The following is a 225,031-nucleotide window of genomic DNA, read 5'->3' on the forward strand; positions in this document are numbered from 1 at the left end:
TAAATTGTTAACATAAGGTTTATGTAGTAAGACAGCATCATAAATTCTGTTTAATTGTTCTGATACTAGAAGAATGCAAAGTGCCTGGCCTAGGCACTTCTGTTTTAGTGTCTGATTTTAGTCCTGTTCACTTTAAGTTAGGCACTGAGCACCTAACTTTCCCTGCCTACTTTTTTAGTTTCCTAAATGTAAGCACGCAGCCCTAATTAGTATTCAAATGAGTTAAAATCTGACATCTAACTGCTTAGCTCTCATTTTCCAAAGGTTTTAGGCACATAACGTATTTACAGCCAGACACAGTTTGCCTTTACTTTTTGGAAGAGGAAATCTGCCACTGAACATTGGAGCCTTTTTTGGCAAATCAAATCATGACCAATAATCAGTCAGCCACAAACATTCTGAACCAACCCCACAATGCAGTTTTCTGCTCTTGTATGAATGTGGTACTGTTGCTTTAATGTCAAAGAAATGAGCATGTTTTATGTTTGCTTTTGTTTTCAGTTGAGAAAACATTAAAGTACACCCCATCTGAAGATTTTTCAGGTGAGCCATTCTGAACACTTGAATTTGACACCCGTTTTTATTCTTAACTTTTCAACTATTTTACCTTTTTATCTACATGATACCCTTAAGTTATAAGAAGCTATACTTTAGTCATGCCAGGGGCTAGACTGATGGCACAGTGGAAGTGCTGTGTAGAGAATTTGGGTTTAATTCCTGAGCCAGCAAACTGCTCCTGGGCCAGTTGGAGCTGGGGATTTTGCATCTTGAGAGTCTGGTTTTCAGGATCACCTCACATATGCATGAGACATCCACATACAATGGAAGCAATGCTTGTAAAGCTCTCATGCATTTTCATTATGGATGTGGCTAAATATGGTATCTGGTTCCAAGAAGGCACTGGAATGACCGTGGTTAAAACTCAAACTGCAGTAAGAATGGGAAGACTGGATATTTTGGACAGTGGTTTAGCTAGTTTTTGTAGCTATGGGATGATTAGAAAACTTGTTTATAAGGCACTTGGATGTTGGACATTGTAGAAGTCATAGAAGAAAATAACTAGGCCTAAAATAGCCTGCCAGTGAAGGGGGATAGAGGCCAATAGTTTTAACAGCTTCTGGGTAGTAGTAGGAAGAAAGTTGATGTTCAGGTAAGCAACATTTGGGGGGGGCGTGGGGGGAGAGAGAGCTGTTCAGATGAGATTGCTCATTGTAAGTGGGCAGACTGGATGGGCCAGCTTGCTCTTTTGCTGTATTGTGCTGAAAACCAGACTGGGTAGGGAATATTCAAGGACTGAGTTCAAAAAAACACCTCCCATAATCTAATAAAGGCCAATTCTGATGTTGAGCTGGAAGCCTACAGGAGCAGGAGAAAAGGGCTAGACCAAAAAAAGAAATGTAGTCATGCTTTTTTGATAAGGGGTGTGAAACTTTGTGGCTTTTATTGCATTGTATTTGAAATGGTTTTAATTATTTTTAGGTTTATCAATGGAAGAACAGTTAAGAAGATTGCAGGAAGAGAGAACCTGTAAAGTTTGTATGGACAAAGAAGTTTCAATTGTATTTATTCCTTGTGGACATTTAGTAGTGTGCAAAGAATGTGCACCTTCGCTTCGAAAGTGCCCAATTTGCAGGGGTACAATCAAGGGCACGGTCTTGACTTATCTTTCATGATTAAGAGTGCAGCATTCGTCTGCACAGTTCCCTAACCTGACATAATATAATTGCTTCAAAAGAAACATTCAAAGAGCCATTCATAAATGGAGGTATGCCAGAGAACTGGAAAGCCACCAACTCACATCAGCTAATATTTTTATTCCTACCAACATTGAAATGACAAGGATGTTTCCTCACCTGCATCAATGCAACTCCAAAAGCAGTGATATCACAAGTACTTATGTTTTGTCAGTTATCCTTTTGCCTTACCCTGATGACTGTTCTATTGCAAGGAACCCAGTTGTTCATATTGTGTTGTGTGCCTAATAAATATATTTTACATTATTGTGCCTGATATATTTATCACTATTAATTGCCATTTACTGTAATTGTATACATTTTTCCATTTTTTTTTCGTAAGGAGTGAATGGTGGTAGAATGAAAGGATATGAAAGTTGTTTTTGCCCCAGTAAGGACCCCAAACGATACCATAAGTTGTGGGCCCCATATCTCTGCAAAGATATTGAAGAAAAGATCTAGAGGACTGCCCTGACAGTAATATGGTGTGCTGTGGTCTTTAATCTGTATGATAAACCTGGCTTCTGTACAGCAGGCTGGCCAGGGCTGGAGCTGCTGTGGAGATAGTGTTGACACCCCCTGGGATGAGGAAGCATCAGCCATTGCACACTGAAGACTTTCTGTGCAGATTTATGGTGTGCAAATAACTGGCCTATGGTGGGAGCCATGAAAATAAAGACAGAAAAAAAAAATTCACCCCACTATCCTCTATTTACCTAGAAAAATCACAGAAACATGTAGAAAAGACACATGGTTTAATGGAACACAGTCAACATGGATTTACCCAAGGAATGTCTTGCCTCACAAATCCTTTTTTTTTTTTTTTTTTAAGGGGTTAATAAAGATTTGGATAAAGGTGAACCGGTAGATGTAGTGTCTTTCTTTTTTTTTTTTGGATTTTCAGAAAGTGTTTGACAAAGTCCCTCATGAGAGGCTTCTAAGAAAACTAAAAGTCTTGGGATAGGAGGCAATGTCCTTTCATGTATTACAAACTGGATAAAAGACAGGAAACAGAGTAGGATTAAATGGTCAATTTTCTTAGTGGAAAAAGGTAAACAGTGGAGTGCCTCGGGTATCTGTACTTGGACCGGTCCTTTTCAATATATTTATAAATGATCTGGAAAGGAATATGACAAGTGAGGTTATCAAATTTGCAGATAATACAAAATTATTCAGAGTAGTTAAATCACAAGCAAATTGTGATAAATTACAGGAAGACTTTGCGAGACTGGAAGATTAGGCAATCAAATGGCAGATGAAATTTAATAAGAACAAGTACAAGGAGTTGCATATAGTGAAAAATAACCCATGCAGTACTTACACAATGTTAGGTTCCATATTAGAAGTTACCTCCCAGGAAAAAGATCTAGGCAGCATAGTGGATAATAGATCGAAATCATCTGCTCAGTGTGCTGCAGCAGACAAAAAGCAAAGAATGTTAGGAATTATTAGGCATGGCACAATGAATAAAACGGAAAATGTCATAATGCCTCTACTGTTTACAGTTCTGGTCACCGTGTCTCAAAGATATAGTTGCACTGGATGACCAAATTGATAAGGGGATGGAACAGCTCCCCTATGAGGAAAGGCTGAAGATGTTAGGGCGGTTCAGCTTGGAGAAGAGATAGAGATCTTTAAAATCTTTACAGGTACATGTGAATCGGTTATTTACACTTTCGGATAATAGGACTAGGGGGCACTCCATGAAGTTAGCAAGTAGCACATTTAAAACTAAATGGAGAAAATTCTTTTTCACTTAATGCACAATTAAGCTCTGGAATTTGTTGCCAGAGGATGTGGTTAGTACAGTTAATGTAGCTGTGTTTAAAAAAAAAAAAAAAAGGTTTGGATAAGTTCTTGGAGAAGTCCATTAACTGCTATTAATCAAGTTGACTTAGGGAATAGTCTCTGCTATTACTGGCATCAGTAGCATGGGATCTTCTTAGTGTTTGGGTACTTGCCAGGTACTTGTAGCCTGGATTGGCCACTGTTGGAAACAGGATGCTGGGCTTGATGGACCTTTGCCCAGTATGGCAATTTCTTATGTCCTATATGGTCTGTGATTTTGTTCTTTAGAATAGTTTACACAATTTTCCAGGCACTGAAGTCAGACCCACTAGTCTATAGTTTCCTGGATTACCCCTGGAGCCCTTTTTAAAGACAGGGTTACATTGGTCACCTTCCAGTCTTCAGGCACAGTGGATGATCCCAACAATAGGTTACAAATTACCAGTAATATCTGCAATTTATTTTTTGAGTTTTTTCAGAACTCTGGGTGTATACCACCTGCGCTGAGCAATTTGCTTCCAGACCCCCCCCCTTTTTTTTTTTTTTTTTAAATAATATTCACTCCCCTTTCTGGCTATTTCCCCCATCTTTCCTCCTCATTCACTGCTGCTTACATTGTTCCTGCTCCTTCCTGTAGTTTGTTGTGGAATGGCTGATTGCATTCACGACTATCTGTATTGTGTTATGGGACCAGAAGGTTAAAATTAAAAAAAAAAAAAAAAATGGAGCAGCCTTTATTTGAGCTCAGACTTTTGGTGAAGGAAGCAGTTCTTCGCTATTACCTGTTTGCAGTTTCTTCAGAGGCATGAAGAAGATTGGGTGAGACGCTGTAGAAAAATAAAACTGAAAATGAAGGTCCCTACCTATGAGGCAAAGCCAATCATATTTAGACTCTTGTAGAAAAAGGAAGATTTTCAAGTTGTAATACCTTTTTATTAGAACAACGAGAATTGTCCATGAGGTTGTGCATGGACTTTCAACACTATAGAGCAGGAGTGCCGAACACCAGTCCTTGAGGCCATAAAGAGGCCAGGTTTTCATGATAACTACAATGAATATGCATGAGTTTTCCATACATTGGAGGCAGAGCATGCAGTTCCTACTCATGTATATTCATTGTGGATATCCTGAAAATCTGGCCTGTTTTGTGGCCCTTGAGGGCCGGCATTTTCCACCTGTGCCATAGAGGAATCTTCTTTAAATGTGACTTAAATGGTGGTGGTCTGCCTTTGCAGAATATTTAAATGTATTTGTATATATATTTTATTATGCTGCCTTCTGCAGTCATTTTGTGTTATTGTTCAGCTTAAATTCTCTGCATGTTGTAGAGTTTCTTTTTCTTATTGGATATTGTTTAAATGTTGCTGAACTTTGATTGGATCTGTTCCTGTTACGTTCTCTCTCTTCTTTGTATTGGTTCCTTGCCCCAAGGAACATCCGGGACTGGTTAATTTCCTGCTAAGTTTTAATTAGAAGCAGGCTCTTAAATGCTAACAACTCCCCTTCATCTTCTTCAAGCTCCTAGACAGCCATTATCCTTTCACCTCTTACTTGCCTTGTCTGTTTCCCATATGCTGCTAGTCTGCCTTAATTGCTAGTAGCTACAACTTCTACCACAAGCTTCAGAGGTCTCCATCTGATGGCTGAGTTCCAGAACTCAGCAGCTAACCAGGCTACTCTTCTCGCCTTGCAAGTCGCTGTGAGTGTTGGAACTGTTTTTCTTCATTCTAATAAGCATTGGTGTTAAGAACTGAGTGCTCTGATATTTGAAAGTTGGGAAGACAAGGTTTAGCTGACTGTTTAAGAATTCAAACTAGAAAGCACACTCAGAGGGCAGGGCAGATGGTAGAAGCTCAGGCACATCATCATCTTTGGATAACTGCTGGGCTAATAAAGTATCAGAACCTGTAAAGAATCTGATTTTTGCTACTTGAACTTTGTATGATAAAATGATTCAGATGAATGGATTTATGAATATGTTGTAGTGATATATTAAAATTGATGAACGTTGGTCCTTGCCCTGGTTTCAGGGCAACAAAAATACACAAATGAGCCTAGATTTTAGAAAAGAGATTGCACTTTTATATGCTGCCATAGCAAGTGGAAACCTTCCTATAGCGGTGTACAACGGTATCAACCAAATGTATACAAAACCATATATAAAAACCTAAAACTTAAATTATTTTACATTAAAAATTATAGTTAACTGGGGATAGGTTGAGAAATTTTAACTTCCTGACTGCCACCACAGGGTACCAGCTATCATGGAGAGAGCTATCCTGCGATAGGTTAATTTTGTATCTCCTTTATAGAACATGAGAGATGCCATACTGGGTCAGACCAAGGGTCCATCAAGCCCAGCATCCTGTTTCCAACAGTGACCAATCCAAGACACAAGTACCTGGCAAGTACTCAAAACATTAAATAGATCTCAAGCAACTATTTCTTATTAATTAATAGCAGTTTATGGACTTCTCCTCTAGGAACTTATCCAAACCTTTTTTTAAACCCAATTACACTAACTGCTGTAACCACATCCTCTGGCAATGAATTCTCAGGCTTAACTATGCACCAAGAAATCCTGCAGTAATTCACCCTACTTGTGTACAACTCTTCAGGAAAATTTTATGGTTGACCTGCGTGAAAGCACTTGAGAAATTAAGCAAAAACAAAAAACAGACTCCCCGTGCTTTCTACAGCATAGCACCTCATCTACCACTGTCACAGGCACTATCTCTGTGTAATGACTCTGAACCTGGTTCAACAACATCCAGGCCATCCACTTTCTTCAAATAGTAGAAAAGCTGTAAAGAACAGTTTTATCAATAACCTTAGCCAGGAAAGGAATGTTACCCACTACACAGTAACTAGTGCATCATGTCACATCCAAAAAAAGGTTTAGATGGTGCACTCTCTGTGCCAAAGATAATATACCAGAGCAAAAGTATAGAGCTAGTCATTATTTGCCTAGAAAATTCCATCTCAAGTCAAATTAATGATGTGACTGTTTATTGATTTACAGTTTCTTAGCATCCAGTCAGATGAGTCCAGCACAAGTGGGTTATGCATCCCTATCAGCAGATGAAGACTGAGTAAACTGTTGTTGCAGTATATATACACCTGCAGTTACATCAGCCTGCCAGTATTCTCTGTCTCCAGCAGATGGTGGATGTACATCTCTCCACGGGGGATTGCTTCATTTTAAAATAAAGGATAATTAAGGATAAAATTTGCCCTGCTCTTCTGCAGTGATACCAAATCGTCCCTCCCCCCAGTTGAGAATTCCTGAGATGATTTCCGTGGACCGTCAGATGTGTACCTTGGTCCGGTAGCTGGGTTTGCTGGTGTGGACTTGAGCAGCTGAAAGGCAGTGGGTGCAGGAAGCCAAGCACGGCGGTAACAGCACATGCCCTCTCCCACTGCAGCCGGAGACCGTCTCTGTGCTCAGCCAGGTATGGCAGAGCTCTGGCAAGTTAAAAAAAAAAAAAAAAAAAAAAGAGATATAGAGACTTAGCAGGAGGTTTTTTGTTGTACAGGGTTTCCTCCTCCCCCCAGTCTCCACGCTTGGTGTACTGGTCCAACGTCTCTTCCGCTCCATGGGAGGTCGAGGGACGTGGGCAGACTGGTGGGTTGAGCAGCCTCCTTAGCTAGGCCCCGCTCTGAGGCTTTTCACTGCGCTTTCTAAGGCTAACTTACACAGGATTGTTCGTCCAGCGTGTGCGTCTTGCTGTGCGACCAGGTTGTGTGCCCAGTTTTGGGGCGCACAGTGGGGCTTTGTAGTCTGTGCGCCCATGTTAAGTGATGCCTAGTGGCAGCGCACTTACCTATGCACTGTGGTTCTTTCATAGAGATGAACTGTCAGCTCTCATTTTCCAGACCTTGAAAACTGCATGGAGTTCCTGGGGCAGATTCAATGTTTGAGTCAAAGAGAAATTCCCTTTGGGTTTCCTTGCGTAAAGCCTCTTGTTTTTTCCCTATGATGAAGCCATTTTAGAATTAATTGATCTTGAATGGGGCGACCCAGAGGCTATTTTCAAAGGGGGTTGGATTTGGAAGGACTGTAACCTTTGCATCCAGTGGTAAGAGAGCGCTTATGTTTTTCCCAAGGTGGAAATGCACTTGTCTGCATTTCCACCTTGGGAAATAGTGATCTGTATGCAGATCACTATTCCAGTGGAAGGAGACGCGGCTTTGAAGGATGTTCATGTTAAAAATATTGAGACTATCCTTAAGCAAGCATTTGAAGCAATGGCGATTATATTGCAGATCGCTTCTTGTTCCTTGGTGGCTCACTCTTGTTTGCTTCTCTCTCAAGAGGTTGATGAGTCTGGGGTAAACTCTAGGGCAGTTGTGGAACCAGCTGCTACCTTTTTGGCAGATATACACAAAGGGTAAATAACTACAACTCTCTATCCACTTGTCATAGAATTACACACAATATAGAGAGCCCAACAATAATATATGAAATATACAAAATTTATTTGAAAATATCACACGGATATACCTATATAGACAATAAAACTAAGCTAGCACACACACACACATTCATACCCACAAGTTAAAAAATATGTTGTATTGGTTATATTGTTGCAGAATATGTTTGGCTTGAGATCGCAGGTCGGCGTATTTCATCAATAAACATGTAAAAAAGGATGGATGTATAGAAATTCATAAGGGCTAAAGGAAACGCCGCGAAACACAGATGGTCGAAAGACGTGACTAATGAATGAAAGGGAACGCTGTGTTGAAGGAACTTTGTAAGAAGTTAGAAGCGTTATAGGTTGAATAAATTGTTGTACTTCAGGTAGGTACGGCCATTATCAAATACATTCGGGGTTTGGTATAGGAAAAGAAGATAGATTGTCGTCGTGATTATAAGTGTATTAGACTTCAGGATCTAAATAAAAGAAAAACAAAGTGAGATAAAATATTTAGAAAAGCGTTGGGTTTTTATGTGTGGTGGGTAATAGCTATGTGGTGATTAATGAAGGGGGTAGTGGAGTTGTGCATAGGTGTTCATTAGTGTTATAGGTTTTAGCAAAATAGGGTTGATACACATCTTTGAAGTGTAATAGCTATAAGATACTGTATGTTTTTTCCAGTTGTGTGATTGTTTACATGTGCTTTTCAGTGTGGCAATACACTTGTAAGTGTCCATTTACATCAGTCCCTGAGGAAGCCCCAAATGACAGGGGTGAAACGAAGAGATCTTGCATCTGCTTTTGTCGGACATAAATAGCACATAATTTCAATTTAAAGTTTGTAGTAATTTATCAATTCTCAATTGAAATTTTATACGTATTTGTGAACTCAATTGGTAACATAAATAGAGTTATACACTGTATCTCAATACAACATATTTTTTAACTTGTGGGTATGAATGTGTGTGTGTGCTAGCTTAGTTTTATTGTCTATATAGGTATATCCGTGTGATATTTTCAAATAAATTTTGTATATTTCACCTTTTTGGCAGAGGCGGGCTGTGATTTGGTCAGCCCTTCAGCCAGAGGGATGGCTTTGATAATAGCAGCCAGGCATTAGTTATGGTTGAGAAATTGGTCAGCTGATGCAGCCTCCAAGGCTAACCTTACCACATTGCCCCTTAACAGCTCGCTCTTGTTTGGTTGAGAGTTGACGAAGCTGGCTAATAAGTGGGGTGAATCTCCATTTTCTCGTTTGCTGGATGATAAGAAGCAGGCACAGCGCTCCCTTCACATGAGAGGTCGTGCTAGAGGAACTAAGCCTTTTTGACCCTGTAGAGGAATGACCTTCAGAGAACTTGACCCTTCGGTGGGTCTTATTCCTTTCATCCCCGACAACTCAGAATAGGTGCAGACTCAGGTAGTGGAACCTGAGCCTCCCAATGAAGGTTTGCCGACCCACCCCCAGGAACAGGAGCTAGGAGGACGCCTCTCTCTCTTTTATCAGAGGTAGGTCAAAATCACATCGGATCAGTGGGTCCTGGACGTGATACTAGAGGAATTTGTACCGTGGTTTCGCAATGTTCATGGTATCTCCCTGCCACTCACCACAAAAAAAAACAAAAAACAACAGGCAGTGGAAACTGCTTTGGCAAGGCTTCTCAGTATGAGGGCTGTGGTCCCAGTCCCCACGTCTCAAGAAAATATGGGGTAATTTTCCATTATTTCATTGTGCCAAAGAAGGAAGGCTCTTTTCGCCCCATCCTGGACCTCAAAGGCATCAATCATCATCTGCGAGTGAAGCATTTTTACATTACACTCGGTGATAATGGCCGTACAGTTGGGGGAATTTCTTACCTCTCTGGATTTGTCAGAGGCATATCTCCACATTCCCATCTGACTAGAACATCAACGCTTCCTGCGGTTCACAGTTCTGGGACACCATTTTCAGTTTCGGGCACTGCCCCTGGTCTGGCCACCGCTCTCAGAACCTGCTTGACCGTGCAATGGGGTATACTGTGAGTACTTTGCGAGCGTATTAGAAATTTTATGATCGAAACAGCATAGCGATTTGTATCAGCAGGTTGTGAATCTGTAGTTGATATTTTCGAGCAAAGAAATGATCAATTCGGTGGTAAACCCAGATAAGAATCATGTCTTTCAGACTGTAAGATAGTTGTTGAAAGAATTGGCCGCTAGTATAGTGTCAGATTCGGCTCTTCCCCTGATGGAAGCCGCTGTGGCGAAACGAGGGTCCCTTGTAGGGAATATGATCATCCGTTGTCGCATGTGGACAGTAAGTTGAAAATTCAGGATATCAATAGGCACTCCAGAGGACTCATACATGAATGTGAAAGGGAGTATGATAACAGAGTTCATACATATATAGAAGACTGACATCTGTGTTGGACATTTATTTGAGAAGCACATGTAATTCGTATGAACAAAAGAGTGAATAGAAGTATGAGAAGCGGTATAAGATGATACACAATATGTGATAGGTTACGTGAAGCTCCATATAAATGAAGAGTGATGTATTTAGGAGGCATAATGACATAACACCAACAAAAGTGGTATAATTATTTGCATTCTGTTCATGTGTGATGTTCCAAAGAAAATTGGCATAAAGAATAATTGGGGACAGTGGTTGTGTTTTTGCCATATTATATGTCTGTAGGTATCAGTATTAATATGTGCCATCATTTAAGTATATTTTTCATATGACTTTAGTGATATTGATATATAAGAGGGTTGTTTTAGTGTGGTTTGTAAGGACTGTTGTAAGGTGTGAATGTGGTGTGAATGATATGTGTTTTATATATAATTATGTTGTATGAATAAAGAAATATTTTTCATTGTTATTTGTGAATTATGATAGACTCATTATTTGATTGGAAATTCACTTATCATTTGAAAGTCACGTGTAATTTCACCCATATAAATTTACCTTTAGGATGTGTGCTATCCACCAAGAAAGAGTTATATTATTACAGAAAAAAAAATCTGCTGAAAAAAACAGAAATCTGTATGCTTAAAAAAACATTCAACCAACAGTTCCACTGAACTAACTACTGTATTGGTCATTGTGGACTCAATTGTATTTTAAAATGTTTGCATTAGTAAACAAAGAATAAAACCATTTTGGTGTGCGCAGGCCCTGTGTGGCCCCTTTTGTAGTTTAGATGATCCTATAATGAGGGTCACCTTGCAATGGCATCCCCTAATGTCAGAATTATAACCAGGGGACAGACACTGCATTTGTTCAACTAGGAAATTAGTGATTTCATCACTTATTTATTCTATTAAATGTAGTACTTGGCTAATAAAAAAAAACTCACTAGGATACACTAAAATAATTACATATAATCAAATCAATACATATAACCTGCAAGCACCATCTTGAAGGGAAGATTTTATGACAATGGTATAATTTCTAGAAGGTGAATTTTAGATGAGACAGGAGCACAAAGAAAGCAATGTGTAGAATTGTCAACTAAATTTTAGCTTGTGATGCAGGAGAAAGTCATTTGGGGCCAATAAGGTAGCTTTTCTACTGCAAGAGAAAATTGTGACAATGACTTTATTTTTGCCTTCCCCCTGGTTCCCATTAAGGAGTTACCACAGATAAGTTGAAGAAGTGTGAACTTAGAGAACTTCAGAAAATGTTCTCTGTTATACTTACTGATGTGCCTAAGAGATTTAAAAAAAAAAAAGCACTAGGAGAAGAATGAAGACTATGAAAAAAGCCATTTTATGAAGATGGTGCCATTAAAATTAGAAGAAAGGGGATGGCCCTACTCGTAACGGCAGTCCTGGCTTTGATTCTGCAGCCCAGCTTCTTCTCCTATGGCCAGCTGGGCCTGCGGTTACTACAAAGGCAGCATTCACCACCACTGCAGAGGAGGAGATGGCAGATTGTTGATGTGACAAAGCACCTTGAAAGAATGAAGAAACAGGTACATGTACTTATGATGCTCACCTAGACTTGTTATCCCACAAATACCTGCAGCATTTTTTCTAAATTGAATACAGTCATGCATTCTTGCACCAGACTTACTGCATTCAAAACTAACTAAACCTTGAGTCATTTAAGAAAGGCCATTTGTATTAATAAGCTAATGCAGTGGTTCTCAATCTTGTTTCTGTCAGGACATACCTGACTGATGATGCTCACATGTATGACACACTGAATACATGACAGTAAACAATAAACATATACTCTGAATCCCAACGTATACCCTGACCCCCAACAATGTGTGCAGAGCAGAACTAGGACATTTTACCGTACAACATAGCATACAAAAAAGAGATTCTGATTCTGGTGTCATCTTAGTTATCAGCCAACACAAACTCCTTCTACTGCCGGGCGCACTGTAAAATACAAGACCTGGGGGGAAAAACACACAGTAAATGTGTACCAGACCTGCCATACAATAGCAGCACTAACTCCGAGAACTCAAACAGCAAGTGCGCCATGAATGCTTATCCTATTGAAAAAACACAACAAATAAGACTGTTCTGTGAGAACAAGCAGGATGGCAGTCCTCACACATGGGTGATGTCATCTGGTCCCGGTAAACACCAGAAGAGGAGATATCAATACCCTCCTAAATTATAGAGAGCAAAAATGGATTTTCAAACTTTCCACTGAATTTCCCCGGGGCATGAATGACACCATCGAATGGTCTTCATTAATTTAAAGGGCTCACCACCAGCCCTTTAATATTGTGTTTCAAAATTCCTTTTTCTCTGTTTTGATTGTTCGACTTTGAGACTACACGTAGGCTTTAAATACGTCGGTTTTAAGATGGCGGGTCCTCTACTATGCCGCACAACAGATAATCTGTTCTCCAACTCTGGACATGTAAGCTTATGCCATTAAAACCGTTTAATTTGAATATCAGCGTTTTTGTGCTAAATATGTTCTTTGTTCCATCTTCTAGTGTTTAAAGCCCATGAAGAAGAAGCCTTCGAAACACCAGCGGTGTCGGGCGTTTGGCTAAGCAGAGCTGACGAGCTCTCCGCTTTAGTCCGGTTTTTCTTGGAAAAGATACGTTTTCTATTCCATTGATGTCTTCTTACTAAGTTGGAACTGATGTTGCAAATCTTTAATGAGGTTAAAATTCTAAACAAAATTGTCCTTTAAAAAAAATTCAAAAAAAAAATTTTCGCTGCTTAAAAGAGCGGCATACTTCAACATGAAATGAAAAGGGTTACCCCATGATTAATTCAAGTGAGCAGGCACATTTGTAACAAGTGCATAAGAGTTAAAACGCTGTTGCAGCATAAATGTACAACAGTTCATGTATGAGGGTATACCTCATTCAATAGTTCATGTTGAATATTTGTGATTTTTTTTCATGATTTGTTGATACCTTTATCACATATTTTACCAGTTCTTTTGATATCATCTGACAGAGCCCAGCATGGAACTTTGATTTCAAACATTTTAGAGCTTTCAGCATGCTCTGCTGAGCAGGTTACAGTTGTAGTCGCCTCCCAGGCAGCAACCTTCAGTCTTTTTTTTGCCTGCAAAGCCTGTAAAACTTGGTTCTTTGATCTCACCCTCACAGCTACTACAGTGAAATTTCTGGAACTGCAGAGGCTGTTTTTCTAGCAGGGCCCTGTGCCCCTGTACCTTTCGGTAGTTTGTGTTTATTTTTAATATTTTTCCCTTTTTCAAGATTGTCTCTGCCGACTGCATGGCACGCCTAGTGCTCAGTGTAGCCTGGCATAGGTTTCTTCTTTTCCTAAAAAATGCTGTGCCTGTAGCTTGTTTGGTTGTCCTCTCCTTCATTTCATCGGTTTTATGTGCCTTTGTCGGTGCCTCGTGGGATATGCAGTCTGCAGTTCATTTGTGGTCTGGGTAGGCTTCTGATATGGGGATTTTCCTGAGTTCTCAGGAACACAGGTGCAGGATAAAGTTCTCACTTCCACTCAACTCAGTTGCATTTATTAAGAAGAATTCAAATGACAATTGTTCAATACGGCAACTCCATCAGTAATAACAGAGATTTCTTAAAGTCCCCCGACACGGTCCCGTGTTTCGCGATGGCTGCATCGGGAGGGACCAAGTGACAATATCAATCTGCAATATAACACAGTGTGTGTAAGAAGTGGAACAAATAAGGCTATGGTAAAACACTGTGGTGCAAACACATATTTTTAAAGTGATCTCTGGAGCGCAAGCGCCCTCAAAGTTGACAACCATTTAAAGCACAAAAAGGCGAGAAAGAGGAGCTCTCGCGAGATGCTGTTACTGACAGGTTTCCTTGCTCAGTAAAACAGGTGCCATTCTATGTCTTTATTAAGACCTTTAGGAAAGACAGTGTCAAGGGTGAAGATCCATCGCTGCTCCCTCCGACCCAGTATCCCGGAGAAATCGCCTCCCCGGTAGGGGCGTGGGACCACCTCTAACACTAGGAAGGAGAGAGCAGAGATGGGATGGCCAGATTGTGACCAATGAGTAACCAGAGGCTCGTCCACTCTGAGGGACCTGATGTTCGAGCAATGTTCTATTATCCTAGTTTTGATCATGCGGGAAGTTTGACCAATGTATAGAAGGGCACAGGGGCATTTAATGACATAAATCACCCCTTTTGTTGTACAGTCAGATTGAGAATATAATTTAAACACACGTCCAGTCATAGGGTGTACAAACTCTGTCAAAGTATCAGTATGGCTGCACATCGTGCAGTGGCCGCAGGGTCTATGCAGACCTCTAACGCTTGACAGATTATCTGAAAGGGGAGCAGCCATATGTACAAGCCGGTCCCGTAGGTTTCTCCCTCTCCTGAATGTAAAACGTAAAGGGCCCTGAAACAGGTCTGTAAGTGATAAGGCTGACCAATGGCAGCCTTATCACTCTGCTCTCTCCTTCCTAGTGTTAGAGGTGGTCCCACGCCCGTACCGGGGAGGCGATTTCTCTGGGATACTGGGTCGGAGGGAGCAGCGATGGATCTTCACCCTTGACACTGTCTTTCCTAAAGGTCTTAATAAAGACATAGAATGGCACCTGTTTTACTGAGCAAGGAAACCTGTCAGTAACAGCATCTCGCGAGAGCTCCTCTTTCGCGCCTTTTTGTGCTTTAAATGGTTGTCAACTTTGAGGGCGCTTGCGCTCCAGAGATCACTTTAAAGGTATGTGTTTGCACCACAATGTTTTACCGTAGCCTTATTTGTTCCACTTCTTACACACGCTGTGTTATATTGCAGATTGATATTGTCACTTGGTCCCTCCCGATGCAGCCATCGCGAAACACGGGACCGTGTCGGGGGACTTTAAGAAATCTCTGTTATTACTGATGGAGTTGCCGTATTGAACAATTGTCATTTGAATTCTTCTTAATAAATGCAACTGAGTTGAGTGGAAGTGAGAACTTTATCCTGCACCTGTGTTCCTGAGTACTTGCATATGTGCAAGGTTTATGCTTCTGTGGATTGTCGATTTTCCTGAGTTCCCATCCAGGCAGGGGTTCTATGAATTTTCATCTTACTGCTGGGCATCGGCAGAGGCTCAGATAGCAAAGGAATCCAGGACCAGAATGTTCCCATGGGGAGAAGAACTCATCCTCCCTGTGCTCCTGGGAACTAGCCTCTATGGACCCAAGTTAATCTTCATCTCTGGTGCCCTGGATGACAGTCTCTCCTCCTGCTTGTCAGCTTGCTCTGGCAGAGGAGACTCCTTGGCTAAGGTGAGTATGAGCCCAGGCAATAAGCTCTGTTGCTACACTGTAGGTGTCCAAGTGCCCGAACACTGATGGTCAGATGCTGAGTATGTAATCCGGGAGCACTAGGGCCACTCAGCATCCATGCTGTCAAGTGCTGTGGGTGTCATTGATACCATGGACACCATTAACGCCATTGAGTGCCAAGGGCGCTGTCAAGCACCAGGGGCGCCATCAACTTCGAACGCTAAGGATGCCATCAAGTGCAGAGGGTGTCATTGAGTGCTAAGGATGCCATCGACACATTGAGTGCCATGAACACCATCAGGTTCCGTGGGCACCATCAACAGCACCACTGACACTTTCGGGTGCAGTCAAACACTATTGATGCTATCAAGAACCTTCACGCTCCAATGTCGCCATCAAGCGCAATAGACACCATTGACGTCATTGAGCACCATCGGATGCCAAAAGATGGGGGCACTGTTGGCACCATTGACTGCCGTCAAACGCAGTGGCTGCCAAATGCCATGGCTGTCTTCACTGAGTGTAGGTGCTATCAACATTGATGAATGCCGTAGGCCCCATCAACTGCCATGGATACCATCGACCCTGTTGAAGGGTGCTGTTGAGTGCCGTGGGTGACAGAGCACAATCAATTCCATCGAGCATCATGGGCACCTTGATGTTGGTATCATCGAGGCAGTGGAGTGTTGCAGGCGCTATTGAGATGGTATCGCCTACATCACTGAGCACCATAGGCGCCATAGATGTCAGTGTTGCCATTGATACCATGGGCGCTGTCAGCACCATTAATGTTGTGTGAGCACTAGAGGTGTTTTTTCCACCATCAGACATGTTAGGCACCATAAGGGGTGTCAACCGCATCAAGCACCTTTGAAACGTATTCCGTGGGCTGCATTACACAAGGTCAAGCATGCCAGTGCAGAGGCTGTTGATCATCACACTCAAATGCTGCTGAGACCTAGAGAAACTCAGTACAGTTTAAATGATTCTTCTGGAATGGGGGAAAGCAAATGCATCTAGGTTCTTGAGAATCAGGCTAACATTCCAGCAAGTAACTTTCTTCAAGCACCAACCTATAGTTCCAATCACACATAAGTTAATGATTCAAAATGAAAAATGATCGGGATGACAAAAAATTACTTCTTCCAAAATTGCAGTCCAGTACACTACTACTACTACTACTACTACTACTTAGCACTTCTATAGCGCTATTCGACATACGGAGTGCTGTACAAACAACACATAAGAGACAGCCCTTATTCAATATGAGGCTACAAACAGGACAATCAGGGGTTAAGATTTAAAAGCAGCCTCGAAAAGGTGGGCTATTACATGAGATTTAAATATGACAAGAGGAGGAGCATGACGCACAAGTTAAGGAAGTCTATTCCAAGCATCTGTTGCAGCTAGCATAAAAGACAAGCAGCCACAAATGCAAGTTCCTGGCTCCCTTTGGCCTCCCTTGCCTCCAAGACTTCCCTAGGAACCATTATGAGGCTTTCATTACTTCTACAGACCTCTCCCCTTTTCCGCTGCAATATTTGCTGCACCTCAGGACGGCAGTGCTCCATGGAATATAGTCATAGTACTGTCAGTGAATGTAGGTACCAGAAACTTCTCTTGGGTCACTAAACTAGAAGATCTTTTGCCTTCTCTTCCTGGAAATGGAAGACTAACTTCCTTCCCCTCCAACTCCCAAGTTCCTTCCAGAGAGCAGCCCAGATTGAAATTGTCCCTTTCTTCCACATAACTCCTTCACAATTCTCTTCATGGCTCCTCCTAAGGAGACTACCTTGACAAACATTAGAATCCCTCCCACTGGGAATGGGATTGTGATTATGCTAATGCTCTGAAACTCTTTTTAACCCACTAAATTTATAATGCAATGTATTCTCGTAACACGCATATCTATTCGAGGTAAGGAACCTTAGGAGCCATTATACTCTCTAGTGAAGAAATGTACTTTTACATATATAAACATATAGATTGTATTATATGTGGACTTATTGCCTTGTTCGCTGACCTTATTGATATATGTTTGTTCTTGACCTTATTGATATATGTTTGTTCTTTCTGAATTGATTGTAAAGCCTGTTGCTAAATTATTGTTCATTGTAAACCGAGGTGATATTTTGAAACGTGCCGCGGTATATAAAAACCCTTTAAATAAATAAATAAATAGATACTACGCACAACACAGTACAAGCAACTACATATAACAGATAAAATATACATTTCTGGTAAAAGTCATCACGCTAGTAGTTTAGGTCTGTCTACAAGGGTGTGCCTTCCCTGTGGATCTGTGTCTTGCACCACGTGAAGGCCTAGAAATAGCATATTTCCACTATAGAACTAACAATACATTGAGGCAAAGAGCTGACCTCTTCACTTAAATAGTCTTTTGAGGTCATATTCTTCTATTTGGATGAAATGGGCCAAAAGAACTTTAACTCTAGACAACAGAAAGAGCTCTGATCATCATCACACACTCAATAGCACTGCAATGCGCTTGTGTAAATACACCTTAGCAGATAAAATTATACATTAATTAGGACTATTTCTCTCACATCTGTGTGAAAGAAGCTGGGCATAACATATACTATTTAGCATACGAAGACCATGAGGTCATTAACAAACCCACACCCTATCCAAATTTAACAATACTCCACAGTTAGAATAATTGCTGCTGTTAAAATGTTCTCATTCATTTATTTAACTCCACGCCCTTGGAGTAATAATTTCATGGTAGTTTTTCAACTCCTTTTATGGGTCATCTGCATGTAATTTTCTGGATGAGAACATTACATCCTCCCACTACTAATCCATGTGCCTGTCTGAGATAAGATTACTATTTTCTTTTTACTGATCTCCAATAGCTCCCTGGAGCAGGAAAACCCTAATTATTGTTTCTCTTATGGGATGTGCAATCACTCTCAATTTTATTAATTAAATAGGATTCAAGAACAGTAAAATACAGATTCTTCTGGAAATTTTCCTGTAAAGAAGAGGTGCGGTAGCTGCAAGGAAGTTAATAATCTGGATAATTAATAAGATATAGTAAAAAGAAAGCACCAGGTTTCTATATTTTAATACTTTTAAATTATTTTTTGAACACAAAACTTACTTTTTCTTCAGTTTCAAACTTACCAGTTAAGAACATAAGAACATGCCATACTGGGTCAGACCAAGGGTCCATCAAGCCCAGCATCCTGTTTCCAACAGTGGCCAATCCAGGCAATAAGAACCTGGCAAGTACCCAAAAACTAAGTCTATTCCATTTTACTGTTGCTAGTAATAGCAGTGGCTATTTTCTAAGTCAACTTAATTAATAGCAGTTAATGGACTTCTCCTCCAAGAACTTATCCAATCCTTTTTTAAACACAGCTATACTAACTGCACTAACCACATCCTCTGGCAACAAATTCCAGAGTTTAATTGTGCGTTGAGTAAAAAAGAACTTTCTCCGATTAGTTTTAAATGTGCCCCATGCTAACTTCATGGAATGCCCCCTTGTCTTTCTATTATCCGAAAGAGTAAATAACCGATTCACATCTACCCATTCTAGACCTCTCATGATTTTAAACACCTCTATCATATCCCCCCTCAGCCGTCTCTTCTCTAAGCTGAAAAGTCCTAACCTCTTTAGTCTTTCCTCATAGGGGAGCTGTTCCATTCCCCTTATCATTTTGGTAGCCTTCTCTGTACCTTCTCCATCGCAATTATATCTTTTTTGAGATGCGGCAACCAGAATTGTACACAGTATTCAAGGTGCGGTCTCACCATGGAGCGATACAGAGGCATTATGACATTTTCTGTTTTATTCACCATTCCCTTTCTAATAATTCCCAACATTCTGTTTGCTTTTTTGACAGCCGCAGCACACTGAACCGACGATTTCAATGTGTTATCCACTATGATGCCTAGATCTCTTTCTTGGGTTGTAGCACCTAATATGGAACCTAACATTGTGTAACTATAGCATGGGTTATTTTTCCCTATATGCAACACCTTGCACTTATCCACATTAAATTTCATCTGCCAATTTGATGCCCAATTTTCCAGTCTCACAAGGTCTTCCTGCAATTTATCACAATCTGCTTGTGATTTAACTACACTGAACAATTTTCTATCGTCTGCAAATTTGATTATCTCACTCATCGTATTTCTTTCCAGATCATTTATAAATATATTGAAAAGTAAGGGTCCCAATACAGATCCCTGAGGCACTCCACTGCCCACTCTCTTCCACTGAGAAAATTGTCCATTTAATCCTACTCTCTGTTTCCTGTCTTTTAGCCAGTTTGCAATCCACAAAAGGACATCACCATCTATCCCATGACTTTTTACTTTTTCTAGAAGCCTCTCATGAGGAACTTTGTCAAACGCCTTCTGAAAATCCAAGTATACTACATCTACCGGTTCACCTTTATCCACATGTTTATTAACTCCTTCAAAAAAGTGAAGCAGATTTGTGAGGCAAGACTTGCCTTGGGTAAAGCCATGCTGACTGTTCCATTAAACCATGTCTTTCTATATGTTCTGTGATTTTATGTTTAGAACACTTTCCACTATTTTTCCTGGCACTGAAGTCAGGCTAACTGGTATGTAGTTTCCCGGATCGCTCCTGGAGCCCTTTTTAAATATTGGGGTTATATTAGCTATCCTCCAGTCTTCAGGTACAATGGATGATTTTAATGATAGGTTACAAATTTTTACTAATAGGTCTGAAATTTCATTTTTTAGTTCCTTCAGAACTCTGGGGTGTATACTATCCAGTCCAGGTGATTTACTACTCTTCAGTTTGTCAATCAGGTCTACCACATCTTCTAAGTTCACCGTGATTTGATTCAGTCCATCTGAATCATTACCCATGAAGACCTTCTCCAGTACGGGTATCTCCCCAACATCCTCTTCAGTAAACACCGAAGCAAAAAAATAATTTAATCTTTCCGCAATGGCCTTATCTTCTTTAAGTGCTCCTTTAACCCCTCGATCATCTAACGGTCCAACTGATTCCCTCACAGGCTTTCTGCTTCGGATATATTTTAAAAAGTTTTTACTGTGAGTTTTTGCCTCTACGGCCAACTTCTTTTCAAATTCTCTCTTAGCCTGTCTTATCAATATCTTACGTTTAACTTGCCAATGTTTATGCATTATCCTATTTTCTTCTGTTGGATCCTTCTTCCAATTTTTGAATGAAGATCTTTTGGCTAAAAGATCACCTCCCCTTTTAACCATGCCGGTAATCGTTTTGCCTTCTTTCCACCTTTCTTCTGTGATTCTAGAATGGTATTTTTTAACAATGACCACGCCTCTTGCACACTTTTTACATTTGTAGCTGCTCCTTTCAGTTTTTTTCTAACAATTTTTCTCATTTTATCAGTTTCCCTTTTGAAAGTTTAGCATGAGAGCCTTGGATTTGCATACTGTTACTCTTCCAGTCATTAATTCAAATTTGATCATATTATGATCACTATTGCCAAGTGGCCCCACCACCGTTTCCTCTCTCACCAAATCCTGTGCTCCACTGAGAATTAGATCTAAAATTGCTCCCTCTCTCGTCAGTTCCTGAACCAATTGCTCCATAAAGCTATCATTTATTCCATCCAGGAACGTTATCTCTCTAGCGTGTCCTGATGATACATTTACCCAGTCAATATTGGGGTAATTGAAGCCTTCCATTATTACCACACTACCAATTTGGTTAGCTTCTCTAATTTCTCTTAGCATTTCACTGTCCGTCTCACCATGACCAGTGATGGTGAGACAGACAGTGGACGGTAGTCCACCTGGTCAAGATGGTGACCAGGTGGACTACCGTCCACCTGGTCACCATCTTGACCAGGTGGACGGTAGTATACTCCTATCACTATAGTCTTCCCCGACACACAAGGGATTTCTACCCATAAAGATTCAATTGTGCATTTAGTCTCGTGCAGGATGTTTATCCTGTTGGACTCTATGCCATCCCGGACATAAAGCGCCACACCGCCTCCCATCAAAGGTACCCGGGGCAGTGCTGGCTGCATTAGTAGTGCCAGTAGTGAGAAGGTCCAGGGGCTCCAGCACCGATGCCAGCATCAACGGTGCAGGCAACGGCATCTGTGATGGTCCTGATGGGGCCAGCAGCTCGATGCCTTGTAGGGCTCGGCTGACCGCCAGCTGTACTCTGCGCTCTAACTCCTCCTTAAAAGCTGCTGAAAACAAGACAGTCTGAGGAAGAGGCAGCGAGACCAGATCTCCCTCGCAGCCCCAAGGAAGACTGCTGTCTGGCGCCGGAATCAGTGGGGACTGCCTCAGGCCCCTGGCCTCAATGAAGGGTGATGCCTCCTTGGCACAGGGACATCTCGGCCGGAGCAGGCACCCATCTGAGCTTGGTCTCGTGTGAAAACAAAGACCTGTGACGGTGCTTCTTAGATTTCACACGGTGCTCGGCCTGGTCTTTCCCCGGCACCGAAGAAGATGGTGATGATCTGGAACTGGAACAAGAAGAGACAGAGGAAGGCTGGTCTCTAGTACTTGAAGACCCGGCGGCGGAGTCAGTATGAGGCTGGTAGCCACTGGTTCCCCCTTGTGCAGAGGCGTCAACGCCCCTGATGCCGAGGGATTGGACTTCCTGGGGCCAAAACAACTTCTCCAATTTATCTAGGCATGCGCAGCGACCCTTGGGGGTCATCTGGTCACAAAAATGACTCCCCCTGATATCGTGTGATGCCCCCAGGCACAACACACAGACCTTGTGGGGATCTGTGATTGACATGGTCCGTGTACCTAACGCCATACTGAAAAACAACTGACAAGCGGTTGATGGCCAGCGGACACCTGAGGATGGCACCATCTGGTATTGACTGCAGGGAACGTAGAATCTTACCATGATGCCCTCTAAGTCTGGGTGGAGACGAGGTGCAGGAAAAAAACCCGAGAAAACTTGAACGTGGCAGTTTTCCAGAGAAAAAAGCGTGAGCTCCACATCTGCGAGATGATAGCTCCGTGGAAGAGACTGAAGAGGGACCCTGCATGGACGTGTGATTACTGGCATGCTCAGTGTGCCAGTCAAAGTTTCTAGAAAATTTGACAAAAGTTATCCGTGCAGGATTCCATCTGATATCACCCACATTTAAGGACTTACCTTCCTGCTTGTCCTACGAGAAACATTTCTGTTCCGTGTAGAAAGTGTTTTTTTTCTGCCTTTAGGGGAATTTTTAACATCACTAGGCATCCTACCAAGAGTGAGAGAACGCTCTACTGAAAAGAACAAAAGCAAAAACAATTATTGCTTTATCATTGTCATGTGCACATTCTCGGCTCCTGTGAAATTCAGAAATTCACAATGAATAGATATAATTTGTAGTGAAAATGGCATTGATAAATTGTGAATTAACATAATCCAGTGTCAGATTATTGTAATTTTTACCTCTACTGCTAATTATTTAGTGCTAATAGATGTATGTGCAGCGCTATACAGATGCGATGCACATTAGAAAGAGTCTGTTCACCATGTAGCTTACAATATAGACACACAGGCAAGACATATATAAAGGCTTCCAAAAATGGCTTACACTTTTGTGCCGCTACCTTTTTCTATAATATTATGGTTCTTTTTGTTTTCCCTATTTTTGCCCTTCTTGAAAATGCATAGCTGAGATATTTTATTTCAACATAACCAACTTCTGGCCAGCTAAGAAAAGTAAAAATTTAAACCATTCATCCAAATAAAGCTTGCAACCTGCAAGGCAAAGTTCATGCAAATGGAGCTAATACTAATTTACCTTTTCCATATTTTCATTGCTAATGCTTGATTACTTTATTACTGAGTCTGATATGCAGTCTCTCTTCCTCTGCTAGAGCTTGTCTATTAAAAAAAAAAAAAAAAGATTAAAATGAATGTGTTCTCTGGTATGCAGAAATTATCCTTACTGAAAGTGTTTTTTCAGTAGAGCATCCTCTCACTTTCGGTAGGATGCCTGGTGATGTTAAAAATCCCCCTTAAAGGCAGAATAAAGCATTTTCTGTACAGAAAAGAAATATTTCCAACTTGATGTAATAGAGAAGAATGAACAAGTATAGGGTTGTTTTTCAAAATAACCAATCATTTTTTGTGAACATGCACTGGATGAAAACAATGTGGTACTTCACAGAACATTCTTTGTTTATCATAGCTGGGGACAATCCTCTTGCTCGGTAAACATTGGACTGCTGCTGACTGGCAACCTTAATTGCACTGAATTTGTTCCCTTTGTGCTACCAAGAAAAAATAAAAAATAAAAAACCAAGTTTTTAACATCTGAGCTGCTGAAATCCTGCTGGTAATAAAACATAAAATGCTTAGGATTAAAAAAAAAATAATCTTGGAAAATGTCTGAGGTATTTACAAACAATGGTTTACTTTGCAAAAGAAGCCTCCCAGCACTCTTGGTTTGAATGCAACAAAGACATTTATTTCGAACTTAAAAAATCAAAGACATGTGACCCTCCATGGAAACGTTTAGACTTACTACTTCGGCTCCAGCCAGCCTTAATGCAAAGGGACTTTCTTTTCACACTGAAGAAGGCCCAGATGGTCTTAAAGGTAATTTATCAAATAAAACTATAGGGGTAGATATTTAAACTTGCGAGAGTACGTCCATGTGCGCGCATGTTATAAAATTGGGGGTCGGTGCGCGCAAGGGGGTGCACAATTGTGCACCTTGTGCGGCCCGAGCCGCGCTGCCTTCCCGTTCCCTCCCAGGCCGCTCTGAAATCGGAGCAGACTCGGAGGGAACTTCACTACCCCCCACCCCACCTTCCCTTCCCCTACCTCCTCCGCCCTTTCCCCCTACTTTTTTCTTTTGTTTTAAAACTTACTTCAGCCCTGGGGCTGAAGTAAGTTGCACGTGCCAACCAACTGCCAGCCTGCGATCCCCGGCACACCAGCAAATCGCTGCTGTGCCGGGAGCCTCTGACCCGGCCCTGCCCCTTTTTGAAAGCCCTGGGACTTACACGTGTCCCGGGGTTATAGGCCCGGTGCGTGTAACCTTTTGAAAATCCGGCCCATAATGCACAATTCCACTGTTGATTTCAGATGAAACGCACAGCAGTTCTGGTTCATGTTTATCTTGCAACCTCAAGAGCAGCAGAATACTTTCTGGTTGAGGGTTGGTGGTGAGGTGCCAAGCCAACCAAAACTCCATAAGTACATATCATTTGCTATACTGGGTCAGACCGAAGATCCACCAAGTCCCGTATCCCGTTTCCAACAGTGGTCAATCCAGGTCACAAGTACCTGGCAGGATCCCAAGGGGTAGATAGAGTCCATGCTTACCCCAGGGATAAGAAGTGGATATCTGCAACTCCACCTTAATAATGGTTTATAGACTTTTCTCCAGGAACTTGCCCAAACACATCTCCTTCCTTCTCTGTATCTCCCCTCCTTCGCCCCCGCCCCTTTCTTTCTCAGCCCCATCCCCTTTCCCCTCTCCCAAACTAATCAGCAGCAGGAGGAGAACAGTGGTGGTTCAGGCTCTATGCTCATCCTCCTTCTGCTTAGCACCAAATGGCTATGCTATGTCCAGTATGCTCAAAGCAGCAGGATGGGACCAAAGCTGCAGAGTTGGAGGATATGGTCGACACATCATTGCTCTCCTCCTCCTGCTGCCAAACAGCTGCTGCCTGCCTGACGCAACCGTAGACCTCCTGCAGCAGTTCTGCACCAAGGGCCACATTTGGTCAGGCCATGGCCCCTGTGGACTACCCCATTCAGACCCTTATGAACCTCATAATTATATTTCATAGTTTTGGCCACCAATAGTGTTCTTTTTTTAAATAAGTTGAAAACAGATTGCTCAACTGTCCCACCCTGATTAGGTCCTGGGGGGAATTCTGCGCTACTGCAGAATGCAGAATTTGCGCAGAATTCTTCCTTCCCGCAGATTTCCTCCCTCGCCGAATCCACCGCAGCATCTATCTTCATGCAGATTTCCTCCCTTCCCGAATCCACCACAGCAGAATGCTTCTCCCTTCTGAATACTTTGCTGGAAGAGGAAGGAAAACAAGAAACATCGCGGCACAAGCGAGGTTTGCTGAGCATGGAGAGCGGAACCATCGTGGCACAGGCGTGTGCACGGAGAGTGGAGCCATCGCAGGCGAGGTTCCCAAAGGGAGAGCAGAGGCAGCACGGCACAGGTGAGGTTATCAAGCTGCACTGTGCAAAGGCTAGGACCCTACAATTGGAGAGGGGGGGGGAGAGATAGAGGGGAGAGAGGGAAAGAATGAAAGGGGAGGGAGAGAATGAGAGAGGGAGGGAGGGGAGAAAGTGTTTCTAGTGGGGGGCTGGAGGTATGAAGGGAAAGAAGGTGAATGGGGACAGGGGCAGAGGCCAAGGGGGATTCATATTTCCATTTGTTCTGAGCCAGGGGTCTGTGCCCTGGCACTGGACAGCTGAGCGGACTGACTTTCGCCTCAGAGGTTGTCTTTAAGCAAACATCAGCTCCTGCTGCAAAAGACTGGCCCCACTGCAGCGGGAGATGTTTGGTTAAATGCAACTCCTGCTGCTGATCGTGAGGCTTGGAGCTAGCTTTCTGATTCAGGTAGCGGCGGAGGTCATTGTCTGCTCCGCTGTCCAGTGCTGTGGGTTGCTGCTCCTGGCCTAGAGCAGGTGGAGATGTGAATCCTCCTTTGACCTCTGCTTCTGTTCCTGTTTACCTCATCTCATGAAAATACTGGATTGCACTGAAATGCAGAATAATTTGCAAAAAATAGTGTTATTTTGACAAATAAATGTGCAGAATTTTGCAGAATTTAGAAAATGTGTGTGCAGCATTTTCAATTTTTTGTTGCAGAATTTTCAGTTCTTTCGCACAGAATTCCTCCAGCAGTAAACAATGACTTTATTTCTTCTGCAAACACATTCATCTGGCCCAAGCACTTCAATGACGTTTTAGTACCACACATCTAAAATAGTGTCATACATTTTTATTTTACTTCAAATAAACTCTTTATTTAAGGAACACCAAGACATGGTACATTACATCAGCAGAAAGAAAACATACATTATGTGTCATGGCCCCAGTCAGAACAACATACAAATGGAAAACATTCACTTATCAAAGGGAGGATTTGCTATAGTTTTAAACAGCTCCAAATAAGGATCTCAGATAAAGTCATACTTATCTAGCTTGAGTTTTAATAGGTTAGCGTCTCCAGTGTTACAATCTCCTTGTACTAAGACTTGGATTTGCAACAGTAGGCTACCTCTGATATCCTGCGTCATTTATTTAGGTGGTTTCCTGTCATTAGATTATTCTTTGCAAGGAATCATTAAGAAACCTGCAACAAAACAAACATGAATAACCTGGAAGGCAAAATAACAGCAAGATTTTCCTGTCTCTTGGTGCAACTTGTTCATTTTATTTATCCTTCAAACTGTTCACTTGCTCATATCTGTTGACTGAAGGTCAACAGATATGAGCAAGTGAACAGTTTGAAGAAGGATACACTTTTATTATTTTTTACAAGTATTCAACAAATTCTATCAGCAAAGTATATCAGCAAATTCTATCAGCAAAGTATATCAGCATTTTAAGAACTGATTTCACCTTAACACCAAACAACCATAAGTGCCATATGTGGCCAGAAACCCTGAATCGTACATTCTAAAGCATGTGACTGGCTACTAAATTTTAAATAGGGTGCAAAGAAATAATTTTTAGGGACATTTCAGAATCCAAGCAGCAAAAAATTAAAAAAAAATAAATTCTGAGAAATATTTGGTACATTATTTTCCTAGTCATAAATCATATTGATATAAACAAGAAAAAAAGCTATAAAATTTCACAACACAAAAGATATGCATAAACTCTTGAAAGGTAATGCAAGCATGCTGCATTTATAACAGAACCAAAATAAATCTTTGGGGTTAAAAAGTAAAAAATTTCACATTTCACTGGGAATCTGTGTTATCAGTAGGTGCCAAAGCATTTTCTTTCATGCTTTGTCCCAACTAATATCAGTGGAGAAGTTCTGGTGGTTTCCACAGTAAGCTTTCTAAAAACCATTTCCTGCCAAACTTAAAAAACAGATACTATGAAGGACTGAGTTTCCCTTAGGTATAGTACAAGCGCCAGAATGGGAATTTAGAGGGGAAAAAACTGTGAATGTTAGACATTGGCAGCCTACAGGCATTCAAATGAAGTTGCTTATAGTTCTAGCCAGACTAGTCATCATACACAATGGATAAGGTGGCAGAACACGTCACTAGTTGCTAGCAGATCCAGCGTGCTTTGTTAGCTATCTGCACCAAAGGCCAAGCCTCATACACTATACGCTCAGGGTAATACCAGAACAAAAGGTTCACATGAACCCTCACTCCCAGAGTGAGCAGCCAGTAATCACATGAACCAAATGGTCATTTCCATACTAATGCATAATCCAAAATGTTTCCTTTTAAATCATTTTATTTCTGCAGATTCCTGTCAGTAGAATATACTTCCCAATCCTGTTCAGACATAGATCCTGCTTAACCAATCTATCCGTGGTGGAGGCAAAAAGAGTAACAGAAGAAAAAACAAAACAAAACAAAAAAACCCTGGGTTAAGCAGTGAAGAGAAAGCCAGATATGACACTGCAAAGAGATGCAAATTGGGCAGTCTAAATGGACCCTTGTTTGCTTCCATCCAGTATTTACTCTTGTCTGTTGATTTTAATGACAAGGAATGCTTTTAGCCTATCTTTTCAGATAAGGGCTGAGAACATCCTACTAGTGGAGCCATACTAAGTCTCTGCTCATTCCATTCAGTTTAAATTATTTTTCCTTGATTACTAGCTGAAATCTCCCTCATAAAGGACAACCTGCCAGCAGTGGAGCATTGATCACTTGGGATCTGATACACATTTTCCTATGAGCCCCTTAACATGCCCACACACATTTAGACTCACTACTCTCCTACCTCTCCCCTTTATTATCCTCAGGCCAGACCCCATATCACACTCTCTCTTTTCACATGCCTCCCTAAGCTAAACATCACCACTCTCCCTCCCTGCACAGCCTGGAATCAATCAAGCAAGTTTGCTTACTGTAAACAGTGTTTTTGTAGATAGCAGAATGAATTAACCATATGTGGGAGACATCATCCAGTGGCACCAAACAGACCTCGCTCTCCAAGCTTTTGCTTTATTGAGTATGTGCAGAAATTTCCACTCTAACATTGTCTTGTGAGTCCCCTCTAGCAATCTGAGAGCTAATATAGCTAGGTAGTTGATTCTACAGGGTGGGTATTTAGCATGGTTAATTCATCCTATCTACGGAAAATGCTATTTATGGTAAGAAAACTTGCTGTTTCTGGTCAATAAGCAGGGCAGAATTAGCTATGATACGTGGAGAGTCCCAAACTAAGGGTTGCAGCACAACATTTACTGAAAAAGCAACTTGAACTTCACCGTGGAAAAAGGACTATTGGTTCAACCGGCCTCCACAAAATTGCTTGTCCAAAGTTACTGTCATCCTTTGATAAATTTTCCAGACAGTAATGGGATGTAAAGGTGTGTACTGATGACTAAGTTGCAGCTTCACAGATGTTTTTGAGAGCTCGTAGATGAACCATTGATACAGCTATGATTCTCACTTGATGAGCCTTGATAGACTCCATAATCTGGATACCTATTTGGGTATAGTAATATGCAATATAATTTGCTAGCCAACTGGACAAGGTTCATTTGGCCATTGCTATGCCTAGTCAATTAGGATGAAGAGAGACCAAGAGCAGTGTAGCCTGCTAATATGGCTAAGTCCTTCTTTTGTAACAAGCTAGCGCCCTCTTACAGTCCAAGGTGTGGAGGGCTTTTTCACCTCAATGTGCATCAGGCCTCGAGAAGAGCATAGTACAATGGCTTGATTAATATGGAAAGCTAATACTACTTTGGGTAGGAATTTTGGTTGGATGCAGCTCACTACCCTATTGTGGAAGGATTGCATGTAGAGTGAGTAATGAACTACAGCCTTCTAGCTGATGTTACTGTTACCAGGAACAGTACTTTTAATGTTAGGAACTTGAGAGAAGCCTACTCCAGTGGTTTGAATGATGGTTTATTGAGTTGCATTAGGTCCATATTTAGATTGCATGGAACAGGTAGGTTTGCAACTGGAGGTTTTATGTGCCATAAACCTTTCATGAACTTGTACAATAATCGATGAGTGGAGACAGGGCCCTTAGATTGAGAACAAACCTATTTACTAAGCATTTTTCCCACAAACACAATTGATTGCTACAGAGGCCAGTCATGTGATGGAAAGACTTTGCTGAGACCATCTGCTAACATGTTTGAGATTTCTAGAAGGTAAGTTGCTTGCAGCATGGCATGATGTTTGGTTCCTCATTCCCATATATTTAATGCTTCTAGGCAAAGAGTCCACAACCCTGTGGTTCCTTATTTGTTTACAGAAAACATGGCAACTTGGTTGGCAGTCTTGAGTGAGCATGGTCTTTTTCTCTTGAGGTTATTAGTGTGCATCTGATTGCTCTCCATTCTAAGAGATTTATTTGAAACTGTCTTTCTTGAAATGACAAAGTCCCTTGAATCTGGAAAGGGACGATGTAGGGTCCTCACCCTCTTGTGAAGGTATCCATCACCAACATTACTTTGTTGAGGGAAGAGCTGTAATGGAGACCTCTCTTGAAGGGTGAGAGATTCTAGCCATTAGTACAGATCCTGTTTAATTTTTATCGAAATCTGCATTTTTTTCATCGGAGGCTGAATGAGCTGGTCACATTGAAATCTAAGATCACATGGGAAATGTCATAGATGCAGGTGAGTTAGAGGAACCGCATGGATCATTGCTGCTGTGTGGCCAAGAACAATTACATCTCTGGTTGTCAACTGATGTGTGTGCAGCAGTCTGTGTATTAGTGAATTGAGAGTAGTCACTCGATTTATGGGAAGAATGTTCTGTCCTGTAGAGAATCTATCCATGATTCTCCGAATGGGAAATACAGTTAATTTCTTGAAATTGATTAGGGGTCTCAGGTACTGCAGAAGTAGTACTGATGTTTATAATGAGATTAGTACTGTTTCCTGGGAATTTGCTGTCATCAGTCAGTCATCCAGGTTAGGGAAGATGAATACCCTGTTGTCATACATCTGCTGCTACTACAGCTAGGCATTTCATGAAGCCCCTCTGTGCTGGAGATAGGCCAAAGGGGAGCACTTTGTAATGACAGTGGGAAGAGTCCACCAAAACGTGCAGGCAGGGCCAGTGTAAGGGGATTAGGCACCTTCTGCCTTGCACATCCCCCCCCCCCCCTCCCAATCACGTCGACATCCCTCATGCTCCACGATGCACGCCCAACTCCTACCTACAGGGGTGGGGATCACATGCCGCTGCTCCCCCCTTGCGCCACCCCACCAAATTTAAATAACCCCTCCCAAGACTCATGAAAACCTCTGGTGGTGGATTGGGGGGGGGGGGGGCACTAACCAAAATGGTGCTGGTAGCCTTTAGCCCTTACCATGTTACAGGGCTAAAATGACACCAGTCATCCATTGCCCCTACCATGTGACACGGCAGGCCAATGGCATCGGTAGCCCCATCACATGGTAAGGGCTAAAGGCCACTGACACCATTTTGGTTGGTGGCAACCGATGACCCGGCAGTGGCAGATTGCTCCCGGGCCCCCCGCTGGGACCACCAGGGGTTTTCGTGAGTCTTGGGGGGGGGGGATGGGTAGAATTTTGAAGGGGCATTTCTTGCCCCTTCAAAATTCTACCACCTGAAGCAGCCACCTCACCCTGCCTCATTGGCTCACGAGCGGTGGTGCCCCTTAATGGTTGGCATCCTAGGCCCAGGTCTAGCTCACCTAGTGCTTCTGCTGGCCCTGCATGCAGGTAACGCCAGTATGAGGGATGGATATGACTATCAGCATATGCATCCTTTAAATCCAGAATGCACATCCATTCCCCCTTCTAGCTGAAGAAAAGGATTGTGTGAATGGAATTCATTTTGAATTTCTCCCAGAGTATGTGCTTGTTCAGGTTTCTCAAATCCAGGATGGGTTTCAGTCCCCTAGATTTTTTCAGGATGAGAAGGTACAAGAAGTAGAATCCTTGGCCATAGAGACTGGAAAGAACTGGTTCTATTGCCTGCTGATCAAGAAGTGCATCTCCAGATGGATAGATGTCAAGTGAAATGGATCAAGCCTGAAGTTTGAACAATGAGGAGGAGTATGGAAAGCTGGGAGAAACACAAATGATATCCAGACTTCACAATTCTGAGAACCCAGTGGCCTTTTGTGATCTTGCGCAACTCCTCCAGGTAGTGCAAGATTCTCCCTCCTACAGGGGCAGTTGGTTGCTGGGTTTGAAAGGTGATAAAAATTTTTGTACAGATTTGGGCTGAACTTGTGGTGTAGCTTTTTGCTGACAACATTCATACTGTTTGGGACGAGATAGAAGTTGCTGGTGCTGCAGATATAGAAGTGGCATCCAGTAACGACAGAATTATTGGAAGCAGTATCTCTGGAAGTAAGACCTTTTATAAGAGTAGTAAGTATGCTTTGCGGAAGGATGTTATTCTGGTCCTGCGGAGAGGGACTGGACTGCCACATTCTGTTCCTTAATTTGTATCATTATTTCTCATAGCTTTTCTCCAAAGAGACAGTCACTGAGGCAGGGCACATCTGCAAACTTTTCATGGCCATGATCTCAAAGGCTACTGTCTCTGAACCAGGCTATGCAGCATGCTCTGATGGAGGAACATGCAGTAATGCCAAATGCCTCATAGACAGAATGAATCAGATGGTGTATACATTCTTCAGCATCTAAACGTGGTTGAGGATATACAATACCAGTATCTCTGTCCAGAAGAAAGGGCTTCAATGTTTGTAGACAGTTGTGTAAGTATTGGACCATGTAGAATTGATGGTTAGAAATCCTTGCAATTAGTATGGAGCTTTGAAACATCTTTTTTTCCCACAATTTTCTAGGAGCCAGGGATGCTTTCCTGGTAAAGTATTTGAGTATATTCTAGTTTTCTTTAGGATCAATTCTACCACTACAGATGGATTGGGTAGTTGCACAATTCCAAACCCTGGATATTTTTGTACCCTGTACTTAAGGTCTAGTTTCCTTGACACTGAGATGCAGGTAACAAGGATTTTACCATATTCTCTTTTGTAATTCTTGCAAGATTTGATGGATTGGAAGAGCTGCTGGCAGTCCAGAATTTGGTCCTTATGTATATTTATTTTAAGAGCTTTTCCAACTTGTCCAAAAAAATTTGAATAGGAAAAGTCTTCCAGGGGTAGACTAGTGTTCCAGAAGTTCTGGGGGAGAGACGGGACAGGGTTGGAGGTCAGACAGTATCTCCAAACCTTCTTCAGAGCCCAGACGTGAGGGAACACTAATCCAGGATTTCAGTGATGAAGATAGTGACTGAGGCAAGTCTTTGGTTACCTTGGAGAGACCTAGTGCATCTCCTCTGAGTGACTAGAGTCCACTGCAGATAAGGTGGGGATTCTGATGGCATGTAAGTGTGAACTAGAAACAGCAGGAGTCCCTCTCATGGGAGCAAAGTTGAAATCCTGGAAAGGAGAGGTTGAATGCTATCCTCTTTCCTTAGCTACTAAAGAGGTAAAGAAATCCTTCACTAACTCCTCTACTTGGTCAAGTAGCTGATGTGCTCTCTGACCTGGTGTGGGTGGTGGAACATCCTCGTTTGAGACTAAGACCAAAATATCTTCTGGGCTCTGTAAAATTTGAGTTAGTGGTTGGTTGGAAATTAAAGTCTCTAGACGCAGTTGGTTGGAAATTAAAGTCTCTAGATGCAGTATTTTTCTTGGTGAAACTGTTCTGGTGACTTGTGGAGAAAGAAGTATCACATCTCCCTCTAATCCCATAAAACAACTCATCTAACCCATGTATAGTTGTGTAGGAAGGTTTGCAGCCCAATGTGTCTATGCTTTTGATTGTAAGGGCATTGAGGAATGCTGCATAAATGACTTATGACTCAATGATGCCAAAGGAATCTTATGCGATGACAGCATTTCATGAATTAATGGTGCCAATGCAAGTGCGTCTATACATTTTTGTTTTTGGACACAACAGCTGCATCTATTCATGCCAGAGAATTGTGCCTGTTCTGCTGATGGGGGAGATATTTTGGAGGAGTGCCTGCTCAATTCCCTTCCTGGCGAGGTAGATGAAACTGAGTTTTGGGAGGATGACAGACTATGGCTTCTCCGAATCTTTCACAGTTCCTCCGTTTTGTAGGCTCTTGCCTTCTATGTATTGTTATGGATATTATATTTCCCTAGGCAATACAAGATGGCAGGCTGTAAGGAAAACCTGGTAAGGAGATTCAGTGATTTAAAGAGTTAAGAATTGGAGTCAGACTCCAACTCCCATATGACACAGGGGTGCTGAAGGAACCATCCAGGCTTTACGTCACAGAGGGGAGGAGAGAGCCCAGGTATGTTGGGAGAAAGTTGAGAGCTTGTCAGATGGAGCGGTGGGGCAGGAACAGGAAAGAGTTTTATTAGAACCAGAGACAGAGGAGATGGAGGTATTGAGTAGCCCTGAGGACAAGCCTGAGCCAATGGTCATGGGAGACCTGTGGTGGAGACCCTCTCCAGAAAAGGATACACTCAGGAACTTTAAGTGAACACTGCCATGGGTGGATGTAGTTGTAGCCATAGGGAAAGGGAGGTACAAACCACAGCTGCAAACTATGGTAGGCAGTGGCAATAGGGCTTGGTTCCCCTAGAACCAGACCTGTAAAGCACAAGCCAGTCCTAGGCTGTGGAGGAAGCAACTGCGAGCAGCATGTATGAGGATTAAAGAAAGTTGTTTTATTACTGCATGATTTTGGAATTGATGTTGTTTGATAAAGTTAAGTAATAGAGACTTTAAACTACCAAGACAACCTGGGACTATGTTTACTTAAACCTAGCTCGCCAACTGTGGTGAAAAATATGAATCCATAACTGGGACAACCTGGAAGGAAACTGCAAGTACTGGAGTACCTGACCAGGGAAGCTGCAAGGAAGTGTCAGGCAGCAGGACCATGGAGAAACATCCCCAGAGACTTAACCAGAGTTTTAGTTTCTTATTCAACTAGAGAATCCCAGCCAGATTGGGACTGGGAGCGTGGATAATAGCACAGACCCGTGACAGTATGCAGAGACATCCGCCCACAGTTATAACAATTAGCCTGATCATGATCAGGACCCAGAGCAAGTGTAACAAAGCTCATGTCCAACTGTAATGCACATTTTTCTGCTGCAAATACAATCCTAAAAACTACTTACTGTGAACTTCTTTCCTGACATTGTGAAGATGAAATCTTTCTTCTCTTTATTTATTTATTTATTTCTTTAGACAGCAGTGAAAAATGCTGTTTGGGGAATTGTTGAAGCAGTGAGGCAAATTTTAGATAGAAAAAAGTATAGATTATTTGAAAAAAATGTGAGAGAGAAACACATCCATTCTGTTGCTTGGAAGCAAAAAGATGGAGGGGGCTCAGAAGGCAATGCTCGAGCGAGAATTCCTACACATGCTCAGAACAAAAAAAGCATTAGCCTGGATAGAGGGGTCCATTGGGTGCCACTGGATGACATCACCCACATTTCATGGCTAATTCAGCCCTGCTTAATTGACGGAAAACCTGCTCTCTTTTTCCTGTCTCCCTTCTAGCATACACTCTCTCCCTGCCAAGCTGGACCCCCTACAGTCTCCTTCCCTGCCTCCTTCTCCCAAGCAAAATCCAACCGCACGCTTACATTCTCTCCGCATCACTCTCTCTTCCCCCTCCCTTCACTTGTCCTCCTGTTCAAGATAGTGGCAATGAATTTATTTCAAAGCCCATGTGCCCAAAATGCTTGGGAGAGTTCCTGACTTCAGCTGCATCAACAACCGTTGCTTTGGGTGGGGCATTGGCAGCAAGCAGTGTCTGCCAGGTACGGTACTCACTGCTTTTTCTCCCCATCAGCTGTTCATGAGGATGAAGCGTTTATAGGGGCAAATGTCAGGCTGGTGTGAGAAGAAGCCATGAATCCAGCTTTGTCAATGATAATCAGCTGTATGATTGGGGGCGGATATTCAGCTGTCTCACTAACTGGGTTACTCTGGTTGGGTTCAGGCAGCAGGGCAGCTAAAAAGGTGTTGGGGGGTGTCAACCTGCACCAGTGGATTGAGCACGGCTGAAGCGGAGGAGTCCTGACTTTAGCCGCATTCATGGCATGTGTGGAACTCCAGCGTCAGCTGTGCCAGATCACCCCATCCAACCGGTGACTCAAGGCTCCTTTTATGATAAAGTATGTGACAGATGGAAGCCATTTTTAATAGTATAAGATACCTGTAAATTGCAATTCAAACAATCCAATAAAAGGATTTTCCATGTCCTGTCTAGGGTTATAATAATAATTTTAATAAAAATTTTTATTGATAAAATTGTACTTTTACCTGCTTCATAAAGGAGCACTTTGCAAAGAGTTACCTTTATCATTTATCTATCTAGAGACAAATTGGCTTTCAGATGCTTTTTGAGAGTGGGAGGTGGTAATAGTGCATTTATTTAAATCAGAATGTATTAACATCATCATTGTAAAAGGGAGGACACACACTGCATATATATATATTTGGAACCATTCTCACAAAGTGCACATTTTAAAAAATAGAACTCTTAAAAAATGAAAAAAAAAAAAAAAAAAAAAAAAAAAAAAATCGGTGGCTGGAACTTGCTGAGCTTGTTCAACCTTCATCCTCTTGCGAGTGGTTTGTTTAGATAATGGCCTCGTGTTCATCGCTGTAACAGAAAGAGATTGTTTTTACTGGACCCGTACACAGGAGTTATTTCTGATCCACATAAGTTAGGATTTGCAACTACAATACACCAAAAGAGCCACTGCCACAATAGGCCTTGTAGGAAAGCCTATGTGAAAAAAGGTCCCTTAGGCAAGTTTGAGGATCAGACAGTATGCAAAACCTAAATGCATTAACTCATCTTAAAACTGGAGAGCAAAAAGCTCTTCTTTGGATATAATTACTTGACTTTCCAAGCCCTTTTGAAATAATTCAAAGGGGCACGGGATAAACACTGTGGATCCCTAAAGGGTAAAGAATGGAAATGTGGGTGACTCGCTGGTGCGGCTGTTACAACGATATCAATAAGCCTTGATACCGTTGATGCAACTCCATCATTGTTCTCTGCTTCAACGGCCGGGGGGGAAGGGGAATTGGATTCAGAGAGCAACCAACAAGGGCCTTGACTTTTACGGTCTAGAACTAATGTGCAGACGTAAGGGAAAACAATACATGACTGCTTCTACGGCCAAGTCCATAAGCAAAGCATGGGAAGCAGCACTGTCTGAATTTTCAACGAGGCTCATCTCCCAATAAAAATGTTGCTAGCAGTGCATTTTTATGGGTTATTATACGACTTGGGGATAACTGCATAGAGCAGCAGTTGCTACTCTTAAGAGAAACCTGGGGGTAACCTGCACAGTGCGACAGATACTACCATAGGAAGCTTACTGGGCAGACTGGATGGACCCATTTTGGTCCTTTTCTGCTGTCATTTCTATGTTTCTATGCTCAAGATGCGGTACATTTCAGGAACAGTAGGTACATCCCTTTCCCAGATAGCTTACAATCTAAGCTTGTATCCGAGACAATGGAGGGAGATCAAAAGGGAAATCACTGGGAGATGCGGGATTTGAACCCTAGTTTCTCTGATTCTCAGTCCTACTGTTCTTAGGTACTGAGGCTGCTCCTTGGATAAGATGCCCACCCAACCGTTGGACAAACAAGGGCACCCTGAACTGCCTGGCATGATGTCTGGGTGAGGCAGGGAGAGCAGCAGAAACTAATGGGGGAGAAAATCAAAGGCAAACAGACATCCCCTCGTTTTCTTTAATTACGTGTTTCCTCTGTAATCCATGCAGTAATCACCAACTGAATGACTACTAAACTCCCTATTTAATGGCGCCATGTAATACAGTACAAAATGTCTCCAGCTCTTTCAGAATACTGCAGCTAGAAATCTGGTAGGAGCCAGAGCTACCTATACTCCACCAACTGCACTGGCTCCCTGTTGAAAGCACGCTAACATTCAAAACCCTCTGCTTTGTCTACGCATGCATGAATAAGCAAGCATGCAAGTTCCCCTCCCAACTTCCCTTCTCCTGCACACCCAACAAGAGATCTCTGGTCCTCCCAAATGGCTCTTCTTTCCTCTGTTCCTCTGGCTCCTGCCAATCTGTCCTGCACTAGGCTGCTGCTGGGGACGCTAGTAAGCACTGAATACCAACAGCTGGTAAGAGAAAAATCTCTCATCTCTATTATAAGATATCTTAGGGGTGGTGCAGTAAACACACAGCTCAGAGCTCCCAAGTTATATACATCACTTCCCCTAAACTTACATACCAAAGGGCTAGTCACTTTGTTAGCATAACAGTTTCTAAATAGCATATAAGAGATAAGATAAGATTATTAACTAATACTGCATTTTTGTAAGTTATACATTTCTTGTAAGCTGAGTCCAAAAGTCAGAAGAAAAACTTAATGCTACTTTTGACACACATCTGCATTTTAGTTAACCTTTGGTATGCTTTTAGCACTCCAGCAGCCTTGGCTATATCCACAAGTCTGATCAGTTCAGTCTTACTCTGTTGTTACTTTCAGCTTCTTCACAAACTGGTTGGTCTCCACAGAGAACCCCTTCAAAGTACTCTTATACGTCACGTTTTCAGCTACAATACCCTGAAAATCTGGAACAAGTTACCCCTAACGCTTCCACTTGAGCCTTGCTACCTTATTTTCTTACCTCCTGGCAGAGACCTCTCTTTCTACAACTCCCCATATATCCAATTAAGGACCTGAAGTTACATATCCTGGATTCTCAATGCTATTCCATGGTAAATCTGAACACCACTGTATCTTATCTCAATTGCTATTTATTTGTCTTTAAATTCACTGTAAGACACCTTGAGGCCGTTCATGGAGTAACAACTGCCTATAAATAAATAAATAAATAAACGGTATAAAATTTCTCTCAAAACAAGGGGATTGGCTTTAGGCGTATTGTTTATAATTCATTTTTCATGTAAATGTTTATTTACCTTGAATGATGTCAAATATGTCTTTGAGTATTGAAACTTCATTTCTTTTAAAATTGTAAGCTACAGGTGTCCTAATTATTGGTTGGCATTTAGAGGTTATTAGCTGGTTATATTATACTGCTGCATCCTCTGTCATAGCTCTTTTATATACTGGGTCCTCAAATGTTTTGTGCTCGGGAGCTGCTTGGATCTCTCCCTTAATTGTGGCCTTCTAAGACAACACTGAAGTATTTTATTTTATTTTTACAAGTTTCTAATTTTGATTAGTGTATATTGCAGGACTGATGCAAGAGCATTTGCTGCCCCAGGCGAACCTTCGGCCTTGCTCCCCCTTCCCCAACAACTATTGGCGGCAGGGCCAGTAGATGCTCCTTCCTACCAGCGGTCGTATCTTTAGCACAGCACTCTCTTCTTTGGCAGTATAAGCTCTGGCACAGCATCCATCTGGGCCTTGTGCTAGCAGGATTTTGCCACTATCAAAATTTTGGCTCTCTAGGTTAATGGAAGCGCCAGCCCTGGGATATTGTCTTGATTTGTAAAGCAAGTTTGTCTTTGTGTTAATCTTTGACATTTTTTTTTTTTTCAAAAGGGGGAACTTGATTTAACTTATCTCCTGTCCACATCTGAGCTCAAGGTAAGTTACAAATTCAGGTACAGTTGGTAAGCTGGCAGCTTGATTCACATCCCTTGTTTGCAGAATGCTTTTATACTAGTTTTGAACAGATAGATTATTAAAGAAAAATATTTTGATATAGACTTTGAAGATGAGCAAACACACAAGATTTTTATTTATGAGTAGGAAGACATTTCTAGCTTTTTCTAACTGGAATGATTAATGCATGGATAAATGTGGCATACTGGACACCAAGTCAGTGGGGCCAGTTTAAAAATAATAAAATGCTTGCCAGAACAATAAAACAGGAGAAGCCCTGTAAAAAACAATTTATATATACACACACACAAGTCTGTGTGTTTCAATTATTTACAAACAATAAAAAGATACATTATTAAAAGAAGAAATTACTACTTACCTGACAATTTCATTTTCCTTAGTGTAGACAGATGGATTCAGAACCAATAGGTTATGTACCTCTGCCAGCAGATGGAGACAGAGCAAACTGATGTCATAGTATATATACTCCTGCAGTGACATCAGCCTGCCAGTATTCTCTTCAAAAGACTAGCAAAAAACTTGATTAAAAACAGTCAACCATTACTGTACTCAACCAACAGGAAACACTAAACTCAGGCAATGAATGCATGTACTCCAATCTAGGGACTGGATAAACACTTGCCAGTAATCCCCTGGGACACATAGCCCCACAGAAGGACCATTATCACAATCATTTGGCAGCCAAGGGCAGGGAGCTGAGTCCATCTGTCTACACTAAGGAAAACAAAATGATCAGATACATAATAATTTCTCCTTTCCTAGCATGTAGACAGATGGACTCAGGACCAGTGGGATGTACCCAGCTACTCCCGAATAGGGTGGGAGATTGCCTGCGGTCCAGTCAACACATCGCGTGCAAAGGCTGGGTCCTCCCGGGCCTGCACATCCAGACGATAATAATTGGAAAAATTGTGTAAGGAGGACCATGTCACGACTTGGTAAATGTTGACAGGAGTCAACAATCTAACCTCCACCCATGACACTGCCTGAGCCCTAACGCAGAAAAAATTTAACAGCACAAACTTTAAACGCACAAAAGTTAGGTGCCCCAAAACTATTCACCGTAAAACTAAATGCACTGACACCGCGCCAAACTTGGGCACACAACCGATACGTTTTAGAATGTGCGCACAGGTAACATGCCCAAAAGAAACTAGGCGCACAATTCGGACACACTGAGCACACAGATGGTCCAGTAGAGGGCAGCTGAACACGCAGAAAACTGTGCGATAACGCCATCGTGGCCTACCACAGCAGGTCCTAGCCCACCCAGGCTGCTTAACCTGCCAGGTTGCCCAGTTCCCTTAAGACAAATGGGTGCGGGAACAAACGTTGGAATGGTGCGCCGGGTACGGAGACCGTAAGAAGTCCTACAACAATCCCTCTATTCTGTGTCTAACTTTCTTTCTTTTTTTTTAAACTTACACGAGCTCAGCCCCTTTCGGCCGAGTACAGAGAGGGTCTCCAGCTGCCGGGAGACAGGGTATCTGCTGTCACCACCGTGCTCGGCTTCCTACACCCGTTACCTTTAAGCTGTACAATCGGCTAAGTCCACGCCGCCTGAAAAACCAGCTGCTTACTGGACCAAGGCACACATCTGAGGACTACGGAAATCACCTCAGGAATTCTCAACTGGGGGCGGGTCCATTTGGTATCACCGCAGAAGAGCGGGGCTTTTTTTTTTTTTCTTTATAAAATTCTCCTTCTAAAATCTGAAGCAATCCCCAGTAGGGAGATGATTGTCCACCATCAGCTGGAGACAGAGAATACTGGCAGGCTGATGTCATTGCAGGAGTATATATATATATATATATATATATACTGTGACATCAGTTTGCTCCATCTCCATCTGCTGGCAGAGGTGCATAACACACTGGCCCTGAGTCCATCTGTCTACATGGTAGGAAAATTTTTATTTCCACGATTCTGTGGGTTTTATTATCTGCCTATTATCAGAATGAAAAAAAAGTGCCTAGCGCAGGTGAACGTCAAGGGCACAAAACGGGGAGTGAGAATTGGCAGATGGAATCAGCATGCTGTTTTACAAAGCCAAGGGGCACTTAAAAAACCCCACCAAATCCTCCAAAAGCAACGGAATCCCAAATATAGGAGTTTGCCTTATACATTACCTAAGAATTAAAAAAATAAAGGGGGGAGGGGGGATGTCCTATTAGAGCATGTGCTTGACTAAAGTATTGTGCCAGCAAAGACATGTGTCACTTCAGTGTTAAAACCATGTAAAAAGCTGTGCTGACCAGCTTCACTTCAACTTGCTCCTTCAGAAAGCTATGCTCACATTCCCTAATTACTTGCAGGAGTACCTTCTCTGGCATTGGTCATATGCTGGTATCACTTTGAGCATTTAATAATGAAAATTTTATTTTATATTGTAAAAATTACGGTAAGTAGTTGTTTGTGTGACTTTCTAAGAATTATTTAGTTATTTTTTTGAGTTTTAAAGGGTCGGTGAAAAGGGATCTCAGGTATTTGGGAGGGGGGGGGGAGAGGACGGGAATTTCTGTGATGGGGAGGGAGAAACAAGGATGATCAGGGATTGGGGAAAGAGGAGAGGGTGGGAGGCAGCTAGGTTTAAAGATTGGAGTAGAAGGCGAGGACATTCCTGGGGCTGCATGAGATAGGCAGAGGAAGGAGTCATTCCCTGGGCACTGGTCCTGTTCACAACTCTGTTGCTCCCTCCCCCTCTCCCTAGTCCTGTTTAGGGCCTGATTTAAGACTATGGTGCCCACAGTCAGAGGACAAGGGGTGGGAGATTTTGCCCCTAGAACTGTGAAAACAGCAGAGGGAGTCCCAGTTTTTGGCACGCAAGGATGTGCCTTTGTTGCCTATACCTAAATCTGTCCCTGGCCCTCTCTCTCTCCCCTCCCCCTCCCACTCATATGTACATATACTCCCCACACCCCCTGACATCAATTACCTCCCTCTCTCAGACATAGCTCCTTTGATGCCAATCCCTTTCATCTCTCACATATCCTCCCCCCCCTGCCAGCACCAATCCTCTCCCTCTCTAAGAGACACTCAACACTATTTCCTTCTCTCTTTCATACACCCTCCTGGCTCCAATCCCCTCCCTCTTCTCCACACACACACGATTAATGCCAATCATCTTCCTCCTCATATCTCACATCCACCTTCCCGATCCCCTCCCTCTCTAACACAGTCACCCACACCCTTCCTCGGGTGCCCGTCTCCATCTCTCTCACATACCCAACTTGCTGCCAATCACCTCATCCACATACATCCCTGATGCCTATCTCCCTCCTCCTCTCTCATATACTGCTGACACCAATTCCCTCCTCTCCACCCCAGCATACATTTCATTTACTAAAATTGTATATTCCGCCTGTTAAACATGTTATCCATCCTCCCCCCCCTATACAAAACAAAATAAAAAATAAACCCACAAATTAAATTTATCTTTGTAAATACTCGAGAGAGAATTTCTCAAAGAGGAAAAAGAAAGCCTTCTCAAACTTACATGGTTCTGTACCGAACTCCTCTCCTCGAACTATAAAACCTGCATCCCAGGTACAGAACGACTAGAATTCCTAACGTCAATATGATGCCACCCACAAAACTGCCCACATCAAATCTGGAGGTTCTCTGGTGCACAAAAACAGTGTCCACTGTACCTGAAACGAGAGAAAGAGGTGGCTCACCCAGGGCAATTTCAACATGTCCTGACCTTTCACACGCAGCCCCAGCACAAATGCTGCTTACAATGTTGGGACACTGGTATGCCAAAGACGCACAGAATGCAACTGCCCAACATTCTGACAGGATGAGTCTGCACACTGTGCTTTTTTTCAAGCAACCTCAGTTTTTCCCAGTGACCAGCACTAGATATAAGCTGTGCATGAAAATGATTTTACATTCATGGCAGTTGCTTGCCTGTAGCGTGGACTTCGGCAGACAGATGTGCCTGCGCATCACCTGTCTTGTAAACCAAACTGTCTCGCTTTCATGAGCATTCCTGTTTACCAGGGTCAAGCGAACAATGTCATTTTCTTGTGACTAAAAGTGGCATGAGCAGATAGGGCTCACACCGACGCCACTTTTCTCTTCTGGGACCTTGGCTTATAAATTATAGGGCAGCTGGCCTCTCTTCCTAACTAGACAAATGTTAAATCCATTTCTACAGCAGGACTCTCGGGATTTCAAGGCTTTACAATACATCTAATGCCATGGCTGCCAACCTTTGGCATGTGTGCCCACCAATGGCAGGTGGAGGTATATATATATATATATTATATCTATATATACACACACACACACTGGTCCCTAACTGGTGTAGATTCCATTTGCCAATCCACTGTGATGTGTGTGATCAGCCAGAGCAGGCTGGTGCACTTTAAAAATGCTGGAGGTGCCGGCCTCTACAGCAGTCAGGGACCAATGTGCCAGGGAGGCAAGAATCCGTGCAGCAGTGTCATTATTCTTAGGGAATTCTTCCCTCTTCAGCTCCCCCATTCTCTTGCTGTGGAGCAGAGTGTGTAGCTTTTCTTTTGCTCTTTCCACTCCAGCCACACCCCCCCTCCGCTTTTTGCTCCCCTGCACGACAGGAGGGAAGAGGATGGATTACGGAGCAGAGTGGCTCTTCCCTGATCACAGATTAGAAGCAGAAATAATGCAGATAAAAACTGAACTGGAAACCCCAAGAAGCCAGATACTGCATCTAATGAGTACACAGGAGAAACAAACAGAAATGCATTTCCCCTCCTGTGCTGTGCAAAATATGACATGAGAGATGCACATTTCCCAAAGCTGACAAAACCTGAATCTTGTCCCTATTATTGGACTTTCGGTAACCTGTAATTTTAAATTTCGTTTTCTTCCTCTCTTTATTTGAATCATTCTATTGTCCACTCTGGCAGCATGCAACACCAACAAAGTTACCTGAATCTGAAAAACATTTGAAAAGCTCTGAAACACGTCTGTGGTATGGGGAAAAGAGTCGGATACACACCTGTGGAAGTCGCCAACGAGTTGGTTGTATTCGTCGTTCTTGTGGGAGCTGTTGTTATTGAAACTGTGCTGTTTGTGGTAGCGCCACCTGAGTATTATAAATATTTCATGACATTACTAAACGTTGATTTTTATCCTTCAAGTATTATCTAACTGAGCACCCCTCCCCCCCCCCGTCCTCAGGACAGACAGAGTAGTAACCTCCGGTGTTGGTGTCACAATGTTAAAGTGCAACACTCACACAACGGAGCGGGGTTCTAGCAGCTCTGTTTGTCCTCAGAAAGCTGGACCTTTTGCAGTTCTGATACCCCGCCCCCAGCAACATGAAACTTTTACAAAAAAACATTGTGCATGATCATCTGACAGCAAGTAGATCCCTTCATTTGAAAGGAAGGGGATGTGCGTGATCTCGAAAACCCATGCACAACATCTTCGTTTAAAATTCAGAAGACATGATTAATTATTGGCAACAGTCGCTCACCGCATTTGCCTCCCCCTAAGAAAAGCAACACCTAATGGCTCAACCTTTCCCTTGGCTGCGCTCTCATAAAACAGGTCTTAACATTTAAGTCACATTTAGTCAGAGGAGACTCGATGGTGCCGTGGAGCCTCTGTGTTTCCACTAAGTGTGGGGAACAATGTATTCTGGAAAAGGTCAAACTGTACAATGTGACTTGCCAGATCATCTTTTGAAGGCATGTTATATGTCCTCTGTGTCAGAAGCAAACATGCCGGAAAAGTCTGAACTGGTCCATGAGAACTTATCCGGATGGCCGAGTATGGGAGAAAAGCCCCACGGAGTCTGACAGTTTGTGGAAAGGCATTCCATGTACAAAGAGTGGAGGCCAGTGCACCAGGGCCTACTTTGCAATTTGGACAGCTCGCGAATGATTTAAACAAGAATTACTCGGGTCTGGTCAGATGAGATTTAGCTGCTGCAAGCTGAATCAGTGGGTGGTATAATCATTTTTTTTTTTTTAATGGTTTCAGTTCCTCAGACTCCAGTAAACATCTCGAAGCCTGTTGCACGTAGGATGGAAGGTCATCAAAATTCATGAAACAGGATGCACCGCTTTTGCCAAAAGCCAGCATGACGACAGAATTTATATCTCAATAAAAGCACCATGCAGTTTGATGGGCTGCTGTTGCTGGGGATATGGCACAGAGGCAGCAGTTGGCAATGGGACGACAGGAATAAGGATTTTTGACAGAATGACTGTGTAAAATTCTATTTATGCGTGTATAGAGAAAGTCCTTTGAAAACTGTCTCCCCCCATCTCCGCTTCGTGGACGCATGCTGTTAACAGAGAGTGTATACTTTGTCCTGCGGAGGGGGGGAAAAAAAAAAGGCAGCCTGGGCCGGAGGGGGCAGGGCCATCTTGTCAGTGTTCGAGTAGATAAAATATCGCAGCTTGATAAATTACCCCCCTGAGTTACAACAAATTATACATGCAAATATAAAATTCATAATAGAAAACAGACAGCATGAGGCAAGTAGTTTATGTATGCAAAACAAAAACTTAAAATATAACATTAAATCATAACAGAAACACTATCACCATTAATACACACACTCAAATTAGCAAACACAGAGTAATGTATAAAGCCTAAAATTACGTACACAATACAAATATCAAAATAAAGAAACAAATACCCCTTACTGCAGTCCCTTCAGAAGCAAACATCAGTTGATACCAAAAAAATGTCCAAGAAGCAGAAAGGAGCCCCAAAATAATCAGCAATCACTCTGAAGCATTTAATAATCCCCAGCTCACCGTATAAAAAAGACAAGCAAATCTTTCTAGACAAAAACTATTTCCCTAGTAATGGAGGAGATATGGCACCAAATATCACTCAGGCAAATTAAAGAGCGCTTGAAACAGAGGAGTTTTCTCTCAGCTAGATAATCAGTGACCCAGCGAAGCTCACACAGGAGACCACTGCACAACTGAGACGCTACACATCTATAATATTCTTTGCTTTCCACCACTTAAATATACTGTGCATCCTCTTCAGAAGATCTTAGACTTAGAGGATGGGAAGTACTCGTGGGCCTGGAAGCATCATGGTCTCTATATGGTTCTCTTTGCCCTTCACGATCTAGCAAGTTCCACAAGGTGCGGTATACTTACACCACATCCTTTTCTATTAAAGAGCAACCAGCGCCAATAAAAAATGCTCAACTAAAGTCTTCAAATGCCCTTGGTGAAGCATTTTACTTTGTGGAAGCTTACCTTTAATTTGCAATGCTCTGTTTTTATAAAAAAACTGCCTGTATGAAAGACAGGCGTGTATTAATGTTTCCCTTTAATGGGGAACCAGGAGTGCTTCTGCCCTGGTTTCTCCCCCTTGCAGACTTCAATTCTCTCAATTCCTCAGACGGTACATCTGAGCGGCTCAGCGCACCCCTCACTGGCTGGAGAGCTGCTGCATTCCCGCCCTAGTCCTGCGTGCACCACTCTCTTCTGCAAGCTTGACTTGATCCCGACAGACGCGGGAACCCGAAAATGAGTTCTCTGAGCCACAGCACTGTGGAGCTATGAGGCCTGCCCCCAAATGTTTCCCTTATCTCACTTTGCAATTAACAAACATGACCATTCAATGTCTCTTGCATGGATATTGAAGGTAAACTGCCCATCGCAACAATAATTAAGCCCATTCGACCGAGTGTTAGGATTTCACTTAGAATGGCTTGGATTTCAAGTTTGGATGTCAAGTCTTGTTCAGATTTGGCTGTTTTCTCTGTTCCTACTGAAATCCATATTTGGGGTGTGGCCCTAAAATCCACATTTCTGGGGATGGCTTCAATTTGCCCCATTCAGAATATTAAGTAATCCGCACGTTCATACAAGATGCCTGGTGAGAAATGAAAAGGAAGATCTTTCTTGATCTAAACAGCTGGCTCCCACTTTAATCCACAAGTCTTGGCAGAAATCATTCAGATCTCAACCAGGAAGCAATTTTAAAAAAACTGTACCCACAGGACTACAAGCTAATTTTGAAAGGGAAACTTCCCCCTGAAGTTTCCTTTTGAAAGTACAAGCTAGCAGGGGAATGCAGGAACTTTGTACTTTGAAGCAGTGTTTAGAAGTATGCACAGGGATTTCAAAATGAAATCTCTGCTTGCATTTCCCCCCCTTTTTTTTCCCTGCAGGTAAGCATGATGTAAACAGCACCAAGGGGGCAATTCTCAAACATCCTTTTTATCCAGGGAAACAATGCTTTACCCATGCAAAAAAATGCTGAAAATGTCTTTCATAGTTAATATCTAAGCTCATGGATTACCCTTTTCCAGCCTTGCAAACCAGGCTAAAAATGGGTCTTAGGAGTTGCAGTCAATTTGGTGAGGAGGATGAAACTGGCTGTGAGCTCAGTTAATAAGTGCAACCCCTGAACCAGAAAGCGGGGTTCAATTTGGAGCAAGGTGCAGCCAAAGTGGCTCCTTAGTGTTAAACTTCAGTTTGCACCATATGCATAAAGACAAAGCTACATATTCTTCCTGTGTCAATTGTAAAAGATCAACTGTTCAGACAGAAGAAACTTGCCTGGCAAGCTCTGGCTCCAGTCTTCTTAACTGAAACCTGCCATTAGATGACAAGTCTAGTCATGTATAAATTATTCCCCACACTGTGCAGAAGACAATAACCCTTTTGTTTAGTTTTACAATTCCCATCACACCCTCAGAAATTCCCCATTCATTCCATGTTTCTTGAATTCAGATTAGAGATGTGAATCGGAACTGAAATCCGAACCGATTCTGGTTCCGATTCACATCTATAGAGATGTGAATCGGAACTGAAATCCGAACCGATTCTGGTTCCGATTCACATCTCTAATTCAGATACTATTTTTATCTCCAACACCTCCACTGGGAGGCTGTCCCATGTATCTAGTACCCTTTCTGTAAAGAAATATTTCCTAAAGTTTCTCCTGAGTCCTCTTTCAATCTCATCCCATGACCACTCATTCTAGAACCTCCTTTTCTTTGAAAGAGGCCGGGCTCCTGTGCATGAAAACCTTGGATGGATTTAAATGTCTCTATCATATCTCCCCTATCTTGCATTTCCTCTAAGGTATACATGTTTAGATCTTTAAGTCTGTCCCCATATACTTTAGAATGATGACCACTGACCATTTTAGTAGCCACCCTCTAGACCAACTCCAACCGGTTTATATCTTTCTGAAAGTATGGTCTCCAAAACTATACACAGTATTTCAAATGAGGTCTTACCGGGGACAATATCACTTCCCTCTTTCTGCTGACCATTCCTCTTCTTATGCAGCCAAGCATCTTTATACTTTATCCACTTGTTTGGTCACCTTAAGATCATCAGATACAATCATCCCCAGATCCTGCTTTTGTTCTGTGCTTAAAAGTATTTCACCCCTAATACTATACCCTCTCCCCCTTGGGTTCTTGCAGCCTAAATGAACTGCATTTTTTTTTAGCATTAAATCTTAACTGCCAGACTCTTAGACCATTCTTCGAGCTTCACTAGACCCCTATTTTCACACCTTCCTGGCTACCCTGTTGCAGATTTTTGTATCATTGGCAAAAAAGACAAACCTTTCCCGACAATCCTTCCCCAATGTATCAGACGAAAATGTTGAAAAGAACAGATTAAAAAACTGGTCCTTAAGGCACATCACTAGTAATGCGCCCCCCACTCAGGGTCAATTCCATTTACTACTACCCTTTGTCGCCTCCCACCCAACCAGTCACTCTAGGGCCCATACCAAGGGCGCTCAATTTATTTATAAGTGGCCTATATGGAACCATATCAAAGGCCTTACTGAAATCCAGTATACTATATCTAAGCTTTCTCTCTCGATCCAGTGGTTCTTAACTCTGTCCTCGGGGTTGCCCTAGCTAGTGTGGTATTCTAAAATGAAAATGCAGGAGATATATTTATTTCTTAGACCCACTGTATGCAACTCTCTCATGTATATTTATTATGGACTGCTTGAATGCTAGATCAGACAGGGTGTTCCCAAGGACTGAGCTGAGAATTGCTGTCAGCTTCTATTTCCTAATACATTTTGGTTTTGTAACATGGGGGGGGGAGGGTTGCGCAAAAAAAAAAAAAAAAGCCCTCAAACCACTGTTAATTAAGAAAGAAGCTAGAATAGAGGGCACACACTCCTTTTTCTTTCTGTTTATCCACTCACTAACTGGAACCTATTGCCCTGCCTCCTTGGGTCATCTTTAAAATAAAGTAAATAAATAAAAATAAAAGGACCTTCAAAATACTGAACTTTTTTTTAATCCAGGATAAAATCAAGCTTGTGCTTCTCACTTTAGCAATTTGTGGCTGCCTGCCTCGTGATATAGAGCAGTACACTCATGGGCTTCTGAAATAACTATTTTGCTCTGTCCACTTCTCAGTCCTGCTGATATGGTTTCTATGCTATCAGAGAGTAACAAACAGAAGAGTGAAAGGATGGAGCAGAATAGGCACATAACCCAAATGCATGATTCACAGATTTGAATTCTATGGTACGATTCATGTGCTTACCTTTTGGAACTTACCGTGTGCTGCTCCTCTATGAAGCATGCACAAAACACACCCATTAGTGTAAGTGCAAATAAAGAACACAATACAGATTGAGCATACAATAATCTTAACATTGCTGTGGCGAAATAGGGGTTTTTATGTGCACTGAAATTCCTTGTTTTGCCCTGAGAAAGTTAGTTTCCCTTAAGCTATCCTGCAGGTGGTGCACTGACCTTTACAACACTGGAGTTCAAACTGAGGCTTGGAATGCCTACTCAACTTACAGGCCGATACCGTAAGAATTGTGGGAGAGCGAGCGCTCCGTGTTGAGTGCTCGCTCTCCCAACGCGTGCCCAGCCACCTCTCCTGGGTATGATCTGTATTCGAATCAGGGGTCGTGCTAATAAGGAGGCACTAGGGACAAACGCGCATCCCTAGCGCCTCTTATTAACGTAGAGGTGGCTGTCAGCGGGTTCCGACAACTGATGCTCAATTTTACCATTGTCGGTTTTCGAACCTTCTGACAGCCACGGGTTAGGAAAATGGCTGCACATTTTACTTTCAGTATCCCAGGTGACTAATAGCCTCATCAGCATGCATTTGCATGTGATGAGCGCTATTAGCTTTCAGGGGAGTTGGCTGAATATTTTCGATGCACTAAACCCCTTACAGTATAAGGGGTAATAGACGCACGTCGAAAACGCGCAGCCAATCGCATGCTAAACGGTGTGCTCAGCCAAGCTCACCATACTGTTTTGGCCTGCAAGAGTGAAGCTTGGCCAACGTATTTCCCTGTATCCTAGGGAGTTGTAAGAATGTAACATACCACAGTGCTAATGGTCAGAAAACTATTACTTTGTGCTCTGATTGGTCCTTCAGGTATAACCCACAGACAACTAGCCTCAAGGTTGCTAGAACTCTCCAATCTTGGCTGGGAGTGAAGAGGAACCAGATCTGTGCCAAGGCTCTGTCCCGGCTCTACATATCATTGTGTGGATAGCTTATTCTGAAATCCCCAGGCATTGGATAAGTACAGTGAAACTTGTCTAGTTAACTTTAACTGTATAAATCCATGTAATTTTACCTGTTGGTTGTTTGCAAATTACATTTTTTTTGCTCACTGTTATTATTTGTTAATAAGCTTTTTAGTTTGTTAGCTGTATCCTGTGACTGATTGATAGTTTCAGTATTTTTTCTATTTGATCTGTAGGTACATTTCTAGGAACTGTGTGATGCTTGGGTTGTGTGAGGTTTACAATGTCCCTAGAAACCAGAGGATAGCTTGAGAGAAGATACTTGCTCAGACTAAAACAGGAACCCAGTTGGCACATGGGAGATTGCTGGTGTAGGGATACGTGAGCAGGTGCAGGCAGGCCTGGGCAGTGCTTGACAGGATCCTCAGAGTGTCCGCAGGTTTTACCCTGACTGGGTGTTAGGGGTAGTGTTAAAGCATTACCTGACACTCACTAACAAAACTGCTTCCATTCTGTTATTGCAATATTCATGTTTGTCACTAAACACTCAATCACAAATAATGTTTATAGAAACAGAAGCTTATTGTTGCATGGTTTACAGTTCTGAAAGAACCAGTGTTCTGCAAGAGTACTGCAACTTGTCTGCCTTAGCAACTAACACACCTCTCATGAAGTCCTTTGTTCAAAGGTAACTTCTTTCATCAGCAATTTTTTTCACGATTTCAATTTCATTTCTGAGCAGAGTTAAATATTCTCCTATACCTGTACCTGAAACACATGAAATATTCCTACATGGGGGGTATAATGCCACTGTATATACTTGTAGTGCTACACACACTTAGGTAAAAAAATAAATTGGGTCATTTTCAACATCCTGCCCAGGGTTAAAGTCTGTGGGTACAAGCTTTCTGGAGAGCCAAGTGTCTTTCACTGCACATATGCAGTAGTTCCTTGTTGCAGCTTCCCTCAGTTCCATATACAGTAGGGCACTCTAAACTTGAAAAGGGTTGGAAATGTGGCTGTTCCACATAATAGATGATAGTCACAGATGATAGTTAATGTTGAACAAGAAATGGAGAAAAATGACTGTACAAAGTACAACTATTTATTGAGTACTATATAATAATAAAAAAAAGATTCCACTTGCACATATTACCATCGTATTGTATAACAGGCTATTATGTATTCATCTGATTTAGGCAACATCTGCTTTGTGTCAGGGGATGTTAAAGAGAGAGATGATCAAAGGTGGTAACCAGTGTCAAGCTGGTCACTGACCTAAGGGGCAGGTGTTATGGTAGACTGCCATACACATTCACTTTTCTGCACTGTTCCCTGGCCTCTGGCACAGAATGGTCATCAAATCAAACCACTGTGTGGGAAGCAGTTTGCACTTTTATGAGCCAGCTGCATTGCAACACACCAAGACCGATTTCTTATTGCTACAAAACAAGAGTGGTGTGAGCTTGCTAATCCAGGAAAGAGGGAGAGGCTTGCAACTGCCAGGGAAGCTGCTCCAGTGGAGTGCCTAAAAAGAATAATTATTTGCTTGAAACTAAGCACCAGCACTCATGTGAGGAATTCATAGTGCCTTCTGTTCGGTTAAAGCAGGGGCATTCTTCCGCTGTCAGTTACCAGAGCCCCGGACTCATGTCATAAGCAGCTGCAGAAGCAACAATAACAGTGACCACCATCTAGTCTTTCTGCACCTTTAAATTCGTAATTTACTTCACCCGACATGTGACGTTCTCCTTGCTACAAGAATGTTGCAAGGCAATTATCTCCAGAACAATTAATTTTTGTCTGTGTTGTGGATTTGTTCGGCAATTAGATTATTTTCAGAGACCAATTTAGCACAACCTTCCACATTTATTTATTTATATTCCACTTTTCAGCACTTCAAAGTGGATTATATTCAGGTACCAGCTTTTCCGTAGCTCCGAGGTGACAAATATCAAGGCGACTCTTAAACTTAAGACAACCAGCAGAATAGTCACATTCATTTTCAGTCTTCATTTCTGTATGAAAAGCTTGGTCTTTTTCATTATCAGATGCTCTATGTACTATTATGTAGAATTATGCTATTCCCCATATGTATTGTCAAGTTTCCCTTATTCTTTGATTATATATGTTCATATTGTTCCTCTCTTTGAAAGTAGGAAGGGTGGGTAATAAATGTCTTTAAATAAAGAAATAAGCAATTTACAGGTTGGTACTGTGCAAATTGCTTTCTTTCTTTTTTTTTTTTTAATGGATTCTTATGTTTTATTAACTGCTTTAATGATTTTGTGTGTGTTTTGCTTATCCTATTGATCTGTTTATAATGTTTTTTTTGTGTGTTCGGCTGTGAACCATCTAGGGTTCTGCATAGGTGGATTATAAATAAAACTAAACATTAAAATATTTTGGACCCATTTGCTGTAAAAATTAACAAAATAAAAACCAGTACATAAAATCTTGAACCTCATCTGTTAGAAGCCTGCGTAGCTCCCTCATAACAGATGTATTATGGTCATTTTATTTACTTCGATTTTTAACTGCTTTTTTCAATAAGAAATTCACCCAAAGCGGTTTGATTCCCTCCCACCCTCATTAGCAATCTTGCTGCCATGTTCAGAAGGAGGTGCAGTCTCTTCCTGATTTTCTGCAGGAGGCCTTTACATAAGGGGTTGCAATAATTGGTAGGACTGATCACCAATGAATAAATTGTGGTCATCTGCTTCCTTTCTAAAATGCAACCAAACCGCCAACCTGGGTGCAATTGCATGAAACAGCATTTAATTACGATTGAAATATGAGGATAAAAAATAACATGAAATCAAGAATTATGCCAAGTGACAGTACACTCGCAGTTCACATTTAGCAGTCTTGGTAAAATTGTGTGTAGAATTGTTGCTTTAAATAGGAAACAATATTTTAGGAAATCCAATTTAACAAAAATTTGCAAAATTATTAAGACCTATCTCCTTTTTATCTTCTGATTCTTTAATATCAGAGGAGATATTAGTGTTCAAATAATTTGAATGCTGTTCTTCCTTATTTATCTCCACAACCATGAACTGAGGTGCTGCTGTGCCAATGCTGATCAGATCCCCATGCAGGCTTAGAGTGGGAAATACTTTAAAAGAGGGGATGTGATCATTATAACAGGTGCATCTTAAAAAAAAAAAAAAGAAGGAAGAAACTGCAAGCGCCAGGTTGATTTTATGAAGAACCTAGCCAAAACAACTGCTCTAAAATACAACACACACAAAAAAATAATCCCTACTGAATAAAGCTGGGTCAATGTAAAAATATCACTGTAACTAGCCGTTAAGACTGTAACAACGGGCTACATTTAAAAAAAATTTTTCGGTCCATTTCCTTCCCACTCCCTCCCCCTCATTCTCCCTCCCTCCCTCTCCCCCTTCCCCTCTATTCTCCCTCCCTCCCCCCTATTCTCCCTCCCCTCTTCCTTCCTCTCCCTCCCCTTCCTTCCCCCTCCTCCCTCTCCCCTTCCTCCCTCCCTCTCCCCCCTCACCTCAGTCACTCCCCCTTCTCTCAATCCCCTCCCCTTTCAGATCATGCACAACCGGCAGACGGAAGATCTCCGGGGGGTCCCTCCCTCGCGCGGCGCCACTACTGCTCCTCCCACTCCTGCTTCTCGCCGCCGCCGCTCCTGCGGCCCCAGTGCCATTTTTTTTTTCGGGCACGCTCGGCTCTGACCGAAGTGCTCGCCCGCGCATGCGCGGTAGAGCTGCTCTCTACTGCGCATTTGCGGGCCGTCGGTCAGAGCCCATTTATAAGGTAGATGCTACAGCTCAGGGCTTCCTCAACCTTTAGCCAGTGTGACCCCATTTTAGCATTTGAAAGCTCATATGACCCCCCCAGAGGACGGCCAAAAAAATTAGCAGGGAGTGAGGTCCCCCTCTTACAATCGTTCCACACTCACCCTCCCTGCAATCCAGCTGATCTCCTCTTTCAACCTCCACCCTCTCCATCAATCCTTTTTCTTAACCTCCACCCTTTACAGGGAAGTTTCTCTTTCATCCTCTGCCCCTCTGGCTGATGCCTTTACATTGTACATTCCCTCTCTCTTACCCTCCACCAGCCCTTTATGCATCCACCCAACTGATCCTCTCTCACCTCAAGCCCTTCTTATAACTCCCAACTGATCCTCTATCATCCTCTCCCATTCCTTCCCTTTTAACACCCAGCCTCACTGCCTTCCCTCCAATCCTTCTCACATCCCCCCAGTTGATACCTTTTCAGTCCCCAGCCCCTACTTTACATCCCCCAGTTGATCTTCTGTCACTCCCCCTCTCACGCTCCACAGCCAATCCCTTTCCATCTGATCCAATCCTCAAACCCCCATCTGTATTTGATCTCTCCCTTCAAATTCCCTTCCTCTCTGAACATCACCCTAGCTAGGGTCAGTGGCAACATTCTCGTTTGGGCTCTGGGCCAAAGATGGATGACCACTGGTGGGAAGGAGGCAGGCTGATGACAGGGGCAACATTTTTCTCTTGGGGAGGTCCAGTGGTGGGTAAGGAGAGAAGACCGATGGCAATCTCCGCTGGCCCATACACACTCTGCCTTCCCCTCCTCGCATGGTTGGTCCCAAACCAGATGGTGATCTGCAAGAAGCAGCAGCCCTCAGCCTGGGAGTTAGGAGGCAGAGTAAGCTCACGGGCCCTGCAGCAACTCCGATCCTTCCTCATGCAGGCCTTCTTCCTCGTGAAAGGGCAGTGCCAGTTCAGGGCCTGCGAGTGTGTGCTGACTTCCACTACTAATACTGCTCCTGCTGCTACCTGAGGAGTGCTGCCATTTGAGGTACTTGTGATCCCAGCCGAAGGTTTTGTGACCCCATTTGGGATCCCAACCCACAGTTTGGGAAGCTTGGCTATAGCTCCTCAGCCACTCTGATCGCATAACCAAAGTACAGTTTTAAGAAATAAGGATCAAACAAGTTGTGGGCGATACCTTTTTATTGAACTCAATACGTCTCTGTGACTAGCTTGCGAGAGAGTTATAGTCCCTTCATCGGACTAGTCACACGTGTACCCAGTTCCAATTAAAAGGTCGCACCTACAGCTTGCTTGTTGACTCATATTTCTACCTATTCAAGTGGACTAACATGGCAACCCACAATACTTTGCTCAACAATTTAAAAGGACATTGCTAATTGCTGTACAGCACACCCTGCTGTAATCTGCACGCCCCTGCTGGATATCTCAGTTTTATCAATCTGCCTAGCCTGGGTTTCTTGCCAGCTCCTTGGCTCCTGCACATAGCAACAGATATCAAACTGCTGTTTCATGTTTGCTGCCCAGCGTCTCCTTGTTAAGCCTCACTGCTCTGCAGAAGATTAATGAGCAAAAGCTGAAAGTAATATAGTGAGTCGGGAAGCGAAGTGTATCAGTTGAAGCTTTGCAATTAAATACACTACTTTCTAACTCCAATTTAAATGCATGCCTGACAATTTTTATGGCAATGCGACTATACAAATCTTTTTCTCCCTTTTAAATTATAAAGGATCTTTAATAGACATCAAAACTTAATAAAATGTCAATGGTTTCTCTGAACTCCCAAAAGAATCAGGAAGGATATACAGTAAAAGAAGGCAGGGAATCCTCTCCCCCAAAACAATACACATACAATCCCGGGTCATGTTTACAGGATCGAAAAACCTTGGAGTCCATATTTAATAGAATGTTCAGTGGACAAGTTATCAGGCTAAAGTTAGCCGGAGAACGTGTCCCGTATATTCAGCGGGATAAACCCTGCTGTCAGAGCAGTGCTGGAGGCGCTGGGAGTGGGGCAGAGGGTCCCATGTTCCCAGCTCAGATAAAAAAAAGGTAATGGGGGGTGGGGGGTGGGGGGTAGGGGTAGGCGCTACTATTCTTCCTTGTGGGTGGGGGGAAAGCAGTCCAATCACGTTTGCAAGTAAAAATCGGGACCGGGACTGCCGTATAACGCCGGCCCCCTTCCTAAGTCTCAGAAGCAGGTCTGAATTTATCCGTTAGGTTAGCTGGATATCAAAGCCCCTGCCTGGAACGCCTCCAGAGCGCCCCTTTTTTTTTTTTTTTTAATCCAGCTATAATTTAGACGGATCAGTGGCCACATTTGCCATTTAGAAGGATAATGCGAGTTATCCATGTAAATAGCTTTTGAATATCTGCCTCCTCATGTCTGGAGGAGTTGCGCCAAGCCTTCTAAACCTGAATCCAATGCTAATGGTTTCCAGATTTATGGTCTCCCAAAACCTCTCCTATATACCAGTGATATAAGCACAGAGAGCCTGCAGCAGGGCATATAAACTGGAGATGAAGTCCTTAATTCGCTTGTTAGAAACCACTGTATATTCCAAAGGAGTCAGAGCTCTCCCTACAGTTCTCTCTATGGAGCTTTCACTATCAACCCTTTTAGTTACAGATTTTGAATACTGAATACCTTTCTTTAATTTCCTTCTAACCCTGGAAAAAAAAAAAAAAAAAAAAAAGACATGCAACCACTGACTTGCTCTACTGACAGCAGCCCTACTCCAGAGTTGTACCCTGCCCCGAACCTTGGGGGGGAGTGGAAAACAAATACTTTAAAATAAGTTAAGAAATAAAAGCTGTAAAGGAAAATACCTTAGGCAAACCAGGATTTCTCCATAGGGATCTTCATTTTTGTTTTGTTTTTTTAATTTTTTTTTAAATTTTCCTGGGAATTTATCAGGTTTTATTATGACAAGAGCAAAAATCAGTGGAAAAATGCAACTTTTTTTTTTTTGGGTAAATATCAGAATTTATTTAGGCTGACAGAAGCCAGGACAATAAAAATATTAAGCAGATCTTCCCACTCCCCTATCTCTACTCCCATCCCCTAACATGTCCCTTTCTCTCCCCACAACCCATCCCTCGTTGCAACAACCTTCCTCCTTAGTAGTGGTCACTCCAGAAATTTAATTACAAACCTTTATAGTCCACCTATTGCCAGTTCCTTTTCTAAGTGGATTTCAGAAAAACCATCAACAACATCCAGATACACACATTGACATAAAATTGACATCAAGCATCAATAAAACATAAAACGATCCTTAAAAAAAATACCTAGCTCAAGACTAAGAAACTGGCTGATACAGTAAAAATCACGGGAGAGTGGGCGAGCTCGCCTGTGCGCGCGATACAGTAAAGTAATTTATTTAAATTAGGGTCCGCGGCAAAAAGAGGCGCTAGGGACACTAGCGCGTCCCTAGCGCCTCTTTTTGGACAGGAGTGGCGGCTGTCAACAGGTTTGACAGCCGAGGCTCAATTTTGCCGGCGTCGGTTCTCAAGGCTGCTGACAGCCACAGGTTCGGAAACCGGACGCCGGCAAAATTGAGCATCCGGTTTTCAACCCGCGAGCCCATTTAAAATTTTTTTTTAATAATTATTTTTTACTATATATTTTTTTTAACTTTTGGGGCCTCCGATTTAATATTGCCATGATATTAAGTCGGAGGGTGCACAGAAAAGCAGTTTTTACTGCTTTTCTGTGCACTTCCCCGGCGCCGGCAGAAATTAACGCCTACCTTTGGGTAGGCGCTAATTTCTTAAAGTAAAATGTGTGGCTTGACTGCACATTTTACTTACTGTATCGCGTGGGAATACCTAACAGGGCCATCAACATTCATTTGCATGTTGTGGGCGCTATTAGGTTCGGGGGGGAGGGGGGGTTGGACGCGCGTTTTTTCGACACGCTATTACCTCTTACTGAATAAGGGGTAAAGCTAGCACGTCGAAAACACGCGTCCAATTGCGGGTTAAAAGTGCGCCGGAGTACAGTACGGCCTGAAAGTAAGCATTCTATATAGCTCTTGCAAATGCATTTAACAACCCTTTGAATGCCTTAAAGTTATTTTCCTGGTGTAAAGGGAGGGGCAGACTATTCCAAAGACTAGGAGCAACATTAGAAAAAAAAACAGTATCATTCGTTTTCTTTAAGCGAACCTCTCTTATCAGTGACTTCCAATAAAGAAAGATTCCGGGAGCACGAAGAGCTCAAAGGTTGATACCATAACAGAGAATCTTTCTGATAAGAAGGGCAAATTTTACATAAGACCTTGAAAGATATGATCAAAAAAATGTTATTCTTTGAACAATGGGAAGCCAGTGTAAGGATTTTAACTCTGGGGTAATACGGTCCCTTAAAGCACAACCAGAAACCAGTCGTGCGGTGGCATTCACAAGGAGCTGTAAAGCAGTAGGATGGCAATAGGGAAGGCTCACATATACAACAGTCAATATTTGATAAAACATAGGCTCGATCCACTATTCTATCCAAAATGTACTTCAAACACCTAATTGTTCTTAATTAAAAAAAAACAAAAAAAACTCAAACTCTTTTCACAACAGATCTAAGCCGAATGTGAAATTTAAATGAAGGTTCAAACAGAACTCCCAAATTGCAAACAACTTTGGAAAGTGAAACTGAAGTGTCACCAATAACCAAAGGGGGCATAAAAGCAAGTTTTTTTTTGAATGTAAAGTTTTATTGACAAAAATAGCAAAACATTGTTATAAAAAAAAAAAACCCGACATGCAAGTCAATAGGATTATCATAGAATAAACCCCCATAATCCCCCCTCCCCCTCCCATCTTCTTAAAATAGATATATCACAGAAACGAATACATAATGGTAACAACAAGGTGGAAAGTAGGCAAATTGTTCAAAACAGTATGACAACAGCATACAACGCAAGATGTAATGTCAAGAGTATATAACTCATAATAAATCTCATGAAGGAACAAGAATATCTCTGGGCAGTTATTTCTACTTTGCCAAGTTTAGGCCAGTGCAATAAGGTGCACAAGAAAGGGATAAGGTAAAAATAAAGAGGAAACAGGCTTCTCAGGTGCCCCCTGGCTTAGAATGAGTGGCAAGCCACTTGATAAAGGGATCCCAAGAACGGCGATGAGCAGGCATCTGATCTCGACGAAGAACAGTGAGATGAGCCATCCTATAGCACGAATGAAGTCTATGGATCACAGCAGGTAAAGATGGTAGGTGGGGTGATTTCCATGCTTTGGCAAGTTCACAACGGGCTGCAATATAGACTTGTGACATAAAAGATTGCATAGGCTTAGTCAGGTCCTCATTGGGAAGGAGAAGCAACACTTGGGTTGAGTGCAGGGGAACATCCATATCAGTAACGATCCGCAGCCATTGTTGCAAATTGTCCCAGAAAGGAAGCACGAAAGGGCATGTCCACCAGATATGAAGATATGTGCCCACTTGCCTGCAGTTCCTCCAGCATTGATCAGAAACATGAGGGTACATAGCATGCAGTCGAACTGGAGTCAAGTGCCACCTATACAGTAACTTATAGCAATGCTCGTGGATTGCGGAGGAAATCGAGCTTTTAGCGGTTTGCTAAAACACAATATCCCAGTTATCCTCAGTTAATACATCCCCAAGGTCAACCGTCCATGCCCGTATATGAGAAAATAAGTAAGGAGATTGTGTGTTCAAAAGGGTATAGAGTTTAGAAATAACCCTCGTAATCTTATCAGCATGAGCACAGTATGTCTCAAACAAAGAGCTAGTGGGGCGGACCGCCCAGGTAACTGATAAATTGTGCAGAAAATGCCTAACCTGAGCCAGCCCCAGAAAGTCCTGTAAATCCCCTCCAAATCTATCCTGGAGATCCTGAGCTGACATTAAGTTACCCTCTTTCCAAAAATGACAAACATTAACTATACCCCCTGGGTCATCCATTTGTGGAATAGGCGGGACGTGAGACCTGCTGGAAAACTAGTATTATGGAAAAGATAAGAGGATTGGTGATAGAGAAAAGAACCCACCAGGGTAGCCTTCCATTGACACCAATTTGCGAGCGTGGCCTGTAGAGCCACTGGCATAAAATCGAGAGGTCTCCAGGTAGGTTTGGGTTGCCAAAATAAAGCTTGTAAAGGCATTACCCCAATCATTTCCTGCTCTAATTGTATCCATTGCTTTAGGTCACATGTATGATAGGTATCAACAATCACCCTCATGTGTGCTGCCCCATGATACCAGGAAAGATTCGGGACCCCCGTACCACCATGCTTACGAGGAAGGGAAAGAACAGCCCGCGAAACCCTGGGAGGCCGCCGTTTCCAGATGTAATAAAAAAACTTCTTTTGCCAGATTTTCAGTATCGCTTTCGGGACTAATATTGGCAAGGTAGAAAACAAAAATAATAATTGTGGGAGGACATTCATTTTCAAAATCGCTATGCGACCCATCCATGAAAAGAGTTCCCCTCCCCAGCTCTGAAGGTCCCGATCAATTTTCCGCCATAAGGGGGTATAATTATAATCAAAAAGCTCCTTCAGTTTAGCCCCTATGTGTACCACTAGATATTTAATAGATTGTTTTGCCCAGCGAAAAAGAAAAGCTGTAGATATGCGATCCACTTCTAGCGGGGGCAGAGTAAGATTTAACAGTTCAGACTTGTCATGATTGACTCGAAACCCGGCTACTTTATGAAAGGCCTCAAAGCTCTCCCACTACCGCTGTTAAAGAATCATAAGGGTTAGTCAAAGTAAAAAGGACATCACCCGCAAAAAGCGACATTTTGCAATGTATACCTACAAGTTCCACACCAGTTACCCCAGAGGATTGATGCACTTTGGAGGCCAAGGGCTCTAGGAAAAGGGCAAATAACATAGGCGAGAGGGGACAGCCTTGCCTAGTACCTCTCTGAATATCAAAACAGGAACTGTAACCTCCGTTTACCTTCACCCGAGCCTTCGGGGAGTCATAGAGCGCCGGCATCCAGTGCTGGAAGTATGTGCCAAACCCCATTTTTTGTAAGACATGGAAACATGGAAGAGAAAAGGCCAGTGAACAAGGTCAAAGGCCTTTTCAGCATCAATAGCCAACAGTACTGCGGGGATTTGTTTGCCCTGTACCCAATCAATGATGTCAATGACCTTCCTAATATTATCACTAGCCATCCGAGATGGAACAAAGCCAACCTGATCATTATGAATCAAGCCCGGGAGAATAGACTTTAGGCGTTCAGCTAAAACTCGTGCTAAAATCTTAAGGTCAAGATTTATCAAAGATAATGGACAGTAGGATCTGCAAAGCTCGGGATCCTCCCCAGGATTGGCTAAAACGGTGATGCCGGCCACATTAGCATGGGCTGCCAAACCTACAGGACCCCTAAGGGAATTGAACATATCTGTCAAAGGGCCAACTAGAATTTTTTATAGTAGGCCCCTAGTGAGACCGCTAGTTTTTTTTTTTTATAGTAGGCTCCTGTGAGACCGTCAAGTCCCGGTGCCTTCCCGGCCTTCAGCATTTTGATAGCATATTGAACTTCCATGTCTGTTATGGGCTCATCCAGCCTAGTTTTTTGGTCTGCCATCAAATTTGGTAATACCACCTGCGCCAAATAACTATCAATTTCCCCATCCCCTTATAGTTTGGTCCATCCCATAGAGATCTGAGTAAAACTCGGCAAAGCATTGGCGTATGTCATCAGAGGTCGTGAAGACCTTCCCGCTAGCACTTTTAATTTGAGCTACTTTATTATGGGCTAAGACTTTCTTAAGGCGTCTAGCCAGAAGGCGACCCGCCTTATTGTCTTCTTCATAAATCTGTTGCTTAGTAATCTCCAGGGCTAAAGCGGTAGCGTCCACATCCAGGGTATGTAACTCTGCCCTAGCCTTTTCTAGCTGCTGGCAGACCTTAGGACACTGGGTAGCCTGGTGCAGCATAAAAGCAAGTTTGCTTACCATAAACGGTGTTTCCGTAGATAGCAGGATGAATTAGCCATGCTGTCATGAGAACTGCCAATCAGGTCCGGGAGGCGGGGCTTAAGTGATGTCAGAGCTTTGCTCTGAGGCTGCGTGTGAGTTCCCGCGCTGGAATAGACTCTCCTCAGTCTGTGATTAAGCAAGCGTGGTCGTAATGCAGAGTCGACTGTTCAGGGAGGTGGATGGGTCAGCATGGCTAATTCATCCTGTTATCTACGGAAACACCGTTTATGGTAAGCAAACTTGCTTTTTCCCGTCGATAGCAGGGCTGAATTAGCCATGCTGTCATGGGAGTCCTAAGCTCCGCATCACACTGAAGTAATTAAATATTGTCTCATTCTTCCGGCAGTGTGATGAAATTAGTGACAGTCGACTCTGTTACTCTGTGGACAATGTTTGTAGAATAACTCTTCCCAGTTTGGCGTCTTCTGCAGTCTGTTGGTCTAAACAGTAATGGGAAGTGAAAGTGTGGAGAGGCGCCCATGTGGCAGCTTTACAAATGTCCAGTGGAGCCACGTGTCGAAGATGGGCCAATGAAGTTGCCACTGCACGGGTTTGATGAGCTGTGGGTAGGGAAGATAGTTTGCACCGTCGTTTTTCGTAACAGAATTGTATACATTGGGTGATCCAGCTAGAAGACCTGGAGCATTGGGATTGAATGAGACGAACAGCTGAGAAGATCTGGTTTGCGAGTTGGTTCGTTGTTTATAGTAAGCCAATGCTCTTTTACAGTCTAAGGTGTGTAGTAGTTTCTCTCGTTCATTATGATGTGGCTTTGGACAGAACGTTGGAAGTTCAATAGATTGATTGAGATGGAATTGGGAAATAACTTTCGGTAAGAAAGTGGGATGAGTATGCAAAAGTACCTTACTGTGGTAAAATTGAAGATATGGGCTATAATGCACTAAACACCTGTAATTCACTGACTCATCGAGCTGACGTGATTGCTGTTAAAGACTAATTTTCCATGTAAGGTATTTAATATGCGCAGAGTCCATTGGTTCAAATGGTGGTAACATTAGTTGTTCTAGCACGAAATTGAGATTCCAGGGTACTGGCGGTTTAGAGACTGGTAGTCGGAGATGGCGGAGACCCCTAATGAATCTAGACACTGAAGGGTGTAGGGAAATGGATTGACCTTCAACAGTCTGTGAAACGCCACGATGGCACTAAGGTGAACTCTGAGGCAGTAGCGAACCCTGTGGCATATAAGGAGTGCAGATAATCTAGTAGCTTTTCCGGTGCACAAGTGAGAGGGTCTATGCCCTTGGGACCGCACCAAGTCGCATACATTTTCCATTTGAATTGATAACTGCGTCTGGTAGAAGGTTTTCTGGATTCCAACATTATGTCTTGGACTGTGATGGAGAATCCCTGCTCAGATAACAGGACCCGTTCAACCTCCGAGCTGTTAGATGCAGAGACGAGTGGAGCAGATGAAGAAGTGTCTCTTGCTCTTGGGACAATAGGTCTTCCTGCTGTGGTAGTTGTAGCGGTGTATCTATTGATAACTGCAGAAGGTGTGTGTACCATGGTTGACGCGGCCACGCAGGTGCCACTAAGATTAGATGGGCCCTGTCCTGCATGCACTTTTGTAGAGTACGAGTAATAAGTGGAATCGGTGGAAACGCATACATTAGTGGCTCTGTCCAGGGTAGAAGAAAAGCATCTTGAGCGTCTCTGTATGAGCTGGGCCACACTGAGCAAAAGCGATCCACTTTCCGGTTGACCTCGGTGGTGAAGAGGTCTATCGAGGGTGTGCCCCACCTGTGGAAGAGAGTTCTGGCCACTTCGTGATGGAGAGACCATTCGTGGGGGTGGAACACTCGACTCAGCCTGTCCGCTTGAGTGTTGACGATGCCGGGAAGATAAGTGGCTTGTAACAGAATTGAGTGACTGTTGGCCCACTGGAAGATGGTGAGGGCTTCCTTGCACAGGATCCAGGAGCCTGACCCTCCTTGCTTGTTGATGTAGAACATGGCCACTTGATTGTCTGTGTATACCATGACTTGGTGGCCCTGGAGGTGAGAAACAAAGGTTTGAAGGGCGTAACTTATTGCCCTTAGTTCTAGGAAGTTGATTTGGTAGGACTGCTCTTGTATGTCCATTGACCCTGAGTTTGTAGTTGGTTGAGGTGTGCCCCCCCATCCCTTGTGGGAGGCATCTGTGGTGAGTACCGCAATGTGTACCCTTGGTGAGAGTTGAACGCTGTAACCACCAATTTAGTTCCTGGGTCATTGCCGCCGTCAGGTGGATCTTGAACGTCAATGGTTGTGAATATTGCTTCCATTGTCTCTTTAGATCCCACTGAATATGTCTCATGTGAAGTCGAGTATTGGACACTGCATGGATCGAAGCCACCATGTGTCCCAGGACTGTTAACACCTGACGGGCGGATGGAGATGGGGTAATCTGGAGACGGCGAAACAACTGACGCAAGGTGGCTCGTCTGTCCTGTGGCAGAAAAACTCTGTGCTTGACCATGTCTAGGCAGGCTCCTATGAATTGCAGCTGTTGAGACTGCTCTAGGTGTGATTTTTGGTAATTGACCACTAGACCTAGTTGGTTGAGGCAAGTGATCGTATCGTGAAGGTGGTGGCATAGTGTTGTTGGGTTTCATGCCACAATCAGCCAATCGTCACGATATGGGAATATCATGATACCTTTCTGTCTGAGATGCGCCACCACTACTCCATGCACTTGGTAAACACCCGAGGTGCAGTCGAGAGACCAAAGGGGAGTACTCTGTATTGGAAGTGTTGGCTGTTGACTTGGAAAGACAGGTATTGCCAGGAGGAAGGGTGCATTGGAATATGAGTGTAAGCATCCTTGAGGTCTATGGAACACATCCAGGTATTGGGTTGGATCAGAGGTAATATGGCCTTGAGTGATATCATCTTGAACTTTTCCGTGACAATGTATTTGTTGAGATCTCGGAGGACCAGGATGGGATGTAGATCCCCCAACTTCTTGGGTATGAGGAAGTAAGGGGAGTAGAATCCCGTATGCTGTTGGGAAGGTGGAAGTCGTTGAATCGCCTTTTGTTGTAACAGTAGGGAGATCTCTCTTTCCAACCGAGAAAGGTTGGATGTGGTCCCTCTCGATGTTAAGTGTGGAAGCGGAGGTAGGGATGGAAAGGGAATCCGGTAGCCGAGGCGGACTATGTCCAGTACCCACTGATCCGTGGTGATGGCTTGCCAGTGTTGAATGTGCGACTGGATGCCTCCGGCGAATACTTGTGTGGATGGTGGCGTGGTTGTTGTTAAAAAGACTGCGCTAGTTTGTTAGAGGTGGCCAGCTGTTGGGGTTGGGTTCGTTGCGGCCTAGGACGACCTCTTCTATTTTGGGAGGATTGATTCTGTTGCCTCGGTTGGGTTTGATATGGAAGCGGTCGGTATGAGGCATATGGGTGATACGCGCGTCTCTGGATAGGTTGTCTCTTGAGAGGGGCGTAGTATCTGCATGCCGAAGGGTATGATTGCAGTGCGGTAAGTGACTGAACCGCCACCGACTGTTCCTTTAGTAGGGCTACGGTTTCTTGGAACCTGTTGCTGAACAAGTTGTCCCCTTTACATGGTAAGTTGGCTAACTTGTCGTGGACATCGTCCCTGATGGAACTCGCTCTAAGCCAGGCGAGGCGACGTGCTGCAATTGCTGCAGCCGAAGTGCTCGACGAGGCTTCAAATCCTTCATAAACAGTTCGCAACAGATGACGGGTGGCTTCCTCTAGGTCTCTGATGAGGTCTGAGGCATTGGGATCGGGTTCTGTAGGCTGGGAGGTGTCCTTCACTCGTTGGATCAACTCATAGATGTATTGTACGTTATGGAATTGATGATGGTTGATCCTGGTCGCCAGCATGGAAGATTGGAAGGCCCTTTTTGCAAACTCATCCAAGGAGCGCAGATCTCTTCCCGGGGGGGGCTGCGGAGTGAAGTTTGGATTTCTTGGCTTTAGTCATTGCAGATTCCACCACAATTGATGCATGGGGAAATTGCGGTGCAGCATAGTAAGGGGATTGTTGCATTTTGTATTTTAGATCCGTTTTCCTGGACACCGCAGGTAATGTGAAGGGTGTCTCCCAAGATTTTTCCAGAACTGTGTTTAGGACGTCATGTGCTGGAAGGGCTGTGGGCTCAGCTGGGAGGTCAAAAATTTTTAAGAGGCCTAACGTGCCTGCTCGCGGATCTGGCACCTTCTGTAGTTGTATGTTAAGCGCTTTTCCCACCTTATCCAAGAACTTGGGATATGTTAAGTCCTCCGGTGGCGAGTAGGGTTCCCCCGGCCCTTCTCCCGGGTCGGACGGGTATCCCGTGGAGGAATCAGGCGATGTAGTTGGATCCCCCGGAGACACTGGCCGTGTGATGTGGTCTGGCGAGGGTGGCAACCTGGTCGGAGGTGGTGATTTGGCCCTTGGAGAAGGTGATCTGGACCGTGTGGGAGACTTGTGAATCGAGGGCAGTGGCGATCGTCCACCGCTGTCTGGGGACGAAGCTGGCATGTTAAAGGAAGCTTGCATCACCTTGTAAAACCCCGCTAGGGCCAAGGACAGACTCATAAACGCCTCCTTTGTTTGAGGAGGCATCAGAGGGGGAGGCGAAGTCGAGGACCGCCGTGGTGGTAACACCGCTGCGAGGATATCCGAGTCTGGTGCCGGGGTACCCGAGACTCCATCGGCAATCTGGGTTTTTTCGATAGAGGTTCCTGCAGTGATCCTCTGGTGGACCTGCGTGACACCGAGGAAAGGTCCGAGAATACTCGTAGGGACGGTGAAGAGGATCCCGAGGATATGGGTGTTATCGGCGGGGGGCCCATCTCCCTCGGATGGTGAAGAGGAACCTGAGTCCTGTTCACTGGTGGACGCCCTGTGTGCTTTGGTTGCCGTATCCAATCGACCTATATGCAATTTTCAGTCCAGATGTCGAAGGTTGCGTTGACGGCGCCGCGATGAGACGTACCAGGGATGGTCTGTGTGGTCTCTCTCGCGATTACGTCTATGTGCGGCGCTGGTGTCCAGAGACGCGCTTATCATGCGTCGGTGGACGGTCTTGACCGGTCTTGGGGTCTCTGGTAGGTATAGCCTTTGAGCTGCTCTTGTGCGTTGGCGTCGTGCCGAGTGGCGCCGAAGGCTGTGTGCCACGTGCCTGCGTCGACATAGCGGTTGCTCCGTGCGCCGACTTCACCGAAGAGGGTGCGTCATGCATCCGCGTTGAGAATGCGCCATGCGTCGGTTGCGCCATCGAGACGCCGTGTCGATGGTGATGAAGTTGCGCCCTTCGATGCTTTCTCGCCGTGCACCCTGACCGAAGCCTCGGTCTCTAGCGCCCGCTTCCGGCTTTTTCGGCCCTACGACGCCAACGGAGCAGCTCGACTCTGTCAGTCGACTCGTTTCGGGTCTCTGCCTCGAGGCACTTTGTGCGCCGGTTTGAGCCATCTGTCGGCGCTCCATGCAGATGTCACTGGTTCTAACGACGACGCTCGACGCATCTGCGGGGGCATTGGGGCAGCCGGCCCCGGGGATGATCGGGCCTCTGAGGGTGGGGTGTAGGAGCCCTTTCTCTACCCTATGAGCGCCATCATCTTTTCATGCCGTTGCCGGCACGCTCTGGGGGATATTTTCCCACAGTGTTGGCAGGCCTGCATCGGGTGGTCTGGGCCCTGACACCAATAGCAGTGGTCATTGTCCATCTGTAATGCATGCAGAAAAACAGTCTGAGGAGAGTTGATTCCAGCGCAGGAACTCACGCGCAGCCTCAGAGCAAAGCTCTGACATCACTTAAGAAGCTCTGCCTCCCGGGCCTGATTGTCAGTTCCCATGACAGCATGGCTAATTCAGCCCTGCTATCGACGGGAAAAAGATCAATACAACCTCTGTTTTGCTCAGGTTCAGCAGGAGACTAACGACACCCATCCAACGTTTCATCTTATCTAAAATCTGGGACATTTGGGAAAGTGTCTTAATGATATCTGCTAAAACTTGGAACAGAAGCTGGATTTCAAGCGCAAACATTTTAAAATCAATCCCAAGATCATCCAACATAAAACAAAAGGATTGCATATAACTATATTAATGAGGTCGAAAGACAGGACCCCCTCAGGGACACCAGAATGAATCAAGAGCCAATCTGAGCTACTGGCTCCAACGTTAATTGGCTGGTAACTATTCTCTAAAAACAAATAGCAGAACCAATTAGAAACTTCCACATGAAGACCAATATCAGCTAAATGCTGTAACGAAACCGAATGTAACACTCGAGCGGAAGGCTGCTGAAATGTAAAAAAAATAACAATAGCAATAACAGGTTGTTTCTGGTCCAATCTGTGAAGCATAAAATCGGATACTGCTAAAAGGGTCACCGTGCTGTTACCTGCACGGGAAGCCACACTGATCAAAATGTAAAATATTATGATCCTTTAAAAACACATCAAGTTGAGTTACCACCGCTTTTTCAATGAGCTTCCCCTAACGGGGGGAGAATATAAATTAGTCTGTAACTAGTTGCGCTCTCTAACCCAAACCCAATTCCCACATTCTTTCAGACTGGACGCACAACAGCCTTCTTAGAATGGTCTAGGAACATTCCCCTTCAGAATGTGACACGTTGACCAATCCGTTGAAAATCTCCATAAAGGAATCTTTCGACCTTCTCTCTCTTTCGGCAGCAGCTTTACAGAGGTTCCTGCGTTCTGCAGCACTGCCCTTCCTGCTTTTGTGCGGGGCCAGGGGAAACTGCCGGCAAGTGCTTCTGGGTAGGCATGGGCCACGTGAAATGCTGCACTGATGGCATAAAGCAGCAGGCACTTTGGCTGCTCGGGGGGGGGGGGGGGGCAGAGGGAGGTGGGTGGCACTGAAGAGCGGGTGCTTTTGCTGGTGGGGGAGGGGAGCAGGACTTGAAATGCTGCAAGTGCTTTGGCCCACAATGGCTTCCAGCAGTTCCTGGAGGCCTTGAGACGCTCTGCACCTGCAGCTCTGGAGCTATTTTCGCCCTAGTCTAAAACTAGGGCAAAGATCGGTTTAAACAGATTATCATTTTTAGAAAAATCTGGGAATTTATGGAAATAATTCAGTTAAAAAAAAAACAACAAAAAACTTAATTGATATCGATTTCCACACTCTTAACGCTGCCACTAAGGGGTGATCATGTGCTAATAGTTCTGAGAAGGACTGAAGGCATCATAGTAGCTGAAGAAATAAAATATTTCAAAGCAGTTAAAAACACAATAAGTACTACATCTTCCCTTCTGCTTTTAACGATGTGTTATTGTTATTCATAGTTTTGTATGTGCTTTTTTCCCCCCAAACTTAGAAAGGCCCACCAGCGGAGAAGTAATAAAATCCCTGGCCAACTTCAAATATGCCTGGGACAGACAGAAGACAATAGTAAGTTCAGGGAAGGGGAGAGGCAGGGTAATGAAATGTGTTAGCGTGGGTCTTGGTAAACACACATGGAGGAGTGGAGGAGCAGCCCAGTGGTTAGAGCAGGAGGCTGCAAACCAGGGCTCAAATCCCACTGCCGCTCCTTGTGACCTTGGGCAAGTCACTTTGCCCTTTATTGTCTCAGGTACAAATTTAGAGTGTGAACCCCCTGGGGATTGGGAAATACCTACATTAAACCACTTTTGGAGTGCCCGAAAAAGTGGAATATAAATTAAATAAATAAATACTCGGAAAAGTAGAAGGCCATAAGGAAGATACAACCTAGCTGACTAGCATGGGAGCAGCAGTGTGGCTCGCATGGAGTTGCAGCAGGCCTTTGGTATGCTTTTGGATATAATTTATCTATTTATCTAAGGTTTTTTTTTATCTAACGACATTCGTAGGAACATCATGCCGGCTTACATCGAACAATATTAACAGAAACAAGAAGTTACATAGAACAAGGGAGGTGGAACAGGGTCTTAAGGCAGTAAAGGGTAATTAATAATTAATGATAAAATATTGGCTAGAACAATTTAAAGCAGAGGAAATGAGAAACAACAAAATAAAAGGGGGAAGGATGGGTAGTGATCAAAGGATAAGGCGAGTTACATAAATCAAAGAGATTGGAGAACAAGGCATTAAGGTGATTCAATATCTTGATTAGGTTAAAGTGGTGATTAAATAACTGGTGGAAGGGGAAGCTGTCGATTCACATAGCATAGGCAGGACAGCTGGGCCCCACCTAACTGGAAAATAAAAGGATAAGGCGTGACCTCCTGCAGATGTTCCAGCATAGGCAGTAGCGATACCTCTTTTAGCTGGAAGGTGCTGCTAAGAGCAAGGAAGGGTGGTAATGTAGGCAGGAACAACTGGGCAAATGGTCAAATGGTCCTTATATGCAAATACTCACTATGAAGGAGATACACGACAGGACTAAAACTTTGCAGACCAAGAGTTCTGTTTCCTAATTTTAACAGCGACACAGAACACAAGGACACCCAAGGTCATCAGGTAGTGAAATATTTACAGAAAGACTAAGTTAGCTTGAAAAGAAAGATTAACAGGAGATATGGTGTCAGTGCTGTAAACAGTGGATGAACCATTATTCTATCCACGGCTCTCAGTACTAAAAGAGGTTTTTCCAATTTGCTAAAGCTCAGATATTCTTGTACAGAGCCATCTCCAAGGAGAACAGCTCATATTGCCTCAGCCCATCCCCGATCTCTCCTTATTTGGTGATCTCTTCTTGTGCTTCTTTCAAGCCAACAGTTTCTCCAAAGCAGGGGACACAAAACTATTCACCATATTTTAAACATTTTTCTCTCTGCATACATTTCCTGTTTTAATATAAGCTAGCACCCACCCTGCCTTGTGGATAACAGCAAAGTGCTGAGCTCTCATGTTTAACTTCCAGAACACAACTACCACATCCCTTTCCTGACCAAGTTAATTAAGGACATAAAAAATTGCCATGCTGGGTCAGACCAAGGGTCCATCAAGCCCAGCATCCTGTTTCCAACAGAGGCCAAACCAGGCTACAAGTACCTGGCAAGTACCCAAACGCCAAGAAGATTCCATGCTACTGATGCCAGTAATAGCAGAGGCCATTCTCTAAGTCAATTTGATTAATAGCAGTTAATGGACTCCTCCTCCAAGAACAGATCTATCCATGAAACAACAAATCTCCTCCCTAACAAAGAAATCATTTTACAAATTACAACTTTTGAAACGACTTCGCCCTCTTCTTTTCTATCGTGATTTCAGAACTGTCCTTCAATCTCTTATCTTCTCTGGTTTAGACTATTGTAATGCACTCTACCTAGGTTTACCCGATTCATCAATTCACCCATTACAACTAGTCCAAAATAGTGCAGCTCGCTTATTATCTGGTACCCCTATTCGCAATCATATAACCCCTATTTTACAATCTTTTCACTGGCTCCCCATAAAATACAGGATAAAGTACAAAATACTCTCAATCATTCACAGCTTAATCTACAATTCTTCCTCCACCTGGCTATGCACCTTACTTCGTATCTACAAACCCACCCGACATCTAAGATCACTTACTCAAAATCTCCTAGACATTCCATCCCCACGACAGGCCAGATTAGACATAACCAGAAAAGAGCATTTTCAGTTGCAGGACCTTCTCTTTGGAACTCTTTACCCAACCCTCTCCGTCTAATATCAAACCCTCATCAATTCAAAAAAGCTCTTAAAACTTACTTTTTTCAACATGCATTTAATAACTCCTCTAAGTATACTGTCAACAAATCTGAAGTGCCCACCTCTTCAACCTCATCCATCTGACTCATATTACTCCAATTCTGCTCACTTGACACATATTACCTCAATTTTTCACTCAATCTTTTTTTTCACTCCCTTCATTTTCTGGGATATATTTATCTGATAACTCACCACTTCTTCCCTCCCCCCCTTTCGCCTTTTTGCTTCTCCTATTCTGTTTACCATGGCACGCTTCTATTATTATTATTATTGTTTCATTTTTAATTAACAATTTTATTTTAAGCTAGTAATTACCTAGCTATTTAACTAAATTTATGTATTTTTATTTTATTTAACTTGCATTTTATTTTTCATTTTATTTTAAACTATTGTAAACCGTTTTGATAAAATTTTATTTTAAAAAGCGGTATATAAATACCTTTAAATAAATAAAATAAAATTATCCAAACCTTTTTTGAACCCAGCTACACTAACCACATCCTCTGGCAACAAATTCCAGAGCTTAATTGAGCGTTGAGTGAAAAAGAACTTTCTCAGATTAAATGTGCTACTTGATAACTTCATGGAGTGCCCCCTAGTCTCTCTATTATCTGAAAGTGTAAATAACCGATTCACATCTACTCGTTCAAGACCTCTTATGATTTTAAAGACCTCTATCATATCCCCCTCAGCCATCTCTTCTCCAAGCTGAACAGCCCTAACCTCTTTAGTCTTTCCTTATAGGGGAGCTGTTCCATCCCCTTTATTATTTTGGTTGCTCTTCTCTGTACCTTCTCCATCGCAACTGTATCTTTTTTTTATATGCGGTAACCAGAATTGTACACAGTATTCAAGGTGCAGTCTCACCATGGAGCGATAGAAAGGCATTATGACATTTTCTTGGCTTTATTTTGAAAGCTTTCCCCTCACATATTTAATTTTTTTAACATCACCATTCTACAATTTCCTTTTTCTTTAAGTACATAGAATGTTATCGAACAATAGGTTCTCTGATTTATTATTGATTTTAATTTTATTTTGTTCAATTTTATATTTAGTGTGTTTGATTATTTTACTGTATTCTGTCTTCGTAAGTTTACTTGGAGATAATTCTGTTATGTGTAAACTGATGTGAAATTTTGAATAGAATGTCGGTATAGAAAAACAAACAAATAAATAAATTAACCATTCCCTTCCTAATAATTCCTAACATTCTTTTTGCACTGCCACATTCAGGTTATTTGCCTGCCACATTCAGGTTATTTGACTAATATTGTAAACTAGATGCACCATCGCATAATTATCCACATTTACTTTGTTTTGCGCCATTTACAAATACTGAAACATCACTCTTTGGATCTTCTTCACTAATTTTTCTCCCCCAGAGACACTGAATGGGAGAAAAGCCATAGTCAATCAAGTCCTTTATGGCACTAATAAATAATAATAAAAGAATATGTGGAGACCCACTGGCTCTCTACAAGGGAACATGTGCCTCACAAGGAAGACATATTGCAAGAGAAGTTAGTGGGCTGATACCATTTCCTGAGCATCCCCCATAGGGTGCGTTCTAATAATATACTCCAGGGTTTTTACATACTAGCCCAGACATAGTTCTAGAAAGAGTTGGAAGTGGAACTGAGAGGAGAACACGCAGGCAGCAAGTGTTGGCTGCATGTGGGGCAGTAGCTGCAGACCCGAGGATTATGGGCCTTGTAGTCTCCTGATCCCATTGCCTGGAAGATAAGAAGTTGGAAAGTAGGTCTAGACTTCCAGTTCTCATTCTTCTCCAGATGGGTAGTTTTTGGGAGCTGGCATATGTTTGCCAGCGTAGGGTCTGGAAACCTCACTGACCCTAAGTTGGAAATCGCCGCCGAGAGAGGAGTTCACACGAACTAATCCAGTTCTTGTACCAGGTACCATCCAGGAGCCTAAAATCCATTTTGGTGAGTTTGGAGAAGATAGTACTAACCTGATACTTACATCAAAAGGAATCCAGGAGGAGTCCGAAGTTGTCAACAGGGAGATAGACTAAGGATAAAGAAGGTCATCAACTTTGGCATATCAGTACTAGGGATTGTCCCAAAAGAATAGGGTTAAATCTAGAATTATTTAGTCAGAGAAGTCATTGCCATTAGAACCTGCAAGCATCTTTGTCAAGTATTTAAGGCGATTGCTACAATGTACTTAGAAATAGGATTCATCTACCCAAACTGTATATTTTGTATCTGACTATCATCATTGCATCCAGTTTACTTAAAACTGAATTTTATTTTATTTCTTTTTTGTGAAGCCACCAGATCACTGTCCGAGAGTAATTTATTTGAGATTGGTACAAATTCACAAGCCTAAGGGCACAAAAGAGAAATTCTCCTGCTCAGCATAAACCCAGGAGCTCCACAGTGACCCCCTCACTGGTGCAGGGACACAAGGGGAAGTCACAAGTATCTAAACAAGGGAGAAGAAACCATGCATGTGTGTGGAGTTGACGCGCTTTTCTATGGGACTCTTTGAAAATTACCTCAACCATATCAAGTCATTTTCAATAAGGTTACTTATGGGACTACGGGCGACACTCACTCCAAGTTTGAAGTTTACAGAGAGAGTTATCCTGCCCTCAAATGGGCAGACTTAATCACCCCTCCACATGCTTTCCCTACTGCATGCTGAAAAGCACTTAGAAGAAAAGGATCAACATTTTTGCACCCTTTTTTCTTATACTGCACCAGTTAAAAATAAATAAATAAATAAATAAAGTCAGCCCCATGGATTATTACCCTCTGGAAATATTTTAACCACTGATACTGCATAAATGTTTTCCCATCACTATGGATTACAGAAAAAAAATATACAAATTAAGCTATATGTGTGTTAAAATATTCATGTGGCCTGAACTTGGTGGGAGATGAGGAAATTGAAAATAATCTCAGAACATAAAAATATCATTCGTTGATGGAAGAAACCAGTATCATTGTAACCCACTTTTTAAGAAAAAGTACCCCCATATCATCCAACAAACTGCAGGCACCGAACATGTCTCAGTGTTTCCCAGAAGCGCAGAGAAAATAAACTGTTCCACATGGAGGTCCCCTGGCTATATGAAGCGGACACTGTGTTCCCAAGATGTTTAAAACAACAAACCGGATCCTAAACACGCTTTTTAACTGACTTGTACCCATAAGAGTACCTGGTACATGAGAGCGTACGGGGGCTCCCATGTTTGCCCCTGAGTAGTGAAGCATAGACTCTGCATGAGGAGTAACGTCAGAGGAGGAGTGCTAGGTAGCTGGTGCTCCCCGGAGTGAGGTGTCAGCTGCACTGTGCCCTCATGGTACAGGGCTCTGCAGGGAGGTCTGCCAGGGAGGGTGGCTGGGGCCCATGGTCAGGGTGCCCAGGCCTCTAGAACTAGAGAGGTTCTACTGAAAGGATTCCTAGGTGTCCCGAAGATCCATGTCAGAAGAAATTCTCCAGATGGAAGAGAGTAAATTGTGGAAATGCAGAGCTAGTGAGAGGTGCAAGTCTCTACTCTCATCTGCCCAGGGAGAGTGCTTCTACGCTGAGGAAAGAGCGGAGTTTGAAGTCGGAGGTCTGTTTCAGAGCTGCTGCCTAAAGGAAGCATCAGCTGCATAGTTTGGTTTATTCAGGGGATGCTCCTCTCTCTTTACCCCCTTACCAAGTGTCTTACTTCTTCTTCCCCTCTCCTTTATTCCAGTGTCCCCTTCTCTCGTCCTACCAGGACACCGTTCCTTGTGCCTCTCAGCGGTGGCTCCAGTGGCAACCTGCATGTGCATGCTAGTCCTGTGCTTTTTGGCCGCATGCACAGTCCGGGCACCGATCCTGCGCACGTTGCACTTTTGGGGAACGGAATGCTGGAAAGCATCATAGGCTTGCGCCTGTGTTTATGAAACCTTGGACTTTATCAGTGGAAATCAGTTTCAACCGATAAAGGAAGATCCCACCCTTTAATATTTTATATCACACTTGTAAAACTATTATCTAAACTCTGTTACAGTGAAAAAGCACGCATAATAAAACAAAATCTGAGAGTCATACATGAAGACAGAAGATTAGATTAAAACACAGGCAGCAATACAACAAACAAAACCCGGCTAACAAGGATAGTTAAGTTATCCCAGCATGTGGAAGCCTGACTGAACAAACAGCTTTTAATCGTCTTTCTACACTTTAAAAGGTTAGTTCAGCACAGATGTCCAGGGACAGAGCACTGCAGAGGAAAACGGCCCGATAGGTAAAAGGAGGATTCCCAAGAAGCTTCAAGCCTAACCACAGAGGGAGGCGAGAGATGGAAGTGGCCCTTTGGAGAGGACCGCGAGGTACGAGTTGGGCAACAGGGGAATCAGAGGCTTGGAGAGGTAGAGAAAAAACCACCAGCATGAACAGTGCAAAAAAAAAAAGTTAAGCATAAGATTCTGAACTTAATATGGCAAGCAACCAGCAACCAATGTAATTCTTTCAGGGCAGGAGTCACACGATCAAATGTCTTCAACCGTAAATGTCCTTAGCAGACCTCTGAAATATCTGTAAATGTTTTGGGTTGAGAAATTGGTAAATCACGGAAAAGGGAATCACAATAATTGATTTGTGAAATAACAAAAGGCATGAATTAAGAGTGGGCGCAGATGGTGAATATACTTAAGAAGGAAACAGGACTTTTGAACAGAACTGGAAATATGACGGACCATAGAGAGTTTAGAATCAAGGCGGACATGGAGAGCTATGATGTCATCCTTTGGTGGAATCAGGGATGACATCATCACATCACTGGGGTAAGCTTTGGGACTGTGGACTTGTGGGCTAACCTAAAAGGCTAACTTTCAGTTTATGCTGCGATAACCAATGGGCCACTTGATCCAGGAAGCTGTTCAAGTCAGCAAGTGAAAGAATCTAATTTGAGCATTTAGGCAGGCAGTGATCTGGAAGTCATCAGCATAAAGTGAAGGTCTGAAACCATGAATCTGCACATCCATGGCAGAAATCATTCATTTCTGGTTCCAGGTGTTACTGCCACAGCGCCTTTTAAGATGCTCTTGAATTCTGGAGTCAGAACGGTTCCATTGGGCATACGGCTTGGGCTCCTGTCATTTGCGGGTCCCTTTAGCATCATCTCTTTTAATGTCCAAGGGGGGGCGGCAATGTTCAAAACGGCCTGCCTGGCTGCAAACTCTGCACAAGTTTTCAAAATGGGAAAGTTCGTGGGTGTTTTCCCTGTGAAAACAGCCCATGGGCACAATTGGCCTGCAGACTTTACACACTGCTTTTTGCGGGCGCTACATGCAACTGGAAAACAGCTTGCTCGCATTTGAAAATGCAATGTACGCACGCCAATTCCTAATCATGCTCAAACACCCCCCCCCCCCCCCACCCCCCAGGAATGCCCCCTCTTAAACTGGATAAAAGCACATGCACTGTGGTATCCCGGGGTGGGCAATGATCAGACAATCCTCGTACCCAGGTTACTCTGCATTTACCCTGGCAAACGACTTTTCAAAAAAACTCTCCTCTCCATTTCTTGCTGAAGAATCTTATGTGCTAGGTATCAGCTGCATAATTTTGACTCTTCCCTACTAGATAAACAGAAGTTATAGCTTGCTCTAATCCATGTGCAGTCACAAGTTATACCACTATCTAATGACTATTAAGTACAAGTACAAGTTACATCACCATCTAATGAGAAGTTATATTCACCACGATTTATGTTTATACTGTAAATTACCATGATTTTGTTATACTGTAAAATACCTTGCATGACACACTGCTCCCCCTACTCTCATTTAAAAATAATGTAAGAAACCTTGAAGTTATCACATACTATGTTCTTAGAATGTTAGACACCTTTCAGGACATACTATTGCCCCCTTGTTCAGTTGAAATGCAAGGTAAAATATTAGAAAGCTCAATGTATTATAAAGTTTCAATGTATAATAAGTAGCACCCATCCTCTTAAAAACCCTAGTACACTATAAACTGATGTGATATTCCAGATCGAATACCGGTAGAGAAAAACAAATAAATAAAAAATAAAAATAAATAATATTCAATGCTCAAAGCAAGCTTGGCTGTTTTTGAGCTGTGCCATCTTGATTCCTTTCCTTCTCTGGCATCCCTCCCAGTAATAAAAGGCATCGAGCATTTACAGGAACACTCTGTAAGAGGGTGCCCAATTGTTGTTTTATGAGGTACTGTAAGGAAAGGAGAACAGTATTTATGTACAACCGTGATTTATTTACAATCTTGAATGTGTATCAATGAAGCACAGAGCAACAGTCCAAAAAAAGTTTGTTTTGCGCCAAGATTCCACTGGTTTCTCATTTGTGACATGCAAATAAAACCATAGGTACAGTGCTGATCAACGATATATAAAGCTCCAATTTACAAAAGGGGTAAAATTCCATTTCTTTTCTTATTCTCTACTCACGACATGCTCCACTACTGATATTCTCACAGGGGTAGATTTTCAAACACGGCGCGTTCGTGTACTTTTGCTGGCGCATCAGGCGCAAGCAAAAGTACGCGGGATTTTAGTAGATACGCGCGTAGTCGCGCGTATCCGCTAAAATCCTGGATCGGCGCGCGCAAGGCTATCGATTACGTATAGCCGATGCGCGCCGAGCCGCGCAGCCTACCCCCGTTCCCTCCAAGGCCGCTCCGAAATCGGAGCGGCCTTGGAGGGAATCCTCTAACGCCCTCCCCTCACCTTCCCCTCCCTTCCTCTACCTAACCCACCCCCCTGGCCCTGTCTAAACCCCCCCCTTACCTTTGTCGGGGGATTTACGCCTCTCGGAGGGAGACGTAAATCCCCGCGCGCCAGCGGGCCCCTAGCGCGCTGGGACGCGACCTGGGGGCGGGTACGGAGGGTGCGGCCACGCCCCGGGCCATAACCACGCCCCCGGGCCCGCCCCCAAAACACTGCCGACGCCCCGAAAACGGCGCGGCGCTCGGCCACGCCCCCGACACGCCCCCTCCAAAAACTCCGGGACTTACGTAAGTCCCGGGGCTCTGCGCGCGCCGGTAGGCCTATGTAAAATAGGCTCACCGGCGCGCAGGGCCCTGCTCGCCTAAATCCGCCCGGTTTTGGGCGGATTTAGGCGAGCAGGGCTCTTAAAATCCGCCCCACATTGTTTAGAATTCACCAGAACAGAATGCGTGTTCATGGGAAGATATTGAATTACCTTTCGTTGCAGGGGTAGGTTCAGTCGTGTTCTTTCTTTCAGTTGTGGTACTGATTGAAGCTATATTTCCCCAAAATAAGAGGAAAAGAGAAAAAAAAAGCAACACAGTTTTACTATTATTTTCTTTAGCTCTCTCTCAGGGGGCTTCTACAATAAACTGCCTCGTCCACAGATTTCAGTTCATTTGTATTCCTGTTTTGCAGCCACCCATTCAAATTGTTGAGGAAATCACCCCAGATTAGGTGAACAAAATCCACCACGACTCCACGTGTGTCAGGGATGCCGCGTGTGGGGAATTTCCCTATGGGTGGCTAAGGATTTTCTCATCACTAAGCAGACAATGAGATTTCCACTTCAAAGGCGTATCAAATCAAAATTGCATACATTTAAATCAAACAAACAGAGCTACTACTGTATTCCACTCATAGAATCTACCATCCAAAAAGGAAATATCTCCACAAATTTTCATCAAAAGTGCCACTCACCACTCGTACGTCTCATTTTGAATGTCAAAGTGGTCCCTATCCCCTACACTAATACCTAAACCTCACCTCGAGTTACTAGGTGGGACTCCTATAGAGATATAAATACCTACCTACAATAAGGGCATTACGGATAGCCTCTCCCTCTCTATGGTTGTAGAAAGGCCCTGACAGCTAGGCTGGCTCTCCAGGAGCTTAGACCTACTAAACATGGTCCCCTCAGTGGTAGTATGTAGGAAATACAACAATTCTGGCACTTATCACATAGTGCAAAAAAGTAATCACAATTTGTGGTAACTTAGCACTTCACATCAGTATTAGTGCAAATTGTGATAAACTGCCTATTACCTTAAAACATACCCCTTTTCCTATCGCATGCAATATTTAGTGCATTTTGATAAATCCAGGCCTTTGTCAGATGCATCTGACGAAGTGGACTGTGTTCTCAACAGCTCATGCCTCAATAAATTGGTTAGTCTAAAAAGGTACTGTTTCATGTCATTTTTGCTACACCAGAACACAACTATCCCTCTGAATATCTGAAAATCTTGTTTTCTTCAGGACCAGTACTGCAGAGAAAACAGTATATTCTTTTAAATGCACACACTGCTTCCACTCATGAGGCAAATACGTAATTGGATGTTTCCAGAGAACCTGTATAACCAGTTGCTAAAATAAGCAAAATTGTCACAGCAGCACTGAATTCTGCATGTTTAGTAAACACAAATCTTTGTGATTATTGGGAGGGAAACAAACTGGACTCATCTTTAGAAAAGGTTATTTTCTTTCTTTTTGGTCAATAGTTCAATAGATTTAGGGCACAGTGAATGTTTAAAAATTTGTTTTATTAGCCAGCAGAACTATAATTAACTTGGTTTGAAACTGCACAAAAATTTATTTTTATGAAAACAATTTTTATGGCAAATTCAATTCAAAGAAGAGCTTGAAACTGACATTGTAAACCCTTTTCTGTTCATAGTAGTATTAAAACTCCCAAAATACAGCAGAACATACAATTTCTCAGGTACACTGGAACTACTTCTAATCTGGAAAGAACACCTACAAAACTCAACAGGATCTCAGAGTGGAAAATCTGCAAGAGTAGACATGCCATGGGGGATAGAGTAGATGAAAGATGATTTTTTTTTAAAACTTGTAGAAAAAGAAAAAAAAAGGTATGACAACTATGTTTTAATTAAAAAAAAAAAAAAAAAAAAAAAAGAAAATTCATGCATTTGGTATGTAGAATTTTTTTTATTATATAAAGTAAAATACAACTTATAAGCCTTGCAATTAACACAATGCTGTATGAGAATGAATAATGAGACACTGAAAACATAAAATAAACCCCCATCCTCCCCTCTCTATATCTCAAATAGGTCAGTTCTGTACAGTCCAAAAAAAAAAAAATACCACTTGTGTTTATTCATGAATCTGTCCGACAATAGAGATTTCTTAACTAACTTTACTTTACAATTCGCTGGCAGCGATTTCAAGAAATCAGATCAAGATTGCTGAAAGAAGAGCTGCTTTCTGGATGAACTATTATCCATTGATTTTCGCTCCAGCAGGAAAAGATCCAGCATAGAAATTCTCCAAGTAATAATATCAGGACTTGTTTTATCCAACCATTTTACTAGGATACATTTCAAAGCAGTTAAACAGACTTTCACAAACAAATTTTGTTTATTTTTCAGTGCTTGCCTGGAGTTCACATGACTTAAAATGCAAAATGCAGCAGACCAAGGAAAGGTTTCTGTAAATATTGAGGTGAAGTACTGCAAAAGCTGTTGCCAGAACTTTGGACAACCCATTCCCATAAACAAAGAAACATAGAAATGACGGCAGAAAAGGACAAAATGGTCCAGCCAGTCTGTCCAGCAAGCTTCTTAAGGTAGTAACTGTCACTCTGTGCAGTTATCCCCAAGCCTTATCATTCCCATAAAAATTGCAGCTAGCGACATTTTTTTACTGGGTTCTTGAAAATTCAGACAGTGTTGTTAGACGTGCTTTGCTTATGGACTTGGCCGTAGAAGCAGACCTGTGCTTTTTCCCTTATATCTGCGTATCAGTACTGAGATTGTACAAGTCGGGCTCTCCTGGTTGTTGTCTATATCCTTTTTCCTCTTTCCCCTCCTGTTGAAGTGGGGAGCAATGTTGCAGTTGCATTAGAATCATCACAGCTTATTGGTTAAGGGTAGTGATTTCCATGCCTTCTGTTAAGGGTAGTAACCATCGTACAAGCAAGTTACCCCTCTGCTTTTCTCATTTATGTCCGCTAGCCTTTAGAGATCCACAGTGTATTTCACATGCCCCTTTGAATTCTTTGACTGTTTTCGTCTTCACCACCTCCTCCGGAAGGGCATTCCAGGCATCTACCACCCTCTCCATGAAGAAATATTTCCTGATGTTGGTTCTGAGTCGTCCCCCCTGGAGTTTCAAATCATGACCCCTGGCTCTATTATTTTCTTTCCAATGGAAAAGGTTCGAAGTCTGTGCATCATTAAAATCTTTCAGGTATTTTAAGATTTGTAACATATCACCCCGTACCTCCTCTCTTCCACGGTATACATATTTAGATCCTTCAGCCTCTCCTCATAGGTTTTCCGATGCAGACCCCACACGATTTTGGTTGCCTTTCTCTGGACTGCCTCCATTCTGTCTCTATCTCTTTTGAGATACAGACTCCAGAACTGAACACCAAGTGAGGCCTCACTAAGGTCCTCTACAAAGGTATTATCACCTCCTCTTTCTAACTGGTTATTCCTCTCTCTATGCAGCCTAGGATTCTTCTGGCTTTAGCTATCAGCTTGTCATACTGCTTAGCCACCTTCAGATTTCCAAAGATTTCCCAAGATCCCTCTCTTGGTCCATGCACATCCATCTTTCACCCCTTATCACATACAGTTCTTTTGGATTACCGCACCCCAAATGCATGACTACTTCTTGGCATTGAATCCCAGCTACCAAATCTTCAACCACTCTTCAAAGGATCTCCTACTGTTGTAGGGTAGGTGCCAATGAAATCAGCTCACCCCAGCACCCCTAACTTTCCATGCAAAGGCAGAATAGCCAATATCCCATTCTGATATGGCTGCCGCAAAAGCAGAATCACCCAGCAGTAACTGAAGCTCTTTGCTCAAGGTAGGACTTTGGGGAAGATTGTTTAGGTCTAAAACTTATTGTCCAGCCAGGCAGCCACTTTCACTTAGATTTTCCTTTAAGATTATTGCTGTGTGACCCCAGAAATATCACTCAGGAAAAAGAACCACCTGCATGAACTCATCCATCTAGTCATAGAGGGAGAGGAAAAAATACACATTTGTTTCATAAAAACCTACTAGCAAGAGAAAGAAATCCTGAGGTTGACTTACCAGTGCTAATATTGAGTGATGTGGTCACATTGGAGGGCGATATGGTCACATTGGGGGATGTGGAAAGGGATTTGGCTGAAAATGTAAGAAAAAGATAATTAACTCTTGATTTTTGATGGCCATAATTTTATACACAAAGTAGCTCCTTGGAGAGGTCCAGCACAATTAAAGCACTGCCTCGCTCCGTCATTATCTTCTGCACCTTATAGCAAAGTATTGCTTTGTGTAGCTATGCAGGGTAAGTGGAAGTCACTTTACAAATACTACAATGACCTCTCTTATAGCTAAAGATCAAGCAGTAAGGTCCACTTAACACTCATGCATACATAAATTTGGGGTTATATTATTTAGCTCACACCTTTTCATTGTCACACGTTTAACCCAGGTACAGTATTTTACTTGTCCTCAGAAGGCTCACTATCTACGTTTGTACCTGTGGCAATAGAGGGTAAAGTGACTTGCCAAGGTCACAAGGAGTGGGATTTGAACCCTGGCTTTGCTGGTTCTCAGCCCCCTGCACTAACCATTAGGCTGCTAATCCACTCTAAATATAAAGGGACAACCAACTGCAGGATGCAACAATATTTTATCTCTTTTTTGTCCCCTTTCACATTCCTCGCCAAGTACCCACAAACATGTACAATCCTTGATGATTAATGGCTGAAATCAACTGGCAAACAATTTTACTTAGGTCTGGTGATGAAACAGGAAGTCACTTCTATGGGATGCTAAAAAATAAATAAATAAATAAAAAAATAGTACCAACTTATCCCCCTCTCACCATCACCCCGCCCCCTTTCCAAATTCTGGTTATAAACAAACTACCCTCTCCAAATAAATTCAGAAACGGCTGTGCATTACAAATAAAACACCCTGCTATAACAGTCTCAAACTTGTGGTATTTCCCTGATGTGCATTTGTAGGTATCAGATTTTGGAAACATTTACAATACCCCAAACCTTATTACCAATATAAAGAAAACTGAATTTGAGGAGAGATTTGGAGGGATAAGGGACAGGATAGACAAGACAAAAGAAGCAAGACATTAATTTGGAATGGAAGCCAGAGAAATGCAGCATCTTTGATTTCCAGGGGGGAGTTCATGCCATTAAAAAAAGGAGTAAGCAGTAAGAATACTCAGGAATTGCAAGGCTCCTGCCTGGTAGATGGGATAGAGAATATGAGCCTGGGAATGGAGGTAAAAAGTGGGTCTGTAGCACTGAAGCAGAAAAGAAAAATGCCATGTGTGAGTGGGAAGTTGTGGACAGGCAAAGTTGTGGCAGCATTAAGATGAGATTAAGAGTTTGTGCATGATTCTGTATTTTGTAGAAGCATGGAAATAGCTGGTGGAACAAGTTTTGAGCAATTATACTGGATTAAGAGCAGAGTATGGTGGCCAGACTTGCAACAGTCTCGATATGAGAAGAAACAAGAGCATGAAGAAAAATATGGCAGGAATAAAAAGGGAGAACAGTTTGGATTTTGTGATCCTCATTGATTCAAAAATTCCTCTAGTGCCTACTCATAATATACTCCTCCCCTACCAATTATGTGAAATTTGGTCTTACCCACTAATTTCCTTTCCTTGAGTCCTGCTAGATCCATCTTTAGCAATGGGATATCACCACCCCACAGCTGCTGAAGACAGAGGACAAACCTTTTTCCTTATGATGTCACCTTTAGGTATATGATGAGTGTGGCCCGAGGCAGATGCCAGTAGTCTTCTGTCAGAGCAGTGAGCCAACTACAAGATCTGAACTAAAGATTCACTTTCTCTCTACTTATACATACATTTAATTTTAAATAAAACAAAGCAAGAGAAAATCTTCCCAATTACACTTCACTGCTGCCTCTAAATGCTATGCCCATTTTTTAGTTGTTTTTTGAGGCGACAGGGATACTCAAATGATAACCTCTTCCAGATAAGTACGAGAGAAGGGAAAGCAATAAGAGAAAAAAATAGCATCGCCTACCTTGGTCAAAGGAAAATGGACATTGGGTGTTGCTGTATTCCTAGGTGACTTTTGGACTTGATCTAGTAGGGCTCAAGGAAAGGAAAATTATCAGGTAAAACCAGATTTCACATTCCTTTTTTTCTAACTAGACCAGTCTCTACCAATGGGAAGTACCCAAGCTGTATCTGTCATGGGCAGGAAGACGACTTCTATGCCTCAAGGACATTTGTGCCAAAGGCCGAATCTGTTTTGGCTCTTATGTCCATAAAATGTAAAGGAATGTAGGGATGATCAGGTGGCTGCCCAGCAGACTTTGTCTGGGTCCCCCACTAATGCCTTCACCTATGTTGCTGCCTGTGATCTTGTGCAATGTGCGTGGAGCATGGCTGGTGCCTAGAACCATTGAGTAAGTAAGCAGATGAAACTATCTCCTTAATCCACTTGGCCAGTGTGGCTTTAAAGGCTGCTTCTCTTGGGCCTCTGTGAATCACAAATAGCTTTTCAGTCTTCCTGAAAGGCTTGGCAACTTTCCCTTGGGTCCTCCATTGCCTCGAAAAGCTGGAAGGGAAATGGTTACAATTTTCTTTCTTTGAGTCCTGCCAGACCAGTCATCACCTATGCGATTTCTCTTGTCCACAGCTGATGGATACAAAGAACACACCTCTTTTATGACCTCACTCTAGGCTGTGGTCCTGGTCCAATCCAGCAGCCTGCTGCAGAGCACTGTGAACAATTCCCCCCATATTGCCATTAAAAACATCATAGGGCCCACAAGGTTGTTCGAAGTGAGCAAGAGGTACCTTCAAATGAGAGAACATGTACCTTTAGGGATACAGGATATGTCCCTCGTGATTCATCCCCTCTAACCTTGTGTTCCTGGGTGGGTTCTTGACTGGTCTAGCAGGACTCAAGGAAAGAAAATGATCAGGTAAGAATAATTTAACCTTCCTTTTCTTCCTGCTAGACCAGTCATCATATATGAGAGTTACAAAAGCTACTCCTTGCTGGAGTGGTAGGAAGACAGGGCTGCCTTGATAATTCCTGCCCCAAAGGTTGTATCTGCCTTGGCTTGTGTGTCCAACATGTAATTCTTAACAAAAGAATGCAAGGATGACCCGGCAGCTGCCTTACAAATTTCCTACAGGGAGCCTGAGGCTGCCTCTGCCAAGGATGATGCTTTTGCCCATGAAAAATAAGCCTAGAGCATGCTGCTTCCCTAATCCACCTGGCTATGATGGCCTTGGATGTTGCCCTTTCTAGGCACTGACAAACAAGACAAATAGCCTGTTTTCATAAAGGCATTCATCACATTCAGATATCTCAACAAAATTCAATGTACATCTAATGAGCGTAGACTCCTGTCCTTCCCCTGACAGTCCTCACCACTGAAGCCTGGAAGGGATACCACCTGATTTATATGAAATGCTGAGATCACCTTGGATAGAAATGACGGAGCTAGCTGAAATGACCGAATCCTGTGAAAATACTAAGTCAGGATCCCTGCATGATAGGGCCTGCAACTCTGAGATGTGCCTGGCCGAGTAGATTGCTACAAGTAAGGATGCCTTCAGTAACAAGTCTTTAACTGCTTTAGCAGCTTGAAAGGTGGTTTGATTAAGGCTCTTAGGCCCAGATTGAAGTCCCACTGGAGTAGCACTGGGCAGAACAATGGCCTAATGTGTTTTATCCCTTTAAGAAAATACTCTATGGCCAGGTGCACCGCTACTGAGATGCCTTTAATCTGGTCACTATAACATGCATCGGTTGCAACCTGGACCTTCATGGACCCGAGTGCCAGCCTTGTTTGCAGGAAGTCTAAAATATGGGAGATATCAGGTCTCCAAGAAGAACAGTCCTGTTGGTTCTCAAACACTCATCAAATCCCGATGAAGGCCATGGAAGTAGAAAGCTTCCACGTCTTTAACATAGTAGGCTGCGCTTTGGCCAAGGGCATATGAGTGTGTCTGTTCCCCTGGATTCTAGTTCCACTCTGTGACTGAAAAATACATTGATCTTGGCATTTGTATGTGTCACCATTAGGTCTGAGCATGAGGCTCCCCAGCAACTTACTATCCTTTGAAAGGCCTCTGGCCCCAGTGTCAATTTTCCCAGGTTCAACCCGTTCTTGCTCAAGTCATCAGCTTGAAGGTTCTTCTTTCCTGCTATGTAGGCTGCTAAAACCTGAGATGATGCTTCTTTACTCACTTGAGCAGCCAGGCTGCCTCCTGCGTTAATGAGAAGCAGCGGGTGCCCCCTTATCTGTTGATATAAGCTACTGCCAAGGCATTGCCTGACTGAACCCTTACTGTCTTCCCTCTTACTAGGGGAAGAAAATGCCACAGGGCTAGCCTAATGGCTCTTATTTCCAAGCTGTTTACTGAATGCGCTACTTCCTGCCCTGTCTAGAGCCCTTGGCCCAACTATCCCTGGTAATAAAGCACTCACCCTCTCAGGCTGGCATTTGTTGTGACCACCATTTAGTCGTTGGGGGGGGGGGGTTTTCCAGAAATATTCCCTTCTGGAGATTTAAAGATTGTGTCCACCAGTCCAGGCTGCTCCTGACCCTGAAGGGACTGGAACCTGGCACTGATAGACCTGGGAGGTGGGTGTCCACACACGAAGGTCTTTGGATAGGCCACATATGGGCTCTGGCACATGGAAGTGCAGACAATATTTTGTTGATCCGAAAGGGTTTTTTTTAATTTGTATTGATATGGCAACTCCACTGTTAATTATAATATTCCAATGCAAAGTCAGGGTCCCCTGACACAGACCCCGTGTTTCGCCAACTGGCTGCATCAGGAGGGACAGCACAGTTAAACCAAATATTCTTATCAGTATACAAGTAGAGAGTTACAGGGTCCGTGTCGGGGGACCCTGACTTTGCATTGGAATATTATAATTAATATCAATTGCCATATCAATACAAATAAAAAAACCTTTCGGATCAACAAAATATTGTCTGCACTTATCGTGGTTTTTACTAAGTGTTCAAAGTGCAGCACTAGCTCGTATACTTGTGCTCTGGCACATGGAACCACGTCCAGTGTTGATGCCATAAGACCTAAGAGAGGGAGGTAATCTTATACTCTTGGAACCTCTTAAATCTGAAGCTTTAACACCTGGTCTATTAGTTTGGACATTCTGGTAGAAGTCATGGACATGCGTTCCTGTTCTGTGCTGAAGCAGGCCCCTAGCCACTCCAGGGTTTGTGACTGATCTAGACTGCTCTTTGAGAAATTTACCATTCAGCCTAACTAGTGAAAGAGGTGCAGCACTACTCTGGAGGCTTGACTGCCCTCCTGAGCTGAGTTGACTCTTACAAGCCAAATCGCCCAAATACAGGTACACCATAATGCCCTGCAATCATAGGGCTGTCGCCACTACCATCATGACCTTAGCAAAGATCCTGGGGCTGTTGCCAGACTGAAGGGCAAAGCTTGAAATTTAAAATGCTCACCCAACACCCAGAACCTTAATAGGTTCTGATGAAACTGCCAAATGGGAATGTGGAATTAAGCTTCCGCTAGGTCCAACAATGCTAGGTATTCTCCTTGCCTTATTGATTCTATCACCGATCACAGAATCTTCATTCGAAAATGGGGTACATGCACATATCTGTTGACGCCTTTAAGGTCCAACACTGCGTGGAAGGAGCAGTCTTTTCTTGGAACCATGACAAATTAAATGCTGTGACCCCTCTCTTGTGGGGCATTAATGTTCTCTTGACCACCTCTCTTTTAAGAGGGAAGGCACAGGGGGAGATTATAAAGTCCTCTGGAGCAGTTTTTTTGCATTCAGGGGCATATCCTCTTCGCACAATGTCCAGGACCAGGAAGTAATTCGGGTCCACTCTGTGTAGTACTTCAGCAGGCACCCTCCTATTGGGACTACCTCCAGGGGGACCTGCTGGGAAATCTTGCACTGACTGGTTGCCATCTGCAGCTGCAGGCAGCTCTGCCTTCACCTTTCTTGTCCCCCGAAAGGTCTGGCCAGTACTTTGAGTGTCAAAAGTGGGCTGCTTTGTGGGTTTATACCTTTGCCAATTTTGGAAATGTTGAGTTCTGAAACTCCCTGCACTTGTACAATTCTTATCCTTGGGGAGTCTCTGAGGTTTTGATTCACCTAGGTCCTTCACCAGTTTATCTAGGTCCTCTCCAAAAAGAAGATTACCTTTGAAAGGAAATTTACAAAAGTGCGACTTTGATGCAGTTTCTGCAACCCAACCGCACAGTCATAGAAGCCTTCTGGCCCCTACTGCTGAGTTCAGAGCCCTAGAGGACATTCTCACTAGGTCATACTTAGCAGCCAAAAATGCCTTGACTGATTGCAGGTGGGCTAATTTTGAGCTATCAGGGAGTTTCTGGATCCAATGAAGGGCAGCTTCGGCCATGTAGCCTACACAGATGAAGACCTGCAGGGCCACTGCATTTCTTGTAAAGGCTTGCTTAACAGTTGCCTCTATTTTTCTATCTTGAAGATCCTTTAATACTGACTCCTCTTCTACGTGAATGGTAAAGCCTTCAAAGTGATTTCTGCAACCAGTGCATTGAAGCTAGGGATTCTCAGGATGCTGTTCTTTTCTTTCAGTGGTAGGGAGTAAACCTTACTCCAAGTTCTTCCCCCTTTTAACCCCCCATATTGGGTGTTCCATTCCGTAAGAACCATACGCCTGAGAGAGCTGGACGAGAATGCCCTTGCTTTCTAATGCCCTGGAAAATAGGGTCCCCCTCAACTGGTTCTTTAGTGGAAGATTCTGACATCCTTAATGCCTCAATCATGCAAGAAATAAGAGCCTCAAGCAACTGTTTCCAGAATAAGGTGGCTTCTTCCTTCTCAGAGTACCACCTTCCCTTCTTTTCTTGTGAATCCTCTGGCGAGACCTGGGGAGAATCCATCCCAGACCATCAAGCTTCCCTAGAGGCACGGGTGCTCAAATGCCCCATGGGAGAGGTTCTGAGCCTTACCTGGGCCTCTTGGCTGCTGCCACTAGGGAGCAAAAGGTGTCTCTGGGGATTCAGATGTCCCTTGTTCTGTAGGTCTGTTCTTCATGGCCTTAATAAAGTCTGTGGAAAACGTTTCCTGCCAGGCATCCTTAGTGCTCCCTTGAGCTTTTTGATGGGTTAAGTCCCTTCCTACCAGAGATCTCCTACCAGGGCTACCACCCAGCATGGCTTGAAAGGGAGAAGAGTTCACAGAGCCCTAGGGGTAAGGTATAACCACCAACTAGGGAAGGCCCTGGGAGAAACGCTCCCACTGGGAAAATCAACTCTTTGAGGTTTGTATCCCAGAAGCAATAAGGGCTCAACTAGGCTGGGGCATACCCAGGTTCTGGGAGCTATTGTCCTCTTCACATATCCAGGTTACTGGAGACAGACTAATGAATTGGACAGGACCATAACTCCCTTACAGCCCAGAATGAGGTCATAAAGGAGATGTGTCCTCTTGTCTGTCAGCTATGGAGGAAGGAAATTCCATATGTGATGACTGGTCTAGCAGGGAGAAAAGGAAGGACTGATTTAGTGGAAAGGGAGACATCAAATTGGGCAAGAAGCAAGAAACTATCTAAAGGTAATTGAGTTTGGAGGAAAAAAAAAATAAAAGTAAGTGTCCCTGTAAGACAGGCCCTATAGTTCTGAAATGCACCTGGCCAAGCAAATCACCACAAGGAAGGAGGTCTTTATGAAGAGATTCTTTATCAATGCTCATTTCACTGGTATGAAGGGAGACCCTGCTAGGGCATTAACAACCAGGTTAAGATTCCACTGCGGGATTAGCAGTCTGAATGGTGGTTGGACTCACTGAACTTCTTTCAGATATCAGAGTATGTCCAAGTGTATAGACACTTGCTGACATTTAATTGTACCCTTGTAATAGGAGACTGCCCCCACTTAAACCTTCAGGGAGCTAAGGGCCTGCTCTGCAGGAAGTCCAAAATGCGTATATCCCACCTTTCTGGGCTAGGTCTTGTGCTCTTGGCAGAATTCCTTGAATAAACGCCAGATCCAGATATAAGCTAATAAAATGGATGTGTCCTGTGCTTTTAGCAAGGTTGATATGACCACTGGAGAATAGTATTTCTTTTTAAACGTGTGCACTATTCTCTGAAAAGCTTCTTTGCTGTGTTCCTATTCTCCTGGATCCAGCCTGTGTCTACTGAGAAAGTCTGCCTGGATGTTTTTGCTTCCTGTAATGTGCACTGCCAAGAGGCTCAGAATAGAAAACTGGTCTCCTCTGCTAGCATGGGGCTGCAAGTGCCCCCCTGCTTGTTCACATAAGTCACTGCCGTGGAATTGTTAGAAAGGATGCTGACTGATTTTCCCTTCAGCAATGGAAGGAAGTGCATTGGAGCTAATCTGGTGGCCTGTGTTTCCAAACAGTTTATGGACCAGGTAGCTTCCTCTGCTGTCTACTGACCTTGGACATTTTGTGTCTCTCACTCTAGCTCCCCATCCTGCCATGCAGGTATCCTGTTGGGCAGTTCGTCATCTTTCCCATTCAAGAGATTGGTGGGATCTCTCTCACTCTAAGTCTTTCCTCACTTGAGGAAGTAAAATGAAATGGGATTTGAAGTTTTGATAAGACGGGGGACCACTGGGTTAGGAGAAATTACTGCAATGGACAGATATGTGCTCTGGCCCAAGGATCTAGATCTAAGGTGGACATCATGAGACCCAAGAGCTGAATACAATCTTATATTTTAGGTGCTATCTGCTCTTGAAAGACCAGTAAGTGGATTATCATTTTGGTGACTTTCTTGGGAGTTAGTTATTCTTCCTTCCTTGGTATCAAATAGAGCTCCCAAGAACTCAAAAGTCTGTGAAGGGATTAAATTGCTCTTTGCATAATTTATTATCCATTCTAGGTGCTTGTGAAACTGTACCACTGCAGTTCTCTTAGGACTTGGCTCTGATGAGCCAATCATTGAGATAGAGGTGCACTGTTATCCCCCTTTTGTGCAAGGCTGCCCCAACTACTATCATGACTTTAGTAAATATTCTTGGGGCAGTCGCCAGTCCAAAGAGTAGACCCTGGAACTGGAAATACTCACCACAGACATAAAAGCAGAGGAATTTTTGACAAATAACCTGAATGGGAATGTGGAAATAGGCCTCCACCAGATCCAAGGAAATGATATTCCCCTTTTCTTACAGTCAATATGACTAATCTGAGGGTTTCCATCTAGAAATGAGGTACTCTGACACCTATTGACCACTCATAGCTCCAGGATGGGTCAAAAGGAGTCGTTCATCTTTGGTACCATAAAATAAATTGAATATGTCCTTTGGATTTGTTGTGAGAGAGACACTGGGATTATCGCCTGCAAGTCTTGAAGAATTACCTGGATAGCCTTTGTTGTTACCCTCTTGGCTTGTTACAAGGAAGGGGAAATTATAAAGGCTTCTGGGACTGGGATGAATAGCTATAAGGAATATCCTTTCTACACAATCTCTAGTACCTATTGCTCTGAAGTAATTTGGGCATAATAACTGTAAAAGCATAAAAGGCAACCACTCACAGGAATTAACACTGGTGGGGCAAAGGGAGGGGATAGGGTGGGGTAGGGTAGGTTATCAGTAATAGTCATTGTGGAGAGCAGTTGCCAGTTGATGCTGAGAATTTTCTCTTTGGCTTCTTAGCTCCTCGAAAGGAGGAAAATATTAACCTGGAAGATTGTGAAGGAGACTTCTTAGCTGGTCTGAACCTCCAAAATTACTTATTCCACTGATATCTCTAGACCCAAGGTCTAGGGCGGCACTTATCCTCTTGCAACCTCTGTGGCTTAGCTTCTCCCAGGTCTTTGGCCAGTTTTTTGAAGTCTTTCCTGAAAAGCAATCCTCCTTTAAATGGGAACTTGGAAAGGTGAGCCTTAGAGGCAGAGTCTGTTGACCAAATACAAAACCAAAGAAGTCTCCTGGCCGCAAGCTCTGATGCTATGGCCTAGAAGACATCCTAACTAGATCGTACAGGGTATTAGCTAAGAATGCCATGCCTGATTCTAAATGTGCTGTTTTTGGAGTTCTCTGGGAGCTGCTATATCCAGCAAACAGCAGCTCTAGCTACATACCCTCCACAAATAGAGGCCTGAATTGCCATAGCATTTGTGGTGAATGCCTGTTTTAAAACAGCCTCAACCTATCTGTCCTGGGGGTTCTTAAGGGCTGTCCCCCTTTCTATTGGGGTAGTTGTCTCACATGTAACCGCTGAAACTAGGGCATCAATTCTGAGGATCCTTAAATTTTTCCTATGGTCCAATGGAATCTGACTCAGGCCACACCTTCCTTATACCTAAATGTGATGTCATAAATAAAAAGGTTGTGTTCTCTATCTCTGGCAGCTCGTGAAGTGGAGGTATCCCATTGGTAGAAACTGGTCTAGCAAGAAAAAGAGGAATTAAGGGGAGGGATGGCAGAAAGTACATGATGAATGCACTTCTTCCCTGGTGAGTGCACATCATTTATTTATTTTTAAGTTTTTATATACCGATGTTCTCCTCCTCCACTCCCCACTTCTTCCCTTCACATTGCCTATTCCTCCAGTCCCTTCACTCTTCTCTCCCTCCCCATATTCTCCTGTTTTCCTCCTACCATCTCCATTCTCCTTCTATACTCCCCCTCCCCTGCTACAGCTCTCTCTCTGTGTCCTCCCAAGCTCCATCTGGGGTCAAAGACACCACTGGTTCCTTCCAGGTCCCCAGTCGAGGCTGAAGACACTGCTGCCTCATCCAATGAGAAAATCCACTTGCCACAGGTGAACGTGGGAACAGACTGCCAAAGCCTGGTGACTATTATAAAAGTGGAAAGTTGGTAATGAAGGAGAAGTAGACGCATATGATATGCTGCCAAAGAGAAAGTTTTTGATTAAGTGTTACATTAGATTTTTTCCAGTGTTGGAGAAATACAAAAACTTAGAATCAATAATAAGAAATCCTGGGAAGGTAACATAGTACTACCATTTTTAGGGATTTAACAGAAGGAAATATTTCATCCATAAAGAAAAACAGTGGACAGGCACGAGGATAGATGAACAGAAAACAAAGGAGGGTGAAACAGGGCAAGGAAAATCTGGATGCCATCAGTGATCTAATGCTTGCTGAAGTGAATATTTCCAACCTTCCACTTCCTCATCAACATTGACTACTCTCTCATTCAATTTTCATAACAGGCATCACGTAAGGAATCAATATCATATTCATTTAGTTTCATAACTAGGGTTCCCCTGGTGACACATTTATGTACAGAACCCCGAAACATAACCTGTAGGTTAATCAAAAAATGGTCAGACCATGGAACTTGTGTGCACGTGATCTTATAATCTTTAACAAGGCAGGAAGAAGTTTTAACAAAAAGCAGATCTAATGTATGACCTTTTTGGGGAGTTGGCTGATGAATCAACTTTGACCAACCTAAAGTGCCCTTAGTGCTTAGGAAATAATTACAAACTTCAGATGGAGAAACAGCATCAATGTGTGTGTTAAAGTCACAAAGGACCAAAAAATCTTTCATATCACCACTATTTGATAGCATATCAATTGTCACAGTGGGATCACTATCTAATCTCGTAGAAGGGAGTAGATTAAACATATACCCCATTCAGAATTTGCAATTGCAAGTATCTCCAGTTGTGGTAAAGATTCAGAAATAACAATAGACATTGAGTAAGAGCTTCTTATTAATATTAATAACCCCCCACCTCTTCTATTTGATCTATTTTGAACAAAAAGCTCATAGTTATTTACACAGAGCTGATTTATGAGAATAATATCCGAGCCCAATAACCAGGATTCAGTAATGCACACCAAATCCAGTTTATGAACAGAAACCAGATCTAGAGCTATTGGAATTTTTTTCCTAATCACTTGTATATTCACTAAATAAAAATTAACATATGACATATTCCCCTTTCCAGGAAAACTAGTCAAATCCATTCCAACCAATACTCTCCCCCTAATGTCTTCCTTTCAAGGTCACAGTCCGGCATAGCCTATCCCTCAATTACTGGTATCATTTCACCCATGACAAAAAATATAACATACAAATACCAGCTCTTTCAACAAGTCAAAGGCGGAAGACCAGTGGAGCCATTCAGGGGAGCATGAGGGGCACACATAGGGGCCTGCCCCTTTGGCACGAGACACCCATAGAATAGCTACCCTCCCTTAAACCCAGCACCCTTGATGTCGTCACAGGAGGGGAGGTGCAGAGATGATCAGACCGTGTAGGTCCTACCTGGTTCAGGATCGGCGTCCATACAGCAGGCAAGCCAGCAGGCAAGTCTAAGTCTACTGTGTCGGCTATTCTTACTTAAACCCAGCACCCTTGACGTTGTCACAAGAGGGGCAAGGTTATAAGTCCAAATGAAGCAAATAGGAGAACCAAGAGTGAGTAGAATCCATTAAGCTTAGGAATGCCAGCATAGATAGCAAATGTTGAGCAACCATGTTGAAGGCAATAGAATGATCAAGAAGCACAAGGATACATGAATGATGTGAAAAACTATATACAGACAGTCAAAAGGTGAATGAGGAACATTTCATTGGAATGAACGGACAAAATCAAGACAATAGTCCAGACAATGAGGGGACAAGGGAGACAGGCCTACAACTGTTGAGAGAACATGAATCAGAGGAAGGCTACTGGAGGAAAGAAGTGATGATGGATATGAAAACCAGTAGGTTCAATTAAATTCAGGAAGTAATTTTTCCATACGAAAGGAAATTCAAAGACAAGGCATCATTCTATGAAGCTGGCAGACAGTGACTCAGAAAACAAAGAAATCCTTGTTTACAGAAAGTATGGTGGAGGCCAATGCTGTAACAGAATTTAAGAATATTTGGGATAGAAATAAAGATAGTGATAAGAACAGAGTTTAGGGGTTGGGTAAAAGACATAGGTGGGGGTGGTAGAAGGCCTGGATATTGGTTTAAGTATGGGAACTTGTATGCTCATCTACTCAGAATGATAAGAGAATCAATGAAGGAAAGTAAAAACAAAAAAAACAAAACCTAACTTTGATGAGGAGAGACATCCCACAGATATATATCTTAGTTGTACAAGATAGACTTCAGCAACGTGAAAAGGGTCAAATGAATCCCCTTGATCCAGAGACCACTCATGAGGATGTAAGTCTCCAATGAACTGGTCTGCCAACATATCCTGGATGCCCAAGAGATAAGATGCCTGGAGACAGGAACTATGTATGGAGGCCCTGAGAATCTGGACATGGGCCGGTCATCATAGATCATATGAGCCTATGTCACCTGACTTTCCATCTGGATTAAAGTTCGCTTACCCAAGAGAAGGTGAGAGAAAGCTCTTAATGCTTACTGAATGGCTCAAATCTCTGTAAGCGACTTTCCACTTTTGACCAAACCCCTTGGGTCCACAAAGTGCAAGTGTACACTCCCCACCATCTGGTAGAAGCAACTGTAGACAGTCCCACTTGGTGTGTTGGGAACATCAATGTTAGTTGAGAGCAACAACTACCAGGTTCATCCACCACTGTATACATGCCATCATATTTGGAGATAAGTATAACTGATGTGACAGAAGCTGAAGCAACTAGTCCCAATGATCCTTGAGGGAATGGAGGCCACGCATGGAAAGGCAGGCCAGAAGGTGCCTCACCGCCATGTGCCTCAGAAGGACAAGGAATGATTTTGCTGATGAGCAGTTTAGATTCTGAAGGCACCTCATGGGCCCATTAGAATTCAGCCTTCTTAACTAGCAGGAAGGCATTCTTCTGAAGTGAGTCAATCCAAGCTTCTATAAACTGGATCCTCTGGCATGAGACCAAGCTGGACTGTGGAAAATTGATAATGAACCCCAGGGATTGAAAAAGCTGAATTGTCATGCTGAGGGACTCCAGGACTCTTGCTGTAGAGGGGCCTGCCACCAGGTCTCCTGTTTCCATAGCTGGGCCACTGTAACCACTAAATACTTTGACGGTAAATTTAAAATGAGCATATGGGTGCCCACAAACACATGTATGAGCATATAAGCAAATATACACAAATTTTAAATCATGCGCACAAATTATGCACTTATGTGTGCTCATAATTTTAAGCTTTACTCAAGCAAACATACTTTCCATATCTTCCTTAAGAAATTGTCGGCTTTAATACGCGCAGGTAAGCAGATTTTAAAACATGCTCATGTGAAGGGCATACCCAGTTTATCTCAAAGTCATCCAGACCCCTCTGGGTCTTTATTCTGTACTCCCTCCAACAGATCCAGACCCCTGATGTGTTAGGCCTAAACAGCAATTTCTGCAAACGTACACTTCATCAGGAGCAGCAGTAAATACATGCAGCTAAAAGCCCGCAGCACGCTGTGGCAGCTGGTTTTAAAATACAGAATTGCATGCGTACTTTTGGCCCTGCCTATGCCCCACACCCCCAAACTCTATCCCTTTTCCGTCTCTATTTTTACTTGCACATGCGAATATCTGCGCTTACTTTCCGGCTTTTAAAATATGTGTTGCTCGCGCACGACCCAGATACAGATATATAGGTCTTTTAGCGTGAGCATTGCTTTTAAAATTCGCCCCTTTGTGAACACCCTTGGGGCAGCTGACATGCCAGATGGGAGAATATTGCATTGACGGTATCTTCTCCCACCACAAACCTGAAGAATCTCCATGGCAAGGTGGATAGGGATAGGAGCAGTAGACTCCTTCAGTTCCAGAGTGCAATTCAGTCCTTTGGTTGAATAAATGAGATCGTCTGTAGTGATTTCATTTTGAACAGCTCCTGAACCACAACTTATTTAAGTTTCACAGATCAGGATGGGCCTCAGCTCAACTGACTTCTTGGAGATCAAGTAGTACTGGGAGTAAAATCCTATGCCACAAGCCTGAGGAAGGATGGACTCTATAGCAGAACTATAGCCTTCTGCTTTAGAAAGGATGTTATCTTCAGCTGCAGCTGAACTGACTGAGCTGGCTGAAAACCAGTCCAATGGCTCGAAGAAGGGCACAAGAAGCACAAGAGAGATAGCCATGCTCAGGACCCACTTGTCCTTTGTGATGTGGCTCCATTCTGGCAAGAAGGATTGGAGTTGCCCCCTCCCCAAAGAGGTAGTGATGCAGATGGGGGTGCAAGAGGCATAAAAAACTTGGCCAAGTTTGGGCTGCAGTTGTGGTTGTGGCTTAGGTTGCCACCTTTCCCCCTGCTGGCCACCTGTTGAGCATGAGCAGAAGGGACACCGTACCTCTGGAAAGGATGAAACAGTCTCCTCTGAAAGAAAGGGTTTTTAGAGGAGAAATATGTATCCCCGGAAGGGATGGGCTGTTCTCTCATCACCATGGACAGAGATTGTAGAATGGACTGGTGCTTTTATTAACATCATTGCCTTCTGTATCATGTCTCCAAAGAGGTTCTCCCTCATGCATGGGACATCTGTTAGGTGATTGTTAATGTCTTCACAGAGACAGCTAGCCCAAAGCCAGGCAAGCCTCTGGGCTCCAATAGACACTGTCAAACTGTCTAAAGCCTCATAAGCAGAATGAATCGGCTGTTTGACATGCTCATTCACATCCCCCAGAGCCCAATGGAAGTCTGCCAAATGACAGTCCTCAGTCTGCAAAAGGTTTTTAGCTGAAAAACTCTTCCCAAACACATCCAGATCCTTCGGATCCTTCCCAGGCAGTGCATTAAAATGCTATCTAAAGCATTAAGCTCACTTCAGGACCCACTCCACTACTATTAAGTGGTGCGAGAGTTGGAAACCACCAAATCCCGAGCAGGCCTGTATCCTGTATTTAAGATCAATCTTGCACACTATTGGCAAACATGGGGTTCTGCCACGTTCTCAGCTAAAGGTCCCTTAAAAGTCCATGGACCAGGACAGAAGCAGTCTTTGTTGGGGGCTGTGGTGCAAGAGACCGAAGACACCTGCACTTGCATTGGATTCCTTCCCAAGACTAATGGACAGCATACTTGCAGTCTTCTTCAGGAACTGAGCGTAACTGAGGACCTCAGGAAGCAAAGTGTGTCTTGCCAAGGATGGAGTAGGATCAAAAGGTTTCTTTATGGACACCTCATCTTCAGACCATGGAGAGAGAACTGGTAAGAATTCTGAACAGAATGAATCTGCTTTCTCTTGCTCCAAACCCCTGGAAGGGGAAGCAGCTGAGATATCAAGAGAACATGCACTTTTCAGGGAAACTCCTCTCATTGAAGCTGGAATGCTTCAAGGACTCCCTTGAACACCACTGTGCAGAAAGAACTCTTCTATTCTGGATGGGAGAGGTTCTTTGGTCCTCTCAAAGCAAGGAAACAAAAAGATCTCTTACTATCTCCAACAGATGAGGCGCTATCTGCAGAGGGGCCCACTGCACTGGAGAAGGCAGGGGTATATCCTCCTCTGACACCTAGATGGGTTCCGTCTTCACTTGGTGCTACAGTGACTGGCTGCACCGAGAGGGAAATTTGCAGAGTGCATACTTGGGACCAGTAGTCATTTTAAGCAGATGCTCTCCGTGCCAGCTATGCTCTACTGGCTGGAAGCCAGTAAGGACTCTCTTTGTGCCAAGGCACTACTCTCCAGAGACAAAGCTCCATGGAGGAAGGTACCATCTAGACAGAGTAGTTTCTCATCAATGAGACCAAAGGCACCCTTCTCTGAGTTAAGAGGGTTGACTCAGTGGGCACCTGCACCAATGGTACCATTTTCTTTGGCACCAAGGCTGCCGAACCCAGAGGGGATGCTTTACACCAATTAGGCATTCTTCAATATCTCATCCAGTGCCTTGGATTTAAATGCCATGCTCGAACGCTCAACCATGGTGGATCCATAGCGGCACCAATGTGGGTGAGGGTGAAGGCAGGAGCGGGAGCTCCTGGCATGATTCGCACTGTTTCTTGTGGCACCAAGAACTGGACAAGACCTCACTCCAAGAGGCAAAGAGTCTCTACTGCCTACCCTTATGCCAAGCCTTGGAGCTTTACCCAACACCACCTTCTGCAGGTCCTCCATCTTCCAAGCGCAGATCTGGAGCACCTGTGGGGACATCCAAATACAGCTGGGACAATTTGGAGCATCATGGTCCAGGCATAAGCAGAGGCAGCTGACAGTATGAGTGTCCCTAAAGGACATTCGGCACCTACCCCTTCAGTCCTTAAAGTCAGTGACCATGGGTTTCTTCAACTTGGTTTTTAAGGTGTTTATTTATTATGGATGTTATATTGTACTCCGCAGCGAGCAAGGATTTCAGACCTGCAGGATATAAATATTTTAAAATAAAATTAAATAAAGTCAGCCATATCTTTTTTTTAAAGCTCTGCTGAGGGGCTCTCAGGCAGCTGCATGAAAAACTTTACAGAAAGAAGAAAATGAAAGCAGTGAAATTCGCCAAAGAGAGATAATGGGGCATACCTGTGAGGTAGCTCAGATTAAGACAAAGCAGTGACTGAACACAGGAATCCTGCGCATGTTCAGAAGCAATTTCTGAGATCTGAGAGAGGGGGGGGGGGGGGGTCTGTGTGGGCGCTGTCCTGCTTATTGACTGAGAACTATGGCTGCAAATGTGAGCTAAATAAAGAATGGTATCCTGTTTTGATTTTTGTGCTCTGGACCTGAGCATTTGATTTTTGTGCCTGCTGACTTTTGATTCTTTCGAGCTTTTGTTTTTTTAAATCTGGTACATACCACAAAGTGTGGACTGATAATTTGTTTTCAAGTACGATCTTCTTAGGATCCTATAGGTTATCCTGTCCCACTTATAGAATCCATGTTCCCCATCCCTGCAATGAGTGGGTCAGTGCTGAGAGAGACAGAGAGAAACCAACATGCATACATAAAGCACGCAGGTGACTTACTGGAAGCGCAAAACCAGAATCAATTATCTGTGAATTTTCCCCCACCATCTCTATGGCTTCTCTGGCACTGGAGGATGAAGCACAAGTTGCATTTGCAGACAGCTTCAACACATTTTTCAGAAACACTTCCTTGGGCTTCAGCCACAATTTGGCCCCAGTGTTGTGCAAAGAGAGGGGGTCTCACCTCAGGCATCCTCCTCTCTCCTTCTGCTGCTCTTTGCTTCATTCTCCTCATTATTAAGCTGTCTTTTAACCCGGGCCCTTCACCCTTTTGCCCTAGCTCCTCAACCTTCAAATGCCCCTTCTTCCTCTGCTTATTGCCACCTTAGGACCCCTGCTCCTTCCCTGAACTCATGGATTCCTTGTCCCTCTATCCCATCGCTTCAGCTCCTTGCTTGTGGGCAGCCCTCCCCACTCCCATATTCCACCTCCCTTTATATATAAGCGCAGGAGACGGCAAACATCTGTACAGTATGGGCGGTCGGAGTTCCATCACTGCTGCTGCTCCCAACACTCAAAGTAAGTAATTAGTGTATGCTATCAACATCTCACTCAATCTAGGTATTACTGGAAAATAGTGCAAGTAAGATTCAGAGAATAAGCAAATGAAACCACCACCAAAAAATCCACACTCCACATAGACAGTCCTGGGGGAATTCTGCGTTACTGCAGAATGTCCCTCCTGCACAGTTGCACAGATTCTGTGCAGAATTTGGAAGGCCCCGGTGTGCCACCAGCAGAGGCCATCCCGCCACGGCGAAGAAGGAGCAGGTCTGGTGTGCCACAAGCGGAGCCCGTCCTGCTTGCAGACAAGAAAAAGCAGCCCCTGGTGCGAGTGTCTGTGTGTGTGTTAAGACTGCAAGCCTGGGGGGGTGGGGTAAGAGAGAGAACATGTGTGAGGATGTGTGAGTGTGAGTGCCAGAGAGAGGGAGCCTATGTGAGGAGATTGTGAAGGTGTGTGGTGTGTGTATGTGTGTGAGAGATTGGGAGCTGGTGTGTGTGAAAAATGGATTGTGTGTATTTGAGGGTGCTTGTTTGTAAGCGAGAGGGAGCCTGTGTGAGGGTGTATGTATGTGTGAAAAAGAGCCTGTGTGAAGGGATGTGTGTGTATGAGAAAGAGAGAGGGGGAGCCCTTGTGTGTGTGCGTGAGTAAAAAAAGGAGCCAGTGTGCATGGGTGTGTGAGAGACAGACATAGGTAGCCTGTGTGGGGATGTGTGCAAGAGAAAGCCTGTATGACAGGGCTTCCTAAACCTATCCTGGGGACTCCACACAGCCAGTCGGGTTTTCAGGATATCCACAATGAATATACATGAGATAAATTTACATAAACCAAGCCTCTGATATGTAAATGTATCTCATGCATATTCATTGTGGATATCCTGAAAGCCCAACTGGCTGTGGGGGTCCCCAGGACAGGTTTGGGAAGCCCTGCTGTATGAGGAGGTGTATGTCTGTGAGAGGGAGCCTGTATGAGGGGATGTGTTTGTGCACTAGAGGGAGCCTCTGCGTATGTGTGTGTGAGAGAGTGTGAGGGACAAAGTGAGCCTGTGTGAGGGGCAGTACTGAGAGAAGGGTCAAATTCTGGGAGTGAAGATAGAGTGGAAGGGGGTTGAGCCTAGAGGGGGAGGGGAGAGATAGTGGCAGGTGGTGGAGTTGGGGCCTGAGAGGGGGAAGAAACACTCTTACAGTGAACTTCTAAGGAAATTCTGCTCAAAATATTTAAAAAACTCTGCATCTTTAAGTAATCACTTTTTTCTGTATTACATTTTAAATTAAATTACTTAAAGACTGTCATGTATATTATGTTAATTTGACCAATATAAAAGTATGCAGACTTTTAAGTTTTTGGGTGCAGAATTTTAAGTTTTTTTGCACAGAATTCCTCCAGGAGTAATACAGAGTACAATAAGCTGTTTATAAGGTAGAGCCGATGATGAGAACTGGCAGGATAAAAGACTGAAGAAGCCGCAGCCTGACGTAAGAGCTGTATTTCCAAATACCACAAGAATTATTGCAGGGATTTTAGAACTGGAGATGTAAAGAAACTGAACTGTCAGACAGTGCAGAGTAAGGTGAACAAGCACTGACAAAACTATAACAGGAGTTATAAACCTCCAGGGCCTTCTTTCCTTTTTGATGCCATACTTAAGGCCTCACTTAATCTCCACCTTTTGTCCTTACTTTCCCACCAGTATGAATCCTCTGTTTCTGTCCCATGTCTTCTTGAATTTCAGTATCACTTTTGTTTGCGCCTTCCCCAACAAAAGGCGGTTTCATATATCTACTGCCCTTTCAGTGAAGAAATACTTTTTACATTACTCCCGAAGTCTACTCCACTCCATCTTCATTTTATGATCCCTTGTCCTAGGGCTTCCTTGCCACTGGAAAAAAAAACAACCCTTTTCTCTTATACATTAATTTCAACCTCCAAGGCATTCGAACGTGCGTTATGTATGCTGTTCTCCCCACAAGCATATACATACTTCGATCTTATAGGACTCGTCCGCATTCCTCAGGAAAGACTCCCATCTTCACTAAATGATTAAATGCTTCTCTCAGTGATATCCTAGGATGTATCCCATCTGGCTCCACTGCCCTGTTTGCGTTCAGTTTTCCCAGTACCATATGGACCTCCCTCCCCTTTGTGCCTCTGTTGCTCGTATTCAGTCCCTCACACCATTCCGGTCTTCTGTGATTACTGCACAACATTAAGGTGGGCAAACCGTTGATAACTATAATTGTGCTGTCGCTGGCTCAAAATGGGAGGCGTCGAGTAGCAGCAGGGTCTTTGATTCAACTTTTAGTACTTCTGGAGAATTCATTTTCACCTGGATGAACAAAAACCTCCCCCATTTAACATGTAGATTGACCTTTAAAATTACTGATTAGAGATGACAGAAACCGAGGGAGACAGATGATAGAGATAAAGGTTTATTTATTTAAAACTTTATAACCTGCCTGTGACATACTAGGTGGGGATGAGAAGGATAGACACACACGCACATGTGCACGTGTGACTGCTGGCAAGGCAAAAAAGCAGCCTTTATACTGACTTACCAGTCGTTGCACTGATGGACGTGATCACAGGTTTGGTTGTTGCTGCAGGAAAGAAAGAAAAGAAATGTATTTAGATTTAGCTTACTGGTTTTTAAAAGGCCATAATTCTCACAATCAATCTCTATTACCACCTTCTCATAAAACAGCGGGATAATTAAAGCACTGCCTCTCTGCCATTCCCTTCCTCAATTCCCTGTTGTGTTATGCATCTTTCTTCTGCAGCCAGGAAAAAGTGGGGGTGGGGCTCGACCTATGTCCTCTGGGCAATTGTGGATGTAAGAGAGCTTTAAATTCTGCAGATCCAAGACACATTGCCTTCTTCATAACTCCTCCACTGCATACGCAACACATATCCCAACACCAAACCCCTAAACCCTCACTTTGCAAACGACACGGAATACAGTTCCATCTCTGATCACCTCTACGAATGTGACCTCGGCGTTCAGACTGACCAGCGACCGAACCTAAAAAAATATATCAACACCATCCTCAAGGAAGGTTTCTTTAAGCTCAAAGTAATGAAAAAACTAAAACCATTACTCCATGCTAACGACTTCCATACCGTCATCCAGGCCACTCTCTCTTCAAAAATGGACTATTGTAATTCCCTTCTCCTAGGACTCCCCGTTTCCACCATAAAACCACTTCAAATGCTACAGAATGCGGTAACAAGGACCATCTCTAATGCCCGTAAATCTGATCACATTACTCCCATCCTCAAAACACCTTCACTGGCTCCTGATATCTTCATGCATCCACTATAAAACCCTTTCGATCATCCACAAATCTATTTTCAGACACAATTCCAATTGGCTAGACGAGCCGTTCTGCCTCATACTCTCCAACCGTCCCACCAGAGCAACTAATAAAGGTGCTCTCCACGTGCCATCCCTCAAGAAGGCACACCTTACATCCACGAGGGATCGAGCCATCTCCATTGCTGGTCCCACCCTCTGGAACTCACTACCTTCGAACCTCCATCTTGATCCTTGCCTCATCAAATTCAGATCCAAATTAAAAAGACTTGGCTCTTTAAACAGGCCTACCCCGAATAGTCCCTCGCACTTACATCCCTTGCTGCATTAATGCTTGACCAGAGCCTGTGTATATACATGTATATAGTTAGGTTACTCAGTTCTTAATTTGTTTACCAGGTTTTGCCACTTATTACATCTTATATTATTTCCCTATTTATTGCACTTTTTTGTACTTGTTGCTCTTGTAGGCTCTTGTATGCTAATTCCATTCTTTCGCTCATGTTCCTTTTAGTCCCATACCCTGCACCTGTTTATTGTAATTCCAACCTGCAGTTCTTATGTAAACCGGTATAAAAATGTTATAAATAAATAAATAAATAAATAAATAAATAAATAAAATGTGCACAGCAGGTAATGACAATAATTTGCTGACCTGCTTGCCTCCCTAGCATGAGAATCACCAGGGAAACTTAAGGTTTTGAGACTCAAATCAGTGCTAGTCTTATCAGAACCACCTCAAACAGGACTTCAAAAACCAACTACAGGGAAGACCCGGTGGAAGTGAACTACAGAAACACACTAAAGTTTGCTTTTTTTCACATTTTTGTGTCTATGGGAAAAACGCTTAGGTCCCATAAAGTTTGATATACGATAAGTGATGATAAAAAGCACAGAGTTCATCCAAACAAAGGAAAAAAAGATATCAAATTCAAATCAATTTTATTCTTTGGCAGTTTATAATGTTTAGTGATATGTTCTGTGTTTTATTTTGTTTCATTTATTTTCGAAACTCACTTAGAACGTAAGATAAAGCAGAGGTGCTTGCCTGTAACTTGTGCTCTCCGAGGACAGCAATCAATCCTCGCACATGGAGTGACATCATCCGATGGAGCCTGGTCCAGAAAATGTATGTCTAGAACTTTGATTGTGTCTCGCTGAGCTTGTCCACGCAGAGGTCCCTCACGTCTTGTATTTTAGCAAAAAGATTTTTTAAAAAACCTAAACATTGAATCAACTCCATGAGAGGTGGGTGTGTTTTGTGAGGATGGACATCCTGCTAGTCTTCGGAGAACACCTGTTACAAGTAAGCAACTCTGCTCTCGCCAAGGACATGCGAAATGGCAATCCTTACACGTGGGGAATCCCTAGCTACAGGCTGTCCCCAATGAAAAAAGGAGGAAGCAAGAACAAGTGCAAACAGGCAAAAACAATATTTTTGTTGCCAACAAGTCTTTTTATACCTAACTCAAGTGACAGTCTGGAATGAAAACAACAGGCTCTAAAAGAGACAGGAGTTGGGTTCTTCTACACAAACAAATTCCACAGGACAAGCTGGCCAAATCTACTGTCGTGCTGGCCATTCCTGTCCAAACAGGAGTGAGATGTGAATGAGTGGAGAGAAGTCCATGACACAGCCTTGCGGATCTCCTACATGGGGACTGATTGCAGGTGAGCCACCAATTCTGCCATGGCTCAGGCAGTGAGCTTTGACATGGCCCACCAGATTCAAGCTCACCTGGGTGCAAGAAAAGGAGATACAATCTGCTAGCCAATTAGATAGAGTTTGGTCTTTTGCCTGGAGCAGACTTTCTATGGGTTTCAGTCCACTCCAGGTAGAAGGTTCTTTTGCAGTCCAAAATGTGGCTTTTTCAACTTGGTGAACATGTGGCTTAGGAAAAAATGCTGGAAGGACGATTGATTAGTTAGGATGGACTTCCAAAACCACCTTAGGCAAGAACTTTAGATGGGTGCGCAAGACCACCCTACCATGAAAAATTTAGGTATAAGGTGGCTAAGTTACTAGAGCCTGAAGCTCACTGACTCTGTGCCCCGAAGTGATTGCCACAAAAAAATACGACCTTCCAGGTCAGATACTTCAGATCACAGGAGCACAGTGGCTCAAAGGGAGCTTTCATCAGCTTTGACAAAACCACACTGAGGTTCCAACACACAGTGGGAGGCCTGTTGGAGGCTTCAGATGAAACAGACACCACATAAACCAAACAACTAAAGGCTATACTGAGATGAATTATCTTCTACAGTATGGTGGTAGGCACCAATTACATAAAGATGAACTCGTTCTAATTGGGTCTTAAGGCCATATGTAAAAGATAAGCAGTTTTTGTGTGGAGTAGTAGAAAGGATCTAGGGTATAGGGTGTTATGTTCATACCACAAAGCAAACCTCCTTCACTTAAATCCTTAGGACTTTCTAACAGAATCTTTTCTTGAAGCCAAAAAACTCGAGAAACATCCCCAAATAGTTAACGGGATTGCAGGATCAGCCTCTCAACATCCAGTTGGTAAGCACGTGGGACCTGATGTTAAGATGGCGCAACCTGCCCTGATCCAAAAGTGATGAGGTTCGGGAAAGTCCCCTGTCTGATTGGTTCCCTGATGGAAATCTCCCTAAGGAGTGGGAACCAGATCAATCTTAGCTAAAAGGGGGCTATGAGTATCATAGTTTCCCCATCGTCTTTGAGTTTCAAAGTCTTCGCAACTAGCGGAATCTGAGGGTAACACGTACAGCACATCCCTGCCCCAATCCAGGGTAAAGTTGTCTGAGGCTAGTTTGCTCAGCCCCCTCTTTCTGGAACAGAAGAATGGGACCTTCAACTTCTGGGAGGACTCAAAGAGATCCACCGCAGGTGTGCCCCACTGGCGGAATATCTACCCCTCGGACCAGGGGCCATTCATGGGTTTTTAAGGACTGACTCAGTCCGTCTGTCAGGATATTTTCCATGCCAGCCTGGTATGTGGCCTTGAGAGATGGCCTAGGCCCATGTCTAGACAGCCTGCTGACACAAAAGGTACAATCCCATGGCTCTCTGCTTACTGATGAAGTACATAGCAACCTGATTGTCTGTTTGTACCAGGATGACCTTGTTGGATAACAGATCTCTGAAAGCCTTTAGAGTGTATCAGACCACTCCTTAGCACTAGGAAGTTATCTAATAGAACTTTTCAAGCAGACCAGAGACCTTGGTGCACAGCGCCTCTGCATGAGCTTCCCAGTTAAGGTTGCACACTTGTATTGTGAGGAAATTTGTATGTGCACTTTGGAAAAGGATATCCCTGATCAGCCTAGAATTCTCTCACCACCAAGACATGGAGTCCCTGAGCAATTGCAGGACATGGATGCCTTCTTGTAGGTCCAGAGTGCTTGTAGCCACTGTATTCTGAAGGTCCACTGGGCTCTCCCCATATGGAGGCATGTCATAGGAGTTACATGTACAGTGACACCCTGAGGCCTAACAGCCTGTTCCATGCTGTTTGCTGACTCATCTGGATACCTTCCACTGCGGACATCAGAGTGATAGCTCTTTGTTGCGGAAGGTATTCAGACCTCCGATAAACTCCAATGGAGATGACAGGCTCAGGTGAGACTTGGAGCAGTTTATAATGAACCCTAGTAACTCCAGCATCCAGATGGTCACATGCATAGACGATGCTACTCCCACCTGGGATGTTCTCTTGAGCAGCCAGTCATCCAGATAGGGATACACGTGCACCTCCGGCTTGCACAGATATGCCACTACCATAGCAAGGCATTTGATGAAAACACATGGTGTTGACACTAGGCCAACAGCAGTATGCAATACTGGAGGTAATGGTCTCTCACAACAAATCAGATATTTCCTGTCACCAGCAAATTTCTCTATGTGGGTGTAAGCATCCTTTAGATTGAGAGAACATTACCACTCCCCTTTTTGTAGAAAAGGGGATTAAGGTAGCCAGGGAAACCATCTTGAACTTTTCTCTTTTGATACATTTGTTCAAGGCCCTTAGGTCTAGTATGGAAGGAGTCCCCCTGTTTTCTTCAGAATCAGGAAATACTTTGGAGTAAAATTCCCACTGTCTTTCCTTTGATGGAACATTTCTCATCCGCACTGGCATGCAAGAGGGAGGGACAGCGCTTTTTGTAGCAGTTCCTAATGAGTCAAGTTGGCCCAACTGGAGCCTGGTGGTCAATTTGGCAGGATATCCAATCGATTTAGTCTGTGCACTTTTCTAACAATGCCTAGGACCCATGCATGTGAACTTACACTGGACCACTGGTTTACATATAACCACAGCCAGCCTCCAACAGGAAGGGTGATGGGATGCTATGTACTCTGCAATACAGTCAAAATTCCATCCTGGTGTTGACTGGGTTGCTGTCTGGGGTTTAGAGACCCACTGTTGCCGGTCAGGCATGTGGAGCCTGATGTTGACGGGACCTCCTCAGTTGGAAGAAGTATCTTCTCTGCCTAACTCTTGGGTACTTCTTAAATGAGGAGGCTGGGTCTGAAGTGCCAGCGGTCAACTGTTGGGAGTGTTGCAGTGATCCCAAATCTCTGTGACCACCTACTTCATCCTATCTTCTGGACGGAGATCTGAGGCCACAGAGAGGCAAGCACCAAAGCCCATGGCAGAGACTTTCGATGCCATGTCAAAAACACTGAAGGTCAAGCTAATCATGTTTTTTCCATAATCTAGGCCCTTGTCTTCCAGTGACTGGAGGGCATCTTGCTGCTTTTGAGGAAGCTGATCAGTCACCCCATGCAGCTGCTTCAGCAGGTCCATGTGTAATTGGCCCACCAAGAACCAACAGGAAGTATGCCGGCATTGAGCATAGCCCCCTGGAAAACCTTCCTCACAAAAGATGTCCACGGTCTTGAACTCCTTTCCTGGGGATAAGAGGAATGAATTCTAGTCCTCTTGACAGTGGATTTGACACCACAAATTGGTCTTGTCAAATCTGGGAGCCTTCTGGATCAGATAAATCACATCTACCTTCTTGTTGATGGAAGCCACAAAGAGGGGGTTCTCCCACATCCTTGTCTGTATCTTCTGAAGGATTTTGTATTCCAGGACTGTCACGCTTTCCCTAGGGTGAGCCACAAACTGAATGATGTCCAGCATTTTTTTAAATATCTTTTTTCATTTTATACAAAACCTATCACAAACATTAATAGAGCCATGAACAGACAATGGAAACTCCCAGAACAGTAAACAGAAAAAAACCCTCCCCTCCATTCCCCCTCTCTCTCCAACTCAACCCCCGAGGCAGGAGTAACCATAGACCAGAAGTACCATAAATCAAGACTGATTATCTGCAACATCTTCATTATAGACTATAGACCTTTTACCAACTAGTGAAGTAATATCCAATGCAGAGGTAAATCTCTCACTTATAGAAGATGACAAGGATGCTATATTGTTTAGAACATCAACATACATTTGAACAATTACATTGGCTGTATTGGAAATTGTTACTCCTTCTGATAGAGGGGGTGATATTAGATCTTTACTTAATTTTAAAGAGCAATATTGGATTTTCAACATTTCTTCTGTTTCCCCACATGGGATGAAGGATAATATAGAATGGGCCACTTTATTATAATCTTTGAAGCTTATGCTGTTTGAACGATACTTTTTTCTTGTAATATTTTGCCTTGGTTATTATTATTATTTTTTTTTTTTTATTAGGTCTACATATTCATGAGGAGACATTTTTTCTCTAACATGTCCATTTCAGTATTGTAAATTTCCCAATTTAATGGTTACAAATCTTCAATCATGTCCTCCTTTTTGAATATTGTAGATTTTAAGATCACCAGCCTGTTCTCAATCTGGTCTATAGCTTAATGGCATGACATCCCTATAAGTTCTCTAACACTTCCTTCGCTCAGCATTGTTAACTTCAGTCTAATGGTCAAAAAGTCTCCAACCAGGTCCTCTTTCTGAATGTTGCAGATCTCAAAACAACTAGCATTATAGCATCATTTTTTGATTGGCTTATATTTAAACCTTACATGATTGGTTCTTGGAATCACATCACTTTAATCTCATTGGTTGGACTTCCTCCTTCTGTATGGTATAAATGTTGCTTTCTTAAATGTCAGATTCAGTTCCAAGACCCATAGATACCTTCTCTACTGATCGGCAAATTTTCAAAGATTTTTCAACATCATGATACAGACACTTTTGTTCCTATTTTACTAACAAAAGATTATTTTAACAATTTAGTTACTTATTTAATATGTTTGTATTGTTTCAGATGTGTTGCTACAATTTTTGCCAGATTATTAGCCCCTGATGAAGGAAGAATTTTTTGAAAGACGAATTGTGTTTTCGTCTTCACCTTTACACATCAGAAAGGCTTCTAATATGGGCATATTTTAAAGAATTCTAAGATAAGTATCTGCATCACAAAATTTTCCATTGAAGACTTTAATTGTATTAACAAAAAAAATGAGAGACCAATGATTACAAGCAAATCCAGTTTTAGTCACTTCAAAGGTCTAAGTGAATAAGATAATGGTTTATTAACCAAATTTAATTGATTTCTATACCATCCTGACTTTATATGAGGGTCTCAAAAAAGAAAAAAAGAATTTTGGCTTTTGTATAATTAGTCCTGTTATATGTGGTTTTTGTTCTATACCTAAGAATGTTATATAAGCACCCCATATTTTAGAAAAAGACACTTTCTTCCAGCGCATTACACCATGTTTTAAAGTCCATTGTCAGAAGTTCCAACATCTGGAGGGGTTGGAGGGGAGAGATATTGACTCCTCTTCTTCAGAGGGTCCACTAGAATCATAGCTATACCCCATGAGTATTCAGAGATAGATTACCTTTGGTCTTCCAGGGGTGAGGGCTCCTGAGGCATTCAATGTTTTTATGTGAGGTGCTCTTGGTTGTTTGGGTCTGGATCCCGAACAATCTTGATGGTCTGGGGAAGGTTTCTACCCTGAAGAAGCTGAGATTTAACAGGGTAGAAGGCATTGATCCAGATACCCCTTCAGGAATTGGCATCTGTATTGGCACCGGCAGTGATGCCGGTGCCTTGCTGCCAGGCAGCTGAAGGGAATTGGGTAGTGCCTGGAGAACTGGAAGTAACCTGCTCCAGTGCTCTAGCACTGATGCCCTGCAGAGCCTTCTCCACGGCCTGCTGGATCTCCTTCAAATCTTCCTTAAAGATAGCTAATGCCAATACCAACTGGAAGGCAGGAGGGGTGGCCATATCCTCCTCGGAACCAAGAGGGGTATCGGTGGCTGACACCATGATTGTTAGAGGCTATTGCAAGTCCTGGGATTTCTAAGAGGATGAACTCTCCTCACCATGGGAGAGTTCAGTGGACTTCTTGGCAGACGCCGGACCGTCCCTGCATCGAAATAACTCCTTGATGCCAGTGCTGAAGAGGCAGAACACCGTGCCTTCTTTGAGTTGGAAAAGCCAATTGATGACCTATTTCTGGATGGCTACAGGCACTGGGAAAATCGATGGTCGCCCCCAATGCAGATGATGCTACCTCCACCGATGCCGCTCAGAGGCCTTTGATGTTGATGCATCGGTGTTTCGGTGCCTAAAATGGTTTTTTCCATTAGTTCCAAATGGGACTGGTGATTTTTCTGGGTCATGGTTGCACATCTGCAACAACTATGGATGTCATTCAATACGCCCAGGCACAGGATACATCAAAGGGATTCACGATAGACAATCCTGCTTAACTGGGAGCAACATCAGAACTCACAGACACGTTCAACTAAAGCAAAATCTAATTCATAGGCAGCAGTAAATGATGTCTGCTGGGCACAGACAGTGCACTACCGCAGAACAAAGATGAAAATAATCTATCTATGGAACTACAGGGAAAGATCATGACAAATGATCCTGCAATCAAAAATATCCAAAACCCTAGATGCAGGAGCATAAGGCAAAGAGCCATGACCTGTGGGTTCCACAGGAAAAGAAAGGCTGAGGGCCCTTGTGTGGATGCTTGGCACAATAGAATGCATGGGTATGGCTCAGTGAGGCACAGTCAAACTTCTAGAAACTTTGACATAAGTTTTCCAGGCTGGGCTCCATCAGATGACTGCTCTCCTGCTTGGCCTCAGAGAATGCAATCTGTAATAAATCTTTATAAATTAAAAATTACATTTCTTGACACTAAAATGACAATGTTTAATTAAAAACTCTAAAATAGCTAATGTATCCAACTAAAGTTAGCTGGGTAAATTTTCTTAGATATTCAGTGAGATAAATGACCCACTGAATATCTCAAAATAAAATTATCTGGCTACCATTAGCCAGACAATTTTAAATTTAACCAGCTATCTTTGAATATCACAGGTTTAAAGTTATATAACTTATCCAGCTATGCTTTTTTTATTTTATATGTCATATTTTTAAGTATTTTGTAACCATTGTGATGGAATGTTTCTTAATGATGGTATATAAAACCTGATAAATAAATAAATCTGTCTAACAATAGCTACATAACTTAAGGCTTAACCAGCTATCCCAGACCCCTACCCAATGTCTAAAAAAAATGGGCCATGTCAGGCCAAACACCCCTCATCTCCCTCCAACATAAACATATTTAAAGTGTCATGGCTCCTAAGAACATAAGAACATGCCAAACTGGGTCAGACCAAGGGTCCATCAAGACCAGCATCCCGTTTCCAACAGTGGCCAATCCAGGCCATAAGAACCTGGCAAGTACCCAAAAACTAAGTCTATTCCATGTTACTGTTGCTAGTAATAGCAGTGGCTATTTTCTAAGTCAACTTAATTAATAGCAGGTAATGGACTTCTCCTCCAAGAACTTACCAATCCTTTTTTAAACACAGTTATAATAACTGCACTAACCACATCCTCTGGCAACAATTTCCAAAGTTTAATTGTGCGTTGAGTGAAAAAGAACTTTCTCCGATTAGTTTTAAATATGCTAACTTCATGGAGTGCCCCCCGGTCTTTCTATTATCTGAAAGAGTAAATAACAGATTCACATCTACCCGTTCTAGACCTTTCATGATTTTAAACACCTCTATCATATCCCCACCCCCCCCCCTCAGCCATCTCTTCTCCAAGCTGAAAAGTCCTAACCTCTTTAGTCTTTCCTCATAGGGGAGCTGTTCCATTCCCCTTATCATTTTGGTCGCCCTTCTCTGTACTTTCTCCATCGTAACTATATCTTTTATGAGATGCGGCGACCAGAATTGTACACAGTATTCAAGGTGCGGTCTCACCATGGAGCGATACAGAGGCATTATGACATTTTCCGTTTTATTCACCATTCCCTTTCTAATAATTCCCAACATTCTGTTTGCTTTTTTGACTGCCACAGCATACTGAACTGACAATTTCAATGTGTTATCCACCATGACGCCTAGATCTCTTTCTTGGGTGGTAGCACCTAATATGGAACCTAACATTGTTTAACTATAGCATGGGTTATTTTTCCCTATATGTACCACCTTGCATTTATCCACATTAAACTTCATCTGCCATTTGGATGCCCAATTTTCCAGTCTCACAAGGTCTTCCTGCAATTTATCACGATCTGCTTGTGATTAACTACTCTAAACAATTTCGTATCATCTGCAAATTTGATTACCTCACTTGTTGTATTTCTTTCCAGATCATTTATAAATATATTGAAAATTACGGGTCCCAATACAGATCCCTGAGGCACTCCACTGCCCACTCCCTTCCACTGAGAAAATTGTCCATTTAATCCTACTCTCTGTTTCCTGTCTTTTAGCCAGTTTGTAATCCATGAAAGGACATCGCCACCTATCCCATGACTTTTTACTTTTCCTAGAAGCCTCTCTTTTGTCAAATTCCTTCTGAAAATCAAAATATACTACATCTTCCAGTTCACCTTTATCTACATGTTTATTAACTCCTTCAAAAACGTGAAGCAGATTTGTGAGGCAAGACTTGCCTTGGGTAAAGCCATGCTGACTTTGTTCCATTAAACCATGTCTTTCTATATGTTCTTTCTATATTTGATATTTAGAACACTTTCCACTATTTTTCCTGGCACTGAAGTCAGGCTAACTGGTCTGTAGTTTCCCGGATCACCTCTGGAGCCCTTTTTAAATATTGGGGTTACATTAGCCACCCTCCAGTCTTCAGGTACAATGGATGATTTTAATGATAGGTTACACATTTTTACTAATAGGTTCCCGCAGCTGGCTAGAGATAAATGAAAAAAAAACAAAAAAAAAAAAACTTATTCAGCTAATTGCTAATATATACTGCAAGGTTATAAGAACTGTTGGTTATTACACAAGAACTTACAGCCATATCAACAAAAACAAGGATATTACATGTACATCATATCAGAGTAAAACAAGAAGAAATAGATGCCAGATGTCCTTTAAAAGTGTTTATTGTAGTGGAGCTGTGTTAAAAAAAGCTACCATATCGTGGCTTGCTAAGATAAAATTAGGACTTCAGTGATTTTGTGAGACTTGAATGCACAAATCAGTTAAGAGGACAAGCTTAGCTTTTACAAATGGTGCCAGAAAAGCTAAACATGGATGTCTAGGGCCACAAGCTGTCCTGAAGCGGTAAATACCTTGCTGAACAGAACAGATGATGGTAGATCCAAACATCTCCCCCATGCAACCAGCACTCGCCCTGCATAAACCTTTCTGAAAGGCAGAGCAACACAAGCATCACTGCCATTCAAGCTGCTGTAAACAGTTACCTTAATACAACAAGAGACTTAGAGAATCAAACATTTTCCCGGCTGCAGAACCATTCAACAGTTTGTGACTAGAATCATATTAACCTGCCACAGATTGTGCCATCACGCAGCTGAGTTCAAAAGATTCTGACAAGTTCCTGGGGTGGGGGGGGCAAAAACCATTAATGACCTGATGGACGGGCATATTATCGACCCACTGCTTGTCCTGAGTGCAAACAATGGGCCGATGTAATAAAACCTGCGGCAAAACAGGTGCTAGTTATAAGCTCGAGTTTTGATCAACGCCCGTGGTTGAAGATGCCACTTCCGCAGGATGTAAAAAAAATACATTATGCAAATGATGAGTGTTTAGAAATCCACGTACATAATGGTGAAATGCACATACTTAAGTGCGGTAAGGGCCTATGTAATAAGCGGCCGCATCTGTGCTCAAAACCCACGCCGATAATCTGCGCATAAAAGCGAGCGAGCGAACAGGTCTCCTTATTAAGTGAAAGTATTTTTAATATTTCAAATAACTGTGCTGCAGAAAACAGGGCAAATATTTTCATGGGTGATAATTCACACTGGCATAGTGCTCAGTTGGGGCACCAATCTGGATGCTCGGGTGTCAACATAGGCACTCAGGCAGGAGCGAATATGGACACTCTGGCGCCCAGAAAGGCGCCTAGTAAATGTTGCCGCTCAGGCACTGAGCTAGGCACTCTTCTGGCTGTGTATCTGGCCGCTTGGACATCAAGAAAAGTGCCTAGGAAAGCACCTATCTAAGTTGGCTGTTCCAACGCCCAGAAAAGCGCCTAGCTAAGCTTGTCACTCGGGCACCGAGAGACTCAGCTAGGAGGCTTTCAGGACGCTCGGACGCTGACATAGGCCCCCCCCATATGGCACTGACAATTAATTCGTGCCCTAACCATGGTGGTAAAAAAACCCCAAAATAAAACAAAAAAAAAAACCACACATTGAAAAACCCGCACTAGCATTAGCGCAACTCCCTGCATTGCCTATGATTAGCTAATCGCCTCCTTTGCATGCCATTAGCATGCATTCATACAGGAAAATCCGCAGGTCTAAGCATGTTCATACGTGCTTTTTTCCCCGCGCACAAAACCCTTATATCTCCGCATAGGGCTTTACATAGGAAAATGCACGTATAAACTCACATACAGGCGTGCACAAACCCGCGGCAGTTTCAGCATCGGCCCCAATGTATGATCACTTGTATCCTGCCATGTACTCATGCCGTACTGGTTCCAAGCCTGAAAATTGGCTGGACCAACTGCAACCTTACATCGACACCTATATAGTAGCTCTCAAGTTATGAAATTTAACCATATTGTGTCCTTATCTGCAAAATTGTGTCCAGGATGCTTGAAATGGCCCCAAACTGCCTATATCATCTGATAATAAATAGGTGGCGTGCATGCATAATAGCAATGCCAATAAACCTACTTTTAAATGCCATATGCAGAATGCCAGACATCTGGAAAATAAGACTGAGAAATGTAATTGGGCTGACTAATTGAGAAACTGAAAAGCATACAATGTATACAATGCAGCAACGCCATTGACAAAAATGGGACCAGCACTGAGCAATGTCCCATTTAATCAAGAGCTCCTTCCCTTTTTTTTTTTTTTTTTTTTTTTTAATAGCAGGCATGATACACAATTGGCCTCTTAGTAACCAACAAACCCCACTATGGTCAAAAGCTAACAGAATGTTAGGCATTATTAGGAAAGGAATGGAGACTAAAACTCTGAACGTCATAATGCCTCTGTCATTCCACGGTGAGGCCACACCTTGAACACTGTGTGCCATTCCGGCCGCTGCATCTCAAGAAAGGCACAGCTGCATCGGAAAAGGTAAAGAGAAGGGAGGCCAAAATGAAAGAGAAGATGGAACGGCTTCCCTATGAGGAAAGGCGAAGTTAGGGCTGTTCGGCCTGAAGAAGAGATATCTGAGGGAGTGTATTAGAGGTCCTTAAATTGGGAGTAGAATGGGGGTGGTGGAGAAAAAAAAACAAAAAAAAAAAACCAAAACACAATCGCACACCTAAGGTCTCACTGCTATACAGACTCCTCCTGAGAAGCCATGATTCGCTTCCTTTTTATTTTTTTTTTAATTTCCCCAAAAGTATCAGGGGCTGCAGACCACCACTCAGCAAACCTTTTGGACAGGGCTTCCTACCCCTGCTGCTACCCCATGATCAGTGCCCCATAGCCCAGCCAGGCAGCTCTACGCCCACTAATGATGCTAACTAGAGGCCAACAGCAAGAACACTGCAACATGATTTCCGGTAGGGGCTCGGGGAATGCCAAACTGGGAACATCACCAGTACTTCACCCCAAACACCCTCCATGGCTCTCCCAATAAGCCCGAACCTGCTCAATCCCGGCACTGTGCAAGGCAAATGATGGGGTGCGTGCTTACTGCAGGGCTTACAGGGCAAAATGTCTTCCATCAGCAGCGCTACCCTTCTTTTATAACCCTAGGAAACTAGTGAGATGAGGCACACAAGCAGTTCCCCTGGAGACTGTTTAACACCCTAATCCAGCTCCCTTCCCCCATCCGACTAAAGCATCACTCCTTCGGTTGCACCAGCACGACTTATCATAGCCGTCCCATGGTCCCGAAGGCTTTCAAAACCTGCATTCAGAAACCACCACTCGCAACTCACAAAGCTGTGATGGAGGCACTTCACCAACCTCTTGTTTGCAGGGCGAGTGGAGCTGTGGCAGGCCCTCACACTCTAGTGCACCCTTCTTCACTGGATGCAGACCTCCCCGATTGCTCATTACCCCCGCAGAGTTCCCGCAGCAAGGAAGCCGCACCCCTGAGACTGCTGCCCCCAACACGACACGACTGCACCGCTGCGAGAACAGGGCCAAGAGGAGGGAAAGGGCGCGCCATTTCTGCATGCTGGCTGCACAGAGCTCTATTACAAGCATGTTCAGGTGACCAGGGGCTCCCATGAGGAACAGCACTGTTGTTCCTTTCCAGTTACTCCGAACCATGGCCTCTACTCTGGCCATGGGAAACCTCAGCTGCCGGGACAAAAACAGTAAAGGGTGCTAGACTTCTTTACCAGGGCGTGGAGGGCAGCAGACCATAAGCCAGCTCCCAGACCTGCTTCCTGCAAACCAGAAAGACCCCAATCCCAGCACCACACGCCACTGCCAACCATAGGAGGCTGCCCACACTTGCAGGCCTCCCCAGCCGTGAGCACCTCATAGCCCAAGTCAGGCATCAGCGTAGGCACCTCCCCGAAGCCCCAAAGTCTGCACCACGTACCTGGCGGAGACGAGCACCAACAAGGACATCCGGGGAACACCAAGAACCCGGAGAGAGGGGGGTGAGCCTGAACACTGGAAGTTGGGGCTGCAAGAAAAAGCCTAGCATGTTGAAGAACATGCTTGCCCCCCCCCACCCCCCGATCCAGGAGCCCTCACAGACATAGCAAAATATTTTGCACCGGCCTGGAAGACCTGATGAGCCCCAGACTCTCCCAACTCAAATCAGCTCCAGTCCCGGGAAGTGTTCTGCTAGGAAGAAGAACCACAAGCATCAAGAGGGAAGGAGGCCGATGGACCAGAGAGCAGTAGAGAGGTAAGCTCGCTAACAATGTGGGACAATGCAAACACCCAGGGGAAGTGGGGAAGGAGCCAAGCACTCAAGACCTTACCCATGGAAAAACAGCCAAAATAAGAGGCCGAAGGTCGGGCCGGCCCCTCTTTAAATCATGTCGGCCAGCCCAAACTCCAGCCTTTGTCCCCTCCCTCCCTTGCTCTGGTTGTGGCCTCTCCCCCTTTAAAGTAAGGATGGTTGGCTCCTTAATCTAAAGGCCAAGACCTTCATGTACATTTTTGCAGATAATATGTCATCTCAATCTGTTTTTTTCTAGAATCACAAATACCCCCTACCTTCCCACTGGATACAAATCCCTGATATTATTGTTTAAGCTTCGAAGTATAGTGATACAAATTTTGAAAAGCAAGCTCAGAACAAAAACACAACCATTCTCAGCGTTTATGAGAACTCAGATTTAATAGTCATCGACACCGAACTGCCTATGTTGGACTCCTCTAACCTAGTCCTCTCTTCTTCACTTAGGACTTACTAATGAGGCCAAGCACATCTTTGTGAATTACCACCCATCTCTGAAATGTGCAGTTGTGAATAACAGGGGCTGAAATTGCTCAATATTTTAGTCATAAATCACTGTCTTGCTATCTTCAGAATAAATCATTCATTCTTTTTCTTTTTATCTTTACTTTCAAAATGTTTTGTGATGAAAAGCAAGTACTTAAATTTAAAATTAGTAGTAAAAAAAAAAAAAAAATCTGCAAGTGCAAGGAGACAATTTTGAGTAGCCTGTATAGTTGAAAAGTACAGCGGTAATTTTATCGTACATGCTGTGTAGCTAAATTTCTCTTTGAAAATTAGCTGGTGTAAAGTATGCACGTTAAAGTGCCCATGTACTTTGTTCCAGCTATTTGTCCAGGTGGTAGCAGGAAATAAAATAATGCTTGTACCTTTGAATGGGATGGGACGGGAGAAAAATAAATTTATTCTGTCAGTGGGGTGTAGAAACTGCCACGGATCACATAGACCAGCAGTATTCATCATTTGATAGCTTTAAGGGTGCTAGAAGCTTTTAATTTACAGAAAGACTGTAATATATGCCATGCTGGGTAGGACCATCGAGCCCAGCAACCTGTCTCACATGGCCAGCGTGAGTCACAAGTACTCATCAGATACCAAAAAGTAGATCTACTGGTTGTTATTCCCGCCCCTGGATAGCGATGGCTTTTTCTAGTTTACCTGGCTAATAGCGTTCTTTGGCCTTTATCGCTAGGAACCTGATCAAAGCTCTTTAACCCCCAACCTCTTCCATGCTAATCACCTTGACCACGCTCTACAGCAACAGATTCCACCGCTTGATTGTTTGTTGCGCGAATAAGTACTTCTTCCAATTTGTTTTTACGGATTGTTAGTTTTATAGACGTCGCCTTGTTTTATTATCTTTACTAAAATTTATGCATCGCCTACAAGGTACTAGGCTATGTACCTGTCTACATACATAATCTAAAAAACAACGGGTTTCAAAATCAAGTCACACGAGAAAAACAAAAAAAAAGCTGTTTTAATAACTGAATAATTTCATTTTCATCTGCAAATATTACTCTTGGGGGAATTCTGCGCAAAAAAATTGAAAATTCTGCACACACATTTTCTAAATTCTGCAAAATTCCACATATTTATTTGTCAAAATAATATTTTTTGCAAATCATTCTGCATTTCAGTGCAATCCAGTATTTTCATTTAAATAATAGTACAGAAAATAAAGAACCTTCACATTTTTCTCACTTTAACAAGGGTCTGTAGTGCCCCTAGGCAGATCAATGTAACACCGCCCCTTGCCCAACCCACCCTGAATTGGAAATGCCTCTCTTATGGTGGTAGATATATATGGAGTCATGTTGTCCTGCCTGCAATAGCGCTCTGCAAGTGAAGGGGGAAAAATCTGAGGGAAAGGGGAATTCTGCATTCCGCAGTAGCGTAGAATTCCCCCAGGACTAAAAATATGATCACCTCTCTCATTACTCCCCTTTTCCAGATCAGTAATAAATATGTTAAACAGCGCAGGTCCGTGGGGGCATTCCACTAATGGGACATCTGGCCAGTTAGTCCTATTCTGTTCCCTGTCTTTTAACCAGTTACCAGTCCACAACAGGACACTGCCTCCTCTCTCTTGATTTTTCTAATTTCCTGAGGACTCTCATGGAGGATGTCAAATGACTTCTGAAAATGCAAACAAATATATAGGTGAGCCAGTTGATATAGTCCGTTTACACCTTCAAAAAAATCGAATAGATTTCTAAGGTAAGATTTCCTTTTTGCTAAAACCATGTTGACTCTTCCTCCATTAAACTATGTCTATCTATATGGCCAGTAATTTTGTTTTTAAAATAGCTGGCAATCTAGTTCCCTGGATAACCCCCGGTCCGCTTTTTAAAAATTGCTGTTTCAGTAACCACCCTCCAGTCTACAGGAACTGTGGCTATTTAAAATAATCTGTTATTAGTAATCTGCAACTTGCCAGCTATTTCATGTTTGAGCTCACCCAAATGTGATGACTTTGTTACCATTATCCATTCTTACAAAGATTTACTTTAGTTGCTCAGAATCATCATTATTAATGGATGTTTTTGGTGAATGTCCTCCAATATTTTCTTCAGTAAACACCAAGGCAAAGAACTCAGTCAAGTTTTCAGCTAAGGTCCTCCCTGAGCACTCCTTTTACCCCTTGGTCATCTAGTGGCCCAACTGTCTCCCCTCACATGCCCTTTGCTTAAAAATGTACTTGAAAAAGCTTTTATGATTAGTTTTTTGCCTCTATGGAAAGCTTTTTCTTATATTCTTTCTGGGCCTGGCTAATTACAATTTTACATTGCACTTGCTAGTATTTCGACTCTTGTCTATTTTCCTCATTAGGGTCTCCTTTTCATTTATTGAAATATATCATTTTGGCTTTAATTGCCTCTTTTCACTTCACCATTAAACCATACTAGCTGTCATCTGGTTTTCCTTCAACCTATCTGAATGCACGGAATACGAGTTTTTAAACAAGGGCCATGCCTTCTGCAAACTTTTAACCTTGCTAACTGCTCCTTTTACGTTTTCTCTCTTTCTAATTTCCTCATTCTGTCATAGTCTTCCTTTTTCATGAAAATCTATTAAAGAAAATATCACAAACACATATGACATACCTGAGTGTGAAGCATGTCAAAATTATCAACAGTGTAGGTCTCCCTTTTTAAAAAGTTATATGCTACTGCAATAGTTTTACTCAGTGGGCTTCTTCCAGTGATCATTATAGTTTGAGGACAAAAATCTGGAAAACTGCATGCAGTTAGTGTGTACATATTAAAAAAAAAAAAAAAAAGAAGATTACTTGTTTAAATCTCTTACCTCTAATATTATATTAACCTACTGCCCCTCAGCGTCTGAACTTTACATAAGGACATGAACCATTGAAGATTTTCTTAGCAGACAAGAATTAAATAAGAAAAATGGAATTACTAATGTAATATGTTTTCTAATTATATCACATTTAGGGCCAAGGTTTGCTAAGCTATTTTCACTCCATACACACAGAAAAGACTTAGGAACTTATATTATTTCAAATAAGATTATTTTCTCTCAAAAGGGCAAGATTTAATCTGTTAACATTCAAGAAAAATACTCTAAAAAGTTGGCAGCCATTGTACCAACATTTAGTAAGTCAATCAACAAGACAAAAAGAATTACTTCCCACAATTAACCATTCCCAAATGTTTTGATGTCTCTCTTAAGAGCCTATTTACTAAGCCACGATTATGCAGCAATGTACATTAAATGTTGAATTTGACATTTAACACATTAAAACCCAATATGTGTAAAATTCAATCCAATACAAACAAAATAAGTTGCATGCAAAGTAGCTCATTAGTATTAAAATGGAACAATGCAAATCATGATAAATATCATGACCCATGTTATTCCGTGGAAAATAAACCACAATTCAACAGGTGTGGTAAATTAACTCCCCTTTACCCCACATGGATTAATTCAACTTTAAATGATTTCTAAAGACTGTTGCACTGGAGGTGGACCCTTGGGCTGAGGTGGGGTTGACGCAACACATAGGTAGGGACCTACGGGTCCCCACCGTCGGCAGGCGAAGTGGGCTGATGAACAGAGGCCAGCTGGAGCTTCACCAATACCAGCCCTCGTTCCCCGTGGGTTGAGCCTTTGGGTGCCGGGACGGGCTGGACTTAGGTGTGCCTCTGTATGTGGTCGATGAGGAGATCGAGATCATCCCAGAGACAGCAGGAGGGAGATGGTACAGTCTTCCACTGGACAAGGTAGTGTCCCGGAGACTCGGGCGCCAAAGGAACGAAGGCAGACAGGGGGCACCCGAGCAAGAGCAGGGCAAAGCCTGAATAGACCAAGTCCAGGAAGTAGGCTGAAGAGGCGTTGAGGAACAGGCTTGAGTCAGGACTGGCGGCAATCTGGAAGCAGTGGCAAGCAAGGCTGAGGTCTGGGTCTGGAGAGAGGCAACGACGAAGTAAGGCGATGCAGAGGTCTGGGTCTGGAGAGAGGCAATGGCGTAGTCAGGCGATGCAGAGGTCTGGGTCTGGAGAGAGGCAACGGCGTAGTCAGGCGATGCAGAGGTCTGGGCCTGAAGAGAGACAACGGCGTAGTCAGGCGATGCAGAGGTCTGGGTCTGGAGAGAGGCAACAGCGTGGTCAGGCAAAGCAGAGTAAAAGGCCGTGTAGGCAATCCGAGAAAAGGTGAAGAGCAGGAACGCAGGAGCAAAGAGTCAGGAACCAGGATCAGCGAGGAACAGGAACACGGGAGTGAGACGAATCTCTCAGGAGGCAACGAGTTACGCGACCAGCGAGGAGACCTGTTGCAAAGGCAAAGCTAGGGAGCGGAGCCCGAGCTTAAGTACCGGTGCTCCGCTGATGTCATCATCCAGGGCCGTGGCTCGGTTCCCGTCGTGGGCCCTATTTAAGTATTAGTGATGTGCACGCTCGCCTAGGGAAGGGCGCAGCGCCGAGTAGCAGCGTCTCTCCGCGGGCCACGCGGACAAGCTCGACGGAGCAATGGAAGTGGTGTCTGGACCGGGAACGCCAGGGACTGTAGCTGAGCCGGAGCACCAGGGGAGGCCAAGGACAGAGCTGGCGGCCTACTGCGGTGCTGGAGTTACTGCAAAGAGGTGAGGGGACCACGCTGCGGGTCTGCTGCGGACAGCACGCGTAACAAAGACATAGCAATTTGACTAAGCCTATAAATATTAGCAGGATCCTTTTATGATTTAGAAGTTTAAGTCAGTGCTAATTACGTCCCTTGATGATAGGCGATTTACTTTATTCGTTTATGAAGATTGTAATGTTGACCATGACTGCTTGTCTTTTGGATTATATTTATAATATATTATGTCACTGTTGAGTTATGGTTATTTCATATTGCAAAGTTTTAGATATTTTACTTTTTTGTTTTTGGAATTTCTACTGTACCATTTTATCTTTTGTTCCATGCTTTGGATGCCTGTTGGCTATAAAGCATATTATAAATAATTTATTATTGCCAAAATAGTATTTCCCAAAACATGTGTTCTACCATGCACACAGACAGACACCCCACACCATATCTACCACACAGATACATCATAAAATTCCAGACAAACCAGTTAAGGCTAGAAGCTTATCTGCCACTTGCTGCCCCATTTCTCAGAAAGATGCTAGCTGGCTTATGGCCAAATACCTGCACCCTTGATCCATGTCAAAGCTATCAAGTGAAAGGCCTTACAGCTTGGGCAACCAAAATTATAAATTCATCCCTCACTGAGAGTGAGCTTCCCACAGATCTAAAGAAAAAAAAAAAAGCTGCAGGGTTTTTTTTTAAATAAGAGTCCAACTTGGATCCAGGCAAACCAGAAAACTACCGACCAATGTCAAATATCCCTTTCCTAGGGAAATTAATAGAACAGTCAGAAAGAGCCTAGCAACTGGCTAGCGGAAAAAAAAACTGGCTGGACCCGTATCAATCCAGATTCGGGAAAAAGGCCATGGAACAGTCTTAGTCGCCCTGCAGGATGATCTTTTAAGATACCTTGATAAAAGCCAGGCAGCAGTGTTGGTGCTACTAGATTTCTCTGCAGCATTTGACACCATTGATCATAACATCCTATTATCTCGACTAACAGGAGCCAGATTAAGCGGCAAGGTAATCACCTAGCTCATTTCTGTGTGTCAGATAGTACGGAGCAGTTTATTTCCTATCACCAGTACTATTCAACATATAACTCGAGCCACTAGCAGAACTGATCTGTACCTTTGACATAAAAGCCTACATCTACATGGATGATGATCAGCTCGTTTTAACAACAGAGCCAGATCCACAAACAGCTATAAAGAAGCTTAGTACGTCTTATAGCCATTCAAGAACTGACAAAAAACAAAGACCACCTAAATCCCAACAAAACTGAGATCCGCTGGGTACAAAAAAAGACAAGTTTTGTACCTAAAAGCTATGACCTCCAACTAAAAAACAGGTCAAAAGCCTTGGAGTCATACTGCACTCAGAACTCTCCATACTCATGCAAATCCAAGGGACAATAAAGGGCTGCCATTTTCAACTAAAATCTATGAAAGCTGAATCTGCTCATCAAGATGGCAAACCTCACGGTGGTCCGCACCACAGTAACCATACAACTGGATTACACTCTTAATGTACAGTGCATTGCAGTAACAGATAAGGCACACCACAAACTCCAGTTGATGCAAAGCTCCACTGCACAATTTATATGGTTGTGCTTTTTGCGTCATCCTATTTCACCTGCCCTACAAAAACTACACTGGTTACCAATACCGTTAAAAAAAAAAACAAAAACTCAAAACAGTCATTGATGTTCAAAGCATTAAGAGGATATAGGGTTTTATACCTGTGGACTTTCCATCTAGACCACTAAGATTTTCTCTCGGATCCTCCATGTCAATTCCATCCTCAAAAGCTATAACAACAACAAACAGCCGAAACAGATACTGCTCAGGAGCAGCACCAGACCTTTGAAATTCCCTCCCAGTGGGGCTCTGAGAAACATATGATTGCTGTCATTTGAGCAAAAAGCTAAAAACTAAAAGCCTAGACTTTCTGCCAGGCCTTAAATGCCAAACCCGAAAAACAAAGACACCCAAGGACTAAGTGTTCACCACCTGGCATCATCTCAAATGCCTTGACATGCTACTTAGACACGATACTACATGTACTTATTTCCCGAACTAAATTCCCAGTATTTCCATTACACGTATAACCTTAATATCTGTCCAGCACCTTGTAATGCCAAACTGAAAGTGCTGCTACTTTAAAATTGTTTACAGTATCTATTACAAAGCTGAAAATGGCCTTTCTGTAAAACACCTTGAGTGGATCCTGCATCCCTAGTGCCTCCTCGGCATCGGGCGCCCAGAAGTGGCGGTGTGCAGATTAGGAAAATGGACACTAAATTTTATGAGCTTCTGTTTTCCAAACCTGACTGCTGGTGAGACTTATTTTTTTTCATGTTGCTGCTTTCTGTGGTTCCTCTGACTTAATATTGTCCTGATATTAAGGCAGAGAAACCAGTGGCCCACCTATTTTGTATTCAAGCTCACCCAATCAGCATTGTCTGATGCAGGGCTGTCACAGAGCTCATCCCACCAAGAGAGAGAAAGAGTGTGGCTTGTGATGAGTGCCAGACTTGTATTTCCTACATATAACCACTGGGGGGGACCATGTTTAGGGGAGAGGGAGAGACTAGCCATAAAGCCCTCACACTAGCTAGGTATTTATATCTCTATGGGAGGCCCACCTAGTAACTCGAGGTGAGGTTTAGGGATTAGTATAGGGGTAAGGGGCCACTGACAGTCAAAGTGAGGCATATGAACAGAACAGTGCTCTCTTGTGAAGATTTGATGACTTTCAGAGGGAGGAAACTCACCCAAAGATGAAATTTGTGCAGTGTTCTCTCAACCTAGCTTGATGGACTCTCTACCTGGGTAACATCAAGCTAGGTTGAGAGAACACTGCACAAATCTCATCTTTGGGTGAGTTTCCTCCCTCCGTAGGTCATCAAATCTTCACAAGAGAGCACTGTTCTGTTCATACGTCTCACTTTAAATGTCAAAGTGGCCCCTAACCCCTACACTAATACCTAAACCTCACCTCGAGTTACTAGGTGGGCCTCCCATAGAGATATAAATACTTATCTAGTGTGAGGGCTTTATGGCTAGTCAGTCTCTCTCTCTCTCTCTCTCCCCCCCCCCCCCCCATCCCCATATAGCACTTTGATAAATGACCCCCTTAGCTTCTTATTCTGTCTCTGTTGCACATGTGTGTCAGAGGTGCAGTATTTTGGATAGTGTGTAGTTTCTCTGTAGGTATTTATAGCAGTCCAGCTTGTTGTCCAGTAGGTGGTATATTGATGTTCTAGGGCCTGGTGTAATGTTTGCCTTACTGCCTTTTCATAGATAAGGTTGCTGCTGTTTGAGTCCTGAGAGTTAATGTGGTTATGATATGGCATGGCAAGGTTCTAGATGGTTTTTATTATATTTTTGTAGGAATTTGTATTACTTCTTGGGTTATAATATGACCAATCCTAGTTCTTTTCTGCACCCACTGCTGTTTTATTGTAGTTATGATATATTCTGCATGTTTGTAAAGAGGATTCATAAAAATACAATGGTATTTGTTTTATTACATGATTGGATCTGATGTTTCTGTGAACTGTTCTTTGTTTACTTTTTATATGATACTGTTTTGTATTTATAAACTGCAATATATATAAAATAAATTAATACAGATCAATAAGCTATTTTTAATGTTGGTGAGTGTTTGAACCAAAATATTTTAAAGCGTCACTCATGATGCATGACAGCTGCTGCAGACTACAAAGAAATCCTGTGCCAGGTGCATTCTACGGTATTATTTATTGATAAGAGTACAACTAGTAGGGCTCAAACCTATATGCCTACTGCCCTCCCATGTTTATCTTGGGCCACTCCAAAAATTCAGTTCTGGCTATGCCACTGAGAGGACCCACAGAAAAGCAGTTTTTTCTTCTTTCCTGTTAAAATTTTGGGGCTCCTCAAGACATCAGCTCTGGGTCTGGCATTAATTTTTGAGAGTTAAAATGTGCACATTTATTTTTTTAAAATATGGGGTACTAGCTAATAGCCTCATCAACATGGCATTTACATGTGATGAGCGCCATTAGCCTTGTGCTAGTTTGGATGCGCATTCTGGACAAGCTATTCCCTCATGCAGCATCCAACCACGGGTTAACCTGTGCGTTAGCCTAAATGCACGGTATTTCATCAGCCTGTATGCAAACAATCAAAACAGAGGAACAGCAGCAAACAGAACTGAAGTTCAGAATTAATCTAACAAATGACACTAATTCAGATCCAAAGTAGTACGGTATAAAGACTACAACAGTTATGTTCCAGTTACTATAATTGTTAATATGGTTAACCACTTCCCTAATCTTCTTCCGGTTACAGATAGAGCACTGCAGAAAAAAAACAAAATACCCTCAGTTCAAAATCATAAGAATCATAAATACCTATCTAGGGCTAGGGCATTATGGCTAGGCTTGCTCTCTCTCTCTCTCTTTGGGTAGCTAGGCTGGTGCTCCGGGAGCTTCAAAACCACTAAAACAGGCATTGGAGAACACATTGCAAAATGCGATAAAGCCTTAACGCAAGCTATCGCATGGCTTGATGCTACTGAAAAAGGTGTAGCTAAAATCGACATTAAAGCCGTACGATAGGGCTTCGCAAAACAGTAAACCCAGCCCACTCCCGCCCCTAACTCCTCCTCTTTTTCGGATTTGCATCGCACCATATGATATGGTGCTATCACATGCGTTAAGGGCTTATCGCATACGTTATTGGCACTTTTCGCATGCGAAAATGCCTTATAGCCTTTTGATAAATGACCCTAATAGTCTCTTTCACCTCACCTTTTAACCATACTGGCAATCGTTTGGCCTTCTTTCCACCTTTCTTAATGTGTGGAATACATCTGGAATGCGCTTCTAAGATAGTATTTTTTAACAATGCCCATGCCTCAACCTTTGTACTACACCTTTCAGTTTTTTTCTAACTATTTTTTTTATTTTATCAGTTTCCCTTTTGAAAGTTTAATGCTAGAGCCATGGATTTACTTACTGCTCCCCTTCCAATCATTAATTCAAATTTGATGATGTTAGGATCACTGTTGCCAAGCGGCCTCACCACTGTTACCTTTTTCACCAAATCCTGCACTCCACTAAGAATTAGAACTAAAATAGCTCCCTCTCTCGTCGGTTTGTGAACCAATTGCTCTATAAAGCTGTCATTTATTCTATCCAGGAACTTTCTCACTTTAGCATATCCTGATGTTACATTTACTCAATTGGGGTAACTGAAATCTCCCATTATTAGTGCACTAAAAATTTGGTTAGCTTCCCTAATTTCTTCAGCATTTTATCATCCGTCTCATTGTTTTGACTAGGTAGATGTTTATATACGCCTATCACTATACTCTTCCCCGACACGGGATTTCTATCCATAAAGATTCTATTGTGCATTTAGTCTCTTGCAGGATCCTTATCCTGTTGGACTCCATACCATCCCAGACATAAAGTGCCACTCCCGCCCCCCCCAATTTGCACCTTCCTATCTTTGAGATATACCGTATTTTTCGTTCCATAAGACGCACCTGACCATAAGACGCACCTAGGATTCAGAGGGGGAAAATTAAAAAAAAAAAAAAATTGTGCTAAACCGGCGCTGCGTCTGGGCGTCTTATGGAGCAAATTAGGGGAGTGCATAGCTTTTTTTTCTCCCCATTTTGTTTTCGGGTCTGGATAGGGCCATTTCGGTCCACTCCCCAGATCAGAAAACGTTTCTTTCTCTGGGAACCCCTCCCCCCCAAACCCCCCCCCCATCCCAACCCTTTAAATTAACAACCCCCCACCCTCCTGACCCCCCCCAAGACCTGCCAAACATCCCTGGTGGTCCAGCGGAGGTCCAGGAGCGGTCCGGGAACGATCTCCTGAGCGTGGGCCGTCGGCTGCCAGTAATCAAAATGGCGCCGACGGCCCTTTGCCCTCACTATGTCACTGAGACCGACCAATAGCAGCGGTTGGTCCCAGTGACATAGTGAGGGCAAAGGGCCGTCGGCGCCATTTTGTTTACTGGCAGCCGACGGCCGAAGCCCAGGAGATCGTTCCCGGACCGCTCCTGGACCCCCGCTGGACCACCAGGGACGTTTGGCAGGTCTTGGGGGGGTCAGGAGGATGGGGGGTTGCAGTGAATTAAGTCGGCAGGTCTTGAGGGAGTCAGGAGGGGGGGGGTTGTTAGATTTTTGTTTGTTTTTTTTTTATATTCGCTCCATAAGACGCACATACATTTTCCCCCCACTTTTGGGGGGAAAAAAGTGTGTCTTATGGAGCGAAAAATACGGTAATTTGTACGCTAGTATGGCACTTTCCCATTGGTAATCCTCTTTCCACCTTGTCTCTGAGAAGCCATTTAAGTCTATCTCATCATTCACTGCTATACACTAACTCTCCCATCTTACTTCTTAGACTTCTGGCATTGGCATACAAACATTTCAAAGTGTGTTTTTTGTTTGTATTAACAGCCTGTTTTTCAATTGACAGGGATAATTTGGAATCTTTTACTTCAGTTGATTCTTTACTTATACGACCATGGACTAATTTTGCTTTTATTGGAATCTCTCTGTTGGGATACCCTAACTCTCCTGCTTTACTAGTATTTTTTGACGATATCCCCCTCCGAATCCCACACTGCTGAACGACTATCCGCTTTCCCCTTTGTTCTAGTTTAAAAGATGCTCTATCTCCTTTTTAAAGGTTAGCGCTATCAGCCTAGTTCCACCCTGGTTTAGGTGGAGCCCATCCGTCGGAAAGAGAGTCCCCCCCCCCCTTCTCCAAAAGGTTCCACAGTTCTTGACAAAACCGAATCCCTCTTCTTTGAAACATCGTCTCATCCATGCATTGAGACTCCGGAGCTTTGGCTGCCTCTGGCGGTCTGAGCATGAAACAGGGGGTTCTGGATTTCAGCCTTCTACCTTAGAGCCTAAATTTGGCTTCCAGATCCTCCCCCTCCACATTTTCCTATGTCGTTGGTGCCCACATGTACCACGACAGCCGGCTCCTCCCCAGCACTGTCTAAAATCTTATCTAGGTGACGCGTGAAGACCGCCACCTTCCCACCAGGTAGGCATGTTACCAGGCGATCCTCACGCCCACCAGCCACCCAGCTATTTACATTCCTAATAATTCAATCACCGACTATGATGGTCGACCTCCTGGGCAGTAGCCCTGGGAGACATCATCGGTGTGAGAGGACAATTCATCACCTGGAAAGCAGGTCCTTGCTACAGAATCACTTCCTGCTGCAGCAGGTTGATGCTCTCAGAATACGAGACCTTCCTCCTTCAAGGCAGCACCAGGCCTGCTAGACTGGAATTGGGACTTGGCTACTATGTCCCTGAAGGTCTCATCTATAAACATGTCTGTCTCAGCTCTTCCAGGTCTGCCTTTCTAGCCTCTAGAAATCAGACTCGTTCTCTGAGGGCTAGGAGCTCTTTACACTGAGTGCAGACATACATCTCACTGGCGGGTAAAAAACACAAAACCATACATCTGACATTTGTTGCAGGAGACTGGAAGGCCCCCCTTCTTGCTGTGGATTGGTGCCTTCATCTTAAATTTTGTTGAGTTCTTAGTTACGTTTTGATTGCTAAGGGAAGAAGAATGTGTAATTAACAGTCCTTTTAAATTTATTGGTATATTCCCTATTAATCTGGTAGTGACCTGCAACTGGATAATTAAACTCTTGATAAGGCCAGGGGAAATCCTGTATTTTAAAAACATAAGAAATTGCCATACTGGGTCAGATGAAGGATCCATCAAGCCCAGCATTCTGTTTCCTACAGTGGCCAATCCAGGTTACAAGTACCTGGCAAGTATCCAATAGTAAGGGCTTGTCTAGGAGTTGAACGAGCCAGTGAAAAATGTGCTTACAGCTGAAGGTTAAACCATGCACCCCGATTACATCAGTCTTTAAGTTTGGAGGGTGAAGTGATTTGCCCAGTGTCACAAGGAATGTTAGTCGGATTTGAACCCTGGTTTTTCTGATTCACAGCCTACTACTCTAACTTCTAGGTTAATTGATTTTTAATGTGAAAGCGTCTCCTGTCTATAAATCAAAGGATAGATAGGAGTGCGTGGGAAGGAAAGCAAACACACACAAACTAAGCTTTTTCTTACCTTCTGGCTAGCTTTTTATAACAAATACACACAAGAATATACTCGAATAGTTTCTCTCTCCCTAAAACTTTTTAAATTCTACAATTTCTCAAACCAATACTTATCGGTCCTCTTCAGCCACCAGCAAGATGATCCTCTCCTCTCAGTGCTCCCACTGGATTGTTTTTCTTTTGCAGGTCGCAGAAGGGCTCCCCCCGGAAAGACGTTTCCCCAAGACCTCTCCCCGAACACACACTCTGGGGTCTCACAGTCCTCTTTCAACAAAAGGTAAAGTTCACCAAAAATAACCCAAGATCACCACCCTGCACCTAAAGAGTGAGCTGCAGGAATGTGTGGATAATCCCTTAAGAGAAAACCTTGTGGGATTTTCCCAGGAGGCCCCTTGGCCTGGCTTTGTACATTTCTGTCTGTACCAATTTAAAAGCTTTTTAAAAGAAAAATTTGTCATCACCATAGAGACAGAATGCAATAAGTAACTTCCTTATTTATTATCTGATCGTGTACAGATACAGTGGCTTGCAAAAATATTCGACCCCCTAAAAAAAAAAAAAATCAGCAAATTGTTATCCATACAAAATGACACTTACTGTCTGGAACAATCTTGTATGTTTACTGCAAACCAATATGTTCTTAAAGTAAATTTTCAAAGTCACCATTCATTATTTCTCTGCAATTTTTGTAAAAGAAAATTAAAAACTGAAAAATGGAAGAAAAGTCATTTTCACAGTAGCAATTCTTCCAGTAAGATCAGGAGTACTGCAGCAGGAGTATAGGAACAGGGCAGTTGACCGCCTGCCGACACATCTGCTTCATGCAGGACCAAAACTCCATCATTCACACTGAGAAACATATCTACAGACACACTCATGTACCACACCCCCACATATACAAAACCACATCAGCAGACCCCCTTGCACAGAATCGGTAATTCTGCTAGTCTTATTCATAACTAATCAAATGCTCTACTTGTAAGGAAGAGGGTGACATGCTACCCCAGCTGATTGCCTCTAGACCAGGAGTAGGTGATTTCTATCCTGGAGTGCCATAAACTGCGTGTGGGCTCAGCAGAAATGGCTGAGTTTAGGACAGGGAAAGGCACCTCCATTCCTGAGTGCCGCACACGTGTCTGGTTTTCACGATATCTACAAAGAACATGAATAATTTGCATCTTCATGAGACAGTGCGGCACAAAAACACACCCAACTGTTGAAGCCTTGTTTAAATTTAAGCAGATTAAAGACAGCTTGATGCTGGCATATCACCACACAGAAGTCAGGAAAACATCAATTTCCAGTTCTTGAATGACAGGCCACCTACCTCTTTAGCACACTTAGGTATCCATTTGTTTATAAACATTTTTTGTATTCAACTTGATTTCTACCCAATTTTAAATCTCTGAGCTGTTTGTGATAGAAGACCCCTCTCCCTACATAAACAATCCAAACATCAACCTAATAAGGAATAAAAATACTAACATTTGATATTCCATTTTTTTCTTAAAAATAAGCAGAAGGCAGATTACATAGAAAGAAAAAGAAGATTCCAAAATATTCCCCATCTTGGAAATATAGTGAATTACTGTTCTGGGTCATCAAATCTGTTTTCAGTGGAACTGGGGTAGAGCAAGGAGTACCCTCAGTCTGGTAAGAGAGCAGCTCTCATCTCCATCTTCTAGCGGTTTATGCAGCAGATTTTGAGAGAAAAGGATTATTCTAAGATCCGTCTTCATCTCAAGAATGCTGGTTATTCACAGGCAGCACTTCCTAGCCCGATCCTCAAGGTGCAACTGCTTTTCAGAAAAGTGATTCTCTTTGCTCTTCCAGAATCCCTGGGCTTTTCATAAGCTCCGATTCTCAAAGCCACTTATTTGCTCTTCAGTTTCCAGTAAGTATGGCTAGTATCTATTTTACTGGATAAAACCACAATCTCCTCATATCTTGAGTGTCTATAACTAGCCCCTCTACCTTTGTGCCCTTACCCTTTAGCCCATAAAGCAATCTGTCAACATTTGCCACATTTTCTCATTATCTTGATCACCTTTAGCTTTCTAATTCTCCCTGGGCACCATTATCAGAACCAAACTAAATCAAATACTTATCTACCATTTATGCGAGTGCAGTATTCTGGCCTTGTTTAAAAAAAAAAAAAAAAAAAAAAAAAAGCTGATGTCATACCTCTCTGATCACCAACAGCAGATGAGTTTTGGATCAATTGTTTCTGTTTGGCACCCAGTCTCAACTGGGCTTCCACAAGGGTCATCCACAAGGGTCATCCACTAACTTATTCAACATCTACATGGCCCCATCATGTAAGCTACTAGCTGGGTTAAGTGCTGGATATATAGATTGTAAACTGTTAACAGTTTTTTTTTTTATTCTAGTTAGATCTACATGGAATACTACGTTTAAAATGGAACCCATTTGTATCTCACTGGTATAACAATGGCTCTTTCATAGTAAGTTGTCATTAAACATAAAGAGATTATGATCTCGAAAAGAGTGCCACTGAGAGAAAAACCACGTGTGTTCAGTTTCGAAGGTCATCAGATGCCGATTACATCTCAGATTAAAAGTCTTGGGTGTGATCTCAGATTCAGGATTATCAATGTGTAATCAGGTTAAAGTTGTGGCTAAAGCTACTTTTTTCAAGCTTCAAATTTTGCATCTGTTAAAACCCCCGTTAGAAGTTTGGCTCAAGTATTTTGTTTTTGGTTGGTCTTATTTTGTTGTTCTAGATCTGTATCGCTCCATGGTAAGACCAGACCTTGAATACTGTGTGCAATTCTGGTCACCGCATCTCAAAAAGGATATAGCTGCACTGGAAAAAGTGTAGAGAAGGGCAGCCAAAATGATAAGGGGCATGGAACAGCTCCCCTATGAGGAAAGGCTAAAGAAGTTTGGGCTGTTCAGTATGGAGAAGAGCCGACTGAGGGGGGGTGGGGGGATATGATAGAGGTCTACAAAATAATGAAAGGACTTGAAATCACGGTGAACCTAGAAGATGTGGTAGACCTGATTGACAAACTGAAGAGTAGTAAATCACCTGGACCGGATGGTATACACCCCAGAGTTCTGAAGGAACTAAAAAATGAAATTTTAGACCTATTAGTAAAAATTTGTAGCCTATCATTAAAATCATCCATTGTACCTGAAGACTGGAGGATAGCAAATGTAACCCCAATATTTAAAAAGGGCTCCAGGGGCGATCCGAGAAACTACAGACTGGTTAGCCTGACTTCAGTGCCAGGAAAAATAGTGGAAAGTGTTCTAAACATCAAAATCACATAACATATAGAAAGACATGATTTAATGGAACAAAGTCAGCATGGCTTTACCCAAGGCAAGTCTTGTCTCACAAATCTACTTCACTTTTTTGAAGGAGTTAATAAACATGTGGATAAAGGTGAACTGGTAGATGTAGTATACTTGGATTTTCAGAAGGCATTTGACAAAGTTCCTCATGAGAGGCTTCTAGGAAAAGTAAAAAGTCATGGGATAGGTGGTGATGTCCTTTCGTGGATTGCAAACTGGCTAAAAGACAGGAAACAGAGAGTAGGATTAAATGGACAATTTTCTCAGTGGAAGGGAGTGGACAGTGGAGTGCCTCAGGGATCTGTATTGGGACCCTTACTTTGCAATATATTTATAAATGATCTGGAAAGAAATACGACAAGTGAGATAATCAAATTTGCAGATGACACAAAATTGTTCAGAGTAGTTGTTAAATCACAAGCAGATTGTGATAAATTGCAGGAAGACCTTGTGAGACTGGAAAATTGGAGATCCAAATGGCAGATGAAATTTAATGTGGATAAGTGCAAGGTGATGCATATAGGGAAAAATAACCCATGCTATAATTACACAATGTTGGGTTCCATATTAGGTGCTACAACCCAAGAAAGAGATCTAGGCGTCATAGTGGACAACACATTGAAATCGGTTCAGTGTGCTGCGGCAGTCAAAAAAGCAAACAGAATGTTGGGAATTATTAGAAAGGGAATGGTGAATAAAACAGAAAATATCATAATGCCTCTGTATCGCTCCATGGTGAGACCGCACCTTGAATATTGTGTACAATTCTGGTCGCCACATCTCAAAAAAAGATATAATTGCGATGGAGAAGGTACAGAGAAGGGCTACCAAAATGATAAGGGGAATGGAACAGCTCCCCTATGAGGAAAGACTAAAGAGGTTAGGACTTTTCAGCTTGGAGAAGAGACGGCTGAGCGGGGATATGATAGAGATGTTTAAAATCATGAGTGGTCTAGAACGGGTAGATGTGAATTGGTTATTTACTCTTTCAGATAATAGAAAGACTAGGGGGCACTCCATGAAGTTAGCATGGGGCACATTTAAAACTAATCGGAGAAAGTTCTTTTTTATTCAACGCACAATTAAACTCTGGAATTTGTTGCCAGAGGATGTGGTTAGTGCAGTTAGTATTGCTGTGTTTAAAAAAGGATTGGATAAGTTCTTGGAGAAGTCATTACCTGCTATTAAGTTCACTTAGAAAATAGCCACTGCCATTAGCAATGGTAACATGGAATAGACTTAGTTTTTGGGTACTTGCCAGGTTCCTATGGCCTGGATTGGCCACTGTTGGAAACAGGATGCTGGGCTTGATGGTCCCTCGGTGTGACCCAGTATGGCATGTTCTTATGTTTGTATGTTTAAAGTTCTAGTAAAATCAAGTATCTTGCTACAAACTGTTATTCTCTGGATTGGACTATTGTAATACTTTATATATTGGTATCCCTTCTAGTGTTTTAAGATCTCTTCAAGTTGTACAAAATGCAACTATGCATTTTCGGATAGGATTGTGCCTTTATGATCATATTACACCCATTTTTTTCCCATTCATAATTTTATTGAATATCACATTGCATAACAACATGTATAGATGCCACCCCCTCGGGGAGACCTTTTCTTAATTCACCATTATACACAGTGTTATCCACAGCTTTAACCAAAAACCTTACCCCCACCCCTTCCCACAAATACTTTGCAGGAGTTCCATCTCAGCCAACATAGTCTGGACTAATGAATGCATGTTGAATTCATACGGTAGTGAAAACATAAATTGTACATAAGAACATGCCATACTGGGTCAGGCCAAAGGTCCATCAAGCCTAGCATCCTGTTTCCAACAGTGGCCAATCCAAGTCACGAGTACCTGGCAGGATCCCAAGGGGTAGAAAGAGTCCATGCTTACCCCGGGGACAAGAAGTGGATATTTGCAACCCTACCTTAATAATGGTTTATGGACTTTTCCTCCAAGAACTTGTCCAAACCATTTTTAAATGCAGTTACACTAATGGCTGTCACCACATCTTCTGGCAACGAATTCCAGAGCTTAATTATGCATTGAGTAAAAAAATAATTTTCTTATGTGAGGTTGGGTAGGCTGATGCAAGCCTGGCATGTTCAGATCCGGGGGGGGGGGGGGAGGGGAGGCTTCGGGTGGCTGGCCGGTCACACGGGCTCCATGAGCCCAGCAGAACAGGGATTGGGTGGTTGGTTTAAAAACCACCCCGTGGAGGGAGCCAATTGGCTCCCAGGTTGGTTTAGTTGGGGGTGGGAGGAGTCAGGGAGGGGGCTTACCCATCTTCCCGCGAGGCAGCTTCTGTCTGTGGTTGGGTTCTCTGGTGCTGCATCCCACTCGTCTGCCCCTATTGTTATTGGTTGTTAAAAAGGGGCTTTGGGGAGACAAAATGGCCGCCGACGAGTGAGCAGCGGAAAGCAGAGCTCCGTGGCGACTTTGCTTTTCTTTGCTTTTCACGGATAGAGGAGCTCTTCGCTGGCCTGTTGCAGCAAACGCCGGAAGGAGGGGCCGCTGGAGGAGACGACTGAGAGCAGCCGTTGAGCCTTCTGGCCACAGAAACATCTTTGAGCCCCATCGCGCCAAAAACCCCTGAGGCACCGCTTAAGAAATTAGAGCCGGACGCTAACATCTCTGCACTGCTGGAGAATAAAACAATTCTCCAGGTAGGAGAAGCCCAGAGAGGAAGGGAAGGATTTCCTAACTCCTCGGTGAGTTTAGATGAGTCTAACTCCGGGGCCCTACGGGTTGAAAAACCTCAGGAAACCAGTGAAGGTAACTCTCTTTTTCTGAAGCCTGAAATGAGAAAAGAGAAAGAAATATGGGTGGTTTGTGACTCTTTACACTCCATAACCCCCAATGTGACTTTGGAACATATACTAAATGCTATTTCTACTATGGAAAAATCTATAGCCTCCCTAACTGTTACAGTTAGGGAAAGTATTGACCTGAGTCATGGATTAGAAAAGAGGCTGGAGAAAATTGAATCAATAACATCTGTATTGGAAAATAAGACAACAGAAATGGAAAAGATTCAGATGAATTTGATCAAATCTGAGTCCATACAAATGACTAAAATGGAAAATTTGGAAATCTTGTTAAAAGGAATAACATAAGAATTTTAAATTTTCCTAAGATGAGACTATTGTCACATCGTGAATTGCTTAGATGCTATTTCATAAATGTTTTAAAATTCGCTGAACAGGATATTCCTAAAATAAAAAGAATATATTATATACCCCAGCCAACTGAAGAAAAATCTCAATTAGATCCCTGGGAGAATATGGAGGATTCCTATGACCTGACTAACATCCTGGAAAAATCCTTTGAATTGGAAGTGAAGGAGAGAGCTACTCTTTTTGTCCAACTTGACTCATCTGTTGAAAGAGACTTAATTCTGAAGTTGTTCTTTCGTAATCAAGATCAAAAATTTTATGGTTTTCCCGTGAAAGTTTTCCCTGACCTCACTAAATTAACTCAGTTAAGAAGACGACGATTCCTGGAAATGCGGGGGGAAGTTTTGTCCAGAGGGGGGAAATTTCTCTTGCGATTCCCATGTCAATGTTTAATTATATATAAAGAACAATTACGTATATATCTCGATTCTCATTCCAGTCAGCCTTAGGGAAATTAGGCATATAGAAATGTGCACAGGTTAACTCAGAAGCTTTATGTTAAAAATGTTTAAGATTTCCTTTAATAACTGCTCTTTATCTAAATTGTCTCCCCCCATTTCTTATAATTTTTGGGCTAAATGGAAGGGATTTTTTCTGTTTACAAATATTTGTTTCTTAAATAATTATTGCCTTTCCCTTACTATTGTGAAATGCTAATACTTATCTGTAAAAATTGTGAAAATTCAATAAATAGATAATTAAAAAAAAAAAGGGGGCTTTATTGTTGTCGCAGCTTCAATGGGGGGGGGGGGGGGGGGGTGGGTGGCGGGTAGCCCGAGCTGATTGGGGGGGGGTTATGCCTTGGTTAACTGGTGTCTGACCTGACAAGGGGCAAGTCAGGGGTCCCTAGTCAAACAACTGGGTGGATGGTGGCGGGAGTCATGGGATTCGATAAAGGATGGGCACTTCATACAGGCTGGGATAGCCTGGGTTTACACAGCTTGCAGGCTGGGATAGCCTGAGTTGCCTATCTTGCTGGTTTGTGGCAAGATGGGCAACCCACTCCCCTCTTACCCACACCAGCCCTCTCTCCACTTGCTTTCACCTCACTCCTTCCGTTCCTCTCATCCCAGTCTCTCCCACCCTTCACTTGTCTCACCAACCCTCCCTATCATCCCCCTCCCCTCTTCCTTTAACTCAACTCTAACCACATTGCCATCTCTTAATCACCCAAGGCTGTGGCAGCGCAGACCTTCGAGCTCCTCTTTCATTGGTGGGGCCTGGCCTCCCTGACAACGGCTATCTATGGGGCACAATCCTTGGGCTCCTTTCTCACTCTGTGCCTGCGGTGGCATGGGCTCCTTTCTCTCTGGCAGATGTCTGCCCTCCCCATAAGTGGCTGCTTGTGGTACCACAGTCCTACAGTTCTTGTCTTGCCAGCCTTTGGGGCAGAGCTCAATTTACATACATGGTAGTAGAGAGTGGATTGGACAATACAGAGAACAAGGGGTGGAGCTGGAGTGCACAGGGAGAAAGTGGGTGGAGCTCAATTTGCATATAAGCGATATAGCACAGGGCAGCTTTCCTCTTTATTATAGTTAAATATATCAGGCTAACAAGAGTTTTAAAATACAGACTTTGGAGACTACTAAGATTTCTTTTCTAAGCAAAGCAATTCCTTTTGCATTTAGACAGTAACTAAACCAAATAGTTCAAACAGGCACAATATATGCAAAAAAAAAAAAAAAAAAAAAGTGTTTTTTCCTGTTAACTGATAATTTCTTAAGTTCTGGTGTACGCTGCACAGACAAACCTCTCTTCCTGTCTCCCAGTTGAGCAAGTTAAAAAAAAAAAAAAGTTTCCTTTACAAACTGTAGAATTTCAACAGAACACTGATTTTTTTTTTCCTTGCCCAATATCCAAGCAAAAGAGCCGAAGTCCAGATCCTGGACCACTCTTCAGTGCTGCAGGCTGACAGCTAGGTGAAGCAACACCAACAGCCCTAGGAAAGCCCTGGATATTAAGGAACACTTTCAAAACAATTTAAAGGCAACTTGTAAGTGGGTTGCCCCTGACTTGCCCCTTGTCAGGTCAGACACCAGTTAACCAAGGCATAACCCCCCCCAACCAGCTCGGGCTACCCGCCACCCCCCCCCCCCCCCCCATTGAAGCTGCGACAACAATAAAGCCCCCTTTTTTTTTTTAATTATCTATTTATTGAATTTTCACAATTTTTACAGATAAGTATTAGCATTTCACAATAGTAAGGGAAAGGCAATAATTATTTAAGAAACAAATATTTGTAAACAGATGACTTCAAAGTATTAGGGTTAAGCAAATCCTGTTTTGGTTTTGTCCCATAGTCTTGCATTTCATTAGGAACTACATACGCAGTTAGGAAAAACTGGGATGGGCTCAGGCAGATTGTGAGGACCCAGAGTTACCCGTAAATCCTAGTAATGGTCCATGTACCTCAGCAGGTTTATCTCTACGTCACAAGACTAGTAAAAGAGATAAGAATATATTTATATGGAGGTTGGGGGAGGGGTAGAGGGAAGAAAATTTCCATCTATCATAAATGAAAGTCCACGGCTATTTCAACTTTGAAATCTCCTTGCCCTACCAATTTGTCTAGAAGCAGAAGGTTACGTAAAAGAACATAAGAAGCGGCCATACTGGGTTAGACCGAGGGTCCATCAAGCCCAGCATCCTGTTTCCAAAGTGGCCAATCTAGAACAAAAGCACCTAGCAAGTACCCAAACATTAAACAGATCCCATACTACTAACGCTAATAAGAAGCAGCGGCTATTCCCCAAGTCCAACATGACTAATAGCAGTTTATGGACTTCTCCTCCAGGAACTCATCCAAACCTTTTTTAAACCCAGCTACAGTAACTGCCCTTAGCCCATCCTCTGGCAACAAATTCCAGAGCTTAATTGTGCACTGAGTGAAAAAGAATTTTCTCCAATTTGTTTTAAATGTACTACTTACTAATTCATGGAATGCCCCCTGAAAGAGTAAATAACCAGTTCACATTTATCCATTTTAGTCCTCGTGATTTTTTAGACCGCTGTCATATCCCACCTCAGCCGTCTCTTCTCCAAACTGAACAGCTCTAACCTCTTTAGCCTTTCCTCGTAGGCGCACTGTTCCATCCCCTTTATTATTTTGGTCGCGAGAAGTTGGTGGCCAGCTCAACCCCCCCAGTAAATCAAGGACGGGCACTGTGTCAGAACCATCAACATTCACACATGAGCAGAGGTAGTTCTAGGGTTAGGTTTTCTTCTTCTGCCACCACAAGAAACGCCGTCTCATAATGACAGGCCCACTTATACAGCAGTCAGCGAATTTTGACTCTCATGCTGGAACTTGCATATTCATCCCACCAATACTCATGGGCAAGTCCCCGAAGACTACACCAACATCTCTCCCAGCAGGTGCACCCCTTCGCTTTCAGACAGGCAGGTTACGAAGCGCCATGAGGTCAGAACACAAACACTGACCAGTCAGCAGGGTTGAGAGTTAAAATTGTAAATGCATACTGTGCCACAAGGAGACAGGAAAACTTTACTCCTGGGGGAATTCTGCACTACTGCGGAATGCAGAATTTGCGCAGAATTCCCCCTTCCCGCAGATTTCCTCCCTCGTCTCCCTGCCGATTTTCTCCCTCCAAAACCGGAAGCGCACAGACAGCGGCCATCACGAGAGTGGGGGGCATCTCAGCACGGCAGAAAACAGCAGAGGAGACCCTGGCACGCCGCGAACGGCGCGCTGGCCCTTCATCTTCGCCACAAACGGAGCGCGTCCCGCGGCATTCCGGTGAGAGAGAATGTGTGTCAGAGAGGGGAGGGGAGGGTGAGAGAGAGCAGGAGGGTGTGAGTGAGAGCATGGGGAGGGGGGATGTCGGTGAGTGAGAATGTGTGTGTGTGAGAGAGAGGGGAGGGTGACAGAGAGCATGGTTGGTAAGGTGGGGTGGGGAGGGTGAGAGAGAGCGGGTGGGGGATGCTGTGAGAATGTGTGTGTAAGAGAGGCGAGGGGATGTGGGAGAGGGTGAGAGAGACAGCTTGGTTGGTAAGAGGGGGAGTGGGGGGGGTGCTTGTGAGTTTCAGAGAGGGAGCCTATGTGAGGGGAGGGGTGTGGGGGAGGGTGACAGAGAGCAGGAGGGTGAGAGAGCATGGGAGGTAAAAGAGGGAGGCTGAGGGGATGCTTGAGTGTGGGTTTCAGAGAGAGGGAGCCTATATGAGGAGATTGTAAAGGAATGTGTATGAGATTGGGAGCTCGTGTGTATGTGAGAGTGCTAGCCTGTGTGAAGGGATTGTGTATGTGAGGGAGCCTGTATGAGGGTGTGTGTGTATGTGTATTAGAGAGAGGGAGCATGTGTGTGAGAGAGGGAGGGACAGAGGGAGCTTGTGTGAGGTGCAGTACTGAGAATGGGGTCAAAGTCTGGGACTGGCAATAGAGTGGAAAGGGTTGAGGCTAGAGGTGAAGGGGAGAGATATTGGCAGGTGGAGGAGTTGGGGGCCTGAGGGGGGCAAACTGGCCAGGAAGTAGGGAGAGCAAGTGGAAGGGACACTCTTACAGTGAATTTCTAGGGAAATTCTGCAACTTTAAAGTAACAACTTTTTTCTGTAATAATTTAAAATGTAGTTAAAGACTGTCATGTAAATTGTGTTATTTTGATCAATATGAATTTTGCAGAATTCTCAGTTTTTGTGCGCAGAATTCCCCCAGGAGTAAAACTTGCAGGGCCAGCTTTTTCTTGTGAATACTGTTGATAACCGTAAAAGTTCATATTTCATTAAAACTGCCTCCAGCCTCTTCTATGAAAGAGGGGCAGACGTAATAAGGGTGCTAGGTTGAGCTCACGTTTTACTTATATTTCTGCGCACAGTTTTTGTGCTCTAAAATCCTCATTAACTAATGAATAAAATTATGTGCCCACAAATTAGTGCACCTTCATTCAAATCCCATGTTAATGAAGACACTGGCTACTATTCCCCAATGCAGAGGAAAAAGGATATTAAGTATAGGTATAGGGAGGAAATCTCGGGGATGGGGAGAGAAGAGGGAGGAGGATGAGGAACGGGTCAAGAAAGTGAGAATGGAGAGAAGGGGAGAGAGAGACTGGGGATGGAGTAGGAGAATATCAGGAATCTGGTATGAGGAAAAAAAAAGGAGGAAGCTTCTAGGATCTGGGGAGAGAGAAGAGGTAAAAGGCCGGCGGCGCAGGCTTGTCTGGGGCCGCCGGTATAACATGGAAAAAGAGCGCGTAGGAATCCAGGCCAGGTAGCGGGAGGGATAAAGGATGAGAAGGGAGTTAGCAGGGAGCAGGCAGAGAGGGGGGACAGCTAGGTTGACAGCAGCAGGGGAGACAGGTTTGAATCCCAGGCATGTGATTGGCAGGATTCTGGCGGGCTGGTGACGCGATGCTGTGTACAGGCCAGAATTACCTGGGAGCTGAAGAAGCAGGTTGCTTGGCTGGTCGTCTTGGTAGTGTTGGTGTTTGAATTGCGAGGGGCGGCAAATACTAGGCACATCTGTGTCTGGTTAGTGGTGAGGTCTGAGAGCATGAGGAGCGGTCGGGAGCGGGGTGGGAGGGGGATATAGACAAGGGCCGTGCTAAGGCCATCGAGGGGGGACGGCATATGTCGATGGCAGTGAGATTCCCGCTGGGCCTGAGAGAGGCCGCGGCGCGTGGGAGCACGAGCCCCCCTTGCATACCTGCCCCAGCCCATAGCTCAGGTGAAAGCAGCCCTGAGATTGGGCCCGAGGTCACGAGGGTGATATCCCCCATTGGAGGAGCTGGGGCCAGCCGGGCTCCGCTTGATCTATCCCTCAATGCATCAGGGCAGGATTTCCTGCCATCCCCCAGGCCTGTCCAAGGGTTGCCCCCGGCGCCGTCAGTGCTGGGTGGCCCACCTTCGAGCAGTGCAGGCGGCGGGAGAGGGGAGGCAGGCCCCAAGCGAAGTCAAGCCGCCTTCAAGGCCATGGTCGCGGCACATGGTGGCGCCAACAGGACTGCAGCGATACAACCGAGCAGAGGTCGAGTAGGTCCGAGGGAGGACAGCCAGTTGAGTACAAGGCAGAGAAGAACCAGTACTGGACGCCAGAAGTGGTCAGAGCAGAAGCGTTCGGAGAGATGGTAGGAGAGGAGTCGGCGACAGCGAGAGGCCTATGGGCTCGGAGCAGCATGTTGGCGGTGAGTTGGTCAGCTTGCTGCTGGGTTGTCGCATAGCGAGAGAAGAGAGACGGGTCAGCGGGCCGAGCAGGGGACAAGGGTTGCTCAGCCCAGGGGGCACCATGTGGTTCGGGGGTTGGCCTTCCTGGTACTTGGAGGAAAGGGGGAGGGGGGTTGAGGAGGTTGGGACAACACGGAGTGAGGGGGGAGACTGAGGAGTGGGTATTCCTAAGGACAGAGGGCACGGTTTCCGCAGTGCCGATGTGCAGACTAGTGAGCAGCGGATGGGCTCTGCGGCTTGTGCCTTTGTATCCTCAGGGACGTCCGGAATAGAGTTCCCAGCTACGTCCAGGCGGGAGGCCTGGCGAGATTCACCAGAAATGATGACCCCGAGCGGAGGTGGGATGCGGGCACTTCCCAGGAGCAGAGTGGAGAGCTATGTGTTGGATGTGGGTCTCGAGAGGATGACTACAGGTAAGTTGGATGTGGGTCAGCAGAAAAAAAAGGGGGCAAACGGAGCACGAAGAGGAAGAGGGGTAGCTCTGCGACTTCGGGTTCTGATTCTAGCTCTTCCTCGACTACCTCTTCCGCTACTAGCGGGTCCAGTGGGACGGTGAGGGATAGCAGGGTAGGGCCCAAGCAGGACATGGGGCATCCGGCGCTGGCATTGACGGAATTGTGGGAAGGGGTTCTTAGGAAGTTGCGCCGCAGGATTAAGAAAAGGAAATACATGAATATCTTCAAATTACTGGAAGGCAGAAGAGGTGGTAAGAAAGAGCAGAAGAGAGGGAAGAAGAAGGGAGGGAGTAGGGACGGGCCCAAAGTGTCCAAGAATATTTTGAATTGGGTCAGGGGGTTTTTCCGGTTGGCTAGTGTGGTAGAGCATTACCAGTCCTTGCAATACGGTGCGTTGTTAGCGTATGGAGATAGTATTTTAGGGGACTCTAAGGATTACGAGGGTTGGGCTTGGCTCAATTATGATAAGATAAGATGTTTCGGGATAAAATGGCAGGAAACCGCTACATGTCTTGGGGTACGCAAGATATTAATTGTGGTTGACCCAAATGACTAATAAGGGTGCGGGGCCCTCCAAGAGGGTGGGGAGTGGGGCAATAGGAGGGTTTAGTAGTGGCAGCTCGAGTAGCGTGGGAGGTATTGGCAGTTCCTTTCGAGGATCCGGGCTGAACGGTACAGGCATTGCCGTGGCTAAAGGGGCAGCTGGGGGTGCGGATGTGTGCTGGAGATTCAACAAAGCCACGTGTTTATTCTCGGATTGCAAGTTCCAACATGCTTGTCCAGGGCGCAATGGGACCCATCCCGAGTCCAAGTGCGCCCAGCAGCTCGGGAGTGCCCCCCTTAAGGGGGGCAAGTAGCGAGGTGGTATTAGGAAAAGCAGATTCGCCGGTGGAGTTTGGCCAGCTGGAGAGGTGGCTGCAGCACTATCCGGATAGCAGGAAGGTGCGGTTTCTTTAGTTTGGCTTTAGGGACGGTTTCAAGAATCCTTACACGGGGCCAGGGGGTGGGGGATGGGTGCGGAATGCGAGGTCCACTACTCGCATGGCGGATGTGGCCAGAGAGAAATTGATAACAGAGATGCGCTTGGGCAGGATTACAGAGCCTTGTCATGATCCTCCGTTTGCTAGGATGCACTTGTCCCCTTTGGCAGTTATTCCCAAGAAGGTACTTGGAAAATTTCAGCTCATCTTAAATTTGTCCTACCCAAAAGGGTCGTCCGTTAACGATTTTATCCCCAAGGCTTGCTGTTCAGTGAAGTACGCCTCCTTTGATGATAAGTTGGCTATGTTGCGGAGCGCTGGGTGTGGAGCATTAATAGCAAAGGCGGATATTGAATCGGCTTTTAGGTTGTTGCCAATGCACCCCAGCAGCATACCTCTATTAGGTTTTACTTTTGAAGGTCATTATTTCATGGATCGCTGTTTGCCGATATGTTGTGCAGTTTCCTGCGCATTTTTTGAAGCATTTAGTTCCTTTTTACAGTGGGTGGCGGAGAAGCACACGGGCAGTCGGTGGATGTCGCATTATCTTGATGATTTTCTGTTTGTTGGGCCAAGGGAGTCCACTGAATGTCGTCGGGTCTTGGAGGGGTTTCTAGAGGTGGTGGGTCAGTTGGGTGTGCCGATTGCGGCAGACAAAACAGAGGGACCGACTACCCGGTTGACCTTTTTGGAAATAGAGTTGGATTCAGTAGCAATGGTCTCGAGGTTACCGTTGGAGAAAGTGCAGCAGTTGAGTGCGTTGGTGCGAGGGGTCCGGAAGGCGAACAAGGTGACGTTGCGCGGAATGCAGTCGTTGACTGGATCCTTGAACTTTGCCTGTCGAGTTATACCCATGGGGAGGGCTTTCATTCGGAGGTTGTCGATGGCTACCGTATGGATCAAGGCAGGTCATCATTACATTCACGTCACTAGCAAAATTAAAGAAGAATTAGGAGTTTGGGAAAGTTTCTTGGACTCTTAATGAAGTGTTGGTGATTCCAGACCTGGAAATTTCGAATCAGGACATTGAGCTTTTCACAGATGCGCAGGATCAACAGGTTTTGGAATCTATTTCCAAGGGCAATGGTGTGTGCAGCCTTGGCCGGAGGACTGCGTCCTATCTGGACTGACTAGGAACATTACTTTTCTGGAATTATTCCCCATAGTAGTGGCGTTAGTAATCTGGGGGGAGTGCTTGGCTAACAGCCGGGTCGTGTTTTGCTGCGATAATATGGGGGTAGTACAGGTGATCAATTGGCTGTCAGCACATTGCCTATGGGTGTCAGCGTTGTTACGGGAGTTGATCAGACTCTCTTTAGCCGTGAACGTTAATGTGCAGGCTAGGATGTCCCAGGAGCGCAGAATGTAATAGCTGATGCGCTTTCTCATTTTCAATGGAAGGTCTTCCGGCAGTGTGCCCCACAGGCAAAGAGAGAGGCAGTATCCTTCCCGGATTATTTGTGGAACTTGGTGAGGATGAAGAATGGACGTTGATTCAGAATTCGGTTGCTCCAGCCACGTGGAAGGCATATATAAAGAGAAATAATGCGGTGGCTCGTTTTCTGCAGTTGTCTGGATGGGTTGGGGGGGGGGGGGGGGGGCCGGTTCAGGATAGTAGTAGGATTGAGTTTATATTGTGGGCAAACAAGCTGGTTATTCTTTGGAGACAGTGAGAGAGTTCAAATAGCGGGATTTTCGTTTTTTCAAAAGTTGAAGGGGTGGGGGAGCCCTATGTGTAGCTTCCAGGTGAAGCGAGTGCTTAGTGGGTGGCAAAGAGACCAGAGAGGGTGTAACGATGCGAGAAGGCCGATCCGGTACAGGGTCTTGATTTACTTGACGAAGCAGTTGGACTTGGTGTGTTGGTCTCAGTATGAAGTGTTGCTGTTCAGAATGGCTTTTTCTCTGGCTTTCTTCGGAGCTATGCGGATCAGTGAGTTGGTGGCTCAGTCTAAGAACAGCAAGAGAAATGTTGGGCTATTGGTTCAGCAAGTGCACTGGAATGGGATAACACTGTTTGTTCCCAAATCCAAAATGGATCAAAGAGGAAAAGGGAAATTCATTACACTTCTTCCAGCTCGGAGTCTGTTGGTCTGCCCAGTGAAAGCAACATAGGAGTATGTACAGTCTCGCCCTTTAGGTTCCTTTTTAGTGCATCAGGACTGTGTGCCACTGACCAGGTTTCAATTCACCAGTGTGTTAAATGGGGTGATTTCGAGGGTGGGATGGGACATGTCGGTGTACAGTTCACATTCTTTCAGAATCGAGGCGGCGACGGAAGCTGGCATCTCAGAGGAGGGGATAAAAGGCATAGGGAGATGGAAGTCCAACGCTTTCAGGGCTTATGTCCGGACATAAGACACTGTATGGGCGGGACAAGGGGAGGGGGATAGGGTTCTGCGGGATGTGGGATAGAATGCTGACGTAACTATTTTCTATTGCAGAGCGCTTGGGGGTGTCAAGAGCTGCCGGGTGTGCTTGGATCGTGGGCCACTCGTACATTCACAGGGTGCAGAGAAGAGCGTTGAACCGCCCTTACGGAGAGCATCTCGACCTTGAGGGCAGGGGTTGGAGGGCGGCATGGTTTAGCAAAAGGGGCATGGGTTGGGATGACCTCTTACCCTTCCTGCAGGAGTGGGTAGAAATTTGAGGGTGCCCAACATTTTTGATCCACCTAGGGGGCAATGATGTAGGTTCCAAATCATGCAGGGAGTTGATCACGTGCAGGAAGAAAGAGCTAGCTCAGGTTATGATTAGATGGCCTCGGGGCAGGTTGGGTTGGTCAGATATTATAGTCCGTTTGAAGAATAATGAGGAGCCAATCTGGAATAGGGGTGTGAAGAAGATAAAATCGTCAAATGGGCAGGTGGATGGGGTGGGAAGGGGGATTCTGGGTGCGACATCAATGGGCATGGGGCGTGGAAGCTGGTCTGTTTTGTGGAGATGATGTGCATCTGTCGGACATAGCTACAGACATTTTTAACAATGCCCTGCAGGAGGGGTTGAAAGCCAAGATTTGTAGGGGTTGAGGGCCGCAGTGGGGAACAAGGCAACGCAAGTCGTCTTTGTGGCGGGAACCCGAGCCTAAGTTATGTTGGAATGCACTGGTTAAATGGAGTTGGGGGGGGGGGATGAGTATCTCATGTAGTTGGGGGGGCTGCTGCATGGGACGGCCTGCAAACTAAGGGGCTAAAGTTCGAGGCCAGAGCCTGCTCTCGCAGGGCTGAGGCGGAATAGGCGGGAATGGGAGGGTTAGCGCTTGACCACTGGGACGAGGTGGTTGAGGAAAAGGGGAAAGAAAGGGAAATAGGAGGTGGTGTTAATATTGTTTAGAATTGTTTAAGTTTGTACGGGCTCGGGTTAAGGTTAATAAACTGCAGCCTATTTCTTATGCCACAACTGTGTCATGTGTTTTCTCGGAGGGGGGGGGGGGGGGGGGGGGGGGGGGGAAGGATGGCGAGCCAAGCGCAAGTCTTGCCTCCCTATGTTATAAAGAAAAGATGGTTTCAGGATCTAAGAGAAAGAATCCGAGAAGAAGGGAAGAACCAAACTGGTGGGTGGGAGGAGTGAGAAAGGAGGGAGGTGGTCCTAGTCCCTCTTGCATTCCCTCTCTAAACTCCCACTCAATCTAGCACACGCACACCTAGCCTAGCACCAATCCCTTTCCTTTCACAAAAGGAACATTGCCTCCCTTCTCCCCATTTACCTTCTTTCTCATACAAAAGAAACATCCCCAGGTCCTCTCCTTGCTGCCCCTCCAATGATCCCCAAATCATCTCTTCCTAGCCTCTCCAAATGTGCTATCTACTCCAGGTTCACCATCTCCCTCCTGCCCATGAATGACAGATGGACAAGGGCTGGATGATATAGCAGAGTAGCTCTTTTTTTGCTCTGCTTCATCTGCGCTCCTGTTGTCTGTATGCTGCTGGGGAGGGCAGGGGCTGCTGCTGTTCTCGCAATGCACACGATCAGCAATGAAAGGAAATGCAGTTTCTGCAGAGGCTCCAGGTGCTGGTCTGGGTAGCCTGTGTCAGAGCAGGTGGCAGCACTGGAACACGCTCCTGCACGGATGGGAAGAATCTGGGGAGGGGAAGGGACAATGACACACAATAAAAAAAAAGAGTCGGCACTGGCAGCATGGATCAGCAGGCAGTGTTAGTGGGTTGTGTATCAACCCACAACTCCCAATGCATGTGGATACCATTAGTTTACTGCATCAGGAATTAACTTGTTTTTGTGCATGAGCAAAGAGAATGTGTGCTAAACATTTCTTCTTACATGTGTTTTATCACATCGGCCCCTGAACGGTTGACGTTTATGATGCTCCCCAAGTAGAATGGGCTAATTCCCAATTCTAGCCCCTGACCTAACACACAAATAATACATGTTAATAAAAAATGTAATTGGCCTGTGTGTGTCCAGCCTGCCTGCTCAGTAGTAATTCACCTTCAGTTCTGAAGAGAGAAGTGCTCTCCTTTAATGGTGGAGTAGACAGCTAATCGGACACTGTCAAGGTTAATTTAAAAAAAAAAAATAAAAAAAAAAATCTGCAGTTTGCTTAGGACTGTGCTGTGCCAGCACAGAACTGCAAAATGAAACAGTAGAGAGCTGCAGCCGGGGCATTTAAGGCAGGGTGTGCCATACCTGTTGCTATAAATCTGCATATCTTTGCTGCTGTACACAAACCAAAAATACAACTACAAAAAAACTCAATCCAGACAGAGGAATAAAACAGCCCAGAGACCGTGCTGACTGCAGAGCTTTCATCCACTGGTGGTAAGTTCCCTGCTGCAGAGGGTTTCCAATCTAGAGAGGTCAATTTACTAAAAGGTTTTCTCCCATTCTGTGTCTACGGGAAAATGCTTAGTAAATAGGGCCCTAAGTCTGTACCTGAGGCAATGGAGGGTGACATGAAATGGGCAAGTCACAAGCAGTGTCTCTGCCTGCAGCGCTAACCACTACGCTGCTTTTCCACCCATGCCAATTTCTTATTTAATAAATAAACCCCACGTGAGAGGGGACAGATGTGGTGGGGATTTGTCGGCATACTCTGAACTCACAGGCCCCAGGCTCGCTCAATTGCTCTCCTCTCCTAGTTGCTGATGCTAAGAAAAGCTGAGGTAAGTGGGAATGTCAGGGGAGGGGGAACCTCCCCCCCTCCCCCCCAAGAGACAGAGTTGGTAATCCTGAACTCTCACCATCTCTCTCATCTTCCTCCCGCCCTCTTGCTGTCAGCTTTCTCTCCTCCAGCTCCTGACCAGGATCTCCTTCTCACATGCCTAGAACTGTCTGGATCACCTGATGCAACTGACTCTGCTTCCGCTAGCAAAAAGTGCCGCGCTGCTGCTGCTGGAAGAGTCTGGAGCCGGGCACCAGGTCTGCAAAAGGGAACCACGATGATCAGACACTCGCCATTTCAGTCACTCTGTTATAAGGCTGTATAATCTGCAGAAGAACTGAAACTGCCCCTAACAATGACCATTTTATTAATTGTTTTAGAGAGGAACAAACATCTACAGAATTTAAACCTAAACAATATGCATCAGTTCCATGAATAACAATTTAAATTTCTTTTAATAGCATCTCTTTATGGCAAAATTCTAAAAATACACAATACCGTAAAATGTGAACACAAATAACCTGCTGAACTGCACTGATCTTAAGCAGAGTTACGACAAAAACCTTAATAAAGCAGTTGCATTAGCAAAACTATTTTATATAATTCAGTTTGCAGTTAAACATCTATTAAGCTCTCACTTTGTGGTTGGGTTTTTTTTTTAAAGTTTCTCCCCAGTGTTTACAGTTTAGAAAGCTCCATCTACTTAGTTGACTCCTATTGCAATGAACTGACATCAGGGTGCAGGTGGGTTGATCATCAAAACCACATGCAGACATCAAGCTGATACCAGGGCCACACTTAAAATGTGAGAAACCCACGGGCACTGTGGGGTGTGGAGGTGGGTGGGGTAGGAGGGAAATCCCCCTGGAGCGCACCTGTCTGGATCACTTGTGATAGGTAGATTTCTATATATTTTCTGTTTTTATTTAACTTTTATTTCTGTGCATTAGAAGCTGTGGATGACAGGAGGGAACAATAGAACTACTGGTCCTGGAAGGGAGGGCTCCAGGTTGGACTGATGTTAAGGCTCTCAGCTTTTCCTCCCATCTGCAGATTCCTTCTTGATCAGGAAGGTCTGACCTGCCTTTCTTTTTGCTTCAGAAGAATCCGGTTTTACAAGCAGAAGAAAGGAAAAAGTAAAAAAAGGTCATGGGATAGGTGGCGATGTCCATTTGTGGATTACAAACTGATTAAAAGACAGGAAACCGAGAGTAGGATTAAATGGACAATTTTCTCAGGTGGAGGGGGATGGGCAATGGAGTGCCTCAGGGATCTGTACTTGGACCCGTGCTTTTCAATATATTTATAAATGATCTGGAAAGGAATACGAGTGAGGTAATCAGATTTGCAGATGATACAAAAATTATTCAGAGTAGTTAAATCACAAGCGGATTGTGATAAATTGCAGGAGGACCTTGTGAGACTGGAAAATTGGGCATCCAAAGGGCAGATGAAATTTAATGTGGATAAGTGCAAAGTGGTGCATATAGGGAAAAATAACCCATGCTATAGTTACACGGAGCTACCACCCAGGAAAGAAATCTAGGTGTCATAGTGGATAATACATTGAAAAAGTTCCCTTCAAGGCCGCTCCGATTTTGGAGCGGCCTTGAAGGGAACGGGGAAAGCCATCGGGGCTCCCCTCGGACTCGGCGCGCGCAAGGTGCACGTGTGCACCCCCTTGCGTGCGCTGACCCTGGATTTTATAACATGCGCGCGGTAGCGCACGCATGTTATAAAATTGGGCATAGATTTGATCACGTCGGGTTACGCGAACAAATCTACGCCCGAGCATAACTTTAAAAATCTACCCCTAAGGCTACAAACTCTATTCCACTGCTGACCAGGTATAAAATTTCCAGTGTTACACACTAGTCAAACCTACACACTTTTCTGCATTGGGGATAATAGCTAATGCCATCACTGGAAGGTGCTAACCTGTACGCATACTAAGGAGCCAATGCAATAAAGTGCACCCAGCCTGGTGCAAAGGTTTACCGTGTTTCCCCAAAAATAAGACCTAGTAGAGATTTTGCTGAATTCCTAAATATAAGACCTCCCCCGAAAGTAAGCCATCCCTTGTAAACAGGAGCGGATTGACCTATCGGGGGATCGGGCTTCACCCGGTGGGCCGGTCAATCCTGTGACGTCATTTTTTTTTTTTTAAATAAAGTTTCCAAGGTATTAGGGGCAGACGCAAGCAGTGGTATCCCGAGGGGAGCCAATGCCCCCGGGCGCAAGGAGGCTCATGCGGCCGCTGAGCCTCCTTGCCCGAAGAAAAAGATCGCGTTCAAACGCACTGATGCTCTTCCTCCTTCCTGCCTGTGCGCCCCGGAAGTAAACGTTGCCGGAGCCGCGTGGGCAGGAAGGAGGAAGAGCATCAGCGCGTGCAGAAGAGGAGGAGCCGCCGCGGGCTGCTGCGAATCCCAAGTCGGAGCGGCCCAAGAAGAGGAAGAGGCCCGGTAGCAGGGCCGCTGCAGAGCCCATCCTGCGGTGACCCGCGAAGAGGAGGCCCAGAGGTGAGAGAGAGGCTGAGGGTCTGTAAAGGGTGTATGCGTGTGTGTATGAGATGAGTTGAGAGATTGTGTGTGGGAGTGAGGATCTGAATGTTTGCAGAGGCAGCATGTGAGAGCCTCTGTGTGTGTGAGAGAGACAGCGTGTGACGGTGAGAGCCTATGCTTGAGCAAGACAGCATGTGGGAGTGAGAGAGAGCCTGTGTGTGTGAGAGTCAGACAGCATGTGCAAGAGAGAGACTGTGAATGAATGAATGATTGCATGAGAGACAGCATGTGACAGTGAGAGCCTGTGTGTGTGTGTGTGTGTGTGAGAGAGAGAGAAATGCATGTGAGAATGAGAACCTGACTGTGTTTGAGGGAAGAAGATGGAGAGAAAAGAAATACGGAAGAAAAAAGGACAATATAAAAGGAATTGGCAAAAAAATAAGAAAGAGAAGGTGGAAAAAAAAAAAAAGCCTGTGACCAACCGATTAGAAAACTAACATCAGCCAGCAAAGGTAAAAAAAAAAAAAAATTACTTTTTAGTGTTTGGCACATGTAATCTTTGGGAATGTGCAAGAATAGCACTTTCTCTATGCGGATCTCACAATGTACGAGATCAGCATGGAGAAAGTGGAAGCCCACGGGGCCTGCACAGAGGAGGCAGCAGAATGGGCTTCAGTGTCAGTAGCAGCAATCGGCGCCTCCCCAATAGCCATGTGGCAGCAGTGACAGTGGCAGCAAGATTACTGACATCTGGGGATGGTGGCAGGACCAGTCGGGGGACCCCTTCCAAGCAGTGTGCAGAGGTTCAAAAGCAGCAGAGTCAGCCCAAGTTGACTACCATGAATGCTGCACACTCTTACCTCTCTCTGACAGCACACTGGTGGGACATGGCTGACGCAGGGGCAGCCAGCAGCTCTATTAGACATCCCCTGAAAATAAGGCCTAGTGCATCTTTGGTAGCAAAAATTAATATAAGACACTGTCTTATTTTCGGGGAAACAGGGTATATGCGGTTGGATGCACTAAACTAGCACCAGATGCAATACGGTGATTAGTGAGTCCAAAATGCGTGCAAAAACAACTGCGTAGCTGATGGTGCTCATCCCATGTAGATGAGGCTATTAGCCATTACCCTGATGCAGTAAATCGCCAGGGGCTCAACGCACCCTTTTTAACGCGGCAAATTTAACTCCAGCGTCAGAGCTGGCGTTAAATCAACCCGTGAGTCAAGGGTTCATGATAAATTAAAAATGACTGTCCTCCGTGGTTCCTCCTACCTAGCATCGTTGCGACACTATAATTGGAGTTTAAAAATAAAGGTAAAATGTAATGGCTAAATGTAAAAAAATGTTTTAAAATTCTGGACGCATACTTTACACATACACTATACACACACAATAGCAAGGGACGAAATAGTCCTGAAGCAGGATAAAACAGACGCGCCTGTTGCAATTCTGGGCGCCCAATGCATTTGAGCGCTAGGGACACACAATTTTTCCCTAGCGTGTCCATTTTAACGCAACTCATTTTAAATTGCATCAGGCACCCAGAGGATGTAGCTGTGCATGCATTAAGAAAATGGGCACGCAGTACATTTTACTGCACATCTTATTGCATTAGTCCTTTATCAAAAGTTTATGCACCAAAAGTATGAACACAACTTAGTGTACACTCTACTGAATGTACCTTATTACATCGGCGCCTTAGACTATAAGCTCTTTGGGGGCATAGAAGTCTCATAGGTGAATACATATCACCACTGCACAGTACTGTATATGTTCAGTATAGGCTATAAAATTGATAAATATTGTGAGCTAAGGATGGGCCCACAAGCCACAGTTACAAAGAGAGAGAACGACTACAAGAAAAATTGCACATAATTAACTCTACAAAAGCCGAAATAACATATATTCATGGGAGAAAAAAAGAAGGCCGGCCCAGAAACAGAGCACAAGAGGTGTTTTGATCCTAAATAGTGCTGTTGCTTGAAGGCGCAGGAAGCCCTAATAGCTGCAAACCTTACACAAACAAACAAAAGGAGAGGCCACACATCGCCACAATTTGCATATTACAATTTGGATAAGTTCAGAACTAGAACGAAAGTTAAAGCTTCTTATATTCAAAAAGTTACAAGACAAACAATACAACTTTTAGGGCGGGTATCATAAAACCTCCGGGCGGTGCAAACTCTCGCCGTAGAGGGCAGGGAGGATCAGTACTAATGGAGAGACACAAAACTATCGCCTCCCCCAAATGGCACCACTGTCCAGTCCCAGATCGGAAAGCCCCAGGTACATATCGGGCTGGAAAAGGGCTGCTGTCAAGCTTGGGGAAGTGGGGCGGCGGTATCAGCGTGTGGGAAGAGTTGGGACGCATAGTAACACTTACTGTCATCAGCCAAGGCAGTGACGATCACGGCCAGAGCTAACAGCAGCCGCCCCGACTGCACGAAACCAGGCTTCATGGCCCCCCGCAGAGTTCTAGGGGGAAATGAGTGAGCGCGTGGGAGTGAGAGACCAGTGGAGGAGGGGCAGCGCAGGACGTTCGCAGGTTAATGGAGCCTGTAGACGGCTGGCTGCGGTATCCACGTGCTCAGCCCAGGCCCCTCCTCCTGCTGCTTCTTCTACCTCGAGCCAACAGCCGCCCGTCACGTGATGGGGTTGGCGCAGCAGCTTTTACAGCGAAGAGAAATAAAGAGCCTGCGACTGGGCTAAGGAAGCAGGACACCATGGGGGCGTGGAAGGCAAGGTAGGCAGGGCTAGGCAGGGGCCAGGGGAGGGGTGGGGGCAGGTAGAAAAGGGAGAGCCAGCGTGGGCAGCCCTCCCTTTTTGGCCAGGCACAGAGCAGCTTCATCAGCAGGGCTTCTTCTTCCCTTGTGCAGCATTGAAAACATAGTAGTGTTTTGCGGTTCAGGTGGCTGAGTAAGTTTAAGGTCCTGTTCTGGCCAGGCCCATGCTGGGGCTCTGCATTTTTCTGCCAGGCTTGGGCAGCATTTAGAAACAATTGTAGCGTTTTGCAGCTCATGTGAAGGAGGAAGCTTAAGAGGAGGCAGCTTAAGACTCAGGAGGGGAGGGGGGAGTTCGGCAGAAGCAACATTGAATAGTTTCAGGAGCTTAGGCAGCATTTCAGCATTGCAGTGGTTAATGTTCCTGCCAGGCATGGCAGGGCTGGGAGCCACTGGTACAGCATTTCAGCTTTTTCCTTTTGTGTTAGGGCTTAGTCTTTCCTGAATCAGCCCTGGAAAAACAGGGCATTCCCCTTTCTTTCTGCTAGGCACAGCATGGGGTGCAGCCAGTCCACTAGCACAGCCGGCAGAATTTTTCCCTTTAGTTTCACTTTTGAAATCAGTTAGCCAGGCATGGCATTCTTTCCTCCTTACTTCCAGGTCAATCCAGTAAGGAGAGGTAGGGAGAGCTGCGTTAGTGCCGGGCGCACCCGCGGTTGCAGCACGCACAGTCCAGTTCACCTACCGCTCGATCCTGTATGTAAATAGCTTGCAAATGCAAGCTGCGTCTAAGAAGCGTCCGTGAAGCTTAGGCCCGCGCAACCCATTTTACTGTATAGAGCGCTATACAGCGCCTATACAGTAACCTGGGTGCGCGGGCCTAACGCTTCACGGACATGCTGGTATCTGTCATTTCAAATGTCATTTCAAATGCATTTCCCCCTTTAGTTTCACTTTTGAAATCAGTTAGCCAGGGAAAAATGACATTTGAAATGACAGGTACCAGGAAGTGGACGGTTCTCCTACGCTCACCTGCCCTGGCCGCGTCAATGGATGCTGGTCTCCGGGGCAGACCCAGTCCTCGTCCCCCCTCCTCCCAAAGCAACGAAAGTGGAAAAAATCTAAAAAGCGAAAAAAAAAAAAAGCAATGAAGTGGACGGTCGGGATGGCCAGTCCTCTCTCTCCCCCCCTCCCGAAGCAAGGCTGCTTTACTTTACTGGATTGACCTGACACCTTTGAAGCTTTCCCGTATTTTTTCTTCCCCTCCCTCCACTTTCTTCCAGCACTTTGCCTGTTTTCTTTTGGGGGACTCTCATTTTCACCACTTCAATTCCCTGCTCCCCCCAGCAGCTAAGGCCTCCTCCCTCCTCACAGTCCCATGTGTAAAGCAATGACTAACTTTTTTTTTCGCAGCCGCTCAAGATTGCCAGTCCTCTCTCCCCTCCTCCCGAAGCAGGAGAGGAGAGAGGACTGGCAGTGTAAAGCAACGACTTACTTTTTCGCAGCCCTCCTCCGAAGACGGACATCGGCTCCCCTGCCTCCCGGCGAAGATGGATGCCTGCACGGGCGAAAGCGGCCCCTGTGCGTGCAATTGGGCCGCTCAAGACGTGACGTCACATGCCATGACGCCAAACGTCGTGACGTCACGCCTTGAGCGGCCCAATGTGCTGCCCCCCCCCCTCGCCGTTGTATGAGGTATCATTTACATTATAATTACTAGCGTCCTAAAAGAACAAAGGCCACAGCGGTGCAGTACACATGTGTTTAAAGGGCCAGCGGCCTGTTTTCAATGCATGTCTTTGTATGCTGGGGTGGCAGTACTTGGCAGCAGCCATTTTGGGGAGCAGCAAAGGACAAAGGCCACAGCGGTGCAGAGCACATTGTGTGTTTAAAGGGCCAGCGGCCTGTTTATAGTGATGTCTTTGTATCCTGGGGTGGCAGCACATGGCAGCAGCCATTTTGGTGGGGGGGGGGGCAGCACATGGCAGAAGCCATTATGCTGGTGATCACCTGGAACACAGGGCGGCAGCCAGGTTGGGGAGCAGGGTTTGGCGGCTGCCATTTAAGTCATCTGGGCCACATGGCTGTGGCCATATTACCAAGGATACAAACAGCAGAGGTTTAAAAAAAAATTTTTTATCAATTAATTGTAACTTTGCAATGCAGTAATTGTCAGTCGGGGATGGTGTCTACAAGTCAGCGGTCAGCAGTGGCAGAAGGGTCCTCGGCACATCAACAGGCCCTCCTCGGGGTAGCAGGCTCAAAAGGTTCGGCGGTGAGAAAGCCCGAGGTTAAGAACAGGATCATCAAGCCAAAAGCAAGCAAGCAGACCACAGGGCAGCGCAGGCGCAAAATGCAGGGGGCATCCAATACTGCAGCACCAGCTGTAAGTGACACGGATCAGTGGCTGTTAGAAATTAAAAAGCATGCAGTTACGCATGGAATGGAGTGGGTAAGGCAGCGCATGGTGGGGTCTCCCCCTTCATTGTCTCACGGACGGGAACAAGGTGCTTCGTCAGGAGAGCCCGAGTGCTCACCAGGAGACGAACTAGTGCAGGATATAACAGCGCTCTCCAGCTCCGCAGGGTCGGTGGTCAGCGTTACGAAAGAGGAGCGCCAAATCACAGCAGCTAGGGGCATTAGCGGACAAGGAAAGGCGTCCTGTGGGCCCCAGAAAAGCTATTAATTGGCCCTGAGGTGTCACTGGGGCTTCCATGACGGTCTTAGGTTGCGGGGAAGCTTCGCTGGCCCCCGACCCATTGGCTACAGCTTCCACGGCTCCTAGCACAGAGGCTACTTCATATGACAGGGGACGAGGTAAGCCTTCGAATTGTGATGCTTTATAGTCGTCTGATTGCAGTGATACCGAAAGGGTGTTAGCCAAATCGCTTTGCTTTTGTTCTGTTCCTCATAAGAGGGAAGAATGCGAGGCAAAGAGGTTCGGCAGCGGTAGTCTGGGGTTCTCATCCTGTGAATGAGCATGAGAGTAGTGGGCAAGTGGTTACTGAGGCAGAAAGGATCCCTACTACTCAGGCTACCCCTTGCCTGTCAACCCCACCCTCGACTCCGGTGCTGCAATCAACAGTTAACAGTTTGCCAGCCTTAGTTCACACTCCTCAGCCGCCAGTAGACGTCAATCCTTCCCTTAGCCCCCGCCAGTTTAGCTTATCAAAATCCAGCGCCACAAGTAGCGAGCAATGTTTTATGTGGGGTCACATCCTTAGCCCACAGTGTGCCAGCATCAATTAAAGAAAAAATATGGAAGCGGGATTATATTGATATATTTTTCGCTCCTTATTACTGATATGGAAGTTGAGCCAGAGAAAGGGGGATCAAGTGAGGTGAAAGAAAAGAGACCCAAAGTGGCCAAGAACATTCAGAATTGGATCAGGGCTTTCCACATTTTCATGACCGGGATTGTGGAACGCGAGCCTGAACATTCCCCTTTCCTCATAAGATACATGGATACCATCATGATAGCGCAGAGGCGGGGAGGCTGGACTTGGCTGAACTACGACATTTGTTTTCGGAAAAACATGGCCCAAAACCCCGCCGTCTCTTGGCAGCACAGATTGATTGACCTATAGTTGGATGAGATGACTTTACAGAAGTCCTCATGGGTGGATAGAGCGGTTCCATCATACAGTTATTAGAGAGATAGGGGCACATACATGAGAGATAGCGGTTCATTTCAGGGTGCAGGGAGGCGGGACACATGCAAACAGTTCAACGCTGGTCACTGCAAGTGGAAAACTGCAAGTTCAGACACATTGCTCCACCTGCGGTTTCAATGCACACCCGGCCATTCAGCGTCGCACCTCCAGAGATCAGACAATTTCCAGCAGCAGCAGGGGGAACGCCCAGCTGAGTTCACGGGCCCCAACCCCGGTCAGCGTTGAGGCAATGGCCCATGGCTTGATCGCTATCCTTACCAGGACGAGGCTGAGCGGATTTATACTGGCTTCATGCACGGCTTCATGGATCCCTAGTCAAATTATAGCCCCTATTACGCTGGAACCCCCTCCAAGCAATGCACGTTCAATAGCGATGCATGAGGAGCAGGCAAGGAAAAAAGTGCAAGCTGAATTAGCTTTAGGCAGGATAGCGGGCCCCTTCCCTTATCCGCCTTCGCCAAATTTGGTATTATCCCCCTGGGTATGGTTCCCTAAAAAGAGCCGGGATGCTTCCGGCTGATACATAACCTGTCTTCCCGCCTGGTAATTCGGTCATCGACCAAATTGACCCTCATTATGTGCGGTGTTGTACTCCTCATCTGACGCGGCAATTCAGATGATCAAGGAGGCAGGATCCGGCATGCACATGGCTAAGGTAGACATAGTCTGCATGTCGCCTTCTGCCAGTGCAACCGGACTCCTCCCACTTGCTGGGTTTTCATTTCAAGGGGCAGTTTAATTTTGACCGCTGCATACCGATGGGCTGTTCAATCTCTGGCGCATTGTTTGAATTATTCAGTTCATTTTGCATTGGGTAATTGAACAGCATGCGGATAGAAGGCAGATAGTGCACTACCTCGATTTCCTGTTGGTGGGGAGGAATGGCCCTGACTGCTTTAACCTACTGGTCATTGCAAAAGAGGTAGCTAGACACTTCGGTGTCCCGTTAGCTGAAGAGAAAACGGAGGGACCAGCTACCACAATTACCTCCCTCGGGATTGAGCTGGATGCGGTGGCCCAGCGGTCCAGGTTGCCTGAGGATAAAGTGTTTAAGCTTAGGGAGGCAATCTCTGGAATGCGCTGCCTTAAGAAGGCCACCTTGAGGCAGTTCCAGTCCTTGATCGGGTTACTCACCTTTGCTTCAAGGGTGATTCCTATGGGCAGGGCCTTTTTTAACAGGTTATCACTTGCTACGGCTGGGGTGCGTGAAACACCACCGTCTAAGGGTTTCCAGTGCAATTAAGAGTGACCTGGTTGTGTGGGAGACCTTTGTAAAGGACTTCAATGGCGTTGCGTTGTGTCAGGACCCCTAGGCAGAACAGTGAGCTGGAGTTATTCACAGATGCGGCAGGAGGTGTTGGATTCGGGATTTATTTCCAGGTAACTTGGTGCGCTGAGCGGTGGCCACATTCGTGGTGCCGGCACAAAGTCACCAAGGACTTAACATTCCTCGATCTGGGGAGAGTCATTTGTGGAGTCTCACATTGTGTTCAGATCCGACAACATGGCTGCGGTGAAGTGATTAATGCACTGTCTGCACGCACTTTTGAATTGAATGCTCTCATCCGGCATTTGATGCTCACGTGCTTGCGCTTCAATATCACCTTTAGAGCGGCCCATGTCCCAGGTAGACTCAATAACATTGCTGACTCTCTCTCCCGCTTGCAGTTCACAACATTTCACAGCCTAGCACCAATGGCAGACCGTTACCCGACCCCCACACCCGAGGTGGTGTGGCTACTTGGCCCTCCGAACTTTGGAGCATGATTTTGGGGTCCTTGTCAGATCCGGCGCAGTCCCTCGACGCTTCAACGGCCAAGAGGGAAGAAGAAGGAAATGCTGGGGCGATTAGAACAAATGTTCTCGACTTCCACGGTCGGGTCGCTGGACGCTATGGCTTTAACGGCCAGGTGTCAAAGGACAGCTCCACGGCTTATACGGCCAAGGGGTGTGCGCCAGCCTCAGCTGACTTTTATACTTACCACATAGAAGCGGGGGGGGGGGGGGCTCGCTGGTCACTAATTTGGTTACGAGTTGTTATGGAGTTTTGTACAGTTATGACGTTATTGATATGTTTGCTAATTGCTTATTATTCAATGTCTATGGGCTGCGGCCATCTTTGTCCAATCAATAAAATCTGCTTTTCGGAAGAAGTTATGTAAATTGTGCAGTATTTGGGAAGTGGGAGGTGGGGGGGGGGGTAAATGCAGCCTTTTCACTGCCCCACATTGTGGCTGTGCAGGGCCCACTTTCGTAGAAAGGCAGAGCTTAGGTGGTAGCAACACCTCAGGAAAATAAATGTTCTAATAGGTGTGAGCTTTGTGTTTTAATGTACCATTGGAATAGGATACGGCACCAAGGAAACATTTAGACTTCCAAGAGTGGTAATGTGCAAACGCTGTACATAGGAGTCTTTGGGAGTGATTTATTTTAAGATTTTTAAGAAAACACGTGTGCCTATTTCTGTCATCGTAGGATTATATTTGGGCAGATTTTACATGTGTACCAAGGAAACTTTCATTACATGGGATTGTGAGTGTGACAAGGTTCTTTTAATTGGAGAGTCTAAGCCTGAAAAAAAAATGAACAAACTGAAATGTATGTGGGAAGAGAATGGGGTGTATGACAGGTTTAATAGCAATGTATGATTCTTGTATTTATTTGTGATTTTTAGTCTCAATCCCCAGGACAGTATCCTAACTATGTATAAAAGAAGTGCCTATTGAAGATTTTACTCTTTCCTTAACAATCACATCCACACAAACATGTTCTCTTGATTGTTGCTTCCTTGGGGAATATAAATATCAGCAACAGAATTTTTTAGCTCTTCCACTTTTCTTTCCTGAAAAGAATGACATCTAGTATATGGTTTCCCAAACCCATCCTAGTAAAGCCACAGACAAGTTTTTTTTTTTTTTTTTTCAGGATATCCACAAAGAATATGTATTAGATAGATTTGCATATGCATATTCTGGGTCTCAGTTGATGTAGATTTATCTCGAACATATTTTTTGTGGATATCCTGGGCTGGCTCCTGCATCTCTCACCTAGGAGGGAGAAGGATAAGAGAGGGAGGATCTATTCCAGTTTCCAAAGAAAGAAGCCTGGAAGAGACGTGTTAGTATAATTGCTACAGATAAAAAGACTGATGCACCCCCCTGATGCAGAAACTTGGTTTCAACATTTGGACTGTCAGGGCTTGGGACTTTCAAATATTAAGAAAAGTTTTAACTGCATAAAAAATATAAAAATACAAAAAAAGTTGGGACAATAAGCTGTGCCATATGATTAATAATAAAGCAATGAAGGTTTATTACCAGTAGTGCCTATTATGACAATTATTTATTACAGTATATAAGGAAAGCTTCATGATCTATTACTGTTTAAAAATATCTTCTTGGAAGCCCAGATCAGATATATTCCATGAATTAAAAAGGTGAAAGGAAAGGTCATACGACTGCCAGCGTGGTTAAAAGGTGAGGTTAGAGAGACTATTCTAGTGAATAGAACAGTTTCAAAAAATAGAAAAAGGGCCAAGTGTATTGCAACTGAGTACTTTTTTCCCATTGAAATATCCATGTAAATGCCTTATTCCTCCTCATCCTGCCAGACCAGTAACCTGAGATTCTCCCTCCCACCAGCAGATGGGGGCAAAGCGCGAAAGCTTCCTCTTCTGACATCACTACCATAAAGGCTGGCCCAGCAGATAGGAAGTCAGTAGTCTCTGCCTTCAGCAGAGGGGACGGAGCACAGATGTCACTGATCCAGCAGTGTAAGGAGTAGCCGTAGGGGAATGGTCTTCCTTAAGGTTGCTTTCCCTCGGAGCCAGGGCCGGGTGGGGAACCGTGCAGGATGATAGCCTTCATATGTCTGATCTTCCCTCCCCAAGGCAACCAGTTGTTTAAGTCTCCTGGTTTCCTGCCAAAATTGCATAAACTGTGAGTAAAAACAAAAAACGGCTGAGAAGCAGCCTGGCCCAAAGTATCACAGCCTGCCCCTGATATGGACAAGGGGAGAAAGTGCGTTAGGTGCGGGGCCTGGCGGATTCCTAGCGTCACTGTCTGTTTCTGCTGTAACTGTGACGGCGAGAAGCAGGCCCCAGTAGAGGAAGGGGGGGGGGGGGGGGGGGCTGGGCCAATTGTGCACAGCTCGCTGGGGATCGCGTCCTTTCTGCAGCTTCTGGAGCCAGTTTCAGGGCGGTCGAGGCATTCCTCCATAGTGTTAGAAGGTGGAGCAGCCCCAGCCAAGCTGCTTCAGTAACCAGAGGCCCTGGGGGGAGGAAGAGTCTGAGTTTTCCTCGGACTTCATTTTGGCTACGCACCAAGCCTGTCTCCTGATGAAGGAGAATCAGAGCAAGGTAGCTTCTCCGGGGGAAAAGCCCAAGTCGCTCTCAGGCTGGGAGGATTGGAGTCCTGACGTGGAGGCCCAGGGGTTTTGAGGAGGAAGAGAGTTCTTCCCAAGAAGAGATTTTAGGTGAGGAGGAACCTGAGATTAGGGACTCGGCTGTGCGTTTGTTTAGAGCAGATGCAATGGGAGCCCTAATTTCAAAGGTCTCACAGGTACTAAGTTTGAAGGAAGAAATGCCCAAAAGAATGAAGGGAAACCCCCATCTTGTCAAGGATAAAAAAAAAACCATGCAAGGCATTTCCCATTCATTTAGCAACCCAGGACATGCTGACAGTGGAGTGAGAAGTGCTAGAGTGTAGGCTTAGAAGGTACAGAGGCTGTACCTAATAGAACAACAGGACAAGGGTAGGCTTCTAAATCTGTCTAGAGTGGATGCAGCTATTGCAGCAGTAGCAAAGAAAACTAGTAGAAGGTGGGGCAGTACTGAAAGACCTTCAGGTCAGGAAAGTGAAGTCGTTACTGCAGAAAGGTTTTGAGTTATTGTCCCTAGCACCTCCAGGCAGCTATTTCTGGAGGTTATGTAGCCAGAGTCCTTCTAATCTGGTCTCAGCAAGGGTCCCGAGGAAGCAGGTCCCTCGGGGGATAGGGCGGATGTGACCTTAGGGGAATCGACAGCAGCCTTTGGAGCAGATTCGATGTTTGACCTCATAAGAGTCTTAGCTAAATTAGCAGTAACAGAGGTCATGGCAAGACGGCTATTATGATTAAAAAACTGGGCGGCAGACTCAGCATCCAAGTCCAGGCTAGGGAAGCTACCCTTTAAAGGGAGACTACTGTTTGAAGAGGACTCAGAAAAGATGGTCAAAGACTGGGGAGGAACAAGGCCCCAGAGGTTACCGGAAAAGCAGCCCAGAGGGTATAGACAGAGGGGCAGTAGAGGCCAGATCTCCCGCTTAGTTAGGAATTCAGGGAAGCTCAATTTCCAAAGGAAGGCAACAAGTGAGCCCCTCTTAGCGATAAAAGAGCGCAATGATGTGGAGCAACCCCCTCCATGACTCTCCAGGTAGGGGCAAATTACAGATATTTTATCAGGAGTGGGCCAAGGTAACAGAAGACCAGTGGGTCCTGGATATAATAAGAAGAGGGATCACCCAGAGTTAAAATTCCTCTTAAGACTCCTTCATTTCCTCTCCATGCAAGGCAAGCAGGAAAGAGGTCATCAGACAGGTTAATCCAGCTCTAGGCCATCATTCCAGTATCGCCCGGGCAGGAAGGCATACTCCATTTATTTTCTAGTTCCCAAAAAGGAAGGGAACTTTCAGCCTGTGCTGGACCTAAAGTAGGTAAACAAGGCCTTGGTAGTTACCCAATTCTGCATGGAGTCACTAGCAACAGTAAAGGCAGCGGTAAGGACAGGGAAATTCCTGGCAGCCTTAGATTTCGCAGAAGTGTACTTTCACATTCTTATCAGGAAGGATTTTCAGCACTTCTTGTGATTCGAAATAGCTGGTCAGCATTACCAGTTTAGGGCACTCCCCTTTGGGCTGGTGACAGCACCAAGTACCTTTAGATGGCCTTCCTAAGGAAGGAAGGAGTCAACATGCACCCTTACCTGGATGACTGGTTAATAAGACCTGACTCCCTACAAGAAGGATAATAGGCCATAGAGAGAACAATTCAGGTCCTGGAAAAATTAGGCTGGATTGTGACCAAGGCAAAAAGTCAGTTCTGGCTGGCTCAGACACTGGTGTATTTGGGGGTGCTTTTGGAAACCAAATTAGGGAGAGTGTATCTAATGGACAGAAGGATAGGGAAGCTGCAGGAACAAGTACAAATCCTGTTGCAAATCCCACTCCTATTTGTATGGAGGTATTTATAGATTCTGGGCTCCATGGCAGCGGTGATTGGGGTAGTGCCACAAAGTCAACAGTATGACGAGAAACTTCAGTTAATGCCCGAAGCAGGCAGACACTGCGGTGGTGGCTAGACTCGAGCAATCTTTCCAGAGGAGCCTCTCTGGAACTTCCACAGTGGACAATAGTGAACACAGATGCCAGTCACCTGGAGTGGGGAACACACTGTCAGGGCCAAGCAGCTCAGGGTACCTGGCCACATCTAGCAACTCTAAGCTCCACAAACATATTAGAGTTAAGAGCAATCAGGAGGATAGCCCTAGGCCACGTTCAGTCTTAGTTAAAGAACAAAGTGGTTCAGGTTCGCTTGGACAAACCACGGCAGTGGCCTATGTAAACAAGCAAGGGAGCACAAGGAGTGCAGCCCTAACAAGAGGTAGACCTCATTATGAAGATTTTGGAGATGCATTTCTTGGATCTCTCTACAATGCACATAGCAGGAGCGGACAATGTACAGGTGGATTTCCTTAGCCGATGGAAGCTAAACCCGAGAGAATGGGAGCTGTCAGAAGAGGAGTTTGCACTTATAAGGAGGGCATGGGGCACTCCACAGTGGGATTTAATGGCAACAAAGAAGAATACCAAGACCAGTCAGTTCTTCAGCTGAAAGAAAGAACAGGGGACCAGGAGAGTGGATGCACTGTCCCAGTCCTGGCTGGCAGATCAGATGGCATATGTATTTCCCCCCTGGCCAATGATAGGCAAGGTGGTCAGGAAGATCTCTCGATACCCAAGATGGGTGGTACTAATAGCATGAGATTGGCCAAGGCGTCCTTGGGACGCAGATCTGATAAGACTGAAGAAGGCAGAACCAATCTCATTCATAAGGGTGTCAGCACTCCTCAAGTAGGGGCAAATTCGGAAAGACTTTCTCTTACGGCCTGGCTATTGAGAGGAGATTTAACAAAAGAGGGTATTCAGCCCAAGTACTCTCTACTCTGTTAAAGGCTAGGAAGAGGGCCACCTCCTTCACATTTAGTCGCATTTGGCGAGTTTTCAAAGCCTGGTGCAAAGGTAGAAAGTTGGCTCCGATGAAAGCAGAGATCACCTCGATGCTGCAGTTTTTACAGGAAGAGCTAGACAAAGGGCTAGCGGTCAATACACTGTGGGTACAAGTAGCGGCAATTGCATTCTTCAGAGGGCCATGCAAAGGGATCTTGATTGCCGCTAACACAGACGTTGTTATGGCCGCCGGTCACGGCGGTCCGCGACTGAGGCCGACTGTCATGGCCGCCGGCCATGTCTGTCTGCGGTCGGGACCCAAGGCTCACTTGCGGCTCCGAATCCTCCCGGGGGTTCCTACGGGGGCAGGCAGCCCCTCTTGAAATCCTTTTCGTGGCTTTGGCCACTGCTGAGATCTGGCCGCTTGGTCCTGCTGTGCCGGATTGTCTCCGCCCCTTTGCGGATTCATAACTCCTTCCACACATCCCTTTTGAAGCCTCTGGTTCTCTCTTGGCCTCATTGGAGAGTTCCAGAGGTTCTCCAACCCAGAGCGGAGGAGGAGAATATATATCAAGTACGTGAAGTACAAGATGTCCGGAGACGTGACAAAATATGGGAATACCTCTTAGCATGGGAAGGATTCGGACCTGAGGAGAATTCTTGGGAGCCTGCTAAGAACATCCTGGATAAGAATCTTCTTAAGAACTTTCACGCTGCTCATCCGGGAAAACCCAAACCTTCTAGAGGGAAGCCTAAAGGAGGGGGTACTGTTATGGCCGCCGGTCATGGTGGTCTGCGACCAGGGCCGACTATCATGGTCGCTGGCTGCAGCGGTCCGCGGCCAGGACCCAAGGCTCACCCGTGGCGCCGGATCCTCCCGGGGGCTCCTGCGGGAGCAAGCAGCTCCTCTTGAAATCCTTTTCATGGCTTTGGCCGCCACTGAGATCTGGCCGCTTGGTCCTGCTGTGCCGGATTGTTTCCGCCCCCTCCTGCATGCTGTAGAGCCACGCGCGCGGCTGAAGGTTTGATTTAAAGGAGCCATGACAGGAAGTTGTCGTGGCTTCCTCCAGCAAACTCCTCCCTCAATTCGGGTATTTAAGGCAAGGTCTGCTCCACAGACCTTGCTCCACAGACCTTGCCTTGGTATTGAGGCTCTGTGCTTGGTTACCTGTGCTCCGTGTTCCTGGATTTGCTCTGTTCGTCGTCCCGCTTCTGCTCCTCCTCTCCGTTGGATTGATTCTTTGGCTTCTGACCTTCGGATTGGCTGTGGTGATTCTCTGGCATTGACTTTGGATCGGCTTTGGATCCTTCTCCTGTGTTGCCTCTGTACTGTCTTCGGACCACTCTCCCTTCTGTTCCCGGACCGGCTCTCGACCTCTCTCTGGAATTTTTACCCTTGGACCAGCTTTGGACTATCCTTCGACTTCTACTCCCGGACTATCTACGACCAGCTGGAGGCACCAGCCGTCTGGAATCCACAACCTGCAGGAGGCGCCTGCATCCAGACCTTCATTAGTCTTCAGGGAGTTTAAGTCCCAGCGGCCGGATCCCTACGGGCTCCTCCTGGGGGGATCACAAGCTTCCAGGGTGAAGTCTTCATTCAACACTTACCTCATCAAGCCTTGCCCTCTGACGTAGAGACCTAAAGGGTTATCTGTCCGTTTGGGTAGCGCCAACTCTACCTTGGAACAGGGGTCCACCTTCTGATTCGTTACAGACGTGTTGTGCTTTCTCAGGAAGGCAATGAGGGTAAGACCACTCTGGTCGTACTAAAGGCACTAGCCAAAGCTCCACTTGAACCAATTAGGGAAGTTTTCCTGAGAGATCTAACACTGAAGATGGTGATGCTGGTAGCCCTGTGTTCGGCCAGAAGGATCTTGGAGTTGCAGGCGCTATCTTGCAGGGATCCGTACCTATCTTCAAAAGAAAAGGTGACAATCAGACCGGTATCCGCCTTCATACCTGAAGTGGCATTGGACTTTCACCTCAATCAGCCCATCTCTCTTCCTGGATTTAGGAAGGCAGAATGCATAGGAAAAGCACAGAGATTGGAGGTTCCTAGATGTTCGCAGGTGCCTGCTGAAATACCTGGAAGTGACCAATAACTTCAGGAAGTCAGACAGGCTATTTATCCTGATCGCAGGGCCCATAAAAAGACAGGCAGCGTCCAAGGCCTCAATCGCCAGATGGATCAAGGAGATAATAGTGGCAGCTTACATAATGGAAAACAAAACAGTACCAGAGGGGCTGAGGGTGCATTCTATGAGCGCACAGGCAATGTCTTGGGCAGAATTCAGAGCAATTACTCCTGGGGATATCTGCACAGCAGCCACATGGGTATCAGTCCACGCTTTTACAATGCACCTCCAAGAAAGAGAGGAGATAAGTTTTAGTATAGGGGTCCTAGAAGCAGAACTTTGGATCCCCACCCGGAACGCGTACAGCTTAAGTACATTCCACAGGTTACTGTCCAGCAGGACGACGAGGAAAGTACAATTAGATCTTACCTGCTAATTGGCTTTCCTCGAGGCTTGACAGACCAGTCTAGATCCCTCCCATCAAATAAATAAATAAATAAATATTATGTATGTATACATATATATAAATAAGTACCGTAAATAGATAAAGAAAGAAAGAGGGTAAATAGATAAATAAAGAGAGAGGGTAATACATACCCAGATAAGAAATTAGAATATCAGAAGCAAGGGAGCACAGCGGAATTTGAAGAGGCAGGCTGTTCTTCCACATTTTTCGTTACCATTCCCATTAAGTTTTGTTTTTCTGGATTCCCTTACTGCAGGAAGTAGGGAACCAGCATTCTATAATACCAGGGGAAGTATCACCCTGGGGAGGATGAACAGACAAGGGAGCAGGCTGGGTGACAAGCTAAGTCTCTTTGAAATAAAAAAAAAAAAAAAAAAAGGAAGCATTCAGAAAAAGGATATGAAGGTACAAGCAACAAGCCACGCTTTGGCAAAAGACTTCTGACTTCCCCTCTGCCCGGCCAGCCTTTATGGTAGTCTCATCAGAAGAGGAAGATTTTGCGCTCCACTCCCATCTGCTGGTGGGAGGGAGAATCCCACAGGTCTGTCTCGGCAGGTTGGGAGGCGGATATCTGGCAGGACGTAGATGATGCTCTTCACCCTGGAAGCTGGTGCTCCCCCGGGAGGAGCCCGTAGGAGCCCAACCGCTGGGACTTAGGCGGGTAGTGGATCAGGACAGGTAAGGCGAGTACTGGAACCGGACTAGAACTGAAGCAAGAGAGATACTGGAACCGGACTGGAGCTGAAGCAAGACAGGTACTGGAACCGGACTGGAACTGAAGCAAGACAGGTACTGGAACCAGGCAGGGACTGTAGTAAGACTCGGAAGCTGTAGCAGGAACTGTAGCGGAGACCAGAGCCCCCCTCCCTGGGAGGGGCCCGTAGGGGCCCGGCCACTGTAGCAAGAAGGCAGGCACTGTGGCTGGCAGGCAGGCAGGCACTGTAGCACACCTTGGGGCCTGGAGCAACTAGGGACCATTGTGGAACTTGGTTGCAAGGCCCCGAGTGAGAGCAGATGCCGGAGTTAAATCCCCCACGGCGTCTGACGTCCTTGAAGAGGGTGGAGCGTCACGCGGTGGGAAGCTGGCTATTTCAGCCCCCTTCCTGCGCACGCGCGCGTCTAGAGAAAGGGCGTTCTCTCGGAGGCCTCCGCGGGAAAGCCGCTGACATCTGTGCCGCCGAGGCCCAGGAAGGGAAGGTAAGGCCCTGGTCGCAACCAGGACCGTAACATCAAAATGTTTTTAATGCTTTTTTAATTGAGTAGAAATCATGAAACGCAATTGTTCAGGCAATGTGTTCCAGAACAGAGGACCAGCAACAGAGAAGGCTCAGTCACATATTTTAAAAAGGTGAGCTAAGCATGGGGAGGGCACCTCTTACGGATCCGGTGAGCAGGTCTTATTGCTTGTGATGGACTGTAGATACGTAAGATAGAGCTAATCCAAGGTGATGAAGCTTTGCTTGATAGTTTATGGATAAGCTGTTAGCATCGGCGGCAAGCCGCGACCAGGACCGGGTGTCATGGCCGCAGGCCGCGGCCGACTGCGACTGAGGCCGGGCCGACAGGGGCAACAGACTTAGCTTACCCAGGATGCCGGGTATGGTCAAGGGTGCCTGCGGGGGCAGGCAGCCCTTTCCTCTTCTTTCTCTCGGCCGCTGACATTGCTGAAGACAAACGCCAGTAAACTCAGCTTCGGTTTTCATAACCGGCCGTCTGCCAGTAATGAAAATGGATGCCAAGTTTATCTGGCAGACAGCTGGTTATGAAAACCAAGTTTACCGGCGATGGTTTTTGTAACCGGCAGCCGTGGCAGGGTCACAATAGCAAGGAGGCGCTAAGGTCACGCAAGCAACCCTAGCGCCTCCTTGCTAGCACAACCCCTTAATTTGTTTATAGCATGACACCCCTCTTGCGGGCATCATGCACATGTTAAGAAAGCGGGCGCTGAAAAGTCAGTACCCGCTTTCTGCGTTTAATATAGCATCGGCCCCCATGTTACTTCTTTCCCCCTATACACACACACACACACACACACACACACACACAGACAGTTTGTCCTCTTGGATGTTTTTTGGGACACTCTGGAGTTGCACTGGCAGGTTCTCCTCTCCAGTCTGGTAAGATATGATTTTTGTGCATATCAGACCAAACAGGGAACAGTTTGGACCCTTGTTCCAGAACTGGAACTTGTACCGCCCTCCACTCACCCCAGCACACTGGGAGGGGACATTTGTTTGTTCAAGCATGCTCTAATGGCTGGAGGTAGTTCAGGAGCAGTATCTCAGTTCTGGAGAATGGCTATGATGCGTGGTGTCCTTCCATCCCACAAGTATTTTCCTTTGCTTGTGTGCCATATTCTTGCATTGCATGATAAGACATGCTAAGAGAGAATTTAAAAAGAAGTTGGCCGTACAGGCAAAAACTCGCAGTAAAAACTTTAAAAAATATATCTGAAGCAGAAAGCCTGTGAGGGAGTCAGTTGGACCATTAGATGATCGAGGGGTTAAAGGGGCACTTAGAGAAGATAAGGTAACGCAGAAAGATTAAATGATTTGTTTGCTTCGGTGTTTACTGAAGAGGATGTTGGGGAGGTACCCGTACTGGAGAAGGTTTTCATGGGTAATGATTCAGATGGACTGAATCAAATCACAGTGAACCTAGAAGATGTGGTAGACCTGATTGACAAACTGAAGAGTAGTAAATCACCTGGACCGGATGGTATACACCCCAGAGTTCTGAAGGAACTAAAAAATGAAATTTCAAGCCTATTAGTAAAAATTTGTAACCTATCATTAAAATCATCCATTGTACCTGAAGACTGGAGGATAGTTAATATAACCCCAATATTTAAAAAGGGCTCCAGGGGCGATCCGGGAAACTACAGACCGGTTAGCCTGACTTCAGTGCCAGGAAAAATAGTGGAAAGTGTTCTAAACATCAAAATCACAGAATATATAGAAAGACATGGTTTAATGGCACAAAGTCAGCATGGCTTTACCCAAGGCAAGCCTTGCCTCACAAATTTGCTTCACTTTTTTGAAGGAGTTAAACATGTGGATAAAGGTGAACTGGTAGATGTGGTATACTTGGATTTTCAGAAGGCATTTGACAAACTTCCTCATGAGAGGCTTCTAGGAAAAGTAAAAAGTCATGGGATAGGTGGCGACGTCCTTTCGTGGATTGCAAACTGGCTAAAAGACAGGAAACAGAGTAGGATTAAATGGGCACTTTTCTCAGTGGAAGGGAGTGGGCAGTGGAGTGCCTCAAGGATCTGTATTGAGACCCTTACTTTTCAATATATTTATAAATGATCTGGAAAAAAATACGATGAGTGAGATAATCAAATTTGCAGATGATACAAAATTGTTCAGAGTAGTTAAATCACAAGCAGATTGTGATAAATTGCAGGAAGACCTTGTGAGACTGGAAAATTGGGCATCAAAATGGCAGATGAAATTTAATGTGGATAAGTGCAAGGTGATGCATATAGGGAAAAATAACCCATGCTATAGTTACACAATGTTAGGTTCCATATTAGGTGCTACAACCCAAGAAAGAGATCTATGCGTCATAGTGGATAACACATTGAAATCTTCAGTTCAGTGTGCTGCGGCAGTCAAAAGCAAACAGAATGTTGGGAATTATTAGAAAGGGAATGGTGAATAAAACGGAAAATGTCATAATGCCTCTGTATCGCTCAATGGTGAGACCGCACCTTGAATACTGTGTACAATTTTGGTCGCCGCATCTCAAAAAAGATATAATTGTGATGGAGAAGGTACAGAGAAGGGCTACCAAAATAAGGGGAATGGAACAGCTCCCCTATGAGGAAAGACTAAAGAGGTTAGGACATTTCAGCTTGGAGAAGAGACGGCTGAGGGAGGATATGATAGAGGTGTTTAAAATCATGAGGTCTAGGAAGGGTAGATTTGAATCGGTTATTTACTCTTTCGGATAATAGACTAGGGGTCAATCCATGAAGTTAGCATGTGGCACATTTAAAACTAATCAGAGAAAGTTCTTTTTTACTCAACGCACAATTAAACTCTGGAATTTGTTGCCAGAGGATGTGGTTAGTGCAGTTAGTATAGCTGTGTTTAAAAAAGGATTGGATAAGTTCTTGGAGGAGAAGTCCATTACCTGCTATTAAGTTCACTTAGAGAATAGCCACTGCCATTAGCAACGGTTACATGGAATAGACTTAGGGGCGGATTTTCATAGTCCGCGAATAGGCCTACTTTTGTTTGCGCTCCAGGCGCAAACAAAAGTACGCTGGATTTTAGTAGATACGCGCGGAGCCGCGTGTATCTGCTAAAAACCTGGATCGGCGCGCGCAAGGCTATCGATTTTGTATAGCCGGTGCGCGCCGAGCCGCGCAGCCTACCCCCGTTCCCTCCGAGGCCGCTCCGAAATCGGAGCGGCCTCGGAGGGAACTTCCTTTTGCCCTCCCCTCACCTGCCCCCCCCTTACCTTTGTCGGGGGATTTACGCCTCCCAGAGGGAGGCGTAAATCCCCGCGCATCAGCGGGCCTCCTGCACGCCGGGACGCGACCTGAGGGCGGGTCCGGAGGGCGCGGCCACACCCCCGGGCCGCCCCGGGCCCGCCCCCGGAACGCTCCCGACACGGCCTGAAAACGCCGCGCGGTTCGGGCCCGCCCCCCGACACGCCCCCTCCGAAAACCCCGGGACTTACGCGAGTCCCGGGGCTCTGCGCGCGCCGGTAGGCCTATGTAAAATAGGCCTACCGGCGCGCAGGGCCCTGCTCGCCTAAATCCGCCCGGTTTTGGGCGGATTTAGGCGAGCAGGGCTTTGAAAATCCGCCCCTTAGTTTTTGGGTACTTGCCAGGTTCTTATGGCCTGGATTGGCCACTGTTGGAAACAGGATGCTGGGCATGATGGACCCTTGGTCTGACCCTGTATGGCATGTTCTTATGTTCTTATTTGTATGTGGCTGGAACTTTGATTTCTTGTGCTCCTTTTTTCACTCTCTGACTCCGGGATCTATGTGCAAAGCAATTTTTCCTTTATGCACAAAATGGGGGGACGCCTTCAGCAATCAGGACCTAAGCCTGGACAAGTGATTGTTCACATATATTATATGTTTCCCTATGTGCCCGCAAGGCTCCTTTCCTGTTTATCTTCACTAACCTTTTGGACTCTTCATTGCATGTTTGTGTAGGGGGTGCAGTTTGTTATGGCTTACTTTCATGCTCAGTGTCACTTTTGTTTTGCAAATAACTACAGAATGTCATGTGTATGAATAGTGGTGTTACTATTTCTTATCTCTCTATATCTGTTTATGTTTCTGGTAACATTTTTAGGTTTGCTCCTTTCTCCTAGGACAAGTAAGATGGCAGACCTCACACATGGGTGACATCATCAGATGGAGCCCGGCACGGAAATCTTTTGTCAAAGTTTCTAGAACTTTGACTGGCACACTGAAGATGCCCAACATGCCACTATACATGTGTCCACATGGGGTCCCCTTCAGTCTCTTTCTTTCCACGAAGTGTTTGCCTTGCGGTTGTGGATCTCTGCTCTTTAGTGGTTTTATTTGGTACTTTTCTGTGCTGTGTCCCCCTTCTCCCCATTGGCGCTTCGATAGAGCGGCGTGATAACTGTTCCTCTGTGACCACAGATCATCAACCACTCGCCGGCTCTTTTTTCATGGGGTTGTCACATTTTCGCCGGTGCCCCCAGTGTCTGCGGATCATGTCCATTTTGGATCTGCATGAGGTCTGTATCCTCTGCCTGGGGGAGTCGCACGACATCTGGGAGTGTTGTATATGCGATCAAATTGCCCCAAGGGTCGTCGGGTTTGATTAGACAAAATGGAGAAGCTCTTCGGATCCAGAAAATCTGATCCTTCAACTCCGGCATCGGGCACCGTGACTCCCGGGGGTCATGGGGAACTGAGGGACATGGGTCCATCGGTGACTGCTCCCCTTCCGGGGCCCTCACGGGAATGAGGGGCCTGGCATAGATTCTCTTCAGCGGCATCGAGCTCCAGGACCCCAGGTTCATCTCCATCCTTGGTGCCAGTGAAAGACCAGGCCAAGCACCTTGGGAAGCCTCGGAAGCATCGACATTGTTCACCATCATCACATGATGGGGCAGTACCAGTATTCACTGTGATACCTCTGAAGAGACCCCACGGAGACTTCCATCATACCTGGAAGTCCTGGCCATTCCCCATGAATATCTGTGCCGGGCACTGAGCTTCCCTGGGACTCTGGGGGGCTCCACTGACATCTCTTCCTCTTCTTCCTTCAGTCCTCACTTTGGTGGACTTCCAGGAGGAATTGGACCACAGGGTGCAACAGGTGGTGCCTCTCTCGGTGTCTAAGCCTGCCCCTGCAATGCTAGTGCTGCTGCTGGAATGCCTCAACATCCTCTTGGGCATACTACCCACCCAGCCGCTTCTAGCCCTCAGGGGTCCCTCGATGTCCCAACAGCCACCAAGTCCTCCTCCCTCTGTAATCATCCTCATTGTGGGTTCCTTGGAGGAGGACGATGTTTCCTAACTGAGGGCACCATCAGGGGCTCAGGTACCGCACCCAGTTTTGCCTGGTCCAACACCCGGTCCTTCAGGCACTGCGGTGCTCTTGATGCCGTCAGTGCCCCCGGTGCCGTCAGTGTCTTTTGCGCCGGGGCCAAGGGGCTTGGGCATGGGTCCTCCTCCCCTAGGGGACTACAGTTAGGAGGATGCCCCATATGATCCCTGGAGGGATGATACTTTGGAGTTTCTTCACATGTTTTATATGTGAATGTATTTGCTTTCGGCATCTTTTTGTGTGAGTTTTGCTAATTTTGCTGATGCCAATATTTGATACCTTCATCTTTATAATACCATAATGCTTTCAGAACTTACACCAGTCTGAGAAAAAGTAAATATATTGGAGTTTTTTGACTCCAGGAGATGTATTTATTTATTTATTTAAAATATTAACTAGGAATCAACAAGTACCATATGCTTCCTGAAATATCTAAATTTGTGAACCCTTCCTGAATTTCCAATAATTTCCTTTATGGTGTATTTCAAATGGTAAGGCATTCCAAACTATCAGTGTCTGATAGGCAAAACATGTCTGTCATGTTATTTCTGACCTGCTATCCACCGGGGAAGGTAGTCTTAACAACTCAGCTTGTGAAGATCTTAACATACAAGAAGGCTTTTTTAAATTCAGATGATTTGCCAAAACTAATGGATGACCTGGATGCAATGTAATTTTATATGACATAGAATGGGTAGCAAATGAAGGTCCCATAAAAAAAAAAAGGAGTGACCCAATCAAATTTCTTCTGCCCAAGGGTGAGTGTAGTTGCAGTGTTTTGTAATAATTGTAACGTCTTTGTACACCTTGGTAGAGATGGACCCAGAAAACAGCAAGGAAGATGGTCTATCAAAGCCATGAGGGTAATGAAAAGAAGATAGATCCGGAAGTCCTTTTAAAAACTTATATTGTGTATAGATACAGATGCTATAAAATTGCCCGACTCTGGCCTGAGTTTCGCCCTCTTACATAGGGCAGTTTCAAGGGCTATAGAAATAATTAAAATTAATTTAACTCATCTATAAAACAATGATATATTATACATAAATGTAAACATACTTACCAATAAATAATAATAAAATAAATATGAATCCCACAAACATAAATAACACCAGTAAACAAGTAAAATATTAATACAATATAAAATAAATGGTCACATTAAACAGACGTTAAAAAACATTAAAAGTGGTAAGAATCATGTTATGTGGAATGGTGAACACAGAAAAATCTATTGTTTATGAAGACATCTTGTACTGAATAAAAACAAATATGGAGCTAAACAAACAATTAATTAAGAATGTGTGAATAAAAAACTACGGCACACTTCTTGCAATGTATCTATGATATTGTAATATTGTGATATCAACCTTCATATAAAGTGATACTGAAGTAATTTCAAACATATTTTGCCGAAAAAGTATGACTGTGATGGATAGAAGCATGTATGGTGCGATAATAAGTAGAAGAAGGAGGGGGGGGGGGGGGGATATGTTCAAGCTAGAACATAGAAGTATATGTAAATAAAAAGAGGGGATTCATAGTCCGTGAGTTGATCTGCTCATCTGTTAACAAGTTGAATAAAAAACTACTAAAACAAAAAAAGAAGAGAGAAACATTATAATATTAACTTACATTTTGCTGCGATTAAGTCAGCACCCGACAACACTTAATAATGGCGCTCACTAACGAAGTCAGTACTCTACCAATAAATCCGGACAGACAAATACAATAAAAAAGACACCAGGAATATTTAAATTTTACTGCCAGACCACAATATGGGATAATGTATTACTAAATACCTATTTTATTAATTTAAACTACCTTGTATCCTCGATTCCGTCAAATGGTTGCTGGAAAGGCTCATAGTGATACGTAAACGAATATTAACGAGATAACATCTGGTTGCCCAGTGTTTACTTGAATTAAATTAAAAAACAGAAGTATTACATAGAGAGGAGAGTAATATATAGATTCAGTGTCGGACAACTAAGATGCTCATGTTTACTTAAGATTTATCAGCGGCCCATTGGCTTGATTGTGGACATAAAGTATTTAAAATAATAAGAGATTTCACACTCAATTCTGTATGAAAGAGTAATTCTAGTTAATGCTATTCAACGAATGTGATTCGATAGCCACTAAAATATGCATGATTTTTTTTTTTTAGCTTCATTGTCTATAACTAATATATGTGTTTCTTTACATCCGTGTACTTTTAGAACACCCCTGTCTATTTAGCTGGGTGATTTGTGCTGACTTATGTTAAAATTTATACATTACTCTCCTCTCTATTTAATATTTCTGTCGCTAACATTTAAAAAGAAGATAGAGTAGCTTTTATACTAGACCATAGGGGAAAGCCAGTTGTCACTCAAAAGTGCATGGTTCAGATGGAGGGATCTTACAAGGGTACTTATAAAACATGGAAGTTAGAATATATTAATAAAGAAGCTGTAGTAAAGGTTGAAGTATCCTGATGGATTTAAATAAAGAGCACACTGATTTATTTATTTATTTATTTATTTGTTTGTTTAGCTCACGCCTTTTCATTGGTAGCTCAAAATGCTTGTATTATCTGCTAAGAAGCAAGTTATGAATACAAATGAAACAGAAATACAAATGATTAGTAAACAGATTTTTCCTAAAATGTCTATATGCGAATGCCAGAAGTCTGAAAAATAAGATTGATGGCATTATATGAGGCTATAGATATAACGAGGTCCATATTTGGTGCATTTGTCCGGCTACATTTGGCATGTAGCCGAACAAATGCAAGGATTTAAGAATTCCTCTAATCTGACATCCCTGATATAGCCAGATAACTCTTGTTGAGTCGAAGTTTTCTGCAGTGGAGCCCTGTTATATGGCTAACAGGATCATTTATCAAATTGCATGATGACATTTTCGCATGCATTAAGGCGCTTTTCGCATGCGAAAACACGTTAAAGCATGCGATAAGCACCATAACACATGGTGCGATGCAAATTTTTAAAAGGGGAGGAGTCAGGGGTGGGATTTCAGAAAAAGTGGGATGGCTTCACAAAATGCGAAGCCATAATGCATGATATTGCTGAAAATAACTACACCTTTTTTAATTGCATTAAGCTGTGAGATATGTGTTATGTACATAACACAATTTGTAATTTTTTTCACAAATTCCATTTTGGGCATTTTTAGGTGGAGGAAGGAAGGAGAGGGAGAGAGAGCACCTCTTGGGTAGCACCATAGTAAACAGCTATTTATGCTACTATAGGAGGCCCATCTAGTAACTCGAGGTGAAGTTTAGGTAGTAGTGTAGAGGTTAGGGGGCCACTTTTTCATGCAGAGACGTACGAACAGAACAGTACACTCCTGTGAAGATTTGCTGGCCTTTAGAGTGAGGAAACGCACACAACGATGAGATTTGTACAATGTTCTCTCAACCTAGATTGCTGTTACCCAGTGTTGACTATACCCGGGTTCAATCCCCGGGTTCAATTCCCGGCATCTCCACCATTGCTGAACGTACTGATGGTATTTCTGCTGAAGGAAAAAATACCAGAATACCAGAGACCTTGAATGCCAGACTCTAAAGGAAAAGTTATAAACAACTCTTGCAGGACTTCAGAGATAACAGATGAATGTGAGACACAGGATGCGCAGGAGGAGATAGCGCTAAGGGAACGACGCAGATAAATCTGTGGGAAGGAATGCAAAGGGAGAGAGATAAGGGGAGACGAAGAACAGCTGCCGTAATCAGGCAGCACAATAAATTTTGTGGTGTGAAACATGCAATCAGAAACCAGGTGTCTTGCTTACTTTGTTATTATAACCTATATAAGTAGAGCTGGTATGTAGCAGTGTTAGTTAAGCAAAGACGTTCCTGCGCGAGAGATTTGCTATGTCTATTATGTGAGTATGTAATATTTTCGCTACTTGTATATCCATTTGCTTATGCACAGTATATGAATGGTTTATAATAAAGAATAGTAATGTACAAGTGAAAACAGAGTTGCTCGTTTATACATTTTATGCGTTGGTCTCTTTTTAACACCAGGTAGAGCGTCCATCAAGCTAGGTTGAGAGAACATTGTACAAATCTCATCGTTGTGTGCATTTCCTCACTCTGAAGGACATCAAATCTTAACAAGTTGTACTGTTCTGTTCATACGTCTCACTCTGCATGTAAAAGTGGCCCCTAATCCCTACACTACTACCTAAACCTCACCTTGAGTTACTAGGTGGGCCTCCTATAGAGATCACTCTCTCTCTAATTATGTAGGTATTACTGTGAAAAGGCCCCTTTTCTGAGTTAAGCATTGGATAAACATCTATACAGACTCATGAAAATAATCTCCTTGATGTAGCTGTTTACAGGAGAAACACTGGTCAGGTCAGAGTTTATATATGACAAATATGTTTGAAGGCTTTGGAAGAAATACTAAGTATTCATTTTTAAGTCAAATTTATAGGTAATTCATTTGAATGTTTCAGTCCTTCCAAGTTCATATAATTGTTACACAGCAATTTGATAAATTTAGGTCTTAGATTGTGAGCCCTCTGGTGACAGGGAAAAACTTACAGTGCCTGCATGTAATCTGCTTTGAAGTGCCTGAAAAGCAGAATATAAATAAAAAAAACAAAACAAAAAACAAAAATCTCTCCAAATTATATCATATTGTAAGCCATTGTTACTAGCTGCATGTTACTCTAGTGGCTTCTAATGGCAATTCTTTGTATTTTTGCTTCTATATAAGAACACGCTCCTGTTTAGGTGATGCCACTCCATGGAGGTTCTGGAACCAGCAAAATCTGTTTTTCTCAGCAAGCAGCTTTAGAGAACCCAGCTCCCTGTAGAGCAATCTGGAGGCTCCAGCATTTTTCTGGGACTGCTCTGGATGAGGCATGGGCCATGTACCTGTGTGTGAATATCATGAGGTTATAGCAGTTCTACAATTAAGTGAATTCTCAAAGTTATAAGCAGCATTGCCTGGTGCGGGACAGAATAAATTGCATCAGATGCTACATTCATCTACTGACATGCTGACATTTTGGGATCTTATTGAATGTATTGATCTATTTCATGATTGGAACCTGCATCTTCCGTGTCTTGAGTGTGTCAGGAAATAAATGAGACAGTTGGACTCAAAGAGAATGGATTTTGTAGTTTTATTTGGATTCACAAGTATGCATGGAGGGTGGGGAACTGGAAAGTGTGTACACCCAAGGCCTACCCCCTTAGATAAAATAACAAAATAGAGCCCTATCTCCACCCCCTCTCATTAACCTGTGCAGTTCACTTATTGCAATTCAGTGAGTACCACACCACAGTACATTTCTTCCTTTTAACTCAGAATTTTCTGTCATTCTGGAGGCAGTGCTAGTAATCATCTCTTATATAGCTAATTCCACCAATATCAATGGTATTGAAATCTGGGCACTAACATTTTTCCTAAAGTAAGCAGATAAAATTGAGCATTATTTGGAAATGTTGGTTTATAAATTTTAGAAGTAAAAATAAATAGACTAAAATGCATGTGTTTGTGCTGCGTGTCCTGTCCGCGGTAGGCCCGCGACCGGGCCTACTCATCTTTGCAGCTCTGCTCCTGGACCCGGACCATCCTCGCTCACAGCTGTGGGCAGCTGTCTACGCCCCCGAGCACCTGCTGCCTCCTCGGCTGTTCCTGGCTCCTTCACAGACCTCCTCAGTTCCCGGTGGGCCGCGGGGAGACGCCGTTGTTTAGCCTCCTGCGGGCCCTGTCTTAGGCGCGCATGCCTCTCGCACCTTTAAAAGGGCCGCAGCGGGAAATTAGCCTGCGGCCCCGGATGATGACATCATCGGGCCCTGCTATATAAGGCAGGGCCCTCTACTACTTCCTCACCTTGGCAACAGGTCTCCACGCTTGTTCGTGTGCTTGTTGCTCTTTGTTCCTGGTTCCTGGTCCTGACCCGTACCTTGGTCCCTTCCTTGTCTTGCTGGACTGACTTTTGGCTTTGACCCTTTCTACGTTGGACCATGCTCAGGATTGACCTTTGGCTTTGACCCTTGCTAAGTTGGACCACACTCAGGATTGACCTCTGGCTTTGACCCTTGCTACGTTGGACCATGCCCAGGATTGACCCTCTGGCTTTGACCCTTGCTACATTGAACCACACTCAGGATTGACCCTCTGGCCTTGACCCTTGCTCTGTTAGGCTTTGTACCTTGTCTTGCTCAGCTGCCTGCCCTGATACCAGCCTGCCTTTGACTACGCATTCAGTATCTTCCTGGACTTGGCCTTTCAGGTTGCAGCCTTCTATTACCTGGATGCCACCTGACTCCGCCCTGTCCTTTTGGTGTCCGGGTCTCTAGATCCCTGCCTCGTCTGGACCTGCGTTGGTCCCTTGATACCTCTGCTGGTCCTCTGCAACCCTTGCATCTCATCTACTGGGAGTCGTCACACAGAGGCCCACCTAAGACCAGTCAGTCCTGGCACCCAAGGGCTCAATCTGCGAGGGTCGGTATTGGCGAAGCTGCAGTTGGCCTCAGTCTCCTAGTCAGCTCCGCCTCCCGACAGTGGGGACCTGTGGGGCTTGCCCTATGGGTAGCATCAACCCCACCTCGGGCCAAGGGTCTTCCACCAGCGCATCAGTTTGTGTCAGTTGCCCATCTTCAAAGTGAAATCATATGTTAAAGGGAAAATAAAATACTTAGTATAGAGCTATCAAATTGATTCATCTTTATAAAAGTTCAAAAACTAGAGCAAAATCTTTGTCCAAGTTTTAAGTCTAATTTAGGCACTTCTTGCAGAAAAACTGGATAGAAATCTCCCCTTTTAAACATCTTACTGCTTAGCATAGGCTACCTTTGAAAGTTATTTCTTAGGAAATTATGCAAACAGTGCTGAAAATTAGTTAACTTGCTTGATTTGGAATTACTGCAAGTTTTGACTTCAGGAATCGACTGACTTCAAGATTAAAGTGTGATCAAAAATTGTTCATATTAAAAGATGGCATTCTTGTCCAATTCTTCAATCTTGCCTTTTGAAGGATTGATATATGCACAGTGTGTTGTGTTTGATATCTTTGACATTATGCTACCATCTACTGGAAAAGAGAAGTTACTTCTGTTTCAATGAGGATACATGAAAATTTCTCAGTGTCACTTTCTAGGTAGATTTTCACACCTTACCCTCAAGAATCTGTGCATCACTTTATTAAAGAGCTTTTCTACTTTCACTCTGTTCAGAATCTGGATTCCAGAAAAGAGAGGTATTTGTATGACAACTGAAATTGCAGAGTTAATGCACTCAAATATTGTAGGATGCATTTAAACATGGAATGGTTATGTTGTTAGGGGCACTCTTTTCACAGTGTGTCCTGGAGAAAAAAAAAAAAAAATTCTGTTTGCATGGCATGCCAGATCTTACCTATAATATTCTTTTGATTATTGCCTGAAAAATCTCCTGCCTTCCTACACATCAGTACGGTGTTTCTGTAGTTTCTGTTGGTAATTAACAGATTATAAGTTTAACAGAATACTGGATATTTGATCATATTACTTCAAAATGGTTTTGCAAAATTATACATGGCGTGCCAAATATTTAAAGCAGCAGTGCTAGTAAGGAACGTTTTAGATAATTCAATTGGCAAGTAATACACAGAAAACCTTTAAGATTTGCCACTCTCCATCCCACCCCATTGTCTTTTTAATACATGTGTGTATCTGTTTCATTCCTGAGGGAAGAGTTTTTGAAAGTGCTTCCTGATTAGCTATACCCAGCACTATAAATCAAAGCAAGTTGGACTGCCTCTGGATTGATCATTATCAGAGCCCCCTGCAAACATTCTATTGGCATGTAGAAAATAACACAAGCAGCTAAAACAGAAAGTTGCACATAGATTTAAAAAAAAGGGGAGGTGTGGTCATAAAACCACTTTTTATTTCAAAAAGCTATAGAAATAAAAGAAAATATATTAGGACAAAATAGAAAGGAGCACTAGGAATAAAACAAAAAGAAATCATAAAGTCAATAAAGAGGCAAGCTGATATTAAAGAACATATTATCTAGGAAATGGAGGTTAGTGGTGGTTGGTGATTTGTTTCTAAAGGGTCACAGAGGCCTCTATCTCCTGACCAAACATGCTGTCCCGGAGGTGTCCTGTCTGCAAGGTGCCAAAATCCAAGACATTAAAGAGGTATTTGCCAAGAATCATCAAGCCTACTGACTATGATTTGATGTTGCTCATCCACATTGGCATGAATGATACTCCTAGTGACCACACATAGCATAACAAAAGTAGCTTTATGGCTCTGGGAGTGAGGGTAAAGCAGATAGGAGAACAAGTGGTATTTTTCTCATTATTCCCAGTCAAGAACAAAGGCCCAGACAGGGAATGGCTGTGTAGATGTTGATGAGAGTGTTTTGGTTTTCCGAACCATGTGCAACATTTTGGGGAAGGGGGAGCCTATTCTGAAAGGATGGCCTCTACCTTAACCAGGGTGGAACCAGGCTGCTGGCACTAATCTTTAAAAAGGAGATAGAGCTAGAACAAGGGGGAAAGCCTACAGTCGCTCAGCAGCACATGATTCAGAGGGAGGCATCTTCAAAGGATACTAAAGGAACAGGGCAGTTAGAGCATCCCAATAGAGAGTTTCAAGTAAAAGTAGTCCATGTGCCTATAAGTAAAGAACATTGAGTTAAAAGATGACAAATTATCCCTGTTAACTGCTATGAAAGTTGTAAATACAAATAAAAAAAGTACTTTCCTGTACGTACCTGGATCAGTCCAGACAGTGGGTTGAGCCTCCTTTCCAGCAGGTGGTGACAGACTAAAACTTGAAGGATGCCCTATATCAGGACAGAGCCTATCCTCTCACCCTTCAGTATTCGTCTGTCTCCAAGCAGGTGCAGCATCTCCCCTTCGGTTCTCTGCTGTAGGCTAGTCAGCCTCTTCTTCTTTCTTTTTCGGCTCAAGCAAGTAGTTCTTTGATTCCCGATTGTTTAAAAAAAAAAAAAATCTCTGAAAGACATTTTGCCTTCTTGTAGTGCTTTTACTGTTTTTGTGTGGGAGACGTCCGTCTCCCAGCTCTTGCCCGACTCAGGGGGGCTTTGCCCCTTTTGCAGGAGGGGGTTCCCTGCATAGTCCTGAGTCCGTGGATGCTTCCAGGTGTGGGGACCGCTCTCTGGGCCTCGTTCCCCCTCTGGCTGCTGAGAGGGTTTGTAACCCGCTGCTGCGCTCTGTAAAAAAAAAAAAAGTGTTTTAAAGTTTCAAACTTCAATAAGTTACAGGTACTCACCTACCTCTAACTTATTTGCAGCAGTTGACCAGCTTTTTTATTTTTTTCTGGTCAGAGTAGGGCTAGAACCGGCAGCCAGAGAAGCAGAAGGCAGCAGGTTTCCCTCCTGCTCTCTCCTGTTGTGCAGGCTGTCAATCAAACTTTTTTTTCAGCTTTTTTTCTTCAGCCGCGGCTTAGCTATGTCCCGGCAGGCAGCCTGTCTCTCTTGTGGGCTGCCCTCTTCGCGTTTTTCGCGTCAGGGACTTTGCAATGCTTGTCTGCCGGGTGGGGAAGGTCCCTCCTCGGCAGAAAAAGCAAATTTAGCCTGGGGCTCCACTCCTCCCGGCATGGCCAGGCCTTTCCCGGGTCGGCAGAGCCAGGGAACGGCCGCCATCTTGGATTTTTCATCGGGACCGATTTCAGTGCTCCCTGGGGCTGGGGGGGTCGGATTTTTTTTATTTAACCCCCAATTTGGCCCCCGCGGGTCCCCAGGAGGGGGGTCCTGACCCCTCCTCGCCTCCCCTCCCCCCCCAGCCGCCAAATCCAGGGTCCCTTTTTCAGCGGATTTTGTCCTCCTCATGCACAAATCTTATTTAGCTAGCTTGCAGGAGCAGGACGAAAGCCCCCCCCTTGTCCCCCCCCCCCCGCCAAAAATCCCTCGCTCAGGCTGTTGACTGCCGGACCGGCTGCGGAGCCCCAGGGTCCAGTTCGGGGATGGGTGGTCCCGGTGGTGCCCCCCCCCCCCCCCCCCCCGGTCTCTCCCGGGTCCTCGGATCCTGCTGCTTCCTTGAATTTGGCGAGCCTGCCGGAGGCAGACGTAAATCTGCATCACCCTACCCGGGGGCTGTTCCGGAGGGCGCGGCCACCCTCCCGGAACACCCCGGGCCGAAACCACGCTCGCGGCGCTGCCCCCGAAACGTCGTGTCACCCACGCCACGCCCCCGAAACACCGCGTCATGACCACCACGCCCCCCGGCACGCCTCTCCATGCAAGCCACAGGACTTACGTGCGTCTCGGGGCTTGTGCGCGCCACCAAGCCTATGCAAAATAGGCTCGGCGCACGCAGGGGGGGTTTGGGGTAGGTTTTCGGGGGGTACGCGCGTATCCCTTTGAAAATCTACCCCAAGGTAAAAGAGGCTAACTACCAAGGCTTCCGGTGTAACTGCTCAGTAATAACAAAGCAGCCAAAAATTGGAAAAATAGTCCATCTGAAGAAAATAGGAAAAAGCATAAGCATTGACATGTTAGATGTAAATCGTTGCTAAGACAGGCATAAAGAGAACTTGAAAATAACCTGGCTGTAGAGGCAAACCTCATAATAAAGCCTTTTAAAAATATATCCAAAGCAGGAAGCCTGTGAGGGAGTCGGTTGGACTGTTATATGATCAAGGTTATTTTTGTAAACCATTGTGATCTTTACTTGGAACAACAGTATATAAAATGACCAAATAAATAAATAAAGGGGTTAAAGAGGCACTTAGGGAAGACAAGGCCATATTGGAAAGACTGAGAGGTGAATTTTAAGAGTTGCATGCGTAGAAAGGCCCATTTACATGGTATATGGGCTGATCGCACTCAACTCTTATTTTAAAAGCGGCAAATTACACACATATACGCATGTGAGCAAGCAACAGAACACGCATAAAAAAGGGGTGGATATGGGATGGGTCAGGACATTCCGGGGTGGGGCCTTCATTTAAAAGTATAAACCTCGATTTTAAACCAGCGTACTCAGCGTGCATACGGCTGTTACCTGCGCACATTTATTTCTGCTCTTTATCAGGTCTAAGTATGAATAAAACTCATTATAGCCAAAATTTGACTGGGTAAGGGGTCTGGGTAAAACGGAGGGAGTGCAGGCTGAAGAACCAGAGGGGGTCTTGATGACCTAGAGATAGACTGGAATAGATGCTAGATGTCCGATCAGAATACTTTTTTCAAATGGAGATGAAATACTATGAACAAGCCCTACTCTGGCCGAGTTTCGCCCCTTATAATTGGGGCTGCCTCAGGGGCCCACAGTATCAGAGGGCATTGTCCCACGTGCTGTTCTTCCTTATGAGATATAAGCCTACCTTCCCTCCCCAATGAAGAAAATTCTTAATAAACTTGAGAGAAACAGACGAGCAGCTCAGATCCTGGCGGCGTTCTTTTCACAAGCTTGTTCATAGTATTTTGTCTCCATTTGAATAAAGTATTCTGATTGGACATCTGGCATCTATTCCACTTTGTTCACCCTGACGGCATTTATAGATTGCCTTCCTTGTTGTTTCTAGAGATAGACTGGGCAAACTGGTGGATTACTTGGGCAAACTGGTGATTTCCTTCACGCGCACGTTTTAAAATGTGCTTACTTGCATGTGTAAAAGCCAAGTCCTAAGGAAACATACACGAATAATGTTTCCCCATGTACCTGCTTAAAATGAGGAGTGCACATATTTGAGCTATGCATATTTTATTTATTTATTTATTATTTTATTTTAAAACTTTTATATACCGGCGTTAGTGGGGACATCACATCGGTTCACATATTAACAGCAGATCGGAAATTACATTATAACAAGGCGAGGAACTTGGAGGGGGGGGGGGGGGGAACACTAGGAAAGCGTAGAAGGAAAGTGAACAAGCCGAAATAAACAATAACAAGCGTTTTATGTAATATGCGCACACTTGTGCAGAAAATTGAAAATTCTCATGCATATGGGCTTGTGCCCACATATATGGCTATGTGTGAGCTCATTTAAAGTTACCATCCCTATGAATTCTTTACTGTGGTATTTACTGAAGAGGATGCTGAGGAGATACCCATGCAGGAACCAATATTTAATGCTAATGATTTGGAAGAACTGAAACAAATCATAGTGTACTTAGATGATGTAATAGGGAAAATAGACAAATTAAAGAGTAGCAAATCACCTGGACTAGATGGTTTATATCCCAGAGGTTTTTTTCTTTTTTTAGTTCAAATATTTTTATTAATAGACCAAATACAACAACAAACTAAAATGAAACAATGGGATGATTTACAAAAGTAATACAGTCTTATTGAACAGAGGAAATTTATTGGAAGAATGGAATCCAGACCTTTTTGGACCAATGCTGCTGCATTCTCATATTTATAAAATTGAGATACTATATTCTACCATAATTGCAAATGTAATGCAGTATTGTCTTTCCAGTGTAACATTAGCAAATCTAATCTAATCTAATCTAATATTTATTTATTTATTTAACAGCTTTTAATATACCGGTGTTCGTGCGAGCACATCACGCCGGTTTACAATAAACTTGCGAAAGGAGGAAATTACAAAAAACAGGGAGTGGGAGATGGAGCAGGTTTGAGAAAAAGGGGGGGGGGAGAGGGGGGAAAGTAAAGGAGGAAGAAGATAGCAGCTGAGAAATTAAAAGGAACGTAACATTATTTACATGAGAGGCAATAAATGAGGGATAAACATTGTCACAAAGTTACAGCGGATAATGAAGGAAATATGGATTGTATGGAGTATATATATGGAGGCTTATTTACGGTAGTTATGGCAAGTTATGAGGAACATATTTATATGCTTATTTACAGCAGTTATGGCAGGAGAAGAAAGGCAATTAATTTTAACTTTTAACATGCAGATTGTACAGGTTGTAAGGTAGATGGGGTGCAGTAAAGTGTAAGGGGGGGGTATAGGGTGGGTGGGTGGTGGGCGGTACTGTGACTAGGGGGGTTTCAGGGGGGTAGGCTACGAGGGGTTGGGTTCGGGGTAGGCCTGTCTGAAGAGCCAGGTCTTAATGCCTTTTTTGAAGTTGGGTAGTGAGGGTTCAAGACGGAGGTGTGTGGGGAGGGAGTTCCAGAGGGCGGGGCCTGCAATGGTGAAGGCTCTTTCTCTGGTGGTGGAGAGGCGGGCTGTTTTGAGGGGGGGGGGGTGTGGAGGGTGCCTGTAGATGTGGATCTTGTCTGGCGGGTTGAGAGGTGGAAGTGGGGCATTTCCTTAAGCCAGGGGGAGTTGTTTTTGTAGAGAGTGTTGTGTAGAATAGTTAGGGTCTTATATTGGGCGCGGAATTGGATGGGCAGCCAGTGCAGGTCAACTAGGATAGGTGTAATATGCTCTCTTCTACGTGTGTTTGTAAGGATTCGTGCCATGGCGTTCTGAAGAGTTTGAAGTGGTTTGATGGTGGAGTATGGAAGGCCTAGTAGAAGGGCATTGCAGTAGTCCACTTTGGAGAAAATAGTGGACTGTAGGACTAATCTGAAATCTTGAGTATGGAGTAAAGGCTTGAGCTTTTTAATCTGATATAAAAAAAATAAAAAAGTGTGCTCTCACTGTTGAAAAGAGGGTGAGATAGAGTTATGGACCTCTAGATAACTAGTTGGAAGATTAGAGCATCTTTAATGGGGATTATATCATATGTGATTCCACACAGAAACCCCAAAATTGTGTACATTTCTACAATAAAACAATAAATGTGAAAAGGTTCCTTTTTCTAATTTACAGACCAGCAAAGACTATTTTCTCCACCTGAGAGTTTATTAATCTTCACTGGGGTCCACACGGCCCAATTTGATATGTAAAAAATTAGTTATGTGTAATGGATGCTGATAAAGAAGTTTTCAAGGACTTTGTCCAAATAAAAGCCCATTAGTGTTCATCTACACTCCAGAGTTCTAAAAGAACTCAGAAATGAAATTGCAAATCTATTACTAGTAATTTTAAACCTATCATTAAAATTGTCTATTGCGCCGCCCCCCCACCAAACTCACACACTCATGGGGATGAGGAGAGGGGGACAAAGTGAGAGTTACAAAGAAAGGAGTTCGGACAGTCCCCACCACACCTCATCTACATCACCTCACCACCCCCCACATATGGGGGTAGGTGAAGGTTACAAAGTAGAAAGTGCAAGAGAGAAAGAGTGCATACATGCCATCTGACACCTCCACTCACATCCCTGTGCACCACCACCATCATATATACACACACTCCCTTCACATACACATTCAGAGGTGAGGATGGAGGTACAGAGTACCTCCCCGCATTTACAAACATAAACACCTCCCTACACCACTACCCCCCCCCTCCACCACACATATATGAAGTGGGGGAGGAGTGAGTGAAGAGTGTTTGGGTGTGGAGAAGGGTCAAAGTGGAGAGTGTAAGGGAGAAAGACTACCCCCCTCCACACTCATTTCATGCACATTTCCCCAATGGAGGGAATGGTGAGTGAAGCAAGCAGGGGCGCAGCCCCTAGTATAGATATACAGTAGATCCGGTGTATATATATAGTAACAAAGACAAAAAGAACACTAATGAACTAATTCATATCCATATACTAAAAATCTGCATTTATTTTGTAGCAAAAATGTTTTTTTTATTTTTTCACACAATAATATGCAAAACATCAAAAAACCTACACACAGTCATGAGCAATTTTTTTAAAAGAAAGAGTCACAGTACAAATAGCAAAGAACGACTGCAGGCGATCAATCTCAGACGGCAGGTAACTTGAACAGCGTGATAATACTTCAATATGGTTAATGAATGAATTTTGGAAATATAACAATTTGTTATAAGTCCAAAAATCTAAATATTTTTCTGTTGCTGATAGTAACCACAATGAACGGTGCTGGATATCTCGTTGAAACCAAGGAAAAATCCTCTGTGATAAAAGCAATGTTGAAATAAAAAAATGCAGAAATAGCTGTATTCGGAGAACCCCAACAAAGGCCTTTTTTTGTTTCGCCCAACAGGGGTTCATCAGGGTGTTATGGGAGTCTCTGTTTAGTGGACCCTTGGGCCGACCTGTTGGAGACTGGGAAAGGAGGACAAAGTCTCTAATAAATGGCAGGCCGGGTGGCAGATGTTCGGGCAGGATGTAGATGCTCTTCACCCTGGAAGCTGGTGCTCCCCTGGGAGGAGCTCGTAGGAGCCCAACCACTGGGACTTAGGTGACTTCACCCTTGGAAGCCGAAGCCCCTCCAGGAGGAGCCCGTAGGGACCCGGCCGCTGGGACTTATGCGGGTTGTGGATCAGGACAGGTAACTGGAACCAGACTAAGACAGTAGCAATACTGTAACTGGGCTCGGGTTCTGGAACCAGGCAGGAACTGTAGCAAGACTCGGGTACTGGAACCAGGCAAGAACTGTAGCAGGATTCTGGTACTGGAAACAGGCAAGGACTGGAGCAAGATCTGGGTACTGGAACCAGGCAAGAACTGTAGCAAGCAGGCAAGCAGGAACCAAGCAGGTACTGTAGCAGGCAGGCAAGCAAGCAGGAACCAAGCAGGTACTGTAGCAAGCAGGCAGGCAGGTACCAAGCAGGTACTGTAGCAAGCAGGAACCAAGCAGGTACTGTAGCAGGCAGGCAGGTACCAAGCAGGTACTGTAGCAAGCAGGCAGGCAGGTACCAAGCAGGTACTGTAGCAGGCAGGCAGGTACCAAGCAGGTACTGTAGCAAGCAGGCAAGCAGGAACCAAGCAGGTACTGTAGCAGGCAGGCAGGTACCAAGCAGGTACTGTAGCAGGCAAGCAGGAACCAAGCAGGTACTGTAGCAAGCAGGCAGGTACCAAGCAGGTACTGTAGCAGGCAGGCAGGAACCAAGCAGGTACTGTAGCAAGCAGGCAGGCAGGTACCAAGCAGGTACTGTAGCAGGAACGGAGCGACAAAGCCAAGCGAGTCACTCCGGGGCACAGCGCAACAGGAAACCGAGAGGCTAACCCGTTGCAAGGCAAAGACTGGTTGGCCGCGGCCGGCTTATCAATACTGACGTCTGACGTCAGGATTTGGGCGGAGTCACCACTGGCGGGAAACGGTCTAGAAAAGCGCCCAAGTGGCGTGCGCGCGCGCCTCAGTGCAGGACGTCCACGGGAGAGCTCGCAGCGGCGCAGCCCCAGCGGGGACGCCGCCACCCAGGCCGCAGACTAGACCTCAGGAAATGGGAGCAGGTCCAGGAGCCCAGAGGTAAGGGCCTGGCTCGGTGCTCACGGCCAGGACCGCAACACAGGGGGTATACATAGAGGCAACAGATATTTCACGGCTTCTATTTACCGAAATCATTAAAGCCCACAGCCGGAATGAATATTAAGAACATTCTCAAAACATAACTTATAATAGTATCATCTGAGCCTTTCTCTCGCTGACCCAATTCGCAGGAACCTGAAACGAGAATTGTGACAGCTCCTCCTACACACAGGGTCTCCATGGCACCTCCCTTGTGACCCCTGGGCACTCGGCTGAGGAAAAGCAGAAAGACTCTTAGACTCATGTGAACTTTGGTGTTAAAGTTTCATTTTTGGGGAAGGGTGTGTCTAAACATGAGGGGAGCTGATAGAGGGGTACTGAAATCCAGCGCACAGTTTCTTAACGCCCAGATTACTGCATCCGCATGTCAGAGAAGGAGGAAAGAGAAGTATAAAGGGAGGTAGCATTTCAAAGGGAAAGATAGGGTAGGAAGGAAGGTAGACAGCGTGAGAAAGACATGAGAGGAGCAGGATTAGATTTGAATGGGTGAACAATGGAGGGGAGAATAAAAAAATATTCCCGTAGTAGTGTGAATGCAGCAGTAGGCGAGGAAGGCAGGTGGGTGAAAGAAAGGGAGGAGCAGGTAAAGAGGATGACACGATGGCTAAAATGAGAAGGGGGGATCCGCTTCTGGAAAGAGAGGGAAGGGAATAGGGAGGAGAAGAAACAAAGACTCTCACAAACTATTTGGACATTTTTTATTTTTGGAGTTTACAAACGTGTATGATTTTTTTTTTTTTTTATCAATTCTATTTTTAATGTATTTCAATTTAAACACAAGATAACTTATACCAGCAATGGAGAGACATAAAGAAGCATATTACATATTACATAGTAAAGTTCACAAAGAAGTAAATAAACTATAGCCCTCCAACACAATAGGAAATAAGGAGGGGCGCCAAGAAAGAAAAAATGAGCGAAATATCCATGAAATAAAAAAAAGAAAAGAAAAGAGGAGGTTACCACCACATTATACAAATGACATTCCACTGAGTGATTCTTAGGTGTGAGAATCCAAAAAGAACCGCAATTGTGATGGCTCAAAAAATACATAATTAGTATTTTGAAATTTCACTATACATTTACACGGGTATTGTAGTATAAACTGAGCTCCACGTGTCAAAGCCTCAGATCTCATAGACAGACGGGCGGATTTTAAAAGCCCTGCTCGCGTAAATCCACCCGGATTTACGCGAGCAGGGCCCTCGCACGCCGGCGTGCGCAGAGCCCCGGGAAGCGAGTAAGTCCCGGGGTTTTTTATAGGGGGCGTGTCGGGGGCGGGTCCGAATGACGCTGCGTTTCGGGGGCAGGACGCGGCGTCTCGGGGGCGGGACCGGGGGCGTGGTGCCGGCCCGGGGGCATGGTCCAGGCCTCTGGACCAGCCCCCGGGTCGGATGACGGCGCACCAGCAGTCCGCTGGTGCGCGTAGATTTACGTCTGCTTCTAGCAGCCTGCCTCCGTTCCCTCCGAGGCCGCTCCGATTTCGGAGCGGCCTCGGAGGGAACGGAGGCAGGCTGCGCGGCTCGGCGCACGCAGGCTGCCCAAAATCGGCAGCCTTGCGCGTGCCGATCCAGGATTTTATAAGATACGCACGGCTATGCGAGTATCTTATAAAATCCAGCATACTTTTGTTTGCGCCGGCTGCGCGAACAAAAGTACGCGATCGCGCTTTTTAAAAAAATCTACCCCAGAATGCGTATGATTTTCTACCATACAATGTATTATTCTGGGATAATGTATTTTCAAAAAATAATAATTTTTAAAAAAGTGCATAATGCCCACAACCCCGCAGATAGACAAATCAGTATCTTCCAAAACCAGTGTATGGCCTCATCAATTCACGCAACTAAAAAACACACATGTATAGTTTTACTTCTTTGAATTTCAAATTACCATTGCCATGCAGAAAAATGCTGCATTCTTTAACAATTAAAGAAACATTTTTTAAAAATCTCAAATCGCAAGGATATAAACAAACAGTTCTTTCAATACTTAGTGCATCGGGTTCACCCATGAACTGAAATGTCTAAGGTACACCATGACTATGAAGCAGATTACACGGACTTGTAAAGCTTAAGTCTTTTTAGCTCATTGGAAGGTTATACAGTCCAGTGAGTATTTCAGATTTGGAGCACATATATTCTTGCTTGTGTAGAAGTAAATGTGCTGAGGTTTCCAATGATAGCAGTTTGATAGTTTTTTAAAAATTCATGGTCTCTTCCTTCCTATGGAGACAAATAAAGCAATAAAGATATTTTTCTATACATAATGATAAATAGGTACCAGATGCTGCACATGGGTAGATGGGATATTTGCAACACAGAATGACACTTTCAAGTGCATATGAAAGCATGGTCTGCAATAAGCCTTCGCTCTGTGAAATTTGGAAAGGCACAAAAAATTACAGATGTTATAGCTTTTCGGAAGCTGGGCAAAACTTTTTTTTTGAGCAGGCTTTTAACCAGATTTTTTTTTAAATTTCTGTCTATTTCTCTATTTTTGTGATTTCTATACTGAGATCTGAACAGTATTTACCATTTAGTTTACTGGAATTTGCTGCTCTATGTTTTTGTAGACTTTAAGTCTGTTTAATTTATTTTGTTTCCCTTTGAATTGTTTTATACTGTGTTTTTGTATTTATATGCTCTTTATTATTATTCCATGATTTATATTATTGTGATTCCATGACGTAACTCACTTAGGGGGATCATTTACTAAGCTGCGGTATTCACCCCGGAAGAAGGAAAATACCGCGGGGGTTTCCTATGCTGCGGTACTCAGTTCTGCCACTTAGGGAACTGCACACTATACTTCCTGGCAGTAAAATACTGCGGGGAAAATACCATGGGTTAGTAGCCCCGCTAACGTCACACAATGGCAGCTCAGGGCCGCTATTGTGTCAAAAGGCCAGAGTGGCCTGAAGCCCCTCCATAAAGTGTCCAAAACTTAGTGATATGAGCATAACTTGAATAGTGGCTAGCTGGTGCCATTTTGATTCAGACGGCACAGGATCCGGAGCCTAGGGCAGTGTTACCCACACCTCTCCTGAAGGCATACCTAGCCAGTCGGGTTTTCAGGATTGCCACAATGACTATGCATGCCATAGATTTGTATATACTGGAGACAGTGTATGCAAATCTATCTCATGCAGCCAGAACACCAGACCAGGTAGATTTGCCTCCAGGAGAGGGATGGGAAACACTGGCCTAGAGGGAGGAGGAGAGGCGGTCACCTCAAAAGCTTAAACTAATTTTTTATATTTTGGCATTAGGGCCATGTCTAGAGGCAAGGGGTTGGGACAGAGAGTCTCACAAAAACCCCTAGGTTTTAGGACACTTTGGGAGGTGGCTTTTTCGGACAGCTCAGGACTTTAAAGAAACTTCCTGGGAGCGTAGGGATGCATGTTAGCGTCCTGGGAAAACTTAGCTACAACTCCTGAGTTGTAGCTAACCTTCAGGAAAATAATGCAGCGTGACATTTTTCAGGCAAGCTATTGTTTTATTTCCATGAAAGTGCCAAAATGTTAATGAAGTGCTCTGAATGCAATGCATTTGCAAAGCATTTACATGCAAAGCACCTCATTACCATTTTGATGATATTTGGCTTAAAATAATGCATGGTCTTTAAAATACCACATGCTACTGCTAACACAGGACATTTACCACGCAGTAAACACCTAACGTGGCTCTGTAAACCTACCCCCAAAAAGCTCCAATAAATAGGCAAGTACTAAAATTTATAAATAAATAAATATATACATGCAAGTGTTCACTGCCAGGTTCTAAAATATGAAGTCAGAAGAATATAGAGTTATTAACTGTGATGCTTTTATTAAAGAAAACCAAAATGGGAAAAAAACGTCACCATTTAGTGAACAACACTCTCTTCTTACCTATTTGTGGAACCTTTCAAATGCATGTGTGACAATTTTGAAATTTAGTTACAAATGACTTGTGTGTGTTCTAGCTTTAATCTTTGTTTTCACTATGGGGCAGATTTTCAAAGGGATACGCGCGTACCCCCCGAAAACCTGCCCCAAGCTCCTCCTGCGCGCGCCGAGCCTATGTTGAATAGGCTCGGCGCTGCGCGCAAGCCCCGGGACACCTGTAAGTCGCGGTGCTTTCCTGGGGGGGGCGTGTCGGGGGGGCGTGTCACAGGCATGGTTCCGGCCCGGGGGCATTTCGGGGGCGTGGCTGAGCCCTCCGAAACTGCTCCCGGGCCGGGGAATCGCGTACCGGCAGCCGGCCGGCGCGTGCGAGTTATGCCTGCCTCGGGCAGGCGTAACATTTATAATAAAGGTAGGGGGCGGGGTTTAGATAGGGCTGGGGGGTGGGTTAGGTGGGGGGAGGCAGAAAGAAAGTTCCCTCTGAGGCCGCTCCGATTTTGGAGCGGTCTCGGAGGGAATGGAGGCAGGCTGCTCGGCGCGCAGGCTGCCGATTTTTGCGCAGCCTTGCACGCGCCGACCCCGGATTTTAAAAGATATGCGTGGCTAAGCACGTATCTATTAAAATCCGGTGTACTCTTGTTTGCGCCGGGTGCGCGAACAAAAGTATGCGCGCGCATACTTTTTAAAAATCTGCCCCTATATGTCGATAAAGTTAATATTGCTTTCATGGAGGCTAACAGTGAAATTTGCATCAGGGTGTGAAAAGCTGCTTCTGCATTAGTAGCAGTGACATTACATCTTTATATTTCCATGCTATTATATGAAATGTTTCTTTTGCTTGGTTTTACCCCACTGTATGCTGGGACTTATTTTGATTTCCCTATTGCATTTCCTAAGAAAAGCAAGACTTTAAGTATCTGTATGTAGGTGAGTAAAATCAGGACTGGATCAATGCGTCCTGAAAATCTAAACCCAATTGGCAACTCTGAGTATAGCAGTTAGTGTCACTATGAGAATTTCTTTTTCTTTCACCTGTATGCTATATTGCAATTTTTAATCTTTTGTTCACTGTAAACCTTTTTAATAAACTAGTTCGTTAGCACTGTGTTATAGCTGATTAGCGACCTAAATGAGTTGCTATTGGATCCTAGTATTATTAGTAAATGGTCTATGAATACCTTTATGAGAACCCTGTGACCTCAGGTTGGTGTGAGTGCAAAAAAAGTGCTTAGTTTCATTTTATGCACTGCTGTCCTGATGCATGGCATGTTACACATGACATCTTATCTTTTGAAAGCTGGGTTTGTCTTTTTTCCATGTTGCTCTTTTACTGCAGACTTGGACATGACAAACCAGGGAAACAGTACATACATGATTGGCACCCAGGGGTAGGATACAGATGACCAGAAAATAGTAAGGGATTTGGGTGCAATTGTATCTGATGATCATGAAGTTGCCAAACAGTTTTGTCCATCCGTAATAAAAATAAAATCCCACACAGAAGAGATTGAGCCTTCTTTCTCTAACACAGACACTGCCGCACATATACTGCATGTAGATCCCCAATCCCCCCCCCCCCCCCCAAAAAAAAAATTACCCCAGATGTTCTTGGACTCCCTGATGCCTCTTGAAAATTTGTTGTGGATAGGACACCAAGCATATACATACATATACACACCGTGATCTCATGAGTCTTCTTACCCAAGGATTAACAAAGATATTAAATGCAGAGATTTTATTGTAGCCCATGTTTCCCTGTAAAATAGCAAGCTACGGTGCATAGCAGTTTGGCACAGTATAATTGTTGATATGCCATGTCAGTTTCTTTTCTTTTTTTCTGGTTTTACATATGAAAATAATAAATAGTTGCAAAATTCTTACCATACAGTGCCTGAATTCCTTGGATATCATCCCTTGAAAGGCGGAAATTATTTGTGTTTACATATCTATAGGTGGGATACATTAAAGCAGCAGGAACATTAGAATGATCCAGTCCCAGAGCATGGCCGAATTCATGGGCGGCAACAAGGAACAAATTGAATCCTAGAGAAATAATAAAATAATTTTACTTGAAATGTGTTAAGAGTTCATACTGGACTTTCAGCCAGCTTTGAAAATGTGATTATATGAAGCATGCTGCCATACAAACTGGATCATTTCTATTTTATCTCCTCTTGTACACAGGCACATTCTTTTAATCTTTACTATATCAGTTATGCATAATTTCTTGGATCCTGTTTTCAAAAGAATTTTTGCTATAATCATAGAAAGGAAAACCTTCTTGAAAACATCCTATATGTCATGGCCATGCTGACCAATTCAAAGGTACCCCCTTAGGCAGGGGTCTCCACTGGTCAAGAGCAGGCAGGACAGATGTAGGTCTTTTGCTGACCAATCACCTTTCCTTTGGGGTGGGCCCTCTGGTGCTGGTGGCTGGCAGGTCTTATGGAGGGCGGTTTGCAGGATCAGGGATAGGGCACTCACTGGAACTGGCAGTCAGCAAGAAGCAAGGGGATGGGAAGGTGCCCTGGCCATACTGAACACAAACAGGGCTGAGCACTGACGAGACAGGAACTGACAAATAAGCACAAATACGAGTAGTCCAGAGACCAAACAAGGAGCTAGACAAAGAATGGAACAACAACAGACAGCACAAGGGAAACACATGGACAAGGGGGCCACTGGAAGGCCTAACATAGGGCAAAAGCAAAACTAGGAACACTCAGGCAAGAAATGCCACTGGAAGGCCTAACACAGGTCAGGGCAAGAGTAGGAACACACAGGTAAGAAAGGCCACTGGAAAGCCTAAACAGAGCAAAGAACCAGCAAGGCGTACAAGAACAAGGAATCTCAGAACAGGGACACTAGGTAAGGAATACAAGGACAAGAGGCCAAATGCAGAGAAGAGACTCCATGCTGAGGCGGAGAATACCCTGTGAGGGAGGATTTTATAGGGCTGGTCTTGCTGCGTCATGCAGCCTTCAAGGCAGAGGTTAGAGTGGTGCTGACAGGGGGGCCGCCTAGCAGCCAGCATCGTTTCACTATAGAAGTACTGTGACAGAATTCAAGCATGCTTGGGACAGATGTTGAGGACAGTGGTAGGAACAAAATTGGGAGGTTACAGAATTGCCAACAACCCACCCTTCGAGAGTAGAGGTGGGGGGGAAAGCTAAAAAAACGGCGCACAAAGGAAACACAATTTAGCAATGCTGCAGACCATGGGGTACTCACTTACAACTAGGTGGTAGTGGCTGGGTATCATCTAGCAAAGCCACAGCAGGGACATAGGAGGCCAAATGTTTGGACAACAATGTCACTAGTTTTGGTAGCTGTTTAGGTTATTACAAATCTTGATCATAAGACATGGGAGATGGATTAGGTGTTAGATTAAGTATGGGAATTTATAGGCTTATCTACCCAGGATGCTAGTGAGCCAAAGAAGAAAACAACACAAAATGACTTGGAGAAGCAGCAGCAATATCCTAGTACAAATGCTCAACTTTCAATGGCTGGTAGCTGGAATCTATCCTTGTAGCACTCACAGGAATAATTGGACACCCTGGATGGGACAATTTCCATTTTACTGCAGGTTGTACTTCTGCAATTTATTTGTAGAACTAAGTGTACAATAGTTTTACCAATTGAATTTGTTGACCACTTCTCATCTTCATCAAGGTGAGTGTCACCACCTATGCCTGAACCAGGTGCAAAGGCATGAGCTAGTACACCTCCTGGTCCATCAAATGGAAAGGAATCACCGTGAACTAAATTAGAAAGGAAATATATCACATTAAGCAAGCATAAAAACATAAGAACATAAGAAATTGCCTTGCTGGGTCAGACCAAGGGTCCATCGAGCCCAGCATCCTGTTTCTAACAGAGGCCAAACTAGGCTACAAGTACCTGGCAATTATCCAAACACTAAGAAGATCCCATGCTACCGATGCAATTAATAGCAGTGGCTATTCCCTAAGTAAATTTGATTAATAGCCGTTAATGGACTTCTCCTCCAAGAACCTATCCAAACCTTTTTTGAACCCAGCTACACTAACTGCACTAACCACATCCTCTGGCAACAAATTCCAGAGCTTTATTGTGCGTTGAGTGAAAAAGAATTTTCTCCGATTAGTCTTAAATGTGCTACTTGCTAACTTCATGGAATGCCCCCTAGTCCTTCTATTAAAGGTATCATATATTTCATGTCTGAAAACACATTATTCCACAAATTATATAATGCAAATTATGCTCTGTCTTCATATTTTTTAAACATTTTTTGTTTCTGTAAAGAGCCCTATGGTCTCATCGCTAAGATCTAAACACCTCCCATTGGAAGACATATTGAGGTTGTTGGAGTAGTGTAGTCCAGAGTGTTGATCACACACCTGAGGGAAAATTCTAGTCAGAGAGTTTTGGAGTGGAGAGAGAGAAAAGTCCAGCCTCTCAGCTGTCTACAAGAGTTGGGAGTATGGGGAAGGAGGAAAGTTTGTTTTTGGTCCTCGGTGTCTCCAGAGTCTTATAGTTTATTTATGTTTTTATTTATTTATTTATTTATTTAGAAACTTTTATATACCGGTATTAGTGGGGACATCATACCGGTTCACATATTAACAAAAAGGTTTAGAAGTACATTTCAACAAGGTAGGCGAACTGGGCAGGGGGTTAACCTAGGGCAGTAGGGAAAATAGATTAAACAACAAGAAATCAACAAGAGGTCATAACAAGAAGACAACAATGTACAATGTGATTAAATTCCTTAATAAAAGGAAAAGGGCGGTCACCTAGGGGGTATGAGCAATAGAGGGAAGGGAGGATCTATTCTGTGTAGGCTTATTATATTTGTCTAATTTATCATATTTAATGAAAATGAATGTGAGGAACTCTTGGTTTCCTCACTGGAAGGAATGTATTAACTAACTAGGGAGGCTTAGAGAGATTTAGGGCAGGATTTTAAAAGCCCTGCGCGTGTAAATCCGGCCGGATTTACGCGCGCAGGGCACTCGCGTGCCGGCGTGCCTATTTTGCATAGGCCGCTGGCGCGCGCATAGCCCTGGGATGCATGTAAGTCCCGAGGCTTCGTAAAAGGGGCGGGAGGGGGGTGTCTGGGGCGTGTCCGGGGTCAGGGGGTGGTTCGGGGCGGGTCTGGGGGCATGGTGCCGACCCGGGGACGTGGTCGAGGCCTCTGGACCAGCCCCCGGGTCGGGTGATGGCACGTCAGCAGCCCGCTGGTGCGTGCAGATTTACGCCTGCTTTCAGCAGGCGTAAATCTGCCAACAAAGGTGGGGGGGGGGGGGGGTTTTAGATAGGGCCTGGGGGGTTGGTTAGATAGGGGAAGGTGAGGGGAAGGTGAGGGGAGGTGGAAGGAAAGTTCCCCCCGAGGCCGCTCCGATTTCGGAGCGGCCTCGGAGGGAACAGGCAGCGCGCGCCGGTTGCACAAATGTGCACCCCCTTGCACGCGCCGACCCCGGATTTTATAAGATACGCGCGGCTACACGCGTATCTTATAAAATCCAGCGTACATTTGTTCGCGCCTGGTGCACGAACAAAAGTACGCGCGTGCGTAAATTTATAAAATCTACCCCTTGATGAAGAGACTGAGATTGGGTTTTGCTTCCACCAAGTGAGAGTAGCAAATGGTGTATTCTAGCAGTATATAAACCCCTGCCTCCATCTTATGATGTGAATTTTGATTGGATTTTCAATTAGAAATCAGTGGATTTCTGTTGTAAATTCTTATTTGGATTTTTGTTGGATTCTCCTGATTTGCCCTCCTTGGGTCAACCATCTTACTCATTTTTGTTATGTTGTGTTTTTTGATCGACTGTTTGGAAACCTTTTCTGTGGGAGCCTTGATACACCTTCACAGAGGATTTGGGGAGTCCCTGTGTAAGGTTAGACAGGGGTAGCGAAGATTCTTCTGCTCTCTGTCTTATCTTAAGTGGATAGATCAGTCAGTGACTCGATAAAGAGGAATTCTTTTTTGAGTTGTTTTTCCTTAGTGACTCTTCTCATTTGGGAGACAAGGACGTTTTTTCCACTCTTCCTGTCTCTTATTTGTTTTCCCCCTTTTTAGTCAGCCTATTTTTGTTTCTTTTGGGACTTAGTGCCCTTAGTACCTGGGCCTCAGTGTCTGTGGATATTATCAGTGCTGTTTATAGGGATTAGACAGGGGCTGTGTATTTTGGGTAATGCAAAAGGGCCTTGAAGTTTTGCTGCTCCCCACAGGGAACCCCAGACCTCAGAAACAAAAAGCTGTCCTGGCAAACTGGTGCAAATAGGTTCTGTTTTACTTTCTCTGACCTTCTGGGTTCAGTATTTGAGTTTTATCCCACCCAGGGGTTACACTGATAATTAAAAATACTGTAGTAGAATTAGATGGGTTTCAAACAGTTGCTGAATATGAAATATTGATCAGCTCATTATTTGTTAACTCACATTTTTAAGGTAAAAGGTAAGAGATGCTTCTCTTCCCAGCTAATGCTGTTGGGTTCAGAAGGCAGGGCACTGCTGTGTATATCCTGCCTCCCACAGCTGAATGTCTCATTCTTCTGTGAAATACCCATCAGGCATGGGAAGAGGAAACTGTAGCTTTTGGCAAACAGATGGGAAGGGGGGAGGCTTACTGAAAGAGGAGGAAAAGGGGGAAGTTGAAGAGAGAGAAGGTAAGACGAGGTGATGAAGCACAGTAGAGAGAAGGAGGGATAAAGGAAGCAGGCACGGCAGAAAGAAAAGAAGAGGAAGGGAGGGAGAGCAGGCAAGAGGAGAAAGGAGGGAGCCCAGCAGAGAGAAGTAAAGAGGAAGAGGCAATAAGAGGGAGGGAGAGCAGAAAAGAGAAGAAATGGGATGTGATGAGAAAGAAGAAGAGAGGAGCACAGCAGAGAGCCAGAAAGAGGAAAGGAGAGGAGGGGAGAAAAGTGAAGGGAAAGCAGCTGTAGGAAGAGGAGAGATGGAATTTAGGAAAGGGCAAAGAGGGGAGGGAACACATTAGAAAGGAGCAAAGGGGAAGAGAGAGGAGAAGAAGAATGAGAATAAAGGGAAATCAAAGGAAAGGAAGAATTTTGGGAAGAGATTTTAATTTACCCCTGGATCCAGTCCTAGATAGGCAATCATGAGTGAGAATATCCCCTTCCAAATCGAGAGGAGTTGTGGACTCTGTGATGAAGGATTTGGGTTTAGGGGACCCTTGGAGATTGCAACATCCAATGGCAAGGATTTAACCTTTTGTTTATTGCCACATCACTCTTATTCCAGAACAGATTATTTTTTGTTATCTAATAATTTGTATCCTGGATTAGTGGATTCTACATGTTTCAATGAGTGTGACCCTTGAAGAAGAGGAACATGAGATAAAGGGAGGGAAAACAGCAGAGAGGAGAAATTTAGAAAAGGGGATGAAAGAGGGAGCTAGCAGTAAAGAGGAGTTGAGTTGACAGAGACCCAGAGCAGCAGGATCTGTGCAGCAGAGGAGGAGCCAGCTTCTGGAGAGGAGCCTGAGTCTGTAATCAGCTGACCAGGAATAGACTGAGGAGGAAAAGGAGAATGGACCAAAGGAGAAGGAGGCAGAAGCAATAAACCAGTGCTGGACTGTGCTAAGTGGACAGAATGTAATGGAAGAGGGGTAGGTAGAAGAGGGTTGATGAACCAGAACAGGAGGCGAGCAGAGGGAGCGATGGACCAGAGCAATGGTTCTCAACCCACTCTTTAGGACACACCCAGCCAGTTGGGTTTTCAGGATATCCAAAATCGACAAGCATGAGATAGGTGTACCTTGATTGCCTCCATTGTGTGCAAATCTATCTCATGCATATTCATTGTGGAGACTGGGTATACACTATGGATTATGCTGAGAACTACTGGACCAGAGGAATGAACTGGAGGAGGAATGGGCAGAAGGGGATTGATGGACCAGTGGAGGAGGCGGCAGGTGTTGTAGATCAATGGACCCGAGGAGTGAAGAATAAACTAGAAGAGGGGGAGGTCAGCATGGGTTCACTAATCCCTCAGTGCCCCCCCCCCCCCCCCCGTCTTCTCATGCACAGGATTTTGTTTATTAAGGAAAACTATGTTGGAGTCAGGACCACTGCGGAGCCTATGAACATGCATAGGCTTACCAGCACCATGATCCATGACATCTGCTAATGTCACCAGTAACTAACTACTACTGCTAGAGGGGGCAGCACAGTAATCATTTGCTCAGGTTGCAAAGTGTGTGAACTTATTTTTGATTAACTGATTTGTATAACCACTTCAAAATGGTGTACAATAAAAGCTTAAAATAATAAAACATTACAAACAAATATATAAAAAGAAAAACAAAGTTAAATTAATGACCTTAACTGGAGGAATTACCAACCAGAAGCAAAGTCAGCCCTGTGCAATAATGTGATTTACTGTGGTGCCAATTACTTATATATCCTGTGGCATTTCTAGCAATTTTATTTGAAATGCCATGAGGACTTGTGCCTTCTATGAGTAAAAGAATAGACTGACTTACAGCGAGCTGCAAAACGAATAAGAATATCAGCTTCTCCACTGGATACCCTTCTGAACTGCAGTGGAGTCACATCACTCCACACCTTGAAAGCTTTTTGTATTGCATCAATCACTTCTCTAGTAGATAAGTCAGGAGTGTAATTGAGAATTCTGTCAACAAGAAAAGCAGGTAGATAAACGGATTTCTGAAATGGAAAAATACTATGAATATATCATCACATTTAAACAAGTTGGAGAAGACTGTGCCCAGTGGAACACAGCTGGGCATGTATCATAGTCTTCTTGTGTTTCAGTAATTTTATCAATCCTCCAGAAGACTCAAGCAGTATAATATTTGCTGTGGGCAGGAAGAAGAGAGGAGAAAGGGCCAGAAAGTGGAAAGTGCTCCTTTTTTTTTTTTTAATTTTACTGGTGAGTCAAGGAAACCCCACCAGCCTTTCCGCTACCAGCCCTGCTGATCCTGCAACTTCTGCCTCACTACCTGAAGCCCACAGCAGCGGTTCCTCCTCTAGTAGTTCTGGGCCAGTGTTGCACATGCACTACAATGCTAATCCAGAGCCCCTAATATTCTTTGTATATATATATATATGTGTGTGTGTGTGAGTGTGTGTCAAAAATCATGTCACAGTGTGTGATGAATGTGTTATCCGCAAAACCTCCCAAAAACTCTATAAATGAAAAGAACTCCATACTGCATGGCTGAAGGTAATCTTTGAAATGGCTGGTTGTGTTGAGCAATGATATTTCCCTTTGCTATGCACCATACAAAAAATATTCACATTCTCAGGCCGATGCAATAAGGTGCGCCCAGCCTAGCGCACGTTTTTACTTGCAGCTGGGTACGTGTTTCGGGTGCACAATAATAGCATTTGATGCAGCAAGGAGATAAGTGCATCTGAAATGCGTGCCCTAACAAAAGCGTATATTGCATTTAAATTCCGTGTAACTGAAGACAGCTGTTACCATCTGATGCAGGAAAGCGCGCCCAAAGGCTTGACACCCAATGTACTTTTTTTTTTTAATGTAGGGAATTTAACTCCAGCTCCGGAGATGGAGTAAAGTTAACTCTCAGTCAAGGGCTCATGAGAAACATAAAAAAATATAGTTCTCTGGGTTGCAATAAATGTATTTATTTATTTATTATTAGTTTTTCCAATGTGTCCTCCTCCTTCGTATCATCCTGACTCTTGAATTTACTGCTTCCAGTGGAGAAAAATTATATATATATATATATATATATATATATATAGATTCTGATAAAAAAGAAGAACACTATTCTTATGACTGCACAATTTAAACGCCCATAGCAATGGGAGCCTGATACAATAAACGTCAACATTGAAATCAGCAATCTCAGCAAAATAACCAAAAAAAGCGACTTTTGAGTGCCAGAAATGCACAATTCTCCCTTACAGGTATATTTTAAAAGGAATGCGCATGCACCCATGCGAGCAGAGATACCTAATTTTATATCGAGCACAAGTACAGATGTATCATTTAAAATATCCCTGCTGTGCGTATTTGTGCAGCCTTTACATGCATATTTTAATAACATGCTTGCACAAGTGAGTGTATGGAGAGCGAGAGAGAGAGAGAGAGAAATCATCTGTAAGAGAGACAATGAGACCCTCTATATATCTTCCACTGTAAAAGGCTCACTGTCAACTCAAAGTGGGTTTTGGGGGTAACAAGGCCTTGCAGACCAATGTAATACCACCACCCCAAAACCCACCCTGAGTTGAAAGTGCCCCTCTTGTAGTGGGAGAAGATATAGAGTGTCATAGACTGGAGACAACAATGCAGACCTTCAAAACAAAACCAAAAAAATGGCTTTTCCAAAAAGCCTTTGCAACAAACGTTTAATACTCACTTCCGAGGACATCACATGATAAGATAACCCTTCGGACATACAGTTTTAACTCAACATTCATGTTACCTTACAACAAGACACCCCGCAAAATGTAACGTCATGACTGTTTTTCATTCAATCTCCTGAGTAAGAATTTAATGTCAGAGCCATAAAAACTCTATGTAGGCCATGCTCTCGTTAATCCCCTTTGTAAGAAATAAGTAAGATTAAAGCTACAATACTAAATAAGAATTGATAACAATGCTAAATAAGAACAAATACGATGTGAAACAAGATCTAATTACAATGTTCAATACATTTTACTGAAGTTATAATGCAGTTACAATCTCAATGTTAAATATGAACTAGATGATGTAATGTTGATGTTATAATGTACAACAAGAACTCAACTTCTTGAACACAGCTACAATGTAAACCAATGTGATATTCTATATTGAACACCGGTACATAAAAACCAATCAATCAATCAATCAATCAATAAATATTGCATCTCTTACAGAGGTGCTCTCTCCCCTTCCCTCCTCCCCCTGTTTTTCAGGAACCTCTCTGGTTCCTCTTCCTATAAGCCCCACACCTGAGCCAAACCCTCAAGCTGGGCTGAAAGTCTTAAAACTGAAAATCCCCAGATTTGCTTCTCAGCAGGGGCAGCCGTAAAGTTACACAGGTAACAGGCTGCGTGCCATGATCAGCCTTTGCAAAATTCAGGCTACATGCATAAGTTTTGGCCCTGCCTCCTTATTCTTGATACACACACACACACACACACAGGTAAGTTCACACGTACTTCCCGGCTTTTTAAAATTCATGCGGCCCGCAGACACACCTATGGGAACATTTTTGCACAAGTGATGCTTTTAAAATCTACCTTTTAGTGCACTCTTTTTTTATGCTGCCCCAATTTTACTCTCATTTAAATACTGCATTGGGCGCCCAGGGGATGTGGCAGCGCGACGTTAGGAAAACAAGGTGCTCAATATGAGCACCCGTTTTGCGCACACATCTTAGTTCATCGGCCTAAAGTTTTCACTCAGCAACAGCAACACATACTCCTTTTCTTATCAGACACTGTGAAGAAATACAAAATACTGCAAAAAATCTTCAGAATCTTTATAGCAAGTCTCCTATATCAAGACAGTGCTAATGCTCAGAACTCAAAAAGTAACAACCTCACCTATGAAAAGACAGCACTGCAAATATTAATATACTACTAAGCATTTATTCAATGTTACAAGGTGTACAGATACACATAACAGACTACATTATAGTCAAGAGAGACAGACAAAACAAATAAGCATTTGGGGGGAGAAAGAGGGAACATTTTTAAAGTCTCAAAGGTGGGTGAATAGATGCAGTTTAATTGAAAGCAGGGGCCACTTTATTTCATTACTAGGTACTCTGCAGTAACACAAAATACTGCAAAAAACATACTCGGCTAATGTGTGGCAAACGCAGCACTAACTCCCAGGATTCAAATAGCAATAACTTTAGCTATGAAAAGGCACTGCTGTAAATCTACCAGGCTCTGGAACTCCGACACACTTCCTGTTAGGAAGCAGTTTGCGAAATATAATACACTGGATAGCTATTGATCCCTAAGCATGTTAGCAGAATACTTCACTTTGGTCACATGCAGAACACAGATAGATTCTCACCAAATGCAGCATAAAGGACCACATATTAGAAGTAGAAATATGCAGACAGAAAACTAAACTCTTCTTTGTTCTGTTGACCTCTCCTATCTTACTCCTCTGCTTCTGTTCCCTGCAGACAGGCAGGAAGAGGCTGGATTGGAGAGCAGAGTAGTCTGCTCCGGCATCACCCCATACCCCATCCTCCTCCTGTTCCCCTGCAGCTGCCGGGAGGGAGGAGATAGACTTGTTGAATAAAGTGGCTCATCTCTGCCCCAGCCTCACCCCCTCCCTGCCGTTCCCTTTACCGTAGGCTAAGTCCTGAACAAAGCAGAAAGCTATCCGGGCTGTAGAGACAAGGCGAGTCAAATCATTTCAAAAACATAAAACACAAACAATGAAGAAAGCCATGTTTGAAAGCCGTACTTGGTGAGACCGCGCACACGTAAGACGTGAAGACAAAGTGATTAAAAGTGCTGCTGCTTCTTTCATTGTGCGTGGCAATCAGGACCTATTGTTTTGCTTTGATTGCAGCTGCTTTTTGCCCCCTCTCCCCCTGGCCCCCCAAGCCTTGACTGCCTATATCTTGCACCTGCCCTGGTTGCAAATACCAGCATAAATGCTGCGCTACAAATGCAAAAAAATAAATAGATATATACAGTAATCATGTGAGATATATTTTTTTGAACAGGAATGGTCTCATTTTAGTTTCCCACCTCCCTACTTGTTTATCAACCAAAAATGATACAAATCTGTTGCAGAGAGCAGCACAAATGTGCCTATGGATGGACAGACAGATGGACGAGCTAACAAAACCTGTAGGTTCTTTCATACATTCTGAAACGCCCCTAAAATGACCTTATGGAAGCCCACCTGTAGGTTAGTAGCTTCTTAGTCCATTTCGGCCGCCCAGGAAACACTCTGTATTCTGCTACATCAGGCATGCCACATCTCGGCTTCTTCATCATGTCCATGGTGGTAGGGTCCAGGCGCCCTGTTATGGTTAGGCCAAAGAATTTCTGCATTTCTTTGATTTTTTCTTCAAAAACATTTTTCAGTGCTTTCGTGCTCAGTGGATAGAAGTGGTCCAGATAATCCTGCATCACAAAAAAAACAAACCAAAAATCAAAAACGAAATACAGGTTTAAAACTTTCTTTTCAGATATGTCCTCTGCAAAATCTGAAATGCTGTCCCTTTTTGTTTTCCTTCTCCTGAGGGTTTATCTCTTGGCAGTAAAAAAAAAAGAAAGGAATATTTACATACAGAAAGGAGCCCAAGTCTGATGATTTAGTAACTTCTTTAAAACATCCTGCCTGAATGTGTTAAATTTGTTACAGGCCCAGGTTGTAGCACTGCGTGCTGTGACATGGGAAACTTGAATTTGAGTCTCCAGTCCTTCAGGGCTGGTTGGGATCAAGTGCTGCAGTGCTAGCCATAGAGCAAAGTTGAGGGGTGGTCTCAGAGGACAAATTATTCTATTGCATATCAGACCAAGCTGATCTGTATGGAATATATAAGGGGAAAACAGAGAAAAAGACCAAGATGTCTGATTTGGGGTTTTTCTTTTTTTGGGGGGGGATGGGGATTCTTTTCTAATGAGCAGCAAGGTATGTATAATACAATAGCAGGATGATTGCGAACTTTGCTGCATGTCAAGTCAACCTTGTATTCATTGTCAAACTTTTATGTGATACAGCGCAAGCCTGCGATAGCTTTGGAAAATGAGGTCCTAAATGCTGCCATAATTAAAAATCGGGAGACTTTGTCAAGAAGGGTGAAATTCACTGAAAATAATCTGAGACAGCTGAATTTAAGATTCTCAGGGGGCCCAATGCAATATAGTGCACGAGTGCACTGTTTAACCCGCTGTCGGACACGGATTAAAAAGGCGCTAATCCACCCCCTAATGCAATAGGGGGATTAGCGCCTATTTAACGCGCGTCCGACGCGGAGTGAATGAATTAGCGCTCATCACATGCAAATGCATGTGAAAGAGGCTATTAGTCATTCACTCCAAATGCAAAAAAATAAATGTGCGTCTCAGCAGGCGTTAATAGCTGAGCGCACTGAAAAAAGTACAGAAAAAATTGCTTTTCTGTACTTTTTTAAAAGTAAAAAAAAAACATCTCAGCCAGCCGCTTTGAAGACCGATGCCGATATGCTCGGCATCGGTGTTCATAACCGGCAGACCGTTGGTAACCGCGGGGTTGCTAGCGTGATCCCCTAATTTGCGTATTGCATGGCGCCCCCTTGCGGGCGCCATGCGTGCATTGAGAAAACAGGTGCTGAAAAGTGTTCAAGTTTTTCCCAATTTAACAAGAAATACCCATGAAAGAAGGAAAGGTTTCTTTGCTTTATGCCAGGAGATGAGGGCTCTTAGAGCCTCCTTGCTCCTGTGGTATCCTTGCAAATGTGTTAAGCTTAGGACAGATTGCTTTATATTTTTTCTTCCAGATCAGCTCAGTACCTTTTTTGATTCATGCCAGTCTATTGAACCATCAGTGAACCATTTGGAACAAGTATAGACCTGATTTTTAGTAGCAGCAGGGATACTCCTGTTAATTGCTGATTCTTTTGGGCTTTTTTCTTTTTCTCCCCTTATCTCCAACCCCTTAAATATTTGTCATCTATAATGGAATGTTATTCCCTTTTTCTTTGTGATGTTAACCTTTATGTTCTGTTACGACTTATTATATCTTCTGGTTTTCTGTGCAAAGTGAATCTTTGTATTATTTTGAAAAATTAAGTAAATATAAAGTTTAAAAAAAAAGTTTTATTTACTCCTGTGATGTGAGAGTGGAAACATCGAGAGAGTAATTTCCGCATTGTATAAAAATCGATTGGAGCTTAGAAAGAAGATTTTATTTGCATATAAAAAATATATAAAATTTAACACATAAAGGATAAACATAAAAGGAATTGCTGTAAACATAATATTAAAATGGTACTCGAATTTTATAAGGTTACAACCTAAAGAATGGTTAGGACCTACACCTGAAGTACTAGACATTAGAGTTTGACAATTAGTCTACAATACCCTGTATTGGTTTTATGTTATAGGTACAGGGGGTACATGGAAGAGACCCATTGGTTATTATAATTTTATAAACCATTGAGTCTAACAACTAATTTATAAAGCCAGCCCACTGTATATTTTTTCATTTACTTCTTTCATTTTATAGTGATTCTTTATATATTAATGGATCAATTACCCAAAAGTTTCAGTGTGTAAAAGTGGATATTATGTCCATATGTAGTATGATTTTACAAAAGCAAGAAGTATGCACGTATCATCAATATTATGCAGAAAGGTTAAAGGAAAAAAAGTCGGTTTAGGGGCATGCTGGGGTGGGTTTCAGAAGTTCATGCACAAATTGTTGTTTTCTGAGACGTACACACGTATAAATTACCAAACATATGCATGCATTTGCACCTGCTGAGTTGTGGGACTGAAATTGCACCTGTATTTTGTGTGCAATTTTTTGAGTTGGAGGTCTAGATTAACCGGTGGGGGGAGTCAGGGTAAAGTAGTTGAGGGTCTAAGTGAACTGGTGGAAATGTGGGTGAATGGGCGAAGGTGTCAGTGAACTGGTGATTAAAAGTACATGCACAAAAAGGTATTTTCATAAGCGGAGTATGAGAGTACTTTTACCTCTGCGCAAAACCTGTGTTAAATTCATGCACGTTACAATTATTTCATGTGTACAATATATGCACATACTTTATGAAACCAGTATAGAAAATATGTGGCTCCCTGCATTAAAAATGTGTGTATCTGGAAACATACTGCATGTAATGTACTTTTAAGACTGAGATCCGCAGTATTTTATAAACTGTGCAGTTCCTGCACACAGTTCATAAAATACTGCTGTAACTTTAGCTGCACTAGCTTATACACAAATGTACTGAGTTACTCACACTGTTGAAAATTGACCTTCTTAGCAGCAGGATTAGCACATTTGTTATAGATAATTCTCTTGGAGGCTAAAATCATTACACTCCTTATTTATTTATATTTAAGTCCCCAAATAATCCAACTCAGATAAGAGTCCCATGCTGACATACTGTTATATCATCATAAATACATAAAACACAAGCAGCTAATAAATGCATTCAGGGAAGGAGATTTAAAAAACAAACAAAAAAAAAAAAAGGAGCAGGGCCAAAATAAAAATACAAGACTCCAAAAATATAAAAATTTGAGATGCGGAATATATAGGACAAGATAGAAAACAAATACTTAGAAATAAGATCAAGAGAGAAAACCAAAGAACCAAGAATCTAGAAATGGGATATTTTGCAGAATTTAAATAGTACTGTTCCAAGGAAAATCTTAAAATAAAATTCTCTCCAAAGTGAGCAGGCAGCTAAGATGTCCTTATAACAGACTAGCCCAGCACTATAACTGACTAGACCTGCATGCTTTTATTGCTGAACTTAACAGTCTCTGTCTATGTAAAGACTAAATGTTACATACCTCTGCAAGCTGGTGGTCACTGGAACTTACTTCCACTGTTTCTGTAGGCACTGTTTTTGTAGGAAGGGAAAAGCTATAGGCTAAGAGTATGAGAGACAATATTGCAGAAAATGTGATGGTTTCCATATTTTTCTTGTTATATTCTTTATCTGTGAAAATCTTGTAAGTCTGGCTTGTGGATCAGAACAGTGCTGCTTTTATAGCCAGTGTGTGTAATCAGAGTGATTCATTGTTGTTTTCCGCTGTGAGATTTTTTTTTTTCTGTTTTTGCAACTCATCAAGGTGTGAAATACATATATATATATATATATATATATATATATATATATATATATAGAGTTTTGTTTTTTTTATAAGGAAACACTTAAATGCTTCTTTTTTTTCCCTATGAAATCCTAATATGAAGTCATATGTTTGACACCAAACATTCAACTTCCCTTATCTGCACTGAAACCACACAATAGAGTGACATTCTTAGGCAAAAATAAATCAATGAGCACTGAGGTTGTATGCCGTTTCCTGCTTTCCAGTAAAATCCATTGCAACACTGCTGTGGGCATATACCACGCTTTACTGCTGAGTTCACTGTTAACATTCATTCTAAACTGATCTCTCTGTATACCTGGAACAATAAACTCTTAGCACTATCATGGCAATCTGGGAGAATCCCAGTTTAGACCCTTTTGTTGCTGAAAGATATTACCAAATTCAAAAGATTTTAAAGGAGAGCTACAGGAATGATTTGGGGACTGGAAGGAATAAGTTATAGGAAAATAGTATTATTGCTGTTTTCTCTGGAAAGTAAAATACTAGAAAGGGCTTGATCTGAGGTTATAAACTCATAAAAGGAAAGGTCAGCCTAGAGCCATCATTAAAAAAAATAATAAGCTTTTCATAAAGGTAAATATCATTAAAAATATGTTTTATGTATTTATAAGTGGGAAGTTCCAATAGGACCTAATTCATAGGGTGGTTAAGCTCTAGAGCAATCTGGCAGAGGTTGATGTTCAAGCAGAATCAGTCTTAGTAGATATTGGGAGAAAAATTATTATCATATATTTTTATAATCTGCTGATGTAGGTACTTCAATGCAGATTATATTCAGGTGCTATAGATATTTCTCTTTTCCCAGAAAGCTTGCATTCTTGTTCTGCCCAAGGTAGGATGTGAGCCTAAGTTTATTTGGTATAGATCCTATTGCTCTAACCACTAGGCTACTCCTCCACACCAGAAGTACCTCTGGAATACCAATATCTACTAGGAAAGCAAAGGTAAACTTGGATCAGTTTTTCTTATTTCATATCTATAGCTTTATGTTCCTGTAGTTCTATGTGAATAATTGAAGACATTGGCAAAAGGAAGGAAATGTGTTAGCAGAGTCTAGTCAGGTGTACCCATGGCGAGCTCCAAAGTGGAAGTATGTGTACACTGTTGCTTTGAGGATTGGTGAAAAGCCCACGGGTAAGAAGTAGGCATTGGTCCTTGTCTCAACTCGGAGAGTATGAAAATTGCTCCCTAGATGCATAGAAATAGGTTAGCCAATGTGAAAATCTTTGTGATATTGCAGGTGTGCTAAGCCTGAAATGTTAAGTCTCTGCTTAACTGAATATCCATGGAAAAATATGTAATTGGTATGGAATTTATCTTGCTAAATATAATAGTGAAAAGAGAGGCTTCCAATCATTCTTACAGGTAAGCCTTAAGACATCTGTAAAACTAAAAATAGTGAGACACAAGCTTATAATTTATTATTTTTATATACCAACATCCAATCTTAATTGAGATATCACACCAGTTTACATTCAGGTACTGTAGGTATTTCTCTATCCCCAGAGGGCTTACAATCTATAATCTAAGTGTTTTTTTTTGTAGCTGAGGTAATGGAGGGTAAAGTGACTTGCCCAAGGTCACAAGGAGTGATAGCAGGACTCAAATACTGGTCTCTTGGTTCATAGTCCACTGCTCTAACCACTAGGCTATTCCTCCTCTTTAGCTATGAGCTAATGACTAAATCAGTTAATGACTAAATCAGAATAATTTCCAGTGCTGTGTCTGCCAGTTAATAGCTCAACTATTATTTATAATTATTAATGTAGCTTTTTAAAATCTTGGCCAACAGAATGAAGTGTATTGGAAGTTTTAGACATGGAAAATGTCAGCTATGACACCTATTATCTAATGGCTCTACTTCAGAAACAGTGGTTATGAGGAGCCAAAGCAAGCAGGGCATCGGGATCTGGAATAGTCCTTTTAGGGAACCAATATGCTAAAGTGTGCCAGTACTGGCAATTAATGCATGTAAACATGGTGTTTCTTGCATATACTAATGGCCATTGGCCAATGTTATTGAGATTGAAATGAAGCATGCACTCCGCAGATGCTAAAGTATATGTTTATATTCGGACGGTATTGAAAAAATGTAATTACACCTCCTGAAGGTGTAGCTGCTTTTGGTTAGTGCATCTACGAAGCCTTTTGTCACTTACTTTTTACCATAGTAATAGGGAATGAGCTATTTTATTTATTTATGTATTTATTTATTTATTTACTTATTTAAACAGTTTTATATACCGTTGTGCGGACAGGTCCATCTCAACGGTTCACAATTTATCACAGTAAAAATGGGGGGAAAATAGAAAAATACAATCGTTATATTATAAATATAGCTAAAAATCTAGATTTTTAAAGCTATAAAATTACCAAAAGATAAAAAGTAAAAGCAATATCAGCAAAAGGTTAAAACATGCTAAAATGCCTAAAAACTCCTATGTACATTTTACTCGTCTGCATATGCTTGCCGGAACAGCCATGTTTTTAGTCCTTTCCGAAATTGTTTCTTATCTTGCGGTAATCTCAGTTCTGGTGGCATTTTGTTCCAATATTTGGGACCCGCGATCGATATAGCTCGCTCTCTTACTTCACATATGCTTCTCCATTGTTTACTATTATGTACTTTTATTATGTGCTCAGTTATCTGTCTCCTCTACTCCATTTTTTTTTCCAGCTATCTATGCTTCCAAGTTTTAGCTTCCTTGTTGATTGTAACTTTTGCTCCTTCTGTTAAATGATAATTGATTATTTATTTACTGTTAAGTTCCTCCCTGTTTTATGTAAACCGATTTGATATGGCTATTACCATGAAGGTCGGTATAGAAAAATGTTAAATAAATAAATAAGTGGGCTGATCTGATGTTCGGAATTGTGAGTAATCCTTTATTTGATGATCTCAAGCCATGTTGCGGTACGTGTATAGTTTTGTTCATTATTACCTCATTAGTATAGATTTTGCTTTGACACTATCATGAGTTAGTTTATGTGCATTAAGAGTGTTATATTAACATGCATAAACTAGTTTCTGTCATTATTAATGTGCATTAGATGCTTGTAATAGTGTTTGTAGATTGGACTTTAATGGCCATGTATACTAATGGTTTCCTACCTTTTTGTAAAAGACTCTTTAGTGCATGTGATCCTGAAAGCATGCAGAGCTGGCAGGCTGGGTGCCCTGTTTTCTACTCCCACTCTTGACTCTAGTAAATTCATCGACAGAAATAATGTGGAGTTAAGACAATGATAGCTGTGACAATGAGGAAAAGAAATGTTGCTGACAAAGTGAAGATTTGAATTAAGGGCTCTGCCATCAACAACCCTGAGAAAACTTCTGTTTGTTTTCTTCTTGCCTCACTCTGTACATAGGGATACTGCTGCCTGGAGCTTTTCCTGCTGGTCCAGGTGTTAGAGAGAGGCTGCAGTCAGGGACAGAGGGCGGTGGCATCTGTGATGTGTGTGGCTATTCTGGTGGGGTGGGGGACAAGTGATGAGGGATGAATTGCTGGGGTGACCGGTGCGGGAGAAGGAGGGGTGTGAGAGAGTAAAAGGACAGCAGAGATTTTTCCGCTAGTATTGGGAGATTTTGCAAGCTTGTTTACTGAAATTTCTGCTCCAGAGGCAGTGAATTTATGGTATAATAGACTATCATCCACCCTTGATTTTAGGTTGCTCTGGCTAGTCTTCGTTTTCTCCCACTAAATAAAACTGTGCCATGGTATTCAGCCAACCTTAAGGATCTGAAATGTGTGGGGAGAGCCATCTAGAATAGGCCTAGCATAAGTCACATTCTGAGGATGATAAAAGCAGGTTTAAGATTCACGTTGCTTCTTCTATGTGATGAAGCAGGGCTTGGATGGGAGCAAGAGATTCACCCTCACGCTTACATAGGAGGGGAATGGAATTGGATTCTGAATGTCAGGAGGGTGGGTGGGAAGCCAGTGGGATGGGTGTCAGATTGGTTGGAAGGGGTAAGGGTGTAATGCCGTGCACAGAAACTCTTCCTCTTACAGATTTCTCACCCCTAATGTGGCTGAGAGAGAGGAGAGAAACAGGAGTGAGGAGAAAGATCCTCTTCCAAATCAAAGCCTGAATCCTAAGACAGGGAACATAGCTGACGGGGGAGGTAAGCTGAGAGAAGAAGCCAGGAAAAGTTAGAGGAGGGACAGTATAATACTTATGAGAAGGTTAAAGAAAGAAACAGGCTGGGGAGTTGAAAGACTGTGTGAGAAATCAAGCTAGTGTGAGGGGAAAAGGTGGAACTGTCTGCTGCATATAAAGTTGTACAAGTAGAGGGAAAAAAGCCAAAGGAAACTGAAAAAGTGAGAGGAAAAAAGAGAAATAAGCTTTAAAAAAGAAAAAATGAGGCAGCGATGAAACTAAGAAAAGATGGAGATCAAGCAGACATAGAGAATAGAAACCAAACTGTAGACCCACAGGTTGGAAAATTGTTTATTTTCATTTTGTTCCTGCACTAGGTAGCTAGTCTAAGGCACTCAAATTGTGGAACAGATAAATGGGATCCCCTGGGGACCCTCCAGAATGGTAAGGATGCCCTCCAGGTTGGTGGGAGGGGTGTTTATTGGATCAGGACTTGAGAAGGGGGTTGCCATGATGTTGGTGAAGGGTGGGGAGGTTGGTCTCTGATAAACACAGTGCACGTAATTATACGTTAATAAGTGTGACATAGAGCCCCTCAGTAGGAAGGTCCTTTAACATAAGATTTCGTGAATATTGCAGTGTATATCACATTAACTATTAGAGAGGTGGTTTGTTCAGCTTCTTAAGAAAGTGGCACTTTTTAGTTGGTGAGCTGAAATACACTATAAAAAAGATTCAATAATTATGGTACTTTAAATCACAGTTTAGTACATACTATAGGAATGCCTAATTAGCTCATTATTTCGGCATTTGTTGTGAACCTGCCCACTTCACTCACCTCTGTTGTTCACGACGCAGCATGGACGCAGCCGTCGGGCCTGCCTGCGCGGCTGGAGCCGCGGACTGAAGCCTCTCCCGCGGCCCGGAGGCTGCCCCTGTGTTCTGACTTCACCGCGGCCAGTGCCGCGGACTTCTCTCCCCTGCTGTCGCGGCTGGAGCCGCCGCTGACGTAGTTTACATCTTCGCGGCCAGGAGGCCGCATCCCCAGGCTGGAGTAGTGGCAGGAGCCGCCCCTGGAGATGCCTGCAGCCGCTGCAGCCACTGCGATCATCAGGGCCTGCTCCTCAGGCTCTGCCCTGCTTCTGCGATGTTGACGCTGTGCAGGCCGCTGTCCACGGTCCTGCACAGTCCTGCTTCCTGCTCCCTGCTCCCTAGGCACGCGGCCGTGCCTCTCTTCTGTAGTTAAAGGGCCAGCCACAGGAAGTGTGGCTGACCCCACCTAAGGTTGGACTTCCTGTTCCAGCCCTATAAAAGGGCTGTCTTCACAGTACGTCTTTGCCTTGCATCAGAGTGACAGCCTTCTGGAGACTCCTGCCTGCCAGAACCTTGTAAGGTCTCCTGTTCTTCGTGGAGCTCCGTGTCTTGTCTGCTTTTTTTCCATGTCTCCTGTCTTGATGTCTTGCCTGAGGTCCCTGTCCAGACATCCTGTCCAGGTATCCTGATGTTCCTGTCTTGATCCTCCAAGCATAGATGTCTCGTCATGATCCTCCATGTCCTGATGTTCCTGCCTTCCCGGATGTTCTTCCCTGCGTCTTTGTCTGTGCTCCTAGCCTTCTGACCTGCTGAGCCATGGAGTGGCCAACAGGAGGGATTCGCCCCTGTGCTCTGGAGCTAGTGTTCCTGCCAGCCCTCGGAGCTTCGGATGTCATTGGTCCCGACATCGGGTTCCTCCTCGCCTGGATCTTCCCTGCGCATGTCCCGCTCTCCTCGTGGTCCGTGACCAGCCTTCGGGCTGTGTAGGGTGCGCAGTGGGACAGGGTGCCCCGCGACTCAGTCCCGCGGGTGGGCTGAGTAGGGTGCCCTGAGAGACTGTGCAATTGTCCTTCAGCCTGTGTCTTCGTCTGTGATGCCGTTGCATCAGCCAAAGTGTCTTAGTCTGTGATGCCGTTGCATCAACCCAAATGTCTCGTCTGTGATGCCGTTCCATCCACCATTGTCCTGTCTTCGTATCAAGGCCTCCGACTGCCCTCAACCTCAGGCCAGGCCTGCTGCTCCATGCTGTTCCTCGCAGCAGGTCCGAAAGGGCTCGGAATGGTTGGAGGACCATTCACATTCCAACATCTCTTTGTTGTTGGCTGTGGGAGCCTACAGGCCTGGTGGAGGGTAGCCCGCCAGCCATGCTGGAATACGCCACTAACCCTCAGGTCAGCACTGGTTGCGTCTGGGGTCGGGCTGAGGCCCAAGGGCACACTAAACCCTTAAAACCATAACAGGCATTAGCATCTGTAACTTGATCGTGGCCTGATTCTGAGATATCTCTGGAATAGGAGAAGAGAGAAACTATACTTTTACAATAATAGTCTTATGGAGCTACATAATTATATTATTGAGGATTAGAAAATCAGATAAAAATGTGGAATACTTTGTTGTTTTTAGTCCTGATTTATATATATTTATTTATTTAAGACTTTTTATATACCGTCTTTAGCAAACTAGGGGGTGGATTTATCAAAATGCGGTAAGTACCGCATGCGATAGCAAAAGGGGCATGTTTTATGCTAATATAGCATTTATCGCTAATTACCTGTGCAAAGAGCTAAGTTAGTGCAAATTGCAATACCATTTCAGATTCTGCGATAAGTGCCAGACCTGTTGTATTTCCTGTATTCAACCACTGGGGGACCATTTTTAATGGAGAGAGAGAGAGCAAGAGAGAGCACCTGGCCATAATATCATGGCCCATAGGTAGGTATTTGTATCCCTATGGTAGGCCCACCTAGTAACTCGAGGTGGGGATTAGGTAAGAGTGTAGGGGGTTAGGGGCCACTTTGACATTCTAAGTGATACCTACGAACAGAGCAGTGGTCACTTGTGAAGATTTGCTGGCCTTCGGAGTGAGGAAACTCATTCCAAGATGAGATTTGGGCAATGTTCTCTCAACCTAGCTTGATCCATCAAGCTAGGTTGAGAGAACCTTGATCGCATGCGAAAAGCCCCATTAACGCATGCGATCGCACCATATCGTATGGTGCGATGCAAATTCCGAAAATAGGAGGAGTTAGGGGCGGAGAGTGGGCTGGGTTAGCCTGTCTGTGAAGAGCTATTGCACAGCCATAACGCTGATTTTAACTACACCTCTTTCGATTGCGTTAGGTGCCTTGGGGGAGAGAGGGAGAGAGGGAGAGAGAGAGAGAGAGAGAGAGAGGGAGAGAGAGAGAGCATGCTTGATCCATCAAGCTAGGTTGAGAGAACCTTGCCCAAATCTCATCTTGGAGTGAGTTTCCTCACTCTGAAGGCCAGCAAATCTTCACAAGAGACCACTGTTCTGTTCGTAGGTATCACGTAGAATGTCAAAGTGGCCCTGCCCCCTAACCCCCTACACTCTTACCTAATCCCCACCTTGAGTTACTAGGTGGGCCTACCATAGGGATACAAATACCTACCTAGGGGCCATGATATTATGGCCTCTCTCTCTCCCCACAGACAGGCTAATCCACCCCTAACTCCTCCTATTTTCAGAATTTGCATCGCATGCTTTAATGGGGCTTTTCGCATGCGATAAGCCCTTAACACATGCAAAAACGCCTTATCGCATTTTGAAAAATGACCCCCTAGATTTGAACAACTGACCCAATCAATTCATCTTCCAAGAATAAGAAGTCATACACAAAGTGATAAATATATCTGACTGGATGATCCTCCAGTTAGAAGCTCAGTTCAGTACTTATTTCTAAACTTTAAAAAAATTCCATGTAGACAAATATAGAAAATTTTCATATTTTTTATAGTAAAAAAAACCAAACTCCCAGTCTTCAAGAAAATAAATAAATAAATACATTTTAAAAGAAATATGAATGCATTGTGAAATACTATCAATTCTATTGTTTTGTTTTGAGAAATAAATGCCTCCATGTTGAACATAAATAAAATATTGAATATATTACTTATTTTAACACTATTTAATGAAAAGATTTGTCAGTTCTGTTAATTAATCCATAGAAAGAAACTAAGGCCAAGATTCATCAAACTATTGCATGCAACAGGAAGAAGGGCATGTTTTATGGTAATAGCATACTTTGCGATAAATAAGCTGTGATAAAGAGAGAGAGAACCTAGCTGTAAGGCCCTTCTAGTAGTTATGTATTTATACTTCTATAGGAGGCCCACCTAGTTACTCGAGGTGAGGTTTAGGTAGTAGTGTATGGGTTAGGGGCCACTTAGACATACAGAGTGAGACATACGAACAGAACAGTGCACTCTTGTGGAGATATGAGGTCCTTTGGAGTGAGGAAACTCACACAAAGATGAGATTTGTACAATGTTCTGTCAACCTAGCTTGATGTTACCCAGGTAGAGAGTCCATCAAGCTAGTTGAAAGAACATTGTACAAATCTCATCTTCGTGTGAGTTTCCTCACTCCAAAAGACCTCAAATCTTCACAAATAAGCTATTACCATAAAACACGCCCCTCTTCCTATCGCATGTGATAGTTTGATGAATCCTGACCTAAATTTGGCAACAGGACAGAAATAACCATGAATATTTGTGAGCGCCTTGAATGATTACATCAGGAAATAGCTGTGGCTGTGATTCATATGAAGCCATTTCCTTTTAAGTCTTCTGAATGGGGCCAATGTAATAAGAAGCACTCAGCAGCTGTGTGCACATTTTTTGTGTGCAAACTTTACTTCCTGTGCAGCAAGGAGTTTTGTGTACAAAATATATGCACACAGCAATGGAAATTCACGTTGGTGCCCTCTCATGCAAATCCTATGCTAATGATGCCCTAATGTAGAGAGGTGCACTGGCTTACCAAATGTTAGACTATGGGCAAAAGGTGGTGCTCTGGTGCTGGGACCAACCTGTAGACATGATTTTATGCACAGAAAGCATGGTTTAGTGCATAAAACACTATTTATGTGCACAAAAATTGCCTTCTGTGCTGAAATCATTTTTTATACTTATAAATCATATTTTATGTACAGAAAACATGGTTTGTGTGTGCTAAGCATTTTCTTTATGCACATAAAGAATATATTGTATATATTTTTTAACACCCGATGTATTAGAATATTAGCTTACTGTATAAGGAGTCAAAAAATGTTTAATGTGTGCATTAAGAAACTATGCACTGAATTTTAGTGCAGTTTTAATGCTCAGCTTACTATATTGGTCCTTATATTTAGTGTTACGAAAAAGAATGAAGAATCCCTGACCTGACTGAATAAATCAGGGATGTCTATCTCCGGTCCTCTAGAGTTGCAAATGAGTCTGGTTTTCAGAATATCCACAATGAATATTCCTGAGGTAGATTTGCATGCACTGTCCCCTTGTATGCAAATATGTTTTATTTTAATTTTGTATTTTTCATCTGATGTATTGTAGCTTGCATTGTAATTTTCCTAGCACAGCTTGTTAAATAAACAAATATCTCATGCATATTCATTATGGATATCCTGAAAACCAGTCCAGTTTGTGGCTCTTGAGGGGTAGCAGCAGTTGGCTATCCCTGGAATAAAGAGTTATTCATATACCAATTGTGATCTTAAACTAGGGGTAGACAATCTCCAGTTCTTGTGGACACGAATCTGCTCCAATTTTCAGGATATCCCTTGTGAATATGCATGATCTGCATACAAATAAAGCAGTGTGTATGCATATCTCTCTTATATACAGTACATTTAGGGATATTTGAAAACTGAAGCAGATTTGTATCTACAAAGAGTGGAGGTGCCTACCTCCACCTTAAACAACCATATGTCACTTTATGTCCCTTCTGTCATGATTTCATTTTTTTTTAAGAAATGCTAGTGGCTTTCTAAATACATTCTTTATATTTAGGTCTAATAAATATACAACTTTTATTTAAGGAATGATGCCAGAGTAAAGATTTGTTATGGGCAGGGGTGGCAATCTCTAGTGGTCTAGACACCAATCACTTGGATTTTAAGGATATTCCTAATGAATATGCATGAGATAGGTTTGCATGCACACTGCTTCAACTATAGGCAAACCTTTCTCATGCATGTTCATTAGGGATATCCTGAAAACCTGAGCAGATTATTAGTCTATGGGGATTAGAGGTTGCCTACTTCTGGATATAGATCAAATAACTGGCCATTTTTAGCTTATTAGGCCTATCTCCTGTGCTTCTTATATCTAAATTTGTCTGTCCTGTTAATTTTCCAATTCAGTTTTACGACATCTCATGTATGTATCCATTATTCCTCTTAGTTTCCTTTTAACATGTAGTGCCACTTTCTGTCTTCTGTAACATTTTCTGGGAGTTAAACTCTGCTTTACTTCTTATTGTACCAGTGTTTCTTTGTATCTCTGTCTTTCACTAATGCAATATGTGATACACTTGAACTCTACCTTGTTAGTATCTTTGTTAGCATGAGAATACCTTTCAGAAACATTCGACAATCTGTTGGAGATTTTCGGCATGGTTTGTTTATATAAATACATCAGAAAATTTTGTCATCTATAGCTTTACACAAGGACGCAAATTGGACAAATTGGCCCTTTCCACAGCTGGTCCCTCACTTTGGAACTCGCTCCCTCCGGACCTCCGCCAAGAACCCTGCCTTTTGGTATTCAAAAAGAAGCTAAAGACTTGGCTATTTAGCCAAGCGTTCCCTGAGAGTTAAGAGCCGATGAATCAAGCTTTACAGATGCTGGTCCACCAATCCCACTGTAAATATGTTTTGAGTTTGTATATGTTTTGAATTGTACTTTATTTATTTTGCTAATCATGTTTTGAATTGCATTCCACTGGTTCTCTGTAAGTTTCAGTTTCAACCTTGTTCCAACGTATCCGCCCCTGAGGCGACAATTCAGTTCTCTGTAAACCGGTGCGCATGTATTCTATACAGGAACATCGGTATATAAAAATGAAAAATAAATCAATAAATAAATTATCTGCCTCATATTCTAAGCTCTTATGCCATTTGTCCATAGAGGTCAACCCAATACAAAAATTACTTTAAATAGACAATTTTTTGTAGAGATCCGGTCAAAGACAAAAAAAACCTTGCAAAGGTTCAACCAGAGGCTTGGCATATGTTATTTCTCTTTGAGGATAATTAGGCATCGGAATAATATATCTAACATTGCTGATATAA

At 43.9% G+C, this 225,031-nt stretch overlaps 3 protein-coding genes and 1 long non-coding RNA gene across 6 annotated transcripts in view; 2 read left to right on the forward strand and 2 right to left on the reverse strand.

Moving 5' to 3' along the window:
* The window catches only part of BIRC2 (baculoviral IAP repeat containing 2), an 11,804-nt gene extending 9,794 nt beyond the window's left edge, over positions 1-2,010 (forward strand). For all 3 annotated transcript variants that reach the window (XM_029602417.1, XM_029602415.1, XM_029602416.1), the window contains exons 8-9: positions 502-543; positions 1,480-2,010. In XM_029602417.1, coding sequence (XP_029458277.1) covers positions 502-543; positions 1,480-1,673 — 236 coding nt within the window. In that variant the 3' untranslated portion in view covers positions 1,674-2,010. The remainder of the gene's footprint in view (positions 1-501; positions 544-1,479) is intronic.
* A 4,908-nt stretch (positions 2,011-6,918) lies between these two features.
* Positions 6,919-53,260, forward strand: LOC115091991. Its single transcript, XR_003856872.1, has 4 exons — positions 6,919-6,973; positions 8,115-8,325; positions 39,310-39,354; positions 50,751-53,260. It is a non-coding gene; the product is annotated as an uncharacterized LOC115091991 (long non-coding RNA).
* Positions 26,572-156,771, reverse strand: TMEM123 (transmembrane protein 123). The gene is made up of 7 exons (XM_029602418.1): positions 156,573-156,771; positions 104,125-104,166; positions 83,292-83,366; positions 79,436-79,495; positions 44,378-44,464; positions 42,890-43,043; positions 26,572-36,406 (listed from the first exon to the last, which is right to left on the reverse strand). Exons 1-7 carry the CDS (start codon positions 156,646-156,648, stop codon positions 36,382-36,384), a joined length of 519 nt encoding a protein of 172 aa, XP_029458278.1. The 5' UTR covers positions 156,649-156,771; the 3' UTR covers positions 26,572-36,381.
* A 37,984-nt stretch (positions 156,772-194,755) lies between these two features.
* LOC115091993 (collagenase 3-like) lies at positions 194,756-213,648 on the reverse strand. Its single transcript, XM_029602419.1, has 6 exons — positions 213,480-213,648; positions 209,875-210,098; positions 205,505-205,653; positions 200,652-200,777; positions 198,895-199,056; positions 194,756-195,352 (listed from the first exon to the last, which is right to left on the reverse strand). The coding sequence occupies exons 1-6, from the start codon at positions 213,603-213,605 to the stop codon at positions 195,336-195,338; spliced, it is 804 nt and encodes a 267-aa protein (XP_029458279.1). The 5' UTR covers positions 213,606-213,648; the 3' UTR covers positions 194,756-195,335.
* Positions 213,649-225,031: the final 11,383 nt, after the last annotated feature.

This window comes from Rhinatrema bivittatum, chromosome 5 (assembly GCF_901001135.1).
Source record: "Rhinatrema bivittatum chromosome 5, aRhiBiv1.1, whole genome shotgun sequence".
Taxonomy (NCBI): domain Eukaryota; kingdom Metazoa; phylum Chordata; class Amphibia; order Gymnophiona; family Rhinatrematidae; genus Rhinatrema; species Rhinatrema bivittatum.

Coding starts and splice junctions, on each gene's coding strand:
- TMEM123 (XM_029602418.1), bottom strand. CDS start 156,648: ATGAAGCCTGGTTTCGTGCAGTCGGGGCGGCTGCTGTTAGCTCTGGCC. Junction 83,367..104,124: donor GTCCATCAGTGCAACGACTG/GTAAGTCAGTAT, acceptor TTACATTTTCAG/CCAAATCCCTTTCCACATCC. Junction 36,407..42,889: donor GGAGTTCGGTACAGAACCAT/GTAAGTTTGAGA, acceptor TTTCTGTTACAG/CGATGAACACGAGGCCATTA.
- LOC115091993 (XM_029602419.1), bottom strand. CDS start 213,605: ATGGAAACCATCACATTTTCTGCAATATTGTCTCTCATACTCTTAGCC. Junction 205,654..209,874: donor AAGAAGCTACTAACCTACAG/GTGGGCTTCCAT, acceptor TCTTGTTGACAG/AATTCTCAATTACACTCCTG. Junction 199,057..200,651: donor GTGGTCAACAAATTCAATTG/GTAAAACTATTG, acceptor TTATTTCTCTAG/GATTCAATTTGTTCCTTGTT.